General features: G+C 42.7%; 7 protein-coding genes across 9 annotated transcripts; 5 read left to right on the top strand and 2 right to left on the bottom strand.

Moving 5' to 3' along the window:
* The first annotated feature begins 3076 nt into the window (after positions 1-3076).
* LOC133965972 (collagen alpha-1(XIX) chain) lies at positions 3077-97846 on the top strand. Its single transcript, XM_062400607.1, has 52 exons — positions 3077-3189; positions 6482-6603; positions 7189-7263; positions 7344-7443; positions 12163-12286; positions 12376-12651; positions 13195-13275; positions 13974-14093; positions 14641-14703; positions 19259-19303; positions 22889-22933; positions 34867-34896; positions 34983-35009; positions 35511-35564; positions 51800-51844; positions 53469-53504; positions 61344-61397; positions 61473-61517; positions 63242-63274; positions 66756-66794; positions 66900-66944; positions 67585-67620; positions 67957-68001; positions 68913-68966; positions 69438-69491; positions 71247-71327; positions 73000-73041; positions 74188-74265; positions 74658-74693; positions 74840-74893; positions 75070-75123; positions 76153-76194; positions 78039-78143; positions 78269-78322; positions 78767-78820; positions 79762-79815; positions 79954-80007; positions 80443-80487; positions 81491-81541; positions 81678-81722; positions 82701-82727; positions 84206-84259; positions 84997-85041; positions 85380-85424; positions 85522-85584; positions 86025-86060; positions 87604-87648; positions 88095-88238; positions 89566-89632; positions 89724-89861; positions 93451-93528; positions 95905-97846. The coding sequence occupies exons 2-52, from the start codon at positions 6516-6518 to the stop codon at positions 96003-96005; spliced, it is 3306 nt and encodes a 1101-aa protein (XP_062256591.1). The 5' UTR covers positions 3077-3189; positions 6482-6515; the 3' UTR covers positions 96006-97846.
* Positions 97847-100500: 2654 nt separating this feature from the next.
* On the bottom strand, positions 100501-119264 carry col9a1b (collagen, type IX, alpha 1b). Of its 2 annotated transcripts, XM_062400610.1 has the most exons (38): positions 117942-119264; positions 117793-117866; positions 116778-116864; positions 116092-116224; positions 115355-115751; positions 114155-114238; positions 113506-113526; positions 113095-113157; positions 112966-113001; positions 112809-112871; positions 111734-111787; positions 111331-111366; positions 111157-111180; positions 111015-111068; positions 110117-110170; positions 109862-109894; positions 109715-109771; positions 109559-109612; positions 108265-108318; positions 108113-108166; positions 107957-108010; positions 107812-107865; positions 107661-107714; positions 107523-107576; positions 107364-107417; positions 106489-106533; positions 106319-106372; positions 106181-106234; positions 106035-106088; positions 105025-105096; positions 104799-104834; positions 104649-104693; positions 104520-104552; positions 104266-104412; positions 103507-103561; positions 102459-102647; positions 102266-102343; positions 100501-101630 (listed from the first exon to the last, which is right to left on the bottom strand). In XM_062400610.1, the coding sequence occupies exons 1-38, from the start codon at positions 117956-117958 to the stop codon at positions 101434-101436; spliced, it is 2778 nt and encodes a 925-aa protein (XP_062256594.1). In that variant the 5' UTR covers positions 117959-119264; the 3' UTR covers positions 100501-101433. The 2 variants fall into 2 exon arrangements, with proteins under 2 accessions (XP_062256594.1, XP_062256595.1); XM_062400611.1 differs by lacking the exons at positions 113506-113526; positions 114155-114238; positions 115355-115751; ... (2 more) ...; positions 117793-117866; positions 117942-119264 and adding an exon at positions 113584-113717.
* A 32-nt stretch (positions 119265-119296) lies between these two features.
* Positions 119297-134701, top strand: fam135a (family with sequence similarity 135 member A). 2 transcript variants are annotated; one of them, XM_062400608.1, is made up of 21 exons: positions 119297-119527; positions 121215-121347; positions 121887-121966; positions 123935-124074; positions 124605-124675; positions 124801-124974; positions 125261-125387; positions 126558-126711; positions 127216-127293; positions 127707-127756; positions 128141-128299; positions 128417-128490; positions 128652-128806; positions 128921-130859; positions 130963-131123; positions 131208-131299; positions 131466-131563; positions 131843-131994; positions 132095-132205; positions 132320-132433; positions 133482-134701. In XM_062400608.1, exons 2-21 carry the CDS (start codon positions 121271-121273, stop codon positions 133685-133687), a joined length of 4212 nt encoding a protein of 1403 aa, XP_062256592.1. In that variant the 5' UTR covers positions 119297-119527; positions 121215-121270; the 3' UTR covers positions 133688-134701. The 2 variants fall into 2 exon arrangements, with proteins under 2 accessions (XP_062256592.1, XP_062256593.1); XM_062400609.1 differs by having other exon boundaries at positions 128144-128299.
* A 2284-nt stretch (positions 134702-136985) lies between these two features.
* On the top strand, positions 136986-147852 carry zgc:172136 (uncharacterized protein LOC566376 homolog). Its single transcript, XM_062401595.1, has 14 exons — positions 136986-137131; positions 139908-140101; positions 140236-140326; positions 141727-141806; positions 141993-142069; positions 142222-142417; positions 142580-142735; positions 143213-143278; positions 144950-145018; positions 145128-145302; positions 145488-145772; positions 146150-146281; positions 146420-146487; positions 146578-147852. The coding sequence occupies exons 2-14, from the start codon at positions 140024-140026 to the stop codon at positions 146866-146868; spliced, it is 1764 nt and encodes a 587-aa protein (XP_062257579.1). The 5' UTR covers positions 136986-137131; positions 139908-140023; the 3' UTR covers positions 146869-147852.
* A 1840-nt stretch (positions 147853-149692) lies between these two features.
* On the top strand, positions 149693-162104 carry tarbp1 (TAR (HIV-1) RNA binding protein 1). The gene is made up of 29 exons (XM_062401603.1): positions 149693-150671; positions 150750-150847; positions 150933-151002; positions 151507-151655; positions 151757-151809; positions 151903-152000; positions 152090-152225; positions 152314-152410; positions 152554-152643; positions 152729-152879; positions 153512-153778; positions 153954-154051; positions 154144-154302; positions 154389-154618; positions 154741-154975; positions 155101-155289; positions 155379-155581; positions 155657-155716; positions 155851-155971; positions 156339-156449; positions 156543-156692; positions 156785-156871; positions 156957-157150; positions 157233-157314; positions 157416-157587; positions 157672-157857; positions 158594-158718; positions 159627-159763; positions 161368-162104. Exons 1-29 carry the CDS (start codon positions 149753-149755, stop codon positions 161546-161548), a joined length of 4848 nt encoding a protein of 1615 aa, XP_062257587.1. The 5' UTR covers positions 149693-149752; the 3' UTR covers positions 161549-162104.
* Positions 162105-163111: 1007 nt separating this feature from the next.
* LOC133966567 (5-hydroxytryptamine receptor 1D) lies at positions 163112-166228 on the top strand. The gene is made up of 3 exons (XM_062401543.1): positions 163112-163271; positions 164627-164787; positions 164927-166228. The coding sequence occupies exons 1-3, from the start codon at positions 163112-163114 to the stop codon at positions 166226-166228; spliced, it is 1623 nt and encodes a 540-aa protein (XP_062257527.1).
* A 1063-nt stretch (positions 166229-167291) lies between these two features.
* On the bottom strand, positions 167292-202569 carry slc35f3b (solute carrier family 35 member F3b). Its single transcript, XM_062400465.1, has 7 exons — positions 202332-202569; positions 190303-190645; positions 173862-174081; positions 171356-171481; positions 170225-170417; positions 170026-170115; positions 167292-169371 (listed from the first exon to the last, which is right to left on the bottom strand). The coding sequence occupies exons 1-7, from the start codon at positions 202405-202407 to the stop codon at positions 169136-169138; spliced, it is 1284 nt and encodes a 427-aa protein (XP_062256449.1). The 5' UTR covers positions 202408-202569; the 3' UTR covers positions 167292-169135.
* Between the last annotated feature and the right edge of the window lie 32821 nt (positions 202570-235390).

The following is a 235390-nucleotide window of genomic DNA, read 5'->3' on the forward strand; positions in this document are numbered from 1 at the left end:
AATTTGCAAGGAAATGTGTAAACATGGTCATGGTTGGATCATCCACAGACCACACTGTGAATACATTGGATTTGAACCTCCTACGCTCCTTGAGGCTTTTGAAAGCAGCATTAATCGAAGATAACATATTTCACTCTTTTCATTCACGTCTGGTTTCTGAAACCCACAGTTTGTCCTCACCCAGAGAGCAGAGACTAAGCTAAAGCATGGCTGCCCACAACACTGTCCAAAAGAAGATAATGTAGGAGGATACAGAGTCCAAAAGTCTGAGGCCATTTCTCCATTAGAATATATGGAAATATGGTGTCAAAATTTCCGACTGCACCTACATGTTTGACTTTTATCAAAAGTTATTGAGCTCATTCTTACAATAAGAATTTTATAATTTTCTAGGAAGAACAATAATAAACTCCATTCAGGAATCCACACTTTCAAATAACTCCTAATGACGCCATTGACAATACCTGTGCACATTACTGGGGAAAAAACGAGAGCTTTGTTATTAACCTTTGATTCATGCTGTGCAAGGGACATTTTGCTGCGAGAGATGCTCTCGCTTGGATCAAAATGTTCACAGAATACTTCTCACACAACAATAATCTCAAGGATATTTTAAAGCCGCCTGTCAGCGGTGGGGACCTTGGCGCTTATGAAATGTCACTCCGGTGAGCTTGGAAACTTTTACCTTGAAGCAGCAATTGGTGGGTTGCATTTGTCACCTGTTTTACACTGACACACACTCTGTCTTTTTAGTGACAGCAGAAGCACACAGGTTTAGGTGATGCAGTAACTGTATCTCAGGATGCAGTCCACAAAAAGCTTTGTCTATATTTGTCAAAATGGTTACTTTCGCAAAATCAAAAAGGGTTTTGTTTCAATTCACTAATGGAATTTGCACCATTTAATCAAAAGTGTGTCTGCATCAAACTAGACCTGGAAGTGACACATGCATTTTACGTCGCGAACACCATATGAGCATTCGCTAAAAAAAGGCAGGAATAAATCTTCTATAGCACTGACATTAAATGCTCTGCTTTGAACTCTTTATGGACATGTAAGATGTGACTGTTAAATCTTACATGATGTAGTTGCATCACGGTCCATCAAGAGGCCATGCCATTTTCTTTATATCACCTTGGCCCCAGTTTTGCCCTAATCATAAGGAGTCGCGCAACCCACATCTAAAAATCCCCACAATTGTTTCGTGGCCCTGAAAGTTATCCATCACTGAGAATTCTTCTGCCACCCTTGCACAACAGAGGTAAGGAGATTGTCTTATATATTTTGAATAGAAGAAATAGCTCCACTGTTGTGGGTTTAGTAGATGATATCTTGAAGAGATGTTCCCTCTCAGCATGTCTGATTTAACTTGAATTGCTTTATTTAATGTTAATAAATCTGATGAGAGGGGGTTATTTGTTTAATCAGAGAACTTGTTCCTTTAACTGCTCAAAATCCATGCTATCAACCCGTTAGTGGTAATAAACGTTTTTTCTTGCGAGTAAAAGGAGAGCCAACCCAGGGAGCTACACAATTCTCCAGAGAACAGTGGATGTTATACAGTTTCTCAGACTGAGAGGGGATAAACACATCTGCTCAGGTTGAATTTACATTACAATGGTACATCGCAGCAGAGAGACAGGAAATTCAAAATTGGAGTTTCCATATTTGAATTAAAACCCTCATCACCACCACCACCCCTACAGGCGGACTATATTCTACACATCTAGTGTAAACATCTGTATTTATATAAAGCTGTGGAATTATTATTGCCAATGGAAAAATCTATTCATTTAAAGAAATGTCATTTTCCTATATGCTTTTCTGCACTCAGCAAAAAAAAAAGAATAATGCAGCTACTAAAAATGTAATTCCCCAATGAGGGAGATCTAAATTAAATGTCTCACATTTTACATAAATACATATATATTTATATATATATACATACACATATATAAAGTCCTAAAGAAACATTTAACCACTCGTATGTAAAATGCTTATATTCTGCATTCAACAGAAACAGCCTAAAGCCACCTGCTTCATTCCAATCACCAGTCGTTCTTTAAACTGTTTCCTCTTTGTTTCTTTGTTTCTGCCATCACAGTTTGGTAAAGAAGACATCTTTGTGTGTGTGTGTGTGTGTGTGTGTGTGTGTGTGTGTGTGTGTGTGTGAGTGTCCTGTGTGAAATGGGAGGGTGCATGGACATCATCTGTCCAAACAGTAGTGTGTGGAGTCTGAACACCTGTTTCTTACTGACCGGGTGTCTTCAACTGTTGGTGTGCTGTTTCAACAAAAGTGCAGCGACTCCTGCTCTGCTTTAACCTTCATGTGGTTCCCACTGGCGGCTCGGTAATAAAACATTGTGGATGTGCTGTGGAAACACTGACAGACCCATTTTCAACCTGGGCTTTGGGTACAGAGGAGAATTGATAGGCTGTGAGAGAGGACACTGATAAGGCTGTTGAAGCTGCATCAGAAACTCAGCCTGACACTTACCACAGTGGAGTGAATGCTGAAGTAGTTGCCTTCCCGTACGGCAGGATAGTATTGCGACATGGCATTTGCGTGTTCTGACTAAAATAGTATGAGCATGGAGCATGTTGCTGTAACACTGGGCCTGGCTTTGCGGCTGAGAGCTGTCACTCTATCATGCTGGATCCCCCATTCAGCAAACACAATGTGCTTAGGGGCATCAGGTGATGAATAGACAGGTGTTGGTATTGTTCTCATACTCTCCCTTTGACCTGACAGATCTCATTGCCAATAACGCACATTAATCCACCTTAAAGGGACAACAAATCCACATGCGTTACGGCTCCCATTCAGACAAGTTGATAAGATGATAAAGCATCAAACAGTGTAATTCCTGCACCTGGCTCTGCTGAATGGGAGAGGTTTTGTTTGGACTCCCCGATGGGCATTTATTTCCCCCCTGATGTGAAAGCTTTCAGTGCGCGCTCCTCTTGTTTGCTCAAGTCTCAGCCGGTGCATCTCAGAAATAATGACAGAGTGGGAGGGCCACCCGGTGCAACTAATAAGGACCGAGATCCAGCAGGCGATCCCACTGTGACTTTTATTTCCAAGTCCTGGAATCCGGAATCGGACTGATCGGAATCACACATGGATTATGCGTCTTTCTCCGCGTTTGGTGCGTTTTTGCCATAGAGAGGAAACTTTCCCCCGCAACTGTAAGTACTCATCCCGCACGAATGCCTCAGCAGGATTAGTGATCGCTTCACAATGCAAAGGCAAGCGCGTAAACATGCTGAAAATCAATTTGAAACGGACCCACTGTGCGTATTCTGTCGCTTGGCACGAGGGACTTTGGACGTTTACGCATGGCTTGATATCTCTATAACTTGTGCGTAAAGTGGGAAGGGGATTGGGGATTTGTGAACGCACCGCGACCGTTAACAGGCGCCGTTATGTCACTTGTTAACAGCAAAGTCCGAAATGTGGCGGATACTGCAGGAATATGATCCGATCTACATGTGCCGTAATTAATAATAATAAAAAAAAAAATCATCCAGCCAATCAGCGGTGGCGCAGAGCAACACGCTGCTTTGAATATCGCAAAGAGTTACAGTGAAGTTATTACCAGCAACTGAAAGTGGCTGAGTGAATGATGGAGAGACGGGAGTGTGTGTGAGTGCGTGTGTGTCTCTCTGTGTGTGTGTCTGTGTGTGTGTGTGTGTGTGTGTGTGCTTGGTCCAGATATTAGTCTTTTTGTGGGAACCTAAATCATTCACATTAAAGTAAAGTAAATCATGGCATTTTAAGGTGAAGACATATTTAAGGTTAGATTAAGATTTGTTTCAAGGAAACTAATGCAAATCCATGAAATGTCCTCAGAAGTCCTATAAACCTGGTCCCAATAAGGCAGAATGTAATTTCTGAAGTCCTAAATCTTAGGGGTAAGATGTAGATGGTGGTAAGGTTAGGTTAAGGTAAGAGTTAGTATGTATCGGTGGTGGTGAAAGTTTGTGTTAAGATGTGAATTGTGGTTAGATTAAGGCTACAATTAGACATTAATTGGTTAAGATAAGGTTTTGGATTGCCTGTACACGATGAATGGGAGGTGTGTGTGTGTGTGTGTGTGTGTGTGTGTGTGTGTGTATGCGTGTGTGTGTGTGTGTGTGTGTGACCAAAGCCTCAAAATCCACACCCACACACACAGGGATAAAATCGATTCCGATTTACAGCAGATGGTGCAGCAGCATTGCTCGCTTCAAGTGGATGAGGTACAATAACGTGTGGGTTTCAAAGCACCACATTTAACTCCTGGACAGGCTCCTCAACAACAAGGGTCAGTCATGTAAAGATGTGGAGTGCCTGTGACTGCAGGGCTAGAGGTGAGGGAGCCGCCGTGTGCTGCGTGCATTTGCAGAAACTGTGGGAATGCCGTGCGCCTTCACACAGACAGGGAACGTGATACCTCTGTAGTTGCTACTCGTCTGCGGCCCATGCATGGCTGCAGTTGTAGGTGGCGTGGTCACTTCATCCCCATGCGCCATGACGGCTTACTGTAGGCCCGCACGCCCAACTTTGTGATCAGGCAGAGGGAGAAGGCACAAGTGCTCGGGAAGAGTGGATGGGAATTAATCATTTGGGGCGAAATTAATTTGGAAAAGAAGGCGGCTGTTAGAGGCCGAGGCTAAAAATACTGTTGGTCACACTTATGTGACACTGGGCATATAAATTAACTGAATGTGTTGTGGCGGCTATTGTGGTCGTTGGAGGTCAAGTTCAGTGCTCAGCTCTGTCTTCCGTGGCGTTTTGTTCCTCAGTGGAAATGGATGAGTGTGAAACAGGAAGGGAGGCTTAAGGGGATTGCACACTGAGAAAAGCAGGTTACATTATGACTTTAATGAATTGCCTCCGCCGCATTTAATATACGCTTAACAGTCAAGGAATTAAGTGTGTTGTTAGAAGAGAATAATCACCCACACAAATTGATTTTAACATATTCGCGTGTTTGCATATAAAGTGCCACTTTAGATGTGATGTATGAAGCAGAGTGTAGGGTTATATGGAGCTTATTCTTCCTTTTCTTCATCTTCTTCTTCTTCTTCTTCTTCTTCTTCTTCTTCTTCTTCTTCTTCTTCTTCTTCTTCTTCTTCTTCTTGAAGGTCCTTGAAATAAAGCCGCGTGTAATTGGAAGCAAAGTAATCCAGAAATTACTCCCAATGTCTAGACAGTGAGTAGTCTCAGTGTACTTTATTGACTCTACTTCAGAACAGATTGCCTCGCCTTCTTTGCAATGGCACGACATTAATGCCGGAGATGTTGGTTAGGCAGCGCAGTCATGTGGGTATAAGAGTCCCACTTGTAACTGGAGGTTTCCAGGGTTGATCCCTCCGCGTGACATCCTTGACCCAGACGCGCCGCTGACAGCTCCCACATCAAACCCAACAGCGTGTTAAAGGAGCAACCCAGTGACAAAGATCAAGGCTTTGTCACGAGAGACCTAAGAACAGGCCGAGCGACAAACAACCCAGTACACTCGTGTATTGTAAATAAACCTCTTCTGGAGACACCCTGAGACACATGCTGTAAACTTAATCAGGAGTAATGATGAATGACGACCACTTAAACCTGCCGAGTTAATGAATTTAGATAAACACCAGACACAGCAACACCAGCCCATTGTGTTGTCTTTATCTTCGATGGAGTGTATCGGCACAATTCCACCGCCAATTTGTGGCATCGAGACCTAATGAATTATAAACTGTCTGCAGAGAACGAGAGGCAGCCCGGCTCGCCGGCTATCAATTGAAATCTTAACATAAACAGAGGTTAGAGTATAATGATTTAGCTGCCGTATAGACATCTCCATTCATCACTGTACGGCAGGTGTTCATGAAGCTAATGAATGAAGGACTCACAAGTGCATTCTCCATGTGGAGGGACTTGACATAAATACATTAGGAGGCTTTCAGGGACCCCTGAGTGGGTTGGAGAGCGGGGCTGTAAAAGATTCAATTCAGGGTTGATTTACAGTAAAAGTTTGTTTCAGGAAAACACAAGTTGCACTTAAGTTTAAGTTGCTAAAATGAAAATATAGGATTAGAAGACAGAGTGTGAAATAAAGGAATGGAACTGTTTTAATTATATTCATCTTAGTTTGTTTAGCAATCAAATAAACCTTCAGAATAAAGTTTCTAATTGAAATGAGTAGAATACTTGCAAGTATGTTTGCAACTTTACTTCAAGAACTTACATCAAATTATACTGATTAAGTTTGCTTCAATTATACTAAACAGCGGATATAAATACAATTCATCACTTTAATTCAACGGAAAAACATAACTTTTGTAGGTTTAACAGTTTTGTGTACCTCTGCTGACAGTTGCTTGCAGAATGTGACTTGAATAAGATTTGTTTTTCTGGAATCTGCCTCTTTCAGTTTTTATCAAATCTTAAGATTGTATTTAACTGAATTGTGAAATTAGAATATACATGTATTCTATTTGCATCCAGGTTTTCAAGTGGTCTACGTTCTAGCGTCGGAGCCATGTTGTGCTCGCTGAGATGGACTGTTGTCCTCTGGAGTTTAAACTCCATTCACTGCACGTTTGGAATGGCAGTGAGTGAACAGACAGGTATGTGTGGTTGTTGTCCTTTTGTGTAAAGCCGACACAAATGTAATGTTCTCTCGTTGTTGCTTCAAAGAATACACACACACAGGAAGAAGTGTTAAAATGCAATAATAAAAAGAAGATTGATTTATATAATAATGTGAATATAACAGTGTTAATAGTGTTTACAGTGTTTCGTAATACTATTCTTTGGGTAATGTCTGAAAAAGACAGATTCTGGTAAAAAATTTAAATTCGGGAAAATATCGACTATCAATATTTGAGAATGCCAGCCTCGATTCATTAATGTTTTAAAGGATGTAATGTTATCTCTAAATCACATCTCGGTCTCTGTTGGGTGTTTTACATTTTTTCAACTTTAAACAGAAGTTTGAAATATTAATGGGAAAAAAAAGAAAAACTAAATTGATCTCCTTCTCTGATGTGAAAGTAGCAAGTGTTTTTTTTTATGATTGGAAAAGCAATAGGGAAATGAATCCACGATTCAATAAATAATTTCCTTCCCGATGCTAGTATTCAAAACTGTCTCCAAACATAAATGAACATCAATACTGAGCACTAACAGCCTCTCTGTGGCTTTTCCTCCAGACGGCTCTTGTCCCCCTCTGAGCGTGGAGGAGCGCAGGTTTACCGATGCTTTAGATCGTCCCTTGCAAATCACAGGTATGTCCCTGACCGAGCACAGCTGATCTGTCCATATGTCCACATCCGCCTGTTTAACTGAGGTCACGCACTGTTCACAGGATTCGATCTCACGGAAAAGTTTCTTCTTCGAAAGGGCACGATCACGGAAGACCTGCCGTCCTTTCGTTTAGGAAGCAGTCCACTTATTAAGCCGACAAAGTGAGTATCATGTATGTTTACACGCTTACGTGGGTTTTGTTTTCTGCATCGCTTGGGCTTCGGATGCCGTCTCCTGGTTCATGACATTGTTTCAGGATAAGTCAGACAGACAGTCTCCATGTCAGCTACCACTCGGTAATTAATCTTCCTATACGCTGTTTCATTTATACCTCTCCCTCGCTCTTGCTGTGAAAAACCGCAGCACAATCCAGGCATGCTGTTAGACGCAGTCATTCATGTGTGGCCGAGGTATTAAACAGCAGTCTTCATTTGGATCAAGACTCTTTTTCTCCCTAATGAACAGGTTCTCAATATGGAGTCCCTGTTATTTCTAACTCCACCTGTGACGTTTGTAAAAAAAGCTGAAATATCACTTCTATAATGGGTCTCTGTTTTGCAGACAGGAACGAGAGGTCTAGCTCGTTTTACTTCTTGAGATCCAGTGATTTTGTACGAAGAAGAAAAAAAAAAAAAGCAAACCCCGGTGTCGTTGAAAACTGAATTTCATGAAAGGTTTGACTCGAGGCAATCCAGATTTACTCTTCCCCGCTCAGAGCGATCGTTCCATTTGCCTCGGCTAATAAGGGCAAGCTGTGAGGTGCACTGTTACGCAGGGAATCATTTGAGCAGAATTAATATATAATACACTTATTCTAGAAAATCTCACAAGGGCAAAAGGGAATGGAAAAAGTTTTAGCACCTACATAAAGAGAGGAATATCAAAGTCACGACACAAATGGCACGCTGAGGTCCTATTCACAGAAGACCTTTATTCTCCTGGTCAACATTCATGTGGACATCTTGATATACATTTGAAATTTTTAATATTTGGTCCCATCCGCTGTATTAAGTGTAACTAGAGGAGCATAAATAACCAGTGGCTGCCAATCTAGGCTTTAGAGTGACGTTTTGGACCAGAACAAATACATGTATTTTGAGATGTCCATTGTTTTTTTTTGCCCTCGGGTTGCATCTGTGAAAGATAACACCTTGTCATTCTCCGGGGAGGCGAGGCTATTTTGAGTTGTTTTACATGACAAGAAACTGTAAACATTTACTGCCACTCTCTCGTTGGCGTGGGGAAGGGATCTTTGAGCCAGGTGATTTGTGATCCCCCCCCTCCCCTGTTCAGTCAGCCGGCCGAAAATACATTTACCTCAGTCCTTCCCTCCGTCTGGGCCCGTAGTGCAAGAAGATGCTGCTTCTCAATGACACTGCTGACAGTGTCATCGGTTATAGTGGTGAGACTGCGATCCCTCTCATATCCAATTATCTAAGTACTTTGACAGGTGATACGGCGTGTCAGCTGAGGAGGGAGAGCTACGGCCATTGCGTGGAGCCGGAGGCCCCTCTGCCCCTCTGCCCCCAGCCAGTAAAGCTCTGATATGGCTAATGTTCATGTCAGCTCTTTGGCACAATACGTATTACGGTGCGTGGATCAGAGCTGAAACACCCGGTGGAACATTTGTATTGGCTGACAAATCTCCCTATAATCTGCAGCTTGTATTCATAGTATGCCCCCCGTGCTGTATCAAAGCACAGTGATGGCAGCTCCGGCGACATGTCTTTAGAAACACGAATGTTTGGCCTTGCCCTGTTTACATTCTGCTGTATCGCATTCATATCTGACTGCGACAACATCGTGGAGTGTGGTGTTATTCAATTCCGATTCGGTTGGATGGATGCGTTTGACCTTGCCGTCACTCTAGAGCGGCATTCGTTGATTCACGTCTCTGTATCCACGCACACCTCCGCACAGAGGTAGAGGCCACATAAAGACATCAATGATTCACTATCATTTGCCCACTGTATAACATCTTATACATGAAAGTGTACATAATAACATCTGTGGTCTCCATGTCGTTCACTTCCATACGACGGTAGTAAGACGTGTTGATGTTCTTTCGTGCATGTGCATCATTTTCAGGACCATGAGCCATTCACCAGATAAATAGATCTGAGCACTGAATCCTTATTGAGGACTAAGGCTCGCAATATGAATCGGCCTGTGTCAGTGGCCTCGCACTTGTCCAGGCCTTCACTTACTTAAAATCGGGATTAGTTTAAAAGTTGTTGTTGCAGTGATTTTGAATTCATGGTTGAATGCAAATGTTGTTAAAACAACTCCATGTTCATCCGAGGTATCATCGTCATCTCAATACATTGTACAGCATGGTGGCAGATCACACATTTTAAAATCAGTGTGTTTTCGGTGGCGTGGCGTTTCCCGCAGCGTAGAGCAACACATATTTACACGGGAGTGATGATAACACACCTCAGCTACACTCATTTGCATAAAGTCTCTGTCCTGCATCAGTGGCAGGCACCTATCACGCTGTCATGCAGCACTTCCATGTCAAAACAGGAAAGAGGCGCCCCGCTGAGAGGAAGTTATAGTCCTCGCTCGCTCGAACGATGCACTCAGCTCAGAAACTGACGTGGTGGAGGCCACTTTGATCCGGTGGAGGATTGAGTGTCGGCGATGGGGATGCGAGCCAACCAGGCTCACATTTGAGCTTTGATTGTTTCAGCGACGGCAATCTGATTCCTCCGACTCATTTAAACGAATCCTCTTGGATGGGATTCCCTGCAGGCGGCCAGGACACTAAAGCCGCTTCCGGGAGATTCTCGAGCAGACCGGTAGTGTTGCTGTGACACTCTGTCAAACCATTGTCTCTGATTATACAAGCAGCAGCTTGAGCCAAGCTAATATGCTTGGTCAAGGACGCGTTCCAAGAGCGGTGACGGTTTCCAGACAGCACATGGTCGCTCCCGATGAAAGTGGAATTACTTCTGATTATAACTCTTCTGGCAGCCGTGGTGCTGCTCTGTGACCTATTGTGCTTCTCCTGATTATTGTTATGGATGTGCTCTATTTCCCGAAACACAGCACATATGCGCCGTTAACTGGTGGCTCGAAGAAATGTTACTCAAGAAGATATCTCTCTTCCTCACTGCCGGGGCTGTTTCGTCGCTTTTGCTTTTGCTATTTCACATTGTAGAATCCAACCCTATGGAACACAAGGCTGACTCTAATCCAGGAGACGGTGATGCTTCCCCCGGAACATGTTTGCCAATGCAAATGAGTTATATACAAATGGAACTTGGAAAGGACAGTGTTGGCAACATCCCAGTATATTGTGGAAACTGGTGAATGGGATATGAGCATAAAAAGAAGAACGAATGCTCTTTCTTTTCATTCACTCATCATCATTTACGTAAACATACACGGTTGTGTTTCTCCAAAGAATCGGGCAAAAACAACCATCAAACCAACCAATCAGTGAGCTTTGAGGTTTAGCCGTTTAGCCACAGACGGCAGTCAGCACGAGGTTAAGAACTTTGACCCTGTGGTCTCCCGGAGATCAGGTGTGCTGACAGACCGTGTTTTGAAATCAGAGCAGACTTCTTAAAGGAGGGTGTGAACCTCAGAAGCCCGAGCAGAAAGAAACAGTCTTGCAGTGTGATCTGCAGAGTTTGTATTCAATTTGCTTAAATATATTACTTCCCACTTGTTGCAGTGGCTGCATAAGATTTTGGATTTTCTCATTTACATTTTGTTCTTTATATGTTCTTATCTGTCTCTTATAATAATGCGTAATACATTAGGTACGAGAAGTCCCTGTGTACTGTGTTGATTCTGAAATACTCTGTTTAATATATTTTGTAAGGCCTCCTTTTTATAAATTGCTGTGTCACTTTTCATATTGAATCGCTGCTGAAACAGTCCTTTAGCCCTCGGGCTGCGGATAACCTTCCCCCGTCCCCGGCCTCTCGCAGAAGCAGTTGATTTTTTTCGGGGCAGCTCTAACTCGGCGTATTTATCATTTTAGTAATGTACCATTTACAGCAAAATCTCAAAGAATTCGAGGGACACAGTGGAAGCGGGTGTGAAGCTCTGAGAGAATAGGAGATGATATATTGGAGTGAAAACTAATTTCCAACCTGTCTGGAGAAACTCTTTCCCCCTCCCACCTCCCCCCAAGCAGTGCGCGGGCTCCTCAATGACCTTATCGTTGCATTATTATTTTTGCTGATATTGATTTATTATGTTTATGCTCCTCCACTTTTGACTGTTACTCTGAGCCTGGAGTAAGGGTTGGGGTGAGAATATATTCATTTTATTCGAGTGTATCAAACAGGAAGGGAGGCGTTGGCTGAGAGAGGAGTTAGAGAATAAACTGTAATTCATTTGAGAGCGGTTGTAATAATATTTGAAATATATATTGTCTTTCCTCTATACACCCTATTCCTTCTGCATATGTTGCTCTTGTTGAAATTACATTTTCATCTGTGGACACAGTATTTTTTCACATAAAGCCATGACGACATTGCACTAGACGTCCATAACCCTTTAACTGTGGCACATGGTATCTCAGCGAGGGACAAAGATTGGCTCCTGTGACTTTAGATCAATTTCTGCACGTTTTCATTATCTGAATGACACGGGGGAGCCAGTATAAAATTCATCAAGCTAAATGGAATCAAGTTTGTCAGGAATATTTATGTGAACGTCTCCTCAGCGGGAGGATATTGAAATGTTTTATCGATCATTGAAGTTGATTGGCTGGTTCACTGTTGAGGCCCTGAAAGAGTTTACGGTCACTATCGAGAAATGAGGCTTGACACTGTTGTCCTTCATTTAAAAAACATTTGAACGATACTAATTCAAAATGTTCATTTGTGAAAATATGACTGTGTTTTATCATGTTTGTTTAGAGTCATATTCCAAAACGGACTTTCAAGTGAGTACTCCCTCGTCACCACCTTCCGGGTCAGAAGAACGACAAAAAAAGACCGATGGTATCTTTGGCAGATTTTCGACCAATCAGGAGGCAGTCAGGTGGGCGTCACGCTACCTTTTAACCTCATACAACAGTCCCGGAATCCACTACTCCAAAATGATGGGATGGCTGTTTCTTTGCTCCGCAGGTGTCCGTTGTGGTCGACGGCGGCAAGAAGGTGGTGGAGTTCTCCTTCCAGGGTCTGCTGAAGAACACCCTGCGCTACACATTCAAGAGCCGAGACCTGCACGCCCTCTTCGATCGGCAGTGGCACAAGCTGAGTGTTTCTGTGCAGAGCAACATTGTCTCCATTTACATGGACTGCAAGCTCATAGAACGGAGACTTACCGATGAGAAGGACGACGTGGACCCCAGTGGGCGAACGCTCATCACCACACGGGTGGAGGATGGACGGCCTGTAGATGTACGTCAGGAGCTGACTCTGTCCAAACATGTTTTGTTTGTCTTATTTAAGGTTTTACCTCATTTTTTGGTCCGGTAGTTGTTTACTTTCTCAAAGCATTTGAGAGATATTCAAAACACGCTTCAAGGGCTTGTTTTCTTAATCAGTGTAAATCCTGTATTGTGACCCACAGTATGTGTTACACTCATTCTCAGAGGGCCCTGCGAGTGCTAAAAAAACATTAGGTCAGCCATGCCATTCGGTCACCCAATACTTTTGAGCAGAACCCGGCTTAAGTAGCATTAACAGCTGACTCCACACGATTTGTAAAGATGTAAGTCAGTACAACAGAAAGAAATGACACTATGGAAGTGTGAAGCTGCAGCAATCCAGACAGAAGAGGAAGCCTTGTCAGACCTGTGGGCCCCGCTGCATAGTTTAGGTTCAGACGTGATGTTTACGAAGTGTTTCACAGGCGAAGAAAATCCAGAGATCCGAGATTTACAGGTCAAGTAAATGTGATGGTGGCGCTTTGGTCTCTTAATGAGAGCTGTTTTTCCACAGATTGAACTCAGGCTATTTCTAATCTACTGTGACCCCTACATGGCGGAGATGGAAAATTGCTGTGAGCTGCTGGAACCAAAGGTAAAACGTTTTAATATCTCGGCTCAGCACTAACACCTGCAGTTTACAGTCGACAGAATGACAAGTAATGCGTACTTGGGATTTATGTCCATTTTCCTGGCCGTTATTATTCACAATCTATATTATTACTAATGAGACGATATATTACATGTGTGCTTTCGAAATGCAGGACCCTGTGATGTAATGTGGTGATTCATTGCGTCTCTGATTTAAGCACATTCAGCATGTGTCAGTAACAGAGTGAACAGTGAACTTTGACCGATACAGTTTGATCAGAAAATGAAAGTGTAACAGGGTTTGGGTCGTTTTGCCCACGGGGGGCTCGTGTCCCCTGATAGAAACCAAATAACACAGATCTTCCATCACCTTCTAATCAATAAGGGCTAATGGAACAGCGATTTCAAATAAAAAGTTGACCTTTGACCCCTTCAGCATGATATGTCATTATAAGCAAGCTGTCATTTCAGTGTAAAGTTACTGCGAGGGAATTGGCACAACCTTGGAAAGGGATCAGTGGCTGTGAGACTGAAAGTACCACCGGCTGCTCGGTGCTTTCTCAGTTTTGCTGCGTTGTTGTTTTTGTTATTTGATATATTTTTTATTAATGCTGCTTAAAACCCAGGTTCCCTCAGGTAAACTGTGCTGCATTCATGGACAGTGGATGGCATCTTAACAGTGCAATTTTTCTATTGATCCAGTGTGAAGCAAAGAAGACGCTTAATGGGACTGCCACTCCCCCGGTGACAGAGAAGCTTCCCCAGATGCTTTCTCAGCCCGTCCTGCAGTCAATGGACAGATGTCTCTGTCCGGCAGAAAAGGTACAATCAATCAACAAGGGCCTCTAATTGAGTAAGAGTCTATTGTAACTGAAAATGCACTGATTTACATGTGCTATTACCGGCACTTAACAGCCGTTTAGAGGTGTTTGCCAAAGCTACTTTAGATGTAATCTTTTAGAAAAATGGAACAATTATTGAAAGATGTCCAAGTGTGGTTGATCTGCACTCTGCTTTGGGCAAATGTAAAAAGGATTCTTTGAACTGCAAAACATTTTCTGAGATTAAGATTCAAATTGTGATTTATTAGCTTTTCACTGACCTTTTAACAGGTTTTGGTTTGTATATTATAATAAATATTTTGTCACTATAGAGATAAACATCATTTATATCAGTAGAAATACATTTCAGATGTAAAAGTAGACACAAATAAAAAAGTTCTAAAGTTCTTTAACCACATTTGTTTTGCTTCACTGATGAATATGTTAGGTGTTTATTTCAGTTTTCTTCATTTTAATTAATTCAATTTGGTAATGAAACAAATGCATCTGAAATGTTTTCATCCTACTGATGTTTACTGTGTTTACAGGGAGATGCTGGTCTTCCAGGGGTAGTTGGACTAGCAGGAGAAAAGGGGGATACAGGAGACAAGGTATAAACCACATTTTTTTATGAATTTGATACATGCACGTTTGTATACATGCTTTTTGTTAAGTGAATGTTAATCATACAGTATTCACATTGGGCCGCCATGTTGTAAATAACTGCTGCACTGGGTTTTCTCTGTGGACAGTAGGGGACGCTTCTAGAGGACAGTTACAAGGTCTGAATGCCACGAAAGACAGCGAATTCCAGTGGGACAAATTTACACTTTGTCATAAACTCATTGTCAGAGGACGAGATATACGTCTCTCTCTCTCTCTCTCTCTCTCTCATTCTCTCTCTCTCAAGTTTCACGTGCTGCGTCCAAGGTCCTCGAGACGCTACCATACAATTATCCTCATAATGTGAATCTCCCGAGCTGCCTGAGCTGGGAGAGCACACGTTTGCTCAATCACTAGACAAATAGGTGTGGTTAAAAAAATTGAAGGATAATTTTCTACATGACAGCTCAAGAGACAGGCAGAATAAACAGTAAAGGCCCCCCGTCACGGAAATTGATTGGTGTTGGTTTGAAGACAACAAAAACATAAACATACCACCCAGCACCCTGAATAGAACTGTGTGGAGTACAAACCCCTCTTGGCCGCCTGTACAAGGTTAAAAACAGAACCAGGGGAGAGCACGTTTGACTATGAATGGAATTCATAGAGATGAACAGGTGGTGGTTTCTGTACGAGTGATAAAACCAAACGGCTCCTGGGGTCAGTGATAAAGACGGCTCTGATGAGATCTCATTCCTGGAAGGTGCAAAACAACATTGATGCTCCTACTGTAAAAGAGTTATCATGTTTAACGCCATAGGAGCTGAACCAACATTCTGGACACTGCTCTGCTCTGTGCATTTGGTGTCATTTATCTCCCAGATATTTTAAAACTCTGAACTTTTAAGCTTCATATTTCTTTATTTTTTATTTCAATCATTCATGTGGTTATCTGACAGCCCTAATGTTACTCGTAGATTGATATAATTATGAATATTATATTCAAAACAGTGAGTAAAGCAACAGATCGTACCAATTAGTTTTGTTAATGTGTGATAATTGGCCTCTAATGATTCTTAATTGACCTGGCAGGAATCAACCTTTGAGCTGTAATGTGTGTGTGTGTGTGTGTGTGTGTGTGTGTGTGTGTGTGTGTGTGTGTGTGTGTTTGTGTGTTGGTTGTAATTGTGATTGATTACTTGACATGACTATATTCAGAGAATGAGAATACGTCATCCCATTTCACAAAAGTGCGTCATGTGTAGTTAACACTGTGACTTGTTGGGGTGACAGCATTGGAGCTCTGTTGCGTTGCGTTCATGCACCAGCAGAGACACCAGCCGATCAAATCATATTCAAACAAATTCTCTGGCACTTGTTAATCAAATCATGCTAAATACAGGTCCTGTCTGACATCAACTGTCAAAACGTGTCTGGAAAGAGGAGGCAGAGGCAGCTAGTGATTCTGGTGTGTGTTCATCTCGAGCTTCTCATTGACAGTGAGCACAAATGTTCACACATGCATTCGTGTGCGTTCAACATTACACTTTTCCAAATAGTCGAACATCTCCCTAGAGAGTTGACCTGAATTTTTCTGCCAGGACCACCTCTGTCAAAAAATCATGTTCAAATTGTACTTATCACTATATCACTGAGCTGTTATGATGCTATTTAATAATTCACCTACTCTGTTCAGGTGCAGAGGCCATTCCATTTGTCCCTGCTCCATTATTTCTACAGGACCCGTCTTGTGCTCTGAATCAGTGGCTCATGCTGTTAACACCTGAAATCTAATTCCAGCAAATCAATACTTGGCACCATTTGTTTACTTACTGAACAACAGAATTCATAACAAATCCTATTACAGGCCAGAACACTAAATCAATGAAGTACACACTCAGGTCTGAGACCTCAATGGTGGCAAACTGGCCCAATCAGACAACCACACCTAGCTGTATATGGACATCCTAGTGCATAGATAAACTGCATACATGCTACATACATACTTACATAATATACCATCATAATAGTAAACAAAATTTAGATTTAAAGACAATTTGTTCTTTTGTAAAGAAATGTGATTATGGAGTTTTCTATCTGACTCTTCCTATGCCTTGTGGTCCTCCATCATTGGGTCATCTTCATCTTCACCATAATCATCTTCATTTAAACCTCCTTTTCCTCCTAATCCTCTTGTTATTCTCCTCTTCTCCTCTTATTCTATCCGCTGGTAGTTGAACAGATTGTAGAGAGTGGAGAGCATTGTCACCAGGTTCATGACTTTCATATGGGACCTACCTGTACCTCCATGCTTTTACTGAAAAGTAGAGACTTTCACTGCAGCCTCTGTGGGAAAAGGCTCTTCATGTTTCCATCTTGGCCCTAAGAAGTCTCCGGCAGGGAGATGTTCGTTTAAATGATAAATTAAATCAATACTTTAACTGGCACAGCAGTTTATGTGCCACTTTGAACGGATAATTTAATTCACCCGATTTAGAATTTGAATGGGTCAACCGAAACCGCACTTGCTGTGTTTGACTCAACAGTTTCGGTGAGACATCATTTTACCAATGAATAAATGGCAGGGGGTAAAGATGGACTGTGAATTAAAAATACAAGGTAGAGCTGCAAACGATAGGACGTCAAGCAGGACATGCTGGATGCCATCCTCTGAATCTGGCTACAACTACGGTGAAGTGAACAACTGGGAACAAAAATCCTCCTCCTGAGCGAGAGCAGCAGATACACTGAGACATCAAAATGTCACTAATCATCGAGTCGAAATGTTTTCATGTCTTGCTGCTTTTGCAGATGTTCGCTGAGAGGAAAACAGCAGAAAAGTTGTTTATTCTGAGCCGTCTGTGCAGTATATCAGAAAATGTGCCTTGACAGAATGATGTGCGCCCATTTCTTTTATTTGCAGTGACCTTGTTGCACATGAATCTGCCCGGTGGATTCTGGCGGCAGTGCACCTCTGTTGAGGAATATTTAATTGATATTGATCCCTAGATTTCCAGGGGACATCTCAAATAAAAAAAAAGGGCTTCAATGTTTCAGTCACAGCAGATACTGTCGATAAATTAAGCTCATGAGGCTCCTGACCTGCATCTCCTTTTGTGTACGATTAAACAAATAGTCAGAGTTGGTTTATTAACAATTTGGATTGACTTTGTGGAGATTAATCAAAGACATCTGGGCAATTTAGAGCATTAAAACGCCCTTAATGAGAACTGCAGGCCGACCACTGTGACCTACACACAGCGCTCCTCGGGAAAGTGTATGGGGATTACTTTGGCGGCATTACTCACACTGAAAGTAATATATCCTCCATTACAACACAGGTTTGATGGAGAATTCGAACGCACTGCGAAGGGATTAAACTGCTCTGATTAATCCAGAATCCCTCAGGAAATTAAACAGATAAGTAGTGGGTTATAAGAATGCAGCTTACTTGAAAGGAAATCCATTTTATATGGCCTCGCACATAAACCCTGGTATTACTAGATTTACAGCTCCTGCATGTACATTCAAAAGGAGAGAGGAAAACAGGCGAAATGGTGAAATTAAAAACTTCTTCCACTTTTACAATACAATTTAATTTATTTATTTTTTGCACCATTCACAGCTCTCCTGCCCTCATGGCTTGTTTTTCAATTAGGAACCTCTAATTCAATTTATACCCCTTGTACCTCCAAAGTGAATTATACCAGGACTTTTATTTAGCGCTTTTTTTTATTGGACTGACACTAAATTTTGATTAGCTTTCAAAACCTGCTGTTGTTCCAATTGTATCCGCAGAGTGTTAAAATGTTATTAGCTTTTCATTAAGGTGGACTTGTGCTTGTGATTGAATAGAAAAAATTAAAGACTGAATGGAGAAGACTGTGAAATATACCTCCAATTCCCATATAGATTTTAATGGCTGAGTCCATGGAAACGAATGCATCCATGCCACATGCTTAATATCGTATTTTTATGGATCAGATGCCATCCAGTTATAAAATGTTGACTGGACGTGCTATGGAGAATAATGGATTAACAGCCCATGGCACAGAGATGGCGTTTCAGCTATTAGGCATTTTTTGTTCTTCCATCAGACCTATTGAGTTCTAACAAACAAACAAAGTGCTTGTAATGGAGATGTAAGCATGACTGGGCATCTTTTAATTAGATCCTTGGTTTGCAGCAACTTCTGTGTTTGCTTAATGTGCTGCATAACTACCTACCTCCATCTTAACACCTTTTATTTTCCTTGTCGGTTCCATTGCACCCGCAGCTAACAAGCTTTTCTTTCCTTTCTTGACTGGCCCTCTCCCTTTTTGAATACAATTGTCAAATCAATGCAATGACCCATAACAAGGTTCAGATTCATGCTTTCCAGTTGTTTGGGAAACAGTATCCTGACCCGCAGCTGCTGAGCCCCCGTGTCAGCAGGAACCTATGGAACAGCTGTCTGTGGGACTGCGGTTGCTGAAGAAATGACAAGTCTTCATGAAGCCTGTCCTCTAATGTGTGAACGACAGACCTTTTGCTTATCGTACTGTGTGCTGTTTTGTGTCACAGGGGGACCTGGGGGAAGCCGGGCCAACAGGAAACCCAGGAAATAAGGTAGGAGACTCACATAGCATCTCAGTGAGAGCAGTGGGGATCGGGGCATGGTGATCAGACCCCCTTGGTTTGCTCCATGCTCGTCACAGTTTTCAAAAAAAGTGGAAGAAACCAATTATGTTCAAACTATGCCTCATCCCCTCATATAACATGAATAGGTCTGTAGAACTCTAGAAGGGGAACACATAGTAAACCTAGGCTATGTTTACACATTATTAGACGTTTGATATATACGTAGACACCGGCTAATTTCTTTTCTTTTAAGTGTTTTATTTTTTAATTAATTTATTGATTATTTCAACAAATAAGATACAAAGTGTGTCAGAAACAACATACCTAGCCCGAAGTCTCGATATACGTATTAACTTGTTGTATGTTATTCAGCAAACGCAGACACACACACAATATCAGCTTTTCTTTAACTCAACCTTAACTCATTTTAACCATGTCCAACAACACTGTGTGGACTTTCAGAGCCCAGTCTAGCTGTTGTATCTAAAAATGTCTTTGGAGTTGTTCTGCTCTGTGATTGACATTGACGCACTCTGAATCTTAACTTTTAATGCTTAATTTTTTCCTTTTTATAAAGTTATTGCTGTGAGTCTTAAAATCATTTTTGGTTTGTTGCCTGTTTTTCAGATCCAGTGAATAGCAGGTGGCTCTATCTTTTTTTTTTTTTTTTTTATCATCGAGTGATTTATGGAGTCTGTCAGTGCCCTTTTCTGAGATGATTTTCGAACGTCACTGGATGAAATCATTGGCTTGCCTTGTGTTGACCCCCTCAAACCACCACAGACAGCAAAGCAATGTCAAAATCAAATTAAACCAACAAATGGGTGCCCTGCTCTGTTGGGGGGGGGGGGGGGGGTTGTGCTGCTGCAGGGACCCGAGTTTGCTCTCAAGCTTCTGGCTTGGGCGGAGGGGCCCCAGTGGTTACAGTTGGCAGACTTCCTGGGTGGGAAGCCAGAAATGGATCATGTCCTCGTCGCTGTAATAGCATCTTCTACGAGATGGTCTGGCCGTCTGAGTCTGGGGGGGGGGGGGGGGGGGGCGAGGTTGGGATCCTAGTGTGAAGGCTCTCACTTATGCCCCCTTTGCTGTGTGGTGAAAAACAAATGACTTGCATTACTCAATGCGTATTTGAGGCAGCATGCAACCGTGTCCTCAGACACTCAGTGGAGGTGAGGCGTGAAAAGTGGAACATTGCCACAGAGTCCAGAGACTTAAATTGTGAGAAAAATGCATATTTCTTAAATGGAATCATTCAGACTTGCCAAGTGCTGTTTTGTGTAATTTCTTTTTTGCCATTAGTTCCCTGAAGAGCTGGGGTAATTGCCACATGCTCTGAATTAAATAATGGTTCACTAGAATAACATCTCTGCGGCTTTCATACTGTGTTGTATGATATTGTCATCGGTAAGATTGTTGAAAATTACAAGAAGCCTCTTGGACGTGTTGATTGTTTTTAGTGAGGGGAGGGGGGCAGGTCCAGTCACAAGGTACCACCACTTGGTGTAATGCCAGTATGTGGGTGTAGCTTCCATGGCTTAAAGTCAGAATGTCCTGTAGTGTCTTAATGAAAGACAGAGTGGAGGATTATGAGTCTGTTATTGGAAATAAAAGAGGAAAACACATTTATCATGGATATTTAATGGCCTATTTGAGATCAATTGTACTGTAGCCTGCTGTTGAAGTATCAGTGTTATATATAGGAACATTCCTGGATGGCTTAATCCTCAACCCACCGGAGATGTTGACATATTTGCTCATGACCCTTGATACATAGAATACGGAACGACACTTAATGGCACCGCTCTCACCACTGCTGCTCTCCCAGATGAGGTTCAGGAGGCGGCTAAAGCTCTTTCGTTACACAACAGCGCACAGGAAAAGTCTGCATCAGGAGCCGGAGCAGCATTATTGATATGATGCTAATTCACAGCAACATGCTTTATGGTATTTTATACCGGCGCTCACTGCCTTGTCAATAAAGCATTTTTATTTGTCAGTTTGTTTCATAAAACCAGTTTAACGCGCGAGTCACCGTATATTTTGTTGCATATTGAATATGAATGGTTTTTATCATTTTTAAATCTATTTATTTTAAATCTATAGACATATTGAAACATGTTCAGTACAAATTGAACAAGGCACCTCCAGCGGAAATCGTGCTTTCGGACAAACCCAATAACAACCACTGTTGCAGGTTCCTCTGGTAGCCTGATGCAGCTGTCGATATTTCAGGAGTTACGATATGATCGACCTTGGACGCTTTACTACGGCAGTTTGCTTGAGTTTTACGGGCCAGCTGAGGTCATGAAACTGTATAGGTTACACTCTTGATAACCAAGCCAGCGAGTTCCGAGACCTCTCGCACATTTCTGGCACAGCGTGTGGAAAGTGAGGGGCTGGGTAGCTTGAGAAGAATCAGTGATCGGGAAGATATTTGTAGAAATAAGCCTGTTAGAGGTTATATTTGTGGAAATAAGTCCCAAATAGCTTATTCCCTTACTACATATAATCTTACGCATGCTGATGACTGAAGCTGGAGCTGAAACGATGAAGCAAGTTCGCAATGCAAACAATGTGGCTGTGAATTTATATCTGATTTCCGAATTATGGTTTTTGTATCTGGATCAATGCAGTACAAATGTGTTGCTCTTTGCTCTGAGCCCAATTTGAAGGAACTGTGAGTTGTAGACTTCAGAATTGAATATAATTGTACCAATGAGGTCAGGACAACAGGTTTAAGATACCGTCACCCTCCTTAGCACAGTTTAACTTGCATAGTGACTGGAGCTGCATTTAGAAGATTTTTCTTTTTTTTTGTCAACACAGAGCACATGATGCTGTGTGATGGGCACAAGGTTGCCCTGGTTGCATCTTAGTGGTTTGTGTTAGTGTTGACAATTGTTGTAACCACAATTTTTTGAAGAAGATGATATTTATGAAATTAAACAGGTCTTAAATTTGCATTGAGGATGCTTCTTTCCCCTCAAAATATTGTAATTCCTTTATATTTAAGTATATTATATTTAATGTAAACATGTGTGAATGATTGTATTTTTTATCTTCTATGATTAGTAATCTAATCATCTATACCTGCTTTCAGACATGCACTGAAATAAGGACATTTTCCTGACATTTCCCTGACATTTGAGTATGTGAAAAGCAAATGTCCGCCTCAAATGCTCTGGACATCTTCTGTTTCTTTAAACCTCTTCGTGAAATGTCTGGGAAAATTGTTCTAGTGAACTCATGTAAGAATAGGGCAAGACTAACTACTGAAAATGTACAGCAAGTGAGTGGATCTGTTGAAGAGGATTCAACATGGAGTGGACACAACATTTTAAGAATAAAAATAAAGATGAAAAAGAGGTGGAATACAGGATCTTCCTTATACTCTTGCTTTGGAATTTATACATTGCCTGAGTGATTCTAAAACTGCTTAACAGGAAAGTAGAGTTAAAGTTCCAAATTGTTAAAACGCCATGGGGTGTTAATGAGGGAGAAGAATCAAGTGGGAACTTCTCAAGGGTCCTCACTTTGCTTTTTAATTTCAATCTTGAAATCTTGTCATTGCAGGGAGAACCTGGATCAGTAGGGCAAAAAGGAATCGATGGGAGGAAGGTAAGTACTACTCTCTCCAGCAGACATATATTCCATACATAGCACATCAGCCAGATCTAGTTTCGTCAGGGAATCAATTCTTATAGGCTTTTCATTTTCTGTGTGATGCCCTGGGGGTAGGAGTGAAGCATTTTTTCCCCCTGTGCGGCTGTTTCCAGGTGCCTGTCATATCTGAAGTAGATCTAAGTGTGTTCTAGGCCGCAGTGTCCTTCTGCAGTGAAATTAATTGATATGTACGCTACCGTAGACCCGGCATACTAATGAACTAAACTCATTTTTTAAATTACTGTAAGTCCCTTCTCTGTCATTTCAGGTTAAACTTTATTGCATGCTCTTAAATCCGCTGCAGTGATGAAACTAATAAATGCAAACTACAGTCAACCACAACAAAGGCACAAGCAAATGATATGACAACTTTTTCTTGAAACAAACCCCCCCCGACTAAAATCAATTATATATCTTAGGCAAACGTTGAAATTGATGATCATTTATAAAGTCGGTAAAAATGCTAAGTGCCTTCGGCCGCACGTCTCTCAGCTCTTCAACTCGTGAATAATTCTCTCTATCGCTCAGCTTACACTTTGACAAGCCCTGTCAGAGACGGCCAGGGACCACCGAGTCTGTTTTCACTCCAACACAATGAGAAGTGTTCTACAGGTCAGTCGGCGACATTCACGTTTATAGGGCTGGCCCCGCTGTTGCAGTGCAGCCAACAATTCTTAATCAACCTTAATGCATATCTAAAAATATGGGCAAGCAGTTTTAGGGGATTGTGCCTTGACAGTCCTTGAAAAGACCTTGAATTTAATGTTGAAGATGAGTGTGGGAACTCTGGTTAGAACTTAATTAAGATTCCTCTGGGATGTTGTTCCAGGCACCAGCAATTGTGCACATTCCTTAAAAAGTATTGGCTGAGTAAAAAAGGCGTTTTATGTTGTACAGCATTTGTTTGCCCACAATGGCACAATCTCAGTCGTTGGCTGTGCAGATGGTCAGTTTAAAGAGGCTCAATAAAGGGACTCCTTTTCATCGCCATCTCCCCCTTGTGTAGACAAACAGCTGCCACAGGAAGCCACCTCCCTGCAGGCTGCGGACCTGCACTCTGCCCCAAACAGTAGAAAAACCAGGAGCAAATATAAGCAGATCAAGACAAAAGGTTATTGACCAATACTAGTCAGTGAGGAGCTTGGTTTTATTAAAAATGATCTCGAACGAGTAGCTGATAGGTGTAATATCATGAGGACATTATTATATGATCTGTTGATTCAGAGCTACTGGGAGACTTTGGATAGTTGTCACAATAGAGTGAAATTAATAATTCACTAGAAATATAGTCAGTCTTTTATTGAGCACTGTCTAATTTATAAATGGAACCAGAGGGGGAGATAATGAAACCTTTAAATCATAATGGTTTGAGTACAGTTGCCTGCAAAGCTCGAAAATAATTAATTTGACCCCTCAAACAGTTGGGATTTAATTGTGTGTCTTCGATCAGACTTCTGCTATCCACTGATGTATGAAAATGTAATTATTTTTGTTATGCCTCTGCACTGACGACAGCTTTGGCATTATGTTTTCTGATTGTGCACCGTTCCGTCCGTCACATTCCGCCACATCTCAGAAACACCTGGAGGGAATCTCTCCAAACCTGGCAAGAATGTTCACACTCTTGCACTCAAGAATGAATTGATTCAAATTATTCCTAGAAATATATATATGTATTCCAAGGGTGAGGAGTAATGCTTTTGTCATGATAATGGTATTTGATGATTACTGAGAATCACATGTAGTTTGTCTCTGTTACAGCACATTTCAATGGAGAGCTAACGAAAGCAGATAAACATGGAAGGATATGCTCATTTCATAGATTTTGTACTGGCTCTTTAGTTGTTTTCCATTTCCTATCTAACCTGGATTATCATATAAGAAATCCTAGATGATTTTAAGCATGCAGTCATCAAAGTTTAGTTTGTTATGAAGGAAAAAACTTCATATTTACATTTGTATATGAAGGACACGATCAAGTTTAGTGGCATAGAACTCTTGAAGAGGTTAAGACCACCTAACTGGAAATTAACTCTGTCCACGTGTAGGAAGTAGAATGGAAGTAGAATACCAGGAGGAAGGAGTGAACAGAGGTTGTTATCTCTTCACTCACCGGTTCACCCTGAGCTCCACTGTAATGGACATCAGTGGCACATATAGTGGAATCAGCTGGAAGCTTGTTCAGTATGAAGAGCCTGACACTGTGTCGCTCAACGCTTTACTGAGAGAAGAAACTGCTTAAAACACATTTTTAAAGTGCATTTGCCAGCAAATATTTAGTGTCGTTTGTGCATAACATTGTGCTCATGGTCTTAAGGACTTTCTAGATTTGTCGGTTGTGATGTATAATGTCACCAATGATCCATCCATGCATACTGCTTAGTCTGAATGAGATGCAGGGGGGCTTGAGTCAATCCCAGCTGACATCGGGTGAGAGGTGGTATACATTCTGGAAAACCCGGTCAGGTCTATGCATCAATTTGCCGTCAATAATCAGATGTATATTTTTTTATCAAGATGCTTTGACCAATCATATCCATCTTGTCCCTCAAACCTGCTGAGAGATCAAAACATCACAATCATCTCCAGCTCTGTGTGACCTGCACAACGATGTGGTCTTAAACCATGTTTTCTCAGAGCAATGGCAGGAGAGGCGTCTTATTTTAATTTCTTCTAGCTTCCCACATGGTGCACGCTCTCGTACATGACTCTGATAGATCTCCTCCAGAGACCTATCATGCTGTGCCCCAATGAAACAAGGACAAGTTAAGAAATCAGAGCCAGGTAGAAGCACCACCTCTACCTGGCTTGTTGGACCATCATCACACTCAGGCCATTATGTAATAATCAGTTATTGGCGGGTCTGGACCTTGCTTAGCCTTAATTAGCACAAACACAGCTTGTCTAGCTAAATTAACAATGAAAAAGATACTGTAGCTTGTCAGCTGACAAACCAGTTACTGATCTACTACTCTATTTATAAATAGAGCTGTAGAACTAAGGTTTAACATGTCCTGATCTGTGTTAGTAATGAAAGCAGAGCGAGGACACTGATACGTTTTCATGTGACACTGAGTAAGACGACAAGCTTCCTGAAATGTTAGACCCCTCTTAAAACAATTAGAATGATATTATATGTTTGTCCTTGAATGGGAAATTCCTTTTCATATAAAAACAAAATATTCGAGCTGTTTCAAGTCAAGGCATTAAATAGACAAAATTAAATTTTTGACAAAAAAATAATTATATTAGTATGAGTATTTCCAACATAAATTTCATCCACCTATCACAGTTTTTTACACATTATATTCTCTTTGTACCCACACTTATATACTGAGGAAACCAAATCAATTAAGTCCCAATGAAGGTTCCCCTATACCCATTGAACAATGATGGGGTCCTCTCTGTATGTTTATGTTCAAACATATGTTTAAAAGCTCAGTAAGTGAATTAAATATTGCCCCGTATCTTTTAATGGTCCCATCAAAACATATCATTTAACATTCATTGCAGTAAAGTGTGGTAGTTATGTTCCTTTAGTGTATTTAAAGGGTGAAATAGAGTAATTGAAGAGCCAGGTCAAGACCCAGTGTGAGGATTAGCACAAAATATTTAATTGTAAACAAATGAAAGACTTACATGTTGTGCACATAAACTCGCCTGATGATTTGACTCAAACCTATTTACTGCGACTCCCAGACTCTATTACCCGATCCGTCCCTTCACCGCAATTAGCTCATCTTCCATTTTTAAAGCTGGTATGTTATTTAAGGCTGGAGTGGACACCGGAGAAGACAGAATTCTATGTATGAGCATGTGATCTAGTGTCATTCTGCAGATATGCTTCCTATGGGACCAGAGGGGGTGCACGGCGTGTTATCTTGTGGGGGTAATCCAAGTTACATTTGTGGCTACATGTTCGGCTGAAGAGTGAAGCGTCTTAGAAAAAGGAGTCGAGCGGCACCGGTGGAATCCGATAGCCTTGGATCTCTGACAGTGAACTCTGATATCCTCACACCAGAGCCCATTGTTGAGGTTACATTGTGTATTTATTCAAAGAGGGTGACAGACATTCCAACAAGCTACTCCCTGATTACACTTACACGCCACACTGTAAGAGGCGGCGCATCGCTGGGCAGATGGAAAGTCACAAAAGGCATTTCCTGCCGTAACCTCCCTGGCATTTGTGGGCCGACACTCAAGATATCCATGTTACTTAGAGCTCCAGTTCCACGTAGCTCTAAAGGCCTGTCATTCAGTATAACAACACTTACCCACTAGAATGTTCTGAATACTTAGCACATCTACTATTTTAATTCAGCACCCCCTCCCGATAGGCCAAACCTAGATAGCAGTGATTAAATTGTGTACAGTAACTAAAACTTGCAATCATTCTACCTCCTTGTCAGACAGGAGCCCGACCTGCAGCCGCTGTGCTTGGTAAAAGGTATAAGGAAACATAATTAGCCTGCTTTTGTACATCCCCTCTTCCCTGGCTCTGTTTATTTGCTTGCTTTAGTCGTCTTGGGCTGGGGAGCTGCCAGATTGTCTTGTGGCCCCGCCGCTACAGGAATGACAAGACACAGTGGTGTGTGTAATTAGCAGGCGAGTGTACACAGCTCCCCACAGTGTTCTGACCTCGTGCTGCAGGAGCGACAGCCACACAACCGGCACCGGCCTATTCCCAGCCCCTTCTCCCTCATTCATCCTCACGCCGCGGATGCAACAAAGCCCACAGCTTGCGACAAAGGCAAACAACACACCCAGCTCCTGCAGTCTGTATCTCCCTCTATGACACTGTGCTCCTGAATTGGGCCTGTGGGCTTATGGCGGTCTCCATTAGACAGAGGGGCAGCATTCTTATTAACCAGGGGATTGGAGAAAAAGAAAAATCCCTTTTCCCTCAAGGGGTCGTTCGATGTTTCCCACCTTAGGACCGTCATGACAAATATTACCACACATCATACTTGAATAATTAACTGAGAATATTTAAAGCAAAGTAGTAGATCAACATCCCAGGTTTTGCTACAGCCACTGTTAACTCAGCTTTTTTGATTTAAACAATCCTTTATTTTTTACATGAAGATTGTCTCATTCATGTTTATAATACAAATTACATCATAACATTTGCCAAAACACAAGTATATGTGAAAGCATGTGTATATGGTCTTCAATAAGTAATGTGTCATTATTATGAATGGCATCATACAATCATACCATCATACCAGTGACCTCACCAGTCATGATGTTTGACCACATGTAAATGTTCGGACAAAAGGTTCTCTCTATTCATCTCGACACTCAGACTCAGACCACAGTACGTGTCTCCAGGACCATGTTTTAAAGAAAACTATATCAGATATATCAAACATATTCAAACTCTGATATAATTTGTGTATAAATGGACTACGGTGACAGATGTAGGTATGTTAAGTTATTCGAGCCAAAACTGGTTATTGTGTGCTTGTTAAAGATGTTAAACAAAATACTCACCACCTTACACCTGTCTCTCCCAGTTGTATTATACAAGTTGAATTATAGCATCTCCCCTATAACATTAAATATTTATGACTTATAACACAAGCCTAGATAATTACATTATTTAGTAGTTCTAAGTATGACAACTCTTGTCATTGTTATTTTAGAATGTACTTCCTGCATATGGACTGTGGGGCCTCATTTGCACCAATTTATTATAAAACTCAAACCATTTGTTGAACTTAGTTCGGTCAGCTTTTTGCAACTCATTACAATTCATTTAAATGACTCTATAGACTGAGTCAAGCCCAACTTCAAGTGAAAAGTTAACACAAATATTTGAAAAACACAGAATGCATGATGTCACAGAAGCCATCACATGCTCCTATGTATCGGTCTATTTCTGCTGTGCCACGTGTCAGGCCGGCGTGTCCTTTGTGTGCTCCACACTCCTCCAGTGAGAATCCACTGTACGTTTTTTGAATGATTCTAATGATACAATACCTTGAGAATGGGTTTGAATTGCAACCCAATTTTTCCCAATGTCCAACGTTTCACCACACAAGTGTGGGGGAGTTTTTTACATCCCCAAAAAATGTATCTGAAGGTTGTAAAGTTCACTGACGCTGTTTGTAACTCATTGCAAAAGAAACATGATGAGAAAATGATATGCAGAAGTCTAGAATCCATTCATCTGCTACAGGGAAAAACAATAAATAATGCGAATGTAAATAACTTTAATGCTGCTGATAGAATATATTATATTTTCATGGATCTTTCTTACTGTCTGTCCGATAGATGTATAGTAGGATAATGTCATTTTTTGTAACATCCCTATGACGGTGACAGAGACTTTGCAGGAACAGAATTTGTGTGTTGATGATTGGAAATGCGAGCAGTCCCTTCCTCAATATAACGAGAGAAAACCCCACATAATGACTGAAGAGTCGCAACAACAAAGGAAGTCATCGTGATGAGACAAGATCTCCTCATTACAAAAGTGGTGGCCAAACTCTTGCAAGATTAATCGAACACGCTGGCGGAGTTGACAGAACCCCGAAGCTGTTGACGTCCTTGTTATCAGAGGAGCCTTGGACCCGCAGCTCGGGTTTGTAACTCACGGGGGAAAATTTGCTCGTGGATCCCCTTGTGTCACATTGCCTCGGTGAAGTGGTTAAGCTGTCGATTTAAATAAAGAGCCGGGCTCTGGAATGCAGCCACGAGACAGCCGCCCCCTATTGTTGACAATGTGCGTAGGCTGAGGGTCCATTTGAGATTACAAACTGATAAATTCATGGCACGAGCATGACGTTGTGAGTGCAACTCATCGGCGAGCGTTATCATCTGGCGTTTCCCTATAGGTGCGACGCTTCCACACCAGTGTTGATGTGGCTTGGGTTTTTGAAATGGTGCTTAACACGCGGCTTGCAGGGAACGGGCAATGGATTTGTCATGTCTCTGGTGGAGCCAGACGTAATGGGATAAGAGTAGGTAATCATCTTCCGCAGATATATAATTCGCTATTAATAGCCTTTCCATCTCTAAATTTAACCGTGACAAATTATTGTATCTCTGAGTCATTTTACAAGCGCCTCTCACACCAGCCCTTTGTCCATCCCCCCCCCCCAACCTGTTTCAAAGAGTGGCTGCTACTGGCCCAAATGTGTCATACCTAGCAGGGCTCGCTGCAAATTTAACCTGTCAATATGTGTCAAGCCTCATTCATCAGCTGGAACTCGCTATCTCAGCTGTCCTTCGTCGTTCGCGTTTCGCCGCAGAGAGGCTTGACTTTGCCCCGAGCGTGCATAGTTCAGCTCTCCCCCCCCCACCCCCAGGTCCAGTGCTGCAAGGTGTAAAAGCAATGACAGCCGCTGTCCTTGCTCAACCTAAGTGCATCGAGGGGGGGAACGGTGGAGGGGTGTGGGGGTGAACACTGTGCAGCCAGCTGATTGTGAAACCTCTCGGCAGGGTCTTTGTACATCGTGTAGTGACCGATGGACATTTTCTGCTATTTTCTCATTGACCGGTTGCGACAGGCATGAGAATCTCACACCTGCATGATGTACTTGTGTACTGATAGTCTACTGACATACAGTAACACCTGCTGGGTTGTTATTATCTCTTAACAACTTTTAACCAGTCCTTCGCAGTGAAAATAACAAATATTTAAACTATTGTATATTTTCTTGTTCCCAGGGTCTGAAAGGTGACCTGGGGCCAATTGGTCCAGTTGGTCCCAAGGGAAGCAAAGTGAGTGAGTCTGGGCTCCACAGAATTACGACACTGTCATTTTTCTTTTCTTCATTAAAATAGATCATTTGCTTGACTTGCATGAGCTGTAATCCCAGTCTCAGTAACGTATGTGCCCATCTGTTCAAAGTGCTGCTGTGACTGCTACTCCAAACATGGCCTGATAGAGAATAGTGTTATTGCTATCATGATTTATTAATCCTTCACCGCTGGTCATATACACTTCTGTCCTGACTGATACAAAGTATATGTGTGTGAGTGTGTGTGTGTGTGTCTGTGTGTGTGTGTGTGTGTGTGTGTCACACAGGGTTAAAACAGGAAACCAAATTTAATGCTGTAGCCATAGACTGTATATAATGAAGGACCACCTGACAACTGACCAAAAATGAAGCCAAAGTGTCTAGATCGCTGTCTGGTGGCTGCAGTGATGGTCTGAAGTCCTGCCTCCTCCATGTAGTGGAAGGGACATGGACCAAACTTAAAAGTCAAAGTACACGTTAAAAATGTTTTTTCTCAAAAAGGGTTTCTTTAATTAATTTCTTATCACTCTATTCCTGTTAATTTTTCGAGTAGCTTTACCTCTAATTAATTTTCGCTATAACAACGCAGCCTTTATATCTGGAATGTTTTGACTTCATTTCTGGATATCGGGAGGAAGTTGAGACACGTTGTCTATGGAGCTGGTTGATGTATTTCTGTATTATGATTGCAACAGTTTGATAAATGTGTCACATACAGTAGGTTTCATCGTTGTTGTTTTAATTATTTATTTATATTACATTAATAGATGTTGTTGTTTTCCCTGGAAGAGTTACAAAGTCACGCAAGAAACTGAATATGACATGAAAGTGAGAGAGTTCACCTCAGATTTAAACCATTGGAAGCGAGAGCGACATGTTTGATGCAAAACCTCTTTCATGTCTGCAGCTTTTTGTTTATTATAAACTGTTCGCTGACATGATAAGATTAAGTGTTGTTGTAATACAAAAAATATCGCTCTTCTCAAACTTTTCTTTTAATGCCACAGTGGGATTACTTTCTACGTATGAGATGAAATGTCTTCTCGTGTAATTAGTTGCCATATCTCCTACTCTTTTATTTCTCCTCCCTTATTGGGATTTTATGTGTGTTGTTGTTGTGGTTGTTGTCTTTTGGTAGAACTCACCGGGTAATTGTAGGTGCAATGCTCCGTCTGCCAGCCTTGAAGTTATAATGAGGTCTGTGTGTTTCTGTGAAGACAACAGAGAATCACAGCGTATTTTATCCGGTTTTCCGGATGGGAGGTAGGGGGAGTGGGGGGGGGGGGGGTGGGTGGAGAGAAGGTTTGTTTGTATTGAAACTGACAAAGGGAGGCAGAGTTGGAAGCACAACGTAATGAGTCCCCTGAATATCCCATAGCAGGCATATTTTAGCTGTGACATTCATTTAGACAAGAAAATGGATGTGAAGTACAAGTAGATTTTCATTTCTTCTTTCATCTGCATCTGATAAAAAAAACAAACAACAACTGTATTGCCAGGTGTTAAGTCAATCCATCTCAACCCGGTGCTGCTTAAAGTGCTGCGGTGAAAAGGTGAGAGGATGTTGGACAGTGATGTGGGAGTTTTATCTGAAAAGACCCCAACAAAATTAAATAAGCGAGGAAGTGAAAAGCGTGTGCGATCACTGCTTACACTGGCGTCAGAAGACTTCCATTTTTCTCCTTATATGACTTTCTGCGGCTGCCTTCATGTCACAGGCACCAAACAATGTCATCATACCTGTCCATTGTTAACACTGCAGAGCTTTTACATGATCCAGCACGGCTGTGTTTATTTTAAGGCCTGTCACAGTTAATAGCAGCAGCCCACCTGCCAGTCGTCTGACGCTGTGTAAGTCATCAGACAGGCTTCATTTCACGGCATACTGTAAATACCACTTAATGGAACAGAGAACACATGTGGAAATATTACAGCTATGCATAATCACGCTTATTTTAAATGACCTTTTTTTTTTTTTTTTTAATCACACATAAAGCCTTTAGTCTGGATGTTTAAATTGTTCAGATGTTTAATTAATTGTTCCATCGCACGCAATATGTTCAGAGAACGTTACAAAAGTTTTTGGAGTTTTCACTATTTATTATCCTTCACAGGGGGATGTGGGTACGCCTGGAGCTCCGGGGCTGCCTGTAAGTTCACTCTATTTCATTTACATCTCATTATGCTTTCTGTGCATGTGAGGACATTCAGCAAGCTGAGCTAGGATATGTGAAGTGTGACCTGAAAAAGGGCTGGACAGAGATCTTTGTAAATATCATAGCCTCTTGGCCGACCGGGTACGCGCACCCGTGTTAAAGCGCCTGGCCCACAGAGATGGAAAGGGAGGCACTCAGGTGAGGAGCCTCTGTGTCACATTTCCATCGCCTGGGAACGGGTCAAACAAGGAGCAGATAGACAGGGCTCGGTGGCCTTCCTCGCGTAGGCCCAAAAGGATAGGGATGAGCAGCCAGGCAGAGAAGAATGGAGCTGCGAGACGTCTGGGCGGAGGGGGGGATGGAGGTTGACAGTTAGTCGCTGGCTGTATCCTACACGGGTGAGACCTGTACTTATTGGGTTGGTGGCTGTCCCTGCAGACTTCTAGCATTTACAGACACCCGGGAGAAGAGCTGCATCACGCTTTGTGTATTTCTACCTCATAATTTGACAGGCTGCACCGGTGCTTCTCCTGTGGTCCGGAGGACAGAGGCCATAAATGTACTCATCTGAGTGCACACGCAAATTGAAGGTACATATGTCAGCAGTCAGCACGGCTCACAGAGGCTCGCATCGTCACCTATCAACACGTTCAGCGAATGTGCGACGCCACCCGCACTCGCATTCGGGAGTTGACGGCCACTGGAGGTTTAGGGTATACTGCGGGGTGGTTAGCTAATTATGTACGCATCGCGAGGGGATCGGTCTGCCAGTTGGAATCAGCGCCGGAGTGATACGAGAACTGTGTCCCACTGCGTCTGCCTTGTCCTTTTTATGTCCCCAAAGTGCTCATGATACCCTCCGAACACTGCCACCGTCCCTCGGCTACTCTCAAATGCAAGTTTTAAGGACAAGCAAAAATCGCTCTGACTGGAAAACATGTTGAAAAGTTTCCCATCATGCCTGTAGGTTTTCTCGGTGTAGCGTGGATCTGCTGCAAGGGCTTAATATCCAAGGTCAGAGCTCTGTGCTCACAGCCAACCAGACAGTGCTATTGTTAAAGAACAACAACAAACGTATTGAATTTATCAGGAAAAGAACAGCAGGGAGACTGAGATAAGTTTTATCTGAGCAGTCGCTCATATGCTGCTTTCAGACATGTGCAATGCAGCAGGAGATTTTCAGAGGCAATCACAACAACAGAAACCTGTCCAGAGCATCCAGGTAATGGGTGGGACACGAGGTAACAATTCAGAGAGTGTATGTTTCGACCAATCCTTGCCAAAAAGGTCTCAATCTTCTCATCTTTCCAAGTTGCCGATTTCGACAGCGTCCTCTACGTGTATGACACCTTTCTTACATTGGTTGCCTTAAACATTTGACATGGGGGGGCTGTCGGGAAAAAGGTATAGACAATTTGAGTTCTCACATACAGCCCCTTTTGAAAGTTTCAGGAAATGTGTGTGAGCTCAGTGGATGTCTGAAAGCAGCTTTAGCCGCAGCTGCAATTACCTCAGGACGGTCAGCCTCCCCGTTAATAGTGTTTTTCCACTTTTATTATTTTGTGCGAGGCCGCCGACTGACATGATGGGCAGTATGTTGTGAATGTCCATTTCTGCAGCTGTTTCCGAGAAAAGTCAACAGCGTTTGACTTGTGGATGCCAATTGAAAGAAGACACCAATTATCTGGCTCGTCTTTGAAAGCCGAGACGTCGTATGTGGCCTTGTATCCATTTTGTGGCGCGGTTGACAGACGACTCTGTCTGCCCTTTTCTGACAGTGGCCAGCAGGGCGTCTGGGGAGTTGTAATAGTCATGCCCGAACTTTTCTCAGGGTCACTGCGGCCAAGGATAATTACTGTTCCTCATGACCAATTGTTTTGCTTGCCGTGTAGCTGTCTAGTATTGTTAGACCTCATATGAATCATGTGCAGTGTGTCCTCATATTGACTGACATGTTATTTTTGCTTGTTTGTTTGATTCCCAGGTTGACAAAGAATGTCTCAAAGGAGATCAGGTAATTTAACTAAGTTTGTATTGTCCTTGCTGAAAACATCTAAAGATAGTTTTTTGCTAACATAAATCTTTGTTTATCACACTCAGGGCCCTCAAGGTGACAAAGGAGAAAAGGTAAGAAATGAATCCCCACATTTAAGGAGAGTATCTGACTTTTGTTTATTTTTTCTCGGCGTGATAAAGTGCACATAACATGTTCTCAAGCAATCAAGCTCAACTATTAGGTTCATCAAGCAATTATTGAAGCGCCGTGAGCATATCCTTGCACAGGAACTTCAAAACAAAATCACGGCTGAGCATATACCTTGATTAACTTGTTAACAGTTCCTTATTAAGATACTGCGTCGAATAATGGAATGACGCTCTGATCAAGCGAGGCTTAAAATTGCCTATTAGAGAGAAGTCACCTAGAAACTGCTGTGAATACCCCCCTCGATCTATTCATGGCATTTTAAATCAGCCTATGTTTCCTATCACTGCAAATAAGGCCTGGTCTGCAGATAACATTTGGGTGGAAACATCTGTCTGCAACGGATTGCGCACAATCTCCCCCTACAGTGCCATATGCATATGAATGTAGCACCGCATTCATTATGACACATGTCCTTTCTGCAGGGACTGGCCGGGGTGCCGGGTCAGCCAGGGGAGCCAGGCAAGGAGGGCAAAAGGGTGAGTAAACAGAAACCGTCCACTGGTTGTGTGGCCTGGCCGGTGCGGGGAAAGGCCAAACAGCAGCTGAGTGGCTGCTGTTGTTTTTTTGGGGGGGAGCAAAGAGAAAACGGTGGCAAAGCAACAGGCCAGTTAAGAAGTGAAGGTGTCAGTGTGGCCCTGTTGTAATGTGTGACAATTAATGAATGGGCTCTGTGGTCAATGGGTCACGTGCGCTCACAGTGGGACTGGCAGCACACGTGAGTCTCAGTGGGATGTGGTGAACAGTGTTTGGTTTTCTATAAGGGAGACGTTGCCCATTGAAATGCCATTCATTTATTTCTCACCTCTGACTGCTATAACTAAAAGTGGTGTCATTACCCACTCAAAGCACTTTACAGAAGGGGTAACATTCACCCATTTATCCACACACTTGTACATCCTCCCTACAGGCATCTATTAACCATTCATACACTGTAGGCACTGCCGGAGCCAGGGATCAAACCACCGACCTTCCAGTAGACAATCCTCTCACCACTCAATTTTGTAACACAATGCATGAATCAAAGGTATTTATTCACTGCACTTTACTTAATTAAGCACAGCTTCCTTTCAAAGGGTTCGTAGCAGGAAACAGTCTCTCGCAGTCCTTCTGGGAAAGTGTGAAAATACATTTTTAATAGCTGAGGTTGAACATGTTATATTCACATACCTTGACCTGACATCAGTAATGTAGATGTTAGACCTTAAAGCACTGTGGTGGGCTGAGGATTGAAGGAATGTTATTGTTCCTTGACATCACAGCTGAAATGCACTTTCCAGTGACAGGTGGAGAGAGGGTCTGTGTCCGACTCAATTGACTTGGGGTGAAAGAGGCGTTTGGTTTTTCTTTATGTTTGAGCCCAACCCGAGCCCCATTTGTGCCGAACTAGGCACCGTTCAGGTATCCTGTGCTGTGATCAAAAATACTAAATACTAGATCATATTTAAGTCCTCTTCAGACGACTCCCAATTCCTGTTTGTTTGCTAGAGAATGCTCATGAAATGGAAAAAAATAACAAAAACATGTGGCTCCACTGCAGCAAAATATAAAATATATAACATCTCGAGCTGTGGAGAAACCATAAGTAGGTCAGGCAAATGCTCTTTTCAGATTAAGCGAAGAGCCGAAGAGATGATGCACAATACACCAGACATCTGGACACAAGTATCTCAAGAATTCCAACCTTCTGTGCGCGCATTCGTTCAAACTCAAAACTTGTTCCAATAGCATTAACAATGCATGACCCATCATCGCCTGTGTTACTTCTCAATGGATCATTTCCCCACACAAAGTAACAGAATCTGTTTCGGGGAAAGTATTCACAGTCAACAAAAGCGAGCTCAGGGGTTGCTGCAGATGTTTTTTTCCCGATGCTTTTGTCTCGGTGCCTCATTAGCCGGGTGTTATTTTTTATCTAACCTGACTCGAGGAGGGGCCGAGCGTCGAAGGGGCCGAGGTGTCAGAGGCATCAATTATGGCGTGCACTTTCCTGCCGAAAAAAAAAACAACGTTTTTTATGATGAATCTTTCAATCATAATTGGTTCTGAGGAAATGGAAAGTCACGCCGGGTTTGATGTTGTGGCTTCTCGGTTTCCTGTACATAATACTTATTTCCGCCGATTATTTCCTTGAAGACTTTGTAGGTAAATCAACTATAGGGTTTTTAGACTGGCCACTTCAGACTCTCTGCTGCTGATCCTGAAGACACAGCTCTGGTCTATTAATACCCTGTCTTTGATGACTGGCTGACTTCGAGGTGACTGTTAATGTGCTAAGGTTTCTGCTTATTCTTAGCGCCGGGAGTCACATGTGGCCTCGGAGGTTGTTGACCAACCTGTGTTTCCACGGCTCGACGTTCCTATTTTTAGGAAGGTGGACACGTATCATTATCAGGGGCTAGCTAGCTCGTGGCAAGCTGATACAGCAAGAGACTCTCACCCAATTAGCAACTCTTGTCCACGCCTGCAACTCACCGGTTCCACATGGGAGCCGGGGCTGCGTGCGCGGGTGACGCAGAGTCTCCCGACGGGACACTGACCACTCCACGTATCTCACAGAATAGCCAGGAGTGGAAAGCTTTCACAAGGCCTCAGATTCAAGCCGGACCATCTCTCACACTGTCCACTCCAATTTATTGTTGAGGGGAATTCGACCACTCTAAGCCATTTAGATTTGCTTCAAGGAGACGTGGAGGACGTTGTGGTGAGGAGAAGAGGAATGATGCCATTTGCGCTAATCCTCCTCCACAGCTTAAAGCAACATATGCAAGGGAGGATATCAAGGGCAGTCGCACAACCCCTTCCGTGACCCCATGTCCAACATTCACTGAAGCTTGATTTTATCTTATTACCTTGATGGATGCCTGGTTCAGTTAGTGGGGGACAGTCCAACTGAGGCTAAGGATTTATGGGAATGTATTGCCCCCACATTACACATTGCCATTAATAGTGATGTGAATGGCTTGGTTTTATCCATTGTGGATGGCATTGACACAGAATGGCAGGCAAAGAGTAGAACTTTGGGATTCAGCGGGAACATTACTGTCGGATCCAAAAGGAAGATGGGGAGCGCCAGTATAAAAGAATATGGCCCCCTCGGCCCCCTCGGTGCAGCGCAAAAAAATTCATCAGGTGCTGTAATGATGTGCTTGAGCCCTGTGTTGTCACTGTAGGCTGGCTGAGGAGGTGAAAGAAGTGGACAACCTTGGAATTTCCTTGTAGTCATTTGCAAGACAAGCGCTGTTGTGCTCTGCCTGATGCCCATCAACAAATATGAGGTGCCCCATGATAAAGGCTTTACCAGCAAATAACAGGGATGTGAGATATGGTGGAAGAAAGCATTTCAAAAATATCAAATGACACAGTATTGTATGCTCAAAATAGGACAGAGATCCTACGCCTGGTCATTTCACTCCGCTTCCTTAAAACCCAACATACACTGGAACACCACGGCAGGCTCAGTTGATTCAAGTCCTGCCAAGTCCACCCAGCATACTCTGCTTCGGAAGCTGGCACATGATGGAGAGTGGGTTTGATGCAGACACGGGTTCATCCCTGTGCAAGGCAGTAGGTTCCGATGGATTAATAAATAATCAATTTAATAAATCCCACTTTACAAGGAGGGTCACGCAGTTTTAATCCATGCCTTATTCAGAATTAAGCCTTATTAGCTGCATAAATGTACCTGTATAGAAAAATAAAACCTCGCTAAATATGAGTCACTGATAAATGTCACGTTGAATCTCTTGCCATGCCATGGAAGCCCCTTGATGTCACACATAATGGACCGGCATGTGCTCTAATGAAATGTTTCGGGATTGTTACATAAGCGTTCTCTCTGCACATAGATTACCTGAATTGATAAGCGAATGCACTTTTTTCTTTGATGCATTGAATGCAGAGTGCAAAGAACGTGAATGCAGAACATTTGAAATCGCCTTTAATCAGCCGAGGGCCTCTGTGTCAAGGATTCCTCGTGTCCTGCTCGGGAAAGGGGCACGTGTGTGACAGATGTGCTGCGCAGTGTTTGTTCTTAGTAGACATCGCCGTGCCAGTGCAGAGATGATGAAACCCCGGCAAGCCCCAGAGGAAGCAGAACACTGCGACTGCTCTGTGACAACGTGTGCTCCTCAAATGAATTATGCAGTGAAGATCCTCTTACTGATTTATTAATTTATTTACATCTAGTTAGTCTCTTAAGTTACGTTGATGAGAATGAACAAGTTGGCACAGTTAGCAAATCAAATGGATTGGGAATAAACATGCAGGTGTTTTTTCTTTAGTATTTCTTACTGAGCACGAGACGGGGAGATTTCATGTGAGACAGGTGAGAGCTGACGTTCTCCACTGTCTTTCGATCGTCTCTGTTATCTGTCCCGCGCTGCTGGGGCCTTGGGTGGATGACAGTGCGCCGCGTGAGAGGCCTGCGTCATATGTCAAAGAGATAAGAGAGAAAAGAAAGTCAAATTAGTCCCCCTGAAAAACAAGGCCCTGAGATGGCTGCTGTAGCCGGGCGACATGAGATGACCTCGTGTAGGGAGAAGTCATTAAAAGAGAGACTTCTAATCTCAGGGGAATCATTTTCTCATTAGACGCTATGATGTGCCATATCGATACTACAAATAAAAGAATCCACACAGACTAATGACGGTTATTGAAGAAACGCTACAAACTGGAGCTGGAAGATCCGCCGGGGACTTTGATTTTGCTAACAGGTCATTCATCCCGCGCTGAATCAGTTCCCTTCTCCCAGCCTTTGTGCGGCCGACTCACCATGGCCGCTAATTGCGCTGTCTGACAGACCATTCATTATTTGTTTCATCTTTTCATCCATTGTTCACTTTTGAGTTTGTTATTAGGATGTAAAGACATGTCATGTTTTTCACTGGGATATGACGATGGTTGTTATCTAACAGATGGAGGCGCATTCGGCTCCCTTTACACTTGCTTTCATGTCTTTGCAGCATGGAGCCTCGTATTATATTAGTTTGCTTCGGTGTTGGTGGTCGGGTAGAAGCCAGTTTGTCAGCAGGGACACTCTCCTCCAGCTCTATAGGAGAGATATCTATTTGTAAAAAGCGTCTCTGTCTTAGAACCTCTTCTGTTCTTTGATCAAGTTCGTCAGCTGTCATCACTTCACGTCATGTGATAGCACGGCGCCAGATCAATGCATGTCAGTAATTGTAGCACAGATACACTTTTAGTTCTTCAAGTGTGTCAAAAGTGAAAAACTGTTTGAAACCAACTTCAGCAACAGCTGCCCGGACACTTTAAAGCAGAATGGAAATAATCTGTCAAAACAGCGGAGAGGATCATCTGTCTTTTTTCCCCCCCGCTTGGCAACTGGACAGGCCCACGTTTCCGAAGGATAAGGGAGGCAGTCTCTGTCTTTTGGGAGCAATAGTGGTGTTTACATTTTCCATTCATGGTCCGTGCTGAAAGACTGAGACAGCTGTCTGTGCGTCCTGACCAGAGGCACAGGCATTTTCCCTTTTCCATATCGTCCTCCTTTACCCTTGCTCTGACACATGTCTCAGTGGTTGTCTGTCCTCCGGGTGCTAAACTTCCAGTCAACTGTTCTCTCTCAGACAAGGGGAAAACTATGTAATCTCACCCCAGTCATTTTCTCTTCCACCAACCTCTTGGTGCAGGACACATTTCTGTGTGCCTGGCTTCATCCTGTTTAAATGTCTAAACGCGTGTGACCATTTAGCCATTTTGACTGGGCACCACTATCCGACTGGAGCTCGGTGGCATTAGACAGGTGCACCGAGGACAGAACATTAGTGTCAGATTAGATACATTAGCATTCATCTACTCTAAAACTAAATCTACGTAATCTCCATTGCACAGTTAATGGCTTTAGTCATTTAACCTAATTTAGCTTGAAAGCGTATGCTGTTCTCTGGAAACCAAGTGCATGCTGGAACTGGAACTCATATGCCTCCTCCACGGGGCCAAGCAAATGTTGTTTTGAGATAAATGAGCTACCACAGTATATATACAATATTCATCTTATATCAGATGGACTTGGCTCAGGTTCATTTGGATCCGTCTGTGTGTCTGCAGAGACACAAACCAGCCAGTGACAGTGATAGGGGACGAGTGATGGTTCGGTTTGCAGGGACCGGAGCTTTTGGCAGCGGTGTCCTGCTCCATAGGTGGAGGCAGACACGCACGGTAATACAACTGTAACAGGCGGTTGACCTCTAGCAGAGCACCTGCAGGGCGAGATTATTAAGTAACGAGTCCCCGGTGAGAATAGCAGCCCTTCCTGCCAGAAATTCTCCATGGGAGGCTGCCACTGATTTGGGTGATACAGTAAATGCGTGAAAATACTGGAGCTTTTTTGATTGGAGCGATGCTTTTTATCGCCCAGCTAAGTACAAAGGCCTTTCTCTCAGTATATATTTCGGCTTGTAGATAAAAAAAACATGAATGATTGCTGATTTCTATTTCACGTCCACATCATCCTAGAACACATAATTAAGGTTATCCGGTCAAAACGTTGACATCTTAAAGAAATACATTTCTAAAATGACTTGTGTACTTTCCCAAATGTTCCCGACAATATAACAAAACTGAGAAATCCAAAATTTCTGTCAAAGAAAGGGTAGAATTATATGTGGCCTTTAAATTCAGTCATATTTGCTTTATCTGTGGCTTTGTGTGTAACTGCTATATTTTCCAGGGCAATTGACATATGATGATGGAAAGACACAGTCTGTAATTGTTCCTTCATCTGAATGTAATGGATCACAACGATTATTCGCCCTTTGCTGCATTTAGTGAATAAAGCAAGTCATGTCATGTAGATTTAATTTGCAAGTTTGGCGAATACAACAAGTCCCATGTCCCCATGCTGCTTCAGAACATCCCCAAACTATGTATTTTGTTATTTTTTCAATTAAGAGACCTCTAGTGGCAAGAGTTACATATTTTAGAATTAATATCCTCATTAATGAAGGAGAGGTCAAATTATCATAAATGTATTATAATGAAAAACTGTACCCTGGCATCTCTTGAGTCATTTTATTGTGTATATATGTCTTTGTCACATTAAGTATAACACAATCTAACATATTCAACACAAAGACCACTTATTAAACATCTGAAATGATATATCTAACCGTTGAGACACAGTTGGTGGTCATTGTTGGTCTGTGTGTTATTCAAAGAGTATTTAAATACAGTAGCGTAATGTACATATTTCAGTTCTGGCCCTGCTCGCTCACTGAAGCTCAATGGCAAAGTAGCACGCAGGGAAGAATTTATAGGTCAGCGGGGCTCACAGCTGAGATTTTATGAGAAGATTTACACCCTGTGCGATTTCACAAATGGGGGGGGGGGGGGGGGGGGATTCGTTAACCCTTTGTTTCGCAGGACGCGATAAGTTATTCACAGCTCTCTGCCCAAGTTCATGTTGAGGAAATCCAGAGAGCCGCGCTCTTGACACCTGTATTACACCGGGAGGTAACACGTTTGCCCAGTGCACAAGGCAATTCATCTTGTCAATGTCAGGTGCATTGGGAGGGAGGATGAAACACAGATCTGACCTGATTGGCGATGAGAAGGTCTCACATTTGGGCCCCGGCTGGGGAGGAGGAGGGTAACAGGGGGAAGTGTTTGGCACACGCACGGACAGTTGCACAGAGCTTTGATTTATTTGTCGGACCACCGTCTTCCCCAGAGCGCCCCGGTATGGTGACATCAACGGGTGTCCAGAATAAACACACATCAATTGGCCAATTAATTACAGGGACGAAAGGCAGGGGGCGAGACTTTGAGATGGCCGCCACTTTGATTGCCGTGATTTTTTAGAGTCTTTGCGTGTTTGCTGTATGTTTGTGTGCGTACGCGCATATGTATACAAGTGGAAAGCTTATGTTCAACAAAGGGTAATGTAGGTCAACACATCCTGTGAGCATTTGATATGCTTGCTGCAGTCGGCCAGAGCCTGGCCCTCATTCACACAATTACGACTTAACTTTCTCGGGAGACAGAGCTGGGCGGGCGCGGCGGGGACACTGCAGGAGCGTCCCCGCCGCTCCAGTGTCCAAATACATCAGGGCCCGGCACCCCGGCGGCCTGTGTCTAATACCTCGCCAGCATTTTCCAGTGTTGTTTCAATGTCTGCCGGGGTCATGCCAACACTAATGGAGTGTCATGTGTCGGATGGGGTCAGCTGAACTGAATTCACTCAACTCTCTGAGGTATGTCACCGGACAGGAGGTGACTGGCCCCTGTGACTGCCCGAGGAGTCATAGTCCACGCCACGGCTTTAGTCATTCAAACAATGAGAGTTCTTTGGCTCCACGGAGTCTGGTAGTGTACAGAGACGCTCTCCGGGCATTCGAGGTTACTCTAAGGAGGAGGCCAGGTTTTGAGAGACGCTGCCTTTAAAAGGGCATTTCGGATCCAGGATGCTCGGATTGAAACTGTGACTCCATGTCTGCTGTTTCCTCGACCAAGGTGAAGAGAGGAGGACATGGAGAGCTCAGGCTGCGGGAGGAGAGAGGCTGGTCGGGGGGGGGGGAGATGTAGCCCCGAACACTGCAGAACACAGAGGCGTGGTAGTGGGAGGAAGCACCACTTGCATGTCTTACAGCGCACAGTTACAGGCTGCCATCCATATTCTGATTCTCCACACTCATCCCGCCTGCAACCAGTTCAGATACATTCATCTGTGTCCACTTTAATGGCATGCCAGGGAGCAGCGCTTTCACACTCGCCTGATATTATACAGATGGTAGTGTGTGTGGGACCTCAGTGTAATCTGTAATGCGTGGTGAATGATATGAAGCCTAAGACTCGCCCGGAGCGCTGCAGTACCCGGAGTGAGCGCCCTGTGGTTCTTTGCTCAGTGTATTCTCTTTGACCCTCAAATATTTGGTTTGTAAAATGAACCAGGGTTTATTCAGAGTGAATGTTCAGCCTCCCCTGTTCACTTGTGGGATAATGCATTAATGAAACACTCAGTATCTGTAAACATAGGATGGGAGCACTCTGCCGCGGGTGAACAATACGGCCAAAAAGTCCAGATGAGACTGTGAAATTCCTAAGAGCCAAGACTAATAACAGCATCCATTAGGAGATGAGAACATTCAAGGGGCAATGTTAGGGAGGAGCCAACGCGATAGACTCCCAGCTTGCGTGGACACACTGCACAGACATTCAGCTGATCGGTGGGAATCAAGCTCACAGTTTAATACAGATTTATCATCCTCGCCGCATAAAAATGCAAATGCCGATAATATTGTCAGCCCTCTTCCCTCTCCTTAGGAGTTGTTAAAGTCAATGAGCTCTTAACACTCGTCACTGAAGACGTGGTGGAGACGTGGCTGTTGTAAAGAGACGTTCCCGAGCTCCCCTCGGGACCGCCTCGGCTTAGTTTCCACAGACATCCACTGTCTGTATTTCCTGTGTTTGCCTTTGGCTCCAGTGTTTGCATACTGTGCAGGAGTGAGGAGCTGGGTGTTTGCTGAAATATTCCTATAATGCTTATTCTACCCGATGATCTGCGGCGCTCTGCGACTGGGTACCCTTGTTATGCCACCTGTGTCCCTTTTTCTATTGTGTGACAGTTGAAAACAGGCATAATGCGGTATGAAAAATTATTGTCAATCTCCCTCGCTCTTCTGCAGCTTCTCCTCTCGTCTGTTTTCCTCCTCTCATCGTTCTGAGCCCTCTACAGAAACATTTGCTTTACGGTATTCTATGCCTAATTGCCAGACTGCTTAATTAGCGATGTTACCCAACACACATCATGTATTCATGCATTGAGGACATCCATCCTCGCTCAAAGAATGCTCAGACTCTCCTCCCTGGCTCTGTCTCCCTGCCATGTACACAATTTGTCATGAAGCCAGTTTGCCATCTAGTGGCACATGTGCAAATTGCCATTCACGTAGATGGCGTCCAGGATTGAGCCTCTGTGAGGAAAGCCTTCATGGAAAGCTCTAGCCAAGAGACTATAGGTGCAATCTTGGCCAGCTGAGCTGTGTCTTAAGTCGGCTGCAGTGTCAGCCATCTCTTTATACGTCCCTGAATATTTAGATGGCTGCGAGTTAAAGGGGGCATTGTGTGCCAGTCAGAATGGTGAAAAATGCTAAGCTGCATTTGAGCCCCTGCCAGGCAGCTGTCGGCTTTGCAGTTCTCTTCCTGCCCCGGCCGCTCCTCTTAACCCTCAGTAAACAACTGGAACAAATCCTATTTTATTGAGGCTTTCACCAAGTGCAAGGGATCTCTGCAAGCTCCAGTGCCCAGGCATTTTCTGAGCTGGTGCATCTGTCCTAAGATGGCATCCAGCAAGGGGCAGTCAGAAGCAGGGAGTCTGTGTCTAATTGGATCCTTAATCAGAAGCAGGTGATGCTGTGGTCTCTGCCTCTGTGTTTTCGTGACATTTCAAACAAGCAGGGAGATTGATGTTCACCATGAACCAGAGAATCCTCTGGATATTTGTCCCTTTCACCGGCTGATTCTTAAAATGTGTAAGCTCGCTCCCAGAAGCACTTTGGCTAAGGTTGTGTATGTGAGATACAATCGATACAAACTGAGGAAGTTTGATGCTTTGCTTCTCATAAAATACCGAATCAGTGCAAACAAGCATCCTGTAGAATTGGCATCAATATATTCATGTATTTGGAAAAAAGACATCTTCCCCCTTCAAGAGGATTTGTCATTGCAGTGTTTCTAATGTCATTTATTCCCAACATATTAGTTAATAATTAGACACGTCGCTGAGCTAAACACAGTGTAACACTCCACAGGGTGCTGCCAACGTTTTAGTTTTTTGAGAGATCCTCTGTTAATACTCGATTCTGTTTTTTTCCTCCCCTTGCTGAATCTTATGGTTCACGGTGCAATTTTTTTAAAATGAGAATTCAGAAAAATAAGGTACTTGCAAGGGGAAAGGATGACATTTCAGTTTTAATTACAGAATAAATTAGCTTTCCGTTGGCAGATGGATTAATTGTCTGCATTATGTCTGAATCTGGATGCAGTTAAGTGTTCCTGAGGGACTTGGGAGGACGAAATGCATCTGGTTGTGTGTGTCAGTCCCCGTTTCCCCCATCTTTCACAGGCCAGGAGCAGATAAGCATTTTCACTGGGGAGCTGATGTGGCGACAACTCTTGTTTCTGTTTGTGCACGAAGCGTGCGCACCGCTCGTCCCTGTGCCGTTTGGAGAGTCGGTGTCCTTCTCTCCGTTCCACGCTTCGTTAAACGACATGAGGATATTATGGGGGCTTTATCATCTTCACTGATTTGTCTACACATGTGTTTGCCGTGTACATACAGCTGCTGCTCGCCAGCCCCATTCGTCAGTTCCGGTTAAGCCCGGCGCAGCAGCGAGACAATAGGCTCAGGTGGCCTGAGTACATGTCCCCGGAGGCAGACGGGACTCAGCTCATGCAGAAAGAGTGGGAGTGGCATGTGAGTTTCCCAGTCAAGAAAAGGTCGTCTCTCCCGTGAGCTACATAACATTGTCGCAGACCAACTTGGCTCGCTTAATGTCAGATAGTTTCCCCTTCAGGATACGAACCTTCAGTGTCACACGAGAGTCAGGCAGAAGAAACGGAAGGCGGTGCAAAGGCTGCTGGTTAAAAGATACAGTCAGACATATACAGATTGTGTGTGTAGCTTTACATGCATGAATTTAAGTGTAAAGTTTGTAACTAAATTGGAGAAGCAGGTCAAGGCTACAATCCCAACAGCAAGAATCACACACCGACAAATCACAAAGGGGAAAAGCAAATTGAAAAAACATCACGATGTGTGATAACATCCTGATGTCAGGAGAGAATTGCTGACAAAATGCATTTTGTGTTTCGCCGCTTTAGGATTTGTTTGAACTGATTTAGTATTTGATGTGTTTTGTGACGACGTGTTTTCTCTTTCTGTTTTGTTAATTGTTGTGTCTTCGTATTAGACGTTGGGATCTCGCCTTAGCCCTCGGCTGTGTGTATTTGCCTTTGGGTGTCTTATGTAATATTGTGCTTGCCTATTTAACGTCGCTTTCTTGTTTAATAGTGTCTTTTGTGATTCCTCATTGTGTTTTACTGTCACGACGTGCACTTCAGAAACACCGTCAAAACCTCATAATGGTCACGAGGGAGCTCCGGCAACAGCACAAGTCAAAATGATGATTGTCAAAGTAAACTCAGGATGGATTTATAATTTGTGTGTGTCCAGTGGCCTTTATCTTTTCAGAGGCAAACTGGCAAAAATCCAAGATGAGATATTACAATTGAAACATAAAATAAAACGTGTTCAAATGGGTTGAGATTGATTTACTCCCTGGTTTGCGCTCCCTGCATATAAAAGGGGAAAAATGTTGCCCATCATTTTGTCCTCCCTGTGTTGTGTGTCAGGCTGGAGCTGCCTGCCAGCGATGTTCATTTCAAAGCTCCTCCATATTATCTACTGACCCCTCTCGACAGGGGCATCCGTCAGGTGGATTACGTGGCTTTCTTGATGGTATATCTGCTTTACCGTCAAAAATACAAAACCCTCCCCTCCGTTCTGCGCCGTCCGTGTTATCCCAGTTGGGGCATATAGTCAGACATAGAACGTCTCGGAGAACATGTTGACATTAGGGATAAGGATTATGGACTCATCATATACGAGGGGCTGCTGCTGTGTGTCACTGTCGCTGTTGACTCTGCTCTGAGATTGATGCTTGTGCTGCAGGAGTGAGCCGGAGCCTCATGCCTTGGCTTTCCTGTTCCTCTTCACAACTCGTGTGAGGAGTTGAAGCCAATCGAGCTGGGCCGGGATCCGAGTGGATTAGGTCAGGGGTTCAGAATACACTGTCGGTCTGCCGAGGCCTCCTCCTCTACCCAGCTCAAAAGTCTCCCCTCTCCAGCTTTACCAGCACGATTATTGAATTAGCAGTTGATGTGGAGTTTCACACTTGTGTTACATGGTTTGCAGGTTTTAAAAGGGAGGAACAGATAGAGAGGATAAATGTGAGTGTTGAGTCGCACCAGCGCATCTTTCATATACTCAAGAGGTTAATTCATCTTTCACTCCCACTTCCTTTCCTTTCCTCCCCTCCTCAATCCATTCATCAGCCTCCTTCCCTTCCTCCCACCCCTCCTTCCCTTCCTTTACCTTCCTCTCTCGCTCCCTCCCTCTAATCTGCTGCAATGACCTGAAGGAGGGCTTCACACTGCAGCGCTCAAATAATAATCAAGGATGTTGTCAAATTCATAGGACACCGAGCGTTGCATAGCAACAAGAGATTGCCAGGGTGATCCAACAAGCGCTGGAAGTTGGTTGAGGGAGAAATGGGGCGAGTGACAGGAGACAGGGGAAGGAAGGAGAGATGACAAGAAAAACAGGAGAAGGAAGGAGAGAGGGACGTGAGTAATAGAGTTATGATATTGTACACAAAAGGGACAGATGAACGAGAGGCGGAGGGGCAGAAAGGGAAATGAGGAAGTTAAGGTTGGCTTAGCTGAAAGAAAAGATTTACTGGCACTGCTGTCTGCTCATACTTTACCGTGGCTTTTTGGCATACACAGGTGGTGTTAAGTGTGAGAGGGGCTTGAATATTTCAGAGCAAAATAGCCATTTAACTAATGGCCCAAGTCCAACTACAGGCTGCTCCCGCTCACACTCTCAGTAAATTCATCGAGCAAAACAACTTCTCACTTCCTGAAGATGAATTTGAGTTTCCTGTTCCCCCTTGTTGATTAGAGCTTGTGTCTCTGACACACAGCTTTCTTCTGTCATCAATCTTAATGTTCTGAATATGAACAAATACAATCTTTTACCCAGATAAAACTACCATAAAGACAAAGAGATATATTTACGTTAATACTTGCCACTAATAAAAATATAAGTGGAAAAATTCTTGTTTTGCTTTGCCCATTAGCATTTATTGTTTTCTGCTATGACAACCAACCAATAAACTGCATTTAAAGCAAAGAAAGAAAAAAGCTCTAACGTGAAAGAACATTATTATGAAATGACCTAAGCAGAAAATGTCCCTTCAGTTCTTTTATATAAATGTAGGAGGTCCAGACTTGACATTTAGAAGTGATGAAATCACTGAAATGGCATTTACACCGAATTCAACTTAAAAGCCAGAGTTCATACTTCAAACTTCACAAAATAGTGCTAGATGTTAAACCTCAGCAGCTGAGCTTCTGTTGCTGTAGCACTCGGCTGCTCGTGGGCTCCGCGGCGTTTGCTGGCATCTCGATTATCTCGGAAGTCCAGAGCCGCCGCGTCCCTTCGAGGCGACTTATCTCTGACAGGTGTTTCAGTTTGGAGAGTCAACTTACTGCAAACGGTGATGACAGGCTGCGCTGTGGACTAATTATTTCTTGTCGCTGGGTGCAGATTTGTTGATGGCGCGCTAACCAGAGGGGCCACTGGACAGAAAAGTATAAGTCTAAACCCCAGGGTCACAAACTGTGGTCTTTTTTAATGCATGCTGTTTGCATTAAAACGATTGAGCTCCTGAAGATGTGAATTCAATATTAGAACAACCTCTTGGTGTAATGCGAATCAATGCACCACAAGCTATAGTTAATAAACACCTTAGAAGCCCTTATATAAAGGTAGAATCGATCATCATAGAATTCATAGCAGGGTCATTATGTTACAATGCACTAGTTTTCTGTAGGTGTACCTTTATAAACTGGAAAGTCAGTACAAATGTGATGTGACTTTCCAAATGTGGAATTAAAATCAGAAGCAAAATCACAAGTTAAAAACCTTTTTATGAACCATTCAAACTTGTTTGTATTTGTGCATTAAGGGTGCAGGCCTGTAGGTTTAATAATAGGGACTTCAGACCCACAACATTGTTTCGTTAAAAATTTAGATTTGGAGTATGACTATTTATCTGGATGATAAAAAATACACGGGTCTAAAATTAGTCTGCGCTTTGGAGATACAAAGAGATATAATGGCAAATGTGGAGAAATGATTTTAAAAAATGCATAATTCATGGCCTGCTTGGAATAATGGCGGATGAAATATTCATAAGCTAAATTACTTATCTATGTAATCTGCTTTTGTTGTGGAGTTCAGGGGGAGAAAGGACGGCAGCAGGGGCTAAGGCTACAACAAACACTCTGATCTTTTCGCAAACACGCCGATGATTCGCTTTCAGTCTATTCATCATCAGTGAAAAGAAAAACGATCAAACCCCGCGAATCGTCTTTGTTTGCTCGAAATGGACCTTTTACACAAACACAATGTGTTTTGAATCTACATATGGCACCCTGGTGCATGAGTGCTTACTGAATACTTTGGCTGCCACTCTGAATGCTCGTTTCGATCAACCTCTGTTAGATTTCAGAGGCCATTGCGATGGAGTGTAATGTCGCTCATTGGAAGGGGAAATGTTTTTAGGTTGAAAAGCGCTGCTACTGCACGTCGGCGCAATTTGTACGTCTCCCAGCTCTCCTCCACATGGCCCTCGTTCATGCTCGCACTGAAGCACTTGTAGCCGCAGAGCGCCATTAACACAGATGATCAGAAGATGCTGGCCAAGGCTGTGCTGCTACATCAAACAGCCTGAACACAGGAAGGCGCAACGATTCCCAAGGGAAGGCACAAACGGGTTCCATTGTGCAATTATTAGGGTTAATATGTACTATACCTGGCTTCTCCGTTTTTTTATAATCCTGTTATCTGTGGACTACAAACAGAGACACGAGCGTGGCGCCGAAACTTGAGCGCACGTGCAAACGGATGATTAAAAGCGGCAGTTCTCAGCTCCGTCGCTTGCTTTGTCTTTGTTGCGGGCAGACGTACTGTACATGTGGAATTCGACCCAGTTAATCAAAGTCTGCATAAACGGAGTGTCGGTGGGAAGAGGGCACGTGCTCGTGTTGATTTGTTCAGCAGCCAGGGATCCTTCCATCTCCACAAATCTACGCAGCCACTAACTCAGCTGAGTGTCAACGTGTTTTTCCTACCAACACACAAAGTAGGAGAGGAATACACTGGTTCCGTTCAGCAAGTGTGTCAGATGATGAAACTCCCATTGGAAGGTGGTAATCATATGAAGCCTTAATGCTATCTGCGCGGTCTCACACTGCTGTCGATTACGCCGCTTTACAGTGAATTGATATTAGCCGGGGTATTATCATCTCCTAATTGAGTTGATTCAAACATCCGTGCTGCATGTGTGAGAGCCCGCTAATTCCAGACACTTCTCATAACGCAGAGCCACTGGTGCCCTGCCAGTTTAGAGGATGGCTGCAGGGCTTTATCCCCTTCTCTCACGCCAACTTAAACCCTCTTGGTGTAAATTATACCATCTTTGGTTTGGCTCAGATAGCATTACAATGCCAGCTTCTCAGGACTTCCAAGCACGAAGGCAATTTTTTTCTAATTCACAAAAAACTGTCCAAAGGGAAAAACTCAGAGCAAAATGGTTGCTTTCGCTCTGACCTCGTTTTTCAGCGGCCGGGCCGTCTCGGCCTGTTTGCTCCTGCACGTTCTCTTCGGGTTGATTGATGCACCGAGGGACTCGCACAGCTGGAGAGGAGGCAGTAAACCAGAGGAAGGAACAAAGAGTAGTGGGCCACACGGGGTGCAGCAATTAAGCTGTTTTCTTGTCGTTAATTAAAAGCAAATTAGAGAGTTGCTGTCTAGTCTTAATTGCTGGCAGTGTGTGTGCCCGGCGACACCTGTTGTTGCATCTTCACTCACTGAGCTCACACCCGTTTCTGTTTGTACTTTCTATAGGGACGGAGAGGAAAGAGTGGGGAGCCTGGATCCAAAGGCCGGACTGTAAGTGATACACATGAGTGCACACATGAACTTAACTGTACACATATTTTGCTTTACTCTGTAAAATTTAGTAAAGGTTTGAAGTCCTTAATTTATTTTGTATGTATCTCGTTAAAAGCATTTAAAACAAGCACTTGGTTATGGGTTTAAAGGAGACGGAGACATGTTATGCTCCGGTAGATCTTTTTAAGTTGGGTAGCTACATGAAAAGGTGTTGTACGTGCTCTAATAATCAGAAAACACGTCACTGTCCTCCCACTGTCAATCGCTGCAGCTCCTCTTTTCAGCCGCTGTCTGAAAAACACTCAGTTTTAGCTTGTGTCTCTCTAAAGACCCCCCCTCTGCTCTGATGACCAGCCGATCCCAGTCTGTTGGGATCCAGCAAATGTCGGAAATATCAGTCTCCACTTTGTCAGGGGCCCTACTTGTCACTAGGCTTGTATGCACCATGCAAATGTGGAGCATTGCGATGTCATGTGCAGACATAATATAAAAAGCAATAATTATCCTATCATAAAAGTTTGTGCATTCATTTCATGCTGAGGTTGTTTTGATCCGTCTCCAATCTTCTCCTGTTCTCCCATACAGCTGCAAGCAAGTTACATTATTAGCACAGACTCATAAGGTTTATACTCCAGTAGCGCAGCGTGTATTGACGAGTAGGACGCATCTGCCTATAAGGCCTATTGACTCCTTGAGTTATGCTTGTTTCCTCGGGCGTTCAAACCGATCCCAGACACCGTTTGTGTAGTGATCCACACGCTGAAGTGCAGCAACACCACCATCCATTAAAGGAGACAGCTTGTCTCTTAACTGCTGTGATGTCAGCACAAACAAGGAGCGCTCCCGAATCATGTACAGATGCTCCGGGCATCCTATTATTTTCATGCACTTTTGCCCCGTTGACACTCTTGATCATGACACAGGTTTTTATCTTATTTTATTTCAGCCCAGAAATCCAGGAAGGTTTCGTTTTTTCGATTCTGTCACTCGTGCGGCTGCTCCAATTATCTTTAGTATTATTGAATTACCCACTGATAAAACTCTCCCACGCGTCTCGACACGCGCTCCCTTGCCTCTTTAATAACTCATAAAGTTGTGGTACACAGACAGGAGGGAAGAGGGTGTGACATTTCTAAATGGCAGTGTCCTGATGATAACCTTAGCATGTGGCAGCTTTTGCTCCATCTCCTGGTATTGGCATTTATGAATGACCCGTTTTGCTGAGGTAGATCTTAGGGGCAGAATTATCCATTCAAACCACACACCAGGGCTTCACTCTCTCGTGTCCGTCAGCAGCAGGGCAGAGCACGCAGTTGAAGGGGGGGGCAGAGGTTATTTTTCAAAGTCAAATTTGCATTGCACGACAGCGACGGGAGTCTGTGGAAGGCACACGATTATCTACAGCCTGCTGCGGGTCAGCCACGTCTTTTATGGGAGTTCACATTGGAGCAACAGGCCTTCAATATAAAATAGGGAAAAAATGTGGAGTTACCCTGTCAGTTTAAATGAGGCTGATGACGATAATACAAAAACACTCATTCATATTATTATATTCGAATGTCTTTGTCACATGAACTCCTTTTCATTCTCTGTGTGAAACAAATGTTCTTTGTAATTGCAGAGTCCCTCAGGAGCCTCTGAAGGAGCAAGTATCAAGGTATCCATCAAAACATTATTCATCTTAAAACAAATCACTGACATGTGGCATTTGAGGTAGACTTCCGCTGTCGCTTTGTTTGATAAACCAGCCGGTACATTCACTTCCAGACAGGGTGAAGAGTTAAGATGTATTGTAGCAGTGCTCTGAGTGGAGGAGTTTAAAAATCTGCACGGTGTTGCCTGAGTAAAGACGTGACTCGCGTGAACTTGAGGATTCCGGCATGGATAGCTCTTGACTGGCATTTCTGTGATTGTATTCAAGACCAGAACTCCCAGGAAATGGCACCTCTCATTCAATTGTAACAGTATCTACTGAGCAGGTTAAGGAGCTGCTCCCAGCCCGTGCCTCCCGCGACGCCGCTCAGCGTGACCCTGTGCTCATTCGCCAAACACACAGACGGACATTTCGTGCCCGCTTTGACCAAAAAGCATCTGCAATCATTTCCATGAAGCCCAGGGGTGCTGTAGCTCGCCAGAGGGCACATGAGGTACGCTGTGATAAAATAGAAAAACCATTGAGACACGGACCTCTACCGGGCCTCCCACTGTGTCCGTTGCTACCTGCTTCCTTTGCACTAACACACCCCAGCCCCACCTCAGCACAGCACCCACCTACCACAAAGTCTCCAGCCGCTCACTAGAGATCGTGCTGAGAGTGAAGGCTATTGTGTAGTGGACAACCTCTCAACCCCAGCTGTTCATTTGATGTATAGGTGCGTTGTTTGCTGGGGTGTGTCAGCTTAGTCCGTAGTGTTACTTCTGCTCTCTGTGCCCAGAGGAAGGAGAAGTGTCAGTCGGCCAACCTTGAAAAAGAAAGTCGTCTGTATGAGGATACACTCATTATACCTCAAAACAAATGGACGGTGGTTTTGTTTAGATGAAAAACAACCATGTCTTATTAAGTAAAGTTGGATATGAGGCTACCTTGATTAGAGTTCCTTGGGTTATCTCTGACTGGTTTCTAAGATTTATCTTTAATATCACACTTTTATTATAAAATTGAGTTATGAAATGAATTACTTTCACTTGGCAGAAAGGGAAATAGCTGAGAGCAGTAACAGAAGTTATTGTTTTTCATATTTTAAGTGAACATGGCTCAGTCTAGCATAAAAACTGAATTTAGAATAATGAAAAGATGAGTAAAACCTCCAACAAAGCTACATAGATATATGAAGTCTCATATTTTCCACTTTGCCAGTGTTTTGTTTGAAATATTCATATCACTAATAAGACATATTTGTGGTTCAAGGGTGTGTAAAACCATCTCAATATAGTTTTACATCACCACTTTCATGGTTCTGTCGGGATCGTGGCAAGAACGGGGCATTTTATGTTTTACTCTGACCCTCTTGTAACAGTTTCTTGGTAAAACTTTAGTAGGTTAGGGTTAGGGTTAGGGTTAGGGTTAGGGTTAGGGTAATATTTATATCATAACATTTGTTTGATAAAGCAATTTTCTTAGAAATAAAGTGCTTCACACAGAAAAATAGCTCCATAAAGCCACGGGGTCGATAATAACAAAGGCAATGAAAAAGAAATACAGCAATTAACACATAAATCACACCAAATAAGAAAAAGAAAACCTCATAAAAACAGACTCAAAACATAAGTATCTAAAGACCCTAAAATAAACTCTCCAAAGAACAAGGACAAGACGTCTTAGTTTGAGACAAAGGTCAATTTGAACAGATGGGCCTTGAGTTGCTTTTTAAAAGGTTATATAGAGGCTGGAGCAACTTGCTCCAAAGGCATGATTACCTTCTTGTTTTCAGTCTAGTGCACAGGACAGACTGTGGGCCATGGTCAGAAGACCTAGCGCTGATATAGGGATGGAGAAGGTCACAGATGTTCGCAGATGTCTGACCACGAAAGGCTTTGCGAGAACAAGTACTTTAAGTGGGTCCTTAACCTAATGGGAAGCAAATTTAAACGTAAAAAAAAAGGTTTGATGTGTTTCCTCCTGCTAGATCTGGTGAAACAGTCTAGCAGCAGCTTTCTGAATGGCATATTAACAAATATGCCTAGACAAGTGAAAAGAGAACTACAGTAGTCCAACTGGGAGGACACAAAAGCTCAAATAATCCTCTCTATCGCAAGTTGTGATACAACAGAAGTTTGCGTTTTGTGTTATTTCTGTTGTACAAAAACCGAGACGACAGTGATTTCATTGAGTCTAATCAAAGATAACACCCAGATTTCTTAAATTAGACTGTACAGCTGAGGAAAGGGACCCATTGCCATGGGCAGCCCTGAGAGCTATACTATCTGGAGCACTGATCACAACCTCCCTCTTATCTGCGTTAAGCTGGAAAACAGTTTTTAGACACCCAATCCTCAATAGCAAGAGTAGTGCAAAACATAATTTGTCAGTGTTATCAGGCTTAAAGGAGACTTATAACTGAAAGTTTTCAGCAAAACAGGGTTACACCTCTGAGTTTGTTCATAAGTTGACCTAAGCAAATGTGTTCGGACCCAAGATGGAACCCTGGGGTACACCATAGGACAGAGCAGCAATATGATAAGATAAAAAAAATAAACTGTCCTGAGACACCCAGGCACAATCCTCTGAAACCACACTGAAATCTATCTACAATGTTGTGTGCTCAAGAAGCTGGTAAACTGTTTGTTATTTAAAAAAATATTTTAAGAAACCTCCAAACTTTTCTAATGTGGGCCTGTAGTTAATTGGAACAGACAGACTGAGGTTTACTTGTTCCAGTAGAGTTTAGACGACTGCATATGTAAAATAAGACTTGCCAACAGCTGTTTATTATTAAGAGTGTGGACAAAAAGGCTCTCACAGATAGAGGTAAATATCATTATTTAGGAGGACCTCATACTGCCCTCCAGCTCAGTGATGGCTTGCAGGGAAATGTGAAAGAATCCAAAGTTGATGGCTGGGATACATGTGAGTAGAAGAGAGAGAAAGGCTTGCCAAGGCATTTCGAATGTGATCCACAAATGAATTAAAAGAGTATCACTGAAGTCCCCATTGGAATGAACAGGCACATCAGAAGATGCAGGATAGTTTTAACAGAACATGCATCAACTGTTGGAAAAATGTAAGTAACCCTTGTAGGTAAAATAATGCTCATTAAAAGTTTTATAATAAAGCATTAGGAACAGAGGGGTTTCCACTAATTTTTCCCTCAACAACAATTACATTAATTTTAACAGAGGGATGAATAACAGATGGGGTAGATTACACATTAATAGGAGCCACTTTATCCAAAAGAGAGGAGCAATGTGAGTGGATTAAACTGCCCACCAGAAGACACAACCAGTGTTGAGTTAGAAATAGTCAAACTTGAACATGCAAGAGAATCAATATGAATCTGTTTTCAATGAAACAATTGTGGTAATGAATGAGCAGCTCGCCAGAAGAAATTGAGTCACTATTGGAGCCATGAGAGAAAGCAAGTGTTTGTCCATTAATGTATGTGGAAACCAGATATGTGTTGAATATAATTAAAAGACTCAGTGAAATTAAGGAAATCAGTTGGAAAGCTGCAGGAGACGTCTTCAGCATGATAATAAACCCACCCACCGTAATAACTCTGTCCGACCTGATAATAATAACCTGTCCAATGAAAGTTTTTAGAGAACTGTTAAAACCAGGGGGGATGGTTGATTAGAGCGCAATAAAGCGGATTCAAATGACCAACTTTAGGAATCTGTAATTCAAAGTGGGGAAAACTCCCAGAGAGCTCAGAGTCCCGCTCTTAGAACAGTACCTAACAAACAGTGAGTCCTCCATCATGCCCTGACGACCTTGGAGTGCAAATAAAAGAGCCATCAGTCAGGCATAGTTCAATTAGAGGGCTGCAATCCAAAGACCTCTGCCAAGTTTGGGTTAGAAACATAAAAAGTTTGCTAAAGCACCATCCTAAGGGGGATAGAGAATTGATCACAATTGCCAAGTCCAAGGGGTCCAAGCACCATCGGTCTGAGCTGCCGCACACAGCTGAACGTGCACAGGAAGCCACATGCTTACTTATTGTCTGTATGGGGAAAAATGGTAAAAAAGGGTTGATGATGGCTGGTGCGTGGGGAGGGGATCTATCCTTGGGGACAGCTCCCTATGATTAGCCGGAGGTGGATGTTTTGGGAGGGGAGCATGGAGTGTAAACAGTCAATCACCTGAGACGGACAAGTCGGCTCTGGACGTGACATGTGGCTTTGATGGGCAGCAGTTGTGTGTGTGTGCGGAAGTGCAGGGATGAAGAGCGCTGATTTCCAAATTGCCAGGAAGCACCTGTGCACCAGCTCAGAGGCCATCTGCACCACAGAGGTGACCTCTTTCAGAAGAGGTTGAGAGCGCACACTGTCGGTGTCACAGGCAGGAGCGAGCCAGGTATCCAGGCTGAGCAGCTGCATGAAGCTTCCCATGGCGCTACCGGGCGTGGGTGTTTGGACTGGACTCAAACTTTGACTGCTCGAGGATGTTAAGGAGATGGGTGAAATCTTTGTAAACTTAGACTTTGAAATAAGAGCTCAGACTGCTGTCATGCAAACCAACTTGAATGTGGAACCTGGCAATGCTGGGGTGGGATTTTATTAGCCATGTCTTGGACGTGGTGTGTGCGCTCTGCTGACGCTCATGTGTCTGATGATAGAATCATCATTAATGGGAGGTAAGGGGATAGACAGCACCTGCTAATGGGGCCTGTGGGAGAAGACAGCGGCTCAGTTTGTTACAGGACCGGTTGCTGTCTCTGTATTGCGGTGGTGGAATGGAGTCTGGGTCTGTGACCTCTGTTGCTTAACAGCAGCTGGTCCTGGCAGGACAGCCGGCTCGTCCTCTAAGGCCTCTAGACAGGCAGAGACACCTTGAGACAGAGATGGGGCTGCTACTCTATTCATGTTGCATGGACGTGCAGTGAAATTGGCAGGAGACCAAAATCAGGGTTTTGACCTGGAAGGTAATGTAGGTGAGTTGGAGGAGTTGCTGCAAGTGGAGGGCAATCTTGGTCGAGGCGGTCAAAACGCTGCTTCCGTTGGATGCCCTGCAGTGCAGGTACACAAAAGGAGGGTTCGCCAGGTGTAATGGGACAGTGAAACAGCTATTAAGGGATTTTGTTTAAGCCCTGAGCTGGAGCCAGGGGTCCTCTGGGATGAAGCTCACGGCAGCATTAGGTGGGGTAAACAGCGGGGCTGGAGAGGCAGCATCAGCCAGATAGGAGCAGGAACCAGCCCACTCTTCACAACTAACATTTTCGGGAACTGTTAAAAACTGATTATTCTTTGGTATCTTATATAAGAATTCTGGGGAAGACCGTGAAATTACATATTGACTTAAGTTCTTACTTTTTGAGTTTGCTTGCAGCGACAGAATGACTTGGTTTGAAAAGATACAAAAAAACGTATTATTATATTTTTGTCACGTCACAAAGTAAGGGAAGCCCCTGGTGCTTAATTTTGTGGAACTTTTTCTGAAATAGGCAAGTATTACACCCCCTTATATATATAAATATATTCAATCAAAGAAATGGGAATCTCACTTTCTGCAGTATAGGACCTTTAAGACCGGAGTCAGGCGGATGTTAGCTGAGAGATAAGAAAATTGCCAACAAACATTGTTTCAGTCGTCTAATGCCCGCATTAAATATGCAAGCCAGCCTTGCCCTTGCCATGAATCAGTCATGCTCTTACATTACGGATACATCTTCACTTTATCATTAGGAATTCATGCTTACTGTGGATGACTAGAAAAATGCCCTGTCTCAGAGAATAATCTCACATTATAATCTGCTGTGATGAAACCAGTACAGCATTGCATTGAAAGGAACACGATAAGAAGGGGAAGCTTAAGCATCACAGCCCCGGGATGAATGTAAAGTTTCCATAAGCAGTAATAACCGAGCAGCTTAGAGGCTTCTCTTCACTTCTCGTTGACCATCCTTGTGCATTTTTTAGCTCTGACAAAGCAGACACACGTTCAGACTAAACTGCAGCTTGTGTAACATCTGTGTGAGCCGAGCCCCCTCTCACTCTTGCAGCAAAGTGTGAATATTTTAAAGCAAAAAAAAAAAAAAGAAAAGAAGGAGGTCTACGCAGTGCATGATGTGCTGGGAAGATAGCGTTCCCATGAATCACATCTCCATAACTGTATCTCCCACTGACGGACTCAAACGCGCTCTGACAGAACGCTGCAGATGGTGATGGATGGACGGAGAGGTATGGAGATGGGCTTAATTGCAGTTTGATGACTTGAGGTGTCTCAAAGTCAACATATCACCCGCTGACATCCACAGGTGGACCAGTTCCCCGGCTGGTGCACGCTGCGCTTTCTCATTGTGCAAATCCAGCGATAATCTAGATAAATATTGGCTGTGGTGCAGTTAATCTTATTTAGAAGGTTTATTAACTTGTTACACACCCCTCTGCCAAAAACATTGACATTGAACGATCTCCCATGGATGCGGAAATAGATAACCTCTCAAATATACCTTTCCATAAGCCTGTATCATGAATACAGTGCAGGACATGACCTCCGGGGCTAAAACAACCCTTCCATCAGATGTTCTTTAGATTGAATGTCATAACTCAGTGGCAAACTCAAGCAGTTTCTGTATACAGAATACTTTACAGTTGTTCTGTACTATAATTGGCCTTTTTTTGTTAGGTTAAAAGACACAATACAACAATTCTGGAGTTGTTTTTCTATTAGGTTTATGAGTTCCCATGTGGTTGATAAAGCTGTGCAGAATTCAATTATATCTCAAAGTCAATTTCGCCGCTAGACCCTCCCCCCTGACTAAATTATTAAAAGGACAATCCATCCGTTCATAGATGCCAGCGGTCCGCAGACCTAATACAGCTCATAATTTAGACTAGGAAATGGCAACTATATCTCATTACGTGATTGGTATCACGGCGGCTGTCGTTGGCGAGAAGAAGGAATGAGGGAGGGGGCTGAACCTGTGTTGCAAATATTGACTGTTTGAATCCAGGTGCCACTGAGGAGTGTAGAAAATATCGGCCTCTTCAGACCGATGTGTCAAAATATCTTCACACAGAATATCCGAAGTGTTTTCAACAAACCTTTACATCTTTGATGAATAACCTTTTCAGCCTATCTTCCTTTTTTGGTCCTCTGCTACGCGTGACACACAACAGGTGAGGTTTATTCAACGTGTCAGCAGACGTGACGCAATAGAGTTCATGCTCACGGCCGGTTATGCCGCTGTATTCTATCTGTAGCACGAGACCTGGTGTAACAGTAAGAATGTAAAGAGCATGAAAGGTCATGAGAAGGTTTGGAAATGCACACAGGACGATGCATCTTCTGCTGAGGCCTCAAGGAAGTGAAGTGAGCGGACAGGATGTGTGTGTAAAAACACAAAGTTCCATCACACATTTATTAAATTATTCATTCTTTGGTTTTCTTGACCGATGTGCAAGTACATTTATCTAACAGTTGTGTTTACTCTGAGTATTCTCAACAAAACTGACAGGGAGCTATCCTGTTCAAAAGTCTTCTGACGCCAGCTAAGCAGCAGTCATAAAGTGCCATCTACTGGCCGATAGGGGAATTCTATCTAATGTGGAGACGTGGAAAAGTGCTGCAATGCAACAGGGGGCTTGGTTTTTCATTATCCTGCCAGACTACAGTCCCTCAAAGCCCCCGACAAGAATCCAATCATCACGTTTCTTTTTTTTCCCTTTCTTTCATAATATCAAACAATTTAGGTTTTGAGATGACACACTACTGTTGTGTATTTCTGATGACTTACTTACGACTGCCCTCGCCTATACGTTTCCCTCCCTGAGCTTTCTGTCTTCCGGCCCCGTCTCCTCTGTCACTCACTGTCAATGATTCCGTTTTCGCACGCAGGGGGAGAAGGGCGAGTCGGGAGTCCCGGCGGACAAAGGGGAGAGAGGAGACCCCGTACGTATTTTCCCACCTTGACATTTACAATGCCGTCTTGTTTCGAGAGTCATTAACCAAGGCCTCCTCCCACAGGGTCAGCCAGGTGCAGAGGGTGCCGACGGAATGAAGGGACAAAAAGTAAGTCCCATCAATGTCAAGTGTCAGGGATGATGATTCCCTCTGTTTGTGCGCCCTGATAATCACCATGTGTATGTGTGTGTGTGTGTGTGTGTGGGGTGGGGGGGGTGGGGGGGTGCTGGATGGCTTGGTCGTTAAGGAGGTTCAAAGGATGTAAGTGGTTTAATATACCAGTTTTCAGAAGCTGAACCTTCAGAGTTATTATCCTCTCTCAGACTATTTATCCTCCAAAGGTCTTTGATATCATCGAGCAGCAAAAAAAATATATCTGCAGGTGGTTATTTCTTGTTTTTGCCATTGTCTGTATACTTCGCTCCTCCAACCTCGAGTTGAACGATTCTCTCGCTATTTTTTCTCGCTCTTTCTGAGAGACCATTTTTGTGGTTGTGCTTTGTAGAGTAAGCCCCACTGTGACAGACACGCAACGAACAAGGAGGTTTTTCCCTTCTGCCCTTATCTCTTTCACATAATTACCGGTAAAAGGGATCTCAGTGAGATCTATAGGAAATTGGCATGTGTCTGGGAAGATAGGTCCATTGTTATCTGCTGCCAGCACCAGCGTGTGGTTACAATGGGCTTTCACAAATATACATGGCACCCAGGTGATGAATCCTAAGGCTCCAGGGAGGACAGCGTCAGTCTAATGCAAGAAGAAAAATGATGAGATCATCAAAGTCAGTAGGACTCATCCTCTGGGAACCATGAATGTGCGTACAAATCCATCAACGCCTGACGGACTGACCACCATGAAGACCTGTTTGTGATGTTGTCTTCTATAGGGTCATTCCGTGTAACCCTGACCTTAACCCCAGCTGTTATGATCAATCGTTTTGCTGTTATGTTTATAAAAGAAGAAAATAACTTTTAAACAGTGTGACTACTATTTCGATCACGTTCTGGTTCCATAGGTTTCTCATGTGAACTAATCAGAATGTCATAATATCTGTCACAGGGCGGCCCAAACATGTGATAATTTCACTCAATATGACCCTGTATCAAGTGTTTATAATTATTTTAGTCTTAAGTAACATGATCACCTGATTCTATATAGAAATAACCTCAGTCGTCCATCCTCCTGTTGATGGAAGAGCAACCATGACGTAATATAGAATAGAGCATATAGTTTTCATTTTATAGTGTTATTGGAGATGAGCTGTGCAGTTTGTCTAATTAAATCCTTAAGCTCCAAGGATATGAGTACATTGTGTCCCTCATTATGTGCAACTAAAGTCGATACAGATGGGGACAAAAACCTTTAAATCCTGTCTCTTTAGTGAAATTGCACTATTACAGGATTGTGTCGGCTTGTTAAAGTACAGCATGTATACCTGGAGATCCTTTCAGTTGTTGGAAACCTTCTAGGGTTCCCTGAAGCACCCAGTACTCCCGATACAATGGGTTATTCATGGTTGCAGTATAAATGTGTGTGCATATATACATATATATTTATATACACACACAATAAGTATAGCAACATTTGTGATGCACACCATTGCTCTCCAGCATGAACTCTTTATTGTTTGGTTTCCACTCATGGTTCCTCTCACCTCACTTGAGTTGGACAGTGTTTTCTCTGATCTGCTCCTTTATTGTTGCTCATGAATCTGTTGATGTAGCTGTTTGAGGTGAATATGTCCAAAGTGCATTTTTTTTGTAGTGCTGTCTTTGTTTCCCTGGCACTTGTGCATAATAAATTGATTGTATGTCTCTATTGTTTTTTGCAGGGTGATATTGGCCCCCCTGGTCCTCCCGGTCCTGTGAGTACAACACACTGGTCGCTTTCCAGAATATACCGCTCATTGTCACTCACTTTAAGATTCAGTAATAACCTCAGGAATTATTACAACATCATTGTGATGTTCTTTGCAACAAACCTGAGAAAATATCCAGTTTCTGTGAATCAGTAATCTACTCACGTCCGACTATGAAACACTTGAGTCCAGGAGGCAAAAAAAGCAGCAGCAGCAGCAGCAGTGTTTACCTTTGCTGTCAAATCCTCAATATGATGGCATCATCTTGTAACCAATTATCATTCCCTGACAATTCTATACATTTGTCCTATTTTTTTTTATTTAAATGAATTAATCTTTATTTGTTTTTTGTACAAATAGTGGATCAGAGTTGATAAAGAGCTGGAGCCGCCGCCTGTCTTTTCAAGGCAGTTGAGATTAGCTGCTTTGAAATACTCCAGGGAATAGCTCACTTATTTTGTCTAGGTAATGAACTGGCTAAAATTTGGCAGCAAACTCCCAGTAAGTGAATTTTTTTTCCCCAGTAATGTACGCCGCAGAGAAACTTAAACAGAGCAGCTCACACCGGCATTGAAAGCTGTGAACTGAAGTGATTTCCTACGATCAAATTAACACGTTTGCAGCGGCCACCCACTGACGCTGTAATCTCCAGCTAGAACCGAAACAAAGTCTTTGTTGTGTGAATAACGGAGACTGTGCAGCCAGACCTGTTCGTAATGTTTCACCCTCGTAAATTATAGGAGGAGGATTTTGGAAGACGCTGGTGCAGCTGCAGTGAAGGAGCAGATCAATCAGAGAAACCCTGGTGTCATGGCGGACGTCTAATGGACGCTGCACTTGACACGGTTCACTTGAGGTCGATGGATCGCGTTGCTCAGACGTTTCAAACAACTCACTTAAAGTTCTGGAACGTCTCCAACAACAAATGACACAAATGAGCAGCCTTTTTAGAAATCAATGAATAGAAAGTGTCAGATTTTAAAACATGGCCGCTGGGTGTGACAAAGTCAGGAGGTTTGACATTTCGATGAGTCCGTCCCGATGGGTTTTCGTGCTAATTGTTCCTATTGAGCCTCTGAAGGCATCAGACACGAGCTCGGAAACCAAGTTTGATGGTTTTCATTCTTCTTCTTAATTTCCGCTGCTTGTTAGCAGGTGATTCAAATGGAAATTAGACAACTTAATTATTCAGGGAACAAATATCTCTCGCTCTCCGCTGCTTTCACTTGTTTCCATCGACTAAGAATTCTTATATCTATGTGCCGTTTTAATTGTGGCTCAAAACAGTGACGCTGGCTTGCAATTCTATTTGGAATGATTGTCGCTTCCTTGTAAAATCCATTTGAGCTGGAGGAGGAGGACGAAGAAAAATGTCCACGCTAAACTGAAACACTCAGTTGTGTTCGTTGTTGTGTAGTGAGCTGTGGGCCACCCAGGGCATGGGAGATGTATGCCACAGCACACGGCGGAGAGGGAAACATTAGTCATTTGATAAATGAGGCTGTTTGAATATTTAGTACCAGTCTCTGTCTGCACTCTGTGCTTTCCCGTGGCAGATAATTTTGGCAGTTAAGCATTGATTTCCCTTACACAGCAGAAGCAGAAGGGTTCAGATCATTACCCTCCCTTCATAAACCTTCTTGTGCCTCTGTTTATTAGCGATGGGGAGGAGCGGCGGGCTTGCAGGCGTGCCCGGCCACCGTTTCCCCCCCCCCCAACACCCTTAACGTAGCAAAATAGTCATTTTAGCTCAGAGACCGTCCTGCTTTTATTGCAGCCAGTGTTGCCTCACAATGGAGTTTTACAATCTATAAAACCAAATCTCGTGTGCCAAATTATGTTCGGTCAATGGCTCCATGCCGGCTTTCGCTGCTCTTGGGGAAAATTCGGGTGGAAAGTTCTCTTCGGGTCACGTACTGATGGCACGGATATTGTCCCACATCCAAGGCGAGGCGGTGGACAGCAGCTGCTTTCGTGTGCGACTGCAGGTTGACGATTTCCTGATTATGCAGACGCTCCGCCGGGACTCTCAGGAGATCAGTGTCTGTCTTATGATTACTCAGACCATTGTAGCTGAAGGAAGGGAGAGTTTCTTGTGACAAGTAGATTTGCACTGCACCTAATTCCAGTAACACAAGGAAAGGGCTCAGAGGCGTATAGAGACGGGACCAACAAGTCCTCCAACCCCAATGAGCCAATAGATCGTTTGTCCCAACCCTCTGCACAACGCCATCATCAGCACAGTTATGATGCCAGGCATGCAGCGTGTAACAGCAGCTACAGAACATTACCCTCATGGTTACAATAATAAACACATGGTTGGGTTTATGGAACGGTCACAGTTGGTTGTTTTCGGCAGAAAAGCTCCTTCAATAGGTTTGTATGTATATATATATATATATATATATATATTTATTTATTTTTTTGCTGTATTTTCTATCTAAGACACTTTTATCAGAAGATGAGGACAATGATGTACTCAAATACTGCTTCAATGAAAAAAAAAATAACAACCTGCTATTAATATAGGTCTCTGGGATTTGCACTGAAATTTATCATGAGGAATCCAACTTAAACAGTCAGTCCTGCACGTCTCCCTGGGAAGTGATTGTTAAAACTTCCTCAAACTGTTTGGTAGAGACAATGTCTTTCTGTGGAAGAAGCCATTGCTAAATACAAATGTATTTCCATTTGCATTTGTGTTTTGAATATGGTCACATATATCAGTAGATTGGCTATTAAATAAATTATTATGCCTCTGCAGCAGTTACAGCCAGTTGTAGGTCATCCATCCATCCATCCATCCCATTCTTGTGTACCTGATATCTTAAGAAGCAATTGAGAAATTTTCCATATATTTTTTACAAGTTTTCACCTGGACTCATGGATAAACTGATTAAATGTTGGTGGTCAAAGCTCAAGATCACTGTGACCTCACAAAACACATTTTTGATCTTGTAAACACACCCCGGAGAGAATCCCATCAAATTTGGCTCAAGTGTTCACTGAGACTCACAATATATCTGATTATATTTGGGAGGTCAGAGGTCAGAGCTGCCTCACAAAACATGGGGTTAAGGACATTGAAAAAAATGTGGAGTGAAGATGTCACACAGCTGCAGTGCACTATCTGCAGTTTGATTTGAAGCCATCTCAAGAAATCAGATGTAGGATGATCTCCTGTGATGAACAGTGTGCTAATGTCAGGTCGAAATGATTTGAGGAATAAGTAGCTTTGTAGAAACACTTCAAATCCAAGTAGTTACAGTTTCAATTTGATAGATTTATGAAAATTGCATATATTAAGTGAAACATAGGTTCAGGTTGGTAACAAGCCAGGTATATATATATATAAATATATAAAGAAGTCATTTCTTCTATGTCTTTTGAAATAATTAACAGTTCAGAAGTGTTTTCGCTGTTTTAACCAAATGCCAGATTGATGACAACACTTTTGAGACAACACTCTTTTCTTCATTATTTTAAGGTGATGACAGCTCATGGATTAAGACACCTCTCTGGATCTGTAAGCAGCCGTTTCTATCATAACTTCTTCCGTGGTTCAAATTGTGCAGACGGTTGTTTTCGGTCACATTTTTAAGTAATCTCTTTTTCTCTTGTGATTTTAAAGGATGAAATGAAAGAGCGGAGCCAAAAGGGAGAAAAGGGGGATCAGGTGACTCTCTCTCTCATTATTTTTCCCAGTAAAGACAATTCAACCCCAGGAAACCAAGCATTCGTTTTGTCTAACACGGCACTCAACATTTGACACCTCAGCGCGGAGAATACCTCCCATTTTCTACCTAACAATAACAAAAGCAGCACTCACCATTGATTCATACAGAATAATTAAAGATCTCTTGCTGTTCAGATGTGGGGTTGGATGCAGTCTTTGTGCTCTGCAGGGGTGAAGCACTGAATAAATTGGTGCACAATTGTTGTTCGGACCTCAAAACAACAGATGGATCCACTTGAAGCAAGCAAATTACAATGACCACTGAGGCAGCTGTTAACCAAACATCAAACACCCACATGAACATGGATAGTTATGACTTGTAGAGATTTAAGAAGGACGATTTAAAAAGGTGCTGCTTTTGATTGCACTCACATTTTTCGGAGCAAAGGAGGAAACGTGACAAAGAAATATACTGTGTTCTCGAACTTCACACAATATGAAAGATAACTTCACGAAGGTCCTTGATGATTTCTCTTTTTTTCTAACTCTAGTCAGAGGAAGGAGGAATGGCTTACTTTGCTGTTTTCTTCATGCACATCTTTAAAAAATGGTGGTTGTCTGTCTCCTTTGCTTTCTGCAGGGGGAGCGAGGAACACAAGGACTGCAAGGCTTCAAGGTAACATGCTGAAGATGTAGCACTTGCACCAAAACTTGAGTACTGCCAATAAAATAAAGTTCCAAAATTCTTTATGTACTCCTATAAATAGCCTTCCAAGTGTCTGCACAGCAGCATTCATGGCATTTTGGAATGGAGTAAAAAGAGTGTTGATTGGAAAGCATGAGACCATGCCGTCTGTTACACACAGTAATACCTGGGATTGACAGTGGCCCTATAACATGGCAGAGATGATTATGTTATATATTTGTGAGAGGTGTCTTTGTGGTATAGTTGAAAAGTGATGATTCTCTGCCTCTCCCACATCTTTCTCACCCTATTGTGTGACTTTAAAAGGGAAACATAGGGCCGCCAGGACTAAAAGGAGATCAAGGACCAGCGGTGAGTCTCTGTATTCATCTCATGTCTGAGATGCTGTGCCACTTACAGTAGGTCAAACAGAGGTGTCTGCTGAATATAAACAACAATGAGACAATACCACACATGTTAGAGCGAACAAGCTGTTTCAGGCTTATATTAGCTAAAGTACTGAAGAGGGAAAATCTCCATTAAATTACTGGATCACCTTTTCTTCAGTTGTCTTTCTGTTTCCATGGTAATAATTCTGATACGATTAGGAATATGGAGATGAATGCAAACTTGCATCCTTCTGCAATATGTGGATAGATAGAGTCTGACGCAGGGCAGTTACAAGACACCTCATTTACATCTATAGATCTGTATATACATGCATAAAATACTGTCCTAGAATCATTAGAATGAGAATAGTATTTAAGATGGTATCACACTTCAATGTTAGTTGTCAAATACAAGGTCTCACCCTGTTTGTTTCAAATTAACTAACTAATTAAAGCAAACTTTTTAATGTAGCTCATATCCCAGCCACTTAAATGGAGGGGGATTATGGACTCTACTCTAGTCAGGAACCAGGGGGCAATTGAAATGTTTTGGCTTCACTTTATTGTAAGCATGTGTTCTGCCTTTGTCAGTTATCTCCTCGAAATAAGCTCAGTTTCCATGTATGAATCGTACAGTTCATCCATGTGTAAAGACAAAAGTGAGTCGAGACGGGAAATGCGTATAAACAGCTTCTACAAATCTACCTCCTTTCAGTCGTGAACATGAAACTTATCATGGCTTGAAGCTGCAGGGGCAACACTTAGAAAACATAGCTGTTTGAAATACGGTTTCAGCATCAACAAAGTAGCTGGCGTCAAAGCCCAGACATGTCTGTCTCCAAACAAATGGAGAAAAATAGCTCAAAGTGTTGGTTTTCCTTTGAAATTTGCCAGGGGAAACACGGCCTGCCTGGACCCACTGGACTCCCAGGACTCCCAGGCGAGCCAGTAAGTATATTGGCTCAAGACACTAGCACTTCATGTCAAGCCGTCCTTTCTCTCGTTGCCTTATCTGTCCCATTGCCATCCTCGGCTCTCAAACTCAGCCCTGCCAGAGTGAAAGAGAGAGACAAACAGATAAACCCCAGAGACGGAATGGAAGTCGGCAGAAAAAGTCCAGAATTTTTACACAGACGATCAGTAATCAAATTTAAGAATTAATTAGTGGAAAGAGGCAAATCTAAGCGCTCTATGCCAGGAACGGAGGCAGAGGCCCAATCTGTTCTCCACACCTGCTTCAGTAATGAGCATCTGTCTTTATTCAAAAGCAGGGAGGGAAAAGAGGCATTTCATAAATCCTGGCTAAGGGAAATTATGTTGGAACACGGCAGCCCGCTGAAGCAGTGAGGAGGAGGAGATAAATGTGCGTGGAGTTGAAGGCCCGGTGATAGATGTGTCTCTTTTTGCCACTATTTACAGGGAACGTCGGGGGAGCCAGGGGGGCCCGGGAGAGATGGCCTGAAAGGAGAAAAGGTAAGTAAACTTCAAATCAAGTTCTCACCTCAAAGAAAAATATGGCGCTGTGATGTTTTATCACAGGTTGAACATGCGAGACAACTTGTGAAGACACAGTGCAGATTGTTCGCCCCGCATGCCATCCTCAATCATTTTCTAGCTGTGTGTTTCGTGTTTGATGCCTCTGACTCCTCCGCTGTTCACACACTCATTTATTTTTGCAGTCAGACTGGTTCCAAATACCGTGCCGAATGTGGCAGAGTTGAAAAGTGCATATTTGACATACACGTTTGATTGTGTTTGTCACTTGTTGAGGTAAACAAAGCTGTACTTTAGTCACCCTGCCCACTGGAGTCACTCGGCTACACAAAGTGCCTTCACCTCCCACATCCATTCAGGTTTATAATCCTGTTTGGTCCTCTTCCCTATACTGACGTGAGCCCTGATCAAAAATGCAGTTCTGGTTGTACATTCATGTGGTAATTTATCCATTAATGTGAGCAGGAAATGTGGGAGAGAACTGTTCTGCTTAGTGATTAAGAGCAGGGGAAACATCTATCCTAGCTTTAAGAGCATTAACACTGAACGAGGGACTAGCTGCTAATATTGCTGACTATTACTGTTTTTCTTTAAGTTTCAAACAAAACGAAGACGGTATTAGAAGACTAACGCCCGGGGCACATTGGACATGGTTCATCATCGGAGAATTTACTGCCAGATCCTCTTTTTACATAGAATTTGCCTTGAAAATGTACATAAATAACAGAAGGGTTACTATGATTTCACTATACTATTCAACACAAGTTGTTCTTTGTACTCAATTAAATGCTAATACACAGAATGAAAACGAGCATCTTCCGCTCCTGCAAATATTCAGAAATAACTATTTTTAAGCAACTTTTTTATGCTTGTGACACATTCAACAGATAATAAAGATTTGTCCCGACAGAGCATTAAAACTGTGGTGAGAGATCAGGGGTGAGATCAGGGTTGCTTTGAGCAGTTTGTTCTGCTAACATGCTAGCAGTTTCTAATTAGCTGTATAAACACAAACTGCAGCTCAAGCTAGTGGGAATCTTATTAGCGTTGCAGACATTTGGCCAAAGCAGAGTTTGGCCTGCTAACTTGCTAACAGTTGCTAATTAGCTCCAGAGGCTGGTGGGAATATCATTGGCTATGAAGGCATTAAGCCATAAAAATATGTATTTGATAATAATCATCAAGATCAGTAGGACTTATCCTCAAAAATTCACGGCAATCAATCCAGTAGGTTCTGAGTCTAGTTCATGAGGGCGGACCCACCGGTCAACAACTCCATCCAAAAGAACAGCACTAAAAGTGCAAAGTTAATGTTTTAGTGCCCATTCCATCCATCCTCATGCCAGCATATCACAGGGCCAACACAACAAACCATCGGCTTACATTCACATCGATGGTCAATTCAGAGCCAATAAACGTAGCCCTAAGCTGTTTTTTTTATTGGACTTTGGGAGGAAGCCTGAGTACCTGCAGCAAACCCACGCAGACACAGTGAGGACAACCAAACTCCACCCAGAAAGACCCTGGATGAACCGGGACTTGAACCAGGAACCTTAAATGAAAGTGTACACATGACAATAGTCCAACGAAATACCTGAGTAGCAAGAAAGCAGACACGACTGTCTTTGCTTACCAACTTTCAGACTTGAAGGGTCCATGCAGATGAGGTGTCAAAGCCAGTCTGACTTTTTATCTATGGAGAAAATAATGAAAACTGTCTGTCTCTGTCTGCAGGGGGACTCTGTTGGAGTGATGGCGCCACAGGGACCTCCGGGTCCCAAGGGTGAGCCTGGAGAACCCGGAGGCGGCTATATGGTGGGTACTATATCAAATGTTGACAGTCACTCTTTCTCTGACTGTGTTGATTTCAGCCCTTGAGTCACAGAATGACAGAGTAAAAAACAACAGAAGAAAATTCAACACAAGTTCACAAAAAGCAAAGCTCATCTGCAAACAGCTGGAGCACTATCAGACAAGTTAAAGGAAACTGGCCTCCACTACTCCAGCTGTGTAGCTGCCATGACATTATGGAGATGCAATGCCATTAAGTAATCCACCATTGGATAACCCCAGTCTGGGTAATCACCTATCTTCCCATTTTGGAGCTTATAGCTGTTGAAGCACTCTCTTTTATGGACATGGCTTTGCATATAGACATGTTCATTACAGCTTCTTGGCTGCTTTCTGTGCAGCCAAGGCCCCGGTTCTGCTTGGCGCCGCTTGCACTCCTCAATCACCGGCAAGCGTTCACCGGCTTTAAACAATCATGTTTGTTTGTGTTTGTGTGTGGATGTGCTTGTGTGTGTGTGTGTTGATACGCTGAACTGAACATTAAGCCATACAGTAGACCTACTCATCAAGCAAGTGGCACTGTGTTCAGCTGGGGAGAGTAATGCGGGAAAGATTGTGCTCAGGCAGAAGTATTTAAACCTCTTTAATGTACTCGAGCACCGTGGAACCTGGTGCCGGATTGGCAAATAGGGCCATGGGACATGTTTACAGCAGGTCAATGACCTCTTATGATGTTGTGACATATTTCAAACTCCAAACGAAGAGAGATGTCTAGCGTTTAGCTGGAGGGTTCTTCTGCATTGATCCTCATAGTCTTTTAAAAATGTCAGTACTGTCTGGGGTCACCGGAGGAAAGCGGACTCTCGCCACATTTTTATGGTTTATGTTAAATAAGATGAAGAAGAGAGGGGAAAAAGCAATAAACAGGAGCTGAATGCAGATGGTCGGAGCGGCTTTAATGAGCCAGCCTCCTCGAGTAGTTAATGTCACTTTATTGATTTTACCTTTTAAATGAATAATGAGCAATTTACTCTTCTTTCATTCGACTTGTATTATTAGCATGGATCTCCCACTGATCTGAAGTAGTGATATTAAGTTTTCATTTTCAGTAAAGAGCAAGAGCATAATGCGTAATGGAACATTTTGTTTAAAAAAAAAAGGAAGAGAAATGCAGTTATAGATTTACATTGGTCTCAAAAAGTTCTGTGCTTTCCAAACTTTCCTCTGTTTTACATTTGAGTGCATTATCACAGTTCTCCCTAAAACTGTAGAACTGCTGCGTCAGCTCAAATCCAACTTCTGCACAGCTAATTTACATTGTGCAATGTTGGACTTGTAACACTAATAGATGCTGAGCGCAGAAATCAATGTCTCATCTGGACTGTATGGTAAATTATGCTTACAGTAGCCTCAGTTGCAATCAAGGTTTTTCTCTGTGGTATGGCATTATCAGGATCCCTCTGTACGTAGATGCTAGTAAAAATGCTGTAAACAGTATCGAACTCGAGCTCATGATGCAGCGCTGCGTTCAGACTGTTTGCACTGTGGACTGTAGCTCATACACATTCAATATTTCTGCTTAAATTCCACCACTACAACAGCTTGTTTGTTTTTTTTGTTCTGCACCTCGGCCTCAAAGTGAATTGCTGATGAATCTCCAGTGAATCCCTAATGTCTTCTTCCTGTTGTTTTCTAGGGCGACGGTTTGCCCCTAACCAGAGGCTCTCGCGGACCCAAGGTAGGAAACACTGTGGTGGTGGAGCATCACCAACACAACTATCTTTCATATGTGTCCACCTAAATCTGGAGTATACTGTATGTTACTCAAGGTGAAACCCCCACAACAGATGGCCCACTCAAAGGACGAGAAACTAAAAAATATGACTAAAAAGATTCAGTTCATGGAAAAGCAGAGGTATCCAAAGACTCTGTGACATGAAAGGCATGGTAAAAAACTTACCAGGCCCTGGCAGGAAATCACTGAAGGAGGGAAATCAGACAAAGACAGGAAGTTAAGTGCACTGAAATAAATGCAAGTCAAACAAAATGGCATAAGGACAAGAGGTCCAACAGAATATCAACAAAGAAATGAGCCCGCAGAGATATAAATCTAAATCAAAAGTCTTTCAAAAGCTCAAAAGAAAAGTCAGTATCATAACACTATATATGTTGACATCTTAAGATCATTGATATGTTTGCTACAGTACTTTCATAAGCTATTTTCATATTTAAGTACAATATAATTGAATGGTTCACAGTATTTGTTAAGTTGCTCATTCTTTACTTTCAGAAGAGTTCTTAAATTGTATTCAGCACTTGTAGCATCATTTATCTGTTGCCGTTAGCAACCTGTTGAGACCTTGCTGAGTAGTTTTCACACTCTTGTTTCCAACACAAACTGAAAGTCAACTTAGTTGATCTCCTCTGCAACTTTTCCACTTATAATCCGGGCAACAGGGCCACTAGAACTTTTTATACAAGGATCCCATTATATTGCCACACACTGTGGCGACTGCTGTAGGAAATACCTTTCAAAACAGCACAGATAATTCCTGATGATATCATGCTGAGTTTGGAAACAGGTTTCGAAAAATAATGCAGGATGCCCCAATTATCAGTGAAAAAACAGAATGTGCTATTCTATGGCAGCACATGCACGAGTTCAAATGAAACAGATAATGAACAAGTGCATACCGTTGGCCTTAAACGTGGCTTTGTTTCTTAGCCTTGAAGCTACAAACGGCAAAACATAAAGGGGAAAAATGAGTTCCAGCAGAGTGTGAATAGCTAATGATCACGCAGTGCAGCAGTTCTTCACGACGTTTGAATTAACTATCACAGCAAACCCACTGAAGGTGCCTTTAAAAACATTTTTTTTTATCAGGGTGAGAGAGGTGTCCCGGGGTTGCCGGGAGAACACGGTGAAAAGGGCGAAGTTGGAGAGAGTGTCATGGGTCTTCCTGTGAGTATGATTTCGTATTGATCGGCCTCTGTCTCCCACATTCATTATTTAGTTCAAACTACGTCACGTTCTCGTGTCCTTAGGCATAAAAGAGTGAAATCCTCTTTGAATATGGGGATCAGTGTTCATTAAATGCACTCTAACATGTGAATGCTGGTCATTACCATGAGGCGCCGGCGTAGTGCATTCTGCCTTCATCATATATGCTCCGCACTGCTAGGTTGAACCTCTCAGATTAGATTGTGAGTGAGTCTCTTCTTTCATTTTTGAAATACCGGATTGTGGGAGACAGAGAATCGATAGAACTAAAGGCGTCTAACACAATTCCTTTATTGGATCCTGGGTACTAGAGGGCAGATTGTGTTAACAAGATGTGCTGTGTGTGTTCATAGGGCCTCATGGGACCCTCAGGAAAGCCGGGAATCGAGGTTTGCCGGGAAACACTCTCAATCCACAAACAAATATGTTCATCTTTATTTTCACTGATTATCAGCGGCTCATTGATGCTGTGACTAGCAGTCTTGCAATTATTTTATGATACAAATAACACTCACAGTTTATCTGTTTATTCCAGGGCCCTCGTGGATCCACGGGTTTATCAGGGCCCCCTGGAGCTCCAGGAAGAGAGGTGAGTGTCCCTTCACATTTAGTCCCACTGTGAGCATTCAAGTGATGTATCACAGAACCTGGATACAAAACCCAATCTGCTGCGTTGAGTGTGAAAATAAAGTTACAGCCTCGAATGTGTGCTTGACATCATAGCCAGGGGGGGATTGCTAACTCTTTTCTTTTTCTCAATTATAGGGCTCCCCTGGTCGATCTGGCCCCCCGGGCCCTCCTGGACCTGCAGGTGAACCAGTAAGTAAGAAAATCTAATTCTAGAGTTCGGCATCAATGCTCTGCAATGAGAACTTCTGAGCTCCCTATAATTACCAGCCAGTTCCTTCACTAACCAACAGCACAACAACAAACTGGCAGCATCCTGTTGTCAGTGGTTGAGGAAGCTCTTCAAAATACAAATTAATAGACACAAATGTACTCAAGTAAAAGTAAATATACCACTTTTACATATACTTTCAAGTATTAATAGTAAAAAATACTTTCAGCATGTAACCTTTTCCCTAATGAAACAGTCACCAGTGACGCTACAGGGGGCGGGGTCTAATGTTACCTGCCTGCTCTGATTGAATCAGTGGAAGTAGTGTTGAAAGTATAGAAAATTGCTGTAGATATATAGTAGGGTAAAAGTGAAAAGTACCTAACAATATATCTACTTATATAGTACAGCTGAAAATATTACTTTCCGTAACAAAGTGAGTGTATTTTTTTACATCCCACTACTGCGTATTATTAGCACATGTTTCTTTTCTATCTTTTTATATCTCAGGAAACAACATGTACTTAAAGCTCTAAACACTCTAGTGTGAGCATCGTATAAATGCTGCTGTTGCTGCACCCACTACATTTTTGCCTATTCACAATCATGTTTTGTAAGAAACTATGAAAATCATTTATACCAAACTTTTTTTTGTTTTTAATACACAGGCTTTAGTTCTGAATGTGTTATCATCTTAAACAACAATATTTTGAGGATGCGTGGACCCTGTTGTCTAGCAACAAAGTCATTATACTGTCTCCTCAAGCGTTGCAGTTTAAAATACTGAAAATACAAAGGTGACAAAGGAAATTTGTTTAAAAATGTTTGGGGTGAAAACACATTTCTTAAAGGCAGAGATGATTATTTTTATAAATTGGTGTTCGGCACAATTTGCAAAATGCCGCTTCTACAGACAAGCAGCAGCAGAAAATATCAAACACATCATTGTCTCGTCAGCTCTGAAAACAAGTGTGGTGATGATTCACTGATATTTGTTTTCTCTTTGACAGATTGCTCTGCCACTCGTCGGAGACATGGGAGCTTTACTCAAGGTATTCTGTCTTTTTAGTTAATGATAATTACAGTTTTCCTGCAAAAATTGCATGCAGAGGGCCTTTTTGGTTTAGGATTTTTATAATTATCAGTTTTTTTTGTTTATTTGTAAAGGTAATTTTAATTATTATATGTGGTTGGTGTTAGTATAAAGAAGTTGTAAAAGCCATTAAGTGCTTTCATCAGGGTGAGGTGGGGGAATTAAATAATTCATTCATCACAGTCAAACAATACTGCATGACATCATGTGTCATTTTTTTTTTTAAATAATGATAAAATGTAGATTTTCAGTCCAAAACACTTGAATGTGGACTTAACTGTGTCCAGGGATTAACATTAGAGTTATTTTTGCTAAATATATGCAAACTTCTGTAGCTTCCGTTGACCTCAAACAGAATTTGACATTACTTTGCTAGATTTTGGAAGGGAGATGTTAATTGCTGCCGATAAGAATTCATCTCTCTTGCACGAAAAACCTACATTTGTACTTTACAGGAGGATTTATCTGCTTCGTATGTATAACTGCACCAACAAGTCATTGGTATATCATTTTCATTTGTCATATCACACAATGTGTTAATTGAAGTGACCATTAACATGGTCCCTAAACCCACCAGACTTAAAGCTTTTATCTTAACCTCTACACTGGAAAACGGTGGCACTTAGGTGCAAAACACAATAGCAAAGCCCAAAATACAACAACAAATAAGTATTAATTATGTCAAATCAACACAAATGCATATAATAAAACACAACAGAAAATAACAAATAAACAACAACTAATCACAGATTTGAGTTGCCATTATGTGCGAAATACATTAAGGATAATGCACCTAATGTGTTTCACCATTGCAAAAAGTATCCAAGCCCATTTCCTGACCAGAATGCAGACTTTGCGCTGAAACTCCAAAAACCAAACCTAATGGAAAACACTTTTCCGCCCTCTGTGATTTGAAAGTCGAGCTCTGAAAAGGTGATTGAGTGCTGCTCTTGTGAATTTTTATCAAAACCGTTTTTTCAAAGTACTCATTATTTTTCTCCCTTTCTATTGACTGGAGCTGATTTAGACGTCTCACAGGGTTTTGTTACCTGAACGACAGCGCCGTATCTAAATGTAATTTTTGCCATGAAATGCATGCCAGCTCTTGACAATGCTTCGTATATATGTCACTGATATAAAGAAGCGAGGCGGCAGGAGTCTTGTAGTTTTCTCTCGCTGCTTCTCTTTGCCTCAACTCAAGTGCCCTGTTGGATTCTAACTCCTGTTTAGAGCCTCTTTCATCAGTGTTGCTTAGTGACACTAATTATTACTTCAAACACCAGACTGACACCTACGAAATATGGCGAACCCTTTCGACTGAAGCATTTTTCTTTTCATTTGTAAAGTCTATAATAAAATGTTCTCACTCTCCTTATTTTAATGAGAAATCTGTACAGATCACCTTTCATTTTATATTTCAGCCTTTTTGTAACATTGTTTTTTCTAATGGTGCAGTGTGTACCGCCTCCCGCCGTCTTAGAGCTTCTACCTCTCTCCTGCAAGGTGCGGCGCCTCTATCTAGACGCGATGAGGGGAAAATGATATTTAAGATTCTCACCTAAATGTCACAGTCAATGAGTTTGACAAAGTTCACCACTCACCTCGATGAGAGACACTCACGGTGGGCTCACATTAGTTCTGCTCTGTAGACATTTAGCGAACACTTTGTGTCAGACGGGGTCTCGTCCTCCACCCGGGGGATGTGACATAATAAAGGGCGAAAAATGCGCCGCACCGGCTCGAGCTTGATGAAATCTTATCTGTGCCACTGTGTTTTGCTTCCCGCCTCGCCTGCGCTGGCAGAATGCCTGCAGTGTGTGCCAGACGAGAGTCCCCGGCATGCCCGGGCAAAGAGGAGAGAAGGGGACCCCCGGAGCGCAAGGAGTCGAAGGCATGGTGGGAGAAAAGGTACAAGCGACTCGTCAGCTTGGAACAGACCCAGTAAACATGTTGATCTGACCATGATCTTTTCCTAAAGGTGCTGCTTATTAAAGACTATAAGTGTGTTCATTGTGTATTTCTATAATACACAGGGAGATCCGGGTATAAGAGGCCCTATGGGTAACCCCGGGAAAGAAGGGCCAAAGGTAGGCAAAGGCATGTTCGGCATTAATGTTCCATACAGTATATTACAAGGCACATTGTTTATGTGATTGTAATTGAATTACGCACATGACAAAATAATCTGTTGAACTAAGAGCCTCATTCTGGGACATTGTTTATTGAAATGTGTGTTTAATGTAGTATTTGGAGATTAGCGCTGACAAATGGCGTTCATAAATTGGCTCTGAGATTATCTCTGCTAGCCCAACCAGCTGTTCCACAACTCATTTCATTCTGCACACGTGCTGCAGAAGTTGTTGCCATGGATACGGTGTTGTAGGGCCATGGAAAACTGTCTGGGCAATTTCTAGTCATGTGTTGAGAGAGGAGAAGGAGACAGTCTGAAGTTTACGTCCATAAGCCATTAGTTTTTTTGGGGGGGGCATTCTCATGTTTTGGTAAAAAAAACATTCTCTGTGTTCCTGCAGGGGGTGAAAGGAGAGAGAGGGTTCCAAGGCCCGACAGGAGACAAAGGAGATGAGGTAAGCGCAAACAAGTTTCAAAACAAATTCATTCTGTAGTCATCTGACAATCTGAAACCACTGTGACATTGAGAGGTGGGTGTTTTTTTCAAAAGAATGTAAATATATTGTAATGTGGGCCTCGTCATGAAGCCTGTTTGCTTTTGAAAGGAGCTATCAGAGGCTGCCTGTGCACTGTGCCCTCTCCGTGGCACTCAGAGGAGCTGCTTTAAAGAACCTTGCCTGCCCAGTGTGTGCGTGATGCTTTTCAACCTCCAGCATTGAACTGTAATGACAGGAGGTTTCCTAGAAAAACAAGCAACTTGCAACTGGATTTTATAGGTTCAATATCAAAAACCATGTCTATTAGCTCTGTTTATGTTCTTTTCAGCTATTAAATAAATTGACGCAATAAGCCCCCTTAAAAATAAAATGGTACAGAAATTCCTCATCTAAACAAATAAATATAGAATCTGCACAAATGCTTTACTGCAGATATTTGCATGTTTTACAGCTTCTACATATCTATTCAAAGCTGCAATAAAGATAAGAAAATAACAGTGAATAAACACGCATGCTTTGTGCACATTGCATCCAGTGAACAGAACGTTTTAATTCACCCTCTTCGATATAGTTGTAATTTCATTGAGCCGTATTATTTCATTAGTGATTGCTGTTGCCTAATGGATTCCTGAAAGGCCTGTCCAGGTAACAATTAGCCAGGTTTGATGACTCGGACCAACACATTACCACTGACTCCTTAGGGAGAGAGATCTGTTAAGTGTGGAGAGGGGTCGTGAGCTACAAGATGCAAAGTAATGTGAATCAAATTTTTTTAAACATCTTACCTCTAAGTATAGTGCCAAGAGGGTATTGTAGGTTCAGTGCTCTAAATTATAAATGTAAGTATTCGATTTCATGAGTTCATTTTAAAGAACGATGATCCTCCTTGTCTCTTCCAGGGGCCTTCAGGAGTACCAGGGTTGCCTGGTGTGACCGGCCGTACAGGGGCCCCGGTAAGAAGCGTGTCCATCACGTTGAACTGATATTATACCCAAACGTCCTTTTCACGGTTTTAGATCTATTTTATCTTGTGAGGGTTTATTCTATTGCACAGATCAGATTTCATTACAAGGATGGTCTTCTGTTTGCAGGGGCTGTTGGGAAGACCTGGTCCCATGGGCCAGTCAGGAGGAAAAGGAGATAAAGTAAGATGTTTTACCACTTAGAGCAGATCTCCCCATAGTGAGACTAAAAATGGATAATCTCTATGTAGCTAGTTTGTATATATTCCTCAGTTTTTTACACAGTTTAGTCAAACGTGTTTTCAGATATTGCTTGTTGTGTGGTGGCCCAAACCCGGTTTACAAATTAAGTTAAGTTACCATGACTAAATGTTATGTGATGTATATGTAATTCCTTCAAATGTTATTTCTACATACATTTAAATGGACTGTATTTATACAGTTCTTTTAATGATAATAGTTCTATGGTTTTTAACGTTGTTGAATCCCAAAAAGTATTTTCTCTCGCAGGGCTGGTAAATGAGCTTCAGTATCATTGGATAACATTATCATGGGCCTGTGTTTAAGATTTGTATTTTTCACAGCAATGTTTGAATCCTCTGTGTTTGCGTTTGGCAGGGAAACGAAGGACCCACGGGCAGACCAGGGCTCCCAGGGCCTCCGGTGAGTTCCTCCTGCTTCAACAGGAGCCAGCTGCTTGAAAACAAGTCTGAAAACCTCCGAGGGTCACGGATCTGTGTGGCCCTCAGATGTACACTGAAAACATTCTGTTACACAGACTTTCTTTACTCTGGTCTAAAATAACATCTTAAGGTCACAGACTTATGTTCCACCCACGATGAAAACATTTAGACATGATTATTTTCTTGCTTTTATCAGCATGTCTCAGAGATCTTTCAATCCCAGGTTCACTACAGATATGACCGTCAGTGCACTCACATCCTGCTCGGACTGAAAATGTTTAGTTTAACAAGAATAATGTAACTGACAAACAAGCACAGATGTGATGAAATTGTGGCGACCCGCTCACTGCCATTGAATCCTGTTCCCTCCCTCTAGAAGGCCAGTGAGTAAGCACTTTCAAAGACAAATCTATAATTCATCAGCCGTCCCCTTGAACCCGCCGTGCCCTCCCACACCCGGGTCTCATAAACTGCAGTCTAGGAAGACAAGGGATGGCTCAGTAGCCTGAAAAGGGCAGAGGCATCCGCTTGCTTCTAAATGAGAATCTTGACTCCTTCTCCATTTACGATAGCTTCCCCTTTACCAGTGTATCATGGGAAAAACACTCTTTCATGTTCTAATAGAGGCCCTGACGTCCAGATTACCTAGTTCTCATAGCCGAATCTCTTTTAATCAGGCCTGCTCTCTGTAATTCTCAGATTCTCTCGTTTTGAATTAGCACTGGCTCAAGGATTTCCATGTCTACTGTTCTCAGCTTTTCCTGTTCCCTTCTCTTCTCTCGCGCACCCTCTCGATTTCTGTGTAATCATCAAATGAGCTATTGATTTCTCTTGTGTAGCTTTTAAGGGCTTAACACTTAATAACCGCTCCAGACCTACTGTACAGTTTTCTGTAAAGACTCTCTGTGACTAAAACTCCACCCGAACAGTGGAGAACGTGCCTGGGAGGAGGCGTCTGATTTGCTGTTGATTGTGTTTTTTAGGGTGTACCCTACGTGGAGGGCAATGGGATGAGCAGTCTGTACAAGCTGCAGGTAAACACTTTGACTGATAAAGTTGTGGTGCACTGAATGCATGCAGACATTGCTCTCTGGACAAAATCTCTGTTTGTGGTTAAAATGTTGTCTGACCCATATTGCTGAGTCATAATATAAGAATATGTCATTTCAGAGCGGTGGAGCTCTTTTAGGACCCCCTGGAGCTCCCGGTGCTCCGGTAAGAACAATCATTGTCATGCCTGAAACAAATCATATACATTGTTCCGTGGAGACGCAGCAGCAGCAGCAGCACACAGCAATGTTGATACTATAGGAGACGCAGATCCTGGGAGAGCTGAATAACAAACAACCTGACCGGCACTCCAGTGTCATCTCGGCGTCTGAGGCCCTTATATCACAGTCAATCATGTTCATTGAGATCTTGCGGTGTGTCAGAGCCAAGAGGCTCCTTGACTCTCAAACAGGTGTCTCCGTCCCGCCCCAGGACACACAACATCATTGATATGCAAAACGGTCCTAGAAATCTTAGCCGCTCTGCTCTGTGCCAAGCCGGAGTGACCCGATTTGGTTATCAGCTCCCCCCCCTGCTCGTCCTTATCGGACAGTTTGTAATCTCGTCCGGTCCTGGGGGACATTCACTCACAGGCCCTGCAGGGACCTATCTGCCACAACCAACACTTTAGGTGCTGGCAAAAAATAGGCATTCCAATAGCGCCACAGTACAATGCACATGAGCCCCAGCTACATCTGGAGGATGCCTCCCCCCCTGAACTGCATCCATCACAGCCCAACAGCTCGGAGCAATCAATACGAGAGCATCTTCATCGATGTTAAAAGGGACAAGGGACACACTTTTTTTTTCATCAATGATTAATTTCTGTTTTTGTGTTAAATGCTTGAGTGGATTAAAAAAAATGGCATTTGCAGTGTTTGTAAAGCGTGTGTGGTAACAACTGGAATATGTGATCCTGGGCATTACAATGTTTCTGTAGAAAGCCCACAGTTGCATGTAACACAATGTAAGTGTGATTTACAGGCCGGCTTTTTGAAAGAAATGATGCAATAATGAATACCATAAATTCTAATGACAATAACACACAGTTACATGTCATTTCAGACTATATTTATGGGTTTTATGGTGTCAGTTGTCACATTCACGGGGGTAATCTGTCCTTTTTTTTCCTTCTTGTTTAAGGGTCCCAAAGGAGATGAAGGGGTTGCAGTGAGTTGAATCTTTTCATTCTCGAGTATATTCTCATGAAATATTTGTCTATTTTCCGCACTGCCCAAAACACAGAGGAGTCAGAGTTGCCAGTTGCTTTCCATCATTGTCTCTGTGGTTCTCCCCAGAATAAGTCAATATGCCTTTCAGCCTAAGCACTTAACCACTCTCAATCGAACTGTAACACGTGGCCCAAAAAAACAAAAAAATCACATCATCACATCTCCTGCAAGTATGAAACTGCTGTACCATATTGTCTTTCCAGTGGGAACTTATGAACCTGCTCTGCACTTCAGATCCCCCCCCCCCCCCCCCGCCTCCCCTTCCCCAGGATGACGCCCGGAAAACAATCCGCCCAGACACAGAAACAATCCGACGCATCATCTCAAATTCCTTATTCTCACAGGGCCAATTGCAGTTTTTATTGTTTTGTTGCACAGTGATTTTTCACCAGGATGTTAATTTGACATTTTAATAAATTGTGTGAGCGACTCCGGTGCTGTGGTGAAATTGCCCCAATCCGTCTCACAGCTGATCCTCTGGCTGGCCCACTCTCCTCTTAGCCGCGCTCGCTTATTCATGACAATTTACATGGGTGACAATTACCTGCACAATCCGTCTATGTCAGCGCCGGTTGCCCCTGTGCTCCGCGTAATGGCATTTCTCCGTGGCAGCGCGCGCAAGATGAGGTAGATAGAGGCCATCACTTGTTTGGGCGCGTGGAATGGGTCTCTATTTTTAGTGCGGAAAGCCAATCTGATTGTGTCTGTCAAATGGGAATCTTTTCTCCCTCCCCTCTTTAGCCCTACAAGGTGTGACAATGCGTGTCACAGATCATAAAATATGATGCACTCCGGTTAACGCAGTGTCCTCTTAGGATTGTCCTCCCATTGACACATGGGAGGTTGTGTTATCACCCTGTCGGGAATCTGAAGGGGAGACGTGAAAATGCGTGAAATGCTGGCTCCTGCCGAATTTAATTGATTTGCCTCTGATCTACATATGCATGTTAATTCCCTACGTCCTTATTTTGTAGTGAAGTGTCCGTTCTGAGCCTGCCTGTTTGCTCGACCTGTGGTAATGCTAGTTGCAGATTTCTTCCTGAAAAAAAATGGCCGGCAGTAATTGAGCGGCGCCAGGTGAAGACAGGCTGCCAAACCCTGAAGCTCAGTACAGAGAACCCAGTGGCAGTTGTTGTGGACGTTGATGAGACCCAGCCGCATCTGTGACTAGTTTATTAATATTGAACATATCACATATCCAAAATTTGACCCTCTACTTCTGTGGACCCTTAACAATACACATGCCAAGTGTGATGCCTTAAGTCCTTTACCTTCCTGTAGCTCATCATTAAACTCACCCTCCAGAAATAGCTTCTTTCTTATAGCCACCAGAGGGGAGAACCAACAACCTTAAGTCTTTATCACGTTGTGACTTTTTTGTCTTGACACAGCAGCTGTTGTGTTCTTCTCTCGCAGGGGGAACCAGGGGCCATGGGATTACCCGGGCTGGAAGGGCTACCCGGTGCCAAGGTAGGCAACACATCGACCCACATGCGTCTCATCTGCCGTGACCGAACCTGATTATAGAGCGAGGCAAAGTTGTTTGCTCTCTACTTCATTCTCATTACAGAACATATCATGTCTCAAGAAAAAAGGCTCATCGGTGTGAAAAGACTCAATTTAGGGGAACATCTGTTTGAGAGAATTCACTTGGGTTTTTCTGAAACGTTGCCTGAACTTATTCCAGGTCGAATTTTTATATGCACAGTAATATCACAGCAGTTTGTGTTCATGTAATAGTCAACCGTCTGCAAAATGAACTGCTCCTATTGGATGCATTTTCCTTAATGGAACAAAACTGGCCCTGCATGCTACTCATCACAGCTTCGTGCATCTAACTGTATAAAAGGTTTCCGCTGACTGACAGTGTGTGACTGCTCTGTACATGTGTGTGTGTACGTGCCTGTTTGTGTGTGCGTGCATCAGGCGGATGGAACATTATAGTTTCTGTGTTATCCAGAGTAGTTTATCTTTGAGGGGAACTATAAAAAGGTGAGATATATGCAATATGTTTAAAGTACAGGAGGAGGTTGTTTATAATATATCAGTGAGTAGAAATGCGTCGCGTTTTTAACGATTTGAGCCGTTTTTCATTTCATTTGTCTTCACACCCAGGTTTGTGCTTCACTATACAGTGAATGTCTACCAGACGTGACAGTGATTTATGTGTGCATCATCTAACTGACACGAGCTGTTGTTTCCTTCAGGGTGATATTGGTTTGCCTGGTTCACCAGGGGCATCAGGTCCTCCAGTAAGTACGATTTTTTTCCCCCTATAAACTCACCTCTACGCACACTCACACATCCCTGATCAATCATCTATGTTGTTTCTGCTACTGGCAACAAGTCAATAATGTTTCATAAAGTACTCAGAACAGCAGCTATCATTACATGAGTCCCATAGCACTGCACTACTTCCATTAAGAACTCGGGGTGTGGACCTGTGGCGTGGGCAGTGAGTTTTCTCTGCAGCATGTGGTAGCCTGTTTGCTTTATTAGAAATGGAAAGCTGCAGAGGTGCAGTAGATATGAGACCATTGAGGACCCATCAAACCTGGTCTGCTCTCTTCCTCCCTTCTGTGATTGACAGGGGAAGCCCGGAACTCGTGGAGAACTGGGGATCCCTGGAGAACCGGTGAGCCACAGCCTCTAAGTCTCTTTGTGCTGTCAATCCACGCATCATTCCTTTGTCACAGCCGACTGACACATCGGCTGTCTCTGTTCTCTGACAGGGTGAGCGGGGGCCGCTCGGAGAGACAGGATTCCCAGGGCCTGAGGGACCCCAAGGTGTTCCTGTAAGGATGCTACATGAATTCTGTTGCTCCTCTCTTTCAGAATCATAACTAGTTGTTGCCAAAGCCCCTAAGAATAATGTGCAGGTTGAAAACAAGGCCTTGAGTAACACAGTCCTCCTTTACATCAGCACGGTTGTTTCACCATTACATGGATAAAAAGAGAACATGATTCAATGACATTATGGATCAAATACGTTTTTTTGCTAGCTCTTGTCCTGTACATGATTGCATTCCTCTATGTGATTACCATCAGAGATGGTTTGTGTAATTTTCCCTGCAAGCGCACAAAGGAACAGTGTTCGCACAGCAATCAGGATCATTATCCCTTGGTTGAGATATCTCATTAACTGTGGAGATTACTAGGAGAGCAACAGCGCTGATCCAATCGAAGGTGGGAGCTGATACAAAATGTCTTTGTTTGTGTTGCGCTCCTCGAGCAGGGGAGGCCGGGCAAAGACGGAACTCCAGGATACAAGGTAAGTTGAGCACACACGTTGCAAATCCTCTTATAGAAAGTGCAGAGGTACAGAAAGATGGCGCAGCAGATTTTTATCCCCCCCCCCCACCCCCCGTCTGCCCGCCCCCTCAGGCTGCACCATCATGAGTGCATTAAAGCTATTTGCATATTAGAGATTTTAACGATAATAACGAAATGGAATCCTGCAGATTTAAGGCTTTGTTGACTTTTAGTCTTTTTACCCTAATTATACAGTTAATGCTTTCAGGCAATGATAAAATGTTTGTCATAGAGGGCAGCAGACACTTAGATTAAATATGCATTTTCCTGTCCAGTGAACCTGGCTCAAATTGAAACAAATACTGCAGCAAACTCTGCTTCTAGGTGACTGATTGGATATATTGCTCGCGTTTACTACATAAGGATGGGCTCACAGGACGAAGAACAGATCTGCCATGAATAGCCATTCCCAACAAATTAAACGAGCCAATGCCCTAACTGGATTGACGACGAGCTTTACTGTTTTGCTCCATGATTTACAAGATTTTTCCAACTTAACGCCAGTCCCAACAGTTTATTGTTTTCTGATTATTATGGTTATTAGTTAATATTCTTCCATCAAAATCTCAGCACTGCTCAGAGCCTTTCCACGGTTTAACTCGCATGCGTTTCTGCCGCGGTGCTTGAGTCTTCCGGTGGGACAACAGTGCCATCTAGCAGGTGGCTTTCGCTCCTCCACCCGGACACCTTGCTCACCGCTTTGAGGTTTAGTGTAATGCTCAGGGAAGCACATTTCAGTGGGTAAGATGATAGATTTAAGCCTCCCATCAGGCATCGGGGAATACAGAGTACCGCAGATTAAAGCAAGCAGGGGAGAGCGGCATCACAAAGAGAGGCCCGCTTTAAAACCACATCATGCCAGATTGTCTTTCTGCATGGCTCCTGTAATCCGGCAGGAAATTGATACAAAGATGCTCCCAGAGGTGTTCCTGCGAGCGGCGGTAAAGGGGAGCAATGAGGAGTGACAGGGAGGGATTGGAAGACACAAGATGTGACACGGAGCCAGAGACAGGTATTCTCTCTGCCGGCGTTCGCTGCGCAGGAGAGACAGGCGGTGGGGGAAAGCAGGCATTGCTCAAACAAAACGGGGGCGATACAAAGAGCCGTGACATTGCAGAAGGTGAAACACTATACGGGGGGATATTATACGAGCGATACACCTGAGCTGAGTAAGAAGCAATCAATGCATCTGGAGAAAAAAAAACGCACATTTCTCAAAGTCAGGCTCACGCACGGAACTGAAACTTCTGCAAATAGTCTGGCAACATGAGCAGAAAACTATTATTGTGGTTTTAAGTAATAATTACCTACCCCAGTGTCCACAGATTAGGATAATGGATTTCAGTGTGTGCCCCTGCATGTTACTGTAACGTCAATACTTTGTTTGTGTAGTCGGTGAAAACCTCAAGTCTGCATTATTTCTTTTTCCAATTACTAGTATTACTTTTTACCCTTTTTTTCTGCAACAACAAAATACATGTGTCTGCTTTTTCCTCTCTCAGGGATCTTCAGGTACACCAGGGGACAGGGGATCCAAAGGAGAACGTGTAAGTAGCATCGTTCCTGTTTTCCTAAAAAGAAGCCGTTTTGTGACTCTCACTCTAAAGGGTTTGATGCATGGCAATGAAAGTCTTCTCTTCAGCACAAATATGACTAATCCCCACAAGCGCATAAGCACCAGATAAAGGCATTTAACGCTCAGTGCAGCTTCCTATTGTATTTGCAAGGCGAAATTACCGAGCTCGGTCACACTTCCGCAGTATCTATTGCAAACGCTGGTAATAGAGGAAACAAAATTAGGCTGTTAGCCGCAGCAACAGAACATCAGAACCCCTGAGTGGACCCATTAAGAGGACTGGGTCTCTGTGCACAGCATGTTGAGTGAACGGAGATGAACATTTTAAATGGCTGTTCTGCAGCCAAGAAATGCATTTCTTTTTTACTTGTTTGCATAAAGCTGACATACTGTTTGTGTGGGTTTCCTGTAACGTAGGGCGATACAGGGATTTCTGGGGAAAGAGGCGTCCAGGGCGAGCGAGGTCGCACAGGAGACCCTGGCCCGATTGGACCCATGGGACCAGCCGGCCACAAGGGTGATCCCGGCCCTCCAGGGCAGCTGGGGAGTTCAACCCTCCTGGTAAGCTGTAAATCTGCACATACCTCCGAGCAACCACAGACTGTCCTCCCTGTTGATTTCAACCGTATTCAGCCTTTCCGAATCGCCCACCTGCCTTCCCGAGCTTCAGCAACTAGTTCAGTCTCTGTTTCCCTGTGTGGAGAACATCAAATCATCAAAACATCAAACGAGGCTGTGCAAGGGAGGCTGCTGCTCCCTTTCTGTTCAACACTTCCCACTCCCGATCATCTAGGCACAACAGAAGGTCAGAGAGGGAGAGCGGTGCAGACGGCGAGGAGAGTCAGAAACGCGTGGGCGTGCCTGGAGATCCGCAGAGCAGCGAAAACACCTCCATGTGTCACAGACATTTTCCACAGACCCTGCGCAGTCACAGCGCTTATACAACATTCACAGCCCGAGATGAAAAACTGTTTCAAATGCAAAGATGCAAGGTCCAAGGCTACTTTTGTTTGCCACTGCTACAGAGGCAGCCCTGGAAATAACCGAAAGAGAGGTTCAGACAGGCAGAGAGTATATTTTTACGTATTTGCTTTAGAAACACACAGGGCTGGTGTGACAAGCAACACTATTCACACTAAGCACAGTGTTTTTATTACTACAGATCCAGACGTGGAGAGACACCAGAGAATCAGTTTATAGACTCGTGATATTAAATTTAATATTTCCCGGATGAATCTGTTTTACTCCCGGGTGCAAATGTGATATTTTAAGCAAAGTGGGATGTCACTGTATAGAAATCTGAGTTTCCGCAGTATTCTCTCCTCCCTGCCATTTCTTCAGCATGGTTTCCCATCATTCTGTGGAAATTGAGGTTTTGAGTTAAGAAATTTGACAGGTATCTCTTTGATCTTCATGCCGTGATAACTATCTTCTCTACTGCCTCCGCCTCTGCTTGTGCAGCTGCTATTGTGTCTTAACTGTGTTAGCTTTCTTTGTGTTATCCCTGCATGCCAGCGGCAGCCAGAAGGGTGGCAGTTTGTTTCCGATCGTCTTGTGAACATGATATTTCAAGAAGGTCTCGAGGGAGTTTCTTTAAATTTGGTACCATTGTTTAGTTGGACTCAAATAGGAACCGATTAGAATTTGGTGTTCAAAGGTCACTTTGACTTGACCTATCTTTTAATGTTTTAAACAAAATATCTCCGGACCTCCTTGAGAGAGTTTCTTCAAACTCAGTACAAACCTTCGGTTGGATTCAAAGATGAAATGAAGGTCGCATATGAGTCTCAAAATAAATAATTTAGACTGAAAAGGAACAGGAGGGCAAAGGCATAATTCTAGTTTGTGTAAAAAAGCCTCAGTGATACATAATTCTCTCCACACACAGGGAGATCCTGGCGTCATGGAGGAGCTCAAAATGTTTATCCAAAACCAAGTATTGCGGATCCTTGAAGGTAACTCTTTTGTCCATCTTTGTTCTCTACTTTCTGTCCTTATGTTGTCCCTGAGATTCCTTCATGTGGTGTGATTCTTCTCACTTTGTAGAGAAGCTATCGAGTGCTGCCATGATGCAGAAGACACCCGCAGGCATCTTAGGTTCACAAGTTCAGGGGCCTCCAGGACCTCCTGGAAAGGACGGATATCCAGGCCCGCCAGGAGAGCATGGACCTCCCGGTCCTCAAGGTAGGAGCTCAAGCTGGCAGCTGCTGGGCCGTAACACAACACAACCTCAGAAAAATAACCTCCTCTGTTAAGAAGTAACATTCTTATCACTTGAATGCTCAAAAATGTTGGTGAGGCTTAACCATGTGTTTGAGATAATTTAATGTTTTTATAGTCACAGCATATGTTTGAAAATTAAGCTGTTTTCAGACACATGCACTGAAGTCACTGAAGACATCCGTGACAGATTTGATTTGAGGGCTTTTGATGATAGGGGTCGATCCTGATATTCTCATTTAAGCAGGGACACCAATGCATTCTTTACCCGGAAGTCACTGTTCACCTGAATGCTCCGGAAACGTTCCTCTTGTTGTGAACAGGTCCGACACAGTCAGTCTCCTGCTACGTTCCTCATATGTGAAAAGCAAAAAGTCTCGAAACTTGGGTCTGGACATTTTTCCCGGGATCATGTCTGAAAACAGCTTAAATCTGACAAGCATATGCTGTATTATTACATATCAACTATTATATTTGAGGAGGCAGCCTTTATTGATGTGAGCAGTTTTCTGTGTAATGACTTCACATTCAACATTGGTAACTGGCTGGGTTGGGCTGCGGGCACCAATGGGGGGCTGACGATTGTATTTTGTTGGGATTCATGGGTATCTTTCTCTTGCTTACACCCATATATCGATGCAGACTGAGGGGCGGGCAGCAGAGGAAAGGCCGGGAGTGTGGTGCACAGCGGCTCTCTGGGAAATATGAAGACAAGCGAAGAATTGGCTGTGAATAAGAGAAAGTATTATCAGGGTGGACAGGAGAGAGCCCCAGTATTGATACCTCACTCCAGGAAAGAAAGCCTCTCAGATACAAAAAGGAGGGTAGTCAGGAAAGCGGGTGAAACACATTTTTTTTCTTTTTTTTATCAAAGTGATACAACTCTCCGACTGCTCATACAACACTAATGGTTTGCTGGTCAGGCTTTATACCTCAGACTTGTCCAGATTTGTTTTGTGTCCGCAGCAGAACTGTGCAGTCTTAACTTTTTGAAGAGGAGGAGGAGGAGTGTGTTTTCGTGTTGGTGCGGATCCAAGCACCGCCGCAATGGCCTTTCTCTTTGAAATTGTATCTACCTCACATTATTCAAGACCATTTACACTTTAACCCACTGCCAAAACAGATATAAAATGCCGCTTTCGTCCATGAATAATGTAGTAAAAGTAGGCGACTACTCGACTCTAAATATTTGTGCTGTGTTAATTCCATTTGCAATACACATGTTTTGGATTTTTGTTGGGCTTATTTTATTTTCTATGCTTCCAATGAGTGTTTTATAGGTGATTCTGAATGCAGCTGTGCAAAAAATATTTATTGAAAATAAAGGGGAAAGTCATTTCCCACGGTAAATCCAAAAAATTCACAACTTCCTAATTTTCCCTTTGTTGACTGGTGCCTCCACTCCGCTGGGGAGAGAGTTTGGGGTAATATTTCCTCATTATTTCTCGTCATCCTCCACTGGAGACTGTGCTCCACTGGACTATCCAATTTGACTTGTTCTCCAATATGCCAGAATGAAATGTTTATGGAGAAAAATAACCCCTCTGTTGGATTTTCTTTTTCCTCATGGTTAGATTTTTTACCTGGGTGAAAGTCTCAGGCTGTTAAGAGGAAACCCATACGGATGCATGCTGAAGAGCATGCTAGTTATTTTTGTTCTCCCTCCTTTGTTGAGTTCTCATTTATCATTCTATTCATCTTTTACATTTGACATCATGATGGAAATACTGATGTAAGTCATTGTGTGTGTGCCTATTTCATCAATTCAACATTTTGTTGTTTTAACATGCATATTTTATATTTTGTATTTCGGTGCATTGTGTATATTTATTAATACAGACTGAAACAAAGTGTCTTTTATTGCATCAGGTTGTAAAGTGTGTGTCGGAGCTGCTCTGCTTTGTGCTGTACATTGTGGAGGAATCCGTCAGTAAATATCGTCGGTGATGTCGTCGGTGTTTGATGGCAGATGCTCAAAAAAATATGTTTTTTTTTTTTTCTTTTGAAAGGCAGAGCATGAATAAATGGACTTTTCTGTAATAATTTCGTTCACAATCGTGTACAACAGGTGCACGACTGCAGTCATATCGATCAAGCCTGAATAGCTCCTCATGGACAGTGTTATTTCCTATTATCCTGCTTTGTCCATTAGTGCTTTCCATAAATGATTTAAGTACAGGACGCAATGTGACACCTTTCAAATTATCAAGCTCCTGTCCGGCGTCTCACCCAAACGTATCGCCCCGTGTGATGCTCAGGATATTTTTTTTCTATTGTTCTGAAGGTACGTTGCTCTTTTCTCAATGGCACGTCTCTTCCCTGAATGAATGCCCCCGGGGCCTGCGAGTGTTGAAACAAGTCTCATTATTGCTGCAATGTGTGGATAGCCCCCCCCCCCCCCCCCCCCCCCCCCCCCCCTCTCTCTTTGAGACCCAGTTTTAGAGCATTCATAAGCCTTTTTTTTTTCGTTTCTTTTTTTGATTTTCTCTGACATGTAAGCATCGAAGCATTTCCCCTTTGGGCCAGGCGGTGTAAAGCTCCATACTCCTTTCAATGTATCTGATGCACTCCATGTTACTGCTGGCCCAGAGACTCCATTACTTTAAGTGCCTCATGGGGAAATATTTTCACAGCCGCACACGTACGCACTTGGTATGCCGCTGTCCTGAGCTGTCAAGACTTACCGGCTTTGCATGGAGTGAGAAAATCCTTTTGAATTTTATGTTTTGGTGCATATTGTTATAAGCAACACACTTGCTAGGCCTGACTTGAGGATTAGTGTAAATGCTTTGATACCTTTTCCTTATGCACCTTTCCTGACAGACTGGGTATGTGCTTGTGTTCGACACTGCTTGATTTCTTCTTTTTTTTTCATCCCCGAGGTAATCTAGTTTTCTTCCCGTGGCCGAATAGAAGTAGGCTGAGTGCTTTATGCACCGGCTCTTGTCAGTGTCTGATCGTCAGCGTGTTCTCCCGGAGAATTTCTTTGGAACTTTGAGTGTTAGGGTTTCGTTGTTGTGATGGTTTTCTTTATCTGCTGCATCTGTTTGTTCTCTATAGAATGACTCCATCTTTGATTACACCTCTCTGGTCACACTTCGTCTTTAATGATCCACATGTCTGACCTTGTTCCGCTCTGTTTGAAAACTCCGTAGACGTGCTTGTGACCTATTTGTTGACAGAATGACGTGTAAGCCTGCAACGTTGCCTTCTTCAAACACTAACGCACATGTCGCTTGCTTGACGATCTTTTATTTTGAAAGGATGTCAGTACTTCTTGTTATTCAATCCAGAGTAGTATGTGTCTTCACCTCAAGTGCAGACTTGATGCATGAAATTGTCACAATATTGATATTCAGCTTTTTGCTATGTAGGAGTCCCCCGAGACATACAGGTTATAAAACTGTATCCCCATCCTGACACTTCTTGGATTTTATGATGTTATGGCATTTGTACTAATCTTACTAACTGTACCACACAATCCGTGATACCTGACAGGTTGACTTCCTGTGGCAGTGTTTGTATTCAGCCAGCTTATTGTGTCTGTCCTCAGGATACAGGGGTCAGAAAGGAGAACGAGGGCAGCTTGGTCTAGGGCTACCAGGAGATCCAGGATCTACGGGAGCACCAGGTAAGAACCACACAATGAATTTATTTTTCTAATTCTGTGTTTTGAAGTATGTGGTGAAATGGAGACTTGAGCTTCTGGTTGTGCAAACAAACTGAAAGAAAGGATGATTGATCCTGCACCAAAAACCTCTCGGCAGCAAGGACAAGTCCAAGAGTGTTTCGTGCACTTTTGCTTTCCACTGGAGATTTGTTTTATCAAAAACATTGAATTATTGCTCCTTCCAATATTAAAAGAAAAACTAAATTGAAAAAATAGTTGTATGATAGAGAGACAGATAGATAGATGTGTAGATGGATAGACGGAAAGATGCTGCAATATATAAGATAAGACCCAATACTGTAGATTGATAGAATTGATAAATGATTGATAGATAGATAGATAGATAGATAGATAGATAGATAGATAGATAGATAGATAGATAGATAGATAGATAGATAGATAGATAGATAGATAGATAGATAGATAGATAGATAGATAGATAGATAGATAGATAGTGTCATTGCTCAGTAGTAGATTTTGTGTCAAGTCGCAAACCTGAAATTCTATTTCAGCCTTCATTCGGCAACTTGGCATGTCAGAGATTAACACAGCTTCAAGATGGCACAGTCTTTTATATAAGTCAGGCGCTGCTGTAACACAAATGGGAGTCTAGCAGAGAAGAAAATGCTGCAGTGATGTGGCGCAGGCATCCATTCTGTGAAGTAGAAGCCAATCTCGTTGTCTCGAACTAAAGTTTCTCTGCACACGACCTAAGATGTCAGCTTGTCCCACAGTCCTTTTCTACTAAATAATAACTCGACAAGAGGTGGGGCTTACTCACTGACTTTCAGTTTATATCTGAACCTAAAGTCAAATGGATGTGGAGGGCAAAGGGACATTGTCTTTAGGACTGGACAGACTTCTGAAGCACATTCAGTAACTGGTTCAAATGTTGGAACGTAGCAGAACAAACCGTTATAAGTCTGCTGGGCCACTGATCTAAATGTTCCCTTTGTATGTCTCTGGACAATAGAGGATTATTTCTGTCACTGGGGGACAGCTTGTACTCTGACGTCCACATACAGTAGAGCACGTTCCCTCTGGACCACCCTGCAGGTTCATTGGAAACTGGGATATATGAACGCCGCACAGGAAGTTTCATTATCAGGAAGTAAAAGCCTCCCAGGCCTGAGGGCTACATCTTCGGTACATTACAGCCTGTATCAGAGACGACACATCACCATGTCCTCCCACATCCGAACCAGATATTCTGGATACAAACACTGCCATCTTGTCCATATGGATCCAGAGTCTGTGCAGTATCGATGGGGAATGGAGCCAAGGCAGCCAGGTCCCTAATTGAGAGCCAGTCCATCAGTTGTGAGCCAGTCTCAGCTGTCAATCATGACGTTTCACCCCATGTTTTTGCGTCAAACAACAATTGAAAGACAAACTTACCGGAAAATGAAAACTTGGTTTGTTTTTATTGTGGTCCATATCCCATCCACTTACATTAGGGGACACTTTTGGTTTCACATTTTGAAGCTGTCATGTCATCCATCTCTATTTACAGTCTATGGTTCACACGATGACCTTTTTGGAGGAAAGACAGGGAACATCTCACTGAAATAAAACTGTTTATTTAAGTTATTCGTCTCAGACTGATCACAATGTAATTCTCCTGCAGTGCATTATTCTAGCAGCTGTAAGCAGCCACCTGAACAGAGATTTAACTGATCTGACTTGATTTGATTGTGACTTATTGCACCTTTTCCACTAAATGCATCACTGTAAACCACCATAGCTCCGTGGACGGCTCGTGTGTGAGCAGTTACACAGGAGATGGATGCGAAGGGAGGAAAAGGGCAAGTCTTGTTTTCAGAGGGAGGAAAAGAGCGCGGCAGCGTCTGTGATTCTTTTTGTATGAAGTGAGGGGCAGAGCTCCTCGAGCTGCGACGGCTCTGGCTGAGGTAATGGATGCTCCTGTGGCTCGACAGTGGAGGGGGGGGTTTCTATAGGCTTCCCGGTGCGTTGAAAAGAAAATGAAAGCTTTAACCTGGGTTTGTGTTGTGTGGACAATCTATGAGAGTCTCCACCTCGACAAGCTGTTGCCAAGTAACATGAGAGACCGGTGTGTGCCACGAGGACCTCACAGCAATCAGAGAGCAGGATAATGTGTTTTCTCTGTCTGCCAGTGTCATTAAGGTGAAATTAGAGAATTCAAGTGCAAATGAGATGTCAAGCTTTTGGTTTAAAAAAAACAACCTCTTAAAAATGCTTGTTGTCAAAAGGCCAAATCCAATACAATTCAAGGTGCTGGTGTCTCCTTCTTCAGACGTAATAAAACAAAAGAAAAAAAAATAACAAAGAATTTATATCATGTTTTTATCTGTCAAGGTCCTCCTGGGATCACTATTAAGGCCCCTCCTGGTTCTCCGGGGCCCCGCGGACCTCCTGGGACGTGTGACCCTGGCGACTGCCTCCCGCCATCCTTATGAACCCAACCCGAGCGGTTTCAGCTAAAGTCGTAAGATGGACGTGCAGCTCTGAGATCTGTGTAGCCGCAGCAGAGCAGGAGAAGAGTGGGCCTCACTGTCTCTGACAGCTTCCTCAGATCCGGCTCAATCAGACTCAGACTCACAACTGACCTCTTTTGTTCACTTCACTCACATTTGGTTGCAAGTCTGTTTATTTTTTCTTTTTCTGGCATTACTGTCGGGGCTTGTTTTCAGCTCACTGAAAACCTTTTGAGTTTATTTATTTTCCCAATGGTTTTTACTTCAAAAGTTATTTCTTGTTTTCACATCCTCTACTGTGATGTAATGCATTCCTTGTCAACTCTCATTACGTCTGTCAAGTTCAGTCGTGTCTGAAAACATGATCTTAATTAGTTGTGTGCCTCCTTCCTAATAGGTTTGCCTATGCACTCCTCTGTTCTGCTCGTCTGTTAGTCAGATAAGCCGGTGTGCTGGCAGAAGGTACATCTCGTGTGTGTGTGTGTGTCTGTATATGTGTGTGTCAGCGACAAACTGAATGAACGTTTACTTGTTACATGTGTAGGTGTGAGAAAACAACTGATATTTAAAACTTTATGCAACCAAAGTGCAGCAGATGTGGCTGATATGGAAATAATTTATTTTAAGCGTGTTCTCGAGAATGTATTTGACTGATGGTAATAATAACTGTAGTAAATGTAGCATGATATTCAGTAATATTTCTCAGTAATACGTTCTGGATCACTGAGACAGCTGTTTGTTTATTGAAATCATTGCTCATGACACATTTGCATCATGATGGTTTCTGTAGATTCTGCGTCAGGGCTCAGAGCTCGTCACTGAGGTTTATCTTTCTTTACCTTTTATAAAACAAAACATAAAAACCTGTAACAACATCATTGGGTCATTTGGTGAAAATAATGTACTTCACATTTTCACAGGCTGTGATGTGACCTCACATTCACCTCTACTGTTGGTTTATTCTGTAAATAACATGAACTCGTCCAATGGGGTTTATGATGGGACCTTTTTACATAACTGTTCATGAGTTTAGTTGTAATGTATCAATGTAGTGACCATAGTCTGAAAATATAGATACGTCTTCACTTCCTCCCACTATTCAAAACTGAAGCCAAAATATCCTGCATACGAGCGCCACCATCTTGAACATTTGAAGCCAGAGAGTGCAAAGATGAAGTAGCGAAGTCACGTGGTTGACCAATCGCGAGTCAGTCTCGGCTGTTTATAGCATCAAATAACTTATTTAAAAAATAAAACTTAGTAAAAGACAGAAACCGTCAATGAGAAACAATTATTTGACGTGTGATTTGACTTTTTAGTTTGGTCTATGTCCCATCTGATAACATGGTGGAGGCATTATTTATGATCTATACTACATTCAGCCACCAGGTGGCGATCAACACACTTTGGCTTCGCTTTTGGGGAGAGTCGTGTGGTCATCTTTATTCACAGTCTATGATGAAGTCTTCACGTTTGTTTTCAATCATACATCATTGAAAATGTATTTTTTTTGTCTAACGTAATTATTAACATATATATTGTTTACATAGTGTCGTGTATGATGATTTCTCTGGTTTATTTGTATATTTTTGATTCTCAGCCACGCAAAGGAAATCGGACGACTTCACTACTATTTCTCATTTCTGTGAATCCTTCTCACTCATTAACATACTTGAACTGTTTTGTTTGTTTTAACAATAATATCATGGTCTAGTCTACATCCTGGATTTTCACTCACTGACCAACTCCATGGGTCATTGTATAGTTTTGTTGTATGGGTGTGTGTGGGGGGGGTCTCTTTAAGACTGGAGTTTTGATGTATTTATTTGCTGTTAACAGGTTTCAGATCCATTGAAATGTTTCAGCTTGTTTCAGAAGGTTTTGAGTCGGCTTTGCCTGAACGGGCCATGTGATATTTCTGAAACAGAAACTCACACGTGGAGGTTGGAATATACTTTGAAATGAAATCAAACTGAAAATTCAATCTCGAACTATATTCAAACCTCCACATGTGAGTCACTGAAATTTGGCAGACAATATTTTCCAGTATGTAAACTTTATATTTAAATTAATTTTCCTTTTTATTATTTTGATGTAATTCAAAACGCAACATCAACTATATAATTACACTCAAGGTTTGTGTTGCAGTAAAGATAATTATTTTCTCTTGTTTTTTTTCTTTCCTCGGGCTTTCACTCCGACCGCTGTTTAATGAAAGTTTGACTCAAAGGCTTAAAGTTGAATTTTAATTGTCCTGCTATGATGAATGTTTGAAAGGTTCTGTGGGAGCATCTGACATTTTTGTGATGCAAAGAACTTCCCTCTCTTCTCGTTTCATCCTTTAAGATCAGTATGACACTTTTCCTTTTTTCTTTTTACTTCACATCAAGCTTCTCTTACGCATGTAAGCTGCAGAGATTTTATTTTTTATTTTAATTAATTTTTTTCCCAGCATGCCAGCTTGGTTTTATGTGTTAAATTGTATCAGTGTGAGTGGGTCTAATTTTTAAATGGGTATCGAATTGAATGTGTGCCAACGAATTCATTTGTGGGTTGAAAGAGCCCCCTGCTGGACATGTGTTTATATTGTCATTGCTTGTAATTTAATTGGGGAAAACAATCTTTCTTTGGGTTATAAGCTTCATCAAATCCCTTCCCTCTGTTCACTACTGTTCTTTCACCACACTAATTTTCATATTGGGCTTAATGGCTTCCCCTCGGATACAGTAACGCAGACCTTGACCAAATCCAAATGAGACGGCATTAGCAAACGTAATATCTGAACTTTTTGGTGCACTGACGAGAGAAAAAGCTCTCAGGGTAAATTGAATTTAGTTGGAAGTGATATTAATGCGCGCCAGTTTGTGACTTTCACTTTAGCTCAACGGTTTGATAACGAGGGAGAACAAAAAGAAACGGCTGCTGATGTCAAGGCCCGCTTCATTTCACATCGCTCCGCGTTAAAATCCATTTATTCTTAGTGGGAAATATCAGATGAATAAAACCTGTCTAAGGAAGGAGGTGTTGAAGCGTCCTTCAAAGGAAACGCTCTCTTACAGCCTCATGAAAGTTCACTTTTAAACGTCACTTCTTTGTCTGTTGTTTTCACAGTAATGTAACCCGGTCTGTTGCCACACGTAATCTAATCTTGTAAATAAGCTTGTAATGAGGGGGAATATGGATAAGCCTCTCAGCATGGCACCATGTATTAAAAATGTCCGCCTGCTGCTTTTCACTGTAGCCCGCCGCTGCTCCCTGTGTCGAGTGACCTTCATGCCTGTTTTCGAAAGTCTTTTGTTCGGTTAAACATCTACCTCACTCTTGGTTTACCACGTCGACATCGTTAGCTATTTTGGAAGAATAAAGACGAAAAATCAACACTCACTGTTGCCTTTCACTGGAACAAAGAAGCAAACCTGGTGTGTGTGTGTAAACGGTCCTGGATGTTAAGTATCAGAACCGGTCGACTGATTCCAAAAATGTTGAAGAGAAGGGGCAGTGATTCTCCTGTGTGTGTGTGTGGGGGGGGGGGGGGGGGGGTTGATTACTCTCTGTGTGTGTGTGGTTACCAGGAATCAGAGGTTATATTTTACACTTTTCTTTGCAACATCTTTTATCTTCACACTGATTAATGGCACCTGCCTTACACATGTGCAATAAATGTTATTCAGTGCTTTATTTCTGCTTGTCTCCTGTGTTTTCGGCACTTATACATAATGCACGTGAGATATTGTACAACAAGTCCGTATCAGAATCAACACCTTGTGCTTGTATGCCTCTGTTCAAGAGACCAAAACAAAGAAAAGAGCCCGAATCGGAACAGTTAATCCTTGAGATTAACTGCAAACTCGTGCTAAATTTTAAAGGATTCTCTTGAGGAGTTGTTAAAATAACATGTTCACGAGGCCAACCAGGTCGGAGGTTAATGAACATGAAGAACATGAGGTCATCTTGATATCAACCTTTGACCATAGTCAATGCTTGTGCTGAATTTGAAAGAAATTCACTCAACAAATATCAGGTTGATAAGAACAGGACAGACGGCAACCTGAGAACACAAGGCCTCCGGTCAATGGCTATCACTGGTTCTGGGGCATAAAAAAAGCAAAAAAATTAATGTTTGAATATTTAGTTTGTGTTAAGAGTTATATCAGTAACCGTTCAAAAACACCATCTGCCAGATTTTCTTTCACCATCTCCTTTTCAAAAAGCAATTAAATTCATAAAAAATGCTAAGTTATGCTTAAAACCTGTTACACCGACGCCAACAGATGTTTGGGAGTTTTAAAGTTCCTTCTGGATTTCGAACTATTCCTCCGCAAAGATTCACTCGTGTTCTGGAGCTTCTGCTCTTATCACACAGTTGATAAATGGAGACAGACGAAGTGCTCAGAAGATGTGAACATTTCAACTTCCCTTTTTTTTTACCATGACAACATCTCACCCAACTCCATCTGCTGTTAGAATGGAATCGTGCTGAACAGCTACAAGAGATTTTTATTTAACAGTTTTCAAAGGAAAAAAACAGGAGCATTGATTCATGCATGTTCTGATATTATACAATATATATCATCACAGAAAGAAACCAGTATACAGAATAAATTAAACACTGCGTGCGTTGTCTTTATTTCTCACAATAATGAGGCTTTCCCTCATTCCTGTATTATATTAACGTATAGGCACAGCTGCTCTCTTTCTGTTTCTCCTGTACACTCACATCAGCTTGTTTTGTAGGAAATATAATATAACCACATTTCAAACATATTTTTTTTACAGATTTACAACAAACTGAAGTCAGTGTGACTTGATGGCATTCTCGTCCTCTCTCCTTTTTATTTCAAACTCCAAGGCTGAAACGATGCCCGGAACAGGACAAAATAAAAATCTTTACAAAAAAATATGAAGGTGCCTGCATGTTTGGTACATTAGCACATAAAGAGCAAAATATTCTAAAGCAAAAAAGGCATTTTACCTGAAAACCCTGATTTGATTTGGGTCATTAATTGTAGTGTGTGAGAAACAAGTGTAAATGGAGAAGAGGAGATAAAAGCAGAGGGAGGAGAGTGGGATAAACAAACATTTCTGGTCATTCCATTTCGTCTCAGTAATGTGAACTCACTACCCTGAATATATCAAAACATCTCTCTTGTAGAAAAATACAACAAGAAAAAAAAAAAAAGCTGGATTTTATTCAGCACATAAAAAAAAACAATGTTCTTGTTTTTTCTCTGTTTTACTTGAGTCTCCTTCCGATGGAGCTGTGGCTGCCACAGAACACGCTCACGACACTAGAGGTTAATGGATCGAAGGCACCACAACAACCAACAGCCCGAGGGAAAAAAGTGTGAAAAATGATGTGTGGTCAGGGGGAGATAATCCAACAGTCTTTCTGTCTCTGCCAGAGTGGCTCTTAGTTCCCTGCGGGTCCCTTCACATCCAGAGACTGGTGGGCGGCCCCCGCCTGGAGGTTACAGGCCGACGGGTCGCAGTAACCATTAGGGCCAGCTGAGCCAGGAGGCCCGGGCACACCGTGCTGACCAGAAGTGCCGGGAGGTCCCCTCTGCCCGTCCCGACCCTCCTGACCGTAGCCTGGTTTGCCTGCTTCACCTGTGATCATGAAATTCATGTGTCAGTAGTTACACTAAGGGGAGTTACCTCCACCAAGGAGGCTCTGTTTGCATCTGCATTTGTTTGTTAGTTAGCAAAATAACTCAAAAACTGCTGGACGCATTCAAATGAACGTTGTGGAAACCATTCAATTTGGACATTGTGACACTTGGCATTTATCAAAATTTGCATTACATTATCAGAGAATAATTCATAGATCTTGATGAAAGAAATCATGTGTGTGTAATCAGCTTGATTGAATTGAAGGGAAGTGCTTGGGCTGAGGCGGAGGGATGCACTCTACTAGTGCTATTCAAGTTAATGCTGGGATCTTTCTCCCTCTGTAGATAACTACCAGGGAACTTGGACAGTTCATACCTCAGCCAAGGCTAACACGCTATCTCACCATGTTAAAGAAAGTTATATCCTGGATTTGTGCATTTATCTATATCCACAAAAAAAGTAATTGGTTCATCCTTGGGTCAAGATCCAACTCTCAAGAAAATGTCATGAAGTTGTCGTTGTTAGCTGCTAAAAAAAGGGAGGTAGCAAACTGTTTCGATGTACATGCAGAAAAGAAGAAAGAACTAGCCGTTAGGATAGAGGAGCAGATTTAAAAGGTAACATTTACTCACCAGGAAGTCCAGGAGCTCCTGGCTGACCTTTGGGTCCTCGTGCAGTCGGCCCTCTGGAGCCTCTGTCTCCCTGTTCACCTGTAACAAGCATTAAGTAATGAAGATAACAGTGCAAATCAAACAATGACCAATATGTTTCATTTAACGTCCGATGTTTGCCCTATGCAGCAACACCATTCAATAAGTTCATCACCTTTGGGTCCTTTATTTCCCAGGGATCCTTGTGGGCCCTTGAGTCCGGGAAGGCCTCTTGCTCCACCATGCCCAGGGAAGCCATTGTCTCCAGGAGGCCCTTGAGAACCTGGAGGTCCGGGTTTTCCAGGTAAACCAACTGCGCCAGACTCTGGCCTCCTCAAGCTAGCTGCTAACTGGGCCAGCTGTTCTGTTGAGATAGAGCAGAAAGAGGATGAAAAACCATCATATGTTAAAATGGCTGAAGAGGACATTGAACATTCATAAACAAAGTTGTTGTGACCGAGTGTTATCGGGGGAATTTCTAAGATCTTACTGTAATAAATCCTGCTGTAGTGAGACGATGCGGCAGCTCTTGTGCTCGAGGTGAATCTGTGGTCACGTTATCCCTCGAGCTTCCCTCGTTTTTTAAGCTTTTTTCATTTTATTTTTCAAATTGAGCAGAAAGGAGATAATACTATTTATTTCCAGCAATCAGCGACAGGAAATGTATGTTCATGGTGCAAAGAATCTAATATTAATCTCCCGTGGCTCCTCGCTGCATGCTGCTTTGCTCTTAAGATTTCAGTTTTCTGGCTGCTGATGAAAATTCATGCGCCGGCTGCTCGGCTGCTGTTTTTTTCTTCTTTTTTTTTTTTTTTTAAGATTTCCTTTCCTGGCAGACTCGTTGCTGGGAGCAGAGGAGTACAGGTCTGCTCGAGGTGAAATTAATTTTTCAGTACGTAGGGCATAAAAAAGTCATGAGCGTAGGAGATGAGTTGTGAAGACGAATGAAGAGAACAGAGGTTGTGACTTCAGTGAAACATTTCTAAACCTCGGAGAAGGGATTTTTTCATCCATCACATAAACAAAGACCGAAGCTTATTTCATGTTTCACTTATTAGACCTTTCCTTTTTCCTGAACTTCAGAGTATTCAGAGACGGCCCGGATCAACGAGGTGCCAGAGCTCCGTGTGCGAAATGTGTAATGAGGCATTCTGGGAAAGATTAAAGTCGAGGAATGAGGTGTGAACACGTGAAAAATGGGGTCAGAGGGCCGTCTGTCTTACCTTGCATGACTCGCATGCAAACTTGTCTGATGTGCTGATCACTAGGCTCTTTACCCTGGAAAAATAAAAAAAGACAAGTATATTTCATTACAGCGTATAAAACATTTACGTAGAGACTCTGCAGCACTGTTATCAAGTGAAAACTGAACTCCGCCATTTTTTACTGACTCCTGTCTGGGTGTAAAAAAACTCTACCAGTGCTACAACCTGAGGTGAAACTTTAAAAAACATGACATGTTGGACATATGTACAAGAGTTTTCCATTACAACGCCACAGGTATTACATCTGAGCTGGGATTTTATCGATCTCCATGAGAAAACACTCTTTCTGATAACCTCCTCTGCGGGGATGTTAGAGTGCCGCTGAGTCTGAAGCTGGTGGGGATTCTATTCCTGCACCGAAGATTCAGCAGGAAACTTTGAGAGCATCTTGTTTTTGTGTTTGGATTCATTCACTTCTGCCTTCAAATATTGGGGTTTTGAGTTTTTCGAGCTTTTGCACAAGTTAGAAAAATAGGACAACTGTACAAAGATAATAGAGATAAAAAATAGATCTAAACAGAGCAGAGAGAATTACTGAACCCAGGGAGACTTATTATAGGCCTTCAACCAAGTTTTTGTTTTCATACTGATTCACAGTTTAGTTCTGAGAGTCTCGGTAAGGACACTTTGTTGATATCCTCCTCCCTCTATCACACTCTCTCAACTCTACTAACATCCCCCAGACGCTCAATTTGAGATATTTTCCCTTGGACCTACCGCAGGCCCCTGAGATCCTCTGATTCCAGTTTGGCCCCTGTTTCCCTGCATGCCCCGCGGTCCGGGTGTGCCGGGAGGCCCGTCGATGCCAGGCTGACCTCGACTTCCCTCTGGACCTCTCCTGCCAGACTCGCCAGGGTTTCCGCCCTTTACAGAGAAAACAATATAAGGCACCAGACGAGGTCAAATTGCAGCACTTTCTCTAAACGGTCCGACACCACTGGACGATACTGAGCTTCTCTGTGTGAACTCACCTCTCCTTTAGCTCCAGATTCTCCTGATTCACCCTGATGGATCGAGAGACAAAGATGGTTACACTCTGGAGAGATTGCTTAGTAGTTAGTATAAGATAAAATAGTGTTAGTTTTGGTTCGACAACTTACAAGTTCTCCTTTGTCGCCAGGGTTTCCCTCATCACCTTGTGTTCCCTATGAAAATATACTCTTAGAATTATGTACACAGAGTATCCCAACTTTTATTTGAAATGTTGAATGACTATTAAGACAGAATAAGTTAGTATCAGTGTTTCATACCTGCTCTCCTTTGGGTCCACCTTCTCCACGATCCCCCTGTTATGAAAAACAAAACCAAACAAGTGTGTTAATCAACTAAATTATCTTTAGAGTTCAGATAATGTTCCATTTCTCCACACTAGAGGGAGCTCATCAGCTGTTTGCTGTTAGGACATAACTCTCACTGGTCAAGACAATGGTCCTGAATCTGAGGAGGTCCCTGAATGGGACCGTGGCGTTTCCTTACCCTCTCTCCTTTCACACCAGGAAGACCAGAAGGACCAGGGAGACCGGGGAGGCCAGGGTCACCTTTGGGTCCCTATGACATACAACACATACTGTATTTTTGGTATTTCTGTGAAATGCCAATGCATCTGACAATAGAGGACACATCTACTTCTGGTATCAGATATAAAAAAGAATGGGAGCGGTGCAGAAGAGACACTCATCATAAAGGGAAGGACATTTTTTTTTTTTTTATCTAAAACTATTAGCACATGAACAAGCTATACAGAGATTTTTTTCTTTCCACCCATAATTTGCTATTGTATATGTTTCTTATGTAAACACTGAACTCTTTTTTTGCAAATAATCCATATTTACTATATTAATAATTTATTTTTATGTAGAGCCTTAAGCAGATCACAATAAAATGGTCATTAGAAACCTAAATTAAACTTGTTTTCTACATAATTTATCCAGCACAAGGGATAATATAATATAACAATAACACACACTTCTGAGGGCAGGAGAAACATCTGAGCAGGGTTATAAAAAACACCTTTTGGCAGTGCGGAAAGTCCTTAGATATCGATAGTGAATAAGAGCGAATAACTAAAAAGCTTATTCTCTCAGGCCTGTTTGTCTGAGCTGGTCCCTGTTTGATCGCCGGCGGACTGTCTGAGGAATGCCAGGAGAACAGAGAGCTCATTCAGCCCGCTGCTCACCGCTCTCCCCTTGCTGTGAAAATAGACCTCAAGTGAGATCCAGGCTCGGCCTATTCTCTGAGACATTCCTGTGAGAACCACAGCCAGTGCTACAAACTCTGAGGCTTCCACCTTCTCCTCAGATTGTTTTTTTCACAGTATGAAAAACAAACAAGAGGAAATTATCATTTAGTGCTGTTCTTTGTGGTTCTGTCCTCCAGAGGTTTTTTCCTTTTTGTTTTACAAGAACTTTATTTTTGTCAAGTCATAATCTTTTTGAAATGGAAATCAATGTATTATCAGTTCAGTTGTGAATGTGTTTATCTCTTACCCTGGCACCTGGCTTTCCAGATGAACCTTCAGGGCCTTTTCCTCCTATGTCTCCCTATGAGAAAAAGAGAGAATGATAAGAAAGAGTTGAGTAAAATGAAAGACAAAGTAAAGACACTGGCAACTCATCTGATAGATGATACTCACAGCATTGCCGATGGGTCCAATAGGTCCCACCTCGCCTTGTTCTCCACGTTCACCCTGTGCAGAGACAGTGAAAGTCACTCAGCGGCACAACAGAGGTGACAAAGGACCAGGAAAACATGTGCTGCTTGTATAACTTACTGTTTTGCCAGCAGGTCCCAATGTTCCAGGGATGCCTGACTGACCGAAGTCTCCCTACACAGAAACAACAAAAGCTGCCTTTTAGATTTTTGTCAATTTAAGAAAAGAATAATCAACGAATAAATGCAAGAAACAACTGAAAATGTGTATTAATAGATTGAGAAAACTACCTTAGGGCCACCTAAGCCTTTTGGTCCAGGAGCACCAGGCATACCCTAATAGCACAGAACATTTTTGAGGAGAAACAAAAGAAACAGAGATTAAAAAACAAATTCTGACAAGACAGGGGAAATATTCCAAGAAACGAGAATTCACTTGACTGTAAAATTCACATGAGTGTGAAGAAGACTCAGTGGGAAAACCTATATTTGTTTAAATCAGCTGACTTCTAAACCTAGATGGCCAAGGGACTCTCAGAAGTACATCTTCTTGTGTCAAAAATGGCTTGAGTAAAAGTATATGTATTGATTGAACCTCTTTACTCAAGTGACAGCTTAAAAGTACAGGCTCTCAGATGTATTCATATGAAAGTAGAAAGTACCCCAGTGAGGCCCATTTCTACCAACTGTATCTGTGCTAGAAAGTACAGATATTTGTGTCAGAATGGAGTGAGTTAAAGTTAAAAGTCCTAGTACAACTAGCAAGTAAGTACAGATACCTGACAAATCTACTACAGTACTGTGAGAAAGCATTTGTATTTTATTACCTCCCTCCTCTGCTTTGCCACCTGCAGATTCATTCCACTGATCCTCATAAGGGATGAAAAAGCGTAGCGTCTGTCCCTGAGGAGGACAGTAATTGCTGTCGCATAGCACACCCTACTGTCTGTGTTTAATATCACAGCTTGGTGGAATTCAGGTCAACTTTATCATATATTATAAAATATAAGATCTTGCTGCCTGTTGCTGCAGCACAGAGGTAGAGACGAGTATCGTACTGCAGCACGTCTCAGCTGTGGCGCCTCTAAAGCTGCCCCTGGTGAGTTTACTCAGGTGCATCCATTTGGAGTTGGTTTTGACAGTTTGGGGTCAAAGGTCATACTCACAGGAAACCCCTGAAGTCCAACCTCTCCAGGAACACCAGCCTTCCCCACGCCTCCCTACAGACACAGAACAGACAGTGAGGAAAACGCTGCTCATATAGCAACGGAAATAACCAGGTAAAGTAGATCTTTACGTTGGAATCAGGAGGATTTATGCTTTACCTTCGCTCCCGGCATCCCGGGAATACCCTCGCGACCATCCACACCTGGTAAACCCTGGCGATGAAAATAATGATGAGTCGTTTGTACAAAATGCGACTGAGGAATAGTTTTGTTTGTCCTCGATGATCAGACACTCACAGACTCTCCCTTGGGACCTGGCACGCCTGTGATTCCTCTTGGCCCTAGAGCGCCCTGAACAACATAGCAGCAGTACAATTAGTCATTTTACAATAGCTCTCGTATACAGTCAAAAGGGTTTACTTGCAGGATGATGAGTGTGTCGACTCACCGTTTCCCCTTTAGGCCCGAGCTCGCCCATCACACCTCTCTGTCCTCGATCCCCCTGAAATGGTGCGTTAAATCAAACATATATGACTCATACATATGACATTTACTCAACAAATAACAGCAATTATATTGTGGGTAACACTTACAGTTGCCCCCATGACCCCCTGAGGACCTATGTCTCCATCATGACCTCGAGCTCCCTGCCAGAGAATATTAAGCCATTAATAGTCTAAAAGTAAATCATAAGGACAATGATGTTTATGACTGGTACAATGGGCTGAAAACATTTGGGACACACTTACCATCTCTCCCTTGGGGCCCATCATTCCCATGGCTCCACGGTTTCCCTGGGAGCCCTATAATCACAAGAGGTCCAACAGATGCTCAGTGAGCAGAAAGAACAAACCAGAGATGGTGAAGAACTCAAAAGGATCCAACAAATTGTGTATCTCACCGTTGGTCCTTGGGATCCGACCTCTCCTTGACCTCCCTGGTCACCCTCCTCACCCTGAGTGGAAAGAAAACAGCCAATTCAAGTCAATCACATTGAACAGTGAAACCACATCCTAACACATGATGCAACTGGCATCCCATGGTGTCCTCTCTTTCACAGAAAAATGAACATGCAGGCTGCCCCTATCAACTGTTAATTATAAAATGACGGAGCCACTCTGAGATGTGTTTAATACCCACGTCTTAATGGATCGCGGGAGGGGGGAGAAGCAGACGATTTAACTCCAAATTACCCCTCTCCTGCTCTGCAAATTACTAATAATTTATGTGCTGACTTTGACACAGACCTGAGGAGGCATAATCACGAAGATGGAAAATGGTTTGGGTCTGAGACTGTGCAGATTAGGCAATGTCAGTCTTTAATTATTAGTATTAGGGGAAGCTATGGAGGTGAATAAACAAAACATAGCTAATAATCAAATATTACCTGATGAAACAGGTCAACAGTTGTTTAGGTTATATAAAAAGAGAGGAATGAAAATATTGTCGTCTATTGAGTATTAATCGTCTTCTCGTGGAAAGAAAAAACGTTTGGTCGACGAAAAGAAAATCTGAGCAATTTCCACTGTTGAATGTTAAAAATAAATGTCTCCAATCTCTGGTGGTTTGAAAGAAATTGTAATAATAACAATAATAATCTGTGTTTGTTTCTTTCAAATAAAGATCAGTGATAATATTATACATAATATGTATTTACTGGAATATCTTTATTTCTGTTCTTTTCAAATATTAAGTGGATTTCTTCTCACTTCAATATTCATCTTCAATGTCATGTAGTTGTGAATGGGGGGGGGGGGGGGGGAAAGGCCCCTGAAATTAAACTTTCGGTGAAGGAGAAAATCATTGTGCGGGGGATGCAGCACAGACTGACAGTATATCATATCCTGGCACAGGGTGATAAAGGGAGATAGGCCCGGACTCATTTCCATTTATATAGTGCACGGAGGCATTACAGGAGAAGGGTAGTTGTGCTTGAACATCATTTCCAATAAATCATCCACCGCACATTAAGTCAGAGGCATTACACACAGGCATGTATCACTTCCTCTTGAAATAGAGCAGCACAAATAATACTTGTCTCAAATGTGCATGAAATCACTTCTTCACATTTAAGCCATGGGTAACTCTTTTTCCTGATGTTGTGACGCGTGTGACACTTCTGGAGGCAAATTCATGGTAGGAAGTAGCTATTTATAAAGACACATGAATTTTCCTCCAAACAGAAAATATTTTACCTTGTGCCCTTGTTTCCCGGGTTCTCCTCCTTCACCTTTCACACCCTTGTGACCCTGGAAACAAGCAGAGAGGAGAAGGAGCACAGGTCAAACACACTGTACGTAGGGATGCGACCATGATTTCAGAACAACGACAAAAAAAAATCTGCTACTCACCTTCATGCCAGGAAGGCCGGGATGTCCAGGAGTCCCAGGTGGACACGAGTCTCCACACTAAACAGCACCAAACTACAAATTAGAAAATATTCCTGACATTTTATGAAAGAAAATCTGATTAATAAACCTCAGAAAGCAAAGCTTTACCAGTTCGGCACTGCCGAGCATTCCAGCTGCTCCCTGAAATGAAAGGGAAATACAAGTTAACACTTTCTATATTGCAATATATCAACATAATGGCTCTGAGGAGCTTGTGAATCAGTGGCGGAAAGGCAGCAGTGCGCAGCGGTGGCATCTCTTACAAGGCCAGAATTATTTCATGCCTTGCATCATGTTTCCTCTCGTGTGAAATATGAGTGATATGTAATCTTTGGTGATGTTACATGACGCTGGGTCACTTACTCTGGGCCCTGTTGGTCCATTAGGTCCCTGTGGTCCTCTCACACCCATGGCCCCCTGTCAACAGAGATGAAGGTGTTAAACAGACACAAGGACTCTGAATGTTCCTACTAACAACAATTCAGTTCAGCAGACGTCCTGCTAAAGGGTTTATGTCAAAGCCCAGATCCATTCATTCAATTACAATATGATTTTCTCTGTAAAACATCCATTACTTTCTCTGGGCCTCATGAATTCTTACACCATCATTTTGATTGTGAACATTTCAGATACTGGTTCACTTGTTTTTATTTGCAAATATTCAGGGTAAACAACTCACACTATGTATTCATCATCATATCTATTTCATCTTTTGTAGTTACAGGTGATGGTGATTTAAATGTTCTGACACACACTGATATTTATTTATACACACGGTGAAATGTACCAAACCCAGATTATAGTTATAATAAAACTATATATGCATAACAACTGGTTTGAAAACCAATATATAATGATAACAACTTTGGCCCAAAGGCAAAGTAGCATAAAAAAAATAGCATAAACATAAGTCTTAACAACAAATTATTGTTCAATTTTGGGATCTGAAATTACTCGAATATTTTATATTGAGTGTAAGGGCCTAAAATTGCTGTTTCAATTTTGTCAATGCTCATTGTCTCCTCAGTTTGACAAGAACATCTTTAAACAAAGTTGTTAAAATACAGTAGGTAGAATCAGTATCAACTGATTACAGTGTGTGCATGTGTAAATTGTGTTTTGGATTTTTCTTTTTCGATTTGTTAGATAAATAATTAAAATTTCTGGACTGTATTATCATGTATTATTTGATGCTGTAGTGTATTCTAGTAGATAATCCTAATCTAAAAACACAACAGTCTACTGCTCTAACTCTACTCACAGATGGTCCCACTTTTCCCAATTCACCCAGAAGTCCTCCAGGTCCAGGTGGTCCCTGCAAAAAGTCACATTTCAGGTATTTAATACTATCACAACATTGATAATGAAAACTATTGATTGTGATGTATGAAACAATGACTCACGGGGGGTCCATCTGGCCCAACACCCTAAGGAGAGAAATATATAGTATGACTCAGGTTGGCAGAATTTGGTGAACAAGCAAAGACTTAATCAAATAAAGGCAGTCTCAAGATTATATATGGTCGATCTGATCCTTGCAAGGAGAGGTTGGGGGGGGGGGGGGGGGTGTTACTCACAGTTGCCCCTCGGGGTCCAGATTGTCCAGGTTCACCCTAAAATATAAAGATAACTACATTAGAGTCACGGACAGACATTGAGACAAACACTGAAATGATGTATTGAGGTATAGTACAGTAATTGAGCTGTGCTAGGGCCCGAGTTAACATTCCTCCAGCTCATCACATGACTGAGCCGGACACTCTTGACCCGGCCATGTTTAGCCTAATGAAGACCGATGTTGGGGCTTCACTCCCCACGGAGATTACACAGAGGACCTGCAGGATTAAGTCTCATTTGTCACGAGGAATTGGTTTATGCACTGCGGCTCCTCGCTGCCGTGCCAAAAGACTGGACAGCAGCTTGGCACTGTTTCCCTGACAGTCTCTAAAGCAGGAAAGAAAAGACTCATTAGTCACTCACTTTCTGTCCGAAGGGACCGTCGGGTCCTGCATCTCCAAACGGGCCGGTCAGACCCTGCAGAGAAGAGACATCAGGCTTAACACATCATAAGGAAAGCCCAGGGCTCTTCAGCAGTTGTATTTTTCACCTTATGTTTTAAAAACCATGAGCATTTCAATTTAGTTATTACCTCAGGAGCCTATACTTGTATTCCCTATGTCAATATTCCTGAATCAAGCATCAGATCTCCATTGATTACACAATCATACTCCAGTGGGAGGGGTCCTATGAATTTATAAATGAGATTAACTCGACTATAACCACTCCCTCTTAAGTGTTTCAGTATATACTCTACTGCTTCTTCATGTTAGTCAGTCCCATTAAAAACAAAGCTCTGTTGGAGGCCATGCAGTGTTCAACTTAGCATGCATGCAGGAAGAGTCAGCACCAGGGCAGAGGGTAAATCTCTCAGAGTGCACACAGAGCAGAGAGCAGCATTCCTCTGGCTCATTTCAAACAAGCCCATTGAAGGAAAATCATTCCACACTGTTTTGAGGATTCTCAACAGGAGATACTAACGGCGGCCAGCCTACAAAGCTGCCATTGTTCCCCAGCGTCCTGGCAGATGTGTTGACGAATAACACAGCCATTGATTCATAATGTATAAAACGGGTTTATAACACAGGATTCTGAATAATATGTGTTGACGTGAACATACTTTATCTACCTAAACCTTTAAGGAGAAACACTTCACGTACAGCTCCCCTTTGCTGTCAGCACCCGTATTAGGTTACAATGTTTTCCTGCCCCTCCTTTAAACCCAGAGTTAATTAAACTCCGATCCTGGTTTACTCCGTCACAAAGGAAATTTGGATTTCTTCATCCTTTTCAATAAATTCCTTACATTTTTTACACTTTTTACTTCCCTTTAAATCTGAAATTTCCATGGTCACTTATAACTAATGACCGCCAACATAACAAATGTGGTGGGAGGATCAAACTTTGTAGTTCCACCTCCCCAATCACAGGCTTGAGGTTTTATAGCAATATGAGACAAACAGCAAAATACATGAAATGTAAAGCACATAGCACTCACATCATTTCCAGGAATTCCAGGTAATCCCGAGGAGCCGGGTTTACCTGAATCACCATCAGGGCCCTAAAAAAATAAGATTCCACATATCTCAGGACAAAGATCCACAGTGAAACACAATGCAATACATAATTTGTATTGTTTTATGTGGTATAATTACCGGGAGCCCATCCTCGCCATCCGGTCCTCTTTCCCCCTACAACAAGAGAGATTCGAGGCTTACAGAGGAGCCATTGTAGGAAAGTACAGTATTTGGTGCTTCATAGAATAATGAACTGAGAGCACTTACGTCGACGCCATCAATTCCTGGGACACCTGCAGGTCCAGGAGGGCCAACAGGTCCTTCGCTCCTCTGAGTAAAAATAATAATAATATAAGAATAAAATAGTATAAATTTCCCTAAAATGACCTTATTATTTCTTTGTCTTTTCTTACTTTGACAAACTGCTGCACAGACATTATAAAAAAGGGAGCAGGTGCGCCACTAGAAAAGAAGACTTCTCTTGGATGCACTGAAATAACTTTCAGCCAATCGAGATGATTTCTTTCTGCAGAAATGTGTCAGCTCAGAGAGCACTTTACAAAAGTAAAGGTGTCAAAAGGAAACTGCAAACAAAAGCTGGCTCCTCGTACTTTTCTTTCTCGGAAAAATGCATAGTTAAACTTCCAGGCTGAATAAAACAACTCCAGCAGCACTCACCTGCACCTCCGTCACATCGGTCTATGGAGACAAACGCACACAGAACACACATAAGAAAGAGAGAGACATCAGTCTTACTTGAGCGGAGCAAATAATAACAAGCTGCAGGAGCAGCACCAGCAGTGGCCCTCTGACGCTAGGGGCCCAAGCCATGATCTCCCCGGTGCAGGAAAGGAAGAAAAGCTGTAGTCCTTTCACTGGGAATTGTTGGGCTGAAGGAGCCCCCGACAAAACAACCCAACTGAGTCCCCCCTCAGCTATCTAGACCGTCCGCGGCCCCACAGCCATCAGCAGCTCATGTTTATTCATACGATGACCGGTTACAGGAAGCGATTGGTGGGTTTGGAGAGGGGACACGGAGGGGAGGGGCCACACCGCAGACAGCGGGTTATTTAATTTCTGATACCATATAAATCTATTTAAAATTTCTTTGGTGATATTGATTTCATGACAAGGGAAGCAGGAGGAGGATTATTTTGTCACAACACACTGCTGTTACGCACTTTTACGCACTGTTGGTTTTCTTTACCTCGCCAATAACAACACCAAGTGGCTCCTCGAACCAACCAAACACTAGGTTAGGTTTAGCTAACCGATACTTAACTTCAAACTACAGTCAGATTAGAGCTCGTCATGTTTGCATTCTTACCCAAGTCCCGGCTGGGAGGTCGTAACACGCTTCCGTCCGGGCTCGCGTCACATCGCAGTGAATCAGCATTGACTGGAGTTCAAACTAGATAAATACACATGGGAACATACAAAATTAGCACAATATCACCACTCCAAATGTAACACGTATAACAATGTCGCGCCTCAATTCTAATCCACAGCTCTGTGGCACGTGATCCCTGCATTTTGCATAATTGCAGCAATGAAGAAACCCAGGCAGCGGAGTGTGTTTGTGAATTAGTGACAGTGTGGAACTTTTGTTAAAATTATTAAAATGCGCCAAAACAGCTTATGCTGTATTGTCAGAGGAGTTATAACCAAATATGCGTTGCACAACAAAGGGACAGGTGCCAACACGTGAGGGAAACACGAGCTGCGTGCTGTGGCAGATGCTGCAGGATAATTTGAAGAGACAGTTGATTTTCTCTAGAGGTCGTTGTCACACACAAGCCAAACAGGATGGTGAGAAATGTCAGGGATTCCCAAGCTTTTGCATGTCTAGGAATCTACTAAGGAAACTGTAGAGTTCCCCACTCTTGAATTTGTTTTTCCTGATGTGTCTCACTATCTTCATAGGACAGTTTAAATAAACTTTACAGAAGAGGGTTAAAACTGAAACTGTGGAAATGTGATTTAGAATCTAGTGTTCATGTGGGTGTTGTTCGCACAGTCCTGACAAAATAGGTCTCCAAACAACACACAGCATTGTGCACAGCTTGTGTGACAGAAGGACTGGAGGGCTGTTGCTGCTGCTCCAAATGTCTGACTGTCTTATATAAATTAGTGAGGCTCCACAATTAGAAGATTAATGACATGTCTGCTTGTGTCTTAGGTTTTATGAACAAGATTAAAAAAGATTATACCTTCTGGGGATAGAGAGCAACCAGGTTGTCACCATGACTACACAGCTCTTTATATAACCGATTACAAATTACAACAAAATTGGCAAATTTGTGAAGGTTCAATCACTCAAAGTTTTCTTATGAAACACCACTTCCAAAGCTTAATCAATTATTGTGTGAAGAAGTAAAGCTACCGGGATAAGGGGATAAAAGATCCATTATATAAATTGGTTTGAAATCACATTGTTTCCAGTGCCAAATTTCATTTCCACCTACAGTGCATGGTTAGACAGACGATTGATTTAGTCCCAACATCAGTACTCAGTTCTTGAACGTACCGGGATTGCCATCGCAGGGTTGTCCTTGAGTTTCCCTATCAACGTGAACCCATCCAGGCTGACTTTTTGTAGGGTTGGGATGCTCTGAGACCCGATCATGACACAGTCCACGTAGAGGGTGATAGATCCCCTGCTGACGTCCAGCAGCACTCTGTGCCACTGCTCATTAAAGAGGGAAGCCAGGGGACCAAAGACAATAGTCTTGATCCCAGTGTCCAGTGCTGTGAAGGTAAACTCCACAGTCTTAGACTCCCCGTTGAGTCTAACAGACAGCTGCTCGATGCCATTCACATCCTGCATCTGCCAGATATTCCAGTTTTTACTTATGGTGCTGGCACTCATTCGCAGCACAGCCACAAATGCAAACTCATCCGGCAGTCCGAGAGGATAAGCTGACCTGAAACATACAAAACATCTAATTTACATCCTCAATACATAAAATGTTATTCGAATAAAGGATACATAAAGAGTATTTAAGATTAGGTGTAGCCCATCATATAGAACTATAATAGCTCATTGAGAGATAGATATACTTATTCTGTTTATGAGAGTGAAATCATACATATCAAAATTGAACATGTCATCTTTGTGTTGTTTAGTTCATTAGTTGATTTACAGAAATAAAAATGTGTTGTCACCTGTTTGTGACGATCAGGACCATGGACAGGGTAAATTGTGGTTATATCAGGTAAGCCACTAGGGGTCAGCATACACTCACGATAGTAAATGCTGCTTACCTCGTGTTGATTCTGAAGTTGAACGCTGGGCCTATTTGATAAGCAACATGCTGAGGAGATGATCCAGGGACCTTTTTAACAGTGCCTCTTCTCGCCAGCTCAGCAATGTGGAACTGGGACATAATGTAAAATCCTGAGGTTACAGGGGACACAAGAGAGGTTAAATAAACAGTCAGATCAGAGGCGGTGCAACATTGTCATCATCTCTCTATTACACCAGACAATATATTGTCCAGTTCGCCTGGCAATGAGATTACTTCAGAGCAATTAGATTCACTATTAGCCTCTTGTGAACGTTTGTCTTTTGACATGTCTCATTAGCCTTTTAGTGAATGGTCATTTACCAGCACTTAATGAGACTGTAGCAGTAGCTAAGTTGTTGCTAAACGGCTCGGGAAAGAAGAAACCACTACAAGATTATCAGTTTCACAGTTTTTACTAATATTGGTGTAAAAATTCATATTTTGTTTTATTCCCAAATTCCAAATGTGAAATGACTGTCGTTCATGTAGAGATGCAGATTTAAGATAAATCGGATACATTTGTTTATTTCCATTTATAAAATGTATAACAATAATGATAGGAAAGATAAAGATATATAGCATATATAGCAATATGCTGTTGTATGCAGGGGTAAATATTAAGATACTAAAAAGACAAACTAGGCTCAGTTTATGTGAATCCACCTGGGAAGCGATCCTCCCCGATGCTTATCTGGAAGCACATGGCCTGCTGCTCCAAATGTCTACTGACTTGAGATGAAAACCGGACAGCTGCAAGATGGGAACACAGAAGAGTCTGTTAGTAGTCCAAGTGTGTGTGTGTGTGTATGTGTGTGTGTGTGTGTGTGTGTGTGTGTGTGTGTGTGTGTGTTGTGGGGAGGGGATAAAAGCTCAGTGTTTGGGGAGCTGCATCACTGCCTTGAATAAATATTAGGCCATCCCTCACTGTTTGTGGTTGTCTCTTTAACACCTGAGCTCTAGATTAGCCCGTTCTTGCACATCTGGGCAGGAAGTTAGGTCTTTATCCAGACAAGAGCCGCTTTAATGTCTCCTATTTACATTTACAACTGTATTATATATATATATATATATATATATATATATATATAAATACTGTTACCCAGGGCATATACTGCCATATCACCACTTTGATATTTTTACCGCATTCTATTCCCCCCCAAACACTGTAACGTGCTTCTATATTAGCTCAAAACAGGAATGTCATAATATATATATAATTGCAGCAGTGTTTACAGACTGAAAACAAATGTCTCTCAACGCCTCGGGAAAAAAATGTATCTGTGAAGTCATATAACAAGCTCCTTCTAAAGATGCATACCAAGTAGCAGATTTTGTCAGCGACCAAAAGGTTATGCAATGAAACACAGCTATTGAAGCAACACAGAGCCCATCATGTATTTATGGGTAAGAAAAAGAAAAAAATATCTATTCTTCAATATTTCAAGAAGAAACATATGTCACAACACAGCAAAGAGGAGCAGGAGCAACAATGAACCATTAGGGCCATCATTAATATAAAGCCCATAGTGTTGACAGTGATAATTGGCATGCAAGTGAACTCACCTTTGCAGCAATGCACTGCACTGGTAAAATTTCACATCAACAATGAGGTATTTTTTGAAAATTAGATATTCACATTATTTTTGTTATTCATATCCCGCTGCAGCACACGACTTACTCTGAGAATGAAGTCCTGTGCAGAGATACTGTGGGATCACATAGCAGCAGCACAATGAGTACAGGAGGATGTTTCTGCAATGCAATCAGAAATGGTTAATATCGATTCGCAATGCAACTGAGTGAGTGTAATTAAATGCGTGGTACTACCTTTTGACTCCACCCATTTCATAGCTTGATCTGGAAATAAACAGACCAAAAAAACAAACACCTGTAGCCGGATGTTTCCTTCAGATTGTTTCCCAGGAGAGATGGCGCAGAGCTGCTCCAGTAGCCGGAGTGAAATGCTCCAGGTCACACTGCGGGGGGTTCTTATAGGCCTCACTGTTGTCATTTATTTGGGGGAGTGACTCAGCAGAACCCACAGTGTCAACTCTGCATTCCACTGGAGCTCTCCTGTACCCACCTTGGATTCAATGTTCAAGAACACAATGAGAGCCATATCTCATTTGTACCTCTCTTTGAGAATGACAATGTTACCCTGTGGTGGCTTTATTTGCCCCCCAACCCTGGGATGGACATTTTCTGTGATCTCTATGGTTGCATGGTATGTAGACAGCATTGTTTCCGAAGGCAGTCAAACTCAGATCCAAGAGACGCTGAGAGTGATGCAGTTGTGTTTGTGCTGGAGCTGGGAGGCCGGAGGCTGAAACAAACATCTCATTCTTTATTTAAGAAGTAATTCCTGAAATATGGGTATGTTTTTGTGTTATGGTGACATACACAATTCATAGAAATGCAATGTGGTTAGAAAACGCAGTTGTCAGGATGCCACAGTGGATATGTTTGACTCAGAAAGATGATTTTAAACCTCCCTGTCCACTGTTATTTATTACTTATCACTATAAATTGATTGGTGCAACATGAATTGCACCAATATGTTAGAGTGGACTAATAACAGCCTGAACTCACTGCTCAGGCTGCAAAGAACAGCACTACAGCCCTCAGGGTTGGCAGGTGGTGTTAAGCCTGTTCACAACAGGCCTGGGGACTCATGCATAGACACAGATAAGGGGAACTAAACAAAAAACATTATATAGTAAAGCATATCAGAGACACAAATCTACAAGGACTTACCCAATAAATCTTAGAGAGTGGTGATCATCCTTCATCACTGCTCACTTCAACCTGCTCGAAACAGGTGACATGCAATGTGCGACACACTTTGAATACATAAATAATTAAATTATAGAATATAATAATGAAACCAGACTAACTGTATAATTCAATCATGCTGTTGATATCATAACAGAACCGTTATAATAATAATGATAACATAATAATCATTAAATAAAAATATTATTATTATTACTGTTACTTTTAACATTATTGTTATTATAATTAGAATCATAAATATTGTCATCATAACTGTGTATCCTTTTCTTCAGTGTCTCGTTTGCACGCAGTTACTTTTGCATGTGGCGTCAGCTGCGTCTCGGGTATGTGCAGTACCGCGCAGTTGAATGTTCGTGAGCGCGCAGCTGGAGCAGCTCCTGCTGTCAGCTCCTCAGACTGAGCTCAGTTAGCCCCGCAGCTAAGTGACAGCACCGCCCGGGGAGGGAACATGGCCGGGCCGCACTGAGGGCATCAGTCTCACAACCTCACTCAGACTCGGGAGCGAGGCAGAAGGCGGAGAACTGCGTTTGTGTCCACACTTCACCGCGCGGGGACGACGACGCGGTCGACATTGGGGCTAACGTCTGTTAGCCGGCTAATGTTAGCATGCCAGCGCAATGGTGAGTAGTGTTAGCTCGGCTAATGCGGCTAACGACACAGACCCTCTGAGGACTGGACGGTGGGAGGCTAACGCGACGCTAACTGTTACCGTTAGCTAACTAGCCACCAAGTGACACTTTTCTGTTCGTCGGTGCGCCCAAGTGCGTGTTGGTTGTCCCCGACGGGTCGGTGCTCATCTTCAGCGGGCCCATCGCTGAAGTGTTGTTTAGGTCGCTTCCCACCTGTAACACAAACGATAGCTTTGCTGCGATTGTGGCCACCAGCTCCGGAGCCTCAGCACCTCAACTCACTGGCAGCAGCGTCAAATCTGTGTCGAAAGCTTACGACTTAAACACCTGGGTCTGTACTGGTCTGCCTCAGGTTCGGATTCCAAGTGTTTGAAATACTTGTTCCCAGCTGGTGGCTGTTAAGGCGTCATCATATTTACATATGTATATTTTAATAAGGAGCAGATTTATTGATTTTACTTCCCCTGACGGTGGTTATGAATTGTCTGCGATGTCCGCTACATTTCCTTATCAGCAGCTGTGAGTGTGGTTAGGGAAATATGGCTGTTTATTTGTGGCTTTTTGCAATCGATAGTATTGTGTTGGTTGTAGAGTGATACACAGACAAACATGTCAGTGGATAACAGTCCTCTGCCAGCTCCCTACCGAAGGGTTAGTGGTTTTGTTGACAGTACGCAGAGTCTGCATATCAACCAGTTGACGCCTTCCTTCACCTTGTCTACTCTCCCCGTGAGTAACCTCTACAAACAGTGACACAGCTTTTGGCTGAGGAGTGGAGCTGGTATAGCTGAGACACCTGAGACTTTGAAATCTAAATGTGAATTTGCAACAGCATCTTATTTAAGGTGATGGCAGCAGCACGTGCTCATCTCTGCGTGAGAACTGTGACGTTGTCTGATTATTCGACAAATCCTACTAAAGTAAATAGTTTCCCTCTCATTGTTATCATTGTTGACCTTATAATTTAGTAAAAAGAGGACTTATTTGTTTATGATATGATAATCTTGCGGTACGAATTGTCTTCTGTCACTTGAGGATCATATCTGTCAGTCTGACAATAACTGACCGCTGTTAAAGATCACTACTAAGGGAGGGACATTTGTTTATTAACATTACGTGGCACTATTTGCTTGATATCAGGCATCGACGTCAACCAGGTCACACTCATGTTGGCCTTTTGTTGGTGCGAAATGTTGTCTCCCAGTAGATGATTTATTCATTTCATTAATGACTAATTTAGGGAGCGTCTGTATGATTTATTTATTTATTTTTGGTCCCATTCTACAGCCAAAACGACAATATGGTCTTTTCTTAATTTGGGTCTAAATAAATGGCGATGTCTGTGTTTATTTCTAACATAGCAGGTTTGTGATATTATATTTCAGGCCTATTTTTTGTAGTGTTATTCATAGTATTCCCCTCTGCCCTGTCATACTAATGCTATACTTATCTGGGCTGTTAACAAATTGGGCCCAGAGGACACAGGATGCCTCCTATGCCTAATGTAAGCCCCTTGTCCTAGTGATAATTCCCCTGAAAAACCTATACTCACACTCAAGTCTAGCTTTTTCTTAAACTTGACCTTCCTGCTGTATGACTACTGTTGGTTTTTTATCTAACAGCTTGACCTTTTTAAAATGCTGTGGTGCTGAACTAGTTACATTGTCTTTGCTTGCAGGCCTACAGCAGCTGTATCCCAGATGATGTAAGGCACCATTGCCTGTAGAGACTAAGATGACTGAAGTCCAGGTTACAGTGGAGTTCTCTGTGGAGCTCCACAAGTTCTACAATGTGGACCTGTTCCAAAGAGGGTTAGTATCTTCTCATTGTCTCTTTTTGTCATATGTGTTCGGCAGGTGAACTTTCTTTTCCAAGCGTACTTTACAAATAAGGTTAATTAAGATGATAGTATGTTTTTAGGGGATTTAAACGAGCTTTGGTTTTTAGAAAACCACGATCTGGTTTAGACCTGCAGGGGGCTCAAATGCTCTTTGTACACACGGCAGGGAATGCTCAACAGTGCTTAAGTATACTACATATATTTATGTGAGCTCTTCGTTTTAACCTCACGATGAGGATACTCTCCTGTGCCTGGATAAAACTCTATCTCTATTCACCCAGCTCATCAGTGCCGTGAGAGCTCAGGTTTACTACATGAGTGACTGCTAAAGAAAGTGCTCATTATTCATTCATGAAAAGTGTGGTGTCATTTTACAAGTAGAGGCACTTTTAGCTGACCAGTGTGGTTTGTTGCTCTTTCACAGAGTTTTTTTAATGATGCTTTTGACCAAACAAATAGTTCTGTTTTTATGTGACTATTCATTTTAAAACAAGTTGTGTCTGTTTTCAGGTTTTACCAGATTCGTTCCAACCTGAAGGTGCCACCCCGGGTCCCACACAAAGTTGAGACCAGTCTGCTTCACCCGGGAGGTAAACACATTTTTCGTACGCAATCGGATAAAATGGGTACAGTAAAGTCGTTTTTTTCTCCACCACACCTGCAGTGCTATGCTCAACGCCAAGTGGAAAACCGCAGGCCTTCGATGCACAGATTGGTGAACAGACGTTTGGCATCTGAAGCACACCTGCTATTTTTGGTTTCATAGAGGTGTAGCAGTAAAAATGTTGAAGGGCTTGCTGAGGTGGATATTAAACCAGAGGATGTGGTGATGTATAAAGTAACTCTAAGCCTGTCCTATCATTGGAGTCATGGCTTGGAAGCACCTCTATCAATCAGAATGACACTACAACAGCTGATCAAATGGACAGATCCTTTTTCAAGCAATCAGGTTATTGTCAGGATCGTAGAGAAGCACAACCTGTCAGAAACCGGCATGTGTTTTATTTTACTTGTACGATTATGACATGAATAGATACGTTGTAAAGGCTGTTAATACGTCAATACTATTTCAGTTTATTTCATGCTCCACTTTATGTTGGGAATCCTCACATTGAACTGTAATGCATTTCATGAGTACATCTTGAATGCTACTTACATAACAGACCAGTGTGACTTATGCAGTATTATATGAGGCTAGTTTGTAGCAGCCCTGTGTCAAATTTCTCATAGTAAAGGCTGCAGATCCATCAGCATATGAGTTTTCCTTTCACATATGAAGAACACAAAAGAGGATTGTCTGGGTCAGATGCATTCACAACAGGAAATTGTTAGAATTTATGCTCACATTGTCTCACTCATTTTCTTTACATTTTGCCTGATTAGTTTAATTTGCATATTTAAGTTTTAAACAATATTCCATCTTTCCTGCACATTTGGTTCTAGTATTTTTTTAGGTTTTGTTGAAATCCCCAAAGTGGCAGCAGACAGATTTTCTGAGACATCTATTCTCAGCTCAAAAACACGTTTTCTACCAAAATATCAACAACACGCTTGGAGCTGCCTTATTTAAATAAGCTCACCTGCTTGTACCTCTCCTCCCACCTGTGCACTATGCACTTTTTGCTTGCCACCAAAAATACCAGCTAAGGCAAAGTGTATTTTAAGGTCAGTAATTAATCTAACTGTTTCTGTTTCTTGACCTTTTGCAACCACAAAAAAGCACCAGTGCTTATAAAGTTGTGTCTGATTTGTCAATCCTGATCCCGACCGCTTTCTCCTCAAATCTCATATTCAAACCACGAAAATAATATTTTAGTAACCTAAGGAATGTAATGTTCTCTGTTAATGCAGGTGACATTCATTTAAGTCATTCTAATACCTCAGTTAGACATGCATGTTTACTATATTGCATTCCAGCTCTAAGATGTTTGCGCTGTTTAGAGAAATTAATCATTGTTATTGCAGATTTAGTTTTTTTTTTGGCAGGGAGCTTGCAGAACACAAGCTCAGCTCACAAGCCACTCCTTGTTCTTGGTATTTCTCTAAAGCTTTGTGTATATGCCACATCCTCTTACTTGGAGAACTGCACCTGCTCTTTTCTTTTAACACAAAGCACTCAATTCAAAGAGGATCATCATGAGTTTTTAATTTCAGTGATTAACTGTTTTATTTTCTTGTTTCCTGACTTTGTACTCTCAACGTCATTCCAGATCTAATAAGATTTACCCTGTGTGATATTCCCTGCTCTCTTGACCAAGATCATCAACGGACTTCATTGATGTTTGGTTTTAAGGATATTTCCAAACCGCAATCTGTTTCTTTTGAACAAACCACCTTATCATGTACGGTCTTTATGGCATACCATGGATAATCACCAGGTTTTATGCAAAGAGACAATTGGAGATACTGTAATTAAAAACCTCTACCCTTAAACCCTATCAGCCATGTGTAACAACATATATCATTCTAAAGATTACACAAGAAAGTTCTTATGCAGTTGGTTTGGCAACCGTCGCTCAGTTCACACACACTTAATCATATTATTATTTTTTGTTTAGGGTCTGATCTGGCATTTCCTGCTTTAGTCCAAGATGATGTTATCTCCAGCAAAACGTTCCAAATCCTGTACAAGAATGAAGAGATTGTGATCAACGACGTCCTCCTCTTCAAAGTGATGATGCTGCTAGATGAGAAGAAGGTAAGTTTAACACAGAGAGATGGTGATTTTTACGAGGTATTGCTTGTTTTAGTTTTTTTGCCAGTCCAAAGACGTGTGTTCAAACTTACATTTTATATATCTATATATTGCTACATATCATTGCACACTTGACATGAAATAGATGTACATAAAAAGGCAATCTGATCGATACAAGTTTGTTTGACAGCAACACTTTAGAGACAGATTTTTTTATATTAACCCTAAAGACTGCAAGTGTAGAGACAAATAAGTATTTGTCACAACTACTCTTATTTTACTTCTTTGTACTGCTCAGCATTAATGAAGATGAAAGTTGAGTTCCACTGTTTTAACAGAGCAGATTGTAGTGTTTATGACAGCTGGTTTGTCCTTAGGCCATCAGCCAATGGTGTTGAACTGTTTTAGAATTATTGGAGCTGATACCATCAGATAAAAATACCTTGATGGATTTTATGACAGAGCTTGTAAATCAACTTGGGTTATCCTTTGCTTTAAAATAGATTCTCTCCTCTGTTTTTCAATATCTTCAGGTAGAAGAGTCTCTCAATGACATGGATTTCCAGCTCTTCTTGGATTTATACTTCACAGATGGCGATTACTCGTAGGTGTTGCAATTTTTTTTACTGCATCTGCTTGTATTAGTGTTTGTGAATTTATTTTTATCACGTATGCAAATGCAACATTAATTGAGTCTTGTGTTTTATTTTTCTTATTTTCTTTGCACAGGCCAGATGATCCGAGCGCTTTACAGAGTATCAGTGGCCGCACAATCCGTTTGCACTTTAGCCTTCAGCGAGGCATCCACCAACACATCAATGTCATGTTTGACTACTTCCACCTGTCTGTTATGTCTATAGCCATCCATGCCTCCCTCGTGGCACTTCATCAACCCCTTATCAGGTCAGAGCACCACCCAACACAAGTAAACTTATATACACTCATTAAAAATGACTATTTCTTTCATGCAATATAGTTAATTGTACATAAATCTCCATCCTGTTTTGAACTATTGTACTTTGCTGTAAACTCTTACACAGACCTTTTCTTTCACACCACACAAACAGTTTATAAACTAAACATACAGTTTTCACATTACAGTTAAAGTCAACAACATAGCTGTTGCATTTCTGTACAACATTCTTGTGTTGATAAGCTAAGTTACATTTTATTCTATGATTTTACATAGTTTTCCTCGACCAGTGAAAAGCACGTGGCTGAACCGCAACGCTCCAGCACAGAGCAAAGACTCAGTCATCCCATCTCTGGAGAATGTGGTGTTCGGCAACAGCTATGTCAAGCAAGTTTCCCCAGATGTAAGTGAAGCCACCGGAACAGCATGTCAGTGCAACTGGGTATCAGCATTGACTGTCATACACCTAATATTACCAATAATGTGATGGTTCTCCTTTTTATGAGGGCGAAATACTGATGATTGGATAAAAAGTTCCTGGTATTCATTCATTGATCAAGAATGATTGGCACTGACACAGGCTTTGGTTATTACATGAACATGACTGTGGACTCAGATTTGACATTTCCACACCACAGGTAGAATGGTTTGTTACATTCGTTGCATTGTAGCATTTGGGGAGACGTGTCAAAAGGTTGACAGAGGGTGCAGAAGAAGTGGAAACTGTCAGACCACTGTCACATTTGACCGGTAGTAATTGGCCCCTCCTGACAGAGAAAGGTGGCTGATCTGCCCAGAGATGCTGTGGTGTGAATGCACCAGTGTTTTTTAGATGGAACAGAGGTCCCACATCAGCCCACGATGCATCACTCATGGGCAGCTCGGGTGTAACAACCCATCGACCGCTTATTCGATTCACTGCAGGGAACTGTGCAGAGGCCACTATGAAATATCGCCATATATATATTGCTTAGAAAATATATAGAAATAACTGGCAGGTTCATCTATTGTGATTTATAGGGCTGTCGTGGTTACTGTAATAACTGAGTAATGAGGCACGCAGTGTGTAGTGGCAGACATTTATACCAGTTTCTTCTTTGTAGAAGAATTCAATGGGTATCCTGCTTTACGAACAAAAAAGAAAAAAGAAACAAGTAAGTACATTTTATTTATGAAGTGCCTTTAGAAAGGCGCTCTGCAAAAGTTACAAGGTATTGTAACCTTTGCAAACATCAAAAAAATCAGAGCGAAATTATTCAACAAAACTTATATCTATTAGCACCAATTTATAAAAGTGGTTTATTTTCTGTAATTTAATAAACTACCAAAATATTCCCCCCTTAGTTCAATTCGTAACCACTGACTGAATAAATGCAGAAAATATAACTTTAAAAGACAGAATTTAAAATGGCAAAACCACACAGAACATATCACTGTGTCTGAGTTTGTTTTTCCAATGACGGTGGCTTTAAAGCCTCATGTTTACAGTTGCTAGTTTCCAGAAGAGCGGAAACGTTGTTTACAGATTTAAATAATCTATTGCCCCTTCTCTCTGTTCCCTTTGATCCCTCAGGGCAGGACATTCCTGGTAACTGACCACTGTCTGCAACATGCCTTCAGGCTGCACCAGAACCTCTGCTCCAGTCTCCTTCTCGCCTACCAGGGCCTCTTCGGCTACTTCACGTCTATCACCAAGGACCTGCCCTCCTCCCACCGTATGGAACTAGGTAAATTGCATTGTGGCTTCACACAATATGTTTTTGTACACTCTTTACTTTTTTGTTTTACTTAAAAGCACATTTTCAAGGTTAGACAATATAATAGTTTCGGATTCATTTGCCACTTTGGATTGATTTTCATTGTTTTGTCTTTTTCAATGTAAGTGTAAATCACATTTTGCAAGTTTGGTGTGTTTTCTCATGTCATTTCACCTGATCCCTACTCAGTTACATAATCCTCCCTTCAAACAAACTACACAATGAACAACCTGCTAAGTGAACTTGTGGATCTATTTTCGGTTGACTATTCATAGCTCATAAACTTACAAGATCATAGTTGCATTCAGTAAAATTAAGTCTGTTTACGAGGAGACTAAACCAAATTGTAAACACAACTCATTTTTGTTACTATGGTTCACCAAATCTAACTCACACAAGTGGACAGACATTAACCAATCCCAGACGATCTAATCATAAAAAGGTTAAATATACCTATATGTGCAATCTTACTAGCCAAGCCCAGCATGCAAGTCCTATATGAGAGAGTACTCAGAAGACCCTATCCCCGAAGTCAAAGCCACGTCTACATAGGTACGTCCCGACCCTTACAGAACCAGCCTGCCTTTCTTTTCCTCTTCACTCCAGTTACCTTCCTGTAGAAAACACCTTCTCTTCTTTATGTCCCACTTGCCTGAGACAATCTACTTGACTGCTGTCATGTCACCTTTTCATATTTCTCTATACTGTATACTTAAACTTTCTTTCCATATTACTAACTGACCTCGATCAAAGAATCTTTCTGATACAGTGGTGTTGTAGAATTTGTTGGCTGTCTCTGCTCATGTGATAAAAAAAAAAGAAGCTAAGTTCTGACACCAGTGTTTCCTTACACTACTTTCTCACTCATCCTGCATTACTGGTTCTTCTTTAACCCTTTTAAATGTATTATTGTTCAGTAAATGATCAAAGTGAATCTTATTAATGTTGTGCCTTTGCCTTCTCAGAGCAACTCGACTTAGAGGCCCGTCTCGCTGACTTGTGTGAACAAGTTAAGGTAAGATTTGTTGCAGGCCTCCTTCACAAAGTAGTGATAGAAAAATATTTATGGGACGGCATGCCTGGCACATTGTCAGATTGATGTTATGTTCATATTGGGCAGGAGGGGTTATAAGGAATGTACCTCGGGCATAGAAATTGTGAAGTAAAATTATTTGCATTGACTTAACATGTCTTACCGCTGGAGGGCATGAGTGACACATCCGGATTTTCTAGACATGTGCAATAATCTTTGATTCAATACATTTTAGAAGAAGTATTTGGATAGGTATTGTCTTTTCATAGTTCTTTACTGTTAAGCTAAGCCCTCCTGCAAAGAGCTGCTATAGTTAGGGAAGCCTTCCTCACTTGTGCCCTCTTGTGGCTGTCTCTGTATTTTCAGCAGAAGGCTGAATCCCCAGATGAGCTGGCAGAGTTGGTAAACATGAACCTGGCTCAGCTCTGCTCTCTGCTCATGGCTCTTTGGGGACAGTTCCTCGAGGTGGTGTCGCTGCAGGAGCATGTCGCTGCCCTCCTGGCAGTGGAGCATCATACACTAAGAGTGAGATCCTCGATCGCAGAAAAATGTAATAACTGATGAGCTGATCATTGACTGACAATGATCAGTTTTTTAATCGTAGTAATACTGCTGACTGACTCTTGACTGTATCTCTTACAGGTAAGGAGGTTTGCTGAGGCTTTCTTTTGTCTCGAACATCCAAGACAATCTGCTTTAGCTTATCAAGAACTACAGTAAGTTGCAGTGGCATGTTTGTCTTGGGTGTGAAATATCTTGTTGCGGTTGTCAAGCCTGTGCTAGTAGCTACATGCTTGAAATACTGAATAGGCCAAGTATTGAAAACCCATGTTTATCTCTCTCACTCTCTGTCTCACTTATTTCCTCTCCTCATCAGTGCTCACAGTCACCAGCAGATGACTAATGCCATCAAAAGCTCCAACTATTTCCTAACGTTGCCTCCGCTTCCAGTGGAATGTGTGGATCTGGATGGTGATGTCAGCTCACTGCCGATCATCTTTGAGGATCGATACCTGGACTCCATCACTGAAGGTCAGTAACAAAGTATTAAAACTATAAAACTATATTTTCAGTAATTAGCATCAGTAATTATGTTTTTTAGTTTTTTTTATCTTTCTAATGTTTCAATTGTTTTTTGTTATGAAGATCGTGATGGACCTTGGCTGGGAATGCACAACACAAGGACTGGCTCAGTCTCCAGTAAAACGGATAAGCCCAGCTCCAAGGACTGCAGTGCAGGTGCCAGCCCCTTAACTGAGTCTCGATCAGCTTCCCTGGACAACAGCTGGCCAGACAGCTATGATCCACCACCTAAGTCTAAAGGAAAGTCGGTCAAGCTAAAGAAAAATGCAAAGATTGATAACTCCAAGAAGTTGATCAGACAGGGTTCCAAGGACTCAGTAGTTCTGGTGGGCTATAAGAATCTCAAAGCTCCCTTTAGTGACCCCAACACAAAATGCAAGGAAGGGGAGGCTCCTCTAAACCCAGAGGAGGAAAGGGGTACTTTGCTGGGGGACTCAAGTAGTTGTTTAAGGACTAATGCCAATTCTACTTTTGACTCGGGACATTCTGAAAACAGTGTTCTGGATTCTGTTTTAGATGACAATATAACTGCTGCTGCTTCTTTTCAAGAAGGTTCCTTCAAAAACCCTACAAGCTTGGACACACAGAATAATCCTCAGGCAGGTACTGGGGCTGGCACCATATGCAACCAACAACTTGACAAAGATGAGCAAGCTCACCAGGCTGGCCAAAAGCTGTCACAGTGGCCTAGTGGGCTCAAGCAAATTGAGGTGAAACCAAGTAACAAGGACCCAAACCAAGGAGATAAGGTCACTGTTCTTCTACCCTGTCGGACTGACGGGATTCCAAGGAATATTACTCCTGAGATAACCCAGACAGACCCGTGTGACTCCCAACAGTCTGTGGTGGACTCTGTGTTTGGAAGGCCAGGTACAGAGGCTGCACAGTGTACCCAGCCCTGCCTGGTCTCAGTACAGGTAAAGAGTGATTGTATCCGGCTGCCAGACGTTGCAGCCCCAAGTGCCTCGTCTCGCCTCTCAGACTCGGGCATCGAGAGTGAGCCCAGCTCCTTTGCCACTCAGCTTGCTCCAGGACCACAGACCTCTGCAGGACTAAGCTTTGCTGAATCAGTTGTTACTGCCCCACAGCCCGAGAAGCCCCTTTTGAATACAGCACCACGGCCTGTTCAGCCAAGCACTGTTAAAAAACCCAGTGGGGAAATTTTTCACCCAGAAAATACCAGTGTTGTCAGTGGAGTCCAGTCTTCCCTCACGTCCATTAATTCTTTACCCTCAGATGATGAGGGTGTGGGCTCCTCTGGGGCCTCCAGTGGAGCTGAAGTGCGAGGCAGGAAGTCCAGTGTGTTGGTGCAGGAGCAGAGTGTAATCTTCTCTGGGGATATCACCAACAGACCTGCCATTGCTGCTGTCTCCACCTCTGACACTGGAGCAGTTGATTCCAAACTTATTAAATCTCCCTTTGACTTGGAAACAGATTCCAAGTTAATTGTGTCTGAACTCGAGCAAGAAGGAGCAGCTGGTTGTGGGACTGCGAAAGAGTCTCGTAGTGAACCCCACTCTGCCGGCCCTTCCAGTAACTCTGCCACCAGTAGCACTGACCTGGTAAAACGCGGGATGGTAGAGAATTACTTTGGCTCATGCTCAAGCACAGATGTGTCTGAGATCAGCCCCATAGAAACATCTGCTATCACGTTGGGAATACAGACAGGGTCCCCGGCTGAGAATGATGAGGATGAGCCAGAGCATGAGATGATCGAGAACGGTTACTACGAGGAAGGGGATGGTAATGCTTTTGTGAATGGCGTCACTGATGAAGAGCAAACTGGGCTTGGGGATCCAGCCACTCAAGAGACTAGTCTTCTGTTCGAGCAGCTTGGCATCGGCTACCTGCATGAAACAAAGGATTCCTCCAAAGCTCCCATCTGCTCTAATCTAGCCTCCAGCAGCACTATGCATAGCTCAGGAAGACCTCGCTGTCCCTCCACCTCCCTTTCTTCCAACCTGCGGTGGTATGAATGTGCACCCGCACCACAGATGAAAGCGTGAGTCATGATCCCACTCAATATTACGCTTAATGCAGATAATTGTCCTGTTTCGCACATTTTAAACAAATATTTGTCTATGAATTTAAATATAATTGTGCAGGTTCATCAAGTCCAAAGAAGAAATGAAGCAGCTCAAGCTACCCGGTGTCTTGTACAGTGATGTGCCTGAGCTGGCATCCACTGTTCCATATTTCAGCCTGGAGGAAGATGAGAGCTGTGAAGAAGGCATCCATCTCATAGTCTGTGTCCACGGATTGGACGGTAGGAAAAGTTACTGTCTATAAAGTCATATTTTAGTATTTAGAAATGACATTGATGTATTTTATGTTTGATGTATCGCTCCAGGTAACAGTGCAGACCTTAGACTGGTGAAGACTTACCTGGAGCTTGGCCTGCCTGGTGCTCGAATAGACTTCCTAATGTCTGAGAGGAACCAGGTGAGTGGATAAAGCACAGACGCTGCTTGGAGGAATTGGAGCTTCGTCGTCTATCTTTATTTACAAACTAAAGTTTATTAGTTGTTGGTCTCTTGAGCCTGTTTCAGTTGAGTTAACGAAACTGTCCTGATATTGTCTTGTCCTTTTTAAAACTTCTTATTTACAGAATGACACCTTTGCTGACTTTGAGTCAATGACAGACCGACTGCTGGATGAAATAGTCCAATATATTCAGATATACAATCTCACTGTGTCAAGGATAAGGTAAGATGTTCTGTTTTACCAAAGTCTAACATCTGGATGTTTAATAAGAAAAAATAAAGATTGAAGTTTTACTCCACACAAGGATTTGTGGTGATTGAATATGTAGCTGCATGGTGCAGTAACACACCGCAGTAATCTGTTGGATGAAGTACACTGTTCATGTTAAAGTGAGATATTCTTACATTTGTGTTTTGAATCATCCAAATTGCTCGATATGTAAGACATCTAAATTGAAAAGAGCATGAATACCACTTTAGCCATTTGATTCTTCATTTGCAGCTTCGTGGGTCATTCCTTGGGGAACCTCATCGTTCGCTCAGTGCTGAGCAGGCCCAGGTTTAAATGTTACCTGAGCAGGCTGCACACTTTCCTCTCCCTGTCTGGACCTCACCTGGGCACACTGTACAACAGCTCTGCTCTGGTCAACACAGGTAGGTGTCATAGTGATTCTATCCATGGTTGTATTCTCTCTCTCTGTCTTCTGTCCCAGAGGGGGATCATGTTACATTAACAGCTAGTCTTTGTTTTTAGGCCTCTGGTTCATGCAGAAGTGGAAAAAGTCGGGGTCCCTCCTTCAGCTGACGTGCCGTGATCATTCTGATCCTCGCCAAACGTTCCTTTACAAGCTCAGCAAAAAATCTGGTTAGCTTTGCATATTCCTTTTTTCTTCTTTTTTCAACCAAAGACTGTCTATAAAGCTGTTTATGTGGAGTATTAGTTATTGGAGATAACGTTTCTGTTGATCTTCTGTTTCAGGTTTGCAATTCTTCAAGAATGTGGTGCTGGTGGGTTCACTGCAGGATCGTTATGTCCCGTACCATTCTGCTCGAATTGAAATGTGCAAAACTGCATTAAAGGACAAACAAACAGGTGAGTCGAAGAAAGATCCTTTATTGAGAGCACACTGATGTACTGTAACCATTTGTCAGGAAGAAATGTGTTTAATAAATACAAGTGATGCTAACATTTTTAATTGGAGACAAACAAACTTACCAAAGCCATCTTCAAACCAAGTTTGCCTTTCACTTATGAAGAATGCAGCAGGAGATTATCCGAGTCATTCATACCCACAACACACCTGCTCCAGACCTATTCCTGCTGTAATCAAATATAGTCTCGCTCTGACATTTTACCTGGGGGCTGGCAGGAAAAGTTCTGGAAAATGTCCGGACAAACTGATTGAGACAATTTACTCTGGAAAAACTAAGTATAATCGCCAGACTACAGTGTTTGTATGAAAGCAGCTCAAAACTGTGGCTTACTTACAGTGTCCGATGCAATTTAATAATTCAGACGGTTACTCTAAAGCTGCTTTCTTTCTCCGGAGGAGGTGCATGTGTGAACGAAAGTTAGGGGCTCCACAGTTTCTGCTGTTTTTCTCCGCTTGGCCTCCTAGTATAAAGTCTATAGAAATGCAGGACAATTAGATTTGTGAACACAACAGGGGATCAAAAATGAAAAAGACTAAAAGAAAAATAATATCTTTCGGTTAAAACGCAATGTCACACATGTAGAAGACACCAAAGAAGTTGTCAAGAGAGTTTTTGGTGCGGACATTGTCGGGGGGGGCTGTAAACATGATCATGTGATCTCCACAGTGAAGTTTAGACGTCGCTTCCTGTCTCTGTCTACTGCACCCAGCTGCTTCACCTCTTGCCTGAATAATGCAGAGGATTTGTTGCTGTTGTGAAAATGTCTTTGCAGAGAAATGTGTCGTACATGTGTGAAAGGCAATCTGCAGGTAAACGCCGTAACCAATTCTCCGGATTTTACCAGCAGGTTATGTCTGGAAACGGCCTAATTCTGACTTTATACTAAATCATTATACGGCTCAACCCTTTGGAGCTTGAATCGATCAAAGACATCAGATGAATTAACAGTCGCCCTGTTCTGTCTCTTTCTCTGTCGTCTGCACCAGGTCCTGTGTACGCTGAGATGATAGAGAACCTGCTGCTTCCACTGCTTCAGAGCAGAGACTGTAATCTAGTGCGGTTTGATGTTATTCACGCCCTGCCCAACACGGCCAACTCCCTTATTGGTCGGGCCGCCCATATTGCCGTACTTGATTCTGAGATCTTCCTGGAGAAGTTCTTTCTCGTTGCTGGCCTCAAGTTCTTTCAGTAGAACCGCGGCAGATTCAAACACACGGCTGGAGGGGAGGAATGTGCAGCTAATACCTCACTGCATCTACACATCATTCTGTTCATGGTATCTAGATTATCTCTTGGTTTTTAAAAACATACAGTTACTTTTCAAAGACATGAGAGCAAAATCACAATTTGACTAATTTCCTGTTTTATAGTGGAATCACAGTGGATTTCTATTTTTCTACTGCCATTTTTTAAATTTGTTTTTAGTTTTTTGTATTTGGGAAATGCCGTCCCTCATGTGCTATACTTTCTGTGTTATTTATGTTATATTTTACATAATTTTTCTCCAAGTTATTAAATTAATTTTAGATGCTGAACGTATGGATGGAAATTTAGCTGCTACAAAAATGGAATGGCTGTTTAGGTGAGCTGGCCCATATCAAGTTTGCAAATAATGTCCTCACCATTGCACCATGTCTTTTCCACCAATTTTAAGAGACACTGCATTGATTTGCACCACAACTACATTTTAAAAGCTTTTGTACTGAAAAGGGTCATTTGTACAAGTTACTTTTGTATCAACGAATTTCACAATTTCTCATGCATTTGAAACAGAATTGTTGCTCCCACTCTGCAGCTTTGGGTTTGTTCTTAATATTTTATGCTGTTCCTTGTCATTGCAGCATTCTGCACATGAAACCCAACCTGGTGTTGGGAGAATAAAGCTTTGCTACCACATAACATTTTACTACAAAGGTTTTAAGCAAAATTCAGCAAAAGCACAGGTTATTAATATGAACTTGTTTTATCGAAAGTATTTGGTTGGTATTGTGATTATATATGTGTTTAACTGGAAAGTATTGCTTGGAAATTTACAAAGTGTTTCCTGGACAGCTGTTTATATATCATCATACTCTACCATTAAATATGCATATTCTTCAGTTGGTTATATGAACTTTTTGTACAGAGTTATGTTTCTCCAGATGTAAGAGTTTTTTTTTTTTAGCTTTGCAAATACTTTGAAAGATTAAAGAAAAATACGTATAGAGATTATTTCAGTCTAATTTTGAATTAAAGCTGTTGTAAAATGTAAAGTTTTAGTTTTTGATCAAATCATCCTGCAGAGGCCAGTGCTAGAACCCTTTGCTAGAATTTTCTCCTTTGTACAGATCCCAGCCAGAATGTATTGGGTTTGTTCTGTTCCCATGTCCCATCCTTCCAAGTTTCGGGAAAATCCGTTCAATGGTTATAATTTATCTTTGCATAAACCTGCTGTCAAACAAACAAATTGATGAACAGGGGTGAAAACATAACCTCCTTTGTGGAGGTGTCAAACGACCTCTGTCTCTTTCAACGAAAGAACCACAGGGGAGTCAATGGAGCCTGAAGACTTCCTGCTGTAGGACATCCCCCTCACCCTGCATCTACTTCTCCTCATTTTAATACACCAAACATTAGACTTCCCAGTGAAGTCTGCTTAGCAAGAATTGTATTTATTTTTGTAGCAACTCTGGTGCAACTAGGATTTCCTTTTCAGCGTCTCCACACAGCAAATCAAACCATGATGAAGACTATGCGAAGGAAAACACAAGAGAGGACAAAAAATGCTCACATCCTTTTCATGTTTCTGATATGTATTCATTGAATTCATGACAAACCTTTGATCGGTTACATTCACATTTTTCATCAAGGTGACATCTCACCTGGAATTAAATACATTTGAAAAATTCAATGAAATCTGATCTGAATTTTTCCCTTCTCCGAGGGCAACAAACACTAACAATGAAATATGTGAATGAGGTATGTGACGATAGCCTCTATCCTCAAATGGTAATTACATATGTACAAGATTTCCCAACCAACTCTACCCACTAGGCCAAACTTTCACTCACGTCTAAATTCACACCGTCGTCAGATTAACAGTAAGGATTGGATTATCTGCTCATTCCCATGAGAAACTAAGCACAGGAAGAGGATGGACACATTATTGTGTGTGTGTCTGTGTCATTCTATGCCTTTTTATAATTCATATTTCAGAGAAAACCATTGTATTTTCTACTTTACTACATATATTTCACAGCCTTACTTAAAAGTTACTTTTATATTTGTATTTTAGATACTGGATGATTTAACATGCTTTAAAAACCTATAGTTAGAGAATAACTCAGTAGTTTCCAACCTTGTCTTACGAGAATCACAGTGTGGGACACATTTAATTGAATATAATTCTGAAAATTCATTCAAAACCTTTTAGTTTATATTCGTTGACCAAATAAATTACATATTGTTCCCATCAACTAGCACAAGGAGTAACCTCTGGCCTCCTGAACTTTTACTTTGAAGGTGAGCTGTCTCCCTGTCCCCCTTTGGATTTCTTCAAGTTTAGGGGCCTAACAACTGCACAAATCTACAACAACAACAAATCCCTGGATCTTTGCTGCTGAATTTCCAAGCAGTCCGCTGCTGCTTGTTTCCATGTGATGTCCTGAGGCTGCCCCCTGCTGGCTGCTGGCTTCCTCTGCTGCTCTTGCTTGGTTTGTGCAGCTTGTGATTTTATTGTTCATAAAAGACAATCTTTATTTTTCTTCAGGGGCAATTTGATGTACAAGCAGCAACCAGTGCACGACAATAATAAACCAATATATACATGTGAATAAAAACACAATATAAAAACCCTATAGACTAAATAGCAGGGGGAAATTAGATTTTATTTAATGTTGTAATCATATACTACTGATTTTATTGACTTTATAACAATGCATCATATTTTCTATTGTATGTGTTTTCAAATTCTGAATTGGCAAAGTTAGCTGTGGCCTTACTGAAGCTATGAAATATATTTCTAATAGAATATTTATGTAAGTTTCTTGTCAATTTTTTTTCTTGTTTTTTGTTCTGTTTTCGTCACATACATTTAGTTAATTACTGCAAACTTTTTTAGATAAATGTTGCAGACATATTTATTATTTATTATTGTTTACTGGGACGTAGACCCGCCCACACCCTGCCTCTGATTGGCTCGTACACTCTCTGCTCTCAGCCCATCCTCATATTTCAAGCACAAGATCGTTCGACCAACGCAAAATATCAGGGGGTGAATCTATGAGTTATTGGATTATATGAAATATTGTTTCTATACCCGTTGATCGATTGAGAAACATTTTTGTTTTACATATTTATGTAGACAACAAGTCCAATATCCAATGTCGAGAACGTGAAAGTACTGCAACGAGCTTTAACAGAAATTCAAGAGAGCACCCCTACAACTGTGTCACATGGTACGACCCAGTCGTTTGAGCTTCACTGTAGCTGCAGAAGTTTTAATAAGCGATGGGGAGGAAGAGGAGGAGGGAGAAGCTGCTGTAAACGTCTCCGCTGTCATGGTGCATCCCGGTGGATACAACTACACGGTGTGAGGAAGGAGCTTTGAGAAGACCTGCGACCGAAGTGTGAACGCCTCACCTCCTGAGATATGATGGTGAGTAACTTCCGCCTTCTACAGCGCTAAAGAGCAGCGAAGTTAAGTGATGCACTTGTTGCGTCAGGTTGACATCACGTCTAAACACACACGCACAAACTCACGCTTTTCCCCTTTAAAGTTGCTAACGTCACCAGGACTGGCAGCGTGAACTGTATATGTAACTTTATTTAACTTTTCTATTGTTTTTCTCTTAAATGTACGCAATTCACTTGGTGCACAGAAAGTGACAGAAGAAGCGGCAACTAGCTTGTTGCGTCGCGTCAAATAGCCTTAACGTGTAAATCGAGGTAGAAGATAAAATAAGGAGCATTACAAATGGAGGTTTAAACCCATCCCTCCTGTCCTCCAGTGCTGCACCAGTGAGGAGTGTTGTCATTCTCGCCTCACAGGAATCACTGAACCCTGATGTAAATGCCCACCACTGCTCTGAGACCTGTATACAATCCCTGCACCCCCCCCCCCCCCCGGATCTGAAAGACTGTCTATTGTTTCCAAGTGGGACGAGTGCATCCGCTGTGTTCTTCAGTTAATTCAGATTAAAAACACAGCCTCTTCTCTCGCTCCCTCTCGGGTTAAAGTTGGGTGGAAGTTGAGCAGTGAGGATCCCCTGCTCCTCGCTGAGCTCGCACCGTGCACACAGGGGGATGTTGTTTTCTTCTTGTTTTCCCAGCACTGTGCTCAGAACCGGGGATTATAACAGTCTTGCAGGGGAATTATGGGATACAGATGGCTGCTCTCATGTGATGCCAGGTTTCCCCCTGGTCAGCATCAAGGGGAATGTCTGCAGACGTCAGCCCAGCACTGTGCGGGCTGATAGTGGACTTGGTTTGCATATAACCCCCCGTGGTTTATAAAAATGTTTTTTACTCCGCATGCGTGGCTGAGGACGGTTGGTTTGGGATTCCCTGTGTTTACTAGTAGCTCATTACTTTTAATGTTTGATTTTCGGGTGCATGTTGTTTGAGGACAACGTCAACGCTAACTTCTACTGCTTCTTCTTTTAAGTAAATCATCTTTTGACATCTTCTAGTTTGAGTTTGAAAATCATAACTCACTACCAATTGTCGACAGTATTTTTGTCAGTATAAAAAGTTCAGATTTGTGTGAAAAAACACTAAAAACACACCTTCAAGATTAAGAAGATCGTCTCTATTTTTCTTTGTAGATGAATTGCTCACGAATTGCTTCCAAATATCTTAAAACAATTATTCCCCTGTTGTGTATTACTATTTGGACCCATTCTATGGTGATGTTTCAGTGAGTGTATAGTCTGTAAAGGAAGCAGTATTGTATTATCTTAGCAGCATATCTCATGTTATAGACTTAGCTTACAGTACCAGAGTATACAGCGACAACACACTCTCTATGGGTTTTAATTATATTGCAGAAGAACTCTTAAGTCTTAAAAAAGTTTATTATGATCTAAAATAGTTTATAGGAATTGTTTATATGTCGTGAGAAGTGTTAAGAGCACTTGAACTTTTGCACCATCTGCGTCACAGTTAACGTACAACTGAGTCTCAAACAAATCAGGTGTTCCAGTCACTGGAATTTCAGGTTTATTTTGTCCGTTTGTGCTTACAGGCTGTGTTTGAACATGCCCTAAATCATATCTGGTATGTCAAATGTTTTGCCCTCAGAGCCAAGAACATTCACCTTTGTAGTTCCCATAATGCTTTGTACACTGGAAAACATGTTTTTTGTGGTTTTGTATTCTCATCAACAGTGAGACATGTTTGCATCTGGTGCTTTTAAACAAATGTAAAATAGCCCCCCTCCCCAAGGGTTAATGAGACAAAGCAGCAGAAACTTTGTTTGTCCAGGGAACATTTAACATGCTCTCTTATCTACATTAAAAACAGTGTTTTACTTTTTGAGGAGACTGACACAAGAACAACCTGTTTCTTAATTTTGTCCCTTGTATTCTTCTCTTTCTTTCTTCCTTCCCTCTGGTTATCATCCTGGCGGGATTAAGAGTCGGCGCACAGCAGTAATTAACCTGATTAGTTGATTCTGAGACGTTAATCAGATGAGCCTCGCACCAGTTGGGGCCTCAGGTCAGCACAGTGGGGCAAGTTTGAGGCGATCCTTGGTCCTTGCCCCCCCCCCCCCCCCCCCCCATTTGCCATTTGTTGGAGTATGTTTAGCAGTATGAATGTGTTTGAACTCAGTCCCCCTTTCATTATTGTGCTGTGATTGATCCTGTTAGAATAGGTGAATAACTAAGCACAAGGATCATCTTGATTACGTTGTTGGCTGTTGTTAGGATTACAGTATGATAAGCTCATTTAACTATTTCATCGTTTTTTTAATTTAGACACTGTTTTAGTTATTGGTAAGGATCTGGGACAAGGTGTTTTGTTTGGATTAATGTATTTTGGTTATTTATTGTTTCTTATTTTTGGATTATCCCTCTGGAGGATAATCGTGGTAGCAAACACTTGGCCTCTAACCCCTCCGCAGGGACGGCCGGTGTTGAGTTAATCTTGGTTGTGGGCTTATGGGACGTATCTCTGTACTTATGTCTGGGTAGGGGATTGCTTTTGCTGTGACAGTATGTTAATGCAATATTAATACAAGCTGTGTTCTGCAGAGTGGAGTTGCTTTAAGACATTCTAATTTGCTGAGTTCTCTTCAGATGGATTCAGATCTTACACTTGAGCTGATCATCTGTTATGAATTTCCCTCTGCTGTCATCCTCATTCTCTTTAATTGAATCATAGCTTTTATTACTTTACTTATCTCACTCTGATGTCATCCTTTTTCTTTTCAGATGCAATATGGACAAGCTGCCTTGGAACAGATAAACAGAGAAGGATAGAGAGGAGCAAGAGGAGATCGAAGCAGTGAAATAGCGAGAGTCTTTATCACAGACATACAGAAGACACCATGTCTGCCTCGACAAAGCAGGAGAGAACCATTTGTGTTCTCCTCCCCAACAAAGAACAGCTGGACATCACTGTCAGGGTGAGTGTTTTAATATGTCCCTAGCTGTTCTCCTGACCCTAAGAGTCAAACTTCTGTTATGGCTGCACCACATCGTTTTTCGGTGAATACATGGTTGCTTTATACTTGTTTTTTTGTCTTTTCTCCTGCTCCAGCCAAAGTCCACAGGGCAGGAAGTTTTCAATCGTGTGACAGAGCTTCTCGGAGTCAAAGAGCTGTTCTTCTTTGGCCTCACAGTGGTGAAGGGTAGGTTCACTCCTCATTTATCCCCTCAACCTGAAACAACTCTTCACACTCGAATACACAGCAGTGTTTTCAGAAGGCTTAAACTTGTGACCATACACACAGTGGCCATGAGTCTAAAAATGTGTTGAATTCAGTTTTACCAGTCAAAGCCCTAGGAGGGTAGTAAATTCATATTGGATGTTTAGTTTGGTTAGTTTTAGTTTAAGCGTTAAGTTAATGCCTTTCTAGCAAACCTGCTAGCTAGTTTCTGAACATGGGGAAATGCAATTTTGACGATAGGCGGCTTGAGAATAAGTGTTGTGGTGGTTAAAGCCAGTGCCTGGAAGTAATAGTTTATAGCTGTAGACTCCCTGCATACAATTGTAAGTTTAGTTGATCAGTTCATGCAGTTACCATTTTTTGCCAAAACTCAGTCAAATCGCAAACAAGAGCATCATGTTTGGATTATGACTAGAGTTTGCAGCAGGGCTCGGCTCGGTGGCACTATTGAAAAGGTTTTTTCTGTCAACCGACTTTCACCACACCAAAAAAAAAAACTATTCTGCCTCCCCAGTCTGCATAATTAAACGGTGTAATCCACTTACTTTCTGTTTCATTGTGTCCCTGTTCTCTTTCCACTTACAAATACACCAAAATGCCTCTGTAATCTAACGTGGCTCACCGCTTGAACAAGCAGCCTTTTGTTTTTTGTGGTGTTGTTTCAGCGATCACTTAGGCCTGGATTCCTGCAATATTAACTTCATTAAGCCTGGAATGCACCCTTGCATTCCTCCTCTTCACTGAGGGGAGGGATGGATTGATGATGGGAAGAGAGAGGAGGGTGGGGTGAAGAGATATTCGTCATGACAGGGGCAGCCTCTTACTCAGACTCTTACTCAATGGCCTGAATGAAGGCTGAGAGGTGGAGGAGCTGGAGTGAGTCAGACAGGGAATGAGACAAGCTGAAAGGACGGATGGATGATTTGAGGGAGCGGGTTGTGAAACAGCTCGGCCAGCACTAAGTTGAACAAAGCAGATAAGGTGAAACAAACAGAAAAATGCCCCTCTTATGACTCATCGGCTGAGAGTGACACAACAATCTCATTCTGACTCTGAACACAAGCTGCAAACTGCTCTTTAGTTGTTTTTTATATCAAACAAAGTTAGCAGTAGTTAAGTTCTGGGGATTTCATGATAGGTAATGGTAAAATATAAAGATTTGAGTTATGATAGTTTTCAGTAACATTAGCTCTGTTGTCATTAGCTTCCTCGTAGCCTCGTTCACAAACAAAAGAACAAGGGCTTTTTTCTTTTGCCCTAATGACTCCCGTTGTAGGGCACATTTTCCGCTTGGCTGCATTATTGTTTTCTTTGCTTAGTCACTATCTGTTTCTTGCCTGTCTCCTTCTCCTTCATTGCAGACAATGAGCACATCTTTTTAGATATGGAGGAGAAACTGACCAAGTACTTTCCCAAGGAATGGAGGCAAGATTCAGGAAAGGTAAGAGGGCCTTTTGTGCAGGGTTGCAAATTGCGATTGTGTGAATCAGAAGCCTTTTGTTGCGAGCTGCTCGTTAAGCGGGAGGCGCAGTTCAGTGGCCTACATGCCACGACTCTTCATTTAGCATGACAAAAAGATGTTCACACACACACAGGCCGACTCTGACACGTCTCTTTCTACACACAGGCACTTCAGAAGAGACCTTTGCCTCTCGTACTCTTCCTCAAAGTGCAGTACTACGTGGAGAATGGTAGACTCATTTGGTATGTCCCTCTATATTTGTTCTATATACCATCTCCCTATTTTATTGCTTGTGAACTTGGTGTTTATACTTCATCCATCTTCGTCCTCCATTCTGACATCTTATCCCCTACCTTCTTCTACCTTTTTTTTTTTTTTATATGTGCGGTACCAGTGAACGAAAGGCACGACATCTATACTACTCCGACTTGCGGGAGCGCATGCTTCGCTCTGAATGTCGTCAGCAGGAGGAGGTTTACTTCCAGCTGGCAGGTTACGCCTTGCAGGCTGACCTCGGCGACCACCCGCTGCCCAGGGAGTATGGAGAGATCACCCCGTACTTTGAACTCAAGGATTACTTTCCCCCGTGGGTAGGTGTTATTATGGAGCAGCAGCATTTGCATACACTTTGAATCTAATGTGATGTTCAGTTTAAAATGTTCATACATTTGCCTGTAAAAGATTTAAATATTTTATATTTTGAGGTTGTGTTGATCTCTGTGGATTACATGTCTCTCTACTTCTGTCTGTAGATTGTAGCTAAGCGTGGGGTGAACTACCTCCTCTGCCATGGGCCCAAAGTACACCAGGAGCTGTGGGGCATGTCTGCCCGAGACGCCATCCTCCTCTTTATCAGGGAGTCGTGTCGACTGGAGGATGTACCTGTCACATTTTACAGACTGCAAAAGGTTGTGAGCCAGTCTAGTATTTCAGTGTCATGAAAATGAGAAGGGTGTGGATTATTTGTACAGTTTATTTATATAATTTAAAATAACAAGTAATGGTTATTGAGCCTAGTGGGCGATGGAATGTGTTTTTAATCTAAAACTACTCCAGCAATATTTCTTCTCTGACTGCGATACTCCCTTTTCCAACACAAACACAGTTAGTACGGCTTCATTTAAGCTAATAACAATGAGGCAGTTACGTAACCCTCCATCTATTTCAGTTTATTATCCTCCCAATTTCGAACTCGCTCATCTACTGAGTGATATTTTGAGGGTTGGCCCGACCATTGCGTAATGTGTTGACGCTCAAAAATTTGTGAGCCGCGGCCTTGTGTGTTTCCTAGTAAACCGGGAGGGAGGGAGGCTTAACTGTGAAATAGCAGTCTTATCTGGAGCCCCTCAGATGCCTCTCTGACATCTCATCCTTCATTTGTCCAGGATAAAAAGGAGGAGAGAGGAACGGCTTTGCTCGGTCTGACCCTACGAGGAATGCAGGTTTATCAGGTATGTGTGAGTGCGTTGTTAATGCATAGTAGGTATGTCAGCACTCGCGTTCACAAGAGTGAATCTGCGTTCGCTCCAACATTTGGCCTTTGTATTTATAGTCCTGTAAAACCTCTGACTAGACGTGTGAGGAATGTGTGGGATTGCCACCGACGGCAGTGCATGAGGAGATAGGAGTCATCTGCCATGCGCTCCGTTGTTTGATCTGTCCATCAGGGGCCATCTGGGGTGGATTAGGACTCGAGGCCTGGCTGATTAAAGAGCCAGCAGACCGTGAGATACCTTGAGAAGCCCTTAGTCTCTTTGCCAAGACCAGATGGATCCTTTGAACAGAAGGACGGTTGATTGTTGATCAATAATTTTGAATTACACTCGCATGAAAATGTTTTGGCACACTTGTTCAAAATATCGGTTATTGTAAGTGGTTATGTGAGTAGAACTTGACCTGATCTCCCAAAGGCACAAAGTTTGAATTTAATATTTAAATATTCAATACTTTAATCAACTTTAGATAGAAAGTAGCAGCATGCAAAAGTGTAGGCACTTCAACAGCTTTGAAGTCTTGTACCTAAATTCTTTCTTTAGGTGAATGGCTACTTCACCATTATCATTAGGAAAGTCCAAGTGATGTAAATTTCAAAGTATGATAAACTAGACTCAAACCTTGTCCCAACAGCCATAAATTCCTTGTGCAGCAGCCTTGCACTGTGAACATTGCATCAACCTATTCCCACAAAGCAGGAGAAGACTGTAAGATGACAGCAAAGTGTTTTCATGTAACCCTTTACTCAGCTCATGTATGTTTCATGTATTTACAAAGTGGCAGTTCACAGGAACAGTGGAGGCCAAGTTGTAGACTGGAAGACAAAGCAAACTTTCTGTGACTTATGGTAGGATCTTTTGAGATGGAAATCAGGACCCTCATTTGACTGCTAAATATCTTCAGGGAGATTTAGCAATGGTGGTGCCACACCTTCACAACTACAAACCATGGTAGATTCATAAGAAGAAAACATTTCCTGCATCTTCACCACAAAGTTCAGTTTCAGAAGTCTGCATAACAAGTCATGTGTCCACAGGACTGACGTTAAATGTTTTAGACACAAGGAGAAAAAAGAATGACGTGGATGATGTCACGAAAAAAAATGAAATCATTGAGGTAGACTGATAATCGGATAATCTTTGGGTTTATGTTGCAGCTAGTGGCACAAGGAGCATTTTCACTGGTTGAGGTCAAGAGACATGTGCTGAATAGTTTGCCATGGTCCTCAGAGTCCCCTGATGTGAAACACCAAAAATCTGTGGTCTGACCTCAAAAGAGACAACCTAAAAATGTCATAGAAGTCATTTGAAAGGAAAAGAGGGAGAAAACAGCTCTTAACTGCTACATAAAGTGTTAACAAGCGAATCATAGTTGCCAGAGTTTTGTTGCGAAGTACTGAAAGCGCATTGTAGCCAAACTTTGGTTTCGGCTTCTTATCCAGAAATAACAAAACAAGTTATCTTGCCTAAAATATTAAAGAAATGTGTCAACACTAACTCAATGCCTTTTTGCCTCAAGTTTTTCATACCACTATATCCAGAAATCTATTCTTCCTTTTTCCAAACACAGGCTCATAAGCATGAGAGCTAATTCTTATAAATGTGTGTGTCTGTGTTTTATATACACAGGAGGTAAACAACACGCGACAGCAGCTGTACAACTTCCCCTGGTCAAACGTGGGACGTCTCACCTTTCTGGTATGCACACCGCTCATCTCCATTCACTGTTAGGACTCGATGGATGCATTATAACTATTTAATGGGCATTAGCTCTGCGCACCCTGTATAATATGTTTGTTCCATTCAGGGTAAGAAATTCGAGATCCAGCCAGATGGCTTGCCATCAGCTCGGAAGCTGGTCTATTACACTGGGTCGTCGTTCCGCTCTCGCCACCTCCTCCTGCACCTGAGCAGCTGCCATCGCCTCTACCTCAGCCTCCAGCCGTCCCTCAAACACCTACGCCATCTCCAGGAGAGCGAAGGTAAGAGAGGAGTAAATACAAGGGCACGATTAGTATCTTTAATCAAACAGTTTGGTGGGGAGCTCTCTTGTCCTTGAAGAAAACTTAAGTATCAACTGAGTTAAATGATTGGCCTCTCGTACAAAACATCTAAAGTGTTCCTGATGAGTGTTACTATTTGTATCTTTTATTGTTTATCCTTTCAGAGAAAAAGCGTTACAGAGAATCGTACATCAGCGATGACCTGGACCTGGACCCCGCCGGCAGCGAAAGCAGCCCTGGTCTGTCCCGCCACTCGACCAGCAGCTCTGGGATTGAAGCGGACGCCCGCCAACACAGCATATCCACGGAGCTGGCCTCTATGGAGGATGAGAGTCAGCAGCAAGGAGAGCAGTGCTTCAGCCCAGTAGAGAGCCGCAGCAGCTCCTGCACCTCCGGGTTCGACGCAAGCAGTAAGAGTCGAATAGAAGATGACGGGTGGCCAGAAGAAGGTGAGAGGAGTCCTCCGTCTTTCTAGATATTGTGTGGAGTTAACTGATAAATGATTTGTTGAATAAAATGTTTTGCAATTTTATATTTGACTGGTCTGAAATATGTAAGATTAACGTGTGCTTGGTGGCAGTAGGACTTAAAGACGCATAGTGGTAAATTAATTGATAAAATAGTGATCAACAAAATATAAATATTACTTTTTTATATTAATTAGCAGGCCTCCATAAGGAGCTTTTGCTTAGTGTCATTTGTGAGTCAAATGTGCAGGTGTTTGCATCACTAATGTACAACATTATTTTCTGTCCACTAGGCTAAGATTTAATATATATTTGTAGATATTATTTAATGATCAGATTTCTAACACTTTTCTCTTCAGGAATCAAGAGCAATGTTGAAAGTCCGAAGGAAGCTCTTGTAGACGATCCTGATGAGATGTTTCAGTTGGCGGATCTTCTTGAAGGAGTGTCAGTGGATTGTGCAGAAGTCCCCTCAGTCACACACGTATCCGGTATGAATCATCTGATTTTGATAAACATGATAATATATAAGAATATTTTACTTCTCTCAACCATGAAAACAAAAGTTTGTACTCGCATATTATGTTTGGTCTTTGTCAGAACTGACCTGTAAACTCTTGTATCTACAGAAAACAAAGTTACTCCACAAGACTCTGATGAAATTGGTAAATTGCACAATGATGATCTGTTAAAACAGGTTAGTCGTATTGACTCCTTTCCACTTCACGTCCTTTTGATAACCTTGTCTTTCCTCACATTTTAACTTTACGTCTTATCTCTATTCAAGATGCTGAAATCTAAAGCACACGTGTGCGTGGATCGGCACAGCCACAGTCTAGATGACATCAGCCTCTTTCCACCTCCGACTCCCCTGGGGACGACGCTGCTGCCCGACTCCTCCCACAGCTACACCTTCGGGTTCCCGGAAATCTCTCCAAACCCAAAGACCCCTGTTGAACTCACTTTCTTCCCTCTCTTGCACTGCCAAGACAAACCCTTGTTCTATGGCCGCAGGTCTACCAACAGCCTTTCTCTGGACATGTTAGGCGATGAACAGTTCCTTGAATTCATACTTTGAATACCTGACGCCCGTTAAGATGCCTTTTCTCGTCCTTCATTCCTGGTGCAACTGAACTCACAGGCTGCCAATGCATGAATATGTATTTTATGTGTGGTGGTGATGAAAATGAGGGTGTGCCTGAATTTCCAGAGACATTACTGAAGATGACGGAACGCTCACTCCTCCTGGAAAAGTTCTGGATTAGACAACAGATCCAATCAAGCAATTTCAATATCTGTAAACCAAGCATATTTATTAATGTTGTATATTGTGTTCACACACTACTTGCACTATTTTATTATATTCCATCTTCTTAAAGCAAATGCATTTTAATAATTTTTACTGTACCTTGTAAAGTTTTGAAATGTTAATGCGATACATTTGAAATACATGATTGGTTTATTTTAACGTTAACACCTTAACTGCAGTGTGCTCCTATATTCCTTTATCCTTTATTTTTTTTAACCATGTTTGACAATGTACTCTATTTTTGTATAGTGTGCTCTGCCATGCGTTTCCTATTAGTCTCCCACAGCAATGTACCTGCTGGTGTGGAAAATTGATTGAAGCTCTTTACGGCTGGTAATGCATTCATCCAAAGCTTCCCCCGTTTCCTATTCTCCTCCCGCTTTTCATAATTACTACAGAAAAGTATTAATTGTAAAGCGCTATTTCTGTAAGCTGTCGGTGTGTAATGAATCTGCAGTATCTGCCGTGTTATATAAGCCACAGAACAAAGAGACATTCAGTCAGCTTTGTTTTGACATTATTTTGTGGACGATAATTGCAAAAAAACTGTTGTCTTTAGCCAATATGAGCTCACTGGAAAAGAATGTCGGCCCTTAAATGCAGAGCTATTTTTCCAATTGTGAATGAAAAACTGACCAGAGTTAAATCACTATACTGAACAATTATTTTTTTATCTAAAGCACTGTTTTGTTTTTTTATCATAGTGAAAATAAATTCTTAATGCCACAAAATAAAAACTTTTTTGTTGTGATATTTATGCCTCTTTGACGGTGACAGCCAGTGGCCGCAGGCAAATTGTCTTCACGTTGTTGCTCTAACAATCCATCCATCCATCCATCTGTCTGTCCGGTGAACACATTCATATTGTAGCTTCCTCGCGTATAGACGACAGGAAACTTCTCTCGTTATGTGTAACTTTATTAAAGTCCAGTGAACACGACACACTTCTTGTTCGTAACATCGACACTCCTACACAATACATTTTGGACTGTAAACAGATGCACACACAGGCAGACAAATTTGTAGGCTATAAAAAACAATACAAATATATAATAAAAAATATCTAAAGAGTCCTGTACTGATAGCATATCATGTTCTGTCGACACAAATAAACATTAATAATGTCCACAATTGGGGTGATTCTTACCTCTATATTTATCTTTCTTCCCCTCTACTTTGCGGGGCTTTCTGAATTGTGCACCTGATAATTAAAATGTTTTGATTCATCTTTGACTCTACACCGCAGCGTGTACGTCAGGGACACACCTGAAATAAAGTGGATTCACTTGGTCTGAGGTTTTTTTCGATCACATCTTTATAAGACACCTCATTAGCTTCACACTACAAACCCTATGGGGGGGGGGATGTTTTTTGAGAGAAGATTCCAGATTCATTCACTAGACTGGCACTCAGTAGAGCTCAACAGAGCCGTATAGGTTCAACTCTGATCCATGCAGCTTCCCTCTACCAAGTTGTGTGGTTATTGGTCCAGTAGTTTATTACAAAAACCTGTTAACTGACAAATCACAGATGAAACATAACCTCCTTAGCAGAGCTAATGAAACCTCCACCCATTTATCAAGGAAATGTCCCAAACATTAATAATTATAAGAAACACAACAGGAAATTAAAAGTAGAATATCTAAATAGTTTACGGTTAAAATATCTGTTGGTCGACTTACCAATTGATTTATTTAAAGCTAATTTTCCCCTGCTACTAAGTCTATAGGGTTTTTATATTGTTTTATTTACATTGTATATATATATGGTTATTTTCGTCGTGCACTGATTGCTGGTTGTACATCAAATTGCCCTTGAAGGATATTAAAGATTTTCTTTTATGAACAACTTTAGTTAATCACAAGCTGCACAAACCAGCTTGTGATTAACCCAAGCAACCAGCAGGGGGCAGCCTCAGGACATCTGAGCAGACTGTGATTCTTATAAGGCGTCTGAAGACAAGGTTAGAAAAGTACTGGGTTATTCTCTAATAATAGGTTTTTAAAGTATGTTAAATCATCCAGTATCTAAAAGCCAAAAATATAAAAGTAACTTTTAAGTAAGGCTGTCAAATATATGTAGTAAAGTAGAAAATATTTTCTTTGAAGTGTTTATCAAAACAAGATAAAATGACACGAACACACACGCACGATAATGTGTCCATCTTGTTATAATGCTTAGTTCCTCATGGCAATCATCAGGCGATGTAGCTTAGTTGGTAGAGAGTACGTTCTCTGATACGGTAGACCCAGGTTCGATTTTTACACACTGTCTGATAAAGATTCCTACAGTAAAGGCAAGGGGTAGTGATGGACAAGGTTTTCATCTCACTTTCCACCTTAAAACTAGGAAATGAACTGAACTATGAACTAGTTCAGAATTTAAATGGTGAACTATGAACGTGAACTATTCATGTTTACTTGTATGAACTGAACTTTGAACTAGTTCATGAGAGGTGTGAACTTGCAAAACACTGTCTGTCTGTCTGTCGATATATCTATCCCATCGAGCTGTATTCATCTATCTAATTCCCAACTCTCGCGAGACTTGAAGTTGACGTAGGCGGAAGTTTACATTCCTGAGTAAAACGTGTTGCCCATGGCCGCTGGCTGTGAAGCCGGTTCTCTGTTACTCTCTGTAGCAGCTCCCTGTCATGTCTTCAGTGTTAATAGACGCGGTTCTCTCCAGCTCTCCAGACTATGACCGCCTCTTCGAGTCCTTGTCCTGGCCGAGTGAGTCGTGTCCGGGGCCGGAGCGGGTGGAGGCGCTGACTGCTGTCATCTCCGGTCTCGGTCCACTCCTGGAGGACTCGGACTCGTCTCCGTTTACATCCGAGAAGAGACGACACATTCAGGGTAAAATCGAGTCTGTTATCTGGACGCGGTGCCTGCCTCTCCTCGGCACAATATCGGCACAAGAAGCCGGTGAAGCCGCGCGGGGCAGCAGGGAGAGCACGGCCGCTGCCTGTCGGCTTCTGAGCGCCTGCATCCCGCTGTGTAACGAGGCTGTACCGGGGCGAGTCGCTCGGTACGTGCTGCCGTGTCTGCAGCGGTCAGAGGAGGAGCCGGGGCGACTCAGTGTGGAGGTGTCCGGTGAAGTCATGGCTGCCCTCGTTCCAGCCCTGTCAGCGGATGAGCAGCTCACTCTCAGCACCGCGTCCGCTGCCGTGTCCTGCGTGAAAACCCTCCCCGATGCGCGGCTCTGCAGGGTCACGGTCCGGCTGCTCCTGACGCTGCTGAGCTGCTGCGGCGGTGCCGGGAAACAACGCGTCCTCCAGTCGATCCTGGACGACCTGAGCTTCTGGCACCACGCTGACCGCACACCGGTGGTCACAGAGCGGGCCCTGCTGTGCGTGACCGCCGTGTCAGACCACCTGCTGGACCCTCACAGTCCGGACTCCCCCTCCGGTGAGGCCGACCCTCGTCTGCGCGTCCAGTTCTGGAGGATGGTTCAGGACGGGCTGACGCATCGGGACAGCGTGTCCCGTAAGAGGGCCTTGTACCTGCTGAAGAGGTGCGTGGCCCTGTCGGAGCAGCAGCAGGTGGACTGTCCCCTCTCTCCATCAGATGAAGGTAAAAGCTTTGATACCAACTTTAACTTATCTATTCAATTCTGGCTTGTTTTTCTTACTGGTCTTCATATTGTTGCAGGTGAGGTCTTGTTCAAATGGGCCCCTAGCAGGAGCGGGCTGCTCAAGGAGTTCTGGGAGGACTATGCTCTGGTGATGGAGACCCTGGAGGAGAACCAGGTAGAGGATCGGTTGGATCACCGCAACCGATAGAGGACATGGTGGTGGCACTCTCTCATCCTGCTGCTCTCCTTTTCCTCTGCAGGTCCATGTCGTCCGGCCTGTTCTGAACAGAATAGACACGTTGATCCAAACAACACTGAATGATAGTCAAGGTAACATTCAAGTTCATCAGACTGTTGTGCCACTCCGTCACTGATCTTAATGAAATGGCTGCTGATGTTGCTGATGACACGACAGAAAAACTGAGTCAAGCAAAGACACAACTCCTTCAATAAAAATCCTGAGGGAGCAGAATTGAAGAATGGTTTCTTATTGTTAGAGCTTTATTACAGCGTCAACATTCAAATAGTAATGAAAGTGTCGTTTTGCAATACATTTGATTACATGTAAAAGTAGGATTCCATGTATTTCTTTGATTAAACTATTCAGTGGTTTTGTCTGAGCCCATCAGCATAGAAGTGCATTGTTATTTTCTATGTACCCGACTGTGCCCCTATCACTAACTGCTGTAAGAGGTAAAGTGCCATTTCAGATAAATAATGATTTCTCAGCAATGACCAAAAAAACAAAGATGAAACATTACAGAGCTTGCACGTTCACCCCATTGTTTTTTCCACATTAAAGTCTCTATATGTCTGATGATGTTGTGGCTTCAGGTCAAGGCCTCTTCCACCCATCCTGGCTGCTGTGTGTTTACCAGCGGATGTTCCACAGTGAGAATAAATCCTTGATGAGAGAGGGAGTGTGTCACCTGCTCGAGCTGCAGGTCCTCGGACAGCCGGCCTTCGCTTTGGCCTTTTCTCAGGTACAGGCCCAGACACTTATCCAGTGGCATTCAGGCTTATTCATGCACTTTCAATGAAATACATTTGTTCATTAAGGTTTTGTCTTCTTTTGTTTTCTCAGTTCATCGTTGGGCCTTTGATGGATGTTCTGTCGGAAACGTCACTCTTCCACAGGTGAGGTTTTACATCACTGCAGGTGTTGGTGTGTTTTTAAGTTGTTGTTTTTTCCAGCAGTATTCATCAAATCCACCTTCTGCCGGCATTTAGGTCAGTTGGGCAAAGTGTAGGAGACTGTCCTGAGCTGGGGGCTAAGCTCCAAGTCTTCATGGTCACCTTCTTCAGTAGCCTACCACTAGAGAACAGAGGTACAGGAAAACAGAAGCCACAGAGCATGCTCCCAATTCTCGTTGCCTGAAACCCTCTCCACCTCTGACTGTTGTGTTTTCTTTGTCAGGCTGTGTGTTGCTGCAGCTGATTCAGCAGCTGGGCTCGAAGCACTGGTGCGCCGTGCCCCTCCTCTTCCTCTCCCAGGCTCTATCAAAGCTCCCTCCCAGTCCCGTGCTGGGGATCGACGGACTCACAGCTCTGAGGTTCCTCATCACAGTTCCACTCACTCAGACCAGCTCCCAGCAGGTCATTCTGGATGCACCTGTTCAAATTGTCTGTGGTTTGTTACAGGGAGGTGCTGTGCTGCACAATGATCACACATCAACCGCTGTTAAGAGGAGCAGCCCAGTGCTTCCTGCTGAACAGCGCCCTCTCTTTCACAGACGTGGTAAGACACAAACAGTGTATTTAAAAAAAAAAAATCTATCTTTTAACATTAATTGATCCGAGCTCTTTACTGCTGGTTTCACATATTCAACATCTGAAGCTCTGAATGTACGAAGTTCTGGTATTGAAGTGTCTTTTTTTCAGAGTGCAGTGAGCTTAGATGACTTCTTTAGTTTCCTGATGAATTTCCGTGCAGACGAGTCACTGTGTAGAGGGACGCAGATCTGGAGTCAGGTACTTTGCATCAGACACTCAACACCAACATTTCACATGAATCATTTTACGGTTGACTCATTTGCAGTCTGTGACACCACTGCAGGTGTGCGTCTGGCTGTCGAACAACGAAGGCAGTTTCAAGCCCAGGATTGTGGGTGACGGTGAATCCACTGGTGCCGCATCAAAGAAAGAAACTGTCAGACGCTACGTTGAAGGCGAGATCCAGGCGTATCTCAGAGTTCCAGCCAGCACAGGTGAGGCTGAATTGAAGCACTCGGTTAAGTACATTCCTCCACCAGGGTCCTTAAAGTCAATCAAGTCATATCAAATTGTGCCGATTCATTTACCCAAAAATTAGCAGGTACATGCTGTTTTTTAAATTGGCTTTAGAGGCTAAAAAAATATTTTAACTCTTTTCCCCTTTGCCTTTAGAGGAGTTTACCTTTTCTTTTTTTTCCTGGCACGATGTTTGATTTCTTGACTGAGGAGCTCTCTCACCTCACTGTCTCGCCAACAGTCCCTTCAATTCAATCAAGTCAGACCAAATTGCACACACTCATAGAAATCACTCACCTAAATTTGCCAGATTGTTTCTCATCAAGATCAATTTTTCACAAGAAAAATGTGAAAATGTAAAAAAAATTGAATATCTCGCAATGCAAGAGACTAATGGAAGATTACTGGATTTCGAGTTTGATCGGATCTGTGCCAAAATTGTATGGTTCTTTCTTTCTTGTTCCGTCCACGTTTTGAGGAAATCTGATCTGTAGTTTATGCAAAATCCTGCTGACAAACAAACAAACCGAGGTGATTAAATCAAAAAGTCGATCTTTAGGTATAATTACACTTTTCACCGTCATGTAAAGTCAGTTGTGTTGCTCCGCAGGTCAGACTGAGATGTTACCTGACTCCAAAGAGGCGGACAAGTTGGCCAGGGCCATTCTGCTGTGTGTGGACATGGAGAAGAGTCAGCCACCCCAAGACCTCAGTAAAACTCTGGAGTCATTACTCTCGCCTCTGCTGGAAACCCTGAGCAGAGTCAGCACCAACATTTACCTTCCTCTGCGCAAGAGCGACAAGAGCCTGCAGCTTGTGCTGCGGCTGCTGCAGCTTGAACGATCACCAAGAAGTCAGGCTGTCGGAGGAGAGCAAGGTTTGTGAGGATTACACTGATTTATTTCCGTGGCTGTTCATAAATATGTAGTAGGTCAAGCTGAGGGATACGATACGAGTGTTAGAGCCACAGAAAAAACACAGAATAAAGTCATAATTTATGGAGCCACTCTGGAGTGAGTAACGTTCACCTCCTCTCACTCTGCTCTTCACAGGCGATAGGGTGAGCATTGCCATGGAGAAGCTCATTTTTCAACTTGCGGATCCAATCCAGGAGTTTATCTTGAGGCGGCTGTGTGGGGAGCTGCAGGAGGTAAACAGCAAGTCGAGCAAGTCACCATCGCTGTAATTAGCACCGAGGCCTCCAGCTCTAACATGTGCTTTTTTTCTTTTTTTTTTCAACAGCTATTTGACGTGGAGCGGGCAGACCTGTATCTGAGGGTCCTGAGGCAGCTGCTGGTCATGTCTCATTCCGCGACACAGCACCACCATAAAGTCCAGCAGAGTGATTTCTCTAAACTCATTAAGCACAGCCTCAGGGTCCTGCAAGAAACAAGCTCGCAGGTTCAAACCCCCTTCAGCAGCCAGGGACTTCATACATCAGTTTGATCATAAGTGATTGCTTAATTATGTTTTTTCCTCATTCCTAGATCCCATCTGTGGAACACCAGGTAGCTAAGGCAGTTGCTATGGCATCCCTGGCCACGGTTTGTGATCTCATGGAGCAGGAAGTGATGGACAGGAGATCAGAGGCCATTTCTGCTCTGAAAGATCTGAATGACTTCTTCTACAGTTCACCTTCTTCTACCTCCCAGAGTCCGTCGTCTCTGGGAAACTTCAATGTACGTCTGCTGAAACCACACACAGGAGACTGTTCGAGGTTTGTGGAAACCTTTTTCGATATTAGAAGTGTCTAACTTTGGCTCAAGAACAATATCCAGCATAAATATACAATGGCTCTAAGAAACATGAACGTAATAAACAGGTTTCTTCTCTGGGCAGTGATCTAGGTGTGCAGGGGCCTCTGCTGCAGGACTGGGGACGTGTCGCTGCCAATTTTTTGCGGGACCAGTGGATTTGTCTTAACTTCCTGGTTAAGGCTGTTGAGATTCCCGACAATTCCAGAGCACCAGAAGCTCTCAAAGCCGCTTTGAGCTGCAGCATGGAGGCCCTGGCCCTGCTGCCCAGCGACCTGGTGCTGCCTGTGCTCGCCTTCATGGAGACGGTGCTGCCAAAAGTGAGTCCCAGTTAATTTTGGGGAAATTTACGGAACTGAAATGAGGTGTGTAATATGAATAATTTTTTGAAAAAACGAAGGTAAAATCTGATGAACTGTGTGGTTTGGTGACGTTTTGATCCCAGTTGCTGATGGATGAGGAGGCGCTGTGTGTGGAGGCTGTGGCTCTGAGCTGGGAGCTGGTTCAGGGACTCAGCACGAATGCCCATGACTTCTGGCCGGCCCTGAGAGGCTTCGTCTCATTGGCTTTCCACCAGAATGTGCTCCTGCTGTCACACACTCGGGCTCTGACACTTGTGGCCACGTTGAAACAGGTAAATCAAGACCTGGATGCTCCTGTGAATTGCTCTTAAATACGTTCTCCATATGTATATACTCATGTGTGGATGTGTGATTTATTTAGATTTCCACTGAGCTGATCGAGCTGTCTCAGTCAAAAGTTGGCGTGTTGGGAGTCCTGCTGCAAGACTGCTGTCAGACGTGGCTGCCCACAGACGGCGGCAGCGGCGGCGACCAGGATGACACAGCGTTTTGTAGCGTTTTCAGCCACATGGACATTCTCACTGAGGCCTGTGTGTATGGACCAGTTTTCAGGAGAGACCAACGGTAACTGTTGACAGCATTTCTCAGAAGTGTTGTTTTATTTGTGTTTTTTTTATAACTGTTTTGTTTATTTCAAAGACTCGTACAGGATGTCCAAACGTACGCGGAGCAGCTTGGTGAAAATGTCGTAGTTACAAGGTGAGCGGACGTCTTCTTAGCTGTAATGTGTGAGAGGTTGCTCCAGTGTGGCTGTAATTTAAAGGACTGCCACTAGAGGTCCCTGCTGCTGTGCAGATTTTTTCTCAGTTCTGTCTCCCGCTCTAATTTTCCAGTGATAACAGGGATGATCAGTTCCCTCGCACATGTGTATTGGCGTTCCTCAGCCGCCTCGATCCCTCAAATCCGCAGCATGGAACAGTGATGGAGGATCTAGTGATGGCTTTGTTGAGAAAGGTAGGTGATTACTCTGAGAATGAGTGCCACAACGCTAGTAACAATGTTTTGCCAATGTCAGAAAATAACTTCATGATCATATATCCCAGCATCCCAGTATGACCATGTTAAGATGACACATCCTCACTGGAACTTTGAATCCCTAACCCTAACCCTAACCCTTTAAGGAACTTAGTCCTATCTTGAAATCTCATTCCTTAATCTAATATTTTGGTTTCTTATCTTAAACAAGTAAAGTGAAACATCAGCCAAACGAGAAGTACTTTGTCTTTGATGTGTTAAGTTTATCATCAGTTGCAACTAATTTAACAACAATTTAAAACCAGTGTCCGTCTCCACTTCACCCCCCCCCCACCCCCCCCTGCAGGATAACGACATATCAAAGTCAAAAGTGCGTTACTATAGCAACTCCCTGCAGCATCGTGTCAAAAACAGAGTGTGGCAAACGCTGCTGCTCTTACTGCCCAAACTCCGAGAGGTGAGAGGACTACACTCAACCTAAGAATCTTACAGGTAATAAGGAATCAGTTAGTAACTGACTGAGTGTCTGTGTGTGTCTGTGTGTGTGTAGGACTTTGTCTCCACTTTGCTGAACCATGTCTTTGAAGCTGGATTCTGCAGTAACCAAGCTTCAGTCAAGTACCTGATCGAATGGATGATGATTCTAATCCTCACTCAACATCCACAACACATGGACCGATTCTGGGCCTGTTTCAACACGGTGAGCATCCACTCTGGACACCGGTGCACCAGAAACTACCGTAATCTTAGTGAGACTGTAAAATGATTTAACAATGACCGTTTTCTTTACAGGATCAAGAAAAGACCAAGACAAGCATCTGCACCTTCCTGTCAGTCCTGGTCCACTTCAACATCATCATTCCTAATCTTAAGGACAAGGTAAACCCAATGAGTTTCACCATTTATACAGCATTATTGTTCTTCATCACCTCTTCATCAGATCCCTCCATCTTTGTGTTTTAAGGCAGCGCAGTTGCGTACAGCGTTGAACATCATCCTCCAGTGGTGTTTCAACCATAACTTCAGTGTGCGCCTGTATGCCTTACTGGCCCTTAAGAGGGTGTGGACCTTGGCAGAAGAAGGGGCAGATGGTTTGGGGGGCCTGTCCGCTGTGATCAAGACCTGTTTGAACCAGGCTGAGGCCATGCAAACCACTGGGTGAGCACATGGCATGTTCAATATAAAAAAGAAAAGCTGACTGTAGTATGCTAATGAATTGATTTTTTGTCTTGCCCTTTAGAAACGCCAACAAAAACTGGAAAAGGATCCATGAGCACTTCTTCTTCGGTGCCTTTCACCCTATCAGAGATTACAGCGCAGAGGTTTGTTTTTGCTGAAAACGAAAAGTCTTGGAATCAATTTGATTTTCACATTTCTGAGGTAACACGATGCAAAGTAACTTTTTCATACTCCTCTCTCCAAGACCATATTCTGCACCTTTCCCAGTCTGTCGGAGTTGGCTGACGACGAGTGGATTCCAGCGTGGAAGTTTGAGAAACTGACGTGTTTCCCTGACACTCCATCTCTCCCTGTGAGAAATCCTGTTCAGGATCTGAGCCAGCTCCAGCCAGGAGACTGGATCCAGCAGGACAAAAGTACAGTAGCACCAGCAAAACTACTTGTTTGTATCACACAATAAAAGGGGAGATGTGAAGGTATCATGGTGTTGTGTCACCCAGCTGAGCAGGATAAGGAGGAGCGCTGGGCCGAGGTGCAGAAGAAGATCACTCCCTGGAGGTTGGGGATCCAGGAGCAGGAACCCGAACTTCAGTTGGCTCCCCCGCAGAGGGCCGCTCGACTGGGCAAACTGCACGGCGCCCTGCTGGTGGTGGCCTCGCTCATAGACAAACCCACCAATTTAGGAGGTCAGGAGCAGCACAACACGTTATCTAATACATCTGTAACACCAAAATTAGTGTTTAATTTAAACTCCACAAAAAACCATTAACATTTTCCCCCATTGACAGTAGAGAAGTTTGCCTTCTTGTTTTTTTTTTTAGTAGGTTCACCTGGGGACTCATTTCCATCACTGCCGATCGTAAACGACTGATACTCTTGTCGACTGCAGATTCCTTTTACTCGGGAGTGAATGCTGATTGTATCCATTCCCAATGTAGACAAAACCAGATGTTAGTGGTTGTTTATTCAGAAAATACAGTTCATTTTAAGTTTTCACGATGACGACTTGGGCAAAGACTCGGCTTCAATTAAAAAACAAATCAAGTCTTTATAAAGGAAATCCCCAGCTCACATCAGCTCTGCAAATGTATGTTTTTTTGTGTCTGGCGATAAGAAGCCGAATCAATTAAAATGTGTTTACAGAGGAAAAACCCATTTTCAAAACCAATATTGATACTGTGTGATGTAAGCAAGGACATTTTGTGTGGATGTTCTGATAATGTTTTACTTTTATTCATTAAAGGTGCAGCTTTTTTATATCTGTCTGTGCCCACGATGACCAGTATCTATTTAATGTTGAGTCATGGTTGCCACAGAAGACCCGGGCCTCAAATGGTCTCAGTGACCCCTGAGCTTTCATAGTAGACAAAGTATCCTCACTTATGTGATTCACTCATTTCTCTTCATGTGTCGCTGTTCTAGGTCTGTGCAGGACCTGTGAGATATTCGGTGCCAGTGCACTGGTTCTGGATAGCCTCCGCCACATCGGGGATAAACACTTCCAGGCCCTGAGCGTCTCGTCTGAGCTCTGGCTTCCTCTCTTAGAGGTAAATTGCATAAAGTGATGTGGCATTTCACCCCTGCAATTATGATGTCCACTCTGTCTTTATATAACTCCTTCTCACAGTGGGGTATGGACCTGAGAAGTGTGTGATTTGACCTGGTTAGCTCAGGGTTAAAATTGTGTCAGTCAAGATTAACATCAACTGCCAGCAGCAGCCGGAACAGCTGGATACCGACGCTGCAGTTCTCCTAATGGCACTCTGTTCTGCTGCCACAGAGAAAACTGTTACACGTACAATGAAGATCTTTCTTGCAATTACAAGAAGGCATTTTTTGTACGTGTTTCAGTTTCAGGCCCTTCACTTTTGTTATACACTGCAAAGCCTTAATAAAAGATTTAGATTTATAAAAAAAAATATATGTTGGTAAATGCTTCTTCCTCTTGAACTTTACCAAACCTACCTATCTTTTTTTTATTTTTTATATTTATGGCTCCAGTGCAAGAACCACTGAAATGGAAAGGGGCAGTAACCCAAAGTCCAAGTTCCCAAAATTATTCTAAATGTTCAATTTGAACTCGAAGGAAACACCTGAAAGCAGCTGATCTGATTTTTCATCATCAACATGGAGCAGAAAAAGTAATTTTGATTATTTCAATGTGCAAACCTGTGTCTGATTTTCATGTATATTCCGTATATAAAGATGAACGTTATCGGAGTTCTTGAAAAGTGAAGCCAAAGCATCTGGTCGCCACCTGGTGGTTGGCAGCATTATAGATCAAAAACCCCGCCTCCTCTATGTAAGGGGCCCGGGACATAGAAAGTCATTGTACAGTCATTTTCGTTGTTATCACCCTGATATATGTTCAAGTCTTACATTTTCCAATTGGTTTTCATTCATTATTTGATCCTATAAAACCTATTATTAAACATAACCTGTATCTGTCCACCAGGTGAAGCCCTTGGAGCTGACTGACTTCCTGCAGGTGAAGAAGAGCGAAGGCTACTGTATTGTTGGAGTGGAGCAGACCGCCAACAGTCAGAGTCTGCAGGACTATCAGTTCCCTGAGAAGTCTCTCTTACTTCTTGGGTATGACCTCTTTATATACAGGCTTACTCTTAGCGAAAGCCATAAAAATGCTTTTTCCACCGACCATTAGTGCATAAATGCATGCACGCCTCTGCTTTCCCATGCCCTTGTGACTCCCACATAGATAAAGGTTTGAGCTGACGAGACATATTAATTGTTATCTCACCGATTTAGAGCGTTTCCCCTGCGGTATCTGCACCTTTCCTCCCCGCGCGGAACCTGTCGGGGCACGCCGCGCTGTAATTGGCTCTCCCTGAGGACAAGGGTTCATGGAAATGAATTACACAAACCAATACAAGCAGTGTGATGACTGCCACTAAAAAAACCCTGAACCTTTTATCTAGTTCAGTTCGTGACGCGGCCCTGTGGTCCATGTGACCCAGACGAGTCATGTAGTCATTTAGAAATCCACATTACGGTAATTATAAGCAAACAGTGGCTGCATGACTCACTCCTCACCGAATGTGTACGGGGGTTGTGCAGCTGGCCCGGCGCAGAGAGAGGGATCATATTTATTGCATCTGTGTAGGTGTCTTGTTTTGTTTTAACTTGTGAGGTCACAAAGGCGTGAGCTGCGCTGTTAACTCAAACGCCCCATGTGTGAACGGAATCTGGAGGGCTTTCACAGCTGTGTGCACGCAGCACCGCCCTGCCTCTAATCTCTCATCAGGTGGCTATTATCTCACCCAGTTGCACTCGAGATAAATGTTGCTCATCAAATCACGCTTCCTCGCTGCACGGCGCCCCCTCTGTGGACCCGCTGAATGCCCAAACTCGTTACCGCTTTATGTTTGCCTTGCATGGCCCACACTGCCTGAGCTCAGTATATGCTCAGTTGATTACAGTTTGAATTACTCGTGAGTCATCACGAGAAAATGAAGGACTAACTTTGCTATTAGCAGCAGGGGCTCTTAAATTAAATCAAATGGGTAGTACCATTAAGTCGAATGAAAGCGAGAATTAAAAATAATGTTGATTTTACGGCAGAATAGACAACCAGGGTAAGATTGATACAGCAGCAGTCTGCAGATGGTTTCTCTCATACCCGAGTACATATTGGGCAGTCAGTGTGAGTATAATTATAATAATAGTAAATGATTGGTATCCTGTAATTATGTGTATTTTATTGGATTATGGATTGAGAGCAATAACATTTTATGATCAAGACTAACTAACCACACTAGGAGTGAGTGTCAGGAGGGAGGCTAAAGAGTGGCTTTCCCCCTCACATGATGCAGTGTATCACATCCAAATTTATCTAGAAAGTACAATTTCATTGAAGCTGCTCTATATCCTCTGTTGAACTGAATTCTCTCTGGAAAAACTCTTCCTCCTGACAGGACACACCATTTTCTTTTAAACTATGAATCATCTCAATGGGTACAAGGAATATTTCAACATTTTGGAAAATATCCTTTTCTTTCTGGCTGAGAGTTGGATGAAAACATTGACACCACTCTATCATGTTTGTTTCGTCATACAGATGAGACAGTGGTATCAAACTTTGCATCTGACTTTCAGGAAGAAAACAAACAAGTATTTCCCAAAATGTTACTAGCCGTAACATCCGCTTGATGGCTATTTTCCACTTTCTCTTTTTTTAGCAATGAACGGGAAGGTATTCCCGCCAACTTGCTCCAGATGTTGGACGTGTGTGTGGAGATCCCCCAACAGGGGGTCATCCGCTCCCTGAACGTGCACGTAAGCGCGGCCCTGCTCATCTGGGAATACACACGGCAACATCTCGCCTCTGGTTCAGCTGAAGTCGACGCCAAACGCAGCTGAAGGAGAAACCAGCAGTGCAGCCCTGTGGACCTGTGAAGTCTGACCTCCAGATGTTGACCGCGCTCGATCGTCTGTGGTAGCGAGCATAAGCCCATCAGCTCGGGACGTGAAGACGCTACATAGTGATTAATGGCAGGCCCGTAAGGATTTTCAGATTCTATCTCTCAGGTTTAAATGTGGTCAGCAGTCATCAGTGCTTTGCTTGTGCCTTAATGAGAGTCATCACTTCTGGTTATTACAGTGAACTATTCCTCTGGGCCTGCTGTCATGTTAATGCAGCCGGTCTTTGTGTCTCTATCAGCAGCATAAATGGAAATCTCCCGCTTTGATGAGGAAGTTTCTTGTTTATGTGAGCACTTATTATTCGCCTCAGAGCACCAGGACTGGTTCATGATGTCCTTATCCAGCAAAGTATCACACATTGTATATAAATACTGCATTTGTTTGTAGGCTTTAATACATTTCATCTCATTGTCAATGTTTTTATTGGAGTTTGTGGTTTTAAATTGCAAACGGTCGTGTTTTATACAGTTGAATAAATATAAGCTCATTCTTTGTTTTATTATTGTTTATGTTATTGTTTTTTTCTATTTGGACTAAAAGATAAACTGATTCGATTTTGATTTTCAAAGTTCAAAAGAATCTCTGATCGATGGAGCACACTGTTACCATGGCAATGTTAAACACTAACAGTAATAGAAAGTGATGTTGGCTTTGAGCGGATCCTTCAGCATTACAACACTTTGTTAGTATTCTATACACTATATGAAATGCTAAAGTCATAAATACAAGACACAAACATGAGAACACTTTAATAACAACAAGGTTACACTCAAAGAGAAAAGAACAGGAAGTGTTGGAAAAGGATCATTTGCATTGATTTATGGGATGTGTAGTTCCTTCACTCTTAAAGATTCAGTGTGTAGAATTTAGTGACATTTAGTGGTGAAGTTGCATGTTGCAAAAGGTGTTTAATTTGTCCAGTTTGGACTTCTATAAAAAACCATGGCAGTCTCCATATTGAGGACCCGCTCCCGATCTAAGTCTAAAGTATTTAAATATAAAATGGCCATTCTAGAGTAAAGAAAACAACAATTTGTACAACTTATATTCAATTTCTGCAAAAGTTTAACCTAAATCGTATACACTTGACCTTAAGGTAATTATGAACACATTATTGATAGTTGCTCCGGATCAAATGTTTCATGGTCATGACTCATCTCGTAGCTGGTCGGCCTGGTTTCATACTTAAAACTTTTCAGATTTTCTGAAACGTCAGTGGAGAAGAAGAATAAGACAGTTACTTCTGGGAAACCAGAAGATTAATAAAAGTGGGCGGTCACCAACAGGAGAGTTGAAAACTATTCCTCAGGTTGAACTCAATCCCCACACTGATGAGCTGTACCTCGTGTCCCTCCCTCAGGGAACACTAGTCATACCCATAACCTCCCGACTCACCTGGAGAGCAGATGGAGCGTCTCACTCCCGTCACTCGTTTATTTTTTCCGTCGAGTCGCGCTGGCTCGCGGCTCCACATGCGAGGACGGTAGATGTGAGTGGGGCATGGAGGAGCTGGGTGGCTCCTGGTCCGATCCCCGCTCTCCTCTGCAGACTGCGGCGGGGAACGGGAGCTGGAGCGGGGCGGCCGGACCCGTGGTGTCCGGGCGGACTCAGCTGCTGCTGGAGATCCTCATGGTGCTGATGTGTTTGGGCGCAGTGACAGGTACACGATCACCTGGTCACATCTCATGAGCTTCTAAAGCGGCAGCAGCACATATAACAAGGCGTTACTCTTTTAAAGGCCTACTGGAGATTTAGCATTGCATTTCAAATCTGAAATATTTGAAAATTATCTGACTTAAAGAACTGAAATTAATATCAATGTTCTTGCAATGGAATATTTATTTGTCGTCAGTTATCTTTTCCCACGACTTTATAGGTTACCTGATCATTATAGTAGTTTAAATGTAATGTTTTTGTGTATGACGAGTCAGGCACAATAATTTAAGCGGAAATATTATGAATATTATTAAGCATGTTGGAACTTTTCTGTGTAGAAGTATGTGGCAAAACACTTGTATACGCAGGTCATAAATAAAGTGGAGGTGAGATTCAGAATTTCATCTAAAAGATAACAAAAAAACTGCGTTATTTAAGTTGAATTTAAAAGCACATTATGACACCTGGTTGTTGCCCAAGTGTGAAAATCAGCTGATCAGGAATACAGAGTACAGTACAGATGGATTTGTGTGAACAGTATTACTTGTCTGTGTATTTGAAGGTGCAGACAAACAGTGGATCACTCTAGGGAATCATTGAATGGTGAAAGGAGATATTAGACATCTTTAGTCCAGCAAAACATTTTATTTGGTTTCCATCTGTTTGCTAATTCTTGACCTGACAGAAATACTTTTTGAAATATATTTTTCATCTCTATCTTTGCTGAAGTCTTTACCAGTTATTTACTGTTATTGAAACCACACCCCTTTGACCGTCAAACGGTCTTAGCCAATCTCGAGGCCACACTCTCACCTAACAGGGAATATCTATTGTGCTTGCAGGTATATATAGAAAACTATAACTCACACATATCAATAGACAAATGTCAAATGTGTATTGATGTCTGGCAAGTCTCGGATGACACACATGCGGGACCCGCCACTGGGCTTCAGCTCTTGGCTCAATACCTTATGTGATCCTGGTTCATTTATATGGCTTTTAAATCCTCTTCGGGAGATCTCATCCATCTCTTTTGTATTTTGGTGGTGGCAGAAATAGCAGATTTCAATAGCTGAACAATTTAATCCATAATTTACTGCATTGTACCTTGGACTCTTAACATCTTGTCTGATTTATCTAACAAAGGGTTCTCACTAAGGTCATGAGGTCAGTATTATGCAATACTTAATAGTATCATAATCAAGTTTTGAAAACTTGTTTCCTCTGATCACCACCAGTTATGAAGTCACAGTTTTACTACTCAGTAGATATTGTCTCTATTGCTTTTTAACAAATAGAAAATGTAGTGCAGAGTCCAACCTGTCTGACCTGTGTGTGTGTGTGTGTGTTTGTGTGTAGGTAATATTCTTGTCATTGCGATTGTGGCTACGACCAAGACTTTCCACTCTGTGGCGTCGGTGCTGATCATGAACCTGGCCATCAGCGACCTCCTGGTGGGAGTCGGAGTCATGCCGTTTGTCGCTCTGTCCATCATGAACCGTGGATGGGCTGATTTCTCTGTACGTCACCTCTGTTAAGTGTCACATGTCCCCCTCAGTGTCTGACATGACCTGAAGCTGACCTATCATGTTATAACACCTGTTTGCTTTTGTTCCGTGAGCGTTCACATGTTGACGTTGTGTCTCCTCTGTCTGACAGCACCTCTGTTTGTACGTGGGTTACACCTCCTCTGTGTATTGCACAGCCTCCGTCCTGACACTAGCTGCCATTGCTCTGGACCGCTACCACTCCATCATCGACTGCCTGCGCTACAGCTCCCGCTGCACCCTGTGGAGGACCGGCGCTGTGGTGCTGTGGATCTGGCTGCAGGCTCTGGTCACCAGTTGCCCTCCCCTGCTGGGCTGGAGCTCTGTCAGTTACGTGGTCCCCATGTACAGCTGTGCCGTCAACTGGGCCAGCAGTCCCAGCTACACAGCCTTTATGGCCGCCCTCTCCTTCCTCGTACCTGCGGTGGTCATCCTCTTCTGCTACGTGAGCATTGTCAAGGTGGCACGCAGCCACGCCAGGAGGATTCATACCTTAGAGGACGCTGTCCAGCGAGGCAGGAATCAGACCTCTGCCTTTGCTTCACCTCAGCTGCATCAGTGTGGGACGCTCCACAACCCCTCTTCACTGATCTACCATGTGAGTGGCCAGTTTGTGCCAGATGTCACTAGAGAAGACGGAAGCAGTATCAGCCCTGCTCTCCCTAATTCTGCTGCAGAGCAGAGTAACCCTCTATCCAGACGTCTGGTCTCCATCTTGGCTCCCAGCTCCTCCCAGCCTCCCCCTGAGAACTCCCAGCAGCACCATAACCAACACGGAGTGGTGCGTCTCTTCCTGGTCATCTCAGCCTTCTTCTTCTGCTGGACTCCTTACGTGGGTGTGGCCCTCGTTCAGGCCATGGAAACTGCTATTTCCGGCCAATCCAGCCTTGTCCCGCCCTCTGCTGTGACCTTTTCATACTGGCTGGTGTTGCTGAACTCTGACATCAATCCTCTTCTGTATGCCCTGCTTAGCAAACGTTTCCAGGGGGCTCTTCAGGGACTTAGGCAAAAAATAAGAGCACGCCTGGGAAGTGTGTTGGGCAAGGCAGGGGAGGTCAGAGCCGAGGGAGACGACTACAGGAGTAGCGACCCTTGCAGTCTGAACTCCATCCCCATCAGCCCACCATCCACCGCGGAGAGTTCAACCTGTGATGTCTCCAAGTGTTCCCCCTTCATCCTTCCTGTCTGCACGGACCTCGAACATCTTACTGACGAGCTTCTATGTAATGTCTGTCGGACTGAAAAAAACTCCTCATCTCCAGAGTATGGTGGCGACAGGAGGGTGGACAGGTTGCAGGTTCCCCCTCGGCCACAGGAGGGCAAAAGACTACCATTCTCTGCTCTGACCAGGGAGCGTCAGGCCACGTTCCTCTACGGCCAAATAACAGTGAGAGTGGAGCACGATGTGTGTTAATGATGAGTTAGTGATGCAGGAACGGTGTCTACCACATCAGACTGTGACTGCATCTTCATTATGCAGTCATATATTTTATTATTTTTATTTAACTGATAACATTTTTGGTCCTTAAATAAAAAAACTGTTTTTAAAAAAATGCCCAGAAAACTACTTTGAAACCCAAGTAGGCACATTCATGATAGTCATAACAGTCAGTTATATTTTATTTTTTTTGCTTAAGGAAACTGCTGAAATACGCAACTAATTTAAATTGGAAAAAATTACAGTGGAGAAGAAAACTTTTCCATAGATGAGGTTTTGTCCTTATTTGCTATAAAACTTTAAACTGTAATGCCATGAAAAGATCGCCTCGACTGTGATTTTCTCTTAAGAGGGGCTAAATGTTTCTTAAATGACTCTGCACTGTGTGTGGGGAGGTTGGAGAGTTTGCACTGTACTGTACATGCAGGTCCTTGACCTTCATGGTCTGGTTTAAGAGCTCACCAGCACGTAGATCCTCCCATAGAGATAGTAGATGAATGGCAGGAGATCGAAGCCAGTTTGCACCAGCCTCCAGGATGTCAGCGTTCATGATGGTTGTTGGGTCGTAGAGTCCTGGTGAACTCATAATCGAAAGATGTTCTTTTTTTTTTTTCACCAGATAAACTAATAAATTATGTCTTTTTTTATAAAGATACAGGAAATGCTCACCCCTGTTTCCCAGTGCTGGGTATTGACTATTCCAAAGTTTTATTTTGTCTGATCAACACTTCAAAACCCCCCAATTTATATGATGACTTGCACATAAGACAAGTAAAAGCATCAAATGTTGGCATTTGGCTTGAAATATGACTAAAATTATTACAAGACAACAGCAATATCCGCAGATAGATAATATAATAATCAATTGATCGACTAATCATTTCAATTTTCAGGTTTCTCAGGGTCTTTTACATTGATCAGTAATTGGAAAGAACAAGGACTGCGACACTGAGGAGGTAAACAAACCCGGAGAAGCGAATGTACTGAAAAGAATATTTAATGTATTACATGTGATTACACTTGAAGACACAGTAGATCTAACAAACCTGTCATTTATTCACGCTCATAATGATCTCTTCCTCCAATGTGATAATCATATGTTGCATCTCAGTGTAAAAATCATCATTCCTTACAAAGGTTTACATTAATGTCTAGCAATAATTCCAGAGGAATACAATATTATTATTTATTGTCATAGAGAATGACAATGGGAAACGGTGCTAATGTTCTCTATATAGCAAAACAAAGAAAAGGCAGTGAAGTGGACTCGTCAGCTGTATCCGCTCATACAGTTTGTGCATGCTCGTCCTGTAGCTGTTTCTCAAAGTTAGCCTTACCTAATCCTAACCCTAACCCGATTAAATGCAAAAAATATTTGAAAAAAGTGTCAATGATGTGTCAAGAGTTTTAAAAAAAAAAAAAAGCATCAGGGTTAAATGAGCAGAAGAAGGATAGTGAGTCTCTCTGCATGGGTCCGTCATGGCACTGTAAAAAAGAAACAAAAAAACTGATAGCGAGCCTGTGTGGTTCGAGTGATGGTCGTACATTCACAACAAGGCAGCGTGTCCACCAGAGCTCCCCGGGTCATTCATCTCGGTCGCCTCATGAAACACCACAGAAGAAAAACAGATGCTGTGAGACTTCGACGAAGAGCGGGGCTTCTCCTCCAGCTGCAGCGTGACCGCTCTGTTACTTTCCCCTAGAAATGAAATCATTTCACTTCGAACCGTCGCAAATTAGATTGTGAGCGTGGAAGGTTAAATGTGACGGGAATTCAAAGAGAGGCTCAGTGACGGCTGTGTCTGATGTTCAGAGTTATTAAAGGAGCTGTTAAGTGCTTTAAGTCTATCCTTAGATTTGGACACCTGAAGCATTGCTTTTGAAATGTATTTATTACTTGAATTACCTGCAAGGTTAATTTTTGTTTGCTGCCAGCGTCTCGGTAACAGGAAACGTGAGGCAAACGCTTCAGGGATGGACACTCACAAATATTTGACTAAACAAAGCTCAACCTTGTCATGCATTGAAAACGCATGAAACACTGGCTTCAGATCTGTCGTGACCAAGCTGCAGAACTGAGCGATGGGTGTCGGCACTGACGGAGCGGGAGTTCAGCCCCGGGAAAGCACAGAACCACAGGCGGCCAATCAGTGTGTTCAGAAAGGACCAGAACTCTTCTCCTGGACGCGCAGGGCGAGGTGTCGTGAAAGCATCTCCGGCTCAGATTGATCCTCAGATGCCCCGACAGGTCCCTTCACACCAGATGAGCCCATCGATGCTCCACATGCTCCAGGACACAGGAGGTGTGACACACAGCTATGTACAGTGCACGAAAGGCAGGTATTTGTCAGAAGTTTACACCTGAGGGGTCACGCTGCAGGGCCTCCCCTTTTTGTTTTCAGGCATTCAGCATTTTTAGGCATGCTTCTTTGGATCGAGAATGTGTGCACTAGTGTGTGTTTGTGTGTGTGTGTTAAAGCCAGCGAGTCCACAAGGTGTGAGGCCGTCCTCGAACAAAATGTCTGTCATCAGGCAAGTTGGCAAGTTTTCCCAGGCGCAAGGGTGTAGTGAACCGATGGAATGATTTAAGAGGTACAGGAAAATCCACACATGACTCAATCAGATGTTATATCCGCTGTTGTATTTGTTTGGGGCACAAAGAAGTACAATAGATATGAGTCCATGCACCAGCTCGGGAGGACTGGACGCCAATTAAATGATATGTAATTAATTCCTCTGGCATTTCTGATCAGAGGAGAGTCCCAAAATCTTTTTGGCCAGGGAGCTGTATCCGAGAAAGCGAGGGCGGGGCATCAACATCAACAGAGGCTTAATGTGTTTCCCTCCCCTTGTCTGTGTTTGCATCGTTACACTTCGTTGGAGTCAATGTGTAAAGGTGGCAGTCCTGGCTCTTCCTCTCCAGTTGAGCCCTGTGGTGGCACCCGCCTCGACGCTGCCCTCTGCCGGCTCGTCGCGTTTGCGCAGCTTGGTGCTGAGCTGGATGATACACTGGTCCCAGTCCTCCGGTAGCAGCAGCATGAGGAAGCCCAGGCAGATGATGAACACAGCGATGAGGCGGACCGTGTTGAAATGGATTTCACATGTGTAGAGGTCCACCACTGTGAAATGAAGACAATGGATTAGTATGAGCATATTTAGGACAATATATATATATATATATATATATATATATTTTTGTATTTATTTAACAATCAAAGGTTCAGTGTGTAAGATTTAGGTGAAAGGGATCTATTGGCAAAATTTTTATACAAAATAATCTGTGGGATGTTTTCACTAGTTTTGTTTTATTTACCCCAGAATGGACCCTTTATATTTACATAGGTTTATTCAGCTGCAAGATAGAACTTCACCCCAAGATGTCACTAAACTCTACATACTGAACCTTTAAAATTTGATTAGTTAAAATCAGATACTCTATTAATCCCGAAAATGGAGAAATTAGAAGGAGGACAGTTAAAAATAGTCAAAGTAATCATTAACAAATAGAATAGAAATTATAAATACAGAATAAACAGAATATATAGTGTGAGTGCTGCACAGTTAAATGACTGAACGAGGAATTTATAGGATTACTATAAAATAGATTATGTAAGACATAAAATGAAACAAGAAGGTGGAACCGGCTTTGAAATTAAAAGTTGTCCTTTAAATATGCAGTTGGTAATAACTTTTGGAGGAAATTAAACTCCATCAAATGTAAAATGGTTTCTGGATCAATAAAATGCGTCTGAGAGAAAAGCCCAGGGACTTACTGGCATTTACAGGAACACTTAGGACGATGCCAAGTGAGATTAATGTCGGGTACGTTATCGCAATGCCAAAGTTCACCAGGACGTTGAAAGCTGAAATCAGAGCGGTAAGAAAAGCTCAGAAACTGATATTCATGTGTTAGGTTATCATTACAGTATCATGTATATGCACTGTATCGCTTCATGTGACATCTTTCCATACCAAACAGCAGGCCTGCGACCCCACAGAGGTAGGCCCAGGGGATGTTTTCCGGCGAGCCGAAGTACTCCACGTGGGTGAAATACAGGATGACCGGCACGAAGCTGATGAAGACAAAGTTGGCGCTCCCAACGATGCTCAGAAAGAGAGCGGCCTCTCCAAATTTGGCACTGCCCAGGACCATCTTAAAGAGCACCTGAGGACAGCGAAAGCAGGACGAGTGATGAATGCACAAAGCTCTGCCCCCTCAAGGAGCAAAGGAGGTACTGCGTAGGACGCACCTGCCAAGTACCTGCCCCGTCTCTGGCACTGGGCTGCTGCTGCCTGTTTATCACATTAGGCAGCAATGACAGCTGGGGCAGAGGACAACAGAGCCCCGTCAGAATATAGCTATTTATCACTTAGCCTCCTTGATCGGGACATCACAGCCTGAGGCCGGTGAGCATAACACACGTATCAATAGCTCCTCTCACTTCTGTCTCTCATTTCATAATCCTACACCGTCTTCTGCCCCGAAGTTACATAAGAAGAAAGAAGCTAGTGCTTGTTTTCTTACAAAAAATATCATTCTTCGTATATGTGATTTGCCTTTCTTTTGTTGCACTGCAGAGAAAAGAAGTATCACTTCAAGTGTGTGGAAGAACACAAGTACCTGTTCTGAACCTTCCTGTTTAGAATGTACTGTTAGCTTGACCTGTTTCACTTTTACTCTCTGTACATGTATAGAACTTAATTGACTTATAAACTATGATGCAGAATGAAATAAGAACAACTTTGTGTTAATTCTACCTGGTTTATCTGCAAAGACGTTTTTACAGTCACTGCTTCTAATGAAAATTAAGCTGAAATTGCTTTATTATTGTTCAAGTGTGTGTTTTGTAATACAAGTGAAGTTAACTAGTGTTGTTCATTTCATACATTACCAATCAGCTATTTCAGGTGTCTGTTAAACAACAATTTTCTAAAGAGGAAGTGATTCTATAAATGTGGTCTGTGTCAGTCCAATATTCACATGTTATTAATATTGAAGGTTTCACGTGTTCAAATAGAAATGCACCAAACTCTGTACTGCACTTCCTTGGGCCATAAACAACGCACATGTCGAGTGTGAAAGCGGTAGATGCAAATGAGTACCTTGTAGAGTGCGGACATCGATGCAGAGGCCACAACGAACGTAATGCCGATGACTGAGTGGCTGTGGAATCCATCGGCGTAGGTCATCATCACTATGCCGGCTATGGCCAAGATAGCAGCTACTATCTGGAGAGAGAGAGAGAAGGAGAGAGGAGTAGCATCAGTGAATGACGGATGGACGACATGCTGCTCACAGCGTGGTGATAAAGACGCTCGGGACACAGGCTTCACAGGAAAAGGCTTGTAATGGTGTAATTAGTGAGTTTTGGTTTATAGCCGGCAGATTGTTCGTCTGCTGTTTACATTACCTCAGCTCATGCAGCTGAACATAAACAAAATCTGCTCTCGCATTGACACCAGCACGAGGGGGGGGCCAACACAGGACAGGTAGCTTGCACAGCGTCGGCTTGATAGTCAGGCATCGATTTCCGATACTCTGCCAGCATGTTTACAAACCAAATACCCCCCTGGATCCAGCGATCCCTCGCCTCTCCCACTCCACCCTCCCTCCCTCGCCCGTCCTATAATCTCAGCTGCACGGCGGCATCGAACCATCTGTTTCATCCTGAAATCTTTCATCTGGGTCTTACTGCTTTGACAGCGTTTGACTTTGCCGTATGAGTGTTTTGAGCGTGCACGGTCGTAGCTGTGCGTGCAACGCGGTGAAGAAGAACAGCAAAATGGACGAGGGCCGCGGTCCAGCTGAGAGGATGAGCCCTTGCGTTAAGGAGGTGTCAGGAAGATAAACGAGCCGCGTGTTGTTACTCGGCCAAAGCCCTTGGGTATATCTTTGGCAAAATGGCTCTGTCTGCACTGAAGGCTGCCCGTCACTCACAGCATCACCTTTCATTTCCAGCGTACGGCCATTTGCTTACAGGGGCGTGTACCCTGCACGTGTCGGCGTGTTCGTTTCTCCAAGTGTTTCAGCAAAGTGCGAGGGAGGAAAGGTTCATGACACCTGTGCAGTGAGCAGCCTTTGTGTGATTACGGTGATTTATAGCAACGGGTGCATGTGTGCAACTCCCTCTGCAACTTACAAAACCAACACATTCCACATTGATGAAATGGCTCCTCCCATGACCTTCCAGTACGTACACTGAGCTGTGCCTTGGCTGTTTTGAGCCAATGAGACAGAGCCATTCTTTATACACAGCATTACAAGAAAGACTTCCCCCATCTCTCTCTCTCTCTCTCTCTCTCTCTCTCTCTCTCTCTCTCTCTCTCTCTCTCATCTCTCTCTCTCTCTCTCTCTCTCTCTCTCTCTCTCTCTCTCTCTTCTCTCTCTCTCTCTCTCTCTCTCTCTCTCTCTCTCTCTCTCTCTCTCTCTCTCTCTCTCTCTCTCTCTCTCTCTCTCTCTCTCTCTCTCTCTCTCTCTCTCTCTCTCTCTCTCTCTCTCTCTCTCTCTCCCCTCCGTCACTTTCATTACAAACTCGTCCAGGATCCCCTGCATTGCTGCAGACATCCAAACACTGCAATCTCCACCACCAAGCCAGAGAGAGAGAGAGAGGGGGTGTGTAAGAGAGGGAGAGGGGGTGTGAGAGTGTAAGAGAGGGAAAGAGAGAGAAGCAGCATTATTACAGTACTTGTCTCCTACTGAGGCCACTCATCGCAGATAATGGGAGTGGGGAGCAGGGGCATGCACGGGGGAGACATGGTGCGGTTGGGAGTGCGTGAAAGAAAGAAAAATCGGCAGAGTGTCTGCAGAGATATGAAACTCTCAATTCACAAAGCGGAACCCAGACTCCTCTGCCTTCCCCTGCCCATCCAGATAAATCAGGGACACACACATACACACACAAATACACATACACATACACACACACACGCACATTAGGAGGCACATTTGAATGACACAGTGATCATTGGGGGGACATCACTCTGTCACACGGGTAACATGCCCTCTACCTGACTGTGCCATGTGTGTGTGTGTGTGTGAGTGTGTTTGTTTGTGGTTCACACATTCAACTGCCACTTGTTATTGACATTCCTTTGGGTGAAATGTACAGAGACTCTTTTCATCATTACCAATAAACTCAGCCTTTGTCAACAAAGGCAATGACAGACAGTGTGTGTTTGGCACAATGAGCATTTTTGTGTTAAATATTAATTTGCATGCTTCATTAAAATAATAAAATAATATCACTTCATACCTTCAGTAACTTCGATCAAATAAAAGTTAGATCAACATTATAATTATAAGTATATTTACACAAATCTTGTAAAACATAAACAATTTGGAACTTTGTGTATTACTCTAAATTAAATTACAGCAATTAATACGCAAATGACTTTCTTTGGAAGGCTGTTTGTTTTGTTTGTTAACATCTTGTTTATTACAGGTAAGAGTTGTTTATAGCCTGGAGTGTACAACCCAAAAATCATTATTTCCTCCATTCTGCTTTTTGTGACCTGTACCCGAGACTCTAAAAATACAGCACCTCCATTTGTTTCTCTGGAGAAAGCCGCAGTCAACAAAATCTACGAGTGTGCCCGCAGTCGTACTCACCCTGACGCCCATGAATCGATCTCTGAGCACAATCCAGGAGAGCAGGAAGACGAAGGCCTTGTTACAGCAGAAGAGCGCCGACGCGTCTGTCGTGTTGATCTTTCTGAGGGCCTGCAGGTACAGGTAGTTGGTGAGGATCCACAGGAGGCCGAAGGGAGCCACCTTGGTGAAGAACACCTTGGGGGTCAGCCCGTCGTCCCCGAAAAACCGGCTGCACTCCCTGTGCAGAACCACAACACCCAGCAGAGTGTGAGCATATGGTGCAACTATTTTTAAGAGGTGATTTATACAGAATTATTAGGGCCTGATGCTTTAATCAATATTTATGAATATAAGCAGCTTGGAAACCACAGGAGTGAGTAAAGTTGTTCCCACAACGACAGTTACATCTTAATGGGGATTGCATCAGAGGGTGTGTGGGATCAACCTCACTCCGCTGGAGGAATAAGTACATGTTTATGAACACAATCAGATCTGCCACGAGGCGCTGAAGGGAAATGTTTCTGACCTTAAATTCATCTTTCTCTGTTAATTCAAACAAATCTAATTATTCTCTGGTCAGTTGGTTTGTCTATTTCCATCTAATGATGTAACAATCAGTCGGCTACAGTGTAGGAGAAACAACTTCATAGCAATATTATTAAATAATGTAGCTGTACATTGTTTTCTAGTGGGTCAAACCTCAGACACGAGTATGAGACACAACTGCAGCAGACAAACACATTAAGCTTGATCGAAACAAGGACACACACGGGGCATCGATAAAATGCTGCTTCTTGTGTTTATGCATATTATGTTGAATATAGGTGGCAAGGTTGTGAGGACTCAGTATATAAGAAATCATGGTCAACTCTGTTTTAATGAATCTGGGATGCTGTTTGAACCTGTTGCGGGCGCCATCCTCATCGACCTGAAGAAGCTTGTTGGTGACTTTACAAGGCTTTCTGTCCACCTGTGTATGTCAACGTATACCCTCTGATGTTGATCGATCCCTGGACACACTTTGAATAGCAGCCCCCTCTTTTTGAAAGATCTTCTCTTCTATGGACTTTTGATATGATGCACCTTTACCTTATTTTAAATTCTGGTTTCTTGCTCTGTGTTTGGTTATTTGAGTTCACTCTTGAGTTCTCCGTTTCCTGTTTTATTGTGAAACGTCTTTCCTTGTGTGTCTCTCTTGCTTTACTCTCTGCCTTTGTCTTCTGTCAAGCCCTTGTGATCATCTTGTCTTCATGGGTTTCACCTGTGTTCAGTTATCCATGCCTCCCTTGTGTATATAGTCTCTGTTTAGTCTGTTCAGTTCAGATTGCCCTTTTTGCTGTTTGAGTTTTGCGTTTTGGAGAAATGGACTTTGTTTGCCTACCTGCCTTAAACAACCATGACAGAAAAGTATGAAGTCCAGCAACTAATATTAAAATCTTGCCAGACAACTAAAACAAAAAATATAAAAATACAAAACACAATAAACAACACAACGAAACAAAAACATAATCAAACTCCTAGGAATTATTCTTAGTTATCTTATGAGATCACGTGATCAAAGTCCCTTTCCCAACATACTTTGAGGTAGCCTGGATGCCAGAAGAACTTAGCCCCGCCCACAACATTTGAGGTCGGGAAGTTCGGTCTGGAGTCACTCCGCCAAAGCACCGCGCTAATCCCTATCGCGCCGGCGCTTGGCTGTTCACACCGGACACTGAGGCGACGCTGAACCGCGGGGCAGCGCTAATAATATCACCCGTTGATCCAGTAGATTAAAAGCATGTACTTACTTGTTGCTCCAACATTAAGCAACAGCGTCCCAACATTTGTCTTTCTTGGTGTTGTCTTTATACAACATGTTCCGAGGATCATACAACTCACTGTACTTCTCCACTTCAATTATTAATTTAGTGTCATCCATGTTGAAGAACTTTGCGGTTTGCTCTGTTAAATGTCGGGTGTCGGGGGTAAATTACATATTCTCCACTCAATCCTATGTGGAGAATACGTAGCCCCCTCTCTCTCTCTTAATATCTGTATCACTGCTTGTGTGGCTGTAGTGGATGGGCAGAGGGGGACATTTAATAATGTCATTGGTCAAATTAAAACTACAGGACAACAGAAGGGGACTTCAAGGTATGGGATGCATATTTTATCATTTACATCATATAAAATATGTCATCAATATAGTTTAAGATCGTTTTTCAGTGTGTTTCCTGGTGCGATACACTCGCGTCAAGCGCAAAAAATAGACTCGACGCCGAGACGATCGCTGCAAGGCGCGAGGCAGCCTTGGCGCAGCGCGGTGCTTCAGCCTCCGGTGTGACCCGCACAAAGGTTTAACATGGGAGTGGATGGGAGCCAGCTGTTATTTAAGGCTTGCCGCTGCGCTGAAGCATCGCTTCGGCATCGCTTCAGCGTCCGGTGTGAACCCGGCGTTAGTAAATAACTCACAATGCGTTGCTTAACATACGTCAAATACTACGTTGCTCTGATTGGTTGTAGGTCTATCCAATTGAGCGAAGAGGAATTTTATTTCCTGGTACGGTTGAAACACGCCCCATAATCACAGCCCAATGGAGCGGTCTCAGACTCACATTCTGACTACAATTGTGACTCAGACCCTCATAAATGCTGAGTGTTCTAAAAATGTAAGTTGCTTTGGACAAAAGCGTCAGCTAAATGACATGTAATGTAATGTAAATGTAATGTAATTGTGAGTCTGACAACGTCTGACAACTTTGAGGCCCTCCAACTCTGGAAATTGTATATAAATATAATCATAGAATTTAGATGCGCCCTTATTTTTGTGCTCCATCTTAAGTGAGAGATCTTCAATTCCAGTTTTACCTTGAAAATGTGTTTATTTGAAATACAGCAATGCCTAATTTAATAACCGATACGTAGGTACACTGAGTGGAACTAATGCAGTCCCATACAAAATGCCATATATTATATAAGAACAAAATTTACTCAAAAATGGAAAAAGTTGAGATCTCAAATTTCTATTTGATCACCAGCCATAATGAGGTAACTCTCCTCTGCCTTATACAGCTTTTGGGAGCTAAGCTCAGGTGAAGGTGCCGATGGCTGATGAATGAAACGATGAAAATTGCACCTGAGAAACAGTGAATTTTCAGCTTGTAAAACAGCAAACCTTTAGTCTGATTGGAATAAATACTGAGAACAAATAAATCCATTTTAGAAATTTTATTCATTTTTATAAACGTGGGGATAACAGAATCACCTTGAGAAAACCCATTGCAAAACTTTAGGGTTAGTAAAAGCTAGGTCAGGCTGGATAAATCCCTGGACTGAAAATGATTATGTGTGTGGAGGGCCTCGTGTCAAGCACCACTGCCACACTGACATTTGAAAGTGAAGCTATCGGCTTGACATCATCCACCTATTTTCTCCTGAAGAAGGAAGAGATGCCTGCTCTGAGAGAGGAGAAGAAGCCAGGCTTTTTGCACAGGCGTCTTCTCACAATGGAGATTATTGATATCTCAAGTTCTTGATCTCTTCTAACAAGGGAAGACATTAGCATCAATGGAGAAGGCCACTTCTTACACAATTCCTTGAAAATGTCCTTGTCAAGGATTCTTCTAGAGTTAAAAGTTGAGTCAATGTCTTTGACCTCGGCCCATATTCTCTCCAGCAGATGACGCCTTGAGTCATCATCAGTACAGGCCACCTTCGCCTTTCTATAGATCCGTGTGATGAGCTTGTCCAAGAGAACACTGATGTACATTTTATTTTTGACGTCTGCCCGGGTCTTTTCAATCTTCTCCCTGGCCCTCCTGTCTGATGATGCTGAGTTCTCACGTTCTTTGCTGATCTCTGATGATGAAGACTGGTTTGATCTTTCCTTCCCACTGCTGGTGACCACTGCTGGGGTTGACTTCTTCAGTCTTTCATTCCCTCCGCTATTGACTTCTAAGGATGAAGACTGGTTTGATCTTTTCTTCCCACTGCTGGTGACCACTGCTGGTGTTGACTTCTTCAGTCTTTCATTCCCTCCGCTATTGACTTCTAAGGATGAAGACTGGTTTGATCTCTTCTTCCCACTGCTGGTGACCACTGCTGGTGTTGACTTCTTCAGTCTTTCATTCCCTCCGCTGCTGACTTCTGAAGATGAAGACTGGTTTGATCTTTTCTTCCCACCGTTGGTGACCACTGCTAGTGTTGACTTCCTCAGTCTTTCATTCCCTCCGCTGCTGACTTCTGAGGATGAGGACTGTTTTGATCTTTTCTTCCCACTGCTGGTGACCGCTGCTGGCGTTGACTTCTTCAGACTTTCATTCCCTCCGCTACTGATCTCTGATGATGAAGACTGGTTTGATCTTTTCTTCCCACTGCTGGTGACCACTGCTGGCGATGACTTCTTCAGTCTTTCATTCCCTCCGCTGCTGATTTCTGAGGATGAAGACTGGTTTGATCTTTCCTTGCCACTGCTGGTGACCACTGCTGGTGTTGATTTCTTCAGTCTTTCATTCCCTCCGCTGCTGACTTCTGAGGATGAAGACTGGTTTGATCTTTTCTTCCCTCTGATGGTGACCACTGTTGGCGTTGACTTCTTCAGTCTTTCATTCCCTCGATTGCCGTCTTCTGAGGATGAGGACTGGTTTGACCTTTTCTTCCCACTGCTGGTGACAACTGCTGGGGTTGACTTCTTCAGTCTTTCATTCCCCCTGCTGGTGAACTCTGATGATGGTGACGACTGCTGTGATCTTTGCTCCTCAAGGCTGTTGACCTCTAATGATGATGACTGTGATGAGTCAATGGTCATTAAAGCGGCTGACACTCTGTTTGTGTGGCGGTTAACTTGGTTGTTCAGCCACCAGCTTATCAAGGAGAGAAAACAAAACACCCTGGTCTGAATGTCTTCATATATGCCCCTGTGTGAAGTAGGAACACAAACCTTTTTCACTGGACCTGAACCCTTGTCTGAATTCTTGCCAGGTGCGATGTGCGAATAGATGAGATCTGAAAGCTGTTTTGTGAATATAATAACCTTTTCAGATGGAGGCTTTTCAAGCATTTGAAATGCAGAACTTTCATTTCCACCTCCTGGCTTCTCCTTCTCCAGAAGCACAGAGTCAATACTAGCAATCAATGACTTTATCGCCTTCCTGCTAGTGACTTTGGGATTCTCAATGAATTTTTTCGTGACCTGAGACAATATTTTGAGCGTCCCTGCTGCGGCAAAAGTCTTTATGAAAAGCCTATTGATCTTTCTCATTCCTTTACCGTTTGAGAAGTTTGGCTCTGGAGATCCCTTTCCATTTGTGCCTTCCTCCCTGATTGACTCCATTATTTCATCTATAGCCAAATCAATCTCTGGAGAAAACGATGAATTGAGAGAGAGGCTGTCTTTGAACTCATTAAAGAAGTCTGTGATGTCAGTCAAACTATCGTTGATTGTTTCCTGGACAAGCCTCTTCAAACTGTCCATACTTCTTGCTGTTGAAACTCCCTCTGAGGGTCTACCTGACTTGGAGCTTACTCGTGAAGAGTAGGAACTTGAAGAAGTCCTAGACACCAGAATGAGATCATCTGAAGGGGCCTGTTCCTCTGAGGAGATGACCCGACTTTGCTTGCGCATTTGACACTTGACCAATTGTTTGATTCGTCCGTCTGTCTTTAACGCCTCGCATGCATAACAGATCATCTTCTGGACTTTAGCGGGGTTAATGAGGCGGGTTGGTATGGGCTTCTCAGAGCTCTCACTAATGGAGCTTGCAGACAAGCTGGAGTTGACAGTCTCCGTCACCTCCTCTACAACCAAGTCTGTGAGTTTATCCAAACTCCCAGAAGTTGTTGTGCAGCCTGGTGAAAGACTGTTGATGAGAGTGTCGCCCAGAATGGACCGAACTTTATCCTCAGACACGGGTGCACGGGGACGTCGCTTCACAATGGCATTTGAAACAGATGTCATTAAGTTCAGCAGAAGTTCTGCCAACATAACTGAAGTAGCTTCATCCGGTTTGCATGACTTCAACAGCTTCCACTGCTCTGCAGTGAGCCTGGTAAAAAAGTTGTCAAAGGACGGACGGACAGTCTCTGCATTTATATCCATTTGTTTTACTTTCTGAGTGAACTCCATTGCGACTTTACTTTTTGCTGTTCGAAGTGTGTTTTTCAATGAAAAATCTCTTATCTTCTTTGTTCTACCAATTGGCTGGTAGTTGCAGACTGATTCCTCAAGACTTGAAGCAAAGGGGTTATGCCTACTTGGAATTGCTTCAAAGGGGGTTAAAGGGATTGCTTCAAAGGGGGTTAACGGAATTGTCGCAAAGAGGGTAAAAGGAATTGAAGCAAAGAGGGTTAAAGGAATTGAAGCAAAGAGTGGTAAAGGAATTGAAGCAAAGGGGTTAGAGGAATTGAAGCAAAGGGGATTAAAGGAATATAATGGGACTAATAGATCAATGGAAACTCTGATGTGTCAATAAGCCACACCCCTCAACATTGACTGTAATACAAAAATAACTTATTGAACTATTATATCCATTAGTCTGGTATTATCAATAAATCAATCAAATGTTATTTGTATAGTCCATATTCACAAATTACAATTCATCTCATAGGGCTTTAACAGGGTGTGACATCCTCTGTCCTTAACCCTCAGCAAGAGTAAGGAAAACTACTAAAAACACTTTTAACAGGGTAAAAATACGTAGAAACCTCAGAGAGAGCCACATGTGAGGGATCCCTCTCCCAGGACAGACAGATGTGCAATAGATGCCACGTTTAGGAGAACATCATCAATAATCAAAGTCTCTAGCAGCATTTGATAAGGGTAGACATCCCGAAGGACAACCCCAACATGACATGCCAAGCAGTCCCGCTGCAAGCACAGTCCATATTGTTTCCATATTAGGCTTTTGTTTCACAGACAATACGTGTGCTTGCGCTTTCCTCTTGGATCGACCTTGTATTGCAGTACCTCTAGGAACGGTGCACCAACCCAGTAGATGGCGGTAATTAGTTACCTGATCCTTAAAACGGATTTGTAAATGTCTAAATTACATTTCTTTTTCCTTTTTTTTTTCTTTTTTTAAAGAGACGGTGAGTCTTTTTATTCAATAAAAAAAATGTTCTGCCATTGTTTGCACTTGCCTGCATTGGGGACTACCTTGTTGTAACGTGACATGCAAAAATAAGTAAAAGAATGAAAATAAAAATACAGCAATAAATAATGTAGAAATAAAGACCACAATGGATACATGTAACAATATAGAAATAAATAAATGAATAAGGCTGAATAAATGCACAATTTGTGAATTAATTAATAAATAAAGAAATTACCTTTTCCATCACCAAACTGTAAAACAATTTTAAACGTCTAAAATCTGCATCATTATTATTGAGCCATTTATTTATATCTCTAATTATTTTAAATTCTTAAAACTGTATTCCTGCCTAGACACTTAGACCATATGTAGGATATACTTTGAGGCCCTCCAACTATGGAAATTGTATATAAATATAATCATAGAATTTAGATGCTCACTTATTTTTGTGCTCCATCTTAAGTGAGAGATCTTCAATTCCAGTTTTACCTTGAAAATGTGTTTATTTGAAATACAGCAATGCCTAATTTAATAACCAATACGTAGGTACACTGAGTGGAACTAATGCAGTCCCATTAAAAATGCCATATATTATATAAGAAGAAATTTTACTCCAAAATTGGAAAAGTTGAGATCTTAAATTTCCTTCGAAATGAAGACAAACACAATCAATTAACACTGTATCCATTTACTCTGATGGTTAGCAGCAACTGTCACTCTTATTCTGAAAATATCTGAACGTTAGATGCTTACTATTGCTATTTGATCACCAGCCATAATGAGGTTACTCTCCTCCGCCTTATACAGCTTTTGGGAGCTAAGCTCAGGTGAAGGTGCCTATGGCTGATGAATGAAAGGATGAAACTTGCACCTGAGAAACAGTGAATTTTCAGCTTGTAAAACAGCAAACCTTTAGTGTGAGTGGAATAAATACTTAGAACAAATAAATCCATTTTAGAAATTTTATTCATTTTTATAAATGTGGGGATAACAGGATCACCTTAAGAAAACCCATTGCAAAACTTTAGGGTTAGTAAAAGCTAGGTCAGGCTGGATAAATCCCTGGACTGAAAATTATTTTGTGTGTGGAGGGCCTCGTGGCAAGCACCACTGCCACACTGACATTTGAAAGTGAAGCTATCGACGTGACATCATCCACCTATTTTCTCCTGAAGAAGGAAGAGATGCCTGCTCTGAGAGAGGAGAAGAAGCCAGGCTTTTTGCACAGGCGTCTTCTCACAATGGAGATTATTGATATCTCAAGTTCTTGATCTCTTCTAACAAGGGAAGACATTAGCATCAATGGAGAAGGCCACTTCTTAAACAATTCCTTGAAAATGTCCTTGTCAAGGATTCTTCTAGAGTTAAAAGTTGAGTCAATGTCTTTGACCTCGGCCCATATTCTCTCCAGCAGATGACGCCTTGAGTCATCATCAGTACAGGCCACCTTCGCCTTTCTATAGATCCTTGTGATGAGCTTGTCCAAGAGAACACTGATATACATTTTATTTTTGACGTCTGCCCGGGTCTTTTCAATCTTCTCCCTGGCCCTCCTGTCTGATGATGCTGAGTTCTCACGTTCTTTGCTGATCTCTGATGATGAAGACTGGTTTGATCTTTCCTTCCCACTGCTGGTGACCACTGCTGGGGTTGACTTCTTCAGTCTTTCATTCCCTCCGCTATTGACTTCTAAGGATGAGTTTGATCTTTTCTTCCCACTGCTGGTGACCACTGCTGGTGTTGACTTCTTCAGTCTTTCATTCCCTCCGCTATTGACTTCTAAGGATGAGTTTGATCTTTTCTTCCCACTGCTGGTGACCACTGCTGGTGTTGACTTCTTCAGTCTTTCATTCCCTCCGCTATTGACTTCTAAGGATGAGTTTGATCTTTTCTTCCCACTGCTGGTGACCACTGCTGGTGTTGACTTCTTCAGTCTTTCATTCCCTCCGCTGCTGACTTCTGAGGATGATGACTGGTTGGATCTTTCCTTGCCACTGCTGGTGACCACTACTGGCGTTGACTTCTTCAGTCTTTCATTCCCTCCGCTGCTGACTTCTGAGGATGAGGACTGTTTTGATCTTTTCTTCCCACTGCTGGTGACCGCTGCTGGCGTTGACTTCTTCAGACTTTCATTCCCTCCGCTACTGATCTCTGATGATGAAGACTGGTTTGATCTTTTCTTCCCACTGCTGGTGACCACTGCTGGTGTTGACTTCTTCAGTCTTTCATTCCCTCCGCTATTGACTTCTAAGGATGAAGACTGGTTTGATCTTTTCTTCCCACTGCTGGTGACCACTGCTGGTGTTGACTTCTTCAGTCTTTCATTCCCTCCGCTGCTGACTTCTGAAGATGAAGACTGGTTTGATCTTTCCTGGCCACTGCTGGTGACCACTGCTGGTGTTGACTTCTTCAGTCTTTCATTCCCTCCGCTATTGACTTCTGAGGATGAAGACTGGTTTGATCTTTTCTTCCCACTGCTGGTGACCACTGCTGGTGTTGACTTCTTCAGTCTTTCATTCCCTCCGCTGCTGACTTCTGAGGATGATGACTGGTTTGATCTTTCCTTGCCACTGCTGGTGACCACTGCTGATGTTGACTTCTTCAGTCTTTCATTCCCTCCGCTGCTGACTTCTGAGGATGAGGACTGTTTTGATCTTTTCTTCCCACTGCTGGTGACCACTGCTGGCGTTGACTTCTTCAGTCTTTCATTCCCTCCGCTGCTGATTTCTGAGGATGAAGACTGGTTTGATCTTTTCTCCCCTATGATGGTGACCACTGTTGGCGTTGACTTCTTCAGTCTTTCATTCCCTCCGCTGCTGACTTCTGAGGATGAAGACTGGTTTGATCTTTCCTTCCCACTGCTGGTGACAACTGCTGGGGTTGACTTCTTCAGTCTTTCATTCCCCCTGCTGGTGAACTCTGATGATGGTGACGACTGCTGTGATCTTTGCTCCGCAAGGCTGTTGACCTCTAATGATGATGACTGTGATGAGTCAATGGTCATAAAAGCGGCTGACACTCTGTTTGTGTGGCGGTTAACTTGGTTGTTCAGCCACCAGCTTATCAAGGACAGAAAACAAAACACCCTGGTCTGAATGTCTTCATATATGCCCCTGTGTGAAGTAGGAACACAAACCTTTTTCACTGGACCTGAACCCTTGTCTGAATTCTTGCCAGGTGCGATGTGCGAATAGATGAGCTCTGAAAGCTGTTTTGTGAATATAATAACCTTTTCAGATGGAGGCTTTTCAAGCATTTGAAATGCAGAACTTTCATTTCCACCTCCTGGCTTCTCCTTCTCCAGAAGCACAGAGTCAATACTAGCAATCAATGACTTTATCGCCTTCCTGCTAGTGACTTTGGGATTCTCAATGAATTTTTTCGTGACCTGAGACAATATTTTGAGCGTCCCTGCTGCGGCAAAAGTCTTTATGAAAAGCCTATTGATCTTTCTCATTCCTTTACCGTTTGAGAAGTTTGGCTCTGGAGATCCCTTTCCATTTGTGCCTTCCTCCCTGATTGACTCCATTATTTCATCTATAGCCAAATCAATCTCTGGAGAAAACGATGAATTGAGAGAGAGGCTGTCTTTGAACTCATTAAAGAAGTCTGTGATGTCAGTCAAACTATCGTTGATTGTTTCCTGGACAAGCCTCTTCACAATGTCCATACTTCTTGCTGTTGAAACTCCCTCTGAGGATCTACCTGACTTGGAGCTTACTCGTGAAGAGTAGGAACTTGAAGAAGTCCTAGACACCAGAATGAGATCATCTGAAGGGGCCTGTTCCACTGAGGAGATGACCCGACTTTGCTTGAGCAATTGACACTTGACCAATTGTTTGATTCGTCCGTCTGTCTTTAACGCCTCGCATGCATAACAGATCATCTTCTGGACTTTAGCGGGGTTAATGAGGCGGGTTGGTATGGGCTTCTCAGAGCTCTCACTAATGGAGCTTGCAGACAAGCTGGAGTTGACAGTCTCCGTCACCTCCTCTACAACCAAGTCTGTGAGTTTATCCAAAGTCCCAGATGTTGTTGTGCTGCCTGGTGAAAGACTGTTGTTGAGAGTGTCGCCCAGAATGGACCGAACTTTATCCTCAGACACGGGTGCACGGGGACGTCGCTTCACAATGGCATTTGAAACAGATGTCATTAAGTTCAGCAGAAGTTCTGCCAACATAACTGAAGTAGCTTCATCCGGTTTGCATGACTTCAACAGCTTCCACTGCTCTGCAGTGAGCTTGGTAAAAAAGTTGTCAAAGGACGGACGGACAGTCTCTGCATTTATATCCATTTGTTTTACTTTCTGAGTGAACTCCATTGCGACTTTACTTTTTGCTGTTCCAAGTGTGTTTTTCAATGAAAAATCTCTTATCTTATTTGTTCTACCAATTGGCTGGTAGTTGTAGACTGATTCTTCAAGACTTGAAGCAAAGGGGTTATGCCTACTAGGAATTGCTTCAAAGGGGGTTAAAGGAATTGCTTCAAAGGGGGTTAACGGATTTGTTGCAAAGAGGGTTAAAGGAATTGAAGCAAAGAGGGTTAAAGGAATTGAAGCAAAGAGTGTTAAAGAAATTGAAGCAAAGGGGATTAAAGGAATATAATGGGACTAATAGATCAATGGAAACTCTGATGGGACAATAAGCCACACCCCTCAACATTGACTGTAATACAAAAATAACTTATTGAACTATTATATCCATTAGTCTGGTATTATCAATCGATCATTCAAATTTTATTTGTATAGCCCATATTCACAAATTACCATTCATCTCATAGGGCTTTAACAAGGTGTGACATCCTCTTTCCTTAACCCTCAGCAAGAGTAAGGAAAACTACTAAAAACACTTTTAACAGGGTAAAAATACGTAGAAACCTCAGAGAGAGCCACATGTGAGGGATCCCTCTCCCAGGACGGACAGATGTGCAATAGATGCCACGTTTAGGAGAACATCATCAATAATCAAAGTCTCTAGCAGCATTTGATAAGGGTAGACATCCCGAAGGACAACCCCAACATGACATGCCAAGCAGTCCCGCTGCAAGCACAGTCCATATTGTTTCCATATTAGGCTTTCGTTTCACAGACAATACGTGTGCTTGCGCTTTCCTCTTGGATCGACCTTGTATTGCAGTACCTCTAGGAACGGTGCACCAACCCAGTAGATGGCGGTAATTAGTTACCTGATCCTTAAAACAGATTTGTAAATGTCTAAATTACATTTCTTTTTCCTTTTTTTTTCTTTTCTTAAAGAGACGGTGAGTCTTTTTATTCAATAAAAAAAATGTTCTGCCATTGTTTGCACTTGCCTGCATTGGGGACTACCTTGTTGGAACGTGACATGCTAAAATAAGTTAAAGAATGAAAATAAAAATACAGCAATAAACAATGTAGAAATAAAGACCACAATGGATACATGTAACAATATAGAAATAAATAAATGAATTAGGCTGAATAAATGCACAATTTGTGAATTAATTAATAAATAAAGAAATTACCTTTTCCATCACCAAACTGTAAAACAATTTTAAATGCCTGAAATCTGCATCATTATTGCTGAGCCATTTATTTATATCTAAATTCTTAAAACTGTATTCCTGCCTAGGCACTTAGACCATATGTAGGATTTTCAGTGGACTGAATTTTATTCTTGTCTGGAAACTACTTTTTAACTCCAGAGTATCTGAAATGGATGAAAATGACCTTTAATGAAAACAAACTGATCAAAAGCTATTAGCCTGAAGGTCTGTGGGTCACAATGTGTAATTCCCCTAAGGAACCGAACACTGAAAGTATTTTATCAGTAAAATGTGATCCTGCACCCTTTTATGTATTGAAACGTCCTCATCATGGTTTTATGTACGTATCCCGTTGCTGTACCGCCAACACATATTTATTCTACTCCCAAACTGCCTGCCACCTCTTTCCCTCGATTCAAATATAACATAATGGAATTCTTCACACACTGCCACTGTTTACGTTGTTCTGGAGTTACACAATTTACCAAGAAAGCATCAGGGGGGCTGTAAAAGTGATGAAGCAGCCATAATTGAGAAGTGGCAGGTTGCTAGATACTGAGGAGCAGCATTGTTAGGAATCAGGTCCAGAGAGCTGAGTCTGCACTAGCATTCCACTTCTCACACTCATAAAACAATCACATTAAAGCCACCGTTGATTATTCACCAGCTTCCAGACCAATAATTACTGTGCTTTGTTTTACCGTTACCCATGTGAAAACAACAATCTGCATCAAGCAGTTCATGAAGTCAGCAGTTACTCTATAAAGGTTATATACATATATATGCGATTTAACAACATTTGGTAGCCAGTAAGCTGAGTAATGGGCTCCTGAGAAGAGAATGAACCCACACTATGTCCGTGTGTGCGTCGATCTAAGCCTGTTTTTGTTTTGTTGGGTTGCTTTTGCGTGTGCATGTGAGTCAGTCTCTGTAAAACCTTTAGCCTAAGTGAGATGACTCACGCTCCTCTGATTGGCAGCGACGCAGACCTGAACATGACACCCCGGTGGACAACACTCCCTTTTCACCCTCTGTCTGTACTTTGACATATTTCATAGCACAGAAACATTGTCAACACTCCTGACAGCTGGCCACCACTGTGCTGTTAAACCCAAAAAACTTGCTGCTACATCTTATTCTGCAGTACTGCAATGCTCATGACGCTAACCGTGCTATCTGACTGCTAATACAAGTCCACTGAGAGTGTACTGCAATGCAAAAAGGAAAGAACTCCCTGAAATAAGTTTTAAAAATAAAAAGGTTTCCACCGTGGTGAATAACATGGCCCTGACACGAGCACTGACTCACAGAGGAGATGCCACAGACTTTTGTTGGCTTCCTGTTTACAGGGTCACTTCATTCAGTCGTGGATTTTGGGGTCTTTTTATTGGGCTTTGTGACGTAGATGAAGATCTGAGAGCACAAAGCGAGGGGGCAGGTTCAGCTAATTTGGTCTGAGATACCGGCGCTAGTGAGACACCTAGTGGCGAGGAATATAGTACATAACCTTTAAAGGCATCGCATTTCAAATCGAGATATTTCAGATAAGAATGTCAGTCTCTGGAAATCCATTTTATTTGTATTCCTTGGTTCTGTGTAATTTCAAAATAGTTCATTTTTTCACATGTTAATCCATTATTATAGGCTTCTCCAAAGGGTTTGTAAAAGTTTTAATTAAAAGCTAAGGAAAAAAGCTACTAATAATAATAATCATTATCATTAGTATGACAAACTGCTGTTTCCAGAATAACAATTACAGCTCAACTAATGCAAATATTTTAACAATGAGAGAAATCAACATTACTTTCACCCTCAATTTGACATTTTAAAATTAAAATTCATGTCATATTTAATTATAACCCATAACCAGTTACATCCTCACAGTAAAGAGTTTAATGGACTTCTGAGTAAAGTGAAAACATCAACATTTAGAACACGCAGGTCTGATTTTACGATTTCATTTATTTTTCTGTTTCCTCCATCTTCAATCTGTCAGGTAAATCTCGACTCAGCACAGAAGTAAAGATGAGGAGTAGATGTAATGAGAAGAACCGCATCTGCCTCTAGCAGTTCAAAACCTCTCCACTCACATTTGTGATGAGAGAAACCAGCTATTACAGCATCATCATCTTCTCCTCCACTGTGGCCCCTGCTTTATTTAAAGAGACAGGACATCAATTACAGATGTCAGCTCTCTAGTTCTTTTGTATTGTGTGAGATTCACCAGCAGGTGCAAATTGAATAATCTCAAAGGAAACAAAAGTGTTTGATATCCGGAGCACGCTGGAGCAGCGGGAGCCCCGGATCCTTGTGTAAGCCCTCAAAAGGAGGAAGAATGACATCACAGAGGTGCATCGGAAATGTAGAGTCGATCACTCCGGCTTCACCCAGCCATCGCCCCACCGCCCTCTTATCGTCTGAAGTACTGAAGTTGCCTATAGAAGGTAGCAGAGATAAGACGTTTGTCTAAAGTACGGGATTAATGGACTGTTTCAACTGTGAAATCACCTCAAACACACTCGGGGGGGAGGGGGGGGGGGGGGGGTCTTTTCTGTTAGCTTCAGCAGCAGAATTTAGGATGGCATGTGAACCTGATACTCCAAATTAAATAAGTGGAGGCTTATTCTCGAAGGCAAAGCAAGTGACTCCAGTAGGATTATCAGCCGAACTCAATCATCAGAATGCAGCTGGTCTTGGCAAAACCAATCAAAAACTGGGACGTGTGTTTCATCTTATTTCACATTTTTTTCAAATGTGTTCAATAATAAGTAACTGAGGTTTTGTTAAGCAGATTCTTCAACCAATGCACCCTTTTCCTCCATCGCTTCACCCCCCACCTCATCCCACCCCCCCCTTCCGCTCATCCCTATCTACTAACCGCCATCCTCCTTTCCCTCCCTCTCTCATCCCTTTCCTATTCAGTTTGGTGAAAACCTCTTAGCATGTCTCATTCTGGCCTGAGGGGGCAAAACCGCAGCCCCTCGCCTCAACGTTCAATATATCAATATCCATTTAAACCTTTAAATTACTTAATGATGTGTCGTGGTCGTTGCCAGTGAAGTGACTTTAAAGGAAACATACTCCCATGGGCACACTGATTCATATCTTTGCTGTTCAATGTTTAGACACACTTTATTGAACATGACATAAATGGGGTTAACCTCTCTGCTGTTTTTGCTTTACCAAACTCGTCTATTTGATTGCAGTTGCATGTTGACTGCATCAAATCAGATCAACCAAAGACTGTCTTTCTTTTCATTGTATTGTATTGTATTTTTTTCCGATAGGATTAAACGAAACCCTTGTCTTAATAACTGACAATAATAGGAATTATTATTAGTCAAGTATTTCAGCTGTCTGAAGAGAAGAGAAGAGAAACTGTTTGTTGTGTAGCTGAGTTCTAACGATGACATTTCCCTCCGGTCTATACTGACACCGTTTTCTCTTCTGTGAAGTGAAGCTGTATGACAGCTGAAGTCTGTGCATCACATCTGAGTGTAAGAACTCAACGATCGTTGACTGTAGCTCTGCTGACGTTTACTGATTCTTCTCTTATCCGGTGTTCGGCTGATTAGTCATAACAGCGAGAAGAAAGCATAACAACACATTTACCAATTAAAAAATAGTAAATGAATATAACATAAAGTTGCTCAGGGCATCATCTTGGGTTGCGCCAATATATTTGATCCAAACTAAAATTCTGAGCTGTGTATGAAAGAAGAAATTGCGGAAACCAAACTTGTAGATCTGGAAAAGTCATCTACGCTACTGCAACACCTTCACCTTGTTTATCCTAACTCCAGCTGGATGCTATATATATATAAGTTGCTTGTGTTGCTGTGCTGATGCAGTGACAGTCTCCTCACCTGAATCTCTGTCTGGGCGTCTGCCTCTCTGGACTCTTGCACAGGTGGCCGATGTAATAGAGGGGGAAGAAGAGGCAGTTCCAGGTGGTGGCGAACCAGGTGATGGTGAAGGGGGCATCAAACTGCTTAAAGGTCAACTTGGCCAGCTGGGTGGAGCCTGCCCAGGATGAGCACACGCAAATCACCATGGCGACTCCCCACAGGGCCTTCCGCACCTGCACCGTCGTGACCCTGATGCAGCAGTGGAGCCTCCGCTTCTTGGAGTCGGACTCTGCTCCCGCCACGCCGCCGGTCGTCTGTGTGTCCGTGGTGCCCACCACATTCTCCCTGGTGCGTTCTTCTCCTATAAAAGAACACGTGCGTTAATATCAGACTGACAATAAAAACACTCTGATACTCGTTCTATGATCAGAAATGTATTTTGTTAGAAAGTAGCTAAGGGAACTTTAACGCATGCCACCACCAACAGTTCACCTAAATTCAGGCTGCATCAAATTTCAAATACTCATTGAAATTTGTTCACTCAATATGTTCATGTATTGTTCCCTGGTAAATCTTAAATAAAATTTATAAAAAAAACAACCCTACCTTGAAATTTTATAGAAAAGAGAAAATATCCTGTATATCTGCCTCCTTTACTGAATCGATGCCAACTTTTAATGGAGTCTTTCTTGGCTTGTGTCCGATCCTTCCGAAAAGCTTGGAATTCTATTTTTAGTGTTTTTTCCTTACTCTCGCTGAGGGTTAAGAGCAGAGGATACCACACCTTTGTGAAGCCCTATGAGAGAGATTGTGATTTGGGCTTTACAAATACAATTTGATTGATTGATCCGGGGCAAACCTACTGCTTTTTTATATTTGTACTTATTGTATTCATGTAAATTCTGATGCTGTTTATAAAACACAGATTAGCTTTATATGTGGACTTTTAAAGTTTGAATATCCTGTGTGGTGAATCTTGACTAAAGGCTTGTACACGCTCATCTGTGCAAGTGACTTCAGGTCAGCTGTGTCCTGTCGTCTTTTTTCCAGTTATAAATAGCCGCTTTCGCAGTTTAATTGAACTTGAAGGTAATCAATCAGACATCTGAGTTAAAAATATGCTGATCGAGTGAGACAGGCAGCAGCCAAACAGAGGACAAAAGAGGACAGGTCCGATATCCAATCCAACACCTCTTCTCCACCCCATGAGTTGCAATGCCATGACCGTGTGGGTGTTTGCCAAAGCGCACAAAGACAAGTTTAAAAACTCTCTGCTTGCTATTGCTCATGTCAGAACCTGACAGCCTCATCTCTTCCTCCAATAATGTGCCGCCTGAAGCCAAGTGATGTGGAGCTGTTTTCTGTCCCACTCACGCCCACGCTGGGCGTTAAAAGTTACTAAGGTCATTTTGTTCCCTCAACTCATCGAACTTGCCGATGTAAACGCCTGTCATGGCTTTTTAAATGTGTGTGAAAGTATACAAGTTAATAAACTCAACACATGATCTTTGAGTGACTTTATTTTGCCAACAAAAAATAGTTGCATTAGTCACACAGCAGATATTCACTCACAGGAATATCTTTCACGTAACATTATTATATCTTGGCTAAACATCACCAGTTCGCCCCGTATAAATCAGATTAGACCTGTGAGTTTACAATCTGAGAAATGAGAGGACCAAACAATAACCCCATAGCAGCACTGTTTCATAACAGCTGTATAATATGCCCCATACATCTTCCAACAAGTTGAAAATGAGGGATCTCTCTAATTGTGTTTCCAGAGGTAATTTTTTTGCCGCAGGGAGCCTTCCCCGATTCATCTGCACTGTACGCTGCAGGACCGGAATACAGAACGCACTTCAAACAGGAGATAAGAATAACTCTTATTTAGGCTGGCACAGTCAAAAATTATTATTGTGCTGCAACAACAGGACACTGAGCTCTGTCCTGTGTCAGTTATTTGCAAAACAACCAATACAACACCGTCAGTCGTTATGTTAATGTAATCCTTGTAATACAAAGGACACCTATTGTCTAATTTAAGTGGCGTGCTGCAGATTTTACAATCGAGTTGTTTGAGAGAGCATCCATCACGCCAGATGAGGCGCTTCATTCTTCCTGGTAGAGATGCTTTTGACCTTGCCAGGTGGTCTCATCATATCCCAGATTAACTTCCCTGATAACTATCGCCTCTAATGCTAATGCCCCGGCTTCCCCAGGCTACTTCCTGAATACACAACACATTCTTATTCTGTTTTCCACCCGCACTAACACTTAGAATGCGATGGAGCTAAAAGACAACACATACTGTACTTGTTTCTAAACAATGCTCCCTGCTGCTGCAGCAGCACCAGCCAGCCCGGAGGCAGACTTGGACACGATGAAAGATGATTCAAGATCATTGTCTCTTATCGCATTGAAACGATGAGCCAGCTATGGCCGAAAACAGAGACAAACACACGCGGGATGTCCGTCAAAGTCTTTGCGCGCGCAAGGGTGAGAATTAAGTTTCTCTATTCTGAGCCGCGAGCCTCTTTGTTCCACCCTGAAGGTCACCCCTTGTTTACGCCGCCCAAGCTTTTGTCCTCCCTGGGCCGCCGTCCCACATCCCGTGGCCCTGGCCGCCTGCTTCATCCTGCAGCACGGTTTAATCTTCCAAATGCAGTGATGGGCCAAGCCAATCAGCCCCCAGCGAGGCAGTGGGTGCGGGCAAAGCATTTCCATATGGACACGGTGAAGCGTCACAACAACATCGGTGATATAAATGTCACACAGCCCGGGCCGCACTCATCAATGAAACTATAAATTCATTTAATTTACCTACTGAGGCACAGATCCAATGATTGAAAGAGAACAAACTTGTTTCACACTTGTCCTGACGTTGACTAATGACACTGTATCAACCTTCACCGTCAGCGGAAAGCAATGCGGAGCACTGCTGAACTCAGTGAGGGAGCCGGGTCAGTAGAGTGACTGAGAGAGAGAGAGAAGGAATCGTCCGCTGATGACATATGAAGGCATTATGACCGTGACCGAAAGACTGTCCCCAGTACCTGCTAAATGATTAACTGAAAGTGCTTAACCTTATCGTTCTTTTCATCTAATGTCAACCATCAAGGTCGGGCCCCCCCGTGACACCGAAACGATGCAGCACAGTGAATATCCTGCAGTGCAAGCTTTAGTCTCATTTAGTGTAATTTCTTTAAATATTTCTGATAATTAATCTCATCCTTTTGCATAGTGAACCAGATTTATATTAAGGCTTAGTTGCAGATAACAGTATGAGCACCAATGGTAAATTTAGCACGAGATGGAAATATCTCTGTGCATTTGATCCTATTCAGAATCCAAATATACTTAAGTGAACCAAACAGGCATCTGTGAAATGACTGGAGACAGGAGGAGTGCTTGGCATCACTCTGGATCCGCTCTGACAGCCGTGCATGGCTCCTCTTTGTTGCCGACTCAAATGTACTCATCCCTACCCACTCTGCTGAATCAAGGCACCATGTGATTCAATATGCACAGGTGAGGATGCAGAGAAAAGATTCCCATACGATAATAATCATATATTTCTTTTACTACTCGGGCATGAGAAAAACCCCTCTAGTTTTTGGTGTTATTCCTCGCTTCCCGTGTGAAATTCTGTAGCTAAGTCTCTAAAGGGCCATCAAATCAATTGTTTGTCTTATACAGCCATTTGTCTGCCTCTACATTATCAGTACACTGAGTCGTAGATCCTTGTAGCATCAGCTTTGGATGCACTCTGACACGTGTATGACTTTGTTGCTCATAATGTTTCTTTGCATTAGAAAAAATCCATGAGTGTTTCTTCTCTCCCCATGTGAAGAACTGTAGTTAAAGTTCTTTACAACGAATGACACACATAATCAATGTTTATCCTACGAGTTCATTTGCCTGTACAGCTTCTGTACGCTGCCCTTCTCCCAGTAGAGTTGGAGCGCCCTGATTGGAGTCGAGATTTATCCGGCCACTACCGAGACAGTTTTCCAGTTTTTCCTCCATCACGACAAGACACGCTTCCCTGCTCCCCCCTCGTTCCAGCTCCCTTCCCTCCCCCTGCAGACTCTGCACTGCAGATCTCTCCTGCTGATAGAGCTGCAAATCCCAAACGTGCCAGCAGAGGCCCGCCTTCCTGGCTGCCTGCCTGCTCTCACACTTCACAGAACCTGGCCCTGTGGCACGCCACAGAAAGAGCCCCTGCTACGTTCCTCTGTACCTCCCTGAGCGGGCCACTGCCCACACCACTCACCACTCTCTCTCTCTCTCTCTCTCTCTCTCTCTCCATCTTGCTCTCTTCATCACTCAGAGCTGGAACAGAGGTCCTCACAGTGGCGGTACAGCATCGCGGTCTGTGTCGGCTGTCGGAGCTAGCCTCACACGGGACCTAGACTAAATTGGGGAGACTGAGGTAAGAGAGAGGTTTGTCGGTTTGGTGGAGATCTCCGTGGGAGTGAGAGTGCAGTGCAGCGCTCAGCCCCAGTGATTCAACAGGGTAAACAGATCAATCACTGGAGCACACTTCACAAGTCTTCTCCTTGTCTTACTGTCTGCTGAGCCTCTGCTCGGTGATGAATATGAATTGACTGGTGCAAACTTACTTATTCTGACACACTCATAACAAATCCATGAGCTGCAGTGTCCTTGTTTGGCGGCACACACACACACACACACACATAGACAGTTTTACATTAAACATTTAAATCAATATCTTAAAGGGTAATTTAGCCTTAATGTGATTTGATTGCAATGTGAAAGTCGACTGTCTGCTGTGTGGATTATCCAAATTAACCTCAGTTTCCTGTGCCTGCATACGGTCTGCATACAGAGATCCTGTAATTTGAGTGAACTGGCCCTTTGTCTTAAAGCTTTGTGATTTAATATTCTGGAGGAATAACAAGCAGCCAATACAAAAACTGTCACCTGTCACACACTCACTGAATCAATACCTGAAACAGTCCTCTTATGAAAACACAGTTTGATAAACTAGATCTGGATTTTTATTTAGATTGCCACCAATTTCTCGGACTAATAACTCCCAGTCCTCTAACCATGTCTGACTTTATTCATCGAGATCCATGAATTATCTGTGAAATGAATGAAAATGTTTGTTCACAATGGTAAAGAAAGGTATTTAAAGTTCCTGGCTGTGACTCCTGGTCTGGATCCGCACCAATATGTGATTGGTTTTTCCCTGACCTATACTTCAACCTTCCAGCAAGTTTCGTGGTAATCCGTGCAGTAGTCTTTGGTGAATTCCTGTTAAATAACAGTCAAACTGTGTCAAGAGTTGAGTCTTCATAACACACAGCTGCTTCTAGGAATAAGTCATGAACTTCGAGCTACACGTGTCACGTCACAGAGGAGTGGTAGTTCTGGCGTGGCAGACAGACAGTCAGCAGTCACTGCCTTTGTAATCTCCACGTCTGACAGACAGTGGGAGTCTTTGATACTCGCCTGTGACAGCGTGGTCCGGCCAAGCTGTCAGTCAGAGGTACTTTCAACACACCAGAGCAGGCTCATCTGACAAGCCTGTCGCACTCAATAACACAACAGAGAGATGGGCGGAAAACACACCCAGCTTATTCAACCCCGGCTGATAGGGGGGACAGCATGGGCCGAGGGGACGAGGGCCCCGGGAGGGCAGATAAGGGCGGGACGGCTGTTACTGATCCCGCTCTCCCTAATTCCTGACTCGTTTCTCCTTCGAGCTCAGAGGACGGTGGAGCCACTTTCTCGCCAACAAACATGTCGGGGCGCTGACCTGCCCTGCTGGTTCAACACACGCTCATGATGCAGGTCAGTGCTGCAGCCCCCCGGATGTCTCTCCGGCTAGCGACACGACATAAACACAGCGTGCAAGCCAGCGCAGTGTGATCACATGAGTACCTGGCCTGCGTGCTACAGCAGATGCATGTACTAATACTTGGCACTGGGCGAACTGTCAAACATTGCAGTCCCCTGTCCTAAAGCATACATTTCTCTCTCTTGCAACAGTGAATACATGATGGATGACCTGCAGTTTGACGGTATGCCAAGTGTCCCAGCTCTTTCTGCAACAGATCAATATTTAAAAGATTGGCTGCGGCGTCCCTGTTGATTTAGAGGCAGACACCACAGGTGAACACGCAGCGTCCGCTCTGAACAAAGCTTTTTCTCCCTCCCTGCACCCAAAGGCTGAGGGACTTCATCGTCAATTGACTGCTATTCCCAGATTAATCTTACTTCACAGCAGTAAAGCCATTCCTACAATGTGATGATATCAAAAAGAAGAAAACTGAATTTGATGGATTTAACTGCCAGCTCAGTCGTTTTCACGCATGAAATGCAACAAAGCACACTGCAAAAACAATTTTTTCGCTGGCTCTATTTCAAGGCTGGTCACAATTACTACCACCGCTTCAGACAGGCTGAAAATATTCAGTTATTTCTGCTTTGTAACAATCGGCCTGCCGGGCTCACCACTGTACCATCCAGTCCACTGGGCCCCTGGACATTTGGAGAGGATATAGGTCGACTGAAGCCTGAAGTTTTGGATCAGCCCCCCCAATTTAGAATTAGAGCTTATTTTTTTTTTCTTTCTGGGGATTTTACTCAAATGATGAAACACTACACTGATTCAGAAGGTAATTTCCCAAATCCAACAGTGTGCTTTTTAAGGGACTTTTGGGAGCCTAGACAAAAGGGGAACAGAGGGACCCTACATGAAAACACTCAGGATAATAAACCTCATCTTTTCTAATCTTCCAGTTATTCTCTTATCACAAAAAGTGCAGTAATGTTTAAGTGCAAACCCCCACCTCCATCCCAGGTACATACATACACACATATTTAGAAATGTTAGTTTCAACCAAACCTCTAAATCTATAACATTGTTGGCTGATAGCTATAGTCACAAAGAGCCTTTTTAGAGGATTGTCAACCATGGTGTCATTGCAGTCTCCTGTATATATTCAAATATGGAATTTAAGGTGGTTTCAAAACATTTTCGTTGCTGTTGTCCTCTAATATCAGGGGCCCAAGGCAATTGCCTACTTTGTACACAAAGTTGCTATGCCCCAGAAATGAAATACAAATAAGCTATGCAGCAAGGGAAACCTTAAATTAAATGATCTACCCATCCATTAAGGATTAGGATACACCCTGAAAAGGTTGTTATACAATGGACTTATTTAGCATTTGACTTCAATCCATCTATTCACTGAATTCTCATTCATTTATTACAATCACTTTCTCTGCTCAAACACTCATAATCTGAGCAAAAAGACTCTCGGTAACATGAAAGCCCCGTCATTGTGTTTTCATCATAAAGAGAGAAAGGTCTGTTTCACTGGCTTTTAAAATGAATTTAGACAGAAGGAGAGGAAGGAGCCTCTACGTTTTGTCATCTGACGAAAGTCAACTCCAACACGTTCCAAGGATGAAAGTAGCCTTTGAATAGTTCTTAAAGAGCCGAAGATTCAAAATGTCACTGCCTCAGTACTAACAGCACTGACAATGCGGGTTAAACCGTATTCGCTGTTTTTAGGGTTGAGCCAAGACGACTTCAGCTGCACAGACACAACAGATGACAGCATCATCAGCCCAGTTTTAGCCCCTCTAAACTTATGCTAATCACTCTTAATGCACTTAATGGTTTAGGCCCAGTGCCGAGTTGCTGGCCTCATGTGTGCCAGAGAGCAGCCCCACATCCTCGATTTGTTTGTGGTTTTTGTATTCAGTTATGTTTTTGTATTATTTTCCTTGCGTGATTATATTCCAATGTTTCAATCCTGGTAAAGCATTTTTTAACTTTGAATGTTATTACTGTTATGATAAACGTACATGTGATGTAGTTCTGACCTTTGTTGTTGCAGACGTAGCCTCGACTGCATATTGAGGTTGTTGTATTTACACTCGGCCCTGAATGTGCATTTACATACAAATTAGACCCATGCAAATGAGCTTGAGGTGTTACAAGATTCCATTTGTAACCTTTAAGAAAAGATATCATGATGTTTTTACCAGTACCACTTCCGTATCAATCACAATTTCAGAAAATCATTGACGTTGTTACGCCCCTGGTCTAGGGGAACCCAGAGACATAACATGTGGTGCGTCTCCCATTCTCCCACTCCCAAGCAGGCCAGTGTCACAAGGTATTTTAGTTTACGGGTAGCTTTATTTACACTTCAGAGGGAGAACAGGCCAAAACAACAAACAAAACAATCTATTTCCCTACCTTCCCTCTACAAACCAAAAATGTTAACAAAAAGACAAAAGCTTACCTAACTCTTCTTTTTCAAACACAGGAGAAACAAAGGGTAAAAGAAAATGGCTTCTCCCTCCTACAGGGCTACCACACACGCAGTTCTTCTATTTTCATACATACGCGACACAGCATTAATTCAGACACTGGTCCCAGTTGGATCTGGGAGAATTGGTGGAGAGAGAGGAAGACTGCAGTCAGTCAGTGGCTCAAGTAGGCTCCTCTCTTCACCCTGGCCAATCCTGGAGCATCAATCAGGCGGATCACGCCAATCAGCAGGTCCAACCTGTTAGCAATCAGGCACCCACACACACATACTCACTCAAGAAGACTGCTCACACACTAGGAGGAGGAACAGAACAGTAACATATATAGACAGTAACACATATAGACACCCAGGGTCGTAACAACGTTTTAAAGCCATTCGTCTTTGGTTCCTCGCTCAATGGTATATGCACAGTTCTTTTGCTCTATGCAAATCTTCGTTTAGAGGACGATGAGACTCATGCACTGGGCACAAGTAGCAGGGCAGAGAAACCACTCTAATCTTAGTGTAATACTTTCCTTTCCTGCAGACAGAATATTTTAGAACATAGGACAAGATGGTGGATATCCCATGTACGTCTAAAGGTATTCCGTACAAATTGAGTTACCCACTACCAGTAAATCTTGGTGGCCCACCAGTGGATGTTAGGGTAATAACTCCAGTTGTGTAACTTAGCGTCATGAGGTGCTTTAGCCTTTTAATCACCAGATAAAATGACCTGTAGTCATGAAAAGTCCTAAAACCTGATTAATTTGAAAAACAAGCTTTGTCACCTCATGGGAAAACTCAATACTATATTAAATGAGTAACCTGAAGCTTTGACTTTCTTATTTTCTTTCTTGCAGGGGTTTTAATCTTTGGTCAATTGCACGGAGGCCTGCAGATAGCTTCAGTCTACCCCCAACAGCAGCAGGCGGTGAAATATGACCAGCATCCTGGGATGTGTGTGTGTGTGATGACATTACAGAGATTAAAGAGTCTTTTGTGAAACGTCATGAACCTTCCTCTGACAACATAGGAACAGTGCAATTATTCCCCAAAGACACACCATCACTGGAAACACATTAAAAGAGGAAATCAATAATCCATGTGCTTCAAGGTGGGGGGATTTATTTGTGACAGGAGGAATTAGAAGATGCTCGTGAGGAGGACGGTGAATCAACCTGGTGGCTGTGGGAGACAGAGGGAGAAACTAATGAATGGACTTTTATATGGACATTAGAAGAACGGGAAGACCCATGGGATGAGGTATGATTGTGTTAGCAGCGCCAAGTAACAGTTGTACCATGCACTATGTATGATGTCGACGTTGATTGGTCGTGGTCCAGCCTTTTACTCCCAGCGAATCAAAACTATCTGACTTGTTGGTGATCCAGTAACAGTCAGGAGCTGCATCTGCTCGGGCGTGTACTCACTGTGGACCTGCGGACATTCACTGGACCCCGAGAATGGAGAAAAACAATCCCAAAAGTGACAAACTGAGTCTGTGACAGTTGGGCGCAGGTTGTTAGTGAGCGGAACAGTGGTTTTGGAGCTGGCGTTACATAAGCTGCAGAGTCTGTGAAAAGCTGTGTGCGTTGATCCGCCGTGGCCCCCCCGCGATTCCCAACCCCTTCAAAGCAGCTGCTGGAACGGGGAGCCAAACCTTCAAAATCGCAAATATACAGCTTTGACTCCCTTCAATGGTTCATAACACTGTGTCACCCCCTCAAACACAAACACACTCGCACATTCACAATCCTTTCTCTATCCACGGCCTTGTGTCACAGCGAAGCTTTTGTTCCCTCTAAATATAGACAATCGTCAAACAACAGCAGCTCCACTCTGAGAATAAAATATTTGCGAGCTGATATGCACGCTAATGAGCTTAAAATCTTGGGTAATCCAGCAACAGGAACGATTCTGAGTTTATAGTTGGAAATGACTGGCAACACAGTATAAACTGCTACAGCACATTGCCATACGGACAATCTTTCAGATTCCAGCAGAGTCCATGTAAAACTGCATGAAAATGCCTCATGCTTATTCCAGCAGCTGGTCTGGTCATAAATTATGAATAATGAACTATTTTCCGTTTCTTTCGCAATCATACTCCAGACGGCTACAAACATCTGGAGTGAATGAGTTAAACTTTCTTAGTTTGAAAATAACTCCCAGTCCTCTAACCATGTTGAAAAAAACAAATATTTTGACAGAGGGTAAGAAGTTAACAGTTTTACAAGTATTTATATCGTTGTATTGGAAATTAATATTTGTAATGAATACAATTAAAAACTTAAAAACTGCTATTTTAGAGGCTACACTGGCATTTTTGGCAAATTTAATTTGCTGGCTACGGTGACAGACCAACCTGTGTCAGCATTTACTTGAGCCTGACCTCACTGTACTGCACAAAGTACAGCTCCCAACAACCTTCACACAATCACACAATCAACGATCTGATCCGAGACCGTCAGGATTGTTTTTCATGTGCCAAGTGTCGAGAACATGTATTTTGATAATGCAACTAGTAAACAAAACAATGCCAATTATACAGGGTAATCTCTAAGAAATGCATGTTGTACACACACTGATGCTTTATCAATCCATAATCCCTATTTTTATTTTTAGAGATTCAGATGTCAGGGATTACTCCAGACGTGAGCCTCCGACACCATGCTGTTAAAGAGCGCTTTGAAATCAGCTGCCAATTCAGTGTCGTGATGTGCTTATGCCAAAATGCCGAGACGCTCATCAGTTCTCTGCACTGAGAGGAAATACAAAAAAAAGAAAAGGAGCTGTATAAATGCGCTCCTTTGCAAAAGCATGGGGCTGCAGGAGAGCAAGATCGGCTCAATCAGAGCAGATTTACTGTACAGTCAGGAGGATCTTTGACACGGTACTTGTTGAAGATGTCAGGACAGGTGTTGAGGAATGATGCAGCAACACACGCACACACACACACACACACACACACAAACACACACACAGTCTTTCTAACACACACACAGGGCATAAGGAGTCAGAGAGGAGTTGTCTCAATAACTGTGCCCCTGCGTAATGAAGGCACAGAAGACAGACCTCAGGATGAGAGCTGTCACCCGCAGGGACCGCTATCACAAGTGCTGCATGGGTTCATGTCCTATAGCAGCTGCTTTCGGTGTGATGCGCTACAATTTTAGCAGTGGAGGGGTGGCGGTAGAGGAGCGTGAGGGGGAATCCCTGCTGCAATAACAACTTCAGACCCTCCCCGAGGAGCAGTGGATGTGGCACAAGTGCTTCATCCCCAAATTATATAAATAAACGCTTCAGTGCATGATCCGTAGTGGTTTGGACAATGATAGCCTATAAGTCTAAGCTCCATTTGGAGGATTTCAGTGAAATCATATGATTGGAAAAAAATAATGGGCCAAACAGGTAAAGCGATTTAACCCCGGGTGCATTTTTGCGCAGGAAAAATGGAACATTATTTTGTGCGATTACGCGCATGTGTGGCTCCCGTGTGTGTTTGCTCGCTGGGAGATTTTCTAAAAGTTGAAGCCTGTCTCCGGCAGAGTGGGATGAGAAAGGAGGGAGAGATCCTTCAGCTGACATCTTCTCTCTCAGATCAACAACAGGACGCTTCTAAATTCAGATCTAAGATCCAAAATAGAACAACACATAAAACGCGCACCAGGCAGGGACAGCGGAGGCGGTGTGCGGGGCTGCGGGCGCGCGACACACGGACATGTGATGTGAACTCCAGCCTACCTTCCACTTTGGTGAGGGTGAGCACCGGACTGTTGCAGGCGGACAGCGGGGCGACCCTGGCGGAGTGTTTCTTCATGGTGATGAGGAGCTCGGGCGGGCTGAGCTCGGAGCCGCTTCGACTACATCCCTGAAGCGGATTTGGCGCAGACACCCCCAGACTCTCCTGACGGGACCCTCCTTTTGGCGTCTCTAGAGCCGGTCCCCTGCTCCCTGTCCCTGTCCACTCGAGTCCATCCGACCCCCCCTGCTGATGAGGATTGTTTGTATATACTGTCGTCTCGTATCCCACCACCTCCTCCACTTGCCTTCCCCTCCCCAAGTCTCTCTCTCTCTCTCTCTCTCTCTGTCTCTCTCTCTCTCTCTCTCTCTCTCTCTCTCTCTCTCTCTCTCCTCCTCACTCCTCAGTTTGACAATTGCTGCAATTCGCCAGCGTCACAGCGTCCCCCCCCCCCCTCCCCACCCATCCACCGTCCCTACAGCATTACAACTAACTCAGACCCACCAACATCCCCCTGTCCCGAGGCAATCCCTGCTGTCTTCCCCGGACCACCCCTAGTGGCCGTGGTCCCCTTCTGGGCTGAGGAGACTCAGAGTGGACGCAGTGCGCAGGCACTCTCCGGAGCCTGGGACAGACACGATGGGAGCAATGCAGTTGAAGTGAGGCTGTTTAGCCCATAAACACCCTAATTGCAGCTGTTTCTACTGAATTAACATAATGAAGCGAATTATTCCCTTTAATTTCATCCAGGGACCTTGTGGAATCACGGCTCATTAAAAGTCCCCAGACCCCACTTTGCTATTGATTGACTCTAATAGCATTTTTTTATTTTTTTATTAAATGCAGGTTTATTTCTGTTTAGAGCTTTAATGAAAGTTGCACTTGTTGGTTTTTTACTTAATCTGAAAATTAGATTGGATTAGAAACTTAGATTGGAAGAATAACCAAAGAGCTGGTTGTGAAATGTGTCCTGAAGGGATTCTTCACGTTCATGACATGGCATGATTTGGTGTTAACAGTGTGAGCGTGTTGCTGTGCAGCATATTTTTAAATTAGGTCTGAATATAGATGGACACAAACCCCTAATTACGAGATGATTTCTGAATTCTTTGTTTGGTGTGACTGATGATGTGAGTCTGAAGTGACGCACTTGTAAAAAACAGCATGTGGCTCAAATGTCCCCAAACCAATGTGGGCCTTTATTTTGGCAAACATGCTGTGCTCTCGGGAAGGAGAAATCTGGATGTGAAACGAAAGTGGCCCATGTGGTAAATGGTGAATATGTCACTTTTGGCTGGCATGTGCTGTTGCTATGGCTCGTATACTCGTGGCTCAGATCCAACAAACAGGAGCGGACTGCCTAGGTGCCATCATCCCACACAGTATGTGGACTGGGTGACGGTGTGGCAGAGTGAAGGTGTGGGCCAAGTCAGGGCCGAATCAGTTTTTGCTACGGGGGACCTTACCTCATTCTCACTCTGCCTTTATGTGAAGGGTTGTTGGTATAACAGAGATAATATGCATATCAAGTAGTTGCAGATACCCTGCAGAGAGGTATGGTCCCGGCTCCGGGTTCAGTATTCTGTAGTAATAACAGCAGTACCACAGTGAACCTGCACTCAGCAGCTAGACTTTGTAAAAAACATAGGAGATAAACAACCGGTGGTGCTGTGTGCAGAGCAGTCAGGCAAATTCACACTGTGCTGCAGCAAACACACAGCATTAGCAGTGTGAAGCTCTGGTGTTGTGAAAGGAAAGGCAATAGTAAACACAAGAGTGAAAAAAACAAACAGGGAGATAGAATTACATACAGTTAGGCTGGATCACATGGCACATCGTTTTTTGTGATTCCATTCTTTTATGAATGAATAATTGCAATTCATGTAAAACCCAGTCTATATATTTATACTCTTGCACTTGTCTTGAATGTATTCAGCACTCAACAATCATGGCAGTCAATAGAGTCTCTGCCAAGGCCCCTTAAATTCAATCAAGCTGGATTAATGGCTCACAGTCACGGATACCACATAAATATGCCAAGTCTGTTTCCATTCCCTTGAAAATCTGGTAAAAGTCTCATCTCACAATGTTATAGAAAGGGATAAAATAAGAATTCCTCTTTTGTCTGGATCAGTGGCAAAATGTAATTTCTGGGCTCGTTCCCCAGCCTTTCATGAGGTTTCAAGAAATTTAGTCAAGCAGTTTTTTAATAATTCAGCTAACAGACAAAACAAACAGCCCTGAAAACATCACACCCTCAGGCCGATGTAATAGACGTCCTATCTTTGACTTTGTTGGTGTCATCACAGCTCAGCTTGTTCTTGCAAGTAGAAGTTTCACAGTGAGGAACATATTCAGGTGATGAACATGTCGTCGTACGTCCCGTGACTCTCGTCTGTTAGCTCTCATCCGACCAACGACAGAAACTACATGTGACAGATGAAGTGACGATTCCGAGCCAAGGTCGAATTTAATCACACTTTGAAACAGAGTGCCAACACACAGCAGATACCGCGCCTCACACTGTGTCTGTGTATCTAAATTTGTGTTCATCCATTTGTCACTTGTGGTACACACACAAACAGATCATAGAGCAGAGGAACACAGATCACTGTCAGGGGTACAAATTGAAGTTGCTCTGCATTGATCTGAGAAGGACTCTGCTGTCCCTGTGTCCTGATGGTAATGTATTTTCAGACGCACACATGTGTGTCTGCATTGGCTCTCCCTGCGTGTGTGTATGTGTGTGTGCGAAAGCCTTGGAGTGTGAGCATGCCTAAAGGAAGCTGCACTGAATAATTCACTGCTCAGACTCTGCCTCACACACAGGCTAGAATCCCCTGCCTGGCCTAACTAGGACAGGGAGCTCTAAAAACCATCCATTCTGACGTCCCTCTGCAACTAAATCCACTTGATTCTTGTCCTTTTTTTCCATTTGCTTCCCACTCTCCCTCCTGTGTTTGGGTTTGGAAGACAGGAAATGTCCGGACACGGCCGATGGGAGCTAATGGATGAAGTGCGAGGAGTCACAGTGAAGGGATGTAAAAGATCAGCACAGGATGTTTGATGGATAAACATTACAAACGTGTCCCCCTGTGGATTACATCACAAGTTTGTGTGTATGTGTGTGTCTGTTCGGGCCCTGCAGCTGGCAGCTTTTTCTGTCAACTAATACTGTCGATTTCCAGGGGCTAAGCCCGGTGAGAGCACAAAGATTCAGTTAGAGAGCACCCGCTATTATTGAGAGAAAAATAAAACAGGGAGGTGGAATTAGGTGAGATCATTAAAAGATCCCAGTCGGTGACTCATAGACTTTTATCTGCAAACACGGAGGAGGATCAAACCGGTCAATGCTCTAAGGCACCACATGACAACTCTCCCTCTCTCTCTCTCTCTCTAACACACATTTACATATACTGTAGGACTGCATTATGAGGGTTAAGCGTGCATGAGCAACGAAGAAGAGAAAAAACCCAAATCCTTTGAGGGTTCCTGCATCGGCAGTGCTGGCTTTTGAATATCTGTTTCTACCCAGAGACTGATGGGAGCAGAACCGGGATAATAGGTGATTGTAAAATGTCCCAATGTGTCCAAAGTGAGGCTTGTGTTTTTCTTAAATGTTTGTTCATGCTGAAGAATGAGGGAGGTCATGGTAGCCATGTTTGAATCAACCAAACATGTAAGATGCTTCATGTGAAGTTTTCTGCTACAAAATAAATATCAAGGTCATAAAGACATTATGGGATGGGGGGAAATAAGGTGGTTATGCAAATAAAGATGATGTATACTTTCATTAGCCAGCAGAAGAGCTATATAACAAGACATTAGTGTGGAGCAGATTTCCCAGGAAACAACTAATGTCTTGATATTGAAATTAGAAAAGATGGAAAAAGTTGATGTGTCATTTGAGAGTTAAAGGAAATATGATTGATATAGATTGTGAATGTGGAAACATTAATAAGTAAATGCAGCAGTGTCAATGGGAAATAACTGGAAATGAGAATAAAGACATGATGTGTAACCGTCAAATTCCACAATTCTCCCAAAATGAACACGACTAACAGCCTGGGATGTGTGAGGCTGTCCTTGCACATAGTGCTGCTTCCAGCTAATGCTAACGTAAGTATGCTAACATGCAGGCAATCACGATGAGACCACGTGGAGGTTGAGCAGGTGTAATGCTGACTACTAGTTTACTTTCTTAGCATCTTAACACTTTTTTATGTTTGTCCGTTCGTTTGGTAGTAAGGTTATGCAAAAACACATTTAGAGGATGGATCCTAGCGAGTGTGTGACTTTCGGTGCAGTTTGATTGAATTTAAGGCGACTGTTGGGAATTGGCAGAGGTATTCGCTCTTCTGATCGCCATTGTAGTTTCACTTGTCACTAGTTGTAATAATTAAGTTTGGACAGAACTGGTCCTTTAGACTAGAGGATTAAGTCGACAAAGGTGTGGCCTCCGTAGACTGCGGAGGTCGTCAGAGGAGAGGTTGGCTTGAGAGGGATCCACTTGTTTGATCCATCCTTGCTCAGGAAGGGAAAGACCCGTTTGAAGGACTCTTCGAAAATGGGACAGCCTAGTCACGCTGCTGTGACTCTTAACACACAGCCTCTGAAGGATACTTGGCACAAAGCTAATTAAATCTTTATGGCACTGGAGATAAAGTGTACACAGCCAGCTTACTCATGTTGAAGAACAGAAAACCGTTTGATCCTCAATTTGGACAGTGTTGGATGACATCTAAATGCAGGACTGAAAAGAAAGAATTTTCACTAATTTGAGGTAACTCAAATTTAATCTCTAGATTGAGCCAAAGGTCACAGATACTTCTTTACTTTCACCGTTGGCTGAGAAATCAGCTGTTGACTGTGATCCCACAGAGCAGGGGGGAGAAAGGTAAACGAGTTGGTCTGAAAATCAGTTTTATTGATTGGGTATCAAAGTGCTTTAGCTGCAAGTCACACTGGCACAGGGCTCTTGACAGTGCAAGATGATGGACTCGAAGTGTTGAAATGTGTGTGTAAGAATAAACGATCCCCTATTAATAAAACACAACGGCGCCAAGGTGAGTAAATGTGCCTGGTTTAATTTGTGCACAGGTGGTGTTTGATACAGTCTGTCGGCTGTTTGCCTCTTTGCAGGAACATCAACAGATTTGTAATTGGCAATTACAATCCAGTGACACAGCTAATTCTGATTTAAGACAAATCAATTCCTTGTGTAACACCAACAAATGCAATTTTACGTGAGCCCTGCTCAGCTGAAATTAAAGAAGCTTTTGAGACTGTTATAGCCCTGATCACATTGTGAGCCTTCTTGGAAATTCACCTCTGATTCACGTCTGATTTATTCACCTAGCTGATGTAACAATAACCAATCACACTAACAGTTATTTTATGGAAGATTTGGCCAGGCGGGATATAATATCTTTATGTGTTTGTCAGATGACTAAAAAGAAAAATACAACGGCAGCTGTAGATCTACATTACCAGTCAATAGATGATCATAATATGCTGCTATGGTATTAGCACTCCTAGCAATGTGGTGTAGGGATACATTTTTATATCAAATACTGCCAGTGTTTTTTTGAGAGGATTTCAGTGTTTGCTTCTCTTGAGGAAAACGTAAATGTCTTTTTTTACCTTCTCTGAACCATCACCCTCCACTGTTCCAGTCCAGGTCACTTCTGGCTCTTGCTCAGCATTGATAACATGCAGTGGGGCTGCGAACACGAGAGTCAAGGGTTCAGAACAAAACTGAAGAGGAGTCTGTCTCGCTGCCCGCACGTTTTTCAGAGCTGCTCCCGGGGCGTGAGAAAGGAAGGAGGGGCGGCGGCTGAGGCAAAGAGTTCTAAATAACAGCTTGTTTCAAGTAGCAGAAAGGTCAAGTCAATTTAACTTTGCCTCTTCCTGGTACCCTGATACCTCTTCAAGGCAGAGGCAGCTCATCGGTGGGGGCAAGCAGCTGTCAAGGTACTGCGCCCAGCAGCAGTTTATTGGATTAATGGCCTCAGCGGGGTCCCCTGAGGGGGGGGGGGGGGCAGTTGCCAAAACACCTCACCCACTTTAGCTACATTGCAGAGGTGCAAGGTGAACCTCACTTGCATTGATTTTTTCTTTTATATACTTTGAACCAAAAAGTGCTGACTTGTTGTAACTGATAAATAACACTGCTTTAAGAGTGAACCCATGAAAATAAAAGACTGACAGGTTTTGCATTACATTATTTTTAATCAGTTGTTTGCAAATCAATCCCTTGTCTGGAGAAATCAATACCTCTGTGAAATATCGTAAGAGCAGCATGAAATTATGATGTGTCCAAGGACCTTCATATAATTAAGGTGTGGTGATGTTATAAAAGGGATTTGCAGTCATGCAGCTCCTCAAATATTCAATATAGTCGTCTCTTCAGTCTCCGATAACTAGATATGTATTCAGAACATTCCACTGATGATCATGCATATTGACCCCAGTACATAAAAATCAAATCCGATTTAGCCCCAAACTGTCAAATCGTTACAGATCCTCCAGAAAGATTGCGTAAGATATTTTCTGTTACTTTAATTATTGTGATAATAATGCTTATTATAGTAAATATGGTCATATTTAATATGGTAATATTGTAATTGTATTAGGCCTTTTATTAAAAAGATGATTAGTATTTGTAGTATTACTTTGTTGGTCAAATGTCACCAGTACAAGACCCAATTATCAACTAGTCTAATTAATCAATGATCCCCGTTGGTGCCACTTGATTATCTTTCGATTGCTATATTACACATTCTGCTCTGCATGTGCTGTCTTGCACAAAAGTGAATAAACAGTCTGACTTGGCATTTGTTGGTGAGAGGATTGCAACTCCTCCCATTTAAAACAGAACATTTTCCAGAACACAAAAAGCTTCACTTGGTGCCACTTTCAAGAATTGGGCGACTTGCTCTCAATCGCAACCACAGCTAATAAAGTCCAGCAGCATTTATTAAAAGCTGTCAAGTTTTAATGCCTAGTGATAACCCTTATAATCACTCCCGACCCCGGTGGCCCACGCTATATCGGGAACAGTGCGTCTCCAATAAAATGACTTCCCACCAGAGGAATTTGGCCCTGACAGCACATCCCTCTTATCTAATTAATGTAGTCGCTGAGCAACAACATGTGATATAAAGAAAAAAAAGTTGTATTTGTGGTCAGACAGGGGTTAGAAACCTGCTTGTTTAGGCAGCGGTGCCTAAAGGGAGAGTGTATAGACTATCCTACATGCTGCTCTGTGCAGAAAATGAGATGCACAGAGGTGTTGCACCAGTAAATAAAATTTGCCTATAATCACTATGTCCTCATGTTGGCGTAATATTCTTAATGACGCCCCTTAGTGTTAGTTTTCTTTTATGGGTGATTTATCACTTAAATTACAAATTTGGTTTGAGCTAAGATCATTAGAAGAGACACCATAGAAGACGAAGGGAGGGAGACCTATGAGCTAAATCCAATATAAAGATTCCTCATGCACTTTTTTTCTGCAATCAGTGAAAGTTACGATCGTTCGTATCTGGATGGTGTCAGGGGCGGGGCCAAGGAGCAACTGATTAAGATCCAGATTAAGATCAGATTAAGATCCATTTATTCATCCCAAACACATGCACAGACATGCAAAGGCACACTCATGCAGGTAGGGAAATTTAATCTCTGCTTTTTACCCATCTGGTGCAGGGCACACAGAGCAGTGAGCGACCATGTAAGGCGCTCGGGGAGCAGATTTTTGGGGAGTAAGGTGCCTTGCTCAGGGGCACTAGACAGGGTAGGGAGACTCATGGATTTTTTAGATAGATCAATCCAGGTTCGTCTTTTGTTGTCTCTCCGTGGAGTCGAACCAGAGACGAACCAGAGACCTTCTCTGCCCATAGTCCAAGTTTCTGCCACTAGACCACCGCCTCTACTGGTCATAGCTGACACCTGATTGGTCCCTGCCCTGTCAGTAGTCCAAATAAATGAGTCGTTTCATAACAATAGTAGCAATAAATAGGACATTTCTTGTGCTTTTTTGAAGACACAATGTGCTTGAACAAGGATACATTTTTAAGATATATTTAAAGATGTGTACCTTTGCTCAAGGTTATAGAGTTAAAGGTAAACAAGGAATGACTAGAGCTGCTTTCTGCACACACTTATTACTTCTGCTCGTGTGAGGATGAAAAAAGGCTCTATATCCCACAACTTCCTGGTATTCCTGAAAAATCTGCTTAACATGCACAACATTGTGCAGAGGCTTTTGGAGAAATAGGCCCTTGATGTTCAATTTGAAGGATAGTTGTATTAGTCACATCACCCTAGGACAGTAGTTAATCCCTGCTCACTTCACAATGAAAGTGATCCTTGCACCCCAGCTGCTGGTGGAAATGAGAATTTTCCTGTAGGAAATGATCTACACCTTAAAACTAAGACACTCTCACTCTAACAAATGGCCTGCTTGCTCCCCCTGTTGTCCACATACAGTAATACAGCCTGAGTAACTTCATGTGCAGGATATTTAACATCCCGGCTGTAAATCAGATGTTCATGTTGCACCTGTTAGGTGTTTTTAACTTTACATGCATTTTAAACACTCGGAGCGGTCCATGCTGCTAAAGCAGAAAAAGTGTCCACTACCTGTTTTTTTTTGTTGAGGTGGTTCATCTTTAAACTGCACTTATCTCGCTGTGCTTGACATTATTCAAATCGTTCTCAAATTGCTGTAATTAAAGGGGGAACATTTCCAAAAGCTTTAATCCTCCACTTGCATCATCAGGCTATTACCTGAGTCTGGAAAGCATGGACATGAATTTCTAACACTATTTTATTTCGGCTTTACCAATATATTTTACAACTACTTTTTATAAAAACTAAATAAAAGATAATTGGCCTTTGGAAACATTTTGATCAATACATCTGTATAAATGATGAATGTACACCATGGACTTAAGATATACAGCCCCAAACTATATCACAGCTACTGTGGCTGTGCAAAAATATGTCTGAAAAGAAATATACACATATGCAACACTGCCTTGACTGACACCAATCACTGTCCCACTTGTGGAGGACAATATCCTAAACCTCTATTTGCCTGTAGGGGGCACTGTGACCCCATGTACTCAGTGACATACACATACACTTGCTCAGAGTTTGTATGACAAATTAACAAGAAATCAATTTAGCATTTCAGCATTAATGAAAGGTGATGACGTGACCTACATACACAGAAAATGCAGGACACACACAAGCTGTGCTGCTGCGCTCTCACATACAAACCAGACATGCACACTTAAAGGCACACAAGCATACATAGAGGTCTGAGAAGAGTACAACTCTACACAACTACTGTACACACACACACACACACACACACACACACACACACACACACACACACACACACACACACCAGCATTAGTCCCAAACAGTGTGACAGCTCATGTGCACTACTTTCTCCTCTTTCCTGTCAGAGCCCTGTCACATTTTGGGTATTTTCTCTCCAGGGTTTGTCACGTGAGGTGATGGGAGGACAAGGTCCAGAGAGAAAACACAATGACCAACTCTATAAGCAGCTGTATAGTGGACTTTGACATAAAATGGACACATAGTTAAAAATAATTCTCCAGCTTTAGTATCTGATGATTCACAGCCTCATGGGCAGGTTATATAAGGTTGAGAGTAATTTGTCTGCATTTTTGTATTAAAGCTGTTTTGAGGGTAAGCATTTTGATATACATGCAAGTTTTTCTAATTGTGTAAAGGAGGACTCACAATATACAAATAACAAATATATTTTAAATCTAAAAAAATATTTTAACTGCATTTAGAATATTTAAAACTCATGTGAAATATTTGAAAGATAAGGCTGACGTTTGTATTGATTATTGTTTTTGTTGATAGCTTCCATAAAGACACCAAGGCGTTAATGCTTTCTGACTTCTTTTAACTGCTGTCGACTGAAAATGTGCATCGAAAACTGATCAAATGTGACGTTGAAGCCATATGATCAAATTTGCATGAGGCTTTTCAGAAAAACGCATCAATTTCAATAAATTATTAATACAAAAATGATCTCCCTCTGGAGCTTCCTATGAAAACAGCACTGACGAGGAAAACCTGACATATCACTGGATGCTAAAGGAGTTAAGTCACTCCAGAATATCGGATTACAAAGAGGTGACAATGAAACAAAACAACAGATGATTCAGTTCCTCCAGCACCACTACAGCCCCTCATTTCTGATTCAGAACACTTGAATGAGGAACCAGCAGGGGATCCCACGCTGATTTAGTCTACGTGCCGAAATACTGTAGAACAGGTTCACCTGTGGTTTCTGTCGACTCAGCCGAAAACTTTAAACACAGTAAACAGCTTGTGAAGCACAACATCAGCATGAGGCACAGAGGGGCAAATGCACTGATGCAAGAGCCACACGCAACTTTCTGTTTGCATATTGTAACTTAATTGTTTACACTGTTTACTGCTTATCACTACAAATATTGACATGTGTGATTAAACTAAAGCATGTGGTTAATTAGTTTATCTTTTTAGTTTTTCTTAAACATGGTTATTTTATATAAAGGCCAAATAATTTTCTGAAAATCAACTGAGGCCTGTAGTTGCTTTATTTTAATAAATTTTTTAATAAAATTCAAATAAATAGTTGGTTCGTAGGTCAATATTCACACCAGCAGGACAGATTGGTTTCATTTTTTGTGTTTTTAACGTTATTGGACAACACACCGAGAGATAAGCGACATTATTTGTTGGTACATAATTTTCTATTGTCATTTGCATGGACCTGAATATAACCTCATCGATATGTGTAGCGTTAATTCAGTTTTCAGTCTATTTCAGGAAGAGTTAACATGATTTTATCTACCTCGAGTATCCAAGGAGCGCACAAGGGATGTGGCTGAATAAATTAAAGTGTGAGGAGGCTTTCATGTGCTGGTGCAACGCAGGTCACCTCCAGGCACTTAACAAAGGTTAATTAACATGAATAGCAATCGGCAGCGTGATCCCTCGAGCTGTAAATCTTTTCTTCCTCTCTACTTTGGTGGAGGCACTGAAAACCCAGTGTGTTACTGTCGATTGAAACTCATTCATACTTCTGAACTGGAATGGCACACACATTCGTCAAGGCCCAACAGTCCCATTATGAAATCACATTTAAAGGGCCAGTAGGTAAGATTAGGTGAAAGGGATCTATTGGCAGAAATTGAAAATGAAAAAGTCCTAGTGATATTTTCATCTAAATTTTATGAAAATCGATCTTACAATTCTTCACCCTAGAATGGGCCCTTTATATTTTAATACTTTATTTTTACATCAGGGGGGGGGGGGGGGGGGGGGCTCTCTATGGACGCAGCAATGTTTTTTACAGTAGCCCAAACTGGACAAACTAAACACCTTTTGAGTTTTTATGAAAACTGAAGGGTACAGGTTCTCCTTCATTTTAGAATGGGAGGGTGAAGTGAGGGTTATTCAGCTGCAACATGCAACTTTACCACTAGATGTCAGTAAATCCTTCACACTGAACCTTTAATTTCACTAGATCCAGATTTTGATTTGGAACTGCACGAACTTGTACACAGTCATAAATGCAATATGTTTTTGTTATCAAACTAACTGACAAAAAACAAACGCAGATGAAAATATAGCCCTCTATAGCCCCCTTCCTCCACCAAGGCTAACACCATTTATCACCACGTTAAAAAACAAAGTTCCCCTTGATCCAGATCTGCAACAACATTTTAAAGGGTTCTTCTTTGGGTCATGCAGTACCGCTCCACAAAATGTCAAAGTGATTGGTACACTAGTGTTTGCATCGTCCTGCAAGAGCGCATACGGCAAGTCCAGACAGTCCATATGGGATGTGCTCTTCCCTGACACCTAACACATCCTTTCACCAGGTTATGTTTTAATCAGTCTTGTAGTTTTTGTGTTATCTTTCTTACAAACAAAAGAATTACAGACAAACCATCAGCAGGTGAAAAAATAACCTCCTTGTTGAGGTAAAAGTGTTTCATCATACGTGCCTGCACCGGGGATCAAACCTTTCACACCCTGAATCTCTGTCAGGTCAAACCTGTAGTTTTTCATTACAGCACTTCAACCACACGTCAAAATAACAATATCTGAGCCTGTAGCAGTGACTGGGCCCAGTTTGGCTGATCTCTTGCCACCTTTCTGTGTCTCCCTCCCTGTCTCTGGACCTTAAATGACAAATCCAACTAATCCATCCATTTTCGTTAGGCAGGCTGCCATGGAGACAGGCTGACAGAACTTCGAACATTCTGTGCACGAATGACTGACAGTAAAATTACACCTCAGAGAAACTACACCTTAATTATTTGGCGCTACGAATGATTTTAACTTGAATGTAACTGAGGCTGGCAGTTGAGGGATGGGACTCTAGTCTTCTGTGGTACATAATTCAGAGGTGGAGAACAGCTTCAAACACACAGAAAGAAAGGTGCAGTTAGATACAGTTGGCAGCGGCAGCGGAAACGATATATAAAAGTATTTTCTTCGTGAGGGACGTGAGCGGTCAGCTTCAGATCTGTTTCTCTTTGAAGGGTTTCCGTTGGACACCAGGTCCTGGTCTCTCATCAGTAATCAAACCGCTGTCTGATCACACGATCTTTCCTTTCACGACAGCAGGCGGTTGGAGGACCATCAAAAGGCCACCTGCTGGTGTGTGTATGTGTGTAGTATGTGTGTGTGCTGTCAGTAGTGTAACATTCACACTCCGCCATCGCCACTCCTCAACCTCACACAGCGCGAGAACTCGGGCAAATTGAGCGGAGTCAGTGTTGGACAAAAATAGAACTTGATGTTTCCCCAAAGCTGCAAATGCACAGCTTTGTGCGCTTGTTATAGGGTTCATGGAAGCCCTGTGTTCTTCATCAGCCGTGGATGGGTTTGCCAAAAAAAGAGGCACTTTAGCTTGAGAGCAGTTCTTATTAGAGAGGAAGAAGCATGGCTGACAACTGTCACATGAAATCCTGCTCCATTCTCCACAGTAATTATGTAAAATTCACAGCAGCAAACGCTTAACGTCTCAGGGCTTTCTTGGGCATATAAAATTTGTCTTAAAAAACTCACATGTTAATAACCTGCCACACACAAATCACTGGTTCCATGGATCTCCTTGTGTCTGTGGCACACTTCCAGGGGTCTGTGAGAGGGTTCCACTCGTCTCATCGGCTTCACACGTGACACATGTATTTTAAATTGCCCTTGAAAGTGCAGTTTTTTCATTGCTGTAATGCTTAATACAGAGCAGAATTACAGAGCCTTCATTTTCTTAGAGGTTTGATGGTCTGAAGATTTTGTTGACTGCTTAACAGACTTGTGGAGTAGCCGACATATAATTTATGAAGAACAAACCGGAGTACAGGAAATCGTCTTCATATTTAAGGCACACACGTGTTAGCAGTAATACAGCAATTAAACTGCCGATAAAACTGGTCCAAACATAGGTCACTTTCATAGTGTCAGAAAGAAAGCTGCAACCAGCATAAACACAGGCCTTTCTAAACAGACATGTGCTGCTCAATTACAATTATCATAATATATGGAAATTCTGTGAGGTGAAAATATTTTATGTCAAGTCAATGTGTTTTATTCCAAGGGTCATATATGTGGGGTAACTGCAATACCTTCTAACTTCTCGGGGGTCCTTGGCTGAGTAAATATTAAACATTCTGTGTATTATATTCTCCTTGTGATGTGTTATTCTGGGTGAAAAGGCAACAAAAACACTCCCAAAACAGCACATTTGTGGCAGCCACCACCGACCCGAAGACAAAAGCTTTAAACGCTCGATACGATTCTCAGTCATAAACAGATCGGTCCGAGTGCGGTCCTCAAAGCCTGGAGTGATTGTGCATAGTATGTACTTGGGCAAATTGAGGCTTGTGCACTGCCTTGATTTGAATAAGCATTATGATTAAGTGGTTGTCCTGCACTTGGAGTGGGACTGCGGGATGTGGACCAGTCAGCTCCCCGAGGGCGGAGAGGAGATTCAAGCCTTCCTGGCTCCTTCTGCACTCCACCAATGGCTGTCGGCTCTCATCCGTATCCACAGCTCCCTTAATTGCCTGATTTCCTGACCCCCGTTGAATAGTTTGCATGGTGCGGGCCGGGGGTTATAATAATGACTTATAGTGACATGGCATGGGGAAGACTCGCTCCCTCGGTGAACACAGCTCGCACCAGCAGACTCCAGCCTCGTTCCAGACCTCTTGATTTAATACTTAAATTAAATCCTCATATTAGGCTGTGTAAGAGTGTCTGTGGGCTGGGGAGACTCTTGTTAGACCATGTGACACCAAAACTTTCAGATGAACTCTGTGCATTCATTCCTCCTCTATTCAAATGTAGGAAGCTAAAAACCTAAACCACTAACTGTGAGTTGGTTAATCTGTATCTTGACTGACATAAATTATTGATCAAAAGAAACATAAATAAAGGTGAAACAACAAGTAAATTTGCAATCCATCAACATGTTGATGAAACAGTTTCAATGATCTATTAATCACTGAAGTCCTTTACCATTTTCTATAGTTCTATCTTTGCATAGAGATTTGGTTCACTTATTTGTGTAATATGGCAGTAAAGTGAATCTATGCTGAAGATAGCGATTGCTTATTACCCTTTTCAACGGTCTATGATATCATCAGATCACGATTAACTCAGAGATGATTACACACGTGGGTCTCTATAAAACCATAAACACTTAAAATGCGTTTTTTCTTTTGTGTTACGGTTTCCAAAAGCAAAGCAGGCGACATCTTGCTCCAAATAATGTGTTCCTGACAGTCGGTGTTAGCTCTGAAACAGAGAACATGAAATGTCTTTTAAGTCGTGTCCTGCTCGTCGTCTTGGTTTGTAACGTGCCTGCGTCGAGACTTTGAGGCGCTTCAGATCTGCGACATTCGAGGATCGTGTGTCTCTGTGCAGACACGGTGCCACCGTTCCCTATGCATGCAACTCTCCCGAACAAGTGCAGTGAGGTAACCACAGAGGTGGCCTGATGCACTCGCTCGTGGCTCTGGAATCCGTGAGGAAATCGACTGCTCCCGCTCTCGCAGTCATTAGTGATCCTCCTGCGAGCACAACAATAATCTATGCGATGGAATGAGAGATAGAAGACTTTAGCTGCCCAACAGCAAACAAATACGATTCTGATAGGAAAGTATAACAATGCCTCTGTACCATCCGATCTATTTAATTTAACCTCCTACTTCCTTTTGTCAGCTGGTCACAAGTTTCTAATCTCTCATCAGAAGATAACAAAAAACGATTCAAGTTGGAGTGCCCATGTGTTCAGCAGGACTATTCCCCATTGATCAACATCCCACTGAAGGGATCAGCTGTCGATCACTCACCAATGATATTTCCTCTCAAGCAGAAACAACAATTAACTGGCCCATCACAGCCTGTTCACACCACAGAGGCAGACCAGTATCAAGTAGAGATGGATTCATCCAGTTGCTCGTCTTTGTTGCTGTTCTTCAAAGGCTCATCATCTTTCACTGACATATCTGTTTCTGCGGCTGCTGTTTCTGCCAACTCACCCTCACACACCCTCAGAGTCTTGTGTGTGTGTGTTTGTGTGTGTGTGTGTGTGTCAGCATCCTATTCGGGAAACAGTGGTTAACAAGAAGCTTTCACCAGTAACGGATCAGCTAGACTTAGCATCAAGACTGGAAAAAAGTTGGGAAAACCATCTTGTTCAAAGATAACACGCACTACTTAACATGTCTTGCCTAAGTTACTTAGGTTGAATTATATATATTGTGTTCTATTTGCGTGTGTAACTTCATTTTATTCCCCCTCTACCAAGGAGGTTGTTTTTAATCTGCACCAAAACTGGTCTGGAAGACAGAACAAGTTGCAGCTTTATGGAAATTTAGTTGTAGTATACTTCTTGGGCTCAGTGTCTTCCAATATGGTTTGCATTGCTTAAAAATGTAAAGTTAAGTAACTTGTTCATTAGTGAGATTTACTGGTTGATTGTATTACCTTTGACAGAATCAGGCTAACCTTGCGCCAGGTATTTATGCTAAGCTAACAGTATGATGGGTGTGGGTATTTACTGTCCAGTGCTTTCAAACGCCTTCTTTCCCTAAACAATTCCACTAATGGCTTCAATCAGTCACGAAAGAAAAACATGTTTTTACAACGAGGAGTGTTTCACAATGCCTGCATGGAGAGACAATATATCTCCACCAGGAAGCTGCACTACAACTACCCATCCTCCATTATATCCATGTCTAAAAATGACAGTAAACAATACACTACAGTTTGCAGATTATTTATTACCAGGACTGAGGGTGCTAAAATTCTGAAAAACACTGGACTAAATGAGACTATTATGGAACTATTCTCTGAGCTCTCCATGGCTGCTCTTTTGTTTCTCCCCTCCATTAGACTACAGAAACCTTCTCCAATTTATTCTCAAGTGCCACAGGCTGAGCCCACTTGATATTTTTGCTGCAGCTCAAACATAAACGGCCGCAATCTTCTCTTCTCCAGCATCGCGCCGAGCTTTTACGAAAAACGACTCCGCAAAGGTGAAGGAGGGCAGAGAGGATGTGACCTGAATGGATATAAGTTCAGGAGTTGTAGCAGTGGTTGATCTATGCGGTTAAAGCTCTCACCCCAGAACCCAGTGTGTGATTTTTACACAATTTATATTATTTAAATCAAACTAGAAAAAAAGAAAAAACAACGTTTTCTTCCAGACAGTTGTGTTTACTCAGTTTAATCAACATATGTGACATTCGTAAGTTGGAACTTGACATATTTAAGCAATACAAAAATGTAATAACCCAATACAGTTACACTTTAAGTTAAAATAACAAAGTAAATATATAACTCAAAACTAACTGTTATATTTAGTCACTCATTCAAGGCAATCCGTTTACTAGATTATTTAGAGTAAGGTCAACTTTTATTTATTTTTATTTACACTGAATGATTGTAGTGTGTATGATGTGTAAGGGCGACTAATCTCATCCTAATCACCAACTGGGACCATACCAGTTCTGGAATATTATCATATGATATCTTTCAAAGACAATATCCATTGTCCTTTTTTTTGCAGTTCTTTTATTTCAATTACCTTAACAGCCATCAACAGGTCAGTTGATACATCACTTTTCTCCCCAACCAATGCTAAAACGACAGGGATAGAATAACCTACACAAGGGATATACTCTAATGATACTGTTTTGTGTCTTTTCACAAAAAGGCTTTTACTCTGGACACTTGGCACAGATATAAGTGTCAAAATTCTTGCTTCACTCTGTTTTTAGACCATTTTTCTCTATTGTCTTAATGATAATAAATATGTATAAAATATATACAAATATAAAGTTGACACTAGCGCAGGTTTTAACCCACTTAACCGCATTTGCAGGTTTGTGTTTGCACAGGCCTACAACCTGCCATCAATACTCATCCTCTCCCATCAAGACCGCCAAATAAGCTTCCTCATTACCGGCACAAACCTGTTTACTCTTTGCTCTTCCTGTTCCCCTGTGCACCGCGTAACGCACACGGCGACGGGACGTGCATGTCCGCAGCCAACCCTGGATTAATTACGCAGAGGAAGGAGTCATCACTTCACAACTTCTAATTAACAGCGGATAAAAGGGGGTGAGGAGGAGAAAGGGACGACAGCAGGACCGAGTTTGACATTCAACTGGCAGGATTTGCATCACGAGGCCGGGTGAGCACCGAGAACAAAGCGCTGCCGCTGTAATTCAGTTACACGACTTCTCTTCGGGATTAATTCTGAGAAACAAAAGGCCCATCAATGCAGAGTTAAGGCCACCTGTTGTCAGATGTTACATAAAAGGCTTCAGAAGTTCATGCAGGCACTGAAGTTACCATTCTGCTTTCCATCAGGCAAAGTGTCCCTCTGCAAGAAATGGGTCTTCTAAGAAATATCCAGCTCTGGACTGTGAGACTGAAACTCTTTTTAAATTCTGTTTCCACTGAATTGTCAGTCTCGTTTGTTTCTCTGCAGCCGCCCCGATCTATGCACGCTCATCTCCAGCACTTAGGATGACACAGCGAGCGAAGATGAGCAGCAGAGTCTGACAGACTGGAGGTCTTCTTCTTCTTCTTCTTAAGCAACACATCTGATTCGGCAGCTCCTCGAGTCCATCGGGCTTGAGCAGGATTTCAGGGGGCAAGTGTGGGATGATCCTCTAAATTATAGATGTGATGTTATGCAATGAATGCCGCCGCCACTCTAGTGGTGATTGTAGAAAATAAAAGCCTTAAATACACTTTTTGAAACTTAACGTGAAACTGGGAGCATTCAGCCCCAAACCAGTGGGATCACTAGAAGAAGAACTAGATAGAGAGCACATTCTTCCTCCAAGGCTGATTGGCCACTTTACCACCACATTGCTCGCATGTTCAGAATCAGATATATATACCACATATCCTAAAAACTGTCTACACTAAACTGTCTACACTAAACGCAGGTAAAAAATCTATTCTAACAAATATTTGTTATTGTATAGATCCTCATAACGGGCAACCCTAAGCCCCCTTAACCTGTTATCCCTACAACAGTGACAGTGTTCTTCAAAACATGACATGAATTCATCACTAAATCAAATAAAAAATATTGTTCTGACCCTTTTATTGCTGGGCCTATATGCTCACTGTAATGCTGAATAGTCTTTACTTCATGTGCTTGTTTCTTTTATTCCTGAAGCAGGATCATCCGCAGCCCAGTCTTTTTTCCTCCAGAGGCGACGGCTCGGCTCCTTCGATGTGCAGTGAGACTCTCAATTATAAATACACAAGCACCCACAAGTTAAAAGCGACTATAAGTCTGAATAATCTCATAAATGTAGTGTTCCATTGGCATATAACCCATTTACATTAAATATTAAATATACAATGATATTCAAGTCCTCTGGGCATCTGATATTTCTTTTTCCAGTATGTTGTGTGCTATTCATATCACTAAAACATGTAGCTGTGCATAAAAAATGTATGTTTCAAGAAAAGAGGAGCAAGATGAAAAAAAAAATAACACAGCAACTGTTTACCTGCATATTGTACGGGTACTTTTTTCTTTTCTTTCTCTTTTCTATCTCTGTTTATTTGTGGTTGACTGTGCACGTGATCATGTGAACATGCACACATTAGAGTGTTTACAGATATTCTTGCCCCTTGACTGAACCTCAGGAAACATGAGTTGTTCTGGCGTGCAATCGCTCAGTTTGAATAAAGGGTAACGTACAAATGTGGATTAAAGCTGGAGAGTTCTCGCTTACAGGTTAATGGCCAATTCATAGCTATAGATATGATTTATTTTTCTGTCTAGCTGTGACAAATTACCTCCTACTGCCTGCGCTGCTGTCCTATTATGCAGTATATTAATGATGCACTCTCTCTGTCACAGATCATCAGTGTGGAACCTATTTTCTGGACATTTCCTTGCTTTACACCCTTGCTTACTCCTATTTCAGCTGGAGATCTACTACATTTCCCAAGGTGCCTTTCTCAACCCTCACACAGTGTAGGTAGCAACCTGGTTGTCATTCTGTCCTCTGTGAATCTCCACCTTATTGTGGTGGAGAACGATTCAGAAACTGTGCCAAAGTTCTTGTGTAACTACAGAACAGGGAAACCAGGGCCCCCTACAGGAGAGCTCACCTGAGAGTCAACATCAACAAGGTTTCCACCACGTGGATCAACCACACATTGGGAAGGACATCGACCAAAGGCAGGAGCCTGGAGATGCTGACCCCTGGCATTACAAACTAGATGGGGACCCAGGGGTAGGACAATAACTCACTGCAGGCATTACATATCCCATCTGGTCTGGTAATGCCTCGGATGGATGGATAGACGTCATTTTGGATTCCATCCTTTACTTTGAGTCTCACATCGAAAATCCGTTGGCTAAATTGAATCAGCTTTCTAAATCAAAGTGTACTATCCTTAAAAGACAGTGATAACAGCTTTTCAATGAGGAAAAGATGTCTAAAAAAGATGCTTGCTTCAATGATAAATTTGCCTACCAATTGAAATAAATAGATTCTTGGAAAAAGTTCTTGTTTCTTGGGCTTTGGGGAATTTTCAAGAAAGATTATTTTTTTTATCCAAGTTAGAATTATCTGTAAGGACTTGAGCAAGAGAGCGTGCACATCCCTCACTATTCCCGTCTTTCTCCTCAGCTCCTGCTGAGTTTAAAGGAGCCATTCTCGTCTTCACTCACAGTCGGCCCCATACCTTGCCCGTCCCTTCCAGCTGTCCTGATACTGGCAGCCGTGCATGTGTACATGGGTTATAGGCTCTCTCCAACCTGCTCTCACCATGCCAACAACCCGAGCTCAAAATAGAATCCAACCTCATTTCATGCCTCGTGAAGCTCTAAATTCGCACCGGAAGGGGATGCTTAATTTGCGATAGATAAATTAGGAAAGGAACAAAGTCTGTTTTGACAAATATTTCACTTCTGGGTGAAACTTGACAGACCTAAAGGGACGATTTCACAGAAGAAAAAAGCTTGATCATAGAAAGCAGCACTTCTTTCTTAAGTAAAATACACACTGGAAAAGGGCAACTTAAGAAAACACCTGGAAAAATTGAAAAAAAAACACAAATCATCTCGTTCTATTTGACAAAATGTTTCACTGTAAACATTCAATCACAACACAACCCAATGCTGCAAGTAGCAGAGATGAGAGAAGCTTTTCCAGGGAATGAAAAAACATGAATCTGGCAGAGACACACTCATTGTCCAACTTGTTTCTTTACTAAAGCTACTCAAGTATTCCTCATGGTCCATGTCGCACTGCCCCTGCATGTATGAGCGAACCCATCTTCTTCCAAAGCTATGAGTTTTAATACCTAATTCAATTCAAGCTGATTCGAGACGTCAACTCAAGCGAAGGGGAAAGTGATTTTATTCTCCACTTTACCCCGCAAAGTGAAAAGAGTTCCCCTCGTATCTGTTCCAGTTAACCTGCAGCAATGATATAAAATTCAATTTCTTCTTCTGGAGAATGTCTTATCAGTCTGCGGAGAGGACATTCATCTATGTTTTATTAATGAGAATCGTGGCAAGGATTTATAAGATATTATTTGATTTGGTTTCGGCAGGAGTAATCCCCTATGGACACAAATGAGATAGCTAATTTCTGCCGTTGGTTTTCTGCAACACTGATCGTACCATCCCTCTGCTACTTTATGTAAGAGCAAACCAGTGAAAGTCTGGAGGACTGTCTTTGCTCCAAGTCCTCAACCCACTGCTTCTATGAAAGAGCAAACGTTGGAAAGTTTCTACTCTTGAAGACTAAATGAGAAGTAATTGGCTTTTATGGTACATTTGTATTTGTGCTGTAGCTCGATATATTCTGTCCAGTAGTCTAACCTTTCTCTCGTAACCATTGACCTTTCCTCTGATGTGGACATCATCCCACCATCCACGGCCATTTTCAAAGTGGAGCTTGTCTCTCAGTTCTCGATTTTGTTGATGTTCACCGAGAAGAGAATCGATGACAGGCGTTTTGTCCGTATTTATCAATGTATTCCAGTTGATGCAGAGAGAGGTGCGATATGCAAGAATTACACACAAGACATGTTATGCGGCCAGTTGAAAACAATACACAGCCAAACATTCCAAATGCGGTCCGGGATAAAACCTTCAGTATATAATGCACCTCCATCAACTATCTCAAAAACATAACTCTTGATTAATTCTGTTTTGCGTTTGCAGCCTCAGGCCAGTCTGATAAATTAGTCGGATTTTCTCGTTGTGTTTGGCTGTTTCATATGCAGTGATGCTCACAGGGAAACGACAGCATCTTGCATGCGGTTTGAGATCCCTGCAGTCTCGCACTCAGGGAGTCAGACTGAAAAAGCCAGGTCTCACACTTTCATCCTCGGTAATGGCCTCCACTACACCCACTGTCCCTCTCGCTCTGCTTACTCCTGTGTGAAGGAGCACACGTGTCCGCTTGGTGGTAAATGAAACACACGGGGCGTCTCTCCTGAGAAGTACTCGGGCTCCTGCCGCTCCTGAAATTGTCTGCTTTCAGCATAAGCCCTCCACTCTCGAGCCATAAGCCGCTGCTCTATCACTGTGTCCTGTGTAGTGAAGTAGTGTTCGTGTGCAGCAGGGGGGCTGCAGGGCTGCGGGCTGACTATCTCCAACACATGGCATGAAATTGTGTGCAATCTGCGACTAGTCAGACTTCTGTCGCCATGAAGCACAGCTGCAGCTATAGGTGGGCCAGGAGGAGCTCAGAGCTGTGTGGATTTTCATCATGGCCTGTTTTGACCTCACTTTAGCTAGCTGCAGGAAATCAGCATTTCCTGAATTCCCAAACGGAGCTTCAATTAATAACTGAAAATGGACATTTCCCCTGATGGGCCATGCGCACTGAAAAAATGTCTGATGCAACAGTGCGACACATTGTGAAATATTTTATCCACAAAACACCATTTTAACAACAACAAGGCTGGTTCCTTTTTAGGGTTTAAAATCAAAATACAATCCAAAAATAGCCTTGGATTTCACCCATAGATTGTATATGAAAATGGACAACAAGACTTCTCCCCAATAGTGAAGCCGGAGCAGACTGACGAATGAAGGATGCAGAAGTGTGATCAAGGCTTGATTAATGCAACCACACCAGTAAATGTTGTTTACTAAAAGTGTCTGTCCTCTAATGGAGTATTAACAAAAGGTTCTTTAAAACAAATTGATAAAACCAGGAGATAAAAGCTATAACTCTTGCAGGAGCTGGCTTAAAGTAGTTCTGGGCCGATAATGTAACTTAACTTAATGTGTCTTTTTTCAGGTAACTAATTCTCTCCTGAACACGGGCATGATGTTTTCATGTGATGGGTAATGCCTGCTGTTTCTATAGAGAATGGACACTTTTGTCATTACTCACCTTCATATTACTAGAAAAACAACCCACTCTAACAAGCAGCACTTGATATTATGTCTGTACTACAACAGCTATTATAATTAAGCGATTAGTTGTACAACAGCAGATGGGGATACTGAGCTGGTGGAATTGCATAAATACCCTGCACATACACTTAAATTCTATGATTTCCGATTGGGGTTGTAGTTACGCCATTCAAAGTATTAAAATATGTATAATATAGATATAAAAGAAGATAACAAATCCATGCTTATAGATTAACAACCCTATCAAATATTTATATCATAAGTATCAATTGCATGATATGGGAGCCCATGTGAGACGATTAGTTTATATTTTTCATCAAATTGGAATCAAAACACATTGCTCTGCTTGTCCCACTACAATTTATTTCAATCTTAAAACATGGTCACCACAGTCACTGCTCTTCAGTCAGACTTCAGTGAAGTATTCCACCTGACATCTCTTCCTGGCAGCAGAGGTTACCAAAGACGAGTTCAGATCTGAAGAGCATCTGTCCTGTGAAGTCTGCAGTGTTCAGATGTTGGGTATCTGCCTAGAAATTCTCCAGAACTGTTAATATTGCAGCCTCTCATATGAAATGTATTAAATTTGCCACCAGACAAAGGTCCCCCCCCCCCCCCCCCCCGGAAGTCTTCACACAAGAGCAATTAACGCACAAATGAACACGGAACTGACAGTTTGTCCTGACACCACCGCAGAGAGACCGAAATCCCACCTGAAGCCACAGAGTCGAGTGAAGCAGAGACAGTAATCTATCCATAGCATCATCAGCAGCAGATTACAGTTTGGGCGTTTACTGCTGCGCAAATCAAACCCGTGTGACTCAGAGAGAGAGAAGAAATGAAAATGGAGAGAGGGGGTATAAAAAAATCTGCATCGACAACTTTTTTTCTTCAAAGAATCAACTGCTCCGAGCAACGTTCCCACTGTCTGACTCCCATGATGCTCCTCTGCAAACACTGGCTCCACTGTCTGCAGCAGCCGAGAGCAGCGAGAACGCTTTAGCAGCTAATCGTCAGGGTGAGGGGGAAAACTGGATTTAGTATAATAATGCAGAGGAACGGGCATTTGTAACATTTCTACATCATTATTTTCAAATGCATGAGCTCTTTTGTTCTTGTTCAGTGCCAACGTGGTCTCATGGACATGGAACTCCAACCTTTGCTCTCTTTTACATGTCAGGGATTTGCATTTGAGGGAGGTAACAGTGTAGTTCAAGATTCAACGTGCGTCAATTCCATGTGACCATCTCTCCTCATTCAACTGTGCTCAACTAAATACAGTTTTCCATTTTACGGTAGTTTTAGCATCAAATCCAGGTTAATGTGAAGGATGAGGAGGATCAGGAGGGATAGAATCAAGATCCATGATGTGATTCGAGATGGACACTTCAAATCTGAAGGCCACAAAATGTGCCTCTACTGGTAAAACTACAGTTTGTGACATTATGATTACAAAGAAAAGAAAAATCCACTTTTTACTCACAAATGGAGTATTTGACCCATCCACCCACATAAACCAGGCTATCAAACCATATCAGGCATCAAGTGATGCTTGAGAGCACTTTGTTTATTACATCACTGTCATCATGAATTTCACATGTTACCTGAGTGTTAGTGTGATAAGTGTAGCGATGACTAACAGCCGATTGTGTGGGCAGGACATCGACATGTTCCACAGAAGTTCACAGCATCCATGTGTGCAATTGGACTCACTCTTGTGGCTCGCGTTCCAGGGCTGGTATCCATAGTAGCCGGTGATGCGCAGTATTCGCTCCTCTATGGAGGCGCTGTTGATGTCCTCGACTGAGCGGGAGGACTTGAGGTCCTCTTTGATGGCCTCGTCCACCACCAGGTACTTGAGCTGTCTGAGCTGCGGGCTGATGTCCGAAAGCCGTCTGGGGCTCACGTCGGGCGACCTGCGCATCCCGCTGCAGGGAGAAGAGCACAAGAGGCTTGTGATGGCGTTACAAGACCAAAGTGACAGCGCTTGGCTAAAAAAAAATAATAGGGGAGTTAAAGGGGAGCCTGTAAAACCTTGAATTTGACTTGATCAGATAAGAGTTCTCCTCGGCTAAAGCAGGGGGAGTCGGTGCTCTATGTTCCACAGAGAGCGGCGTCAGGGGCCCCTGCAGCGCCTCTCTTGTACAGTAGAGAAATCATCATCCTCCACTGGCTCTGCACAACAGTGTGGAAGACACTAAGCGAAAGTGACCGCTCCTGCAAACTGTTGTAGCCTATACCATGCACCCAGCAACATCACATTATAGGTTTTTATAGGAATGAGGAACAAATAAATCGATCGTGAGTAATTTGTCGGGATGGAGAAGCTATCCCGGTATGTATATGCGCACTGGAGCACAAAATTGCGCACAGTCGCATCCTATTAAATGCATATTTTATCATATAAATACTTGTTACCCTGTGTCCACCAGGTGATTTTAACCGAAAATAAGATATGCAGTAATAAAGGTCTATAATATGATGAAGCTTACAAAGTGCGGTGAACTGAAAGCCTCTTAGCATTTTTAGTGATGCACTCCGTGCGTAAAAGTCCCCCCGTGGTGCCAACATCATAACCAGAGCCGTAATAAATGTAATCTCACTCAAACTAATTAATACTGGCAACGAAAGAAATTACATCCACATTGATCTGGCTTAGCTTGATATTTTCTGCCCTGAAAAAGTCAGCTCACTTTATCAATGCACCTGTGAAATCAAGTGCGCAACAGGTCAGCCCTACGTCCTGACGCACGGCTGGAGGCTTATTTATCTAAAACTTTAAATGTCTTACATCGGCATCAAAGTAGTCGGGGGTCCAAGGTAGCACATGCAGTCCAGATGGGGACGACCGACCCGGTCCCACACGGTGCTCTCTCCATCCCCATACATCCTCACGGTAGCTACTGCGGATCTGAATCCTCATCGAGGCCGAAGGGGACGAGAACCATCATCCTGCTTCTTCTCCTCACCGACACCAACATATGCCTGGCCACTACACAACAGACTGTCTCTACGTTAAGAGCTGCAGCGTTCTGCCTGTAGATAGCGCTCGGTCCCGGAGGCACTCCAACAGCGCCATCTAGCTGATTCCACTGGAACTAATCATCTCTAAGTCTGACATACATTGTGACATCTGTGTCAGGTTCTTGAAGGAGCACATCTACCACAGGGGCCCAATCACGTTCATGTGACATATCACAATTTCTAAAAGTTATTCAAATTGAAATAATGTCAGACAGCATGCAGACTCTGCTTTCTCCCAAATCTTCTGTATGCCCCCAAAAGACCCCTGGTGGCCCCTGCATCTCATTCTGCACATGTCTGACTGCACCTTTACTGACTCATCACTCTTCTACATATCTTATACGAAGTTTTTGTGAAAAGTAATTTTCTCTGGCTTTGTGACTCAAATAGTTGAGTCTGTGAATTCCAAAAGAAGCACAGAGCGTTCTGCAGCAGTTACATTGTTTTCAAGATCTTTCTGGCCCTTTGCAATCAGAGCATACAATTTCAAAAGGAACATTATGTCTCCTCAAGTTGAAAATAAAAGTCAGAGCCACACTTTTTATTTTGATTTCTCGGCATTACTTGACTTGTTTCCTGTAATTTCTTTTGCTTGTGTTGAATGAGTATAAAATAATAAATGTATCTAATTTGTTGAGCAGAATATGTCAGAAACATTTTCAAGCTTGTTAAGATGTTTTTCGTTTTCCAGTAAAGATGTATCAACACAATCTGCTGCCATCGGACAACTTTTCCCAGAAACTATCACTGTAGCTTTCAGAGTAATTCAGAGGCAACCGGAGTCCCTTCTGGTCTATTATTCATGTCCTACTCTACATAAAGAATCCATCAGCAGTTCAAGATGATGGCGAGACCTGTATTTCCAACGTGTGAGTGGAGGTAGGAATTAAACAGTAGAATTGTTCTTTCTTTTACAATAACACTATTAAAACGATTAGCTTGATTACATCCAATCAGAGCCGTGCTTCCAGTAATGGGGTGATTATTTTCACTGGTGGTGATTATGTTTACTGGAGGATTACAAATCAAGTGACTGTCTTTGCCCCTGTGTTCCAGAAGTGTGACCTGTGCCACATGAACAGAACACTTGTTTTTCTGAGAAAATGTCATCAAAGGAACATAGATTTTATTTATTAGCCTAAAGAACTTTCATCACGTTTGCCAAAGTTAAGATAATATGCAATATGTGCTGTTGCTTCCTGTCTATGCATGCATGCAGTAAAAATTATCCTGTGGAGTTGAGGTTTACCTTGCATGAGTGGGGTAGTGTCCTCCATGCGTCCCAGGTCTTTTGTCCACCGGCTGCATTGTGTCTGCATCCTATTCGGGCTCCTGACTGAGGAGAGCAGCACAAGTGCACTGGCTGTTTGTTTTTTGAAGACAGGTTTTGCATCGATCGGTGACCAGTGAAAGGGGCTGGGGTGTGAGGGGGTTGCTGTTGGATGGGGGACCTGTGCTTACTCAAGCAAAAAGAAAAAGTGGAGTCCAATCATCAATAACCAGGTCAACGCCCCCCCATTGACAGGGAAAGAGGATGAGAGGGGTGGATCAGGTTTATCCTGCATAATGCACCTCTCAACTTCACAGCAGTTAATACAGTCTAGAGATACACACTGTTAATAATGTGGACACCTTTTTCCCTGGGAGAAACCCAGCTCATAAATATCAAAGTGGTGGATACATGAAGAAACAGGGGGCGGGGGGGGGGGACACTGTCTTCCACTCCTATCAGCAGACCTCTGATCGGCAGTTTAATTGGTGGCCCAATCTGCAGGGCACTGCACTCCTTTCTAAATATGGAGCGAGAGCCAAAGCCCGAGGCCACGAGATGAACACAGGAAAGGACCCAAACACACATGAGATAGAACGTTATTCAAATAATCATTTGCTAATGATGTATAATCACGCTTTTAACAATCCATTCATTTTATTTCCATGCAGTTCCAATGGCTTTTTTTTTATCCTGTTTATAAAAAGCACAGGTCTACTTCACGGCATTAAGATTGACTCCACGCCATCAAAAGTCTCAGTCAGCCATGGCAGTGGAATGAAAGGCGGCCATTATTACTGATGATTAGTGCTGCTCCTTATCAAAATGTCAGTCAGGAGAAATGGGGTCTAAAGTTTTTCTTGGGGCAGAATTGTTGAGCTGTGCAACAAACATGCAACTAGTGGCATTACCTGTCAAGATGTCTGCAGAGCGAAAGGTCTCTGAAGGTCCACTAATGCTGGGCTTATACTGTTCCTATTGACAGGAAGGTTTATTATTCTCGTTTTGTCCCTTTTCAACCTTTGCACTAACCTGAGCTACTTAATTTGCGGTTTCAGCTTTTGGATATTGGTGAGTTTTTTCCCTGAACTTACGATTCTCCATATGTTTCTACACCAAAGGCATATTTTAAATTGCCGGGTCCAGTTTACCCGTGGTCTCTGTTCCCTATAAGACTTATTCCTGCACAATATCAACCTTCAGCTACTTTCTCTGGTAATTTCCACCCTTTATTTCTCTTACTCCCCTGATTCCGGCTGCACACAGTTTTTAAAAAAGAAGTATGATGTGAATCCTCTCTGTTCTTACCATCAATATTTAATGCAGCTCCCAGCCTGGAAACAGTGCGACAGACTGCTGCCGATTGGCCGCTGCGGAGAGAGAAGTGAAACTCTGAGCCAGTGAAAAGGCCCCATTCACCACTGTGTATTTAAGAACTGCAGAGGGGTTTAAACATTTTATTCCTTTTTTTGACATTTTCCTGACACGAGGAGCAATTTATTGCTACGACTCTTCTGTGGCAGAAGAAGGTGCTACAGTATATCTGAGAAATGTTGTTCCAACCAGAAGGACATATATAACCTTTCAGGAATCGGCATCCTGTAGTCCCAAGGGCCAGGGTGATATCTTCGGGCTGTATTTGTTATTCAGCTGCCGTTATTATTATGGTTGACACACAGCTGGAGAAAAACCAGCAGAATCTCGGCGGAGGAGAGGACCCGCTGGTGCCATTGTGTGTCAAGACCGAGAACCAGTTATCCACCTAGGCAAACGGCTCTGGTGGGAAGAAAAAATTGGCAACTTCTGTCTGCTTCTCTTGCCAGAATTAACTGCCCTGATTTCCATTCTTAGATGCTCCCTTTTTTTTAACTTTTTTTTCTTTTTTGTCAACTGAAGACAAGACAAAAAATATACGATTTAAGTTTGAGACGTATTCATGCACAGCCTCTTCTTGTGCTGCTATATTAATATTAAAAGACACCTCTGAGATAAGAAAACAGCACTTCAGAGGGGTTCTTTCAGCTGACAGTTTCACAACAGCTCACAAAGACAGTGAAAAATGTTTTTCATTAGCACATAGAGGACGAGCTGTGCTCTGCGTATAGCTGTCAGATAAATGCAAACACATGATCTGAGTTCCCCTCTAAATGTAACTCATCACTTTTGACTGTTACTCAGTCGCAGCCATGCTTGTTATTATAAACAGGACTGAATGTTACAAAAATAGAACGAATGTAACATTTTTTTAATTGTTATATATAATGTTATCAGCTATTGTTTGTCCGCAGGATTACGCAAATCAACTGGCTGGATACAACTTGGTGTAAGGCTGATGTGGTCTAAGACATTCAATTGTAGGGGCAGATCCCAGAATTAGCTTTCACTATCTTAACATTTTTTGTGAATTTCTAAAGATATGATGAAGAGAGCTTTATGAAAACATATTTTAAGGGAATTTTTTGTCATGAATTTATTCAAGAGTAACAATTGGAATGATTTTGACAGTTTCCTGAAAGTTTCTATTTCCACGATGTGTGTAGCTGATGCAATATCTGTACAAAGTGGCTAATCAGACCTGGCAGAGGTCTGTGCCCTCCGAATTCCTTCATGAAAATGACAAAATGTCCACGGTTCTTTACGTGTAAATATCTGCTCCTCTCCAGTTGTATAAATGTCTTCTTCGCTTAGTTAATTTCATATTTGGCAAAAAAAAACATGTTGCAGAGCAAAACCCCACCACAGTGCTTCCCCCTCAGTCCTGAAGGTTGTCTGACATTCACTGCTCCCACCTTTTGAATATTTATAACCAATTATTTTCAGTTTGGGGCTGCAGAGACTTGGTGTGAAGGAAGAGAATCACACCAGTTTTATTCTCATAAAGCCATTATGGGACTGAACCTCAGATAAATTTTTCCCAGCATCCTTCATGTCGATATAATTTGATGACAAATTACGTTGGTCAAAAACAAAGTGTACTTTGCCTTTCCTCATCTAATTAGCTGTCACCGAATTTTCTCAGCGTTTTTTTTTTCTCATGCTTGCTCAGCTGAATGTCCCACTCGGATGTGACCGACCCAGATGTCAGCTTTATTGGGATGACAGAGTGGAAAAGACAGTGAAAAAAAAACTTTGTGTGCTTCAGCATGACTCATGACGTTTTGGCCTGTGTCTGATCTCTTGGGAGAACAACAGCAGATCACATAATTATATATTTGAATGCGTTTCCAGCACCTAACAGATGCAGTTGTACGGAGCAAAAAGGCGGAGTAAACATGAATAGTTCACGTTCATAGTTCACCATTTAAATTCTGAACTAGTTCATAGTTCAGTTCATGTCATAGTTTTAAAGTGGAAAGTGAGAATGAAAGACTTAACTTAAAGAAACCCTTATCCATCACTACCCCTTGCCTTTACTGTCGGAATCTTTATCAGACAGTGTGTAAAAATAAAAGTGTGTGTATACCGAGAAGTGACGGACCAACTGGAGGTGATGCGAGTGTCGCTCCTGCTGTATATCCGAGAAATAGAGTGGCCGCATTCAAAGTAAAGAAACATCTCCTTCTCCTTATTCACGGAGCGGTCCGGACGGCTGGTTACCGGCCAGACAGCGAGCCAAGATAACCAGTGACAGGGGCTGCACCTGGTACAGGCGACATAGGAGACTGATTTCTCATGACGTGACACACGCAATTTAAAACAATACATTAACGTCTTAACCCCGGGGACGCACCGGAAGTAGAAGCGCTGTGAAAAGCGGTCCGTTTCCTTTCCTCACCCATGTTAAATACTTGGGCTGTTCGCACCGGGAAGAACCCGGAGGCTTCGCGGCCACACACACACACACATAATCTCCTGTGAAGACCAGCATCATTTACCCCTGAACCAGCGCGGAGAAATGATGATGATGATTTAATAATTTAATACAAAAATTAAATTAAATTAAATTTTGAAAAAAACTGCGCGCGCACATCCTGCGCAGAAGCCCACTGCGCACATGCTGTGCAGAAATGCGCGCAGTTTTTTTTTAATTAAATTTTTTCCCTTTTTTTATATTTAATTAAGTTCAATTTACAATGTTGGCGCCTAGGGCGCCAACATTACCAGGGCTGGCCCTGACCAGTGAGCTGAGCTCCCAACTATGGTTCAGAGCCGAGACACTGGCTAGAAAAGAAAACACTTGGAAAACGTTGCTTGATTGGTCTGCATATGTGTGCCAAGAGTGATGGATAACGTAGTGCAAAGTCTAGTTAGTTGGTTTAGGTTAGGCTACATCTCGGACATTTTACGGGCACTGAGCAACGACATGGTGAAAGCATTCGATTTAGACAGCGTCTCTCCTGAGGAGAAAGTATTGAAATGTCCTGAGGGCCAGTGAACAGGTAGGGGTGGGGCACGTGACAATTCTAGGCCAATGGCTGTAGGGTTTTGTGGGATGGCAGGCACTCATTGGCTGATGAGTTTGCATATCAAGGGTGAATTAGGACGGGGAGAGGAGAATACAGTGGTGGATGATAGGAGTGTCGGAGTTACGAACAAGAAGTGTGATGTGTTCGCTGGACTTTAATGAAGTTACACATAAAGAGAGAAGTTCCCTGTCGTCTGTACGCCAGGACGCTACAATATGAACGTGTTCAACGTTCAAATTAATTTATTGTCATTGAGTTGCGTTCAGTTCATCGTTCTCATAAAGGTGAACGCGTTCAATGAACACGTTCTTTTGCGTTCGTTCATGCACAACACTGGTGAACACCGATTGCGGCATCCACTCGCCCTCTCCTCTTCTCTCTCCTGCCTTCTTCTGGGCCTGTCAGTTTGTTTCCCCCCCTTGTTCAACTGACACAGTTCGGATGTCGTGTTTGTCGTGTGCTTTTATAAATATGTGTAACTGGTCATCTTTCCAGGCAAAACTCTTCTTTTTCAATAAATCTACATTACAATTTCGAAAAAATATAATCACCTCTCCCTCACAGCAGTGAAATGAAACCACCGTGTTTGCAGTAGCAAATGAGAGCAGTTAGAGAGTTGGCGGTGCACAGGCAATGTTTGTGCTTGAGGCCTCCACACTGCATTCCCATAGTCCCAGTGTTTAGTCAGGATAAAAATAGAGTTGCTCCGCCATCAGAAAGCAGTGCTACAGGGTATAGGTTCCAGTCGTTGCCTCGGTCCAGTCCAACCCACACCCTGTCCCCCATGACCCCTGAGTCCTTGGACTGGTGCACGAGGAGCCAAAGTGTCAGCAAAAGAGCTGATGTAAAAAACCTGACCGTTTTCTCTTGAGCATCTCTGCAGTGTGAGTCTAGCTTGAAGTGGTGTTTGCTCTTTGTACAACAAACTAACACAAAACTCCTGCATTATTTATTCTACATTCCCCCCTAATGCGACGCCAATTCCTTTAAAAGAATAGAATCAGATGCGCTGTACTGATGTGTTTCTCGATTTCAGCTGCAGCACAGAGGTTTTCAGGATTAGAGCACAAGGCTGTGCTCTTTTTATCTTCACAGCTCAGGCCCAGGTAGTTTCCTGCATGTATATGAATGATGCAAGGAGATCAAATAGCAATATTAATGACAAGAAGCGGTTAGTGTGTGTAGAGCGGGGTCTGCAGGGGATACAGTCCTGTTCTGCCCTGATACACTCCTGACTGACAGCCTGCTCACGTCTACTGACAATTGTACTGTTTTTGCGTGGGCACAAATTAAAAGCAAACAAAGGAGACAAACTGCGGGGGCATTGGAGGATGTGATGGCCTGAAGGGAAGGTGTGCTTCAGCTGGGAATGTGCCATGT

This window comes from Platichthys flesus, chromosome 12 (assembly GCF_949316205.1).
Source record: "Platichthys flesus chromosome 12, fPlaFle2.1, whole genome shotgun sequence".
Taxonomy (NCBI): domain Eukaryota; kingdom Metazoa; phylum Chordata; class Actinopteri; order Pleuronectiformes; family Pleuronectidae; genus Platichthys; species Platichthys flesus.

Excerpts from the sequence above, each read along its gene's own strand:
- LOC133965972 (XM_062400607.1), top strand. The coding sequence starts at position 6,516 with ATGTTGTGCTCGCTGAGATGGACTGTTGTCCTCTGGAGTTTAAACTCC. Across the intron at positions 68,967-69,437 it reads CAGGACTCCCAGGCGAGCCA|GGAACGTCGGGGGAGCCAGG; the intron begins GTAAGTATATTG and ends CACTATTTACAG. Across the intron at positions 78,821-79,761 it reads CAGGAGACAAAGGAGATGAG|GGGCCTTCAGGAGTACCAGG; the intron begins GTAAGCGCAAAC and ends TGTCTCTTCCAG.
- col9a1b (XM_062400610.1), bottom strand. Across the intron at positions 115,752-116,091 it reads AACTTCAGAATCAACACGAG|GTCAGCTTATCCTCTCGGAC; the intron begins GTAAGCAGCATT and ends TGTATGTTTCAG. Across the intron at positions 113,158-113,505 it reads CCGATGTGACGGAGGTGCAG|AGGAGCGAAGGACCTGTTGG; the intron begins GTGAGTGCTGCT and ends ATTTTTACTCAG.
- fam135a (XM_062400608.1), top strand. The coding sequence starts at position 121,271 with ATGACTGAAGTCCAGGTTACAGTGGAGTTCTCTGTGGAGCTCCACAAG. Across the intron at positions 128,300-128,416 it reads TGGAGCATCATACACTAAGA|GTAAGGAGGTTTGCTGAGGC; the intron begins GTGAGATCCTCG and ends TATCTCTTACAG. Across the intron at positions 131,300-131,465 it reads TAATGTCTGAGAGGAACCAG|AATGACACCTTTGCTGACTT; the intron begins GTGAGTGGATAA and ends TCTTATTTACAG.
- zgc:172136 (XM_062401595.1), top strand. The coding sequence starts at position 140,024 with ATGTCTGCCTCGACAAAGCAGGAGAGAACCATTTGTGTTCTCCTCCCC. Across the intron at positions 143,279-144,949 it reads GAGGAATGCAGGTTTATCAG|GAGGTAAACAACACGCGACA; the intron begins GTATGTGTGAGT and ends TTATATACACAG. Across the intron at positions 146,488-146,577 it reads ATGATGATCTGTTAAAACAG|ATGCTGAAATCTAAAGCACA; the intron begins GTTAGTCGTATT and ends TCTCTATTCAAG.
- tarbp1 (XM_062401603.1), top strand. The coding sequence starts at position 149,753 with ATGTCTTCAGTGTTAATAGACGCGGTTCTCTCCAGCTCTCCAGACTAT. Across the intron at positions 154,052-154,143 it reads TGTGTGGGGAGCTGCAGGAG|CTATTTGACGTGGAGCGGGC; the intron begins GTAAACAGCAAG and ends TTTTTTCAACAG. Across the intron at positions 157,588-157,671 it reads CTGGATCCAGCAGGACAAAA|CTGAGCAGGATAAGGAGGAG; the intron begins GTACAGTAGCAC and ends TGTGTCACCCAG.
- LOC133966567 (XM_062401543.1), top strand. The coding sequence starts at position 163,112 with ATGGAGGAGCTGGGTGGCTCCTGGTCCGATCCCCGCTCTCCTCTGCAG. Across the intron at positions 163,272-164,626 it reads GTGTTTGGGCGCAGTGACAG|GTAATATTCTTGTCATTGCG; the intron begins GTACACGATCAC and ends GTTTGTGTGTAG. Across the intron at positions 164,788-164,926 it reads GTGGATGGGCTGATTTCTCT|CACCTCTGTTTGTACGTGGG; the intron begins GTACGTCACCTC and ends TCTGTCTGACAG.
- slc35f3b (XM_062400465.1), bottom strand. The coding sequence starts at position 202,407 with ATGAAGAAACACTCCGCCAGGGTCGCCCCGCTGTCCGCCTGCAACAGT. Across the intron at positions 190,646-202,331 it reads CACCCTCACCAAAGTGGAAG|GAGAAGAACGCACCAGGGAG; the intron begins GTAGGCTGGAGT and ends GTTCTTTTATAG. Across the intron at positions 169,372-170,025 it reads AAGTGTTCCTGTAAATGCCA|TGGTGGACCTCTACACATGT; the intron begins GTAAGTCCCTGG and ends TTCATTTCACAG.